The following is a 206405-nucleotide window of genomic DNA, read 5'->3' as shown; positions in this document are numbered from 1 at the left end:
CCCGGACTAGGAATCAAACCAGCAACCCTTTGTTTCACAGTCCGGTGCTGAGTCCACTGCGGCACACCAGCCAGGGCTGAGTGTGTACACCTTGATATAAGTGTACACATATGTAAAAATCATCAAGTGCACTTTATGTATTTCAATGTAGGTATGTTATTCCTTACTTAAAAAAAATTAGCCTGGCATGGTTTACTCAATGGATTTGGTGACAAAGAAAACACATCACCACACAGTCATTTGCAATTAAATCAAAATTTATTCTGAGAATATGTAATAGTAACAGAAACAAAGTAGAAAAAACCCCCTCAACCATAACTCATAGGAAAAAATCTAAAGTGTTATGTAGGATCGTATAATGCAGGGTGTCAAACTCATTTTCCCCGGGGGCCACATCAGCCCCATGGTTGTCTTCAAAGGGATGAAATAATTTTAGGATTGTGTAAATGTAAATGTAACTAGTTCTTAACTGTTAAGGAATTGAAATTACATTCGGCCCTTTGAAGGCAGCTGCAAGGCTGATGTGGCCCCCGGTGAGAGTTTGACACCCCTGGTCTAATGGATCTGTTACTGGATATATAACTCTAGCTTGATAGCAAAACAGTATGGAAGATGAAAAACTAAAATTTCAAAATACTGTTTTTTAAAGACGTAGGTAATTCCTTACACTTTTGAGCTCACAAAGGCTAAAATTTAAATTAAAAGCTTATCGAAATTACTGCTGTAAATTATGCATCATTTCTATAAACGAAAATTCGGGGACAAAGATTTTGGGATTCACTAAGCAAGAGACATAGTTTCTTTACAAAACAAATTACTGAATAATTTTATTTTCTGAAAACATTTTCTATAGCACACGTCTTATTGAAGGTGATTACCTGTTTCAATTGTGGAGTATGATGCCTGAAGGCAAATTGCTGATATTACTACCATGGTACTATATTTTTAATTTCACTACTAAATCTGACTAAAACAGTAATAATGACATTTAAAAAACAAAATTTCAGATTTACTTTTGTGACATTGACAGTCATCCAAAAAATGTATATTTGTGTATTTCTTATCGTCTTATTAACCTAGTTGCCTATGTAATTATCTTATTCTTTTTGCCTAATTTCCTAACATCTGTCTCATTCTTCTTTACATTTTCCATATACTCACTTTGTCCCGTGTTTTCTAGACACTTATTTCCTGAAACCCCCATCCTACTTACTTGACTCAGTTGCCATCCCAGGACCTTCCTTCATTGTGTTCCTTTGTGAGATATGGTTTCAGGATCCCACACCTTCTTACGTAGATTACTCCTTTGTTTTGTTGAAGCACATCCTCCAGTAGCCTCCTAAGAAAGGGTATATGGTAAGGTAAAATTTTGAGACCATGCAAATCTAAATTTATTTTAGCCCCGTAGTTGGTTGGATAGTCTGGATGTAGAATTGTAGGTTAGAATTAATTTTTTCCTTTACATTTGAAGGTCTTGCTTTCAGTCTTCTAACATCCCGTGTTGCTCCCAAGAAGTCTAAATGCCATTCTGAAAACATCATTTTGAGTAAACCTTGTTTTCCCCTTTGGAAACTTTTAGGATCTTTAAACCTAGTATCCTGAAATATAATGATGTGCTTTTTGTCAACTAACTCATTGTGCCAGGCACTCAGGGGGTCATTTTAGGAGATTCGTGTCTTGTATTTTTGGGAAGCGTTCTTTGTCTCTTCATCTCCTTTCTCTATTCTCTCATTTCGAGGCTCTTATTATTAATCAGATGTTGCATCCCATTCTGATCTTCTAATTTCCCTTTCTGTTCTTTCCTTATCTCTGCCTTTTTGTTCTTTCTGAAATTTCTTCAGCTTCTCTTCCAACTTACCTATTGACTTTAATTTTGGCTCTCCTACTTTTCCAATATTCTTATTTTGATTGTTGGTATTTTATGGAATCCTGTTACTTCATGGATGCAATATATTCTCCTGTTTATGAGAATATTACAGCCTCTTTGGAAGTTTTATGTTTCCTGCATTCCTTCCAGTTTTCTTTCCCGAGGTTAATTTTGGTATTCATCTTTCCTTGTCGAAGTTATTTATCCTCAAATGTCTAATGAGTCTTGGCTATCAGTTTATGGTGAGTTCAGGTGACTGAAAGCTGTGTGAATGAGCAGGCTTTGTGGGCTCTGGGTTCCACTGTAACAAATAACCAAGTGGCAGGTGTTTATTTTAAATTGTTCATCTTTCTGGACGGGGTGGACAGGGCTGGGTGTAAGCCTGGCTGCCAGCTGGGTGGACAGAAGGCACTGATGGCCCGCAATCAGTCATTCCGATGATCACAGTCTCTCAGTCGTCCTGTTTTCAGTATAGCACCTCACTACCTCTGTCCTCCAGCCCAGTCCTAAGTCTAACTGGGAATCTGAACAATTTCCCCAAATATTAAGCCTCCAATCTTTGGCTAGAAAGAGGGACAGAAGCCTGGCTACAAAATGAGAACACAAATACACTTTCAAATAATACCCCTGTTTCCAACTTTGCTCCTCACCTTCACCTTCCAGGGTAACTTGCACTCCAAATCCTTGAGTCTTTTGGGGGTTCTGCAAGGAAAAGATGTGTTCCAATTTGTGGACCTTTCCTGCAATGAAGACTCGCTGCCAGAACTGTGCAACTTACCAAGTATTTACACTTTAAAAGATACTTCATTTTTCCCTTCATGGCAAAGGAGAAAATAACTGCTTAAAACACACATAAACAAAAAAACAATCTACCTATTGAGACAGCATTTTACAAGATTATAAAAATGCCTGGAAATGTTCATGTAATTTATTAACATTATGGGATTATGTTAGCCTTTTAGCCTAACTGGTCTTCCTTCCCCACCTCTCTGCAACACATGGACCTCGCTGTCAACTTCATGTGAGCCTCCTTCTGCCTGTGTCCAGTACGTGGACGTAAGAAAACACCACACAACAGGAAGACTGTTTCCTGGGAACAATGACACGACTACCACCCAAGCTGAATCAATGCTACCAACACATTTATTTATTTGTTTATTTATTTATTTGGGCTGCCAGATAAAACACCAGATGCCAGTTAAATTTGAATTTCAGAAAAACAATGATTTTTCTAGTCTAAGTATGTCCCATTTTTCATTGTTTATGTGAAATTGAAATTTATTTGGGTGTCTTGCATTTTTGCTAAATTTGGCAACCCAACACATTTAAAGAAACGATGTGTCATAAGTACAAAATGACCAACATTAAACAAAACAAGACAAAACAAAACCAACTGGGTTCAAAGAAGGAAACTGGGATCTGGACCAAAGCATTCAAGCCACTGGGAAGTTCTGTTACGAGCAGGAAGGTAGCCAGGGGCCAACACCCTATAACCCACTTTGTGGTAAATCTCCACGGAACAGGGAGGCTGTGGCCGTTAATGCTTTCAATTAATATAGGAATTCAGTGTCTCTCAGTTGCGGTTGGCTTCCTGTGTCACCAGGTTCCCACCTCACCAATTCACTCTGGTTGCCCCAGGTGCAATCATAAAACCAACCCAGGGTCTTTTTGATAGAACATGGCCACACCCTTGGACTGTTCAGTTGTTTGGGTACCTCCCAGAGGATGTTCCCCTACTAGACCATTGCCTAATTAACACGTTATAGACACTAGTTGATACACTGGAGCATCATGTTCCATGGCTGACAGTATGGCTAGAAATACTAACATTCAGCAAGAGGTGAGCAGTTAACTTAAATGTAATGCCCCACCCCAGTGGACATTATCAGCTCCTTAATTTGTAATGGCAACACTTAAGACTCTTCCACCTGGTTTCTGTTGAAATCTAATTTGACACCACACTGGCTTGGTCTCTGTGTGTACTAAGAACTCAGTTTTAATCTTGCTTGGCTGTTCAGGCCTACTGATTATGGCCTACTCCAGGGAACGGGATATCACTTTCCAGGGATTTTCATGTCACGTGCTGGGGCCATCTATGTCTTCTCAAATAAAATGCCCAAACATCAGTCACCTGAGTGTTTTATAATCCAACCCTAAACTGCTGCTGACATTTTAACAGCTGACTCTATGCTGTTCACAACCAACAACTCCGGTAATGCCTGCCTGCCACACCATTTAAAATTATTTTTAAACCGGGATTTCCCGTATCTCATTGAGAAGTTTGTCACAGCTCTCACAGCTAACAGGAGCTGGGTAGCTGGCAAGTGTCAAATCGCTGTTTTATCTTTTTCTTTCCATTTTCTTGGTTTCACTTCCAAAGTTTTTACATAAGCCCACAGCTACCACCAATTAAAGAGCATAGAGGGTTGTACCGTGATCAGACTCACACACAAAGCCATTAACTGTTTAAAATTGGTGAGGATACACCCTATTTTCCTTCTGATCACAGCAACCTGACAGTGCCTAGTAGCTATGTCACCTGGTAGAGCTCCCTCGACTGAATGAATGCTGCTCATTGGTGGACGTACAAAGCCAGCAGCTTCTACCAATTTGTCTTAGGAAGTCAGAAGTTACATATATACATCTATAACCCCAGCCATGAGCAAAATATTTCCAGTCCTATTATGTGCCATTGCCTTACAAACTTGGCATACGTAATTTAAATCTGTGTACAAAATACCTATTTATTTTCTCTATTCACTTGGCCGACTTTCTCTTGTGTGGTTTGTTGGAGTGTGTCTTCCACAGGCACCTACGCTATATTTGGATGGCTGTCCCACTTTCAAATACTTAAGGGCCGGGATAATGATTAGCCTTACTGAATGTAACCAGAGAGCAAAAATGGCATCAAGAGCTTTGGGATCATTTACCTTGGTTCTATATATTTTAAAACTAACTTATGTGTAGTATGTTCATTTTGCATTAAAAACTAACTTATGTGTAGTATGTTCATTTTGCATTCCCAGGGTCTGGATTATAGTAGGCATTCCCTAATGTTATGAGATGAATGAATGAATTTCCAATGAGATATTTAAAACCAGTGGGCTGCTCAGAAATATACTGAGTTCTCCAATACTGGAGCCAAAATGAGAGAATCATCATTAAAGATGTGAAAATACTTATGTATCAGTACGACCATGGACATGAACTGAGGAAGGTGGGGAACTGTTGGAGGGAAGGTGGGTACTGGGCAGTGGGGAGCAAAGGGGAAAAACTGGGACAACTTTAACAGCATAATCAATAAAAACATACTAAACAAAATAAGCCAAGTGACTTCTAGGGTCCCTAAACTGCTCTAACAATTTACTCTAATACCAAAACACTGTTTTCAATAGAGTAATTTTTTAAGGTAGACAGTTGATAGGAACTCCAGAAAATAATCCCCTAAAGCTGACCTCCTCCTGCAACATAGATTTTTTCTTAGTTAGCTGATGGGTTTAAAATACATGACTGTGGTCTTGAGGGCTCAAGGTGTTTGAACAGCTTCAACAGAGGCTGACTGTACTGAGACTACCTTTAGATAACAGTAATGGCCCCTGGTTTAGAAATTGTTTCCTAAGAGCTCTTTGATAAATATTCCTATGGAAAATAAATGTACCCTTCTTTGTTCAATTATGGTGACTGCATTTAACCAAAGGCCTTTGTAGGGTGAGTGTGACAGTGGTAAATTCACCCCTAAACCCACATCCACAGTGCACAAGTAGTGAAGGCTTAAGGCTTATTCAGGCGCCTATCCTTCTGTGCAACCTGGAATTACTTAATATGTAACGAAAGGGTTCAAATGTGGGTTCTGACAGCATCTCGCATTATCTTCTTCAGGTATGTTTCTTCTCTAGAGTTGCCAAGTCACCATGTGCTGTATCTATTGACTTTATTCAGCACTTAGGGAATGCTGAATGCCTTAAGCAAAGCAAGATCTATGTATTAGTGTTGAGAATAAATGACCATACTCTGTTCAGCATGTACAAAGCTGTTGGTTTATTCAGCCGCAAAGCTGGGGAAAGGCTTCCTTTAGGAGTAAATAGGAAAAATGCGTTTATGAGGAAGGCATTTCACACACGTAAATGCGCGTATACACACTCTCAAGCACAGGTACACAGAAAAAGGAACATAGTATGGTTACATAAACATCAACATACTTTTAATTTTTTAGACCTCCCTATCTTTCCCACCTCCCCCTTAAAAGAAACAGGTGTGACATTTTAAAAACCAGTTTCACAGAAAACAGCTACATAGAAACAGTTTCTGATACATTCAGTTACACTAATAGTATAATATGCTTCAGTTCAGTAACTCTCCACTAACAAATATTTTTTCTACCTACTATAATCCCCTCGTTTTTCCCTTAAGACAACTAAACTAAGGCTCAGCACAAATGCTCCTTAGGTTATAAACATTCTTCTCTCTTCTTAGAGTTGCTACACATTTTAGCCTTTGTGATTCTATTAATGCTTCAATTTTTGATGCCACATTGTACACAGCACTTAGTTATGGAGAAGAGGAAAAAGCAAAGCTAAAGGGGGTGTGTAATACACCTTTAACGATCTATTTTCTGAATCCTTTAGATGCCCTGTTAACCAGGATTATACACAGGTTTCACTCTTTATTGAAGGTGTATGAAAAGATCTAATGGTCTCATGCATTTTGTTGACTTCTACATTTTGACTCAACTAAATAAACACTGTAAGATTCATTTACAACAGTACATACACTTGTTCAGATATAGCTAAAGCTAAGCTATGTAGAAAAACAGTGATACTAAAAAACTAACTTCAGATTGTATCAGGCTGAGGTTTTCTGCAGTAGGTTCTTTAAAGTTGGAAGTGATCCTGGGAAGTTTGCGGTGGAAGGGAAGGTGCGTGAGGTGCTGCTCCAGGAAGCAGGCTGAAGACTTGAACCCTTCAGCAGTTAGTACTGAAAACATTAATGCTCTCTTAATAACCTTTTTCCCTTTTGGAATGAATGCGTTTTATTTCCTCTTGACTAAAGTCTGAGTGCTAAGATGCAGAAAATATATTCCCTGTAGAAAAGGTGTCTGTTTAATCCCCAGGTGCCATCTTATAGGTCAACTTAATTAGAGAGAACCTGATGGGAACTTGTGTTTCTGCTGTAATCACAGGTACTATAATGGGTCTGGAGCAACAGACTACAGGTTTGAAACAGCCCTTTCTCTCCCAAAATAAGAACCCCTGTGCCACACGTAGGCCTACCCATAGAAAAGCCAGGAGATGAATCTATTTCCACCGTTTTCTTTTGTCTAGTTATTCAACTCAACTACCTCCCTAAAAATGAATGTCAGCGCAAACTATGCTCAGGCGGGTGTAACTGGGAGTAGCCGACTTTCCACTTTCACGATAGCTGTTGTGAAGGATGGGTCATAAAAGGGGTAGTAGCCTACCTTTTCCTTCCCATTAATAATTAGATATCTGGAGGGAGTCCATTCAGACAGGCAGAGTAAATGGGGGTGGGGAACAGAACTCAGAGAATAATTTATCTTTTTGCAATATGGTACCTTTTGACTAATTCTCCATTAAAGTTCTCATTTTATCCACAGGGTCTTATCAAAGGGAAAGCTCGAGGTGCGTACTCTCTGCAGCTGGGTTATGGACCTCTTGGATATATACCCAGTACTTGGTGTACTGGGCTTGTCAGGGCAGGGCAGTTTGATCAAGGAGGCATTCCTTTCTCAACTCTGGGCTGTGTAACTTTGTACTGCTTTCTCAGTTAGCAACACAAGAGACATCAGAACAACGGTGGGTTTTATAGTGATGCAGTTAAGAGTTTGTTAACTGCCTTTTGGAAGTCAGTATAAGAGTAAGTAGTGTTGATTGGTTCAGTGCGGGTTGTCTCCTTAACCGTTTTAGTTAACCAGCCACAACAACAACCAGAAACACATGAATTAGGGATCTGTTTCAGGTATTCAGTTATGGGAGTGGCTCTACTCAAGGTTCGGCTTAACTGTTTGGTGGCAAATTGCAGAGCTCCATTCAGAGTGGCATGATCTCTAGAAAGCCGGCTGGGACTCGTCAAGGGCTTCTGGAAAGGTGGGACTCCACAAGAAGCCAGGGGTGGCCATTCGGGAATTGGTTCCAGTTTGGGCACACAGTGGGAGCAATGGGAGAGTCTCAGACCTATCTCGCGAAGTATATGGACCGGTGTGCTTGGATCTAAGAGTTTAGCATGATATAACCAGGAATTAGGATTTAAAGGTTTCCAGGTTGTTGAATATTTTAAAAGGCACTTAACCTGCCAGGCAAGACTCTCAAGAGGTGTTAGGTTGGGCACCACAGGGTCCTCTTCTTCGGAGGAATCCCACTCCTCCCCAGAACTATCATTTAGGTAGTTAGCATTTTCTTCTTCTTCACTCTCCGATTCTGACAAGGGGTCAGGAGAGGGATTTCTGGGACCCATTAGAACATAACAGGAGAAGGAACCAGAGAAAGGTAACAATTTAAGCCAGCAAAACACTGACTAACACTGGCAAACATACACAAAAGATGAAAAATCCTTTCAACAAGATTAACTTGCCTGTTCTTGAGTCCCTTACATGCACAGTATGCCTCTGGCTTGCACCACTGGGTAGTTCTTCGAGATCATGGTGTATTTTCTTCACTTACAAAGACATCTCAGTTTTCAGGAGCAGTTCAGTGTGTAAAAGTGTTAGTCACTTACCAGGGGCACCGGTCAGAGTCTCTCCGTTAAATCCTGGCTACCCAAGAAAAGCAAGGGTCCTCATCTAGGCAAACTGATTTTCTCAGCGTGGTTTCAATTGGTCGTGATACTCTGAAGAGACACTTGTGTCCTCTGTTTTGTTGCCAGGGTATTACATCTACTTGGCAATAAGAAGAAACTCAGTGGCTGCCTTCAGGGTCTGCTGGTGCGGCAGATTATGTGCAGAGGGATGGTGGGATGAGTTGTCGAGAACACCTGGTGTGCATGGATCCAATGTTTTCCACAGGTGGTGCAAATGCCCTTGGAAACTGGTGACTTACTGTTGGACTATCTGGAGAGGTAGCCTTAACCTGTGAAGGAGAAAACTAGACACATGACATTAAAGCCTGAAAGCACTAGGTAACATTGTAGTCTAACTATGAGTACCCAAGAACGTGGAGGCTGAACAAAGCGCTCTTGGCTCTCCCTCTTTATCTCATAGGATCAGCCAGATTTTCCTATTGGGAATAGTTCCTAAAATCACGAAATGGGAAAGTGCGCTTGGGAACATTTTAATTCTCTGTTGGTACATATCTACGGGCCAGTCTGTTTTTAAATATGCAGTTCTAGCCCAGAAAATTAGTTCTGCTAAAGCAGATCCCTTATATCCAAACCTCCAAACAGAGCGCTATAAAAATTATTTTGTACCTATCTTTTTACTTGTAGATGTGCTTGGTGGGATTAGTTTTTGGAGGCCTGGCCTGCTTGCAGAGTTACTAGATATTAGAGGATTCTTGCCAGGGCCCAGAGGTTGGGATCGTATGACCATACTCTACAGATATGAGATAAATCTTAATACAGTAGGAATTACACTGAATGTAAGTAGGTTAAACTCAAATTAAAAGACAGACACTCAGACTGGATTAAAAAAGAAGATTCAATAATATACTGTTAACAAAAGACATTTTAAAGCAAAAAGACACAGGAAGATAAAAAAATAAAAGGATAAAAAAAGATGCGTCAGGCCAGTATGGACCCAAATAAAGCTGAGACAGCAATCTTAATATACAACAAGGTCTTATGTCAAAAATTATATCGGACAAAGATGGACGATAATACTAGTAAAAGGAACTGAATAAAGTGACATACATTTAAATCCTCACTTAATGGGCTCTGCAACATTCAACTAAATGATGTTACCACAGGCTACTTGACATAAACAAGAGTTAGTTCTGAAGGCATCTCATCAACGTTTTAACAAAGTGATGTTGAACAAGATGCTGTTATGTGAAGACCTGCTGTACTTATCATGTATCAACCTGAAAACATATACTCAAAAGTTCTTGAATAACAACTAATAGAACTGAGGGGGGGGAATATAAGCAGGAATATAAAAAGTACAAAAAATGATTACAATATTAATATACTTTGGGTATTATCTAAGTAATAGAACTCTAAGTAAACAGAACTCTAGACCAAACAATAGATACTTGAGTGCACGCACACACAAACAGATCATGTATTATATTAGGTTATAAAGTATAACTAGATTCCAAAGGATATTTCATTCAGAATAAATAATCTGGCCACAATGCAATAAAAGTAGATATTAAATCTTAGTTAAAAGTAATCCTATGTCAGGACCTAGATAATTCTTGGGTTAACATGGAAATTACAAAGGATGTTAAGAAATATTAAATCTGAGGAATGATATAAACCACCCAACAAGGCATAATTTGTGGGACATGACCAAACCAGTACCTAAAAGAAATATACAGCTTTGAATACAAGAAAATTTAAATATCCACAAGTTAAGAATTCAATTCAAGATAACAGAAAAGAGCAATAGCAAAATAAGCAGGAAGGAAATAATAAAGGCAGAAATGAAACAGTAAATAGTAGTAGAGAAGATTGATGAAGCTAAACTATGTTCTGAAAATATTAAAGAAAACTGACGTGGCTTATCAAGAAAGAGTTAAAAGTGACAAAGAAATCAAAAGTAAACATGACAAATGTATGCTAAAATATGAAGTGACTAAATTCTAGAATATAAAGTACCAAAATTCATATAAGAAGAAACAGATAATTTCAACAGAATAGACTAGTATTAAAAAAAATGAAAAGGTAATAATCTCCTATTCAAAACACCAGGTCCCTATGGTTTTACAAGTGAGTTCCACTAATTCCTAGAAGATTCATGCTATTTTATATAAGCCTTTGCAGAAAAATAAAAATTTACATAAATTGACCAGCTCTCCTTTCATGGGGATAATAAAGAATTCCAAATCTAAATATGAACCAAATAATGAAAGTATAGGCTCACTTCACTTGCAAAAATTCCAAATATTACCCAATAAGACTAGCAGTGTATTAAAGAAAAATATGTTATAATCAGGTAGAGCTTATACCAGGAAAGCAAGAATATCTCAACTCAGAATATTTCTGTATATGTCACCCCAGTAACAAAAGAAAGCAAAAAAAACAAAAGCTACTTTCTCAACCTGGTAAGGATTATCAGCCAAAAATTTCAGGAAATATCCTAAATGAGAACCTTTAGATATACTACCTTAAAAAATGAAATTAGGTAAGGATGACTATGATGATTGATACTGACAAAGAACCAAAAGTTCTATTCAATGTTATGCTAAAAGGACAAATGACAGGTGTAAGAATTGGAAAAAAATAAACCTATTAATTTACAAACGATAAGCTCATCCAATTTAAAAAGAGACTAACATGTAAACTAGTAGAGCTAATGAAAGAGCTCAACAAAGTTTCTGAATCTGAGATTAACCACCTATATATTCATTAATTTATTTATACAACACTTACTACTTGCCAGGTGCTATTCTAGAAACTACATAAATGTCCACTCATTTTAAATTCTCCTACAAACCCTATGACATAGGTACTTTTAATGTCCCATTTACACAAGGCTTACGTTGTGTAAGGTCATACATCGACTGGTAAGAGCCAGGAATTTGAACCCTCTTAACTTCTATACCAGTAGTACTAACTAGAAAAGGCATTACACAATACCTTTTACAAGGAATATCACAATACCAAAAAATGATGAATTCAATCACATCAAAATGAATCATTTCTTGACTGAACTAGAGATACCAGGAACAAAGTTTACAATCAGCCAGAACATGTAGCAACCTCAAAAAAGAAATGAGGGAAAGGACAAAATTATCCAAGTTGCAGGAGGGAAAAGCCACAAGCCATTAACCATATGAGTAAAGTGATATTAGTCCACTAGTTTGGTAAAACATTAGAAAGCTAGACAATGTTCAGTGTTAGTGAGGAGGCTAAGAGAACCCCTTTAGGGAACAGTGATTAAAGACCTTTCCCAGGAGCAACTGGCAGCACTGCTTAGCCAAAGTATTTGCGCATCTCATGATCCAGCAATTCTACTCTTGTTATAGCAAAGTAATTCTTGTAACACCAACATGTATTCTGATGCTTCTTCATCTTTGATGGTAAGGAATTAGAAGCATTCTAGGTTTCCATCACTGGAGGGGTAGACAGGTAAAATGTGGTATGAGTACACTAGAAGAAAACACTGTAGTATGTCTGGACTGAAGGCAAAGGTCTAAATGAAAAAAGCAAACCCCAAAACACCAAACTGCATTTATGCCATTCTGTAGGAGTGATTTCCAAAATGAAAGTCAGTAAACACCTTCAGTTTCAACTACACACTGTAGTAAATAAGGTCATACGGCATGGCTCATGTCAGTAACAGTCTTCCAAAGAATAGTATTTCTCTAGCTTCTACGCTGTCTTTTTATCTAATTCAGTTCTAGTTGTGTCTGGCACACATTAGGGGCTTAGTGAGTTTTTTAAAAAATTAATGAGGGAATGATGAAGGCCTTCTGTAAGGAACTATACAAGTATGTTCTATTTTTATGAGAGACAAAGAACCTCCCAAATTATATTCAACTGACTTGGTAATATGTTGGACAAAGATAAATTAGATAATGTTTTAAAACAGAATCAATAAAGATGATGCTACTAAAGCAATATAAAGGGACTACTTATAACTTCATCTCCAATAAGAAACATAAATGCAAATACTTTTAAGTTTATAATACTACCTAGTTCAATCTGAAAATGAAAATTCAAAACATACCATAAGTCTTTCTTTTACTGAGACAGGAAAAGCTGTTGGCTTTTAATTCTTCTGTCCTCTGGTATTTTTATTCTTCTCATTCCAGCCCAATTCCACCTGCAAGGTTACTGAGTATACTTCAGGCACTGTGGTATTCGAATCACGCTTCAAAGGCTCCCTCTGCTTAAGCAGAAATAAGACAAAGTCTCTCTGCAGGCATATGCAAATTATAGAGTGAGCCAGCACCGTTATTCCTTTACATCCCATGTGCATGGTTTTCCCGTGACAAAACTGAATTTACCACACCTACTATATGTACTCCCATGTGTAATTTGCCTTTACCATGTATAAATTACAGAGGAATATTTCTGTAATTTCAGAAGTAAACTGTCTTACCATACATTCTTTACTTTTGTTATCTTTTCTCAGCAAATTTCAAAAATGTGTACTAATTAGTAGTATAGTTAACATGCTGTACATTAAGTCTCCAGAACTTACTCGAAACTGAAAGTTAACCTTTGACCAACATCTTCCCACTTCTTCACTGCCCTCACCCCTTACCCCAGCTACTGGAAACTTCCATTCTATTCTGCTACCGAGTTTAATTTTTTTATATTCCACATGTAAGTGGGATCGCAAAGTACTTGTGTTTCTGTGTCTCCTTTATTTCACTTAGCAGAATGTCCTCCCAGTTGACCCATACCTCAAATCGCAGGATTTCCTTCTTTTTATGAGACACAATGGATATCCCATTGTGTATGTGAGTATCTCACATTTTTATCCATTGTTGTACACTTAGGTTGTTTCCATATGTTGGCTGTTGTGAATAATGCTGAGATAAACATGGGAGTACAGATGTATACTCCCATGGGATTTGATAGTGACTTTACTTCCTCTGACTATATCCCCAGAAGTCAGAATGTGGGATCGTATGGTAATTCTAATTTTTGAGGAACTGCCATACTGTTTTCTATAGTGCCTGCATCAATTCACATCCCTACCAACATGTATAAGGTTTCTCCTTTCTCCACATCCTTGCCAACATTTTTCTTTGGACTTCTTTGCAATAGTCACCCGAGCAGGTGCAAGGTGTTTCCTTAGTGCGGTTTGGACTAGCATTTCCCTGCTCATTAGTGACGCCGAGCACCTTTTCACGTGCCTGTTGGCCATTAACATGTCTTCTTTGGAAAAATGTCTCTTCAGGTTCTTTGTTCACGTTAAAGAAATTTTTTTTGGATATTGAGTTGTGTTTCTTATATATTTGGGATATTAACCCCCTTTGGGGTATATGGGATACATGGCTTGCAAATTATTTCTCTCATTGCAAAGGTTATCTTTTCATTTTGCAATCTTAAAAAAATTTTTCCAGATTATAATGTTCAAAAAATACTGAACAAAAAAAATTACTAATTCTTAAAAACAAAAACAAAACAAAAAAAATCCCCCGCTCATTAAAATATAGTTAGGCTGACCTCTGGTGGCCAGACACCTCATCATTCAGTAACTGACAAAATCGTATGAAGTCATCTGATTTGTAGTGAGACAGCCAACTACAACACAGCAAAGGAAATAATACTGTTAGAAACTTCACAGCCAAAAAAATAAAAGTTGGCAGACATCTAAGGCATAAGAGAGCTGAGCAATTAAAGGCCACAAAATAAGAAAATGCCTCCAAATATTAGTTTGTTCTAGTTTTTAGTTTACCATAAGACTTTACATTAAAAAAAAAGGTATATACAGAGGTTCTCAAAGTAAGAATAGTTCTGTACTATCCGAGACTGTAGCCACTTGCCCTATGTGTCTATCGAGGACTCGAATTATGGTTAGTATAAAATACTCAGTTTAAAGACTTGGGGGAAGATGTAACTTATTATTTATGTTGATAGCATGTTGAAAGGATATTCTGGATTTACTTGGTTAAAAAACGAATGCCCTTTCTAGGTTTCTTCACCACACCTTTCCGGGCATTCTACTGCAATGAGTTTTAGCTGTAGTGAGATTCTAAATGTTATCAGCACACTCCATACAGTCTTAGGCCTCTACACTTTTGCACCAACTGATTAAGCTCAAATGCTTTTTCAGAAATTAGACATCTTGATAAATTTAAAAATCATGGGCAACTCAAATGCTTTCATATTCATTACTTTGTTATTTCAATACCTATATTGTGCCGGGAATTAGGAATATGAAGAGGATGGATGAATAAATTAAGGCACAGTCATGCAATAATGTACTACAGCAACCTGTGCCTCAGGGTCCTCACCTGAGAAGGAGACAGAAGTTACTTCACAGGGCTTGTTTGTACAGACGAAATGAAGTAAATTGCTTGGACCAGTGTCTGGCACATAAGCGTCCATAGTTGTTATTATGCAAGTATGACTATAAACAAACCTTCAAAACTACTGATTGCAGAAAGGAAATGGCTTATTCGAATATTCATATGAGAACACCAAAGCGATACAGCGTACTTATTCAGAGATGAATGTGTATACCGTTAATACATGAAAACTAACAGTAAGTTCAGGAAATCCACTATTACCGGGGAGGGAAGGTGATTTTAAAGGAAAAAGGTGTCCGGGCGGCTCTGTAATCTATTTCTTTAGCTGGCTCATTTTGGTCTGACAGAATCCCATTAAAAAAAAAAGTTTAGGCTTAGTTTCTGCTCGAAGGCCCTCGGAACTTCTTTATCTTACCCACCACGCTGAACGCTGCCGTTCTCTCGTTCGCCCTCCTGGAGCACCTTTGTAAACCCGGCCGGGAGAGCCGGCGCATCTCAAGTAAGCTGTTATCTAAATCACTCAGCGCCTCCCTCCGCAGCCGCTCCTAGCGGGCCTCCCGCTTTCGCCTCCTGCCTCCACCGAAGGCCCCGGGCTCAGAAAGACTGCGGCCCACCGCCACCAGGCGACCGCGCAATGGCCCGCCCCGCGGACCCCTCTGCCTCTCCCTTCTCAGCAGGAGCCAGGCCGCGGCCTCGGCCTCCAGTACCCCGTATCTTTCCCTTCTCCAAGACCTCCAAACAAGCCCCTCCTCCCCTGCCGCAGATTCCCTGTTCTCACCCATGGAGGATCTTTTTCCTTCCTCGCCTCACGCCTAGCTGCGCGACCAGAGTAGGCCTGACGCCACTCTGTCCCAACAACCTCACCGCCGCTTCGTTCGCCTTCTCAGCCCGGACCACTTCCGGGCAAGCCAACGACCCCCTCCTCTGGGAAAAGCCACTTTTCGCCGGAAAACGGCAGGCTAAACTCTAAGCGCATGCGCCAGCATCGCTGCGTTTAGAGGTGGGTGGATCTATTTCTTCCCGCTCGCGTCTCCTTTGCTATCGAGGAAGTCTCGCGGTATTTTCTTCTCCCGCGGGAGTTATTTAAACGCATCGGCGGTAACCACGCCCTGATCGCTCAGAGGCCTGCAGAACCTATTTTGCTGGCTTTGCTACCAGCCTTGTGGTCTGTTGGTCCCGCTGCAGCCGATCGCAGACACGGCTCGTCCCCGCGAACTAGGGCCACCATGGGGGCAGAGAAGAAGCTGCTACCGATTAAGGAGGCCTTCAAGCTGGCGCAACAGGCGCACCAGAACCAGGCGAAGCTAGTGGTGGCGCTGAGCCGCACCTATCGCACGGTAAGTGTGCTCGACCCTGACCTCTCGCCCCCCGGAGATCCTCCACACTCGTCGCCCCGCGACTCCAGCCTTCTTAAACCTCCCGACCTGGCAACCCGGAGGGAGATCTCCGTGCAACTCCTCTCTCCACAACGGCCTCCAGAGCGGACTGTTAATTCTTTGTAGAGGGTGAACTTGGAGAGGAATGTGTACGAGCTCTGAAGGCGACCGGGCACTCATTTGTTGGGCTTCAGGGTGGACCTTGGGTGCTCTGCTTCGGCGGTCGGCCCTCCGGTCTTGTCGGAAACGCCGACCGTCAATCAGTCTACTCTAACCGCTCCCCATGGTTAAATTGAATCGAAATCGAATACCAAATAGCAAATTAATTATTTGCTTTTCTTATTAATGGACCTGGCTCTTCTTATTCATGCAAATGCTGTTTATTTTGTTTGACTTGAGTGGAGCCGTGAGAAGAATAGAACAATGAGTTTCGAAAAAATAAATGATCTTGAGGTCCAAGAAAAATTGTTGTAAGTCAACATAAATAATAGGACTTGAAAGACGTGAGACAGGATGTGAAAGTTATATCAAAAGGAGGTTTCTGTGCAATATAGTAAGGCTAAGTATGATAAAACATTAAAGCCACTGTTGATCTTGGGTTCATGAAACGTATTTTTACTAAGCTGGTACCAACACATACTGAGAATTCAGGGATATTGGGGGGAAAAGGGAATCGTTTCATTGCCAAAATTCACGGTGGTTTTCTTCCTGCGAGAAGTAAATCCCTCTGGAGAGAAATTTGTGCAAGTTTGTTTCCCTTTCGATGGTTTGGATAGTTCAGGGTTTACTTTATAATGGCTTTAGTTTGAGTCCCGGCTGAAGCTTTGGGAAAAAGAAGGATTTTGTCAATGCAGCTTGTGAAGGGATCTCTTGTCTTGCAGATGGAGGATAAAACCATTTTTCACGAGGAATTCCTTCATTACCTCAAGTATGCTATGGTGGTCTACAGGCGTGAACCAGTTGTGGAGAGGGTAATAGAGTTTGCGGCAAAGTTCGTAACATCATTTCACCAGTCAGATGAGGAGGAGGATGACGAGGAAGGCGGTGGCATTTTGGATTATTTGTTTTCTTTTCTATTAAAGGTATTATGGCAACTCGAACTTTGGAGTAGTAATTGTAGAAAATTTTACTATACTAAAAGGGCTATGGGAGATTGAAATATCTGGTAAGAAAATGTCTGCTTTTTATAGGAATTTTTAGAATTGTCATTAAGATGAAAAGGTGGACTTTTAAAAAAACTCCAGCATTAAATTTTTAATGACCTTTCTAAACCAGGTCTCATACATTTGTTTAAGTCAGTTCTGTATTTTAAAAGCTAAATAAGAGTTTCTACAAAGAGGAATGGATACACTCTTGTAGTTTAGCAAACACTTCAAACTCTACATTTTGAGTTTTTGTGTAATGTATTTTTAGTATGCTTTGTATAATGTATTTTTCGTATGCCTGTGGATCAAGGTAGCATAGAATTCCAATGGTATATGATTATTTAGTAATGATATGTTAACTAAATTTTGATTGTTTCCATTTCAGTCTCATGAAGCAAACAGCAGCGCGGTGAGATTTAGAGTGTGTCAGCTCATAAACAAGCTCTTGGGAAATATGCCAGAAAATGCCCAGATCGATGATGATTTGTTTGATAAAATTAAGGAAGCCATGCTTATAAGATTGAAAGATAAAATTCCAAATGTGAGGCTACAGGCTGTTCTGGCTCTTTCACGACTGCAGGACCCCAAAGATGACGAGTGCTCAGTGTCTAATGGTATGTGCAGCTGCCTAAATGCTTTCTCAGTTTTGGTGACTTGGTTATCTTGTCAATAGGTGAATTTTTTATTAGGAACCATGTATATGAAAGATGTGTGTGTGTGTGTGTGTATATATGATTTTAAAACACCCAAGAAGACACCACCAAGTGTCAAAAATATAGCCTCTCAGTAACTTTGGAGCCTAACTTAGGTCCCACTTAGGTCACTCTCTCACAGAGGTAATGATTTTGGGTGAATTATCTTTTTGTTTAAACAATTAACTACATGTATGTATCTTTAATGTTACATATCATTTTGCATGCTATATGGGTTATACTATATTTTTCTGGGCTCTCAACACTATTTCTAACTGTAACATTCATCCATGTTAATCTGTTTATTTACTGTTTTGTAGCATTCTGTCTTATGAACATAATGCAATTTATTTCTAATACTTAGGGACCCTCTAGTTTTCACGTATTTTGCTCTTAAGAAACAATGTTGTTTCTATGAACTTATAAATGGTTTCCGGTGCACAGGTGAAAGGGTTTCTAGGGTATATGTGTGCATTTAGCTTTATTAGGTAAGATACAAGTGTTCTGTAAAACAGTTTACCAATTAGTATTCCCAATAAAAGTGCATGTAAGTAGCCCTGGCCTGTGTGGCTCAGTGGCTGGAATGTTGTCTGTTGCACCAAAAGGTCAGGAGTTGACCAAAGCACATGCCGAGGTTGTGGGTTCAGTACCTGGTGGGGGAGCATATGGGAGGCAGTGGACGTTTCCCCTTCCTCCCTCCCTCCCTCCCTCCCTCCCTTCCTCTCTGTCTAAAATCAATGAATATATGTCCTTGGGTGAGGGTTGGTGGAGTAGGAGGGGGAATGCATACAATTCTTCATTGATCCATATCTTCTCCAATGTTTGGTGTTGTCAGATTTTTAATTTTTTGTTTATCTAGTTGTGTGATGTATGTCATTGTTATACATCTTTTTGGATATTTCACAGCCAATTCTATTTCTTCTATTATATAATGCTTGTTGATGTGTTCTGCCCATTTTTCTGTTGGTTTCTCTTACTGATTTATTGGGGTTCTTTATAATGAGAAGAAATTGTTGGGTTATGTAAATTGTAGATCTCTTCCTACTTTAGATGGCTTATTGTTTCACTTTTGGGATGTCTTTTGTTGGACAGAATTCCTAATGTCAAGATGGTCAATCTCTTTATCATTTGCACTTTTTGTCTTTTATTTAAGAAGATTTTCTCTACTGGGCTCATAAAGACAGCTTAAGTATATTTGGGGCACGCTTCTGTTCATTTTTCTCTTCCTTCCTGTTACTAGCTTTGTAATCAATTTTGGTAACTGGCAGTAGCTGATATTTTTTGGTGTTAAATGATCCATACAATCATCATGTAGAAAACGTGTTTGTGTTTGTTCATGAAGCTACGAAAAGTTTGAGAAGTAGAGTTTGAATAAACATTTAAATACAGGAATAGATTTTATTTCAGTAAAACCAGAAATTATTTTTTTAGAAGTCATTATAAATCAAAATAGAAATGAGGCTTTTTAAAAGCCATTATCAGTATAAAAATAAACTGCCTGCTACATTCCCTTAAGTGTTGAAGACTAGCTGATACATAATCTTGGTGATGAGCCTCCCGTGATCTTCAGTGCTATTCGTTTTTGTTTAGCCTCATGCCCAGTCCGTGTAGTAATTTCCCATGCTGTCCTTTTTAAGTGAAGTTGGCAGGAAAGAAATCTTCAGCCACAATTAAATGTATTATAAGACCAAAAACGATACATTTTTAAATTCTTTTAAAGATGCTATTAAATATCACATGGTGGGCTATCTTATGATTATGGTTAGAGAAATGTTTCTTTAATGTACTAAAATATGTTGCTCTATTTTTAGCGTATGCCACTATGATTGAAAATGATTCAAACCCAGAAGTCAGGCGGGCAGTGTTATCATGTATTGTGCCATCAGCAAAGACTTTGTCCAAAATCGTAGGGCGCACCAGGGATGTCAAAGTGGCCGTTAGAAAGCAGGCTTATCAGGTAAATAAGTTCAATATTTTGTGTAGGTATAGCCTTTAAAGTCAAAAAGCCATGTTCTTAAAATACTTTTTAAAAACATTTGGAAGATAAGAATGATTTCATTAATTGAGATTTGTACATGTGGCGAGTATAGGTAATTTAATATGTTACCAGATATTAATTTTTTAGAGATTCTGGGTAATTTTCTTAGGGGAAGGAGATAGTACTCATTATGAAATACGTAAACTATGTTGAGAGTTTAATGACCATCTTTTTATCATTGTTATTATCATCTCTTTAAGGTTTTAGCTGAAAAGGTTCATATGAGAACTATGTCCATTGCTCAGAGAGTAATGCTCCTTGAACAAGGTCTGAATGACAGATCAGGTAAGATAGACAACTTTATGTACAAAACTTTCGCCAATTTTGAGTTCAGACATAAAACGATTTAGGAAACAGGTGTCCTAAATTAAGTCAAGTAAGCCTATTATTTCCATAGCCCATAGACATTTATCATGGTGTATTGTATAGAAAAACATTTCCTAAAGTTAAAGATCTTTATACTTAGAAGGAGCAGAGTTTGCTTCAGTTCTCCTGAGTTTTACAAATGGAGAAACCATAGCTTAACAGCTGTAGAGCCAATTTATATTAGAAGTAGGGCATGATTGCTTTTTTAGCACTCTCTCTTTTATTAAAATGCTATCTATCTCCTTTGTGTAGAGGGGGAATTATCTTCTGGAGGGTGGGCCCTTTGTTGTACAGGCTTCCTCCACTAGGTGAGTGTTTTAGGAACCCACCTGTATCAATGTACCAGCTGGCGTTGTGAGAGCTTGTGTTCAGCTTGAGTGAATTTTCTTTTTTCTGAAGACTGTTTCAACCCGTTTGCCCATTTTGTGATGGGTGATTTAGTAGCACACCTGCCCACACCATGCTGAATATTGAGCAGTTTTTGACTAAAAAACAGCATGACCATGCCTCATCCTCCCTATTGACTTGATCTCACCCCTAGCGACTGTTTTTTGTTTCCCTGGATGAAAAAAGTCCTCAAAGGGAGACATTTTGCCAATGTGGAAGAGGTGAAACAAAAAAAAAGGCCAAAGCACTAAGAGGCATCAAAATCTATGAGTTTAAAAACTGTTTTTGAACAGTGGAAAAAACATCTCCATGGATGTATTGTGTCGAATGGATAGTACTTTGAAGGTGACTGAAGTTTAAACATGTGAGAATAAATAAATACAGAATTTTTTATAAGTAAATTCCGGTGTTTTGGGTCCCCCCCCTGCATATCTTGCTATGAATATGTTTTGTGCATTGGAAACAGCAATCAGGAATGGCCATACTAATATAATTTTCTTAGGTTTTTTTTCCTCTTATGTGAAAACTAGAGCATCTGCTTACAAGCATGATGAGGAATGATCTTACAGGTGGCAAACACAAGGCACGCTGGCCCAGTCCCGCCCTCCACCTTGTTTTATCCAGCCGGGCACCTTGTTTCTATTCAGTGGCAGCGCCGAGCCCTTGCTTAACTGTGAAGGAGTAGTTACATTTACACAGTCCTGAAATTACATTTGGCCCTTTGAAGGCAACCGTGAGGCTGATGCGGCCCCCGAAAATGAGTTTGATGCCCCTGATTTAGTTTAAATTTCCAGTCCCTATGAGAAGGCTAAAATGGCTTAATTTTGCTGTAGCAAGAAAACCTCAGTTTGAGAACATTAGTTGTCGCAGGATTAATGATTAGGGTGACTGAAAACTGAGGATAAGGTTTGTTCAGTCATATATGTTTGCACAAATCACTACGACAAATAGCATCTCATGTAACAGAGGAAGTCGGTCAGCAAGTGCAGTAACAGGTGTTATGCAGTCTAGACTAAGACCCGAGGCTCCCTGAACCTAGAGGAGAAATGCAAGGTTGTGTATTTACTTCTGACCTTTTCGTTTTTATTTGGAAATCAGCATCATAGTGATTTTTGCAGTATCGTTGTACTTCTGTTATTTCGTTAGTGTGCTTTGTTCTGCCTCTTATTCTCTTTCCATTTCTATTGTAAAAATCAACTTAATGTTAAGACTGACCTGATGAATTAATGAAAATAGACAAAATACAGGAAATGGAAGCTAGAGAAAGCCTCTGTTTACCTGTATTTCAAATGACCTAACAGAAGCTGTGAAGCAAGCAACGCAGAAGCACCTTCTCCGAGGCTGGCTCCGTTTTACTGACGGAAACATATTAGAGTTGCTGCACCGGTTGGATGTGGAAAACTCTTCCGAAGTGGCAGTCTCTGTGCTCAATGCCTTCTTTTCAGTGACTCCCCTTAATGAACTGGCAGAAATCTGTAAAAATAACAACGACAGGTGTGTAAGGTATTCGTTATAAGTTGAATTGTATTGAAATGTGATACTGATGAACTTCTGTAATGAAGGTTAGTTTCCTCCTCCCATTCCTTTAGTACTTTTTATCTGCCCCTCTCTTTTTTGTTTTTACCCAGGTGGATGCCATTTTTGTCTTTTTTCTTCCTTATGTAAGAACTCAGTTCTTTACATAGACTACTTGAGCTGCATTGTTTTTTTTTTTTAATTTTGTTATTTTGATTTTTGCATTAGCCTGCTGTGGAAAGTTCAAGAGCATGCATCCCTATAGGAAGTATGTTCGCTCCTTTGATTGATTTTTTTGGTCTCAATTTTTTTCATTCTTTTTTTGCAGATCACTTAATGACTTTGCAGTTTTTAAAAGATTGGTGGTTACATGTCTGGTTTGCTTCTCATTTCCATTTTTATTTAGTACAAATTTTCAACTGCATATTAAAATGGTGCTCTCTCTTTTTTCTCCCTTTAAAATGAAGGAAATTGATTCCAATGGAAACACTGACTCCTGAGATTGCTTTGTATTGGCATGCCCTTTGTGAATACCTGAAGTCAAAAGGAGATGAAGGCGAAGAATTTTTAGAGCAGATTTTGCCAGAGCCTGTGGTGTACGCTGAGTATTTACGGAGGTACAATTTTTTGCTTCGGTTTGGAATGTGCTTGTGTTGCTCCCTGTGTTGGTCTCTGTCCTCCTCCCTCAGAGACAGGCCTGGTTGGGAATAAGTTAAAAACCGTGTTTTTGGACAGGCAGGGATAAACAGGTTATGTGCATTGAGTCTTTCTGAAGAAAGAGTAAAATCAGTACATTTAGAGACATTTCCTGGAACCTGTCAAGTATCTCTCTGTGAAGTTGATGATGTCTTACTCTGAAATTGGTTGGCAGACTTTTTCTAAGTGCCAGGAAGTAAGTATTTTAGAGTATGCGGGCTACACTGTCTTTGTCACAAGGAAGCAGTTCTCCTGTGGCAATGCAAAAATAGCCAACGACAGTATGTGATGCCTAAGTGTGACTGTTGATGAGGCTTTTATTGACGCTAAAATTGGAATTTTGTTTAATATTTCACATGTGTACATTTACACACGTAAATATTTCTCATACAGATATTTATTTTAAACGACTATTTAAAAATGTACAAATCTTAGCCTGCCAGCTATAGAGAAAGAAGCAGTAGGCTGGATCTGCTGCACGGGTCACAGGTTGCCAACTGACGGGATGGGCGTTTGTGGCCAGTTTTAGTTTTAATTACAGATGGTACTATTTGGCTTTTTGGTTTTTTAAAATTTTTTCAAAATTGACTTTTAAAAACAGTTACTTGAATTACTCTGATTTCTACCTATTTCACTTTAAAATTATAGAAGTGAAATACAAGTGCATTCTTGTCAATTCCAATACAGATGTATATAGAATAAAAATGTGAATTCCCTCTTTTATCTTCTAATTCCTTAATTTCATGGATTTCCCTGGAGTTAACAGCTAAACAGTTTGGGGTGTATACTTTCATACCTTTCTCAACATTTACATATACATAAACTAAATGCAGAGATGCTTTTTTAAATATCGCACACTATACACATTTTTTTTAACTACTGATGTTTGAGATCATTATATGTTGGTGTATATACATCTGTCCCGGCCTGAGCAACGGCATATTATTCCATAGCGTGGTGGTATCATCTAATTTCCTCCTCTGTTGATGGGTATTTTGTTTACAGTTTTCACTGCTATTAAAGGTGTGTAAAACTTCCTAGTACTTTTTTTTGTATGCTTGCGATTTTGTGGGGTTGATTCCCAGAAGTGGAATTGCTGGGCCAAAGATTATACACATTTTGATAGATAATTAGTGTGTCAATTTTTAACTTTGCTTTTGGTGTATTTATAAAAGCTTGCCTGTAATATGAATTATGGTCCTGAAATTTCTTTGTATGAAATAACACTATTCTGATTTTGCTTATTAGAGTTTCACATCTAAGTTAGGGAGCAAAGCTATAAATGCATTTGAATTTCACATGCAAAATATTAAATCCAGGATAAATTTCTTAAATGTGAGCAAATATGGAAACTCATAGCTTAAGGTCATAATAACACCATGAAAAATGTATGAATCTACTAAGTATTTTAATGGTAATTACTTCAGGTTTTAACACTTAAGTAGAGCGTTCATTATAATGCTGTTTGGATCATGTTGAAATATTTTCAAAGAATGAATTTGATATAATGCTTAGTAACATAGATTAGTGTAAAAGTGATAAATACTTATAGAAGATAGAGAAGATCTAAAAATAACGAGGATATGTTAAATGTTTAAACAGCGGAGAGGGGAGGCGTCTCCAAGGCCCACTTCACCAAGTGGTTAATTCTTGGTTAAGATTGACATGTAAAGAGTTCTATTCCTTCTTATATTTCTTGTCACTTAATCTGTGAGTTTTGAAATAACTTCAGTCCACTTGTTTTTTTCACTTATAGAGAGGAAAACTTAAAAGGTTGTATTTTAATTATTCTTTAAAGAACTCTTAAGAAATAGAATGATTTTCTTCTTGGAGGAGTGTTACTGGATAGCATTGCTCTCCTCAGATACAGAAACAGAATTACATGGAAAAAATCTTTCATAGTAATCTCAAAAAAATATTTTTGCACCTTTTGTAGTAGGGAGAGTTAGTGGCTCAGAATTCTGATACGAAACAATTTTCTGTTATCTGAGGAATCAGGGATATTAAATGAGCGATCACTTCATTAGAATGAATATTTTTAAAATTGGTTAAAAAGGGGATTTTATGGAGATTAAATTGGTGGTCCCTTTTAAGTTATGTTTTTATACAGTTCAGGATTTGTTACACATTGAGAAACCCACTCTTTGATGCTATGCACTGTGCTGAGGCTGGAGTAAGGTAGAGAGGGATTTAGAGATTACTTCAGCACATTAGAAATCAGTAATTCTACTGATCTGTTGATTTTGATAAGAATTTGTTTTGTAGCTTTCCTTTAGTTTCCTGCTAGAGCCCAAAGGGTGGCTGGTGCCCTTAAAGGTCCTAATCTCATGATCAGAGATTTATGAGATGAATGATGTACAGAATTACGTACAGAATTCTGCAGCTTGATTTTTGTTGACACTTAAAAAATGGCATTTTCATCCCGATTGTTGTTTTTCTTATTCCAACCCAGAGTCACTTAGTTGTTTATACTTAAACTCTTAATTCTTTTAAGTAGTTCCCCTATGGCACCCATTCACAAAAGGCAGGTGTTTGGTAGGGTGTTGAATGTTTTCTGGGTGAGGACTGTGAAAGGTTTCCATCTGGGCAGTGGAAGCAGGAATACAGGGTAGTCGGTGGTGCTGTTCAGTAGAACTTACACTAAAACAGGAACAGTACAAAGAACAGTAGGGCCCCCGAGCAAGGACAATACAAAATCACGAAGTCATCTATGTTTTTCTGGTTTTTTAAAGGCCGTTGTATTCATGGATTACTTGTGTAATTCCTATTATTACTATTTTTTAAAAATTAAAAAAAAATTTTTGATCCTTACCCTAGGATATGTTGATTTTAGAGAGAGAGAAAGGAAGGAAGGAGGAGAGACGTAGGGAGAGAAACGTCAGTGTGAGAGAGCAACACTGATGTGAGAGAGCATACTGATCTGTTGCCTCCTGTGTGTGTCCTGACGGGGAACTGAACCCGCTGCCTTCTGGGGTATTGGCTGGGTTGATGCTCCAACGAACGGGCCACCTGGCCAGGGCACGACCGTCCTTGTAAACAAAATGATGGTTAATTAGGGATGATGACGGAAGACTCGCTCTTTATGAAATTGGATTTGGGAGAAGAGATTCAGCACTTTATAGTTGAGAATACTAGTGACATGTACTAATGTAAAATAATATTGAATATCAACTGTAATAGAAAAATAAACATAAGACTACTAGTGACAATGAAATAATTATCAGTTTGAAAGATATAAATATGTGCCTTTTGAAGATTTCCCATTTGAATCTTCAGTGAAAATACACTTGCCAAATTCTTTTGATTCAAGACAGTAAGTTTCTTTACAGGAAAGTTCATGACAATAGCAGAGAATTTACTCTATAGACCAGATAAGTGTCATGTAGTGTAAGCATCCATATATTTATATTAATGTGAACTGAAGAAAGAAAAAACCTTTTTTCACCTAATGGGGAGCTGTTTAATGTTTCTTAACACATTCTACACTTTACTAATTCTTCTTGTTTTAGTTATATTCAGAGTATTCCAGTTGTTAATGATGAACAGAGAAATGATTTTGCCTTTTTTGGACATTTGATGACAAAAGAGTTCATAGGTCAGCAATTGATTCTAATTATCAAGTGTCTGGATACCAATGAGGAAGGAGGAAGGTATGTCTAACTGTTAACCTTACTTGTAACTTGTTCTTCTCATCCTGTGTTGAAATACAGTCTTGTTACCATATAATTAAATATAAAGGGATGGGCAGGAGGTTTGCATGGAAAATAATACAATAATAAGTAATACAAGAATAAACTATTTTGCATATTCAAAACTGCAAACCAACATAGCTTTCTAGCATATTATAAAAAGTACTCTCTTTTTATATGTATAATATATAATAGAAAATATATCCTTTCCTCTCTTCCCCCGTGTGTGTGTGTGTGAATAAAATATAAAACATAGGAGGTCTTAATTCATCTTCTTCATAACAAATCAATGAAATTGCAGGCTTATGCTTAAAAAGCTGTCTTCATGACAGAGGACTGGTAATACTGCCTAATACATTCGATTCACTTCTGGTGTTTTGTCCCATCGTCATGTTAATTTGTGAAAGATTCTCAGATGATTTACAGAAATTCTTTTCCAGAACATGAATTTTTGATCTAAAATCTGTGCATATATTTTTGTACCTAAAGTGACATATAAAAAAGAGCCGAGAGAAATGTGTTCTGTGTGCGGACTGGGTGAAATGTGAGAGCTACCAGGTGGTCCTCCCGAGGTGTCTAAGTTAAGTTGGTCTTCTCTGAACACAGGAAGCGACTGCTGGCTGTTTTACAGGAGATTCTCACTCTGCCCACAACCCCGGTGGGCCTGGTTTCCTTCCTCGTGGAGAGACTGCTCCAGGTCGTTGTGGATGATAACAAGAGAACACAGATTGTGAGTAGTTTTCTTCATTGCCGGTCGATGCGTGAGGGTTGCCTTAGCTTCTTTTCAGTACTTTTCACTTTATCTTTAACTGCCTTTGTTTTCATGTTGTCTCTCTATCAAGTTTTTAAACTTAAATCAAAATCTCTCACACGCACACACATTCCAACAAATATCTCCTCCTGAGAACTCAGGGGTGCGGCCAACGGCGTCGATCGCAGGAGGGAGCGGTGAGTGGAGGTGGAGGAGCGTGTGGGGGATAAATGGTGATGGAAAACAAAATGCAACGAAAAATGAACTATTACAAAAGAATAAACTCAGTTGACAGGATAATATATTGTTGCTATGATTAAAAAAGAATCATCTACTCTTGGCACACTCAGTATTGTGTCACTTGGAAATGGAGCAGTTTAGGGGAAGAGGTGACGTCGGGCATTTGTCAGTGTGACACCTGGCTCACGTCATACATACCTGGGTTCAAATCCCCTCTGGCACTTTATGGCTTTGTGATTTGGGGCAAGTGATTTAATTTTCATTTTTTTTTACTTGTCTGCAAAATAAAAATAACAATAAAGCTTACCTTTCGTTGTTCAGTGAAATAATGTTCATAAACTGCTTTGTCAATACAGAAAGAAACATACTGTAATACGACTGTTGCCAAGTGTTACTCTCTCTGAAGTAGTCAAAAAAGACAGACCTGTACGTTGCTTTTCCTAAAGCCATACCATCACCGGGCTGTACGGTGGCTCAGAGGTGTCTCTCCCAGCCCTCCTGGTGTGCGCACACTGACACAGAAACCCCTTCTGCAGCGTTCCCTGCGATGGTTATCCAGGGCCTGCGTGAGCACCCTCGGGGCTCAGCCTCCTTGAATCTGCCAGCTCTAGGGACTCTAAAAGGAGGGTCTTCAGCTGTGCTGCCATCATTTATGCCTCGTATATCCAGAGGAACGATAAGTGAGGATTTGGCTCCCATGGATCTGAACTAGGGAGGGAGGTACAGATTTTAGGCAGAGTAGAAAACTTATCTTCAATATCTATGTGCCTGTTATCTTCCCATAATCTTAGAGTTTTTAGAGATATATCAGCAAAGAGAATGTGTACCATTTTCACTTGTATACTTCGTTCTATTTTTCCTAAGATTGTGGATGCTAATTGGAGTTTTATGTAGCAGTTTGATGTCACTTTCTGATGTATAACATGTATTAAAGCGTGTACTCCGAACTGTAACTTTACTTACCAGGTTTCAGAAATTATTTCAGAGCTTCGGGCCCCCATTGTTACTGAGGCTGTTAAAAATGATCCAGCTGATGCGAGAAAGAAAGAACTCAAGGTAAGTCTCTCCTACATTAAAGAAACCCCTGAATCTCATGTGGTCGTCACGTCGTTTATTCCCTCTTGCCGTACTTGTTCAGAGTTGTTCTCACAAGGTCAGACTACTGGCTAACTCCTAACCTGTGAGAGTATCTGACATGGTGCCAGACCGTGTCTGTCTGAAAGATCGGGAGGCCTCCCTTTCAGGAAGACGGCGGCTTGGCCTGGGCCCGACTGATGAATTTCTGGGAGGCAGGGATGTTGAGTCGTGCTCCTCAGTTTGCGGCAGGTTTTCGTGTGAATAGTTTGTTCAGTATTCACACAAGCACTTTGTATCTTTCCTAGATGGCTGAAATAAAAGTTAAACTTATTGAGGCAAAAGAAGCGTTGGAAAATTGCATTGCCTTACAGGATTTTAATCAAGCATCAGAATTAAAAGAAGAAATAAAAGCATTAGAAGATGCCAGAGTAAACCTATTGAAAGAGACAGAGCGGCTTGAAATTAAAGAAGTCCATGGAGAAAAGGTATAGATAACTTCTTATACCAAATTTCAGCTGCCAGTTGTCTCAACTAAACCTTGTTTTCTTAACTCAGAAAGCTGCCAGAATATATTCACGCTGGAGGGGTTTTTAACAGTACTATGAATTAATACGGAAATATTTTTTGCACTCTTCATCCTTTCTACTTCGAGCTTTGAAAGGCCTTCGTTAACTTTAATTATTGTAGCTAAGACTTGAGGTGCTCTCTTCAGTGCTAATCCCTGGAATCTGAAGTTGTCTTGGCCTTCCAGTGTTTTCCTTCTGGTTGGCTTATTTTGTTTGTTTGTCTTGAATGGTTCAGGGAAGGAAAAGACACCTATCTGTTTCCTTACCTTTCCCTTGTTTGTGGAAGGCTCGTGACCTTTCTGCTGGTGGGAACAGAATGTCAGTGGTCACTGCACCGTTTTACACGTGCGTTGTAAAGCTCACCCAGGTCACTCATCACGTAACAGGGATAAATTCTGGGAAATGTGTGGCGGTTTTGCCATTGTGCGAATCTCACTCACACACACCTGGATGGCAGGCCTGCTGCGCACTTAGGTGGTGGGGGACAGCCCCTGGCCCCTAGGCCGCAAGCCTGCACAGCATGGGACTAATACACTCCATACAGCTCTGGTACAGTGGTCAGCACTGGCGTATCTAAACACAGTAAAGGTACAGTGAGGATACAGTGCAACAGGTACAGTGTGTGTGTGCTGTCACGCACACGTTTGGGGGCAGGGGCTGTGGAGGGAGGTGCCACCTGAGGGCGAGTGCACCTCAGAAGAAGGGAGTGAGGGAATGAAGAAAAGGGAAGGGCGGACATTGAAAGGCAGAGATAAAGCTTGAGACCAGAAATAATAAAAGGGAGATGGGATGGAGAGCGAGGGAGCAAGAGGGTGAGAGAGCAGCGAGATAGAAACAGGACTGGGAGGAAAGGGAGCTATGGAGCGGAAGGGAGCTGGTGCACCCGGTGCTTGTGCGACATGTGCTCCCGTGTGTGCAGGTGGCGGCTGGCTCCCAGGACCCTCCCCCCTCCGCCCCCGGCCTTCTCCCCACCCTCCCTTGCCAAGCCCCGGGCCAGCCACTGGCTGGTGCACAGCGAGTAGACAGCTTGCTGAGCCTCTTAAACCACCCAGAGCCAGCAGTAAATTCAACACCTAGTCAGGTCCAGCCTTTTCTTTCCACATCACAGACAAGCTGTGCTTATAATCCACTGCAGTCTTATGGGGCCCCTGGGGTACACATGGCCCATCACCGACTGGACCTCATGTGGTATGTGACTGTATTTTAGTTTTTAGAAAAAGCTTAGGTAGCTTGGTTTTCAGTGAAATAGTAAACTTTTGTATCTAGCAACATTTAAAGCTAAGTTTCAGCAGTCTTTTCTCAACTTAGTAGTACTGGACAAACTAGTCTTATTTTAACATAAGATAGAATGGTCTCAGTTACTGTGCTATGTGATATTAACTTAATTCAGGAGGCCTTTTAGGATCTTACCTCCTGTAGTAAAGACCATTTATTACTGTACTGGTTTGGGAAGTGCCAATTAGTGTGTTCTCAGGAGACCGTGCTGGCGGGGGAGGAGTTAGCGTACCAGAGCTTTCTGTCATCTAGTCCTTGAGCTCTTAGCCGCAGACACCTCCCGCACCCCCACCTTCCCAATGGCTATGCTGAATTTCATTTTCCTAGCTAGTAGCTTGTATCTGTTTTGCAAAGTCTGTGGATTGTTATAGGCTCTTAAATTTGAGGAGTAAATGTAAAATGAAAAAATATATTACAAACTGAAAAACCATATAAAAGGCAGGTCTAAGTTAGGAAAATATTAACAAAAGTAGTCTACCATGATTAATATCATCTGTGTAACTTGACTTGCTTTGACGATTTACGTGCTCATTTTTCCTAGTTCAGGGTCATAATTACGGAACGATTACAGCGCAGCATAGTACATGCTATGGTCGGGGAAGTACAGGGTTTCATGCATAGTGCAGTGGTTTTCCCTCTTAGCTGTCTGACCCAGGGGGTGTTGCAGGCTTCCCCAGAGGAAAAAATGTTGTGACTTGTGATTTGAGTAAAAATACTGTAAGCAGGATACTTTTTCTCTGGTTGTCACTGCTTTCAGCGCTTCATGAGTGCGAATGCATCTGATTCTCGCGATAACCTTTGTGATGTTGGAACTGTGGTTCTCACATTACAGAGGGCAGGTCACTCGCCCAAAGTCGCAGATAGTACAGGGTGGAGGCAGAACTCAGACCCAGGCAGGCAGCTTTAGAGTCGTGCTGTTAGTTCACCCTGTGTTGTCTCTGCGGTGAATCGTTAAGGGGGTGTTGTAGGCAGCTGGAGCGACGTGTGTGAAGGCTCAGAAGTGAAAGAGCATCTTGTGTTTAAACACTTCAGGTTCACATGTCTAGAGAATTGAGCGGGAGAGTTAAAAGAAATTTGGGGATGGGAATTAAGGGTCCGTTCATACAAGACCTTGTATAAGCAATAATTAAAAATTTGTGCTAGCCAAGGATCGTGGCGAACCACGGAAGGGTTGAAGTGGTAGGATGGATGAGTTTCATGTGTTAGGAAGGTCACTGTCGTCCAGGACATGGACTGCAGTGTGTTGAAGCCTAGGCAGGCATGCTTGCTGGCGGACTTGGAGTGATGTCGGCTTGCAGTGGTTGCAGTTTGAATGAGGCGATGATGGGGGACACGGAAAGAAGTGGTAGATCGGAGAAGTACTTAGGAATTAGCAGGAGGGAGAAGAGCTTGTCCGGAATGTCTGCTAGTCTTTTGGTTTGGGCAGCTGGGTAGATGACAGCGATACTATGGAGCTAGCACCCGAGGCGGAGGGACTTGGGTAGTGATGAGTTAGCTCCCTTTTGGGCATTTGGAGTTTGGGAAGCCTGTGGAACCTAGAGGAGGAAATGTCTGCTAGCAGTGTGTCTAAGAATCTGAAACTCAGTGCCGCCGGGCTAGCTCACTCACGGCACATGAAGGTGCGTGGCTGGATGGCGTGTCAGAGAGACACCGTGCCTAGGAAAGCAAGGGCGTGTGGGGGGTAAATGGTAATGGAAAACGTACAATAAAAAAAAACCCCTGAGAAGGCAAACATTTAAGGAATGGGCAAAAGGTGTTCTTACTAATGCTGAATATTTTGTGTGTCATTTTAGGATGATGCCGAGACACTACAGAAGTGTCTTATCCTGTGTTACGAACTGTTGAAGCACATTTCCGCCTCAACCGGGCTAAGTGCCACCGTGAACGGCATCGTCGAATCTTTGGTATGTTGGTGGCCTTTGAAGCTTATGATAGTGCGTAAGCTTCATTGTATAAGTGATATGTTCCTTGGGTTCAAAAGAATGAAAAGATGACTATTTTAAATGTCTGAAAAATATAAATGGTAGAAAAAAATTCAGTGGCTGCAATCATATTGTGAGGATTAAATTAAGATAATTCATATAAAGGACCTGGTATATAGTTATTCCTTTAAAAATTTTGAAAACAATTATGCTGGAAGATCTTTATTCTTTGAGTAGTAAGAGGAAATAGTGCAGGAATATTTAAGTACTGGAATCTTGCTGTATTGTAAGAGTATGGAAAGATTCAGTGTGAGCCATGTGAGAGGAGTTTGTTTATTACCGTATGTTTAAAAGACTTTTTACTGAAGTAGCTCTTTATAGGTAATCTCCATTTTAGTGGGAAAACTTACAGTGTCGAGGGAAGATTACACAAAATTGAATGGTCACAGTGATTTTAAGTGTATAAAAGGTACCTGTGTTTAAAGATCGAAAGAGACTACATGTAGAGGGATGTAAGTGAGTAAGATATTTGGATAAAGGAGTTAAAATGTTTTGATGAAATTAGTATTCTTTAGGTAAAAATCATAAATTAATTGAGCGAATATTTATTGTCCATCTACTGTATACTAGATACTAGGGATACTGTATACACGGTGTTCAAAACGTGTAGGCTGCTCTCACGGACCTTCCAGTGAGATAAGAAGTGGGCGCCGAGGCCACTGATAATTGCTGTGAATAGAACTGTATAGTCATATGTGAACTTACAGCAGTGGCACTTGGTATGTTCATGGACAGTGACCGTCATCTGATATCTGAGTAGACATTAACTGTGTGAAGAAGGAGGAAAGAATGTTCTAGACCTGCTCTCCAATACAGTAGCCACTAGCCACACGTACCTGTTATTAAAAACTGGACCAAACCAAGATGTGCTGGAAATGTGAAAATACATGATTGGATTTTGAAGACTTAGTGCCAAACAACAGAATGTAAATGATCTTAATGCTTATACATCGAGTACATGATTCATGATAACCTTTGAGTTATATCAGGTAAACAAAGCATACTAAGATCCGTTTTATAGGCTTTTACTTTAATGTGGCTCCTGGAAAATGAAAAGTGACGTAAGTGGCTTGTACTGCGTTTCTATTGGACAGCACTGGCTGGGAGGCGTCCCGGGCAGACCTGCTGAATCGGCAGAGAGCAGGGGCAGCAGGACACGGGATGGTTCTGGGAGTGAGTGCACAGCGAGACACGTTCTGTGTCTCGTTTAAAGGGTTTCATCTCTGACCTGCGAGTGTTGGGCAGCCACTGAGGACGTGTCAGCAGGGGAGGCATCTCGGGTCAGACTGTCACTCTGGCTGCAGTCTTCGGTGCTAGCAATTCACTGTTTACCTTTTCAACTGAAAGTGGGCTTCTTGGAGTTAGTAGACTGTATGGAAGTGCAGATCTTTAAAATCGTACAGAAGTTATTTTGGCCATGTTTTTAATATACTGTTGTGAATTTCTTGTCCCTATAAAAATTGTTATACTTTCCGATTCATTTCAGATTCTTCCTGGAATAGTAAGTGTTCATCCTGTAGTAAGAAATCTGGCTATTTTATGCTTGGGTTGCTGTGGACTGCAGAGTCGGAATTTTGCAAGTAAACACTTCGTATTACTGTTGCAGGTAAGATTTATCTTGTGACAAAATCTTGATTGTTTTTCATAAAATACTCAATCTGTTCATTTGTTGCTTTTAGTTTAGAACCCGACATGGGAGTGAAGTCATACCACTCTTGACTTTTTCTGTCTGATTTCACTTAAGCATGGTATTCTCAAGATCCGTCCATGTTGCTGCAAATGGCAGCGTTTCATCTCTGATGGCCGAGTAGTCGTTTATTTAATGTGTGTCCGTCTTTATTCAGTCCTCTGTTGAAGGGCTCTGGTCGTTTCCATGTCTTGGCCACTGTGGATAGTGCTGCAGTGAACAAAGGGGTACATACATCTTTAGAGAGAAATGTTTTCCAATTTTTCGGGTAGATACTCAGCAGAGAGGTTGCCGGGTTTTTTTTCCTGTTATTTTGTGTGTATGTGTGTGTGTAAGAAAAACCTTACTAGAACCTTTGGTAGTGAAAGGTTCGTTCATGTCTAACCTACTAAGTCGCTCCTGTGGCTCTAAAAACGAGGTGGAACGTTCAAGGTGCCCTGGACACCAGTGTGAGTGCCGCTGCAACACTGCACGTGTTTGAGGTCAAGGTTGCAGCTCTGACAGGAGAGTGGAGGTGGACAGTTACAAAAAGACCAAAAGAAACGTGATAGGAGTCTTTCAAAAGGTATTTCGCTTCACTCGACTTTAAAGAGGAAATGTGAGTTTTGACCCTTTTAATTTTGGCTGACATCGTATCAGTAATAATATGGGGTTTGGTCATTTCAGACAGAAGAAATGCTGTGTGAACTTAGTGCTCACGGGTGTCCTGCCAGCAGCATTCTGGGGTGACTGTCACCGCAGTTCCCTGCTTGAGGGACAGAGCCTCAGGGGCCGTGACACTGTGTGCGCCTGTGTGATTTTCTGCAGCGTGAAGTGTGTCCAGAGCAGGCTGGTGCGAAAGATAGACGATTGTTCTTGTCAGGACCGTTCCGCAGTTTTACCTCTTTAATATCGAACCAAAGATTCCCCTTGTCACGGAATTAAAGTTTACCCTTTTTTTTCTTCTTCTTTTTTTAGTTTAAACAACTTTTACTTCTAAACTTACTCTTTTTCAGGGACTTGCTATTAATATTTGCCTGAATAAAATAAGTATGTAAGTTTTTTGAAATGAAAATGTTATGTTGTGAATGATAGATTCAAATGAAGTAAAAAGTTATGTGTGGAATCTTATTGATTCTAAAGGCAAAACTATATAGCTGAGTAGTTTATCACTCACCAAAACTTAAGAGCATTAAAGAATATAGTACATCTCTTTATAATAGAAATAATCAGCTCTATTTTTTCATGGTTTTGAAATTTGATATGTAGGAATTTGTCTTTCTTATATCAGGATAGACTCAGACAAATTGCTGGGCCTTCTGGTTTACCTCCTTTTATAAAGGAGTCCAGTCCAGTTCATTGAAAACTGAATTCACTGTTAATGAAATCTGAATACTGAGCTAATAAAAGAAAAATCCTTAATGAAACTTGATAACCTAGAAGATTATTGATTTTCTAATTAATGCTTTTTATTGGTTAGAATAATTGTGTTGTGTTGATAGGTAGCTTAAAAATAATTTCAATGCTAATTGACCAGGTTTTCTAAATCTTTAAAAAATAAGCAATAAAGTCATAGTTGAACATACTTACTTTTTTATTTTATTTATTTATGTATTATTTTTGTAGAAAATGTTTATGACTTTCTTGGAGTCACACAGAATAGGCCTGGGCAAGGCGGCTGCTTCCAGGGGCAGAGCTTCCACCCGAGTCTCCTTTTTCTAGACGAGTTTGGGCACGTTCAGGGCGGTATGGCCGTAGACCGTGTTTACTTTTTTTGTTTTTATTATTTTTTAAAAAATATTTATTTATTTATTTTTAGAGAGAGGGGAAGGGAAGGAGAAAGTGGGAGAGAAACATCAATGTGTGGTTGCCTCTCACGTGTCTCTGCTGGGAACCTGGCCTGCAGCCCAGGCATGTGCCCTGACCGGGAACTGAACCGGCCCCCTTTTGCTTCACAGGCCTGTGCTCAATCCACTGAGCTACACCAGCCAGGGCCGTATTTACTTTTTTAAAATAAAAGGAACATATAATATTTCAGCCTGATAGTAGTTTCAGACTACTTTTTGACTAAAGATGCACTTTTTCTGAAGGAAGTGTAACTAAGTGTTATAGGGCAAATAAACAGAAAAATAACTAAAAATGGAAATTTTAATTATTTAAAAAATGTTATTTTATGGAGGCTTGATACTGTTATGAAATTAGACTAAGAAAGTAATTTTATGCAGCATAGTAATTAAAAGGCTACTGAATTTGCTTTTTTGGCTGGGGGTGTTTCAATTTAGGTTTTGCAGATTGACGACGTGACACTCAAAATCAGTGCTTTAAAGGCGATCTTCGACCAGCTGATGACATTTGGGATTGAACCGTTTACAACTAAAAAAATCAAAGCCACGGAAAGCGAAGGTGCAGAAATAAACACTGGTGATGAGCAAGAGTCGAAAGCTGAAGAAGTGACTGCTACCGCCAAGAGTGTTCTGAAGCTCCTCTCCGATTTCCTGGACAGCGAGGTGAGACGTGGTCTCAGCCCGGTTGTTCCGCAGTGTCCTTTGCAGCCTGTTCTGCAGCATGTTGTGCGTTTATGTTCTTTAATTTTTAGGCTCCAGTTTAAACTTGGCCAACGCTTAAAAATTTTACCTTTTCAATATCCTAGTTAAATTCTGCTTTCACTTTCAGCATACCTTAATTTCTCCCCATCCAGTTGCTCCCCATTCAGTGTTCAGAGAATTGAAGTGTAAGCAAAAATGAAATGAGTATTGGAAAGGGTTGCTATCGTTTTTTCATTTCTTTCTCTGTCTTTGGGATTTATGACTTAAAATATTTTCTCCCCATGAGTCTTAAGAGATAAAATAAATTTACATTGGGTGGCTGGAAGTCCTAAGATAGGGAATGGGATTGCATCTCTTTTCTTAAGATACTCTTGAACTACATCTTCTAACATGTGTAAACGTTAAGTTGAAAGTTTTCATATTGTTTTTTTAGCTGAGGTAAAATGATGTAACGTGCATAGTGGTTGTGAAGTGAGCAGTGTTTTGGAACTTAGTACATGCGTAACACGGCACAAGCACCGCCTCTGATTTTTAAACACTTCCATTGCCCCGGAAGGAGAGCTAACCCATGAAGCAGGTGCTCTCTGTGTCCCTTCCCGCAGCCCTAGGCAGCCGCCACTCAGCGTTTTGCATCTGCGGATTTAACTGTTCTGGCTGTTTCACATAAATGGAACCATACGGTGTGTGACTTTGTGTCTTTCTCGTAGCTCATCTTCGAGGGTCATCCATGTAGCTTATATCAGTACTTTTTCCTGCTTGTAGCAGCTCAGCATTCCATTTAATGCCACAGTTTATTCAGCTCTTCATCCATGAAGGATATTTGGGCTGTTTCTACCTATGTAGACAGTGCTGCTGTGAACCTGGTTTTGAGTACTTGGTCTTTTGGGTATAGTTTTAGGAAAGGGATCACTGGGTTTTATGGGAATTTTTTTTTTCTACTTAGAATTCCCCCTAATGTAGTTAATTAACATGTCTAACATCTTATTTTTTAATGAGAAAATTTAAGGTCTACTCTCTTAGCCAATTTCAGTTATACAATACAGTGTTACTGTCTATAGTCACCGTGTTTTACATTAGGTATGCAGAACTTACTCATTTTTCTTAAGGCGTAACAGAACTTACTCATCTTATAACTCAGTCTGTATACTTTCACCAACCTCTCCATAATTCCCTCACCCTTCAGGCCCTGACAACCACTCTTCTACTCTGTTTCTGAGTTTGACTCCATTCATTCATTCATTCATTCATTTATTTAGATGCCACATATAAATGACACTGTACAGTATTTGTCTGTCTTCATTTGGCTGTTTCACTTAACACGATGTCCTTTGAGTCTTTCTATGTTGTTGCAGATGGTTTCTATGTTGTTGCAGATGCAGGTTTAACTTCTTTTTTATGGCTGAACAGCATTCTGTTACTCATTTAGATAGACACATGCATATCTATACACACTACCCCCCGCGTCTTTATTCACTCACCCATCGTTGGACACATAGGTTGTTCCCATAGCTTGGCTATTGTAAATAATGTTGCCACAAACATAGAAGTGTAAATATTTCTTGGAGATCCTATTTTTATTGCCTTTGGTTATATACACAGAAGGTATTGCTGGATCATATGGCAAATTTATTTTTAATTTTTTGAGGAACCTCCACACTATTTTCAATAGTGGCTGTACCAGTTTACATTCCCACCAACAGTGCACACGTGTTCCTTGTTCTTCATAACCTCACCAAGACTTGTTAATTTTTGTCTTTTTGATGGTAGCCATTCTTACAGGTATGAGGGACTATCTGCTTTTGGTTTTGATTTATATTTTCCTGATGATTAGTGATATTGAGCACCTTTTCATGTACCTGTTGGCCATTTGTGTCTTTGAAAAAATGTCTATTCAGTTTCATTGCCCCTTTAAAAACTTTTTTATTTATTGATTTGAGAGAGAGAGAGAGAGAGAGAGCGATTTGTTGTTCCACTTACTCGTGTGTACATTGGTAGTTTTGTTTGTGTGGGGGAGGAAACCTGCAACCTTTGGCGTATCCAGACAGTGCTCTGACCCACTGAGCTACCCAGCCAGGGCCCTCTGCCAATTTTTTCAATCGGATTTTTTTTGCAATTGAGTTCCATGAGTTCTTTATATATTTTGGATATTAACCTTATATTGGATATGTAATTTGCAAATGTTTTCTCTCATTTTGTGATGATTGTTTACTATGCAGAAGCTTTTTGGTTGATGCAGTCCCACTTGTTTTCCTTTTTTGCTTTTGGGGTCAAATCAAGAAATCTTCATGAAGACCTATGTCAAGGAGCATATCCCTGTTTTCTTCTAGAAGTTTCATGGGGTTCTATGATTTCTTTCTTTAAATTGTTGAGGATCTACAGAACTGTTTCCATAGCAGCTGAACTATTTTCCGTTTCCATCAACAATGTACATGAGTTCCAGTTTTTCCACACCCTTAGCAACACATTATTTTTCATTTAAAAAAGCTTTAGCCATTTTACTAAAGTGGCACCTCACTGTGGTTTTGAGTTGCATTTTCTTCATGACTCATAATGAATAGCTCTGTGTGCTCGTTGGCTATTTGTGTATCCTGTTTGGAGAAATATCTGGTCAAGTCTTTTGCCCATTTTAAAGTTAGGTTGGCCTTTTGGCGTTCTTTATGTATACTGGGTAGTAGATCCTTATCAGATAAGTATGAGAAACAAATATTTTCTCTTATAGGTTGTTTTTTTACTTTTAAAATAATATCCTTAGGTATGTAAAATTGTAAAAGTTTTGCTGAAGACTATTTTCCTTTTGTAGTGTCACGCCTGGTGCTTTTGGTGTTGTGTCTATGAATATATTGCCCAACCCAAATTATGAGGGTTTATTCCTGTGCTTTATCGTGAGAGTTTCACTCCTTTAGCTTTTCTATTTAAGCTGTCAATGCCAGTGTGAGTTCATATTTGTGCACAGTGTGAGGTGGAGACTCACCTTCATTGTCTTGCCTGTGGACACGCTGTTGTCTCACTCAGCACCATTACTGAGAGTCAGTAGAGCATGCAGGTGTGAGTTTATTTCTGGACTCTCAGTTCTGTTCCTTTATTTATGTTTATGCCCACCCAGAGTGTTTGATTAACTTCATAGTAAGCTTTGAAATCAAGAAGTTGAGTTCTCCAGTTTTGTTCATCTTATTCAGCATTGTTTTGACTATTTGGGGTCGCCTGTAATTCCTTATGTATTTGAGGATTAGCTTTTCTATTTCTGCTAAAAAGTCCATTGGAATTTTGATGGGAATTGGGTTGAATGTGTAGATCACATTGGGTGATATTGCCCTCTGAACAATGTTAAGTTTTCTAACCCATGAACTTGACATCTTTCCATTTTTTTAGGTCATCTTTCACTTCTGTCAGGAATGTTTTATATGCTTCGGGGTACAAATCTGTTACTTCTTTGGTTAAGTTTACTCCTCTGTATTTTATGTTTGGATGCTATTGTAAAAGGAATTGTTTTTCTTAAAATTCTTTTTGGATTCTTTGATGATGTTGAATAGAAATTCAACTTTCATGTGTTGATTTGATTTTGTAACCAACTTTGCTGTATTCATTTATTAGCTCTTGTAGCTTTTTGTGTATGTTTGTGGATTCTTTAGGATTTTCTCTATATAGGATCTTGTCCTTTGATGAGATACTATTTTAATTCCATCTTTCCAATTTGGATGTATTTTATTTCTTTTTCTTGCCTAATTGCTCTGGCTGAAACTTCCAGGACAGTGTTGAACAATGGTGGTTAAGCAGGCACCCTTGTCTTATTTCTTATCCTAGGGAAAAATTTTTAGTCTTTACCCATTGAGTATGATGTGGGCTCTTCAAAAATGTCATTCATCAATTTGATGAAGTTCACTTCTGTTCTTCTCAGAGTATTTTTTAATCATGAAAGCAAGTTTAATTTTGTAAAATGCTTTTCCTATATCAATTGAAATGATCATGTACTTTATTTCTTTGTTTTATTGATATGTGATACATTACATTGCTTGGTTTTCTTATGTTGAGCTGCCTTTACATTCTAGAGATAAATCCGTTTGGTTATGGTGTGTAATGTCTTTCATACATTATTGGATTCAGTTTGCTAGTATTTTGTTGGATCGTTACATAAGAGATAAGTTGGTTTGTAGCGTTGTCTTTGTTCGGCTTTGGTATCAGGGCAACACTGATGAACTGAGTCAGGAATTGTTTCCTCTTTCTATTTATTGGAAGATTGAGAAAGATTGGTTAGTTCTTCTTTGAATACTTGTTAGAATTTGCCAGCGAGTACATCTGGTGTTGGACTTTAAGTTTTGAGAGGCTTCTGATTACTTATTCAATATGTTTCCTGTTACAGGTTTGTTCAGATTTTCTATTTGTGCTCGAATAGTTTGGTAATTTTGTGTTTTTAGGAAATTGTCCATCTCATCTCGATCATCTAATTTGTTGGGTGTCTGGTTGTTCATAGTATCCTCACCGTCGTTCTGTTTCTGTAAGGCCCCTTGTCATGCCCCCGCTTCCCTTTCTAGCTGTATGTGCATTTCCTCTGTTTCGTCAGTTTAGCTGAAGGTTCGTCAGTGGCGTTCATCTTTTCAAAGAACAAACTCTTGTTTTCATTGACTTTTCTTCGTAATTCCCCCCCCCCTTTTTTTTTTGCTCCTTAAGGTGTAAAGTTAGGGTATTGATTTTTTTTTTTAATGTAGGCATTGATTGCTTTATATATCCCTTGGATCATTGCTGTTGCTGTATCCAGTAAGTTTTGGTTTGTTGTGTTTTTACTGTCATTAATCTCTAAGTACATTTTAACTTCCTTTTTGATTTCTCTGACCTGTTAGTGTGTAAGAAGACTGTATTATTTAATTTACACACATTTGTGAATTTTACAGTTCTCTTACTGCTTTCCAGATGTATTCCATTGTGATTGAAGATTATGGTTTCATTCTTTACAAAGTTACTGAGACTTGTTTTGGGTTACATAGGCTTCTCTTTGATGTTCCATGTGTACTTGAGAAGAATGTATATTCTGCTGTAGTTGGGTGGAATGTCTGTGTGTTTGGTAGCTGTTGGTGGTTTATAGTGTTAAGTTCTCTATTTGTTATCAATTGCCCAGTTCTGTCCGTTACCTTAAGTGGAGCATTGAAGTCTTCAGTCACAATTGTAAAGCTGTTTCTCCCTGTAATTCAGTCAGTGTTTGTTCATACCAGTGACTTTTTTAAGTATAAGTTGACTAAACTCTTCAATCAAAAGGTAGAGATTGACTTTTGAAATTCTGAGTTGGTGCACTGTGTCTGCACATGTGAAATGGGGGTAATGTGTCTGTTCGGTGGGTACCTTCCTTTTGACAGCAGGGACTTTTACTAAGGGTTTTGCTTTCTTTACTATTTTAGCATTATGATTAGCATTTAATACTTACTGATTTTTGGTTTGACAACATTTAAATTTGCCTTTTGGTTCTTCTAAATGTTTTTAAGGGAATTGAAGTTTTAATAGCTACACTAATAATTTGTCACATAGCCAGAGCCTAAAAGAAGAAACACTCTTTTATGCCTTTAACAAGTTCATAATAACATGAATGGTTTTTGGATAGTTTATATAAAAATATTGTAGGACAAGCTACATTTTAAGTCTTAAAAAGGAAATACAAATAAAAATTTATTTTAATGAGAGCCATTTTTATTAGGTGTCTGAACTCAGGACTGGAGCTGCAGAAGGACTGGCCAAGCTGCTGTTCTCCGGGCTCCTGGTCAGCAGCAGGATCCTGTGCCGGCTCCTCTTGTTGTGGTACAACCCCGTGACCGAAGAGGACGTGCGGCTTCGGCACTGCCTGGGGGTGTTCTTCCCCGTGTTCGCTTATGCCAGCAGGTATTTACTTAGTCAAATTAGTAAATCAAAGACTTGAAGTTAAATTCACACTCCCCAAGAGTCCGGTCGGTAGTATCATTTTGTTGCTTATTCTTATCCTTCAGTGGTAAGTGGTGGAATAAGAAGAGCTTACCTAGATTTTATCTACCGGAATTACTTGGAAAACGTCCTATGTCTCGATGGGGTGAATTTTATACATAACGTATATTTTTAAGAATCATAAGCTTTTTTTTTGCCTGTGTACTTTTAAATTGTCTTTCAATAGGACTAATCAAGAGTGTTTTGAAGAAGCCTTTTTCCCAACCCTGCAAACACTGGCCAAAGCCCCTGCGTCTTCTCCTTTAGCTGAAATAGATATCACCAATGTTGCTGAGTTACTTGTGGATTTGACGAGACCAAGTGGATTAAATCCTCAGGCCAAGAATTCCCAAGATTATCAGGTGGGTGAGTAGGTCAGTTTGTGGATGGTAAGGATGATAATTTAGGATGCAGGTCACTGTTTTGTTTTGTAAAATAATCCCTCAGATTTCTTGAAATAGAAGCTACATTTTGATCTTGAGATTTCTGGTATATGTGGTAGTGCATAACACAAAGTAAGAAAAAAAATACTTTGGGAAATGTGGAGATGGAAGTAATCAGCGCTAACATGTTTGCTACTGAAAAGTTACCCAAACTAGCCACCCTTGCTGTCTCCTAATTTTGGCTTACCTGGTATCTTTCTGATAGGAGGAAGGAGAATTCAAAGAATGAAACTTGACTCAAGCTTATTTGCTTTTAATTCAAAGAAGATAAGTTAACCTAAAACTGTCCTACAAATTAAATTTAATCTGGGTTTTTAATTAATATCTGAAATGCAGTTGACCCTTGAACGCCGTGGGTGTGGACTGCATGGTCCACTTACACACAGACTTTTTCCCAGGAAGTTTATAGTCTGCTCTCCATAGCCTGAGGTTGCAGCCATGGTTTTTAATGACTGTGGATCGAAAATATTACTTTTGATTCTTGGGTTGGAATTTGTGATGTGGGGGCTGACTCTATGCCTTGTTCTGTGCCATTTTATGTAAGGGACTTGCGCGCCTGTTGGTTTTGATTTGCAGGGCTCCTGGAACAACTGCCCTATGGCAACTGGGAGGTAACTCTTACTGGGGAGTCAAAAGTGACGCAGATTTTTGACTGCGCTGGGAACGAAGCGTAACCCCCGTGGTGTTCAGTAGTCAGCTGTGTTGATTTCCTGTTTTACTTGGTATTTAAGGATGGTATACTTCGTTCAAATCGCTACATTACACATTATGGGAAAGATAAAATATATTAGGCAAAATATAGTAAAGGTCAGTGATGTAGTTACTAAGTGCTTTAGGACCTGAGAAGAGGGCAGAGTGTATGTGGTAGGGTGAGGAATATGGCATTATTTGTTTTGTACTGAGTAACATTCAGCTAGGCCATGTTGGGGTTGGGGGAGTGGCGTGGGTAGAGGGAAAGAGACTTAGGAAGGGTGACTGATGTAGTTGGTTGTGCATGTTTGTGAACCATGGGACGTATCTTTCTGGCTGAGAATCCTGAGTGGGGCCTGTTAGAACATTAGGCTAGGGAATGTGGAGCTGGCTGGCCTTATTAGCAGTGAGTAACTGCAGAGCGTAGAATGGAAGGGCTAAGGGGATGAAAAGTAACTTATTAGACACATTAATTTGGTGGTATCATTACTGAGCTGAATTGCTAAGAGGAATAGAGATGAATAAAGGGCACAGTTAAAAATGTACAATTAGGACATAAAAGTTTATAGAAAAAGAGTAATAGAAAATAGAAAAAAAAAGAATAGTAGAAATTGTGAGAGAAAAGAAATACGGGTACGACAGCCTGGAAGAAAGAGCTTTGAGAGGCAGGGAAGATGGAGGAGCCGAGGTAAGGAAGAGTCTAAGTACAGGTGACGAGATCTCAAAGATGATGTTGACGTCGTTTCATTGGGGAGCATTCTCATGATGGGTATCGTGGAAGAGTGAGGGAGACAGGGTGGGCAGAGGAAGAAGCTGACTTGCAATGAAGTCTGAAGGCCCAGGTGACCCCACAGAAGATCCATAGCTGCGGTAGTCCTTTGAGGTACCCAGAATTGAGACAGAGCTGGGCTGTTACACCCATGTGCCCACCAGTTATTGGGTATGGACCACCTCTTGGGGAGGAGGTTTGACCTTGGGCAGGGCCCACTGCCTTCAACTTGTCCGTTTTGCTTCTGAGAACTGTTATCCTCTAAAATGCGTAGTAGCTGGAGGGTAAGTGCTTCGGTTTAGTAGAAGGAGTGGATCTGGGCCCTTCCCACAGCATCCACTACAAACCCTGGAGAAGCTCATTGTGGGAGGAGTGTGTTCAGTTTCGTTTGAGACATTTTGCCTTTGGGATGATGGCAAGATAATAAGTTGGAAATGTTTGTTAGGTGTGCAGGACTATATTTTAATCATACCATTTTCAATTTACAAAGATTTTTCTCTTGATTTTCTAGGCCTTAACAGTTCATGACAACTTGGCTATAAAAATCTGCAATGAGATCTTAACATGTCCATGTTCTCCAGAAATTCGCATCTATACCAAAGCCCTGAGCTCTTTAGAACTCAGTAGCAGTCTTGCTAAAGATCTTTTGGTCCTGTTGAATGAGATTCTGGAGGTAAAGTACTTTCCAATTACTCCTATTATGTATATATGTTATCAAAGTAGAATTTACATGGTTGTATTAAATTATACATGGTAACATACTGTGACTTTGCTCATTTTGAATTAATTCCTTCATAAGTTTAATAGGATTTTAGAATGTTGTGAAATAACTTGATATCAGCATCTATCTTTTTTAAAAGATTAGAAAATGCTGCATTTAAAAATGTTAAATGTTTTCTATTGTAGCAAGTAAAAGATAGGGTATGTCTGAGAGCCTTGGAGAAAATCAAGATTCAGTTAGAAAAAGGACAGACAGACGCCGGTGACCAAGCTGTGACAGCGCCGGACGCCAGCGCCACGGGGACTGCCTGTGAGAATGGAGATGGTAACACGGCCCATGAACCCGAATACGTACCACCTTCTCTTCTCTTCTTTCCCGAGACACTGTTGCTCCTGTAACACGTGGTTGGGCTTCAGATATGAAAGGGAAATTTTTCTAATTAATCCCCTTGGGAAAGTGTATACTGCGAAGTGTTTATTCTCAGTAGAACACTCTGCTTTTACAGTCTTGTTATGTGTACATTTCTCACCCTATGACATACTTTCTTTTTAGGAGTTTTGCTTGCTTACTTGACACGACTCACATTTTTGGGAGCACTGATTTATGATCATCTTTGAGTGGCTTCTAATGGGGCTGGTTGTCGTTTCTGAAAAATTGACTTGGAAAGATCACTTAAAATATTACATGAGGCTATTTTTTTTTTACATTGCTGCATTATTTCCTTTAATAGGAAAGAATAAAGACGTATATATAACCCCTCTCAAGGCTGTAAAAGCAACCCGTGCATCAAAATCCACTCAGCGAAAGACCGACAGAGGTAGAGTCCGTGGGCTGACCAGCTTTGTTAGTTAAACTGCCATTGTGTTTTCTAGTGAATTACTTTCTTTGTGAGTTTCCTACCTGTCTCATTAGGGACAAATGTCTTGGGTACTTTTTAATTCTTTCAGCTGATAATTTTTGCTTTTATATTTTAAAAAATAGTATCAGTGTTGCTGTAAGTACTTTTGTTTGAAATATGCAAAACATCATGTTGCAAAGGATTATTTGGATTAAACTGATTTTTATTAGCAAATGATCAGTGATTTTATATTGTTAGTAATTTGTGTTAAGTAATTTTGTCCCTTTTATCTGCCTGGTATTTTTCTGTGCTCCTGTTTTCCTTCCCCCCATTTTATTTCATATTGCCCCAATATATTCCCAGGGGATATCCAACAATAAGGGAATTTGTTGGAATGATGTAAAGGTTGACTATTAGGGCATCACTTGGAAAAAAATCTGTAATTCAAGATTTTATTTAATTGTTTTATTATTTTCTTATTACAAAAGCAGTGCATGCTTATTACAGAAATAACATCCAAGCATACCAATATAAAGAACACTAATAACATCCCAGGAGCCAGCCATTATTTTAATCCTTGAAAAACATTTTTTTTTTTTAGGACGTTTTCTATGCAGGTTCAATATTTTTCTAAGTGGAATCTGGAATCTGGCCATAATACAGTTTTATAGCTAGTTAGTTATTTCAATGCTAATTGCTGGATGTCCCAAATTAGTCCCATATTGTTGGATATTTTCTTGGAGATAATTACATTAGAAGTTTAAAAGCAAATACATAAGGTTCAATTGAAAAACAACCCAAGTCCCATATGAATAAGGTTTACAGATTTCAACCAAATGGTCACACTGAACATATGGTTTTGACAAGGTTGCTTTTAGTCAGATACTGTCCCATTAGAACAACACTTTTTTTCTTCATAGCTCCAACTTTAAAAATAGATTTTACTTATTATCAAGAATGGGGAGGAACTCAGGCCAGACTTTGTCTTCTTAACTTTATCTCTAGCAAGTAGAATTTTTGCAGCTCTCCACATATAAAGGCTTTAATTTTTATACTGAAATGTTTTATAGAACAATTTAAATTTGCTATGTATATGTGATTGAATATTTTGCAAGAAGCTATTACCTTACTGACTTAAATTCTATTTCTTTAAGACCTGTTTATGGGCTTTTACTTTAATTTTCATTAGCTTCTCTATACACTGTACTGTAGCCATAGTAGAGGTACTTTCTTTATATAGCATGTTTTTCACATGCTTTCCTCTAGTTATGTTTAACTAAAACTGGCCTCCCTAACTTACTTTCCATATTTCCCCTTGCCTATTATGAGAGCTTATACAATAGAAATTAATGTTCCTTAAATTCCTTTTGTGTTATTGATAGTTGGTATCAAGGCGGATGGGAACTTTGGAGGAAATGTGTTGAAGAGAGAAAATAAAGGATGTAGGTAGCCCGGAAACAGAATAATAAGCAGGTGATAATTTTGATAACAAACTCTCTTTAAGGACGAAGGAAAGTGACAGCTTCCGCCAGGAGTACCAGGAGACGACGGACTTCTGAGGCTGACTCTGAGAGGTATGCCGTGCACTGGTAGAGCACGCACAGGTCTAGTTTTTTTGTTGTCTAGAAGTAGGAAAACATTCCAGTGTGTTTTACTGTTGCAGAGAAATTCAATCTATGTACAAGATAATCAGTGTCTTGCATGCCATTATCAAGAGCATTTGACTTCTATGGCTTTTTTTTCGTATTAGTTGGCATAGCCTTTGCTACTGGGTAGTCATCTTTAATGTGTTCTTTCATTTTTTATTTCCACGTATTCTAGTTACATGATCATGTGTACTTGACTGCTCTCATCTTGAATTGACAACTTGTCTACATTTAGAATAGACTAATTCTGCCTATAATTTGGATGTATTTGTGGTATAGTGTTTGTATTTGGTTTCTGCCAATTAGCCACTTTTGGAATCTGAAAATTGCAGCTGACTTACATTCATTTATTCATCGGAAAAGCTGTGTGTTTATTTTTAGACTAAGTTTTGACTAATTTAAAAATCTTTGGGGGAAATATGACATTTACAGTGTTTTAGGAATTTATTGCCTAAATCAAGAGAACTTAGTTTTTTCCCCATTTCTTCCGTTCTCCAAAAAACTCTTGGGAGGTTATGGTGTTTAATTACAAGCTTCATTACAAAAGTTTGGGGTTTTTTTCCTTCTGTAAAATACCAGGTTCTCCATGGCTGTAAGAAAAAGTTAGCTAGGTTTCCATGATTTCAGTTTGCTGGATAGCTGTCGTGGTTTTTTGGTTTTGGTTGAGCTTTTAGTTTTAAGCTTAGTGGAATTAGGGTATCAATTACACACTGATAGAATGAGAGTCAGAAACAAAGTTTTATTTATAAATAAACTGTGGTTTTAAAGCTTGTATTTAAATTGGTGTATTTTCAACATCTGTTTAGTGATCATGAAGTTCCACAGCCAGAATCAGAAATGAGGATGAGATTACCAAGACGAGCCAAAACAGCAGCACTAACAAAAAGTAAACTTAACCTTGAGCAATTCCTCAATGAAGTAAATTAGGAGAAGAGACGATGGAAGTGGGATCCTTTTACAAATGTACTTTATTTTCAGTTCTTTGCTTTAATAAACTTACCCTTGTGTCCAAATTAGAAACATTTTGCCTGATGTCTTGTAGGACTGTCTGCCGTGTGATGATTCCACATCACCTGGCCTGGGCCCAAGTTTCAGGGCAGCGACTGTCGGGGTGCCCCACACACCACCTACATCAGTCCCAAGGATTTAATCAGACTCTAAAGTGGGCCTAGGAATCTGCTTTCCAAACAGGGTTTCCAGATGATGCCTGCGAACTCTCCTGTGCAAGATCATGGTATTATGGGCAACTTTTAAGTGTAGCTACTGGTTTACATTTGAGAAGCTTATGACTTAGGTGGGGCAGGTCCAATACAGACGAACACATTTCCGATCTCAGAACACATTTACAAAGTGACACGTCAAGGCCAAATGAAGTACCACAGACTTGCTGGACATGAGCTTGCTCCCAGGGAGAAGGACCAGTGGAAGGAACCAGAGCGCCCAGCATTCCAGTTAAACAGTGCTCATTTTGATAATTTTGTTTTGTTTCTCACACTAGTAAAAACACTGATACTGCTACCTGAACGGGCAGTCTCTCTTCCTAGAACATTTGCACACGAGAACCCTAGTTTGCTTGTTACGATGGTGTTTCCTGGCCTGGGGAGATGTTCGTATGTACATGCAAGTTATGGACTCACTTTCTGAGTTTTGGTATAACAGTATTGTGGGTAAAAAAAGTACTAGTGGGAAAATAATATAACAAAAAGTCCTCTACTAGTTTTGGGGCACTGTTTCTTCACTGTCAATTTCATCTACCTTCTGAAATTGGTACTTGCCTGACTTAAGATGTATACTCTATGAAATCAGTCCCCTTTCCTTCTGCAACACCCAACAAAACCTTATCCATCTGATAGTTGCCTTTTCTCTTTATTACTCATAATAGAAATGCCCTAACATTGGATCTGTTTTCATAATTGTGCTTTATTTACCAGAGGCCAGTTATTTAAAGTGATGTTCTGAGTTGGAACCAAAGTTAAGATAGTTGTGCTTTTTAGAACCGAACTGCTATATTACATACTACACATGTGCTTTATAAAACTCGGAAGTATAAAGGGGTCTGAAAGGAACAGTAAGAATGCTTGAGAAACAGGACGAGGCAGATGTGATGGTCTAAAACGATGAGAAGTGGGTGATTTTCATTCTGTTGGCTTCTGTCTTTTCCTGTGCTTCTAATTCTTGATGTAAGCTTTTTGTTAAATTCCTGTTTTAAAAATATTTGGGGGTGGGGTAAGAGAAATCAGGACTTACGTCCACAAACTACACAGCATTCACCTCACAGCCAGGCCGTCCACAGGGAAGGAGCCACGCTGTGTATTTACACAGACCACCCTATCAAAGCTTTCTTCGTCTGGCTGGGAAGATAAATCAAGCACCAAACCTCTAGTATTCTTACTATTCAAGTTTTAGACACACAATCACATAAGCCATCGATGAAGCTGTGCTTTTGCACTGTTAGAGTTAAAGGCAAGGAATAACCTGGTGTAAAAAATCATTCCTTTACACTTTAAAATAAATGGCTAAAAATACAATAAAATCAATAGAAGTAAATCCATTTACCATTTTTCATTCCAAACTGGTAACTTACAGAAACCAAACTGTATTCTTGTCTGTGAGAGGCACATGTTTGCTGAAAGGTAAACATGCAACTGTGCCACTGTTCTTACAGCCCACAGAGCCCAAAGGTTTAAAATTACAGAGAAAAAAACTCGTCAGCTCAAACTCTCCGGTGAATGCAGACATGCATCGATGAACACTTGATAAACTATGATCAATTTTTCTATACATATATAACTTTGAAAAAGATAGACTTCTAAGAGATACCTTTGCCTTTCGCCAATTTACTTCGAGGTAGTTGGTATCCACCTGTTATACAGCTGTTCATGGGTCAGGTCATCATCACAAACCTTTACAACACTAGCCTTCTAAGTCACATAATCCATTATATATTAAAACTTTGAGCAGAGAAATAAAATGGGACAGTTACATATTTAAACTTAGGGCATAAAAAATTGATAAAATACCATTAAAAGGAGAAACATCAAATCCATCTGTACTGCAAAAATTCCACAATGGTCTGATGTAAAACATGGAAAAAACATACAAAGAATCAAAGTGATTAATGCTAATGATTTTATATAAAGACAAATCACAGGACTAGAAATTTCAAGATCAACTGATAAATGCTTATTGTTCAAAAGAATATTGACGTACAAAATAAGGATAGTGCAAGAAGAACTGCAATCTATTTCTCTTCACTTTGGAGATTTTGGTTATGAACTGTACAGCTTGCCAGAGATGCTGCTGTCAAATTCAGATTCCATTCAACGGGACGATTAAGGCACATCTTAATGGGGCTCAAGGGACAGCTTGCTGCATTCCCATCAGACAAATCCAGTTTCTCATCAGTTTTCATTTGTAGCACGCTGGAAGAAAAACGTGTAAAACATTTCAGTTTTACTTTGGTTTCAAAGAAGTTATCAACCCTGTAAAGGAAAATTGAATTGTTTTATTTTTGGGACTTCTAAAATGCATTTATCACCCTGCAAGTACAAGAGGTGTTTTGCTGTGTTGTTCGCTCCTGCCTCTTTCCTGAACTGAATATAATACAAATGTAAGCCACGAACTTGAGAGGTCAGTCCCTCAGATACCACTGGATAAAGAAAATCTCTGCATACACAGACTTCATCAGCATGCAGAACAGCGTGGCAGGATTCGTCCCTTTTAACTTGCACTTTAGCCTACCAAGGATCAGAGAGCCACTTTGACAAAATGGACTCAAGCTGTGCTGAATGCCTACTATGGTCTAGGAACATTCACATGTGTTATTCATTTACATTTTGTAATAAGCAAGCAAGGTTAGTATATGTATTCTCATAATGATAAATGAGTCTTGGAGAGTTAAGTACAAATACGCCTGAGGTCGTAGTCACTGGGCTGGACCTGGAATCCAGTCCTTGCTCTCTCCCTTGTGCCTGCCTACTGGCTCCCTGATGAAAACCTTTAGATTTAGAGTCCACTTGACAAGCAATGCACAGGTAATCTCGAGCCTTCATCATAGTTCACATCTTTTGATGTGAGCTTTATGGTTATAAACTAACTGGCTTGCTATGCATCAGCTCATTCAATATTAACTGACTAGTTTGGTTGGACATCATTCCTAAGCTTTACTCAATCACACAGGTCTGATCTCATTAGTAAAGGAAATGCATTGTGACTTGTTGGGGTTGGTAAAGGGCAGCAGCATCCAGGCTTCAGTAACATTTTCCTAATCTCTCCTTGCCTCTCAAACAACTGACTCATTTGCCATTCAAGAAACCAGAGAGATTTAACCCATTACACATATTAACAGCTATCATGTTCTCACTGAATTCTTCCTAGGCAGGCAGTCCCAGCTCCACTGAATGAGTTTCTATAGAAAGGAACAAATTGACAAAAACTCTGAACTAGCTTAAAAGAGTACTCATTAAAGAGTAAATCACTTCAACCGCCAAAAGACACAGGTGTGATTAATAGGATTATATTAAAGCACATCATGGCCTAACTTGTGACAAGTTAAATATCCAAAGCAATATATCTCTATCAAATCTTAACTGGTTTTTGAAAACACTTACATTGTTTACTATTAGACTGATGGGCCCTCACGGGCCTCGTTTTGTTTTTCCTTAGCAAAGCTCAGGTACAGCAGTAATGCTCTCTTCCTCCAATGGCTCCAGGCTTCGTACTTTTATTTGTGTTCTCAAAGTATAGCATGCCCTGGCCAGATGGCTCATTTGGTTGGAGTGTTGTCTCGTGCACCCCCCAAAAAGGTTGTGGATTCGATTCCCTGTCAGGACAAATACCTAAGGCTGTGGGCTCGGTCCCTGGTCGGGGTGTACACGGGAGGCAACTGATCCGTTTCTCACATTGACGGTTCTCTCAAATAAGCATGTACTCGGGTGAGGATTTACAAAAATGCTTGATTTACACTTCTTTAAGAAACTAAGGCAGGCTATGCAAGTCATATTAAGGTATCTTGGTAGAGAAGTACATAAAAAAGCACGGAGCAACAAATTCATGGCCATAAAAGCTTCTGTTTTATGTTTGTTATTTGATTGGCAAAGGTATATTCATTGTAGAGTAATACTTTAATAACTATGTTATTTTTTGCAATACTGTGAAGACAGGTTTTTTGTTTGTTTTTACTTACACTCTAAATTTGGGCACACAAACTCCAGGGATGCACAAAACTATACACATAGTTTTTCTTCCCATACACATGTGCATAGGAAGGAAAAAGAGCTAAATGTTAGTACTAATATACAGATTGGCATGTGTAATTCACAAGTATACACAAACCTAGTGAGTGTACAAAGTTGGGGCACCACTGATCTATCAAAAAGTAGTACTAGAATAATACACCTATCTTATGAAACTGCTAACAGAGACAGAACAGCAGAGCTAGAAGAGAACTTTCTAGATAACCCTCACCCCCTTTATAAAAGATAGGGAAACTAAGATATAGGAAAATAGAAAAATAAACTTTTCCCTCAGTGTTCTAACCACATGTATATGGCCTAAGAGAAGAACCTGAATCTCTAATTAGTCTACTATCACCTAGAATACTTTTCAATTCCATTTTTATGGTATTAAGTTATTTAACACTTACTGAGCAGCCACTAACCACATGTATATGGACTAAGAGAAGAACCTGAATCTCTAATTAAATTAGTCTACTATCACCTAGAATACTTTTCAATTCCATTTCTATGGTATTAAGTTATTTAACACTTACTGAGCAGCCACTATGAAATATAAACATGAGACAGAATTTGCAAGCTAGAGGCATTTTTAACAAATATACCTTCATATTTGAAAACTAAAATTTTGACTGAACTAGGTTTAATGCCAGGAATTTGTGGCATAATCATACACATTGGTAAGAAGTGAGAGATTAATAATTGTTCAGCTTTTCTTGATGTACTCTTTAAAGTATTGTTTCATTTGTATATTATAAAAATAGGTCCTTATGTTTAGAAAATCACTGCAAAATAATTTATACAGTGAAGTTTCACAACTGCAGTTGGCCATTGTTTCTTGGGTATTGTTCACATTGACATTTACACATATTTGTGTTTCAACTATTTCCTCCTATACAATCTGTATACTGTCCTGCATCTTGCTTTAAAAAAGTATGTACATTTTGACAGCATAGGGAATACAGTCAATAATACTGTACTATGTATGGTGCGAGGTAGGTACTGGAATTATCAGGGGAACTTAGTAAAACGCATGACTGTCTAACCACCATGCTGTACACCTGAAACTAATACAGAATAATACTGGATGTACACTGTAACTGAGAAATAAAACAGTAAAAAATAAAAATATGCATATTTTCCAGGTTGCTTCATATTTGTACAGTGAATACTCAATACTTTCACACCTACATAGAATTCCACTCCATGGATAGGTCATAATTTACTTTGTCAGTCTTCAGTTGGTAAGACTTTTAGGCTATTCCAATCTTTTGCTTAAAATCTCAGTATACTGAATCCTGCTGTATGTGTGCAGGTTAACTGCAGCGCTGATGTCTAGCAGGATGGCTGGGTCAAAGGGTGCTTTTCAAATTTTGATAGATCTTTACCAAATGTCCTTCATGGACTGTACCCTTTACACTCTTAATATAGAAATGCCTTTCTTCCTTCACACTCCTACCAATACGTAGTGGAACTTAGGGGTTGGGGGGGAATGATAGGGGAAAAAAGGGTATGCCACTGTTTAACTTGCAATATTTACATGAGGAAGCTTAAGCTTATTTTCATTTCTTGGAAGCCGTCTTTTATTTTCCTTTTCTGTGTTCTTTGCTAATTGATCTTTTTCTTGCAGATACGCAGTTAAGATTAATCCTTTGTTGTATGTTTTACAATCCCATTCCCATCCCTACCCTGCCTCACTCCTAAGTTGTTTGTATCTGCTTATGGTGATTCTGTCATAAACCCACTCTAAATTTTGTATCAAGTTTATTAAATTTTATTTCATGGCTTCTCTGCTTTACATCATAATTAGAAAGCTGAAGCAGTAGCATTTAAAGTGGCTTCTCATCTCCATATCCAGGATTCTATTGAAACCTCAGCAACAGTGTATGCGGCAGACTCCTTGAAAGTAGAGAATCAGGAAAAAGAATGTAAACACCTGGATCCTATTCTGACACTAAAAATAATCATCCTACTGACCCTACTTTGGACAAGTAACCTTAGCCTTCTTCAGCTTAATTCTCATCTGTAAGAAGAAAAATAACACATCTTCCCTGCTTGCCTTACGCATTCCTGATGATCTGATGAGAGCCCATTCCCATGCTCTAAAAGCCACCCACCGCTGTAGACAGACGCAGAGGTTTAGTTTAACACTACATACTTTGGTGAAGGGAGGAAGAAGCTGGAGAAGAGGTACTTATCGTAACCTACATGGTAGGTGAAAACTGAACAAGGGCGAAGCATGTTGAAATGATGAAGACAACTAGACCTATTTTTAATATCTTAGGGGTTTCATCCACCCTGAAGCAGAGCCTCCTTATACCATCTGAACGGATGTTTACAGAATACGTGCACTTGCAAAACATAAAAGACGAAAATCTTTTGTGGGTCATTTAAATTGACAGTCACTGATAATTGTAACAAAAAAATTTTTTTAAAAATCCAGCTCTAATAATTTAAACTTGTTTTATTACTGGAGATACATTACAGTTCATTTGTCATTTAGACAATGCACTTTAATGTAATGTAGCCAAACTGCGGGAAACAGTAAATTTTAATGTGATTAAGACAGGCCTGAAAATATTTATGGAGCAGTTGCTATTGTGTCAGGCACTATGCCAAAAGCTTGTTTTGCATTACCTTATTCAATTCTAACCACTACCGATGGAGGCGCATAAAAGCGAGAGGACTTACCCGGGTCACAGAACTAAGGGGAAGTCTTCAGGGCCAGTGACCTATGATCCTACCTTGCATACTAACTCTTGGAATGTAATTCTGTCATGATTCCACCAGGCTAACATGCACTCACCTACTACTTCAGAACACCAACACGTGGCAAGTGTCTGATCGACAGGTTTCCAACAGGAAGACACCCTGAAGGGCTGTGGTGATTCTATTTAGGAGAGCGACAGAAGTAGGCATGCAGTTTCCTCACATTTAAGTAAATAAGGAGCTGACAGTCATCTTTCCATTTCTCAAGGTAAATAAAAAGTGTCAGCATAGACTAACGTTTCTGAGAGCCACCACAAGAGTATTCTTTAGGTTGAATTTCACAAATGAATTCATCTTTTCAAAGGGATAAGAAAGGAAGCTGTACACAGGGAGAAAATGTTTTCTGGTGTGGGACTTGGAATTGCAATAGTTACTCTATTTTACCTAATTCCGTAACCTACACCAACCTGGCCTCCAGGTCTTTCACTTCATGAACATAGGACTGAAGTCACTAATGAATTCGTAAGTCTGGTGCATGATGTTACACTTTTCAGCTTTTTGCCTTCCTAAAAATATTCAAAACTTGGCCATTTCCTCTGCTACGGACTGAACCGTGCACCTCCCATACTGTATGTTGAAGCTCTAACCCCCATAATAAGAGAGACCCGACCTTTAGGAGGTAATGAAGGTGAACTGAAGTCACAGGGTGGGGCCCAAAATGATGGGGTTGGTGCATCTGTAAGTGCAGAGGACACCAGAGGATAGGAAAACGGCCACCTGGAAGTCAGGAAGAGAAACTGAACCCTTCAGACCTTGGTCTTGGACTTTCTAGCTTCCAGGGCTGTGAGAAAATAAATTTCTGTTGTCTGCCACATAATGTTTCTTTGTTGTTTTGTTTCCTGCTGGTTTTTAATGGTATCCCAAGCAAAGTAAGACATCCTCTTTCTTGAAACTTTTTTTGGCTTTGAAACAAAGCACACAATACTGGCTCTGCTTCCTTGCACTGCAGGTCACTACCCTACCTGGCTAATAAATGTTGGAGTTTCTCAAGGCTGAGTCCCAGGCTTTCTTCCCTTCTGATCCGGTAATTTCTCTTTAGGGTTCTCATACATACTCAGTTTCGGTCAGTAACGATACCCTAGATGTCTTGTCCGCATCCACAGCTATGCGACACTCCAGAAGGAGTTTCCTGAGTACTCAACCTAAAGCAGCTCCCAAGAAATTCTTACATCTCCTAATTTCACTAATGGAATTTACCACTGCCTTGTGTTTTCTACTTCATTTTTTCTCTCAAATACAAACACGATGAAAATAAAGATCCCTGCTGGTCTTCTCAGCATATTATTTTCAGCACCTACCGTATAGAAATTGGATAAATATTTGTTAAAAAAATAAATCTGGGACTGTGGCCACAAAGAAGTAACAAGAACTGGATTTACCCTTTCATTTTAAGCAACAGATAAAACATATAAAGTTTTTTTTTAAGTCAATGAAGGACAGGAAGTGCAAGATGACAGCGATCCCTGAAAGAAGGGAAACGAGGGGTAAAAATTATCATCCGCTCTAGCTTATCATCCAGCCTGGTGAGCTTCCAGGCTGCAGTAGATGGACAGGAACCCAGAGAACTTGGAAATCTTCCTGACATGAGCAGACTTGGGAGGTGAGGAAGTTTAAGTCAGCTAGACTTGGTGTGGCTGAGTCCCTGACAGAGCTGCAGAGAGACAGCTCGGAGATCTGCACAGGGTCGCCCTGGGGTCTGGAGATACTGATCAGCATGGCTGTTTCCCAAGGTGGTGAGACTGGAAAGGACCAGGTGGGAAATCCCTACTGAACCTATAGGGCTGGATATTTGTGTTCACACCAGCAAGAATGGAAAGACCTCTTAACACATGGGACAAGAAGAGGAATCTTCAGGTAGTGCTGTCACCCTAACGAGTGGTGTCAAATTAGCCCGAGCTGCTGAGAGTAATCTTATTAAAATAAACTCATCACAAAAACAAACAAAAATACCCTAGGTACAGGGATGGCTGTTAATGAGCCATTGTGGTGTTTATTTTGCAATACATATAATATTGAATCAGAATGTCATACACCTGAAACTAATGTCAATTATATGGCAGTTATACCACAATGATTTAAAAAAGGTTCACTTCATATGATAAAGGAACCAATCCATCAAAAGTACATAAAAATTCTAAATGTACAGGAATCTAATAGAGCTTCAAAATACATAAAGCAAAACCTGATAGAACTAAAAATGATGAATAGCAAAATCCAGAATAACAGTTGCAGTTTTCAACACCCCTCTCTAAAAATCAGTAGAACAAGTAGACTGAAATGCAATAAGGGTGGAAGAGTTAAACAGCACCCTCTGAACTGACTGAACACACATTTCTAGAACATTCCACCCTAGAGCAGAAGAATACACATTATTTTCAAGGACATACAGGACATTTATTAATGTAGATCTGGGTAGACTCTGACCCATAAAACAAATGTCGGTAAATGGAAAAAGATTAAAACCATACAAAGCATATTTTAAAGCCCTAAGAGTTCAATTGGAAGCCAGTAACAAAAATATCTGGAAACTAAACAACACACCTCTAAATAATGCATGGGGCTAAAGAAAATCACATGGGAAATCAGAAAATCCTTCTAATTAAATGAAAGTGATAACAGCACAGCAAAGTCTATAGGATAGAAAGTTTTTAGAGGCAGTTTACAACATTGTGGTCACAGTAGGAAAGACACAATCTTCCTTCTGCCTTTACAACACCAGTTTCTACACTAATGGTTCTCAAAGTGTGGTCCCTGGACCGGCAGCAGAAGCATCACGTGGGCCCCGCTCCATAGCCACCAAATCAAACTGGTTGGAGTCTAATCACGTCTTTTTGAACAAGCCTTCCTGGTGATTCTGATTCCCACTACGGTTTCTAAACCACTGTTCTAAAGGAGTATGGTCCTCACTTGGACTGAATCTCTATTCTAAGAGCCACTGGAACCACTGCAAGTACGTAACCATAGCTGCAGAGAACCTGCACGGTCTGTGCTTCACATAAGCTCCAGTCTTCACCACACTACCCTCCTCCTTTCTTGTTTGACCCTAGACACATCAGTCATGTCTTATCCCTTTTCCTGCCGAGAATTACAGTGCCTCCGAGTTTTGTTTTGAACATGCAATCCCTTCTTCCTGGAGAGTCATTCCTTCCCAGGAGAACCAGTTCTCTGCCGCCATCCTGGTTAACTCCTACTCAACGCTCACAGCTCCATTCCATGGCCATGTCCTTAGGAAGGTCTGTCCTCACTTCCCTGACTGGATCAAATCTCTAAGGAATTCTCACTTACCACCTACTAATTAAGAAGTTAAGATTTGTGTAATTATTTACTCAATGTCTGTCTTTCCAAATAAACTTGACCCATGAGGGCAGGAACCATATCTGGTTTGTGCCCCATAATCCCAGATGTCTACCATACTGCTTGGCACACAGGAGACGAACATTTTTGAAAGAGTAAATTAATGGGGTCTATAGATTCTAGCTTTCTATATTTATATAATATAGAAACAAAGCCTCAAGTAAATTTTCAAGGTTGCTTGGAATTAAAATAGGGAAGAAGCCAAAGTTTTTTTTTTTTTTTTTTTTAAACAAACACAAAAACAAGATAAAACCTGGCCAGGTGAAATCATTCAGACACCTAGTCTGCTTTTTTTTTTCTTTCTTTTTTATAATCAAATGATAGGTGAATTCAGTAGGCATAACATGATAATCACAGAATGCTCAGCTCCATTACAAAGAAAATGGCTTACAGCTCAGGAAGCTGGGGGTAGGGGGCTGGGAGGGTAGCCAGGAGAGCTGAACTAAGAATCTTGAATTCCTTAGTAAAGAAATAGAACAAGGGGGTACAAAAGGAGAGAACACTGGAGGAAGGAACTTAAGGTCTGAAGCACCAAGATTAATCTCTAACAGGTGGTAGGAGCTGTTTAAGGAGAAAAAGGGCAACCCTTGCACTTACCTCATATAGACAAAGCAGGTCTGGAGGCTGCAGGGAGAGAATAGAGATTTACAAAACGATAAAACTGGCACTCAGGGCTCCCCCAGCATCACTCTGCTGGATAAAGACAAGTCTAGTCCCACAAAGATACTATTTGACAGAACTGTACTGTATTGTGTGGGGAGAGGGAGTGGACAATGGCGGGGAGTGGATGGCTTTTGGGAGTAATCTGGATATAGTAATTTCACTTTACTAAAACAAAATCCAATGACTGCTTCTAACCACTCCACCTCAACGTTCTACTGGTACCAACAGGGCCGCTGAGCGCACCTCTCCTGAGAGGACCAGGTAAATCTTTAGGCTCTGTGGGCTCCATGTGGCCTCTGTTGCAATTACTCAGTTCAGCTCCCGTGTGTGGCACAAAACCAGCAACAGAAGATAAGTCAGTGAAAGGTGGTGCTCTAATAAAACTTTATTTCCAAAGTGGGACGTGGGCCAGGCTCCTGAATTATGTTTAAAACTAATTTTATACCCCATATACACTAGTATGGAAAATCAACCAAGTAATCTTTCTTCAGTTTATTACTTATGTTGCCCAAAACAACTTGGAATATTTTTTGATACGTTTCCCAAGTTCATGCATTCCTTCTGCGACTATCACAGTAAATACAGAAAAACCCTAGTACAAAACCATGTACAGCAACGTTTCCCAATTATGTTCCCCAGGCCATGTTCGCTAGGACATAAAAAGTCCCATGTATATATAGTTGGAGAACACGGTTTAACATGTTAATGGGGCACTGTGGCTCAGTAAGCACAGGAGAGACAATGGAGCCTTTCTCGGCACTGCACCCCTGTGGACCCTCGCACACAGAGCCCCGGGGGCTTCTGTATTTCTTGGGATACATCTCCAGAATGCCTGTGCAGCAAATCAAATTAGGGTGACTGGGAATCATCTGGAACTTTTTTTTCCCTATCAAAATGAAATTCAGAAAATCATCTACTCTAGCTTCATAGTTTTTCCATTAAATGATAATAATGATGCTAAATAATGGCACGTGAAGAAACTGTGAACTTTAAATTTTATTTAAAAATGTTAAGGACATTCTGCTTCAAGGGTTGCCTCAACCATACAAATTTAAAAGAACATCTTGAGTTAAGACTCAAAAAATTTGGTAGAATGTTCATAAGTAGGACCAGAGGATGTGTGGTTAGTCTGGGTTTCAGGCTGTTGAGGAATATACTGTTAATTTAAGAACACCCATCAGTTATATACCTGTGTGGAAACCAGCATTCAGAATGAAAAGAAAATGCATATTCAGTCATTCTTGAGAACAGATGACAAACAGGAGAAGCAGAGAAAACTGAACATTTTTTCAGTCATCTCAGAATCCAAATCAAAGTGTCAACTTGAATTCTAATTTTTTATGGGAAAAATTTAACATTTTAGGATGAGACCTATGAATTTAGTAGCTTCAAGTCCACATTAGGTTATTCTAGTTTTAAAGTTTCCTCAAAGGTGTCCAAAGACAGTTTGTTTATGTTCAGCTATAGATCAGGAAAAGGTACCCATTTGCTCTGGGAACTCAAAAGACATTGATATTAAAAAGGTATTATTTCTAAAACTCACACTCCATTATCAATCAAAATAATCTCCTGCAACTAGCCCTTCATACACCCCATTTTGCGCCCCCCCCCCCCACCCCAAATCTCTACTGCGTGCTACTCTTAGAAGAGCGGCCAGAATTACACCTCGATCAGACAGTTTCTCACTATTCACAGAATGAATTCTTGGCTTGGTCTCTTTGTCCTGTTACACCCACTCGGTGTATGCAATAAGGATTAACTCCAAGGCCCACCTTTCTCTATGCTTACATTCTGGCTGCAGAGATAGAAATCACAAAACTGTTCAATCCAGTTATTTCTTAGGACAGTATTTTAAACCTATCCACATTACTAACACCTACCATACAACTTTCACACTACATCTTGATTCATAAAATACAGATCCTAATACCCCTAACATTCTGCCCATGAACTTACTAAGGGATTTTTTTTTTGTCCTCATACATATCCCACTCTTCTGCTGTTTTAAGAGAGAAGTGACTCTTATGGCCAAGGCTAGTCTTGCTATTGATGCTCCATAATATCCAATAATTAAACCAGGGCCTTCACCCCACTTTCACTGCTTGCCTTTTCAGTTTTATATCTTCCTCCTTTCATTTTCTACCGGCTTCTCTCATCGGCACCTAACATTCTTTTTTGATAAACCTGCCTTAAACAGGCTTCCCTTTCATTACTTCCCTATGTCCCCTCCAATCACAGCCATTTACAGTTTTCTGTGCTAATTTCCTCCCACTGCATGTACTCAATCACAAGGTTTCTGGCTCTGTTAGTCCACCACACTGCTCTCTCCCAAATCAGTAAAATAACCTCTTGTGTTCATGTTCAATGGAAATGTACCAAGGCCTGTTATCAAGGGTTTGCACTGCTGTTTTCTCCAGTTATGACGCATTTCCTTTTCACCACCCTCTCCTGCCTTCCTCTCACCTATTAACCACTCTTATCGGTTTCCTTTGTACAGCGTTTTTCTTTTCTCCATATCCTTGGGGCTCCGGGATGCTAGGCCCATCCCATTTTACAGCGAACAATCTCTTCAATGACTTGCTGACACCAAATCTTTACCTCTAGCTCAGAACTCTCTCCCGAGCAAAACCCCATATTAAGTAATTGCTTCCTAAACATCTCACTGGATACCCTGGACTCCTTATGTCTAACACTGACTATGTCACATGCTCTCTTACACCTCAGTGCATGTTACTACCACCTATCCAGATGTGTAAGTCCTAAACCTGGATGTTCCCCGGCATTCCTCCACTCTCTTAGATGTACTGATTCTACTTCATAGATTTTCCACAAATGTGTCTACTTTTCTCCATTAATGTCACTAGTAGGGCTCAAAACATTTCTTTCATTAACTCACAGTTTGGGCTGTGCTTCCCTCAGTAGGTTTATCTTTTGCCATTTTCCATCTACCCCCTGCCCCATCCTTCATTCCCATTTTATGCCTCAGCTATTTGAACAAAATTACTTAGTGTTCCAAACAAGCCTGTTTCATCACCCCAACTTTTGACATGCAGTTTGCTCTGCCTGTGTACTCCTTTCCCAACTCCTACTACTTTGGCATCCTTGAAATCTCAGCTTAGCTGTGACTATACAGAAATCCTTGCCTAATTCTCCAAACCTGGGTCCAATTTCCCTCCTATCCTCCTCCAATCCACGTCTCTCACGGATCCTAGCACTCACCTTTCCACCGGAGTTGCCTATTCATGGTTAACTCCATGATAAGCGCTGAGAGCATGAACCATGGCTTCAACCCCTAAAACATTTACTATCCCCCTTAAAACATCAAATACACTCTATTTGTTAGATAAATAAATGATGTAGGTCTTGGTTACCCAATTAGATGGAAAGGAAACTTTTTGACCATTCTACAGTGCCTAAGAGCATATTGTAGGCATTCACTGAATACCTGTTGAACTTAGAATGAAATTGTATTTCTTTTTCCTCCTTTCCATTTCTACAGAGATACAGCAGTACAAATGTAGTGAAGTATAAATCTTAAAGCTTCTGAGTATTAAACTATATCTGAACAGTTAATTTTGAAATGTATGAAAATAAGACACTCATTGTAGAAGCAAAACTTTTCCTCAATAGAAATAATGCATAATTCATTATATACATACATTGCACTAGGAATTTTTCTAGAAAAGTCCTATTGTTAAAAGTTTCTCAGGTCTCCAGTCACTAATTATTCTACGAAGAACAAAAACACATATAAAACTAGTAATGAATTTCAGTGTCATTTCCAAAAAGGCAAAAAGAAGTATGAAATACCCAGAATGAGAAAAAAAAATAACACCTTAAAGAACATTTAAAAATCAGATAAATATAACAAATATTGTCTTAAATACAACTTTATAAAGATGTCCTTGACTGATTAAATAAAAGAATGTTAAAAATAAAGAAGGAAAGTTATCAGTAAAAAGATAAAACTTTAAGCAGAACAGGAAATAGTACTAATAATTTTTAAAATGAGAAAAGGTGAAAAACAACTCTAAATGTACTAAACTTGTTTTTACATGATCACAAAATGACTTTGAAATTACTCTGAAAAGTAATAATCAGGCATCTTCCATCTTATTTTTTAGAGTAATCTTGTATTTAGTAAGATGAAAAAATCATTAAAATAAAAATTTTGTATTTATACCATAGGAAGATACAATGGTTAAGAAGCTGAAAGGACAAAATACAGTTCTGTTGTAAAATGAGTTAATCAAACTACCTTGCTGACTTCCTTTGGTAAACTTGAACAGCATGAAATGAGGATGGTATAGAGATTTAAAAATGAAACACATTCTCCATTCATGACAGTCTTTTAAAAATGTGTGTATATTTTTAGGTGAATTGTAATTTTTTAAAAATCACTACCAGGCTTCCCTCTTTTTTCCTGACATTCTATTTGTTATAGTTACTTCTAGTTAGCCTGAAGGCAAGAAACACAGGGTATAATTTTAGATTTGATATTTTTTCATAATGAAGACTCTAATTTTAAAATTTTAATCATTGCATGTTAGTTAAAAATTTTAATCCCTGCATGTTAGTTTGGATACTACCAAAACAGGCATTTTAAAATTGCTTAGTTAAATAATTATATTTTGGCATTCGTAATAATCTTACACATTAAAACTCCAGATTAAATGATTGCTTTTAATATTTTAACATAAGACCTGAGAGTACTTTAGCTTTTAAAAAAGTTTTAAAGGGTTGAAATAAAAGCCATCACTACCTACCCAACCCCCAGAAAAATCCCCTAAAATATTCAATGTGACAAGCACATGATAAACTATCCTTAAATTTCCACATGTAGCCTGGTACTCGTTCGTGTCAGGAGTAGGCAAGCAGCACTACCTCGCTCCTCTGCGTCTTGAATGTCTAGCACTTCACAGTACGCCGAGTCCGAACTGGCTCCATTGGCCACTACAGCGTTCATGTCCCATTCTTGCCAGGTTCTAAGAGTAAGTCTCCCCGAGGCACCGATGTCAGGTTAGTATAACTGAGGAAAGCATGTAATTGCTGACTTAATTTCAGTTTGCAACACCTTAAAATTAGCTGTATAGCTAATTTCTCCCAAGACAGACTATGGATTGTCTTTGGAAAGAAATGCTCATGGGATCTAGTTCAGTGTCTAACGTGGGAAAAAAAAAAAAAACTATTCAACAAGCTTGCTGATTTGTTGGGGGGAAAAAAACTTCCCTGACACTGTTTAAATAAGCAGAGTATTAAAGTGGTTTGCAAAGCAGTACCAAAGAGCATAGTAAGTTAATGGTGAGTGTGAGACTGGTATCCTAGAGTTATTACGCACGTTACAGCCTTTCCTTTTTTTGACACGGTCTGGTCTCTGATTATCAGACAATAAATATACATTCGTCAGTAGTGCAGTAGTTAAGTTTTAGACAGTCACTTGGGCATATTTATCTGTCAAACTGTCTTCTGTATTTATATTAGATCAAATGCAAAAGCAGATAATATAACTTTATATTAATGATACACATTTAGAGGCTTTCCATACCTCTACTAAATATATTTGAATTTGCTTGAAACCCTGGACACATTACAGGTGGGGAAGTGCACGGGCACATTTAGCAGCACCTAATTTCGTGAGTTTCATACTAGGTGCCAAGAAATTAGGTTGTCCAAATATTTTGGAAATGAAAACTAAATCAGCTGTTTCTTTTCTACCCATCAGTTTATGCTTCACTCAAGGCACCTACAATGAAACTTTAAAATTAAGTAGAGAAAAACTTACCTAGTTGGGATTTTGAATAAAAGTTTGCCATTTGTCCACTGTTGCAAGACTGTCGTTTATGTCTTTTTGTTGACATTTCTGTGGTCTTCCATGGAGGTCTTTTTCTTTTGTTCAATTTGCTAAGAACTTCAGAACTATCGGAAGGAGTCTTGTCATAATTAACACATTTATTTAATTTACTATTGTCAAGTTGGCCAGGAAATTTATCAGCTGCAGGACTATTAACCTTAGCATTTTCTATTTCTTTAGGTTGTTTTTTAAAAGAATTTTGCCTAGCAGAATGGGATCTTAAAGTAAAACGTTTTGATTCTTCCATATGAGCCTGATGATTACTTCCACTGGCAACAGATTCAGGAGAATAAATAACTGTATTTAGCTTAAAAGTATTTTTGTGTTCAAGATAGTTGATCTTCCTCAAAAATATTCTACAATCTTTTAAGGTTTTTGATCTCCAATTATTTGGGCATATATTTCCTAGTCCTGGTCCCTTTTCAAAATCTTTTTGGCTGCAACTTGTTCCATTTTCTTTTGCTTCTGACTTAAATTTATTCTCTAAGCTGGCATGTGTTTTAAAGTCAGACTTTGCCACTCTCTGTTGCAAAAAGCCACCCCTGATCTCAGGTGGCAAAATAAACTGATTATCTACCGTGTTTTTCCCTTGGAGTGGGATGTCAGCGTTTGGACCCCCCTCAGTCTTACTTAAAAATTGGTTCTGGCAGAAAAACCTCAAGTTCCTCCTTTTAGAGATCCAATCAACTGTTCCACGGGTGTGCAGCTTTCCCTCTCTTCTCCACCTTTCATGTTGCAGCCTCTTAAACTCAGTCCTTTTGAATCTACCTAGTGTTAAATTACTTTTCACATTTAAGAGTGGAGAGCTAACCATTTTATGTAGTATATGCAACTTCCCTGATTTTGAAGGAGAAGATAGTGCAAATTTTTTAAAGTGCTTTTTGAAGGGGCTGGTATTAAAATCAGAATATTTGGTCCCTAATTTAACTCCTCTGGTATTTATTACTTCTAAAGGGTTTCTAGCATTTGCTTTTCTAACTAGTGAAAGAGACTGTGTTTCTGTTGTTTGCATAAACCAGGTACACAGATCATTCAAATCATATTTTTTCTGAAAAAGCATTTTTACAGGTGAGACTTCAAGTTCTAAAAGACAGGTTTTCAAAGGGCTAGCTATTTTGCAATCATTACTTTCAGTGTGTTCCCTTTTTTTATGAACACAATTTTCAGCTTCATCTCCACTCACTTGCACCCAAGCATTTGTTATTTGCTCAAATCTATTGTTTAATTCTTCTAATAAGGAATCGCTTGAAGTAGAAGCAGCCCACCATCTGAGCAAAGGGTTTGATGAAATTATGGGGTCCAAGGATATTTCAGAAATGGGTCTTAATTTGTTATCTTCCAAAAATTTTTTTGCATTCCTTGAATTTCTAGCTCCTGGTGTACCCTTGGGAGTGACTTTTATCCTTGACTGCCTATGTTTTTCCTTCTGACTTTTACCCTTCTGCAAATGGAGTTTATATGATTTATGGAGCAGAGTATTTCTATAAATAAGTGAACTAGAAGATGCTAATGAATGTAAGAAATGCAGAGATGGTTTTCTATCCCTAACAGAATGTCTCAAAGGTATAGCAGCAACCACACTTTTTGATCCATTCTTAAATATGTCAGGTTCGCTGGGCCTTGTATCCGTCTCACTGCATTGGTGAGCATACTTTTCTTCAGGCAGACTTTTCTCCAACATATTCTCTTGTTGTAAAGGAGGTAAGCAGCTGCTAATACTCACTTCTCTCTCCTGAGGTGAAATTCTATTAATAGTTACAGATATACCAGAGATTTTCACTTTTGCAGGTCTACCTGGCTTCCTAATTATTGCCAAAGGCTTCTGATTTGGTCGAATAATGTTCTTGGAAGGTTGAGGTATCACAGACTTGTTCTTGATAGGTCTTATATATTCAAAGCCACACCCTAAGATCTCACTTTCAGTAGTCAAACTTGACACAGCACTTATTGTTTCACCTGAGTCAAGTTCATATTCTCTAATATTTCTCAGATTATCATAGTCAGCTGGAAAATCGGCAGCATTATTGTTTAGAGATGTAACATTGCGTATGTTTATACTTCCTTCAGAAACATGCCTTTTAGTTCTTCTTGACCTTCCATAAATAACAGTTACTGTAATACTCTTTTTATAAATACCTTCTTTTACTTCTGATAGGAGAGATTCTGGGCTTTTCTTTCCGGCACTAAAGGACTCATTTTGGCAAATGGTGATGTTCGTTTGATCAATTTTCGGTTTTGGTGGTCTTCCAATTGGTCGCTTAATCTGTTTTACAACCTGGGGACCTATTTTTTTAGGTCTACCTGGTTTTCTTTTAAAAGATGAATCAGTTGCACTGCTTGAATTTTCCTTAGGTTCTTCTTGGGGCTTATCACTATTTGTATCATCAGTAAACATTTCAGAAGATTCTACAGATTCTTTTCCACTATTAAATTTGTTTAGTTCTATTTGAAGAGTCTCACTATCATTAAGATTGGAACTAAAATTTTCAAAGTTAGTATTTGGAATATCCTTATTTGTTTCTGTTTTTTTTTCAATTATATGATGGTTTGAGCGTTTTTCAGAAGAAGGATGATCAACATTTGATTTAGAATTGCCGACTGAAGTTAAAGTATATTTGACTCCCTCACTGCTTTTAACCTCAGATAAAAACATGAGTTTGATGGGACTAGAATAGGCAGAAAAAGAAGAGCTTTCAATGGCTTTATATTTCGTTGGTACATTCTCAACAGTGGAAATCAAGCTACCCGTATCTAAAATAGATGACTTTTTTAGATTATCAAGTCTTTTTTTATTCAAATCTACTGGAGGCATATGATTGCTTTTCATATTGCTGGATGCTACCACAGATTTTGATAAACTCTGCTCTTTGCACATCATTCTACTTATAGTAAGAGTCATATTTTTACCAGCATTTTGATCTTTACCATCAATTTCTTTCAATCTCTTGGATGCTTTATATCCTTCTGATAATGACTGATTATTCCAAGACTTCTTGGCCATATTTATTGTATCTTCTAAACGCTCCACAACAACTTGTAAATTAGAATTCATTGCAATTTTGTTTAGATCTATATTGTGTGAGCTTTCAATTTGAATAGTTTTCACTTGATCTTTTTTTTTTGTAGATTCAGAAACTTTTTTGGACTTAGGGGATTTTTTGAGAACATAATTATTTGTTACATATATAGAATACCATCCTGGAGGCACAATATTTCGTTTAGTTCTGCTAAAAAATCCAGGAACATCACATTTCAAAGGAGTCTGAGTATTCTCTAATTTTGAGTTCTTATGATTTTGCAAAAACTTTCCAGCTGCAGCTTTCTCCTGTGTATTTTTTATGTTGATTTTCTCAGGTGTAATTTTTTTTAAGCTTTCTGAAAATGTGCCAAAAGCCAAGTTAGTTTCTAAATTATGAAGAGGTAGTTGTAATGATTGTAATGCATAATCTGGTGAAAATGCTATTTCTGCATGATTGCTGTCTTGAAGGTTTTCAGAATTTTGTAAAGAAGGCCCTTGGTAATGACAGAATTCTTCTTTGTTTGTTGAAAATATCACATCATTGCATACCAATTTCCTTGAAATTTTTTCACTGCATTTCTTTCTTATAAAATTTTCATCAAGACTAGCAAGTTCTCTTTTTATTTGCAAAGACTGCCTTCTAAACATAGGTGAATCAGGAGAGTTATGCATTGCAAATAATGTTTCTTGACGCTTTCGAAATCTTGTCTGAATGATTTTATTTTCTACCTTTTTATCATGTTGACTCAGTAATTCCATAAAACTGTAATCACTGGCCTTTGCATTATGCAAGAGGGAGGTTATTAAATCTCTCAACTTTAAATCATTATCTGTATTACAGTCACTGCTAGGTAACTTGATAAGGTTTGTCATATCTGTAGTTTCTATTGATTTTAATTTTTCATTAATACGGTCCATTAAATCTTTAAAAATTACAGTAGTTTCACCTTTTTCATGATTTGTAGTACAATTATTGCTGCTTCCCAAGAGCAAAGAATCCGAGTTACTGGATGCTTTAGTTTTATGTAGTTTATCTTCATGATAACCTTTGTCACTACTTATTTCTGCTGGTGTGAGAAATGGAGGTTGGTTAATATTTGTTTCAAGTCTGTTATTTTCTAAGGCTGAAAGCTCTGAGATGACATCTTTCAATTTTTCAAATCCTTCAGGCTGTACAGGTGATAACGGTGGGGGTGAGGGACTTCGAGATCTACAAATATCTTCAAGACTGACTGCAACATCACTGCATACTTCCTTTGGTGAAAGAGGAGTATGAAAGGCCAACTTTGTAGAGTGAATGTTTGGAAACAGTCCAGAACAGCACCTGTGAGAAGTATAACTGTTTGCAATTCCTCTATTCACTACTGCCTTAATGTGTTCAATGGTTACAGTTTGGCACGACAAACAATGTATATCTTTAATACAGACTGGCAGAGGCACAAAACCAGGGCTTTGTCTTTCATTTCTTAAACACCCTCTTTCTGCCAGCCTATATTCACAATTACAGAATAGACCATGTAAATCATCTTCAATTAGGGACTTTTGAGATCCTGAAGACACAGTATATGATGTATTACAACAGCAAAGAGAAGCAGCATTCTGCTCTTGGACTAGAAATTTCAACATAGCCAAAACTTGTTGCTGGTGATGTATGCATAAAGATTCCAAAACTTTGCTTAATGCTGATTTTTCTTTTTCCATTTTAGTAGCTTCCTCTGATTTTGCATCAACAGTTGAACTAAAAATAAAAATCAAACAAAAAATGAATTACAGCAAAAATACCAACATTATAAGGAGTTATAATTTTAACAGAGTTTGAACAAAAGATATTTTGGTATTGCTGGACTGCTAACTTCTACAGAGCTGTTTACTTTAAGTAAAATGAAGCACTGATGACTATCTCCTATGACAAAGTCTAAGAGTCAAAACAAAGCCCTAGTTTTTTTTATATAAAAGCTGACAATTATAGATATGATTATATTTCCAGATTGCTTGTATTTAGATCTTTGAATATATTAAGAATATTTAATGGAAAGTGCTTCACCAGGAGTTAAAATTTTTGTAAAGTTGACATTTTATAAGTTACTTTGATAATTATCAGTTGGTATTAGTGCCAATAAAAAAAAGAGATGTCTGAGAAAATCTTATCTTTATTTAAAATACATATTCTTTCAAGTTAATGAAAATATTATTAATAAAAGTTTTGCATAATAACAAGAAAAATTAAGGAATTTAGATTTCATATAAATAACAAAATGTCTGTTCTAAGATTAAGCTGTAGGCATTTTAACCTATAAAAATAGAAAATTTAAGCTATTAAAAAATGAAATCTATTTTTAATTGATTTTAAATATTAAAGTAATTACATTGAATCTAAAGGCATTACTTACCTAATTATTTAATTTCAAATGCTGAAAAATGTCCACTGCAGAAACTAATATATGTATCTAACTTTAACTAAGACTCATTATTACTTAGCAACCAATGTAGAAGTCTACAAAATATTTTTAATCCGGCTACCAGCAGTAAGAAGAATAAAATATATAAAAGAATTCTGTTTCAGAAAAGCATCCATTTAAATTAAACATATCACCAAACTCTGTACATGAAAACAGCCTCCCACTCCTGACTTTTTATATTTGTTGTTATTGCTAGAAGCTCCTGGTTTGTAGAATTTAGGGTTGGAATTGGGAAATGCTGATTATGAGTTGCTACAGAAGAATAAGTTTTATTTAATAAAAGGTTATGTTCATGTATATTAAAAATCTGAATTCTTTTAAAATGAAAAGTGGGATTGATTTTATTTTGCTTGCTAAAAATGGCTTAATTTGTCTCACAGATAAGTATGTAACATTTTATTTACATTTTGTAAAAGGGTATTTGAATATGAAAAATACCAAGCAAATTTTGAACATTAGATCAAAATTTTTCTAGTAAAAATAACTTTATTAAATTCAACTAATATTTCACTAAAACTAGCATGTGATTAGACACAGTTATCAAAGTGAGAAAAGATAGGAAATTACAATAAAGTTCACTGCCACCTCTAGACAGATGAAGATATGACATTATCCCAATAACATTTTTTTTCTGAAAATAAATATTGTAAATTTTATCATGATTGGGGTGTATAATGATGGAACTAACTCCCAAGATTCAGTATTAGATAATTCAATAAATATATGTAGGAAACAAGGCAAGAAGAAAAAATGTTAACCATCAATTATAAAAATATAAATAAAATTATGCTATTTTTCAGCCAATTAAAAATTGTAATTTTCACATAAGCAGAAGAATCACCCCCCACAAAAAATTCTGATAAACAAACTTCAAAAGTTTCTTTAGAGTTATTGTATGGCCTATTAAACACATATGTGACTGAACGGTTAAAGATTTTTACATACTTCTCAGAAAAATATACTTCACTGTATTTTAAAGATTAATTTGCTTTCATAACAGTTCCTGAAATGCTCAAATGCTGTTTTCTGTTAGTAAAATCAAGTAAAACAGAGAAATAATATAAATTAATGACTAATGTTAACTATTCTGAAAACCACAAGATTTTTATCTCTCTCCTCTAACATTGTAAGGAAATTTTAAGAGTTTCTTACTCAGTTTTTTACTTCTAATAATGAAATTCCAAAGAATACCATAGTAGCCAGTAATTTCCACCTAATGTTATATGAAGAATAGCTTAATAAAGTTCCTAATTAGATATTGGATTAGAATTCAGATATTTGATAATTAAGTTCTCAAATTATAAGACTCCATAATATGTTTACTTGGCTTCAAATTTTTCCTTTTTCATATTTATTTCTTGCGTGTTTAAATCTCAAAGAAAAATGTAATACATTAAACCTAATATGAATAATAGTTGAAAACGCACAAGTCTCCAATCTAGAATTTATTCCCAAGTGATTAAAGGTTCTAAAATTGTATCTTTCATAGCTTCCTTTGTTTTAATGCTAAAATTTTTTCTAACTTTTTCCTGTTTGATTTATAAACCAAAACATCCTGCCTATTATTGTGTGTTACTATCCGTTTCCCATTACAAATTTTGGTATGGAAATAGTTTTAGAGAAAGTCCATGGCTAATATTTAATCTCAATTAAACTGCTTCCTAGAAGGATTAAAGAAGCCAGTGTAGTCAGTTTTTTCTTTGCTTTTCTTTTTTCTTTTACTGAATGAGTAAATCAATCACACACCAACAGTGTTGTAAATTTAAGTGCAAAAGCATTGAAGTGCTTTACTACAAATTACAACCTAGAAACACGTTAACTGAACAATTAAAATTCATACAATCAGATTTAGATATATAACAACACAAAGTAGGAACAGAATTACAGTACATTTACAACACAAGACAGATACATGAATTCATTAGAAAATATTGTAATAAATAATTCATGAATTATAGTGCAATTGATTTATGCATAAATATAACTAATTGCCTAACAATCAGTTTATATTAACAAAATCTGTCAAAATCAAGGCAGCCACAGAGTTTTACTAAATTACTGCGACAATGAAAATACTGCAATTAAAAAACAAATACAAGTATTTGTACTGTAAACAACTAAAAAAATCAGTCTCACTAAAGTTAGTATACAATTTAATATAAAATTGTCATTAGCTACCAGAAGTGGTTTAAACAACTTTACTGAGCAGTAGTTTTCTAAAAACAGAGGCACTGTTTTTTTCTTTTCCTTTTTTTTTTAAATATAAAATACTTGAGGAACATTCAAATAAGTAGAAAGCACATAAGGGTTGCTTTCACCTTCATTAAAAGTCTGCTGAAACTGGGTATTTCAGAAAATTGTCAATTGATAAGTAGTAACTGGTAACTAAATTTATAAAGTACTTTGAAAGTTTAACATAAAGAACATCTTAATAGAATCACTGGTGAGAAGGGGAACCCATAAATTTCCCTGCCTTTCCTCGTTCATATAATCAAAAGTTAACTCAATAATTAGAAACGTTTTTCCTTTTAAAAGTTATGGGTTGATCATTACCTATAAACTATCAAAAAATATTTAATTTATTATTTCTGACCAAAAATAAATAATACAAGTACTAAAATGCTGCAAATTAACTATAATATTACCTATAAAACTACTGATCACTGTGAAGTCAATAGCAAAATGATCCCTGATTTTATGAATCCTGTAAAGTTTTTTGGTCAGGTCATCTTTTAAATGATATAAAAGAGTTCTGTTAAGTATCCCTTTACTATAAACTTCTCAATCAATTTATTAATGTAAATATAGTGTGAGGAATAAAAAAGTTCAATACAATATAAATATTATGTAATGCATTCAAGCCCCCAAATTTTTGCAAGTAAAATTCTGTATAAAGAGGTCAATAAAATTGTGTGGAAACATTTACTTTATCTTTTACTTTGTTTTTCAGTGTGGGGGAGGGGTAATATATTAAATAATCCAAGTTCTGGCCCTCACAAAATATGGCTTAATTCTTTAAAAAGAAAGATGACCCTGACATCTGCTGTTTTGCAATCTATTATGTATACTTCCTGGGGGGGGGCGGGGAAAAAAGAGCAAGAGGATTCATACCCTACTATGCAGGTAACATTAACAGCTGAAGAGGGTTCAGTATAGATCTAAGAGACCAAATAACTACTTAATTGTTTAAGTTCCCACTCTTCAGTTTCTTTAAATGTATGTAAGCAGTTTTTAAACGTAATAGCTGAAAATCTCTTTAGTATTACATCTGTATGTGATTATTAGATACACACAAACACAAGTGTAACAACACAAGTATTTGACAAGGTGCACTTATTTTTTTTTAAATTCAGCTTTAAGTATTCCTTTTGGATTTAGGAAAACTGGCTTAGAAAAATGATCAGAACCTGAATTTTAACGGAGAAAAGGGGTACTCAAAGAATTTTGAATATATGAAGCAAATCCCCATTCTTTATAATGGAGGCACATGCTTTTATAACATTTTACTACTAAAACTGCATTCTCCATAAATCCAACATGGATACTCTGAACCACATTTTAAAACTGCTATATAAAAATTACTTATCTCTTATGAGTCTGGTAAAAGTTAAAATGCACTGCCCAACTTCTAACTACCCAATTAGTAGAGAGTTTACATTACTGAAAGTTCAAAACAGCTTCAGTGTTAAATATTTGTAAATCTATTCAAGACCCTGAACAAACTGCAAATTTGGTTATTAGCAAAATGATAATGTTCTGCCCACCAAAATGAAATCTGTAATTCATTTTGATAAACTGAAAATGTTTTGAAATGTCACAGCAGCAAATATATTAAAGTTACACTGAGGTTTTTCAATAGTAGGAGTGTGTCACAATCCTTAAAATTTAAAGTAGTCATAACATCAACTAACCAGCACATTTAAACCAAAATTATCATTCTCAAGTTTTTTCTGTGCACATTATAAACATGCTCTAAGTCGCATTCCAACTTTCTTTTCTAACCTTACACATTAGCTTATTTTTCAAATGAAAAACAAAATTAAATTATTTTAATAATTAAATTTAAATTACTTTTTGTCCTTAGTATTCCATCTTATATTAAAAGATTCTATAGCTGCTGGGGTTAACTATGTGTCAGTTTTTTTTAAAAGCATATACCTTATAAACCCCAACATCCTGCTAAATCAACTATTAAATGATAAATATTAAATTTCATTATACATATCATTTAGGGTTTTCTTTTCTATTCCTGGTGGATGCACTTGAGTGCATTTCATATTTCATAGAATGCACTGTAGTGTACTAATACTGTATATATTAATTTTTCTTAGCATGGATATAGCTGTCTGAATTTTGTTGTTTGATGTACTTACAATAACTGTAAGTATGTTAAAATGTTTATAAACTATTAATATCATATTTCCATTATAAGATGGTTCAACTGAATGGCTGGAGTGGTCTTTCACCTATAAAAATGTTTCACTTGACAATTACTCGTTTTCCCACAATGCTTTATGCTATTGACTACTAAAGAAAACCTGAATCTTTTTCATCTATTTATACAAGGATTAAATACAAACTATCAGAATTAAGTAAGCAACTATATAATCTGTCCACAGTGAAAACCCTGAATAAAACTTTTTTCAAAAGGCATGTAAGTGGTTTTTGAACTGTAAAATTTCATGTCTCCTGTCAGAGTGAGCATCTGTAATTCCCACATGTGTGTATATAGACACACAAATACACACCTGTGCATACACACACGCAAACACACATACACACACGCACGTACACACACACAAACATTTTCCTAACAAATAATCTACACAGGCTTGCTGCCGTTTTTGCAGCTGCCAGTCCCTGAATCTGTCATATTATATAACCCAGTGTCTGCTAATCGGAGTTTCTTCTTCGGAGGAGTCTTCAGTGTTCCAGATCTTTCTTTTACCTTGTATTCTAAAGTGCTGTGAGGTACCCCATAAATTCCTTGTGCTTTGGAAACACTCATTTTTCCACTCATTACCATTGCAATAGCCTCTTCCATTATTTCATGATCATACTGCCGATAACGGCCACGTTTTTTCCTGGGTTGCTTATTATCTTTTCGATCCAATCCATCTTCAGTATTTTCAGAGGTTCCATCAACTGTTCCATTTTTAGAATTAAGACACAAAGGAGAGAGGTCCCCATGTAGAAAATAAGAGTCAACACTTGAGTGAGTTATGGGCCCAGAACATTCTATTTTGTTCTGTTTAGGGAGTATATTTTTCAGTTTTTGGAGAGCTGATCCTTCTAGGACTGGAGAGGTTTTGGAAACTTGATACATAACATCCAGCAGACCAGGACCATCAGGTTGTTTGGAAACAGAACTTACTCGTAGCTGAGGAATTTTTAACTGTACAGTAGGATGTGAAGTTTCATACTGTAGGCTTTCATTTTTTTCTTTAAATTGAGTAACCATTTTCTGTAGAGTTAACTGATGGAGGTAACTGGAAGCTGTTGGGAATTTTAATTCTGAGGTTTCAAGTAGATTGAGTTTACTTTTTTCTGTGCGCTCTGCTTGAGCTCTTGCCCACAAGGCTACTTTTTGCAGCACTGCACAAGTTTCTTTACTGTCTTTATATGAGTAACTATCATTGAAATCTCGAGTTTTGTTTTTAAAGGATGCAGGCTTCCCTGCTGGTAAGGCTTCTAAGTGGAGAAGTAAAGTTTTTTGAGGTATGCCATAAAGTATGCCTGCTTTATTTATGTCCAGTGCTCCAGACTGAATGTCTTTCAAAGCTTTTGAGAGCAAACCATCTGCAAACTCAGCACTTCTTTCCACATAGTCCTCTCTGTTTCTGTGTAGTCTCCTGGATGGATGGAATGAAACGATGGTAAACTGATGTATGAGAGACTCTCACACAGCTATGGAAGGGAAGGGTCCACTCCTTTATTATACTCCTTGCTTAGGTAACATCACTGCTTATACTCTTTTAAGTCTGTGAGATGTAGTAGTTACTCCTTATCAAAGCAAACGCTACAGTCCTGGTAGGACAATGTGTCAATCATACGGTGGCCCCAACAGGCAGACCTTCCAAGAACATAAAATCCTAACTCAGTATTTGTAAAAATACTCTCATGATGTTGCTATTCCTCTGACAGATGCTTGCAGAGCAACACTTAGAATTTTTACTTGTACAATTAGAGTTCCATTATAAAAAAATACCCAAATCCTAAAGGAGTTTTTGTTAGTAGAAACGTGACGTTACCGCTAAACAAGTAATAAAAGAGTCAACCCCTTTAAAGGAAATTTGTAGCAGTAAGAATATCTCCAAACACAAAATCCCATATTTCCACAAGACCAATTTTTCTTTAGATAAAAACTTATAATTTGAAACAAGAAATAAGTTATAGTTGGGTAAAATATTTTTAGATATTATAAATGTTATTGCTACTTCAAATTTATCATTGTAATTTCAGTTTCTCAAACAGAAAGCTTGCTATATACCTCATGATTCAAACGCTACTACAGCTTAGTTTAAACAAATTATTACTACACTCTACATCTAAGATTTAAATGTGACAAAAAAGCTTCCTGTATAGCTTGTTAATGGGAAGATGCAAGTTATTAAGAAAATCCCAAAATCCAACAGAACAGCATTTCATACTAATTATAAAGTTAATGTAATGACAGATTTCAATCAAAGCATAAAAGGATTTTTTGTGGTGATTATGAGGTATACTAAATAGTTTGCCACCACACCTAAAGCACAATGGAAAAAACATAAACACTATCAGCTAACTGTAAGAATTAGTAAGTATAGTACTTTTAAAATTTATTGTTTTAAAAAATTAAATAGTGAAATTACATATTTCCCTTAAAACTGCCTCCTGAATACTGAATTTAAAATTCTCTCTACTTGTCCTGCTTCTCAGTTTATATTCTGTGGTTTAGTTGGTAGTTCATTTTTAGTAACATGAACTAAAGTTTGGTGATTGTTCTGATAACTTTTCTTTAACAGAAAGAATAAAAAAGAAAGAGAAAGGACACATGGAAGGTATGAGAGACAAACACTTATGAGTGACAAAGCTTCTGGAGGAAAACTGTGTATGTCAATCTACTCATAGTAGTATTAAGCGTTCTCTGCAGAGATAACTTTATATTAATGTTATAGTATATTTCCTAGATATTGCTTACCCAGCCATTGAATTTTCAGAAGTAGGATCACATATGGATGACTCTTCAGATTTTATGCTGGTTTTCTTTGTAGAGAGATCTAACACTCCATCCCCTATAATTTTTGCAAGAGAAAAAACTTTATATTTGTGACAAATTAAAGAAACAAACAGGTTATGGCACAAAACCTGTTTAAAATCAACCCCTGGTCACCGTCCCCACTGGCTGCAGTGAACAGCCATTTGACTGCTCATCTATGACTGTTTTCTATTCAAGGATGCCCAGCTGATTCTTTGGGAAAGTAGGAACGATATAAAGTGCACAACAGAGAGCACGGAAAATGATAATAAATAAAAACCATAATTAGCATTTACTAGGACTAGCAATATGTGGAACACACACTTTAGGTAAACTGTGACTCCATGTGTAACCAATGTGTCTTTAGAAATTACAGTGTAAAAACTTACTATTTTAAGTAACTGAAATGTAGAACAGTTAGTCATATATCATGGTTATATCTGTGATTGAAGATATAACAACATAACACTTTAGGAATATACCTGTTAGAAAACAACTGCCTACATATTTGTCATTAAAATGTAGTTAATTTTTAATTACTATTACAGTATTAAATTTACATAAACAAAACTTCTATGATTCAGATTTACTGTTAATTTGACAAACTTTATGATCAAAAAGGATAAAAATAAACTATGAATTTAAAACATATAAGGGCCCTGGCTGGGTAGCCCAACTGGTCAGAGTGTAATCCTGATACACTAAGGTTGCAGGTTCATTCTATGATAAGGGCACATATAAGAATCAACCAGTGAATGCATAAATAAGTGGAACAATAAATCAATGCCTATCGGTCTTTCTCTCCCTCACCCTCCCTCCCAATCCTTTCCTTTCTCTCTCTAAAAAAAATCAATAAAAAGATAAAACATAGTAAGTAATACTATCTTTACTGGCAGCTAAAAAATGAAAAATTTAAGCTATAAGAAAAGAATCATAAAATATGTTTAAACTAAAAATACTCTTTTTTAATCAAGTGGGTTTTACTGTTATCATATAAATCTACTTAACAATTAAGTGCCCTGGTAAGACACAAAAATGAAAACAAATAAAACATTCCACCTATAATTTACTATGTATAATTCAAGATAATTTCGAGTGTTTACTGTGTGCAAAGCACTATTCTAAGAACTTGGAGAGCAGTAGAAGAAACAGCACACCAAGTACCTGTTACGGGGCTTAAGCTGTAGTAAGGTAAGTCATACACCACCACCATCACCACCCAATATATTTTTAGATGGATGATTAAGAAAAACAAAGCAGAGTAAGCTGATTGAGTATGGAGGGTAAGCCAAAAGAGGTTGCTATTGTACTGAGTGTTATCAGTAACAGTCTCTTTGACTTGAACCAAGTGAGGGTACCAACCAAGCAGGTTACCTTCAGAAAGCTTCTGCAGGAAGTTAGTGCAAAGGCTGTGATATGAAATCATATCTGGAATGTCTGAGGAACAGCAAAGAGGTCAGGGTGGCTGGAGCAGAGAAAGTCAGGCTGAGATGAGAAAAATGTTGTAGGAAGTCGAGTCTTATTGGGTCTTGAAGGCCACCGTAAGAAATCTGAACTTTATTTTGAGAGACACAGGAAACCGTGGCAGAATTCTGATAAGACTGCCACAATTTTCATTTGTTTTGAAAGCATCAATCTGCCGTGGAGAGAATGGACTACAGAAGTCTACAGGTGGGAAAGTGCTCTGCTCCCTCTCATCGGTGGGCTTTCACACTTTCAGTTGGTTTCCTCTGCCTAGAGACACCTAATCCTCTCCTCCTTCCATCCCCGCACTCATCCTAATTCTCACCAAATGTTAGTCATCATTCAGGCACAACTCGGACTTGGTTGGTCATCATTATTGTAGGTTCCTGTTCCTGCAATGCTTACCCATACTATTTAGCATTTCGTAGGCTGTATTCCAGTTTTTACATACTTAGCAGCATTAGCAGCCTGACTGTAAACTATGCGAAGGCGGACCTTCACATAGGTCTTTTATTTTATTCAATGATGTATCCCAACTGACTAGCCTAATCCCTGGCACACAATATGTGTTCAATAAATATTTGCTGAATAGAATTTTGAAGAACTAAAAAAAAATTCAGTATGGCTAGAGGTTAGAATGCCTAGATTAGAAGGAACCCTGGACAGGTTGCTCAGTTGGTTGGGATGTCATCCCTTATACCAAAAGGCTGCGGGTTCAATCCCTGGTGGAGCACATACAAAAGGCAACTGACTGATGTTTCTCTCTCACATTGATGTTTCTCCCTCCCTTCCTCTCTTTCTAAAGTCAATAATAACAAATATCCTTGGGTAAAGATTAAAAATTAAAAATAGTAAGAAGGGAAAGTCAACAGGTAAACAAAGTATATAATACATCATACCTTAAAAAATTGTAACTTGAAGTGTCTTGCCCCAGTTTCCCCATCAAACCCAATTTTACGCTTAGTCTCCAACTCACGCTTCCTGTGTATCTAAACACACGTAGTTCCTTAACTGTGCTAATGTGGTGTCAGGACTCTCAAACTGCACTGCATGACTCCCTGTGCCTAGAATGGTCTTTCTAGCTTTTCAACTTGTCAAACTCACACTCTCTTTTAAGACTGAGATCCCAAGTGGAGGCTGATTACTGTCTCCCGTGAGTCAACAGTGTCCTATAACACTTATGACATTCTCATGCAATTATTGACTTACATATCTTTTTCTTCCATAAGACTGAACTCTTCAAGGTCAGAGGTCTTACCTTTTTCGTTTTTACTTCATAAATAGTAGAGTGCTACAACCTATTAAATGTTAAAGAAAGAAATGTCTTTTCTTACTATCCCATTTCTCTTCTACAGCAATTAAAATTTTACTACTTCAAAACCTCATAAGACTACTTCCTTCAAAAAATGATTACCTGACCCATATTCAGATTTATCATTCAATTCACTAGTTTTGATTTTGCTCATGCTTCATGCAGTTTGTAGCAGGTCAAACACACTATTAATGTGCTATTCCTAGTCAATGTTACAGAATGAATAAAAAAGTCTCCAATTCTAAACTCTTCTACACTTTTAATATGGTAGAAATAAAGTCGGTTATTCCACAAAGCAGAAATAAGGAAGTACAACAAACCCTTCTCTGTCCTCTACATTAACTATGCAAACGAGGCTACAGCCCCCTAGCTAAGGCAATAACGGTGTTCTCGTCTGTTGTGGACCACTCAACGGACTGCTGTGCTGACAGCCACACACAGCCCTGGTGACAGCCAGGATGAGCTGGGAAGCAGCGCTCTTCCATCTTTAACAGAGCTATGCAAATCAGGCCTGTACTCCTGATTCCTTTTCTTTAGGAATTCTAAACAGTGACCCGGGTGAGAAATACTTTTATACTTTTTGTCCCTTCTCCAAATGTAGGTTGCCTATGTTAGAAATTTTGCTCTAAAAGTATCTGTTAACTAAAGAAACACATTAAACTCAGTGAAAATGAAAAATATCCCTCTTCAACACATTTCTGCCACACAGTAAAATTCTTTAATCAATGAACATTTATGTAGTGAATACAAGATACATAGATACACACATAAAAGATTTTTAGGTAAGTTTTAGTTATGTATAGAAAATCTCACTTTTTAAAGGAATATTATCACCTATACTTTTTTGTATTTTGCTGATATCACAATTCCATTTTCCTTCACAAAGTCTGTATCTTAAGAACTAGAAAAGTGGTAATGAACCAACCCCTGACTCTACGAATTAGAAAAACAAAAACGAAAAGAAGGGAAGACACAGCTTGGGAAGAAGGGTTAAGAAAAAGGAAGACTGAGGAGTAGGAGATGAAGGGCATTTTTCTTGCTCCTGTTGATGACTTCTATTTAGCTAAATGGTGACTACATGCATCAACATCCCTCCTTCACAATGGAACTAGCATATCATAACTAGATTTTTTGTGTACGTATTTCCAAAATACAAATTATTAACTCAATGAATAAGAACTAAGCACTTATGCTAAATGCTCTAGGGCAGCAATTTTCAACCAGTGTGCCATGGTACACCAGTGTGCTGGCAAGAATTTTTAAAACACGCAATAGCTGACTATTTAGTCAGGGGCATTGACCTCTTTTCCCTTAGGTTGTCCAATTAAAAAAAAATTACAACAGTGGATGTAACAATAGCTGTCTGGTGTGAATCAAAATTATATATATATATATATATATATATATATATATACACATATATATATATTTTTTTTTGGTCTAATTAACAAAACATGTATTTTTTGGTGTGCTGCAGATTTTTAGTAATTAGTCAATGTGTTCCATGAGATGAAAAGGGTTGAAAACTGCTACTCTAGGGCAATACAAAGTAAGTAGAAGAGAGACAGGGAGGCTGAAATTTATTTATCATTGGTAGGTACCTGGGTTGTTTTAGTTTTTCACAACTACAAACAACATTGAAATAAAAATCCTTCCAAATATTTTGTGTATAAAAATTTTTCTTGGACATATTCAGTAGATATTTCCAAATTTCCTATATCTTTGACAAGAGCTGGTATTGTTGAGATTTTTAACTTTTGCTAATATGATTAGTAAGAAAAACAGTAGGACTAAATCAACAACAGTGCATTTAGTATGCATTACATACATTTTTAAAGCACACAAAATTATTTTACTTATAGATACATAAATAGGTATTATCAGTGGCTACTTCCAAGGATAAATGAAAGGATGAGACAGTTCTGGGTGACAAGAACAAGATTATTATGCTGTATTTTTCTGTATATTTGAATATGTCCCTAAAAAGAAATACAAATTGTCTCCATTTATTGGCTGTAGATTGGACAAATCACCTTCTCAGAGGCTTTGCCTAATCATTTACTCCAATACAGTAACATCTTCTAGCCTGCTGCTGTTATTACTCCTTGCTGTCACTGAGTTTTATTTCTATTATAGATCTTATCACCTTGTGAAATTATTTTTTTATTGATTTATCTTCTTTCTGTCTACCCCAGCAGAATATAAGACCCATGAGGGCAGAAACATTTTCTACCGTGTTCTTTGTTTCTTTTGTATCTACTATAATGACTGCCATACTATAGCCCTATGGGTAATAATGGGTAGTGTAATAATTCTTAAAAAAATTTCTACTTATCTGTTACCAAATAGATTAAGGGAAAATAATTCTAAAAATGCCAGGTCATTATGAGGAAGTGTAATAATTAATTTTCATGTTAACACTTAATATTCCATATGTTGTTTGAGAAAGTATAGTAATATTTTAGGGTATTTTCCAACCAAAATATTTAAAATAAAAAATTCCAGTGTTCAAAGATCATAAACCCAATGGTCAAACCTTATTTTGTCAGTAGCATCTGAAAATAGTGAAGATTTTTCAATCCAATACATCCAGTATATCAGGTATCGTACATGCACTGGGGATACAAGTGAATGGACCCTCCTGTTCTCAAGTGTAGATTACAGTGGGGAAATAAGCATAGAAATAAGTACAATGTAGTCAGAAATTTACTATATTGATGTTCTACTAGGATATTCAATGGATCCATGGTAGAAAACCACACCAACAAGGCCAATGAAGTGCTACTCTTCCATCCGCCCACATTTGATCTTGTTTGGTATAGGACTGGTAAATTCTTCATGGTTGTGATGATAATGATAAAGGTCCCTGGGGTGCAAATTTCTTCTGTGCTTTATAATTGAGAAGTTTTTACCTTGGCCCCATATTAAAACTAAAATTGAAAAAAAATTTGATATGCCAATGGTATTTCTACCTGTATTTTTTAGTGTACCAGGACAAAAAAAAAGTCATTTGTAGAAGCAATGCATGACTTACTCCCTCCCAGTTTCTGAGGTTCAGAGTATTTGTGCAAATCTGTAGAAATGAAAGTACAAAAAGTATTTCTAATATAGAAACACCTTGTTAGAAAGTAACACCTTGTTACTAAGTAACACCTAGTAACAACTTTCTAACAAGGCGTTTTACTTACCTCTCCAACAAGAAGAGGCAAATGAAAATGTTTTCCTTAGGACAACTATGTTTTAAGTCAGTTTAGAGTTTGTAAAAGATAGGGCAAGGAAAATGAGGACACCAGAAGCTGACCTTATAAAGAATTAAACAAGCTAAAAAGATCTGCATGGAAAACAGAGGTTTAGAGACATAACAGTTTCAACAAGTATTTACAGCACTAGTAAGTAAAAAGAGATAAACTCTCCTATTATTACAGATGGGAAAAAACACCCTAAAGGTCAGCATGGAAAAAAGAAGTCTTGGAGATAACAATAATTTCTATAAATACCTGCAAAACTGTACAGTAAAATATTGTTATAGATGAAGAAAATATAATTAAGAGTAGATATGAAGAAAATAAATTAAGAGTAGATATTTTGGAAATATGAGATGTCAGACAAAATTTTTTGCAAGTTTATCATCAATCAGAGGTTGAATTACCATCTCTTATACATCAATGTAAAAGTATATTGGAGCAGACTGAAAAGAATACCTATATTTCTCTGGTTATTTGATTACTGTTATCTTAGGAGAACTATTTATGCCTATTTTTTTAGAGTTGCATTTTTCTCACTGGCTGTAGTTTTTGTTTTGTTAGGTGAATGGTACCAGTTATATCAATTATAAATACTATCTCCCAATTTGAAGCTTGAACTTTCACTCCATTCACACTTTTATAATACTTAATTGTTTTCACTATAATCAAAGTTATAAAATTGTTGTATGGACTGGTAATTTTACACCATAAGAAATTCTTCCTTATTTTGAGTTCATTAAGATATTATTCTAAAATTTTTTGAATTTTTAGTTTTTCTTTTCATTAAATAAAAAAGGTTAACCCTTTAACCCAACTGGAATTATTTTGGTGAGTGGTTTGCAGTAGGAATCCATCTATTTTGTTTGTTTCATGTGAGTAATCAATTGCCCCCAAACAATTTACTGAATAGGTCATTCTTCCTTAATTGATAATGACATCTTTGTCTTATGCCAAGATTCTGTTAATGTTTGGAAAATTTCTGGACTTTCTAATCTGTTCTACTGATTTTGTATATGGCTGATAAGTAGCCTGTTTTAATTATTGTACTAAGGAAGTCTTCACATGTTTTAGAGCAAGCCCTTGACTGCTTTTGACTTAGTTATTCTTGGCTCTTTAAGTACTGCTCATAAATTTTAGGCTTGGTAAATAATTTCTCACAATAAACCTTATCAAAATTTTGACTGGAATGACAATAAATTTATAAATATATTAAAAATGAATTTACATCTTTTAGTCTTCCTATTCAATTAAAATATAACCCCTCATTTTGGGAGTCTGCTTTTATGTCCTTTAATAAAGTTTTATAATGTGCTCTATAAGGTCTTAAACAGTTCATTAGTTTAATTCTTAGGTGTTTTAATGTATTTTTCCCCCCTACTGTTGTTGCTATTATAGACTTTCTTTTTAATGGATTTTCTAACTGGGTGATTGCTGCTATGAAACAATACATATTGACCTTTTCTGAAGTTTTTCACAAATTCTTAAAGTTTATCTAATATTCTTTTACATTTTCTACATGCACAATCATACTGCTTATAAGGGATGATAATTTTTCCCATTCTTTCCTTATAACCAATTGCTTAATACTGCTTATTTTCATATTTGTATTTTCTCATCATATTATATGAGTCGGGACCTCCCATAAAATATCAAAAATTAGTGATAGTGTATGTTTTTGTCTTCCCCAGTACTTTAGATTATAATGTTTCTGATAGTGAAAGTGGTCATATATTCTCTGACAGACACCTTATATCATAAATGTGTCAGCATTTTTAGAATTTTTTTCTGTATCTGTAATAATGATATAGTTTTTCTTCTTCTTTTTCTGGTACTGTGGAAAATAATAAAGGTCTTTCAAATGCAAGACCATCCATGCCTCCCTAGTCATTACTTGTCACGTTTTTTATACCTCACTATTTTCAATTTTCTAATATTTATTTAGACTTCTGAACTTAGGCTTATAAGGATGGATGCAACTTTTTTTCCTTTTGCTATCTTTGGTTTTGGTATAAAAATTATACCAATATTTGTTTTCTATTCTTTAAAATAGTCTGTAATTCACAGGAATTATCTGTTTAACTTTAAGGTTATATAAAGTAACCTATGAAACTATTTGGGGTTGATAATATTATAGATTTATAGGTTAGACTATCCATAAATTATTCATATTATTTGTTATTAGATTATCTATTGGATTTACAGGTTATGTCATCTATTTAAATAAAGTAACACAAAATGGACTTGAATACTGTTAAAAATTATAGAGTGAGAATAATATGAAAGACGTAAGCGGTAGCTACAAAGGAAGGCAAAACTAACACTGCTTCTAGTAGCAGGAGCACTTTATTGATTATATTATAGGCCTATTAGTCCAAATTTAAAAAATTTCTTAAGAAAACCGTTGTAAATACGATTTATACCTTCTATCATTACTAATGATACTCTCACTAAGTCTATATTGTGCAATAAGATACTGACAGTGATCATAATTAGCAAGACATTTAAAGTTGCTTGTAACATCTTTATTTCAACCTTAAAAAATTTAATTTGTGTCAAAGTATGTATGTATAAGGTACCAGTGTGTATAAATATGCCAACACACATATGTGAACAAACAAATGCATCAAAGGGTATTTTGATGTGCTTATTTTTTATTTAAATAATTTGGTATGCAAAGTAGGCAGAGTTAGACCCTATCAACCTATATCTCACATAAGTATGGTTTATTACAAAAATCTGATTTTATTACACAATGCTTAAAGCAATCTAGCAGCTTTCTGTGCCTCTAAGGAAAGTCAAAATCCTTACTATATCCTTCAGGGCTTTCTCATAATCTGGTCCCTACCTACTTATTTCCCGCCTTATCTATTATCAGTCTCTCTTTGCTCTCTACATCACAAGTCACACTAGACTACATGATTCCTATCCTGAAGAACACTGAAATCATATATAATAAAAAGTCAGTCCCCAATTAAAATCATCAAGAAGACTAAAGTACAGATTTATATCCACTATCACTACTCTTTTCAACCTCGGGATGTTCACATACATATTGGTGTACTTTCCCAGGGACATCACAGTAATGTAAATAATTTATATTACTTGTTTTCTACATATACTTGGGTCTGCCTTACCATTTAAATTTTATTTTTTTTGAAATTTATTTACCTTTAGAAGGGAAGGGAAGGAGAGAAGGAGAGAAATATCATGTATGGTTGCTTCTGGTGCATCCCCTGCTGGGAACTGGCCTACAACCCAGGCATGTGCCCTGACAGGGAATCAAACCACGATCTTTTGGTTCGTAGGCCCGTGCTCAATCCACTGAGCTACAACAGCCAGGGCTGCCTTCCATTTAAATTCACAGAATCAGAGAATATCAAAACTGGAATTTAACTTTTAAAATTTCATCTATCCTATTACTGTGCTTTTGGATATCTATCTAATACTTTTGGATACCTCTAGGTAATGATAAGGCAACCAGGGAATCATTGCCTGTTTAAACTTTAAGGATGGTCTGATGCTTAGAAATATTCTTTCTTATATGGACCCAAGGTTTGTTTCTACCCAACTTCTGGCTTGTAATCCTAGTTCTATTCATTGGGCCATTCAGATAAAGTTCAGTTCTGCTTCAGTTTAATAGTCATACAAAAATGCACAGATCACTACGATGCTACTTCTAAGGCTTCCCTTCTATGGTGATAAGGAACAGAGGTAGAAAGGATGGAGAGACTAGTGTTTGGGTATCTTTTATGAGTTGGTTCCTTTATGTTTAACTTTTCACACTCATTTCCAATGAGTCTGCTACTACTATTGCCAAATAACAACAGGGAAATTAAAGTTCCAATAGGTAAAGTTACTTGTTTAAGTAACTTACGGAGTAGAGGTGGGATTTCAACCACAAGTCTTTCAGATATCAAAGCCTATGTTTAGTCTCTTTAGAACACTAAACTGTCTTCCACAAAGGAGAAGAGATATAAGAAGGCATGAAACTTGGAAAAGCAAAACACAAAAAAAATTTTCAAAAATCTTATGCTTTCTAATTTCCAAACTTTGTATTGATATATTTTTACTTAAGCCTTATATTATAGTCATCCTTGAAATTTTCTGTCATATAATCTAGTATTTCATATCACATACATTCATATAAATTTAAAAAATAGTTCTATATTTCAGCTCCCTCTTAAATTTAATCTGTCTTACACATTAAAAAGACCATTTTCTTTAAACAATGACTTGTGTACTTTTCTTTAGAGCCCCAAACACCACAATGCTGCCTTCTGATATCAAACTTAATGCTGATATTTTTCTGGCTTCAAGAACTGACAATAACAACCCAACCTTGTGTTAACAAAAGCTACTTGTTCTATCTTCTCAAGTCAAACACTTATTTGTTATCCTCCACAAACACTTAAAAGGTCTTTCCTTCACTCTGTAAATTATGGCTCTTCCTTCAATTAACTATTAGGTAAATCCTACATAGCCCTCGTCATTCAGACTCTTATGAAAAATGAATCTCTATATAGTTAACCACATGATTACATTATATTTATCACTTGTATTAACTTTTCTTTTTCCCTTACATTAACAATGGAAGATAATCATCTATTTCTTTTTATTTTTCATCTAAGTGTAAAAAAACTGAACTATAGGAGACTGTTCTGTGTGGCATGAGGAATGTAGCCCAGCCCCTGATTAGGAAAACCAATGGGGAGCCAGGTTGGCATACAGGGCCCACGGCCCTGTCTGTGGAGACAGGTTTTCCTGTGGGGAATCAGGCCTTCATTGTACCTAGGCTGCTAAGAGGCTTGCTTTTGCTAAAGCTCCCTCACCCTGGATTGAGGAAGCAAATGTTTACTTCATATCTTTGAAGTAACTTCCTAAAGTCTGTGCTAAACCTCCCTAGGACCAGTGTAACCAGTTCAACCACTTTTCCCTTTGCATTTGCAAATATCTTCTTCTTTGATGTAATTAGCAACATCCTTTCTTTCATTATCTGTAAAAGGTAATCAATCACCTACAGTGAACCTGTGAATAGTAAATGAGGATCATCCTAGATGTACTGTACCCAGAAAAGCAATAAAAGACTGTCCAGGCAGGGGCCCTGCCATCCCCTTTTTCTCTACAGGACTTCTGCAGTCCTTGTGAATTTGTTTGTTGCATCCACAGCACATGGACCCCACAGGCTGGGGTCTGCATTCTCTTTGCAAGTATATTTTGCATTTCAGTTGCATGTTAGGATTCTCTCACCATACACTTTATTGTGAAAAGAAACTGAGAGCAAGTCAAATTTATTTTTTCATAAATAAAAGTCAACTGCAATATAAAAGCTCTAATTTAGCCCTTCTCTGTAGTCTGTATCACAGAGGCTAATTACAAGTAATAGTACTTATCGAATTTCTCTATAAATATAAGGTTACATACATTTAAGAATATTAAAACAAAATTAAATATTACACACACAAACGTCTTACCTTGCTGAGTATTTTGTTCTTGCATTCGACTCACAGTGAGGTCTAAGGGGCCTTCCTGCTCTTCCTGAAGGGAGTTTTCTGCTTGATTCATTTGGATACTTTTATATATTAGACTTGGTCCAATTGAACCATTTCTGTTTTCTTGAATTTTACCACTTTTTGAAATATACTCAATTGCGAACTGACGTATCATCTTTTTCATTAATTCCTGAGCAACTAGGGGAATGTTAGGATCACAGTTCTGAGGAAGATCTAGAGAAGAAATAAATACAATAAGCATTAAAAATGAAATATAAAATACTAATATTTAAACTTACCTTGTTTTTATTACAAATTAATGAGTTCAGAAGTTTTTTTTAGCATCACTACATAATTACCAATGGTTTAAAGACATAGGAATAGAAACATTGTACATTTAATTAGTATTATGATAATATATCAACCTCAAACCTTGGCATATTTAATCACTTATTAAAAATAAACATTTTGATCACAAACTAAAATACAGATAAGGAATTTGATATAGTTCAGTTCTGTCTTAATATTTTTGATTCAAATGTATTCTACTAGATATTAAAACTCAGTATGAGAACATAAATTGTGTATATATGTTATTAAGCAATTTTTACTTAATATATACAAGTACATTATGTATTAAAGAAAACATCTAAACTCTCATAACTGTTAATTACCATTAAATTCTTCAATTCTGTCAAATGTGTATTTCATATACAGCTTGGATGTCATCATTAAGGATTTTTTATTTCCTCACCTTTTTATATTGAGAAATTTCAATCAGAAATGAATATAATCACACAGACAACCTCAACCAAGATTCAAGAATTGTTAGTATTTTACCACATTTGCTTTCTTTTAACTTTTTTTTTGGTTTGCAGATCCACTAAAAGTAAATTGTAGAATTATGACATTTCACTCTTAAAGGTTTTGGCAAGTGTCTACTAAGATTCTCCTATACAAATGACAATACCATTATTAAAGCTCTTAATCCTTGATCTCCAAACATGCTGATCGGCTACAACTATAATGAGGTCAGCAGTGATTCTACTTGAAACGTGTACAAGAGGTCAAAACAATCGAATGATTTTACAGTGAGACTTGTGGAATAAGGACAGACTAGTTATAAAGAGTTATATAATGGTAATAAAAAATTGTGCTATTGGGAAAGGGGTTGGTGGTAGCTTTTCACATACACTTCTGGTCTCAACCCAATGCTTTTATTTACTCTGCTCCTTCTGAGTTGAACAGCTGGAAAATTGGAAAGGATGACTAAGCATACTTGGTTAGGCCTAGGCTTCATACTTCTTCAAGTGGTCTTCCTTCTTGAGATGCTAGTTCTTTGCTCCGTAAGTGCTTTAACACTTACCCAGGCAGATCAGTGTTATGTGAATAGGTCTACTGATCTGGGGCATCTGAGACTGAAGGGTCAAGTTTCTTTAGTTAGGGGGCTCAGTATTAGCTGGAGAATTTGTCTAAGATATATGAGGGCAAGTCTTTGAACTAGCATTTATTGTTATAGATTCCCAATTCTAAAATGCAAGAAGGTTTAAAAACATACTATTTGGAGGTGAGAAGAGGCATAAATACCTTCAATATGACCACCCCCCATACTTGTTAGCAAAATGTAACCTAAGATAACATGAATCTATTCATGGTCCCTGCAGAAATATCAATATATTTGATCACAGCATGCTGTTTTGAAACTGTTGGTGGTGGTCCATAATAGACATCTCCGTTACATTGCCTCTTTTCAAATACTTTTTAAATTCTGAAGGAATGTCTGAGGAAAGGGACTGAAAATCTATTGAAAAAAGTAGTGTTTTAGCTTTTACATTTATTCTCTGAACCTGTAGGAACGAGAGGCACTACTGGTTTTGGGCTACTGGGAAAAAAATAAACTTTAGCTTATTGGTTGGAAACTTAGTCATATTTATGAACATAGGCTAGTTACATACCTCCTTCATCTTTTAGTTTCTCTGTTCATAAAAATGGGAAAACAGAACCTTGAAAAATCGTAATGGGGCTTGCAGTGATAAATATTAGCTTTTAAGTTAGAGTGAGAATAATAAGAGAAACAAAAAGATGCAAACTGAGCAATTATATTTTATTTAAATCACAAGATGTCAAATAAGTAAAAATATTAAGGGGGATATAGAAAGGGCACGATATCTAAGCCCATTGGATATTTTTTGGTTTAAAATAAATAATAAGTAATATTGGCACATGTAACCTAACTAAAGTGATTTACCAAAACATGAAATTTCCATACTGAACATAAGGATTCCCAGTTTATACCACTTCCTAATCATTACCTCTAACAATCTTTTAAGGTTTCTTCTCCACCTTTTTTCCAAACCTAATTTTGCTTCACATTATATACTATGAGGAGATACTGAATGTACCTCTAGATATTTTGGTTAACTGTCCTGCAATTTATTGACTAATGCCATCTTATAATTTCAAAATAACTGAATTTTCTGAAAAGAATAAAAACATAATCAGACTCATAACATATTATTAGGGCTATACTTTAGGGTTGAGTTTAGAGCTAAGTTTAAAACAGGATAGCGCTACTCTCTTCTATTCACTTACTCACAGTTTTTGTCTCTTTATATTAGAAAATAAGTCTATGTGTAAGACCAAAGAATTTGGCAAAACTAAACTAATAAATGAATGAATGAATGAATAAACGAATAAATAAGAGGAAGAGACAGACAAAAATGCTCAGCTGCTAATCATCTGATGAGTTTTCTTTTTTGGTTCTTTTATTTATTGATTTTTATTTTGAGACAGAGAGAGACATCAATTTGTTCTGCTGCTAATGAGTTTTCTAAATTATAAGTACAAGCTGTCATAATTATAAAAACAAATGAGTAAATCAAAGACTTATGCTAGGGATTATAAACTCAAGTGTTTTTCAAAGGTAAGACAAATAATAAATACTTAGCTAGAAGACAGAATGTTGCTACATGGAAATGGTGTCTGTCTACTGCCCTTAAGACAACAGAAGAAACTTATTTTTGCCCTAGCTTTTTATTTTCCAAATTTAACTAGGTACTTAAAAAGTTTAACATGCTCTTTGTGGTAGCCTGTATCAAGATGGTCCTCAATGATTTGTATCTTCTGGTTTAATAGTGTTGTATATAGTCTCTTCCATGTTGTATCAGGGGTGCTATGTGTGATTAACAGGATACTGCAGAAGTGTACTTCACTTCTGATATTAGATTACAAGTGTATGTGGTTTCTATGGTGGATACTGTTGAATGTTGCTGTTCACTGCTTTCTCCCTGCACCTACCCATACTCCATCCTAGCATCTCTCTTCTTTCCCTTTCTCTCCTCTTTCCTCCCTCACTCTCTCATTACTTGCTCTGGAGGAAGCCATACTGTGAGAAGCCCTATGGTTAGCCACATATGGAGATGAGCTATAGTCTACTATGAACAGCCAAGTAAGTGAAAATGGAGGATACTCCAGATCAATCAAATCCCAGATGTTTGACTGGAACCCCACCTGGCCCCTTTACTGCTGCCAAGTAGAAAACTGGGAGAAAATGTGAGATAATAAATATTTGTTATTTTAAACTGCTATATTTTAAATAACTCGTTAGAGAGTAATAGATAAATAATACAGATTCTGGTACATATTAGTGGGATGCTACTGTGATTAAAACCTAAAATGTATAGGCGTGGCTTTAAAACTAGACATTGGCCTTTGGGGAGAGTATTTAAAATGAGGTAAATGTTACTGGGAAATGAAGGAAAGAATATACTTATCATGTAGTAGCAGAAAGACAACACTTGTCTGCAGTAACTTGGAAAGTAAAACATGTGCCTAATGAACTGGGTAATCTGTCTGGGGAACTGTCTAAACAAAGTGTTGAGAGGCCTTTGGGTTCCTTCTTGCTGATTATAGTAGAAGGCAAGAAAAGAGAGCTGGGCTAAAGGAATGATGATTGAATAAAAAGAAACAGGTCCTGACTGTTTTGAAATTTTTCAGTCAATACAGATAGCAAATGAGGCTAAACTTAAGAAAGGTTGAGCAAAGACCAAACCAGGAAAACATGCTTCAGAAAGCTGATGGGTTTTCTTGGAATTTGACTTTCTTAATAATGTTGTGAGCCTTGTGTGTGAGTTTTTCATTTTCATTTTAAAGTTTTTTGTGGGAGGAATTTCATTCCACTAAACAAAGAACTCTGGAAGTAACAAACATCTTTCATGAAAGTGTCTGTTTAAGAACACTGGTTAGCCCTGACTAGTGTAGCTCACTTGGTCTGGCGTCAGGCCACAAAGCAAAAAAGGCAGTCGGTTCGATTTCTGCATGTGGTTGCCTGGTGGGCCCAGTCCCCTGCTGGGGCATGAGAAAGAGGCAACTGATTAATGTTTCTCTCCTCTTTCCCCCTCCCTTCCCACTCTCTAAAAATGAATAAATAAAGTCTGAAAGAAGAAAGAAAGAAAGAAAGAAAGAAAGAAAGGAAGGAAGGAAGGAAGGAAGGAAGGAAGGAAGGAAGGAAGGAAGGAAGGAAGGAAGGAAGGAAGAAAGAAAGAAAGAAAGAAAGAAAGAAAGAAAGAAAGAAAGAAAGAAAGAAAGAAAGAAAGAAAGAAAGAACGGACACTGGTTAATCTCTGTAAAAACAACAACTACACATAATATTTCAAACTGCCCTATTCCCATCCTCCCGTTCCATTTTTGAGGTAGCCTTCCTCAACACAGACACAGCTCCTAGGCAAAGACCAAGAATCTTATGGTTCTAGAAATTCAAAGATATGTTAAATTATTGACAACTAAACTAAGAAATATGAGTGACTTCATAAAACTAGTTCAGAAAAGTCACTAAACAAACAATAATAATATAGAGCAACAAATTCTGAGCCGGGAGATAATATGATTTCCATAGCTGTCACACTGCATTATTAAAATATCCAGTTTTTAAATGAAACATTATGAGAAATACAAAGAAACAACAGAACATGGCCCATACATGGGAAGAAAGACATCAATAGAAAACGTATTTGAGGAAACTGAGGTACTGGACTTACTAGACAGAAAGTTTAAATAAGCCATTTTAAATATTCAAAAGAAAAAAGGACTCATGGACAACAAGGTGGTAACTGATGTGGGGTAGGGGGTATAAAGGGACTAAATGGTAATGGAAAAAACATAATAAAGATTATATATTTGAAAATAAAAAATAAAGTCATGGTAAAGTTAAAAAAGTAAAGTAAACCATGTATAAAGGAATAAAGAAAAGCATGAAAAGGAATGAGAAGACTATCTCATTAAATAAAAATATAAATGAATATAAGTTAAAAAACACATTAAATTGTCAAGTTGGAAAAGTACACTAATTAAAATTCACTAGATGGATACAACGGCAGATTTCAGCTGGTTAAAAAAAGAATCAGTAACTTTGAAAATAGGCCAAGGGACTTTACCCAGTCTCAGCCGAGAAAGGGAAGAAGAAAGAGAGGACAGAAAGGGATGATGGGGGGAAAGGAGGGAGGAAGCTAGGTAGAAAAGGCAGGAAAGGAGGGAGAGAAGGAAGGCGGAAGGAAGAAACAAAAAAAAGAAAGAAAACAGCTACATTCTCTTTTGAAAAAGAAAAAATATTGAACAGAGCCTCAGAGACCTGTGGGACATCATCGCGTGTACAACATACAAAAATGGTAGTCCCAGAAGGAGAGGGAAGAGGCACAAATGTTAGAAAAAATGATGGCTAATAATGACCCAAATTTTAAAAAAACATTTTATTTATTTATCTTTACAGGGGAAGGGAAGGAGAGAGGGAGAGAAATATCAATGTATGGTTGCCTCTCGTGCATCCCCTGCTGGGAAGTGGCCTGTAACCCAGGCATGTGCCCTGACTGGAAACAGAACAGTGATCCTTTGCTTTGCAATCCCGCACTCAATCCACCAGCCAGCCAGGGCCCAAATTTTATGAAAAACATTTATCAACATATCCAAGAAGCCCAGCAAACTCCAAACAGAATAAATGAAAAACAAGTCACACTGCGTTGCATCTAGACATACTGATGCATTATAATAACTCCATCAAAAACCAGAAAGAAAAAGTCAATCTGGAAAAGAAGAAAAAAATCAACTCATCACAAACAAGGTCCCTCAAGAAGATTAACAGTCAATATCACATCAGAATGCATGAAGGCCAGAGGTCAGTGCGATGACATATTCAAGGAATTGAAAGAAAAAGACTGTCAACCAAGAATTCAATATTTGGCACAACTATCCTTTACAAAAAAGAAGAAATTCATACATTCTCAGATAAACAAATTTTTTTTTTTTGCTAGCAGACCTGATCTAATGAAAGAACACCGGAGAGTAAAGTAAATCCACACACAAAAAATAATAAACACCAGTACAGTAACTACATAGGTAAAGTACAGTATAAATGTATTTGTTTGTAAATTATGAATGTATTTTTAGTTTGTAATGTTTCCTTTTTATCTAATTTAGAAGATAACTGCACCAAGCAATAATTATCAGTCTGTCTTGGTAGACAAACAATATCTAAGATGTAATACAAAAGGCAATGTAGCATAAAGGAGAGATTGTTTTAACACATATAGAATCATGGTTTTTGTACACTACTGAAAGTAGTACTGGAGGTATGAAGCAGAACTAGATTGTTGTTTACGATGTTAATTATAATACCCAGGGAAACCACTAAGAAAGTAACAGAAAAACAGTAAAAACAGAAAGTACAGTAAAAGTAACAACAAAATAATTAAAATGGTAGACTAGAAAATTTCTATTTAACACAAAAGAAGATAATAATGGAGACACAGAGAAAACAAAAACATATTGAAAACAAATAGTAAATGACAGATGAAAACCCTACCTTATCAGCAGTTACATTAAATGTAAATGAAAGGCAGAGAGTGGCAACCGGGATTATAAGAATAATCTAATTATATGCTATCAAACAGTTTAAATTCAAAGACACAATTATGTTAAAAGAAAAGGAGGAAAAAGACATACTGTGTAAATACTAAGAAAAAGAAAGCTTGGGTGGTTATATTAATATCAGACAAAGTTATCATTCAAAACAGAGGTCATTTTATAATAATAAATGTTCAATCCAAAACATAAAGAAAAAAACTAACAGAATTAAAGAAATATATTTAATAGTAATAGTTGGAGACTTAATAGACCACTTTTAATAATGGATTTAAAAATGAGACGAAAAACCAAACAAGTAGAAGCCATAAACCACTACACCTAACGGACATATACAGAACACTCTACCCCCAAACAACAGAATATATGTTCTGGTCAAGTGCACATGAAAATTCTCCAAGACATAACACAAGTCTCAATTAATTTAAAAAGATTAAAAAAGTAAAAAGTATGTTTTCCAACATCAAAGAAATGAAAAAAATGTCAGTTAATTTGGAAAATTAACAAATGTGAAAAAAAATCCTAAATATGTAATAGGTAACAGATGGGGTCACAAAAGTTTTTAGAATACACTAAAGTTGAAAGAATAGGAAAACACAACATACCAAATGTATGAGATGCAGGTAAAACAGTGACAATTTACAGATGCAAATACATATAGTTTAAAAAAATTCAAATCAATGACCCAATTACCTGACCTACCAACTTACGAGAAAATAAATTAAACATTAAACTCAAATCAAGCATAAATAAATAAAAGGCAAGAGCAGGAAAAATAGAGAATGGAAAAACAACAGACAAGCTCAATGAAACCAAAAGTTAGTTCTTTGAAAAGATTAAAAACTAGACAAGATTTAAATTGCTAAAATCAGGAATGAAGGAAAAGATATCAACATTAACATTAAAAAAACACAAAGGATACTCAGGAAATACCACAAAAAATAGACATCAATTAATTAGATCTCCTAGATAAAATACCCAAATTCCTAGAAAGACAGAAATTACCAAACTGAGTCAAGAAGTAATAAAAAAATCTGAATAAACCTATAACAAGTAAAGAGATTGAATCACTAACTAAAAACTTGTCACAAAGAAAAGCCTAGGGACAGAGAAATTTCCTGGTGAATACTAACGGACATTTAAAGAAGAATTAACACCAGTTTTTCACAAACTCGAAGAAATACTTCCCAATGCATTCTATGAGGCCAGTAAGTAGCAGGACCTCTACCTCAGACCCTTTACAATAATCACCTTAATGTGAACCAAATACCTATTAAATAGAGTAGGCTGAAATGATAAACATCCCAGAAGAAAGCATAGACATATATTTTCGTAACTGTGCATTAAGGCAATGATTCTTCAGATTTGACACTTAAAGCACAAAAAAGAAAAGAAAAATTAGGTGTACTGGACTTGATCAAAATTTAAAAATTCTATGCTTGAAAGGATACTAGGAAGCAGTGCAAAGACAGTCCAAACAATGGGAGGATTTATAAATCTCATGTCTAATAGGATCTAGTGTCTAGAATATAAAAAGAATTGTTACAATATAACAATGAAAAGACAAACGTACAATGATTAAGATATTGCAAATTATCTGAATAGACATCTCCAAAGAACATACTACTAATGGCCAATAAGCACATGACACAATGCTTAACATCATTAGTCATTAGGGAAATGCAAATCAAAACTGCAATGAGATGTCCTTTGACATCAAGAAAGAACATTTTAATTTCAATCATCAAACGGAAGGAAAAACTAATGCATGCAACAAGGATAAACCTAAAAAACACTACGGTATATAAAAGCTGCACATTGCCTAATTTACATGAAGTGTCTAAACCAGGCGAATCTATAGACACAGGAAGTAGATTAGTGGTTGCCAGAGCTGGGAGGAGGGTAGAAGAAAAATGAGAGAGTGAGTGCTAATCTATTAATGACTTTATTAGGGTGATGAAGATGTTCTAGAATCAGATTGTGGTAATGGTTGCAAAACTTGTGACTGAGTATACTAAAAACCACTGAATTATATGCTTTTTTGAAAGATTTTATTTATTTATTTTTAGAGAGAGGGAAAGGGAAGGAGAAAGAGAGGTAGAGAAACATCAATGTATAGTTGACTTTCACGTGGCCCACACTAGGGACCTGGCCTGCAACCCAGGCATGTGTCCTGACCAGGAATCAAACTAGTGACCCTCTGGTTTATGGACTGCACTCAATTCATTGAGCTATACCAGCCAGGGCTGAATTATATACTTTGAAAAAGTATATTTTATTAGTATGATAAAACATCTTTCACAAAAATTAACTCAAAATATGTCATATACCTAAAGGTACAAACACAACTACAAAACCATTAAATAACAGTATAAGAGAAAATCATGGTGACCTTGGGTCTGACAATGATGTTTTAGAAAACAACAAAACTGAGGCATAAAAAAAAACTGGTAACACAGACTATATTAAAACTTTAAAATATCTGGTCTGTGAAAGTCTCTATTAAGAGAATGAAAAGAAAACCAGGAAAAAGAAAATCTTAGAGAAAAAAATTTGCATAACCTTACAAAGGGGTCTTATGTCTTGAATAAACAACAACAACAACAACAAAAACTCTTAAAACCCAACAATGAGAAAATCAATAACCCAATGCAAACGGGTTGAAAAATATGCAAAAGATCTGAACAGATATCTCACCTAAGAAGATACATAGATAGCAAATAAGCATACAAAAAGATGCTCAATATAAGTCATCAAGGAACTGAAATTAAAACAATAATGAGATACCACTAAATACCTATTAGAATGATAAAAAATAGGTAAACGTGGCTCACTTCCTTGTACAACCACATCAAAATTACAACTAAAATACAGATCAACCATCACTGAGAACCATCAGAAATGGAGCTGAGTAGAAGTCTGACAGCTACAGAATTAAAGAAACCACATCCATACAGACTGGCAGGATGGGCAGAGAGTAGAGCAGGCTGGTCCCCAAACTCAAGTGTGGATAAAAATTCAGAAGGGGTGTTTCAGGAGCAAGGAGTCCCAGCCCCGCACCAGGCCCTCAGCGCAGGGTTCCAGTGCCAGGCAGAAAAGGCCCCATAACTTCTGGCTGCAAAAACCAGCAGGTAGGAGCACCTTCTGGAATCCCAAGCAGTTTGCCTTAAAAGAATCCACCCACAGATTCACTCCCTCCTAACTCTAAGACCAGAGTATCAGTCTAAAAGGCATCAGCGGCATACTGGGAGGGGCTGAAGTGTCTGGCATCAAGGCAGGAGCTGGGGGACAGCTTTCTCCTGTCAGAGAGGCAGGCAGATACCACTGTCCCTTTTCTGAATGCTCCCTACACAGAGCCAAAAAGCTGGCAGGAGGGTGCCGTATCTGAGACTCCAGCAGCCTCGCTAACACTTTTTCCCCTGCTCTGGAGATATCCTGAAGACTCCCTTCTACCCAACTTAGGGGTCTAGCCAAGCTGTTAACAGAGACTTTCCCCTATGAATGGCAGATCATGGCTCATACTTCACAACTTCTAAAATCTTATCAAACAAGCAACAGTTGTCCTCAGTAAGCCTCCAACCCTCCTACCTCTTGCTAAGTGGCCCAAGGCCCAGCACCAGCAGCAGCCAGCCTAGATTCACAGGTTGGCTTTACCTGGGAATCTCCAACCCCAGCACAAGTAGCAACCATCTCAGATTCCTTTATAGCTCAGGCTGGGTGGCCCTGGGCAGACCACAGGTGTGGGCTGACCTTGGCCTGCACCACCTAAGAAACCTCAGGGGCAGTGTACCCAGTGTATAGCTACAGACCACATCAGACCACCACAACCCTATCCCTGGACAGCTAATCCTCCATGGAGACAAGAGATTAGTGGTAAGTGGTCACAGTCCATCCTTGCAGCTGACTGGCCTGGATAAATCCCTCCCATTGATCTGCCAACAGCAACCAAGGCTTAACTACAAGAGGAGGGTGTAATCAGCCCACATGAAGGGCTGCATCTTGAGTACCCAGCTTTGTGATAAGGGAGTCTGTGCCACTGGACCCTACAGGACACCTACTACACTAGTCCACACTACCAAGACAGGGAGTCAAAGGAGCTCTACCTAATACACAGAAACAAATGGAAGAGGCTGCCCAAACAAGGAGACAAAGAAGCATGACCCGAATGAAAGAACAGATCAAAACTCCAGAAAAAGAACTAAACAAAATGTAAACAAGCAATCTATCAGATGTGAAGTTCAAAACACTGGTTATAAGGATGCTCAAGGAATGTAGTGAGAACCTCAACAGCATAGAAAAATGATCCAGTCAGAAACAAAGGATACACTAATTGAAATAAATAACAATTTACAGGGAAACAACAGTAGAGTGGATGAAGCTGAAAATCAAATCAATGACTTGGAATATAAGGAAGAAAAGAAAATCAATCAGAACAAGAAGAAAAAAAGAATCCCCCCCTCAAAAAAATGAGGATAGTATAAGCAGCCCCTGGGACAACTTCAAAAGGTCCAACATTTGCATCATGGGATGCCAGAAGGAGAAAAGAAAGAGTAAGAAATTGGAAATCTATTTGAAAAAATAATGAAAGAAACTTTTCCTAATTTGCTGAAGGAAATAGACATGCAACTCCAGGAAGCACAGAGACTCCCAAGTAAGATGGATGCAAAGAGGACCACACCAAGATACATCATAATTGAAATGCCAAAGGTTAAAAATAAAGAGAGAAATCTTAAAAGCAGCAAGAGAAAAGAAGTTAGTTACCTACAGGGGAGCTCCCATAAGACTGTCGGCTAATTTCTCAAAAGAAACTTTGTAGGCTAGAAGGGATTGGCAAGAAATATTGAAAGTCGTGAGAAGCAGGGCACTACATCCAAGACTGCTCTACTCAGCAAAGCTATCATTTAGAATTGAAGGGCAGATAAAGAACTTCCCAGACAAGAAAAAAACTAAAGGAGTTCATCATCCTTTAGTTTTAAGGTACTTATTTAAGGACAAGAAGATCAAAACTATGAACATTAAAATGGCAATAAATTCACAGCTATCAACAACTGAATCTAAAAAACAAACTAAGCAAACAAAAAGAACAGAGAGAGAATCATGGATGTAGAGAGCATTTTCATGATTGCCAGATGGGGTGTGGGGGAATGGGTGAAGAGATGAGGTGATTAAGAAGTACAAATAGGCAGTTCCACATCGGCCATGGGGCTATAAAGTACAGTATAGGAAATGGAGCAGACAAAGAACTTATACACGGGACCCACGGACATGAACAATAGTGGGTAGACTGCCTGAGGGAGTGGGGTTGCTGTATGGAAGGTGGCAAAAGGGGAAAATTGGGACAACTGTAATAACATAATGAATAAAATATAATTTAAAAAATTAACCATAAGAAAAAAGAATGGCTAAAATCCAAAATAGAGTAACAAATGCTAACAAGGATGTGGAACAGTAAGAACTGTCATTCGTTGCTAATGGCAACACAAAATGGTATGGTCACACTAGAAGATAATATGACAGTTTCTTACAAAACTCAACAGTCTTGCCTTAGGATTCAGGAAATTACCTTGTTAGGTATTTACCCTAATGAGTTGAAGACTTGTATTCATACATAAACTTGTAAATATTTATAACTGCTATAATTGGAAACCAAGATGTCCTTTAATAGGTGAATGGGTAAAACAAACTGTGGTATATGCATAATATGGAATATTACTCAGCAATAAAAAGATATGAGCTATCAGGCCACACACACACACACTCTCTCTCTCTCTCTCTCTCTCTCTCTCTCAAAGAGGAACCTTAAACGCATATTGCTAAGTGAAAGAAGTGAATCTGAAAAGGCTATGCATTGTTAAGATATCAACTACATAATTTTCTGGAAAAAAGCAAAACAGTATGGAGACATTAAAAACAGTGTTTGACACGGGCTGGTGGCAAGGGGTGGGAGGATGAATAGGTAGAATACAGTTTTCAGGGCAGTGAAACTATTGTGTATGACACTGTGATGTGGATTCATGAAATCGTACATTTTCAAAACTCACATAATTGTACAACACACAGAATATGTTGTACTTGTAGGTTCACTCTGTGTTGTAAGTTAATAATAATGTATCAACAGTGATTCATCAACTGTAGAAAATGTAACACACAAATGAAAGGTTAATAATAGAGACAACTGAGTCACTCAATTTTTCTGTAAACCTAAAAGTGCTCTAAAAAAATAAACTCAACTAATTTAAAAAGCTGGATTAAGTAAAAAATTTAGTGATTTCATATGCTTTTCTTCCTTTAAAAATTATTCAGTAGATGGCACCAGAGATCCTTTAGAAAAATAATTACAACATGGCACTGAACTATTCATAATGCTTAGTTCTGATGTCACTACATGCTTTGAGATTGTATTTACTCATTAATAAATAAGGTAATTGACGCTTGTGAAAAAAAGATGTGTTATAGACAGCCTAATTTAGATGCAAATTATATCATTCCATAAGTAGGTAAATAATCATGGAAATTTAGGAAAAGTAGATCTGAAAAATTATGCGGCAAGAGTGACTGATTCTACATTATGGATAAATTAAAAAGGTGCTATATTAACCTATTTAAAAACCAAATGCCAACCCACATTTTGACAACTACACAGCACATCTATTTGACACTTCTTGACTACTAGTGAGCAAATATCTCATTAGTAAATTTCTTTTCTCCATAGGCTACAAGCATTCAGTAAAGGTGGCATTAAGGCATTTTAAAACTAATTTCATCCTCGAACTGAGACAGAAAAAAGTATTTTGTCTATCTAAAAAGCAGAGGGGAAAAATATTAATACTTATTAAGCAAAAATTGCTTCTCTACCCAGTGACATTCAAAATGACATACCAAATATGCAGCTTCATAGAGAAGAAATGAGGTAGCTATGACTTATAAAAAATAATCTCTTCCCTCACGTTCTTACTTTATATCCTTTTAAAGTAATCTTCTTATACAGTACCCTGGTTTTACGTACTTTACCCAGCAATAACACACAAATGCTATATATTGCTACTTTGGTGGGTATAGAAGGGGTAGAAGAAAGAAGGGAATCAAAGAACTGGAGAGAAGAAACTGGAGAATCAAATCTGGAGAGAAGAATAAAATGGTATCCTTATTTTTCCAAATTAAGACTTCAATTCTCAGAAAACAAATGACAGACAATAGAAGCATTGGCTGATATAGTCATATAAACAAGTATACCACTTTTTAATTACCATTATAGACTTCTACACTCTAATTACTATTCAACATTTATTTCCAAGAAAAATACTACTCACAGTTCCAAACAAATTAATCAATACATTTTTAGAACAGAGTTTAACTGTAGTTGTGAAACAAAAGAAATGGAATAAAATGAAGTCTAGGTGTATAATTGAAAACCAATATAGAAAGTAAATCCCTGGAAAGTCTACTTTGTATTATGAGATAATACAAAAACATGAGCACTGATGGATTTCTGATTTGTCCAGAAAAAAAGTATTAATCTTAATTTGTAAGCATAAACTACGGTCACTTATGCCTTGGGAAATACAACTTATTAGACAATATGATTGCAAAGGCATAATTTAAGTCCCTATTAAACTTTATTCAAAGACATGCCAGTAAGAGGTAAGTTGTTTTGTCTCACAAATTTTGTGAAGAAACAGTAATTTGAACTAAATATAAAGATATTTCTTGTGTGGTTTACAGTTTTACTATAAGTAAACATAAGACTTTTTCTGGATTTTTGAAATGTCAAAAGAGCTTCTAGACTTTTAGCAGCTTTCAGGACCACTAGACTTCAAGATCTATGAGGCTCAGCGCCAGAATCCAATCCAATCATGTGATTTTACAGAAAAAGAAACAAAAATCCAGAAAAATCAAGTCAGAGATAATAGCAGGGCTTAGAATACCTGCTTCCTGTGTCCCAGATGGTATATACTCTACCAGACCATTCGGTCTTACAAAAACAGTAGTGCAAGTATCGATCCTTATTCAAATTTAGTTGGTTCTTAAAATTCACATAATTTAAAGAGCAAGTTCAGTCTCAAGGGATATTACAGTATCTGGATCTAAATGATTCCTGAGTTTTCAGTAGCTAAAAATATATTTGTAAACTTATTTGAATTTATTCAGTTCCTGAGTTCAGACAATAAGAGTTCAAGTAAAGAGGGACAGCTGTATTTTATAAGACTGGAGAGACTTCCAGTCAAGATGGAGGCATAGATCGCCTCCTCACAAAAGCACAGCAAAAATACAACTAGACTACAAAACAAATATTACCTAGAATCATCAGAAAATAGAGCTGTGTGGAAGACCAATAACCAAAGAATAAAGAAGTCACGGTCTTCCGGATGGGTAAGAGGCAGACACAAGGAGACGGGCAGAGTTGCAAAGAAGCAGAACGGGTGCTCAAACAGCTACGTGCAGTGGATAAAAATTAGGAGGAACACCTCAGGAACCAGGGATCCCAGCCCCATACCAGATCATCCAGCCCAGGGTTCCAGTGCCAGGATGTTTTAAGTCCCTGTAACTTCTGACTGTAAAAACCTGTATGGGTTGGGGAGATGGAAGAAACTATGGGATTCTCAGGAGACTGCTCTTAAAGGGCCCACAGTGGTCTCAGGTCTTACACAGATTCATCCCTTTGGGCTTCAGCACCAGGGCAGCAGCTGGAAGGGCACCAGGGCCATACAGGGAGAATCTGAAGTGTCTGGCATCAGGGTGAGTGCTGGGGGACAGCTTCTTCCTGGACAAAACTCCAGAGGACGGGCAGTGGCCACTGTCTCCCTTCTTAGCCCTCCCCCACACAGAACCACAGAGTGGTGACTCCCTATTGGAGACTCCTTCAACCTGGTTTTCACACCGTTGCCCTACCCTGGCGATTACCTAAATTACCAGTGCAATTTTCTACAATAGGCCACACTACAGAGACTTGAACAGACACTTCTCCAAGGACATACAGAGGGCCCAGAGACATGAAAAGATACTCAGTATCACTAGTCATCAGAGAGATGCAAATTAAAACCACAATGAGATACCACTTCACACCGGTCAGAATGGCCATCATAAACATATCAACAAACAAGTATTGGAGAGGATGTGGAGAAAAGGGAACCCTAGTGCACTACTGGTAGGAGTGCAGACTGGTGCAGCCACTGTGGAAAACAGTATGGAATTTCCTCAGAAAACTAAAAACGGAACGGCCTTATGACCTGGCAATTCCACTGCTGGGATTATACCCTAAGAACCCTGAAACACCAATTCAAAATAACCTATGTACCCCAATGTTCATAACAGCACAATTTACAATAGCCAAGTGCTGGAAGCAACCTAAGTGCCCATCAGTATATGAGTGCATCAAAAAACTATGGTACATTTACACAATGGAATACTACACAGCAGAAAGAAAGAAGGAGCTCCTACCCTTTGTGAGAGCATGGATGGAATTTGAGAGCATTATACTAAGTGAAATAAGCCAGGTGGTAAGGGACAAATACCATATGATCTCACCCTTAACTGGAACCTAATCAACAAAACAAACACAAGCAAGCAAAATATAACCAGAGACATTGAAATAAAGAACAAACTGACAGTAAGCAGATGGGAGGTGGGAGGGCATAATGGGGGAGGTGGAGGAGAAGGGGGAAGGGTCATCAAGGAACATGTATAAAGGACACATGGACAAAGCCAAAGAGGAGTAGAATCAAGGGTGGGAGGTGGGAATGGTGGGAGGAAAATGGAGACAATTGTACTTGACCAACAATAAAAAAAAGAGAGAGAGAAAATAATAAAATAAAATAAATAAAAACCAAACCATTATTTGTGGTAGGGGAACTAAATGAATGTGTAAATATCAGTTTTCATAAAAAACAAAACAAAACCATTCTAGAAACACTATCTCAAGACATCAAAATTTTAACAATTTTGATGTCTTGAGATAATATTGTGTGAGATAACACACCCGAAAATATTGCAACTGAGAAGGTGAATACTAATTCGGAAACTGCTTTTGCGCCATCTTTAGAGCCATCTTTAAAGTAGGCTCTTTTGTAACTGCTTGGCCTATCCTGGCAAAACTCTTGGCCCATACTGCTCTATGGTGTCCTTGTTAGAGAGCTGAGATATGTTATTCTACCACACACACATGAATATGTAGTGTGCATGAACATGCATTTTTTAAAGATTCCATTTTTATCACTTTATACCTAAAATGGGTGATTTTTCATAAACTGAGTGGCAATTATTAACCACATGTTGAAAACTGTCTTCTAGTTTTTGTTTTATGTCTTTGATCAAAACTTGATTCAAAAAACAAATAAATGTGTGTAAGAAAATGTAAATATAAAAATTAAGATATTCTTTGTTAAAATCAATACTTTAAAACAGTACTGTTTAAAACTGGTAAAGGTAAAAATCACTGCACATTTTATATTATATATGTAGTATATGTATTAGTTAAGGTCTATAACCTCACACATTATTATTTATTATAAAACATATCTTTTATTTATTTTTTTCACATCATACAAAAATGTATTTTTTCATTTAAAATATTTTATTGCTTATGCTATTACAGTTATTCCAATTTTGCCCCCTCCCCTCAACTCACCCATTCATGCAGTTAATCCCCACACCATTGTTCATGTTCCTGGGTCATGCGTATATGTTCTTTGTGTAATCCCTTCACCTTCTTTCTTTTAAACATAGAAGCACTGCAGAGCTGCTTTAAAACACAGGAGCAATGTAGAAACTAAGCTATTAAAATGAAGTAAATTCATTTATTTCCTATCTCATCGCCCTTTTGGGGTGTATTCTGACCAAGTAGAAGATTAGACAGATATACCCACATGATATACATTATTTTTCACACTCAGCGTGAAATATCTGCTATGATGTGCTTACACATTTCACACTTCTAGATGTAGGATTCACAAAACCACTTTTATAACAAGATACTCTAAGTCACTCAGGCTTGGGAGAAAGTATCACAACAAACAATGATCAGAGTATGAAAGAACCTAGAATACTTTTGTTAACTTCTAGGAGTTGAAGGAAATGCTGACTGTAGCCCTGGCCCGGTGGCTGAGTTGGTTGCAGCATCATCCCCTACACCAAAAGGTTATTTGTTTAATCTCCGGTAAGGGCACATACCTAGGTTGCAGGTTCGATCCCTGGTGGGGGCACGTATGGGAAGCAAACAATCGATGTTTCTCCCTCTCTAATAAATCACTAATTATATCCTAGGGTGAGAATTAAAAAAAAAAAGAAATGTTGACTATAAAGCAATAAGTATTACAACTTGCTAAAAGGAAGCTAGATTTAATGAAGTAGACAATGAAAAGGTTAAAGAAATGTTAACACCACAGAGTGAAGAGTTTATGATTCACAAATACTTGATACCAAATCTTCAGCAGAATTTTTAGAACACACATATAAAATTTGTTGTTACAAGTGAGTTTGATCATAGTATGAAGAGACCCCCTCACGTTAAAAAATGAAGCTGCAAGCAAAGTCTTGGGTGAACATGAGCTGAAAAACTGCAAGTTTTCAGGCAACTGTTTAAGTTCATCCATTTTTCAGCTTTGTTTTTTTTAATCCCATTGCCTTTTCTATGACTTCAGCTGATGGTTCAGAGCTAGTGATATGGATGAACCTCATGTATTTAATCCTCCTATTCACTATTTCCTCCTATTCACCCAGGCATGTACCCTGACGGAATCAAACCGTGATCTTTTGGTTCGCAGGCCTGTGCTCAATCCACTGAGCTACACCAGCCAGGGCTGCTACCCTACTTTTTAAAAAATATTTCTGCTTAACTGTCATCTGACTAGTTTTTATAAAATTTCAATCACTACCACTATTCTGGCATTCCCTATGGTCCTCTCCTCATTTGTTTTCACAGGACATAATATAGGTTTACAGTTGTTCATATGGAAAATAATACAATAAATAATAAAATAAATAACAATACAAGAATAAACTCACAACTATAAACCTATGTTTGTCTAACCCTGAATTCATATATATACTCAGCATGTGTGAGAGGTTTATGTGTGTACATACATTCAACCACAAATATAATTTATTTGTTTATTTGTCTGTTTCCCTTCACTAGAACATAAACGCCCATGAGGATAGAGGACTGTTTCTTGTCTTTTGGAACAGTTGTTGGTGTGGAACAGTTGTTGGTGTGTAGCAGATCTCTGTTGAATGAATGAATTCTAATCATGGACCAGAAATATGTTTTACAAAGCCCAACGTGCTAGTGTTGCTTCAGGGAGTCATACTCAGGGAAAGAAAAGGAGAGGGCTACAAAAGCACCTTTTATGAGTATATACTTAGAGCAACAGAGTAAAGGAAACACTGTAAGTCTGAGGACACAGGGGATTTTCTGACTAAAGACCCCAAGTTCCAGAAGACACACAGAATTTGCATGCTTGTAAAAGGGTAAGATGACTGGGTCGAATTAAAACATAAAAAAGACAAAAGGAAGTAAGAATCTAGGAGATGATGAATGACCTGATAGTCAACTTTTAATTCCTGCTACATCTGGTATTGTAGGTAGAAAGGTGATTTTTCCAGAAATGCCAAACTCTTAAATCTAGTTCTAATTTTATATGTGTTCTTAGAATTTCATTCATATCTTCCAAGTACATGGCAAAAAAAGAAAATCTTTTCATGAACACCTCTGAATGTGCCTCACTGAGTTATTTTATGGCACTAACATACCAAAAAGGCAACCTGTAGAAGAGAAATTCAATGTATGACCACAATGATATCACAAAGGCACAATTGTAAAAGAACCACTTGGGGCCTAAATGAATCAGGTCAATTTTACATAGTTACTCAAGAATGTCTGCATTTAGAGGAAAATGATCTAAAAGATTAATACTCTTATTTCTAAGAAGTCAAATGCTTTATCAGTCATAACCCAGCTGGTTAGTGGCAGTATTAGTATTTATTACATGCCATAGTATGAAGCTTAAAAATCAGTTTAATAGGAAAAGGATCTGTGTTCAGAAAAGGCATGGAAAACTTTATACAAAACCTGGCTACCAATTAATTTAAGGTGGAAGGGTTGGTTAACAGCAGCTTTCAACTAAATACATCAAATGCATCAAGAAAGTTTTTGAAAATAAAAGGCCAGAACTGTAAGTACATGATTGCTAAATGTGTGTGGGGGGAAGGAATAAAGCAGGAACAAACATTATATATTGATTAAGAAAGGTTTCAGTTTATTATCTATTTACCAGTATGATTCATTTTGTACTTCATGCATATTGTTTGTACAATTGAGTCAAATCAAGTAGCCTTCTTTAATTTAAAAAAAGATGAAACATCTGCCTAAGTAGCAAACCTGTAACTTACACTGCTTTAGTTGATCAATGAATGTGAAGTGAAAGTCAAAATAATTTAGTTCACAGGAATATAATTTATATAACTAAATATAACTAAATATAATAATTTAGTTCTCATGGGAATAGCTTTGGCAAAGGTATTTTATATCTATATGCCTGTGTTTATCATATTTCAAAACAAATAAGTTAACTAATATTTAAGCTCTACAGAGTAATAAACTGAAGTACAAAGTAGGGAAAGGTAAACTATATTTATATACTAAATAATTTTTTTCTTCAAATAGAACAAATAATACCACCGAAGAGAAACTGGAAGATATCTGGACATTTTATCTTAATATTTATTCATTCAAGAAAATAGTTATTGAAATCTAGGATGCTTTATACATTGAGGATTGTGCAGTTAACAAAACAAAATCCCTGCTATCAAGGTGCTTTCATTCTAGACAATTTTAGGGTTAACCCTTAGAAGAAAATTCAATTTAGAGTTTCTAAAGTAAAGAATATACAAAACTAGTTAATAACATTCACCTCTGTACTAAGATTTCTCCTTTCCCCGATTCTATTTATTCAACCTGAAAGGTTATTTATGACTAGCTTCCAATGATGTACAAGGGAGCATCCAAACTATTTAATTTAAATGTGTCCTCCAATCTATCACCAAACACTGGAAGGTAGCGATTTTCAACCGGTATGCCACCAGAAGCACACCAGTGTGCCACAGAATGTTTAAAACATTCTATACCTGACTATGTAGTCAGGGGCATTGCCCTCTTTTCTCTTAGATTATCGAATAGAAAAAAATGACAACAGCCCACACAATAGCCATTTGGTGTGAATGCATCAAAATTATACCTAATTTTTGTCAGATTGGCAAAATTATATTTTTTGGTTTGCTTCAGACTTTTTGGAATTAGTTTATGTGTGCCATAAGATGACAAAGGTTGAAAAGCACTGCTGTAAGAGAACTAATCACTAAAACTGTTCATAGTTCATATAAAGGGAAAATGGAAACCTATGAGAAATACAGAACATTTTTCATAGGTCTTCTCTAGTCTGCCTAATTCCATTAAAATAATTCTAGTAGTAGGCTGCTAAATAGCAGAGAATAAAGTTTCTCTACTTAATGCTTAAAAGTACCTGCTCCTCCCACAAAATATATTTCAGCTTTTAAAATTCCTTCTTGAGGACTCAGATGTTCTTTCTTAACACAGAACTAAAAGACATTTAAATTCTCTGCACTTTATTATCTACTTGTTAAAAAGATAAGAACAGTACCTACCTCTGAACATTGCTTTGGGATATTAAATGAGGTAAGGCACAAAAAGGGTTTAGTGCTCAATCAAAACTGATGATATCAATCATCATAATTATCCTGAGTTCTCAATAATAATAGCTTACGATTATCATTATCATCATCACTGAAACCATAGTTAGGAAAGATAATAAAGAAGCTACAATAAGGACAGTAACAGATTTCTTTACACTTTGGCAGGATGATCAACTTGCATTATGTTCCTCAAACTAGTAACATTTAAAGTGTAACACTAACATTACTAATATCCAGAATTCCTAAAAATGCCCAAGTTTAGGAAATTTTCAGGAATCAAAAAAAAACTTCATCCATAACTGCTTTATCAGCATTTTATTTGCTACTCCAAAAACTCAGAAATATTTCCTTTCTTTTAAACACATTTTTGCCTTTCATTTCAAAGTAAATAGAACTAAACAACTTAAAAGGTCGATACTATTTATAAGATATTACTATTTATAGCCTAATCCTAGTCAAACCATAATGAAAATCTCCAAAATAATTTTATTCAAAGAAAATTAAATCAAAAACAAAAACAAAAACCCCAAGTAAACAAATAGAAAAATCCTTGTTTAGTTAAATCTGAAAAGTTATGGACTACAAATAAAGAAATAAACAAATGTAAGACCTGAAGTAAAGCAAAAATGCTAATAAGAATCTTTTACTTAAAAACTCTGCAATCGTTCAAAAATCTTCAAGAAATCCCCAAATGTAGAGGTGACTAAATACCCATTAACTCATCCAACCATTCATAGGAGACCTCTTGTAGACCCAGATGTCTGAAACAGCTGAAACAGCACCAAGTGTTTACTGATTACTCTTTTTTTAAAAAAGATTTTATTCATTTATTTTTAGAGGGAGGGAGAAAGAGATGGAGAGAAACACTGATGTGACAGAGAAACATCAATTGGTTGCCTCTTGTACACGCTCCAACTGGGGACTGAAATGGCAACCCAGGCATGTGCCCTGACTGGGAATTGAACCAATGACCTTTCATTTTGTAGGATGATGCCCAACCAACTGAGCCACAACTGAGTCAGGGCACTGATTACTCTTAATAGGGTAATGGAGCACAAGTTAACTCCATACTATTTCACCTTAAAGGTTACTATTACTGATTATTCCTCCTGCCATTACAAATTACTAAAAGGAAAAGGAGACTGAGTAACGAGTTCTAAGGTTAGTGAAACCTACTGTGTACATGTGTGTAAATGTGTACATTTCTTCCAATTCTCTTAGGGATGTAAGTCTGATAACATAATTCTGCTTAGAAGTGTAAATATATTGGCAGAATAAAAATTTCTAAATTAATATTATACAATTCTTAAAGAAAGCATCTATTTTTAATTTTTAATATTGTTTCAGAAAGAAAATTTTGAGAAAAAAATGTTTTTTAAACACAATGCCAATTTCTCAAGGCTAAGTATGTCAGTAACACAAGAAAAGATTTTTAGTCTCCTGCATTTAAAAAAGTACAATTCTTAACGTTTGGCCTTTACTGGTGATTCTTCTAATCAGAAAATTGTAATATTTCAACACATAAAAGAACTTATAACGCTTAAGACTAAAAAAAGCCTCCTTTCTTAAATGAGGGCTATTTTTAATATTATTGATTAGAATCATAAAATCAACATTTTAACAGAAAATATGTGATGTTACCTAATTCTAAACAGGAGTAAAACAGGGTCAACATGCAAGTGAGAACACGACATGTTTTTCCTCAATCTCTGGAAGTTAGGTGGTAAGATGATTCTGTTCCCACACCTCCCTCCCCCCACCATGACTTACTCAAAAGGTCTCTGTGGTAAAAAGACCTTTACACTCTGTAAAGGCCACTACTGCAGAAGTGGCCAAAAACAAAAACAGCAAAAAAGAAGGTTCTATATTTCTATATTTTCCCTGGGTACCAAAGATTTACAAACTACCTCTGCCTAATAAGGTGTATCAAGCAAGGTAACAAATGAAATAAGCCTCATTTGGTTTAAATAGTTTAGGTAGAAAGGATTCAAAAAAGAGTAGTGATATTTTAATGTCAAGTAAGCATATTCAAGCTACCAAAAAAAAAAAAAAACCCCAAAAAGTGCACTGAAATAGCAAGCCAGCAAATATAGCAAACCTAGATGACAAATGATATAAGGTAACTTATTCTAAAGACAGCTTTACAATATATGTATTACTTATTAAACACGAAAAAACTTTTGAAGTCTTGAGAACAGCAACAAAATGAGACCAGAAGCATAAAAAAAAATGTTCTCGTCTGTCTATAGTAGACAAGGAAACTGTATGATAAAGTTAGAAATCTGAGAGGACAATGGCAAAAAAGGCATGCCTAATAGAAAACCAGCTCCACAGTGATGGAGAATCCTAATGTCCCTGAAAATATGAAAAATAATTAAGGATAAAGAAAGAGTTAATAAAAAATGGAGTAGAGACTGACATATAAAAAAACTTGTGTGTGAGGAAAATTCCAAGACTTTCAATACCTATTGCAAATTTCATACGATCAAGTGTACCAATATTACCTTTCTTTCGAAAGAGTGCATTTAGGTAATTTTCTGCTTGGCATTCAATCTTTTCAGTGTTGGACTGGCCCTGAGATGACAGTTCCTCCGTTGGTGTTGACTGTGAAGAATCAAGAGATGGCACACAATCCTAAAATGATGAGAAAACAACATTAAAAAACCACTTTTATTTAAACATGGGATTTCATTAAAAATGGCAAAAAATTATTCTCTAAATGCTCATTTTTTCTACCTTTATAATATATCAAGTTATATAAAGAACATTAAATTTGAAACACGAACCAGTAAAAAAGAAATTTAGCTCTAACAAAAGGGCCAAATTAGCCTTATTCCTTAGCAAAGCTATAATCAAAATAGGGGGGAAAGCAGATAAAATATATTGTTGAATTCACTATGTACTGCATGCCAGTATGAGAATTTTAACAACAAAGCAGGTATGTTTACCTACTGATCTGACCAAAATAGGCACAGGTGTTTGAGTTCTCAGGTATTCTCAGCCCTCTTACAACAGTACATAAAGAATTAGGATCCTACCATACAAAAAGATGCTGCTGTCTAGTTTATGCTCTGTTTACAGTATACAATAATATTTAATCACCTACACGAAAGATAATTACAATATCCAAAAGACTTCTAGAGAAAGCAAAAAAGCTAAAACGTATTAACACATTATCCTCCAACTTCTGATTCCTAAAAATAGGACTACAGGGTGGTTTCAGACCAAACCATGCCTCCAAGATCAGCTTTGTCTATATAAGCACAAAACAGATCTGAACTGAATTTCATGAGTCAGGGAACTATAAGAAAGATGTGAAATATGCAAAAAAGACAAGTGCTTTGGGATTTTCACCTATGAGATAAGCTAGAAGCTAGACTTCTAACATAAGACTTTATTAATCTTCTCTTTACTAAAATCAAGTATGTAAATTTTACTATTAAGTCACAAACTTTCAGAAGAAACTGTTAAAATTGTGTTATAATTGTGCAAATAGTTAAGAAATAATTTCACAGCACTAAAACTTACACTGACTGCTTCTCTCTGTAGGTTACAAAATGAACATTTTTCATCCATAGACCAGTCAGTCAGTTCTTCTGGTTCACAGTCTTTAAAAGAGGGAAAAATATTCATTAAATACACTAAGTTGATTAAGACAAATAAAATTAGCACTCTTTAGAGCAATGGCTCATATTAAAAAAACTAACTACAAACAGCAAGGGGGAAAGCCTAAATTTAAAATTAAACTGGTGACATCTAGAAAGAAATAAACAGACAAGGTTGTAACTAGAGTATTTTTGCACTATTATGGGTCAAAGTAGCAAGAACAATGAACTGGCTATAAATTAACTTTCTAACAACAGGGTTCATCTAGGCTTTTGAAAGGTTCAATTTATCATTGTCTATTAATAAATTTTTTATTTTCACTATGAAATAAATCAGAACACAGAGAGGTGGGGGAAAAGAAAGAAAATTTGCATATCATGAAAGACAACGTGAGACAGAGAAATGAAGTAAAGCACCAGATAGGCCCAAAGCTTTGAGAACATGGAATGCTCTGAGAAAAAAGTAGAAATACATAGCTAAAAAGTCAGTTGAGACTTTTTATTACATTCTTTAAAGGCTTTATTTCAAGAGTTAGAGCAAAAAGCAGGTATATTATTCAACACACACCATGGAGTTTTTCAGAACAATGTTCCTTCTAATCCAACTATTATTACAATATTAAAGTATTTGTGAAGAACAAATGTCTTCTAATAAAGAAATTTTCTGAAGATATAATATTGACATCCCAACTATACTTGGTATAGACAGTAATTTTTCTTTTTGTTCTTTTTAAAAATCCTCACCTAAGGACATATTTATTGACAGAGAGAGAGAAAGGGGAAGAGAGAGAGAAATATATGTGAGAAAGAAACATTAATTGGTTGCCTGCTGTATGCGCTCAGACCAGGAACTGAACCCAAGTTTAGGTATGTGCCCTGACTGGGAATGGAACCTGCAACCTTTTGGCTCCAACCAGCTGAGCCACCCAGCCAGGGCTAGACAGTGATTATTCAAATTTACTCCCTGCAACAGAACTCCACTCAATTTCTTTCCCCAAATAAATTCACATGTAGAGCCTCAAACCATTAAAATTATCATCTGAGGCAGCTAAACTGGGACTAACTTGAAAAGCACTGGTGGACCACATAATTTTCTCTTGTACTTTTGAAATGCATAATGAAGCTGAATATATGTGTCTGCTAAGTTATACAGAAAATATGCTTATCTTTTTTTGAAGTGATAATGAATAAATTCAAGTTCAAATCAGCCCTTAGGATAGATACCCTTGCATTGATCAAAAATACATGCCAGAAGAGAAGATAATATAACTGTTGGAATATAGACTGTAGTGATACCTTCCTTTGATTTTGGCAGTAGACCATATATATTCCTGATATTTACCTCAACTTGGAAAAAGTTTAGGCAGGGAATAAGAATGTAAGATGCCATATAGGGTAATGGAAAGATAAATGTGTCTGAAGTCTCTGAAAATCTGAGATTGGAACTTATTAGTCCTCATCAAGCCACAAAATTTTTGTTTTAATTTCTATGCTTATAAAATAAGGAACCCATCACTTACTTGTGGATCTAATAAAAAATGTGAAAATACTTTATACACTACAAACACCAGTCTATTTTTAACTCATATTATCACACATATATTTAATAAGATTAGTTTTCAGAAGATAATTTTTATTTAATATGTGCTTAAAATGTTAAACACACTTTTGTAAACAACCTGATAAATCAAAAAGCTTATACAATCTGTGCAATTAAAAATCTAGAACTGTACCTATGCATAAGTTTTTTCAGCCTTTATCTGTCACTAGAATGGAATCACACACTCATATTCTTGAATGTAGGGTCATGCAGTGTCCCCTACTAGGGAGGCACTGCTCTGTGACCAATGGAATGAATGTGGAAAAGTGACAGGATACTAGTCTATGCTGAGGCTTTAAAAGGCATGGCAAGTCCCCCAGTTCTCCTGAGCTTCCACCATCCAATATGAGAACTTGCTTCCTATAATCATTATTCCTTCAGTCTGATCTGGAATCATGAAAAGATACGATCCTGCATCCATGACCCTGCAGTCCATGAATCTGATCACCCATAAGCACGAAACAGACTTTGGACCTGTTTGTTATATAGCATTATTGTACCAACAACTTGGCTCATATGCCAGGTATAAGATAATTTTTATAGATCAATGAAATCTAAACTTTGGGGGGGAGGGGTACAGGTGGGTATCCCTGTAAGTAGGGGTACCCAGGGGTAAGTAGTAATGGGAAAAAATACAATCAAAATAAAAAACAGATGGTAGGTCTAGTGAAGGGATATTTTTGAAAAATCACTATAACTTTTAATGAAGTTTCAGAGATAAATAAATGTTGATTCAAAGGACAACTTTGGATTAATTAAAACAATTACCAATTGTAAGATAAAATTGGGCATACTAAGATTATCTTTATATATTTCAGAATTTCTTCAAGGAAATGTTAATTAAAATAAATGCCTACATAGTTAAATAAATGGCAATGAATAATCAATGGTTATATAAATGCCATTAAATTTTGGTGGGTTAAAAATAGTCCATGACTTTACCTACAAATATTTAATAATTCCTCTTTCTCCAGCAACTTTTGATTTTTGAGACCAAATGATGGTGGGATACATCATATATATGGGAAAACAGATTCTGAAAATTCAGCTGCAGGGCACATTTCTCCCTTTGCCCAGGTTCTTTTCATGTCATTAAAATTAAATAAACACTACTACAAGACATCTTCATTTTATCCCTCACATACAATTTGAATATAAATCAGATATCCTTTCAAAAAAAGTTCTCTCATTAGGAAATTTTTTTTTACTATTTTATTTATTTATTTTTAGAGAGAGGGGAAGGGAAGGAGAAAGAGAGGGAGAGAAACATCAATGTGTGGTTGCCTCTCATGAGTCCCCTGCTGGGAACTGGCCTGCAACCCAGGCATGTGCCCTGACTGGGAATCGAACCGTGATACTCTGGTTCACAGGCCCGCGCTCAATCCACTGAGCTACGCCAGCCAGGGCTCATTAGGAGATTTTAATACATAATGGTACAAGCTCAAAAGGGTCAAATTATGTACTTTATTTACTTTATTTAAAAAAATTTTAAAGATTTTATTTATTTATCTTTAGAGGAGAAGGGAAGGACAGAGGGAGAGAAATATCAATGTATGGTTGCCTCTTGTGCGCCCCCTGCTGGGAACTGGCCTGCAACCCAGGCATGTGCCCTGACTGGGAAGCAAACAGTGGTTGTTTGGTTGGCAGGCCCGCACTCAATCCACTGAGCTACACCAGCCAGGGCAAATTATGTACTTTATAGAAACAGCCTTATTAATAAAAGGTAATGCCATAATGTAAACCGATAGAAAATGAATGACAGACAACGATTAACTTTTCCACTGTGGATATGTACTCTTATAGTCAAAGTTTCTCTCTAATCATTTACCTAATCTATCTTGAAAGGGTAAGACTTTGAAATTAGAGAGCTTTGGGCTTTCTTTCCACATTCCAGATGTTGCCCTGGGCAAGTTACTTTCTCTGAGCTTCAATTTCCCTGTCTGTAAAATGAAAATAATAATTGCAGCTTAAGTCTGTAGTAAACATTAAGTAAAAACATATGCAAAACACCTAATAAGCCCAATAGATGTTACTTTTATTTTATTTAAAATAATCACGCTTCTTTTGAATGTTTTTATTTTCTTTAGTATCTCTTAACCATAAAAAATAAATCTGGAGTTCCCAAAGACAAAGCCCAGTGAAAAGTGAAAAAAATAATACTGACCTGGATTTTGCATGAAGGTCATGAAAAAGTGGTTATAACTATTGTATGTTGATTTTGAGATAAGATACTGACCAGTGGGCAATATATTTTAAACTAATTTTTCTTTATGAAACTTCATATTAACTATATCAAAAGGTTCCAGGGAAAAAAGAAAAACTATTCTTACTGCTATCATCCAGAGATAATGAATGATTAACACTTGCAACAGGTCCTTCCAGTTTATCTGTGCCTTTTTAAAAATAAGGGTCAGTTGATTCTTTGAAAAGATCAATAAAATTTATAAACCTCTAGCAGGCTAACCAAGTAAAAGAGAAAATATTAGAAATAAAATGATGGACCATCACTACCGATCCTATGAATAATAACTACCGATCATCACTACTGATCATCACTACTGATCATCCTAAGAATACTGTGAACAGCATTAGTTGTCTGCAAATTTGAATAACTTTAGAAATGAAATGGATGAATTCCTTGAAAGCAACAATCTACCAAATTTCACACAAGAAAAAAATATACACTCAAAAGGCCTATTTCTATTTAAAAATTAAATCAATAATTAACCTTCACAAACAGAAAGCACCAGTCCAGATGGTTTGTTTCTCTATAGTCTGCTCCAGAAGAAGGAAATATTTCCTCACTTGTTCTATAATTCCATCATTATCCAAATGCCAAAACTTGTCTAAACAGACATCTCATCTAAGAAGATATGTGGAGAGCAAAGCAGCATATGAAAAAGCACTTAATCATATTTCACTAGAGAACTGCAAATGAAGACAAGATACCACTACACACCTAAAAGTATGGTTATAGTCCAAAAACACTGACAGCATCAAATGCCTGTGGGAATGCAAAATAGTAAGGCCACTTTTGAAGACAGTATGGTAGTTTTTTCCAAAGCTAAACACAAGTCTTTCCATTCAATCTACAAATGGTGCTCCTCGGTATTAGGTTGGTCAAAAAGTTCATTTGTTTTTTTTTCCCCAAAAGATGGCTCTAGTAGTGCTTAGCTGGCTTTAACTTCATTCAAAAAAATTTTGTTAAATTTTATTGTGACAGCTGTCATATCAGTGTGAATTAAAAAAACAACTTACCAAAACTCATTAATTTTTGTGTAGCCATTTTAATATTAAAGATGGAAGAAAATACACATTTCAGCATATTATGCCTTACTATTTCAAGAAAGATAAAAACTCAAGTGAAATGCAAAAATTATTTGTGCAGTGTATGGAGAAGGTACTCTGATGGAATGCATCAACAATGGAATGCGAAGTTTTGTGCTAGAGATTTCTTGCTGGATGATACTCCACAGTTAGGTAGCTGGAGTCCACAGTGATCAAATCAAGACATTAATTGAGAACAATCAACATTATACCATGTGGGAGACAGCTGACACACTCAAAGTATCTAAAAATCATTAAGTTATCGGTGAAAATGAAAAGTATGTCTTTTATTTTATGGAAAAAAACCATACAGACATTTTGGACAATCCAAAATTTACCTAAATGAGTTGAAAACACGTCCACACAAAAACTTTCACACAAGCCCTGGCTGGTGTAGCTCAGTGGATTGGGCACGAGCCTGTGAAACAAAGGGTTGCTGGTTCGATTCCCAGTCAGGTCACATGCCTGGGTTGCAGGCCAGGTTCCCAGTAGGGGACACATGACAGGCAACCACACATTGATGTTTCTCTCCCACTCTTTCTCCTTCCCTTTCCCTCTCTCTAAAAACAGCTGCTTTATTCGTAAGTACCTATATGTCTTGAATATGACCAAGATGTCTTTCAAATAGATAAATGAATTTAGTAAAATGTGGTACGTTTACATAAGGCAGTATTATTTAGGAATAAAAATAAATGATGAAGCCATGAAAACACAGAGAGGGAACCTTAAATGCATACTGCTCAGTGGAAGAAGTGAGTACAAAAAGATTAAAAATTGTATGATTCCAAGTATATGACATTCTGGAAAAGAAAAAACTAAAAGACAGTAAAAAGATCAGTGACATGTTTTAAAAACAGGGGAGAGGATTGAAAAAGTCAACGCGGGTGATTTTTAGGGTAGTAACTACTGTGTATGAGACTATGATGGTGAATACACAACATTGCACATTTGACAAAACCCACACAAATGTACAACACACATAGAATGAAACTAATGTAAATTATGCAGCCTTTAGTGAATAATAATGCATCAATATTAGTTCATTGATTTTAAGAAATATACACACTAATGAAAGAGGTTAATATGGGGGAACCTATGAGAGAGGGAAGAGGGAATATATGGGAACTCTGTACTTTCTACTAGATGTTTCTATAAATGTAAAAGTGCTCTTAGAAATACTGTTTATTTTAAAAGGTAGAATTATATACATGCTTACTTATCAAAAATATTTTCCATGCTCAAATATACTTCTAAATAATTTTTTAAAGATAAATATAGTCCATCAAAGATATGTACTACAATTTATTTAATCAATATCCTATTGCTAGATAATTAAGCTTGTTTCTCTAGTCCTGGCATTATAAATGCCATAATGAATATACTCAGAGAAGTCTTTCTGTATACTTGATAGAAGCTGATAATAAAACTCATGTAGAAACTACGAAATAGTATTAGATTCTCTGGTTTTAATAGAAATAATCACCAATTTATATTAGAAAATTACCAACTTTTGACTTAATACTAGACCACAAGTTCCTAGTAGGAAGAGATCCTCCTTATTCATTTTTCTTTTCTCATTGCTAATGTCAGTTCCTAACACAAAATAGGCATTCCAAATATTCCATTCAATACATTTTATTAAAAATTAGTTTTGCGCCCTGGCTGGTGTAGCTCAGTGGATTGAGCGCGGGCCTGCGAACCAGACAATCGCGGTTCGATTCCCAGTCAGGGCACATGCCTGGGTTGCAGACCTGTTCCCTGCAGGCCAGTTCCCAGCAGGAGATGCACAAAAGGCAACCATACATTGATGTTTCTCTCCCTCTCTCCTTCCCTTCCCCTCTGAAGATAAATAAATAAAATCTTTAAAAAAAAAATTAGTTTTGTTGTCTCCATCATCGCAATGTTAATTCTTGGAAAAAAGAATATTAAGACAAAAATACTAAATTTCAGTCAGCAATCCTTTGCTATAAACCACTAGATAGAAACTATTTTAGGTTTTGCAGCCATAGAGTCACAACCATTCATCTCTACTGTTGTAGTACAAAAGCAGCCACACAGTATGTCAACAAATGAGAGGCTGTTACCACTAAAACTTGATTAAATGGATAATTAGATTTGATTATCTTATAATCTTCACATCATGAAGTATTAATCTTTTGATTTTTCCCAACTATTTAAAAATGTAAAAATTATTCTTAGCTCACAGGCCTTCAAAAACAGTCAATGAGTTTAATCTGGCCCACATGCTATACATATAGCTTGCAGGCCTGATATAATCTCCCTTTAGTATATGAACAAACATAGAAAGAAACCAGTATGGATCTTATCAGCAAGTTTACATAGGCCTACTGCACTCCTTTCACATTTCTGTAAAATACCCATAGTCAGAGCAGGTAAATCAGATGATCCCATGGGTGAAAAAAAGCTGGCTCATCAATAAGACACAAAAAAGAATGGACTAAAAGTCCTGTGACAGCAAGAAAACTTTGGGGGAGATGGAAGAGAAGGATAGGCAGAGTACAGAGAAATTTTCTGGGAGTACATAAAAGTAGGAAGTTTATGATATTCGACGTTTCTTTGGAGACTTTACACCAAAAAGAAATAATAGTTGTGTTTTCCTTAAAAATACAAAAAGTCATGACAACAGATCAAAGAACACAGAAAGCTAGGATTTGTTTTGTTTCCAACAAATTAAACATTTGCAGTACTCAAAAGCTTTTTTCAATACCATTCAATCTGAAGGTGGTTCTGAATCAAATTAAAATACTAACTTCTCAAAACACCAATATATGATACAAATGACTTAAAAACATTGTGTGGCAAAGTTGCTTTTAAAGTAGCAGTATGAAATTGAGAATATTTTTTCCAAAAAAACAGTAGCAGGTTTGTGATGTAGCTCTTTAAATTTAAATTTATTATAAAATTTAAATATGCATTTAACTTTATAAAAAATTTAGAGGAACACACAAAAATCCTTTGCTATCCAATTAATTTGGTTCCTGAGTTTAGAAGTAAGACAGGTTCAGATTTCCCATGATTTAATCTAAAAATATACACTAATCTATTTGACTCCTGCATACAGATATGTAGAGTAAGAAATAATTATACTTGTAGTCCTAACATCTAAATATTAAGCCACATTTTAACAATGGTAACAAGAAAGAAAGCAAACTTATTTAGAAGAGGAAGAAAGACTGGAGATGTCTACAATAGATATGTAGCTCCTACATGTCTTTTCCAAAGGCTCCACACTTAGTGATTGCACTGGTGTGATTTTCCTTCAAAACACACAGCTGTCTTCATATTTATCTGCACAGATACAGACTTATTACTATAATTAGTATTATTACTCTTGAGCCTACAATTTTAATTAGAAGTCCTTTTAATCCAAAAAAGCAAAATAAAAAAAAAGAGGAAGAATTTACTTACAAAATTTGGAGAAATTTTAGAACATTTGGGGTGAGAAAGGGCAATATAATTATGCACCAATGTATGAGAAAAAGATTGAGTTCCAAAGCTTAGCTAATTTTACAAATCCCCTATGAAAAAAAGCACAAAAGAGGACAACAAGATCTGTTGGAAATAAAAGAATAAATGGAATAAGATATACAACAGTGGGGCTTTAAATTAACTGAGTTTAATTAGTTATAATAGATCACAATATAATACTGCACAGCCATTAAGAATGATGATCAAGCCCGGGCCAGTGTGGCTCAGTTGGTTGGAACATCTTCCCATGAACTGAAAGACTGCAAGTTCAATTCCTAGTCAAAGCACATGTCTGGGTTGTGGGTTCAGTCCCCAGTCAGGGCATGTACAAGAGGCAACCTATCAATGTGCCTCCCTTGCTGATGTTTCTCTCCCTCTCCCTGTCTTCCCTTCTCTCTAAAATCAATGAACAAGTTCTTGGGTGAGGATAAAAAAAAAAGAATGATGATTAAGAACTTTGTATAGCAAATGATACACCAGTGAACAAAGTAGATACAAAAACTATAATATACTGTACATATAGTATATACTATCATAATAAAAGAATAAGTACAAACAAACATATATGTTACATTTATATTAAAAACATTGAAAGTTATCTGCAGGTCATGAGACTAATTTTTTACTTTAAGGCTTATTTATATTTTCTAATTTCCTAAAATGAATATGTGTTTCATGTACACTAAGGAAATAATAATCTAAAAATAGAATGCATGCATTCAGTTCCTTAGAACATTCCACCCTTTGTAAAATAATTAATTTCTGAAGGAGCATAAATATTCTCATCTCTTTGGCTTTTTCCTTTATTTATAAGCTCAGAAAAACAAATAAAACTACAATTAGTTAGTACTGCTTATAAATACCTCAGGTAAAAAACATTAAATTCAGTGTTAAACTATGATACAGTGAGAAATGTACTAAAGTTAAGAGATATTTTAAAAGAAGACTTTAGCCATAACAATGATAAAATACTAGAATAGACATATTTTGGAGTCTTAATCCTTAAAGTCATGTTCTGTGTGGATATCATTCATTTGTTGGAAGATGGGTGGCTGGGACAAATGATCTTTCAGATACTTTCTGCTCTTATGATTCATCTCAATCCTCCTTAACATAAATATAAAAAGAGCAGAAAACTTCTGACTACTCCAACTACTACTGTAACTACCTCAACTCTAAAGACATGTGTATATACATATATATACACACACATATATTTGAATATACGAAGTACCTTTAGGTCTACTAGGACCTTGGTATTCATAGACTACATGGTACCAGAGGAGAGCAGAGGGTAACAGCACAAGAAACTGACAAGATACAGAAATAATGCTATACTAGCATTACCCATTTTATAAATGAACTGTACTATAAAATTTCAGATGGCTACAAAAATGTTCTCTCCTAGTGTTCTATGTTTGAAAGTAATGAGTGAAACAACTAAACTATGGTGTCACAGCAATCACATCATAGATCAGAATCTTCCACCAGGGTTTATGCAAGAACACTTAGAAGAGGAAACTATAGTAAGTAACAAACAGTGTTAATCATAAATATAAAACCAAACACACATGACAGGACTTCTTAAGAGTGACAATCTGAGTTCTAAGCTGCCTATATCATAAGCAACAGGAGATATTTATTTATTTAAATGTATCCCATTGAGTCCTCTTTGTGAAGTCGAGGAATGTAATATAAAACAAAAATCAAATTTTACCACAAACAAGAGCCAAAAACAAGCTTCATTTTATATTTTGATCAGTGTATAATTTTTTTTAGATTTTAACATCATATGACAATAGGAATAATATTTGGATCTGTTTATTCACTTCACTTAAAAATGTTTTCTATTAAAACAAGAAAACAAATTCATGTTTACTATAAATTTAGTACAGAAAAATAATTTTTCATTTGTTAAACAGGAGAGGATAAAAATTTGAAGTAAAACATTACCTTCAAATAAACTGAGGTCTCTTCGTAGCCGTGGTCCATAAAGCCCTTCTAAAATACTCTCAAAACCTGTGTTATTAAAGAAAGGAAAGTATATTAACTACTAACAAAACTTAGGTTTATAATAATAAAAAACTATAAACTCTACGGGAATCAGAAAATTATAAATTTAACATACTATGAGGTGTCATTTTTTCCTTTAGCTGAATTAAGTTGAACTATGTAATATATAACATAATAAACAGTCATATAACTGTCAGAAATTATATGATTATAAAGAATGAAAATATTCAAATGTAAATATTCACTATTAAAAAGAGTAAACATATTTGTCATTTAGAAATGTTCCCAGATTAAAATATTATGGGCAGATTTGTTTTTAAAATAATTTTGTAAAGAGGAGAAGAAAAATTAGAAAAGATATGTATTATAATCTTGTTCTTACTTGTCATAAAGAATGTTAACTTAAAAAAGTTGCTTGCGTCTTTAACCTCAATTACAAAAACGAGCAAACGAGTGTCAATGAAGAGAAATTCTTGCTGTGGGAAGTATGATGTATACAAAAATTTAACATACTTATAAAAATTACAACACCATAACTTATTCATGAATATGGACTACTCTCAGGAAAAAATTATTGAAAATCTTTGTCAAGTTAACAAAACCTGAGGTCATGAACTTTACATAGTGTTCTACTTTATGGATATAGTAACTTTAAAATTTTCTTTTTGAAGTCTGTATTTTAAGCAGCTTTTTGACAAACTACAAGGCATCCAGAGGAAAATGACTAGAATGGCAAAATAACTGGGAAATTAAGAAAAGGAACTATGTAAAGAATGCTTAAATTAGGGAGGAAAAAAATTAAAGGTAGCATGATAGATCTGAAAAATGAAAGCTAAAACTTTTCTCAGTGATATTCCAAAACTGTAAAAAAGAAGGAATACTATGATGGAAACATTCCATAAATTAGATGCTTTCAAAAGACATGTTAATGTCTATTAAAATCAATGGTGTATCAGTCAAAAGAGTCAACATTTTTTCACTTAACAGGAATGATGCATCTTACAATTTATGATGTCTTAGATATGACAAAGTAAATAATTTATGGTACTTGGTAAATATGTCCTTAATAAAATCTTTGTGAAATGACTCAGTACTAGTACCCATGAGTGGAAATTTCAGGCAGAAAAGTGAATAAATTTGCACCAGAGAGAGCTTACAAGAATACTATAAAAAAGACTTTCTTGTTGTAGAAAGCCTCAGACTGACCTAGCTCAAAATCTTTATTACTAAGATAATCCAATTATATTTTGCTGTGATCAATGGACTCAAAATATAAATGCAACCAACTATTTTAGGGTGTCATTCTGTTCTATATTGGACAAAATGTATAGCCTCTCCTTATTTAAACTTACTGAGTTTAAATACACATTTCCTACATTTAAGCCTGAAAAGAAAGCAAACAAGGACTTAATACTTTTGTTCTATTGGGTTTCTCAACTCCTCACTAGATAAGACCAAGGTCTTACATATAGCCCATTAAAACTTATTCATACTGCACAGTGTTAGTGTTATTGTAAATTACATCTATAGGTGAAAATTCTGTTTTTTTGTAGGTTTATAGGAACACAACTGATGTTTGTATACTGACTTTGTATCTAGCAACATTGCTAAACTCTTCAATTATGATAACTGACCTGGAGATTCTCAATATACACAAATATATCACCTACAGATAATGGTAGTTTTTTTTTTCCCTTTCCAGGCCCCATTGCTTTCTTTTTTGTCTGTTCTTGTCTCTCTGCCTTGGCTAAGACCTGTATTATAATGTTAAAAATTAGTGGTAACAGCATAAGGCATCTTGACTTATACCCAATTTCAATGAGAAAGCATTGAAAGTTTCTTCATTAAATATGTTTGCTACATTCTTTTTTTTTTTTTAATATTTACTTATTTATCTTTAGAGGGGAAGGAGAGGGGGAAGAGAAACATCAATGTATGGTTGCCTCTAGTGCGTCCCCTGCTGGGAACTGGCCTGTAGGGAACTGGCTTGCAACCCAGGCATGTGCCCTGACTGGGAATTGAACCACGATCCTCTGGTTCGCAGACCTGCGCTCAATCCACAGAGCTACACCAGCCAGGGCTTGTTTGCTATATTCTTTTAAAATAAATAACATCAGATTAAGAAAGTAGAAACTTTCTACTTAAAAACCTTGCTATGGCCCTGGCTGGTGTAGCTCAGTGGATTGAGCGTGGGCCTGCGAACCAGACAATCGTGGTTCGATTCCCAGTCAGGGCACATACCGGGGTTGCAGGCCGGTTCCCTGCAGGCCAGTTCCCCGCAGGGGATGCACAAAAGGCAACCATACATTGATGTTTCTCTCCCTCTCTCCTTCCCCTCCCCTCTAAAGATAAATAAATAAAATTTAAAAAAAAACACCTTGCTATGCAGTTTTTCTTAACATGAATAGATGCTGAATTTTATCAAAAAATTTTAAAAGATTTTATTTATTTTTAGAGAGATGGGAAGGGAGGGAGAAAGAGAGGGACAGAAACATCAGTGCGTGAGAGAGACATCAACTGGTTGCCTCTCACGTGCTCCCAAATGGGCACCTGGGTGGCAGCCCAGACCCATGTCTGACCCAGAATCAAACGTTTTGGTTCAAAGGTCAGCACTCAACCTGAAGGTTATCCAGGGCTAAATGTTATCAAAATTATTGAATCTATTTATTTTTAATCTACTGATATGACCATTAAGAGATTTCTTTCTTAAATCTCTTAATATGGTGAATTACACTAAATGGTAAATAATATCTTCCATTCCTGGAAAATCCCAACATTATCATGAGGTATTTTTGATGGGTTTACTATCTCAGTCCCTTAAAATTTCTCTATGTTTACCAATGAGACTTTAAATTCCTTTATACTTGGTCAAATATTGATAACAATGTTATGAAACCCCCATAAATGAGTTTCAATGTTCTTTCTTTTTCTACTCTCTGGGAAAAAAATAGGAAATGCGAACATTTGGTAGAACATACCAGGCATAGGAACTGAAAATAGTCTTTCTGAAGTGCGTTTATTACTACTCAAATTTTTAACTGTCACAGGGTCTATTCAAGTATTTTATTTATATTCTATTTTTTACTTTATTTCTATTTTTTACATTTTCTGGGAGCTTACCCATTTTAACTATATTATCTATCCAATTTATTTGCATAAAATATTTCATTATATGCTTTTTCTCTAATGCCGACAGCATCAGCAGTAATGTGTTTTGCTTTTCATTCCTTACTTCAGTTATGTTCTCTCTTTTTTCTCAGTTAACCTCATTAGAAGTTCCTTAAATTTAAATTAAATTGTTTTTGTTTCCTTGATCTTCTCTATCTTACATTTGTTTTCTTATTTACTAATTTATTTGTGTTCGCTATTTTAAGTGTATTTTACTCTTATTTTTCCTTTTTTAAAAGGATATTTAGTTAATTAACTTTCAGACCCTCTTGTTTGTAATAAATGCATTACAGCTATCAATTTCCATCTAAGTACTCAATGAGGCAGCAGTCCACAACTTTTGATATGTAGTATCTTCTTATGATTTAGTCAAAATATTTCCTAATTTCTATTATCACCTTTTTTACATTCATGGATTTTTCAGAAGCATATTTCTTAATTTCCAGACACATACAGATAATCTACCCTTTTAACAGATTTCTAATTTAATTATATAGTAGTCAAAGAAAATGCCCAATATAATTTAATTCTTTGAAATTTTCTGAAACTATTTTATGGTTAACATAGACAATTTTTAAAAAGATTTTATTTATTTATTTTTAGAGAGAAGGGAAGGGAGGGAGAAAGAGAGGGAAAGAAACATCAATGTGTGGTTGCCTCTCATATGGCTCCCACTAGGGACCTGGCCTGCAACCCAGGCATGTGCCCTGACTGGGAATTGAACCAGCCACCCTTTGGTTCGCAGCCTGCGCTCAATCCACTGAGCTACACCAGCCAGGGCACAGACAATTTTTTTTAAAGAATTTTATTTTATTTTTATTGCATCTTGGCCTTCTGGCTAAGATCAAGTGTAAAGAATTTTATTTTTCAAAAGGATTCTATTTATTTATTTTACAGAAGGCAAGGGAGGGAGAGAAATATCAGTGTTTAATTGCTTCTCGCACACCCCCTACTGGGGACCTGGTCTGAAACCCAGGCATGTGCCGTAGACTGGGAATCCAATCAGTGACACTTTGATTCCCAGGTCAGCACTCAATCTATGGAGCCATACCAGCTATGGCTAACACAGACAATGTTTTTAACTTTGTATTTATTGTTGACACTATTACAGATGTCTCCATTTTCCTGCCCTTTGCCCACCTCCTTCACCCAGTCCCCATTCCCCCTTCCCTCTGTCTGCATCTATGGGTTATATATACCTGTTCTTAGGCTAATCCCTTCACCCCCCTTCATCTAGTCCTGTCCCCAGCCCCACAGCTCTCAGACTGTTCCATGTTTCTATGCCTTGGTTTCTATTATGTTTGTCAGTTTACTTTGTTCATTAGATTCCACATATAAGTGAGATCATATAGTATTTGTCTTTCTGACTGGCTTCTTTTACTTAGCATAATAATCTCCAGGTCCATCGTGCTGTTGCAAAAGGTGAGAGTTCCTTTTTTCAATACTTTTATAGTTACACAAAGTATTCTACTGTGTAACTATACTACAGTTTTTTTACCCACTCATCTACTAATGGACATAGACAATATTTGAAAATTCCTTACAGGTGCTTGAAAAGAAAATGCACTCTAAAATTGCTGGACGCAGCATTCTAATTTGTTCATTACATTAGCAAGTTAATTGTGCTCTTTAAATCACTCATGTGTCTTTGTTCAATCAATTGTTGAGAAATATAAGTAAAATCTTCCATAAAACTATTTTGTCATTTGTCTGATTTTTTGCTTTATGAGTTAAAATATATATTAGTAGTGTTTATAGTTATTTTATAATTGCTATATATGTTCCTAGTAACTAGAACTCTATAAAATTATCAAGTGACCCTTTTTATTTCCAGCAATAATTTTTGCATTACACTACAGGATCAAATATTATACGGCCATAAAATATTTTTTACTGCTTCCCTGAAGTCTTTTTCAATTATTTCTTTACCTTCCTATATTATTAAATAGCATGGGATTTCTTTTTAAAAATACCCTGACATTTTGTCAGAATTTGGTAATTTAAATTTATAAACTGTTTACATTCCTTATCTATCTTTGCTCTATTTGTATCAAGGTTCCATCTATAGTTCTATTTCTCACTTTCTTGCAAATTTTGGAATTGATTTTATTTATCCTTCAATTTTGTTTCTCCTCTATTAGTATGAAAATTATTCCCTTTATTTCTGTTTTTTTGTTGTTTGTTTTGTTTTGTTTTAGATTAACCCAGAAACTAGGGTATGGGTTTAAAGCTAACCAAATCTTTACCCATCCTTCCAGGACTTAGACCTCATTCCTATTTATGTTATTGTTATTCACTAAATATTATGTTCTTTTATGTTTGCACACATATTTATCCCTGTTTTTGCTCTTCCTTACTTATATATCTGAGCATTCATCTAGGAATACTCTCCTTCTACCTAAAGCAACTCCTTTACTGAGCATCAGTTGCTGATAACACCTTCCCTAAGACTGATTGAAAGTATCATTCTCAGTATGTAATTCATTTTCCCTATATACTTCATGCTGCTCTCTCTTCTGTATTTTATATTCCTTAACTGCATTTTGGTTAATTTATACATACATCTCTTCACAAATTCCCTTTATTATAAAATCAACTTATAAATACATTCTCAAAACTTAAATAAACTCAACTTCATAGACATATAATTTTTGTATAATACTATGTACCCATTTTAAGAATAAAGTTCAATAAATTTTTTATAAATGCACACTTTCATTAACCAAGGATATACAGTCAAGACACAAAATATATTCCCATCAACTCAAATGGCATCCTTGTGCAATTTTGAGTAAACTGCCTGGAACAACACCTAAGCATAAGAAAACTCCAAGTGTGGCTAGACTCAAGTGAAAAGTGGGATTTTGGTAGTTATACCTTACAAATTTGAATATTTGAAATCAGAAATATATTGGGGAATCTATTGCTTTCATAAGCCATAAAGTGCTATTCTAATATTTGGCATCTAAGCCTATCTCATTATAGCCTCATTTTGCTGGATAGATTAACTAACCCCAAACCAAACAAAAAACAAAATGAAAAACCCACCTCTTTGTAGAAGATACATCCAGATTGTGGTTTGAAAAATGCAGTCCCAAAATCTATTACAATATGCAAAAAGAAGAGGTCTTGTACCCCTTTCATAGGACAAAAGACCAGCTGCCAGCCCTAGGCAAAAATTTGAAGTCTTCGATAACAACAAAAGTCTTATTTTCCTTTATAATCTCTTTGGCCCTTTAATACAACTTCTGAAGGACTAAACTTTTATGCTCAATCCAATCTCTCCTTACCTTGGTCAAACAGAAGTGAATCTGAATTTATGATTACAAAAGTGAAGGACACCACGTAATGGGGATATACAGGGAGTAGTGGGCAACTAAAGTAGAGCAGAGGTAAAATTTGTTCACAGTAAGTAACCATATTATAAACTCAAGGTTGGGTATCCATACTGATGCTTTCTGCATTCCCCACTCTGTTTACCATAATGCTAATTATTAAAGCTGAACTGATGGCTACCAATTAAATACTAAGTTTTTATAATGATGTAATGCTTTTCTACTTGTAAATTTACCTTCATAAGAATACTTGGGTTGCTAGATTCAAGTCTATGTTTTAAAATCTGATTAAATGTATATGCAGTTATCATTCAAGTAGCAAATTTGTTAACTCTGATCTACATAACTGAGTGTCTTTTCCTAGAGTCACAATTGCTTAATGAAGTGCTTCCTCAGTCAGTATTTAAATGATAAATCCATTTAAATGTATCTTTCCTTCCATGGTGGTAAATCCATGTACCGTACTTAATATAAAACTATACTGACTAAAACTATAATTAATACAAAAATTCCAATACTCTGTATCTGCTAGAATCTTGCTATTAAACACCAACTCCTGTATTGAAATACAAGAGACATGTAGGCAAAAGGCAAGAGTTGAGACTTTAGGGTTGAAGGCGACAGGAAAAGATGGTATCAGGAAAGGTTTTCTAGAAATTGTGACTGCCAAACTGAGTCTTAATGAAAGAATAATAGTTAGCTAGGCAAAACAAGAAAGAGTACACTAAACATTTAGAAAAAGAGAGCATCATGCACAAAGGCATAGAGAAAAGAGAGCTCACTAAAGAACAGCACTAACCAATTTAATACTGTATAATGTAGAAATGATCTGAATCTGTGCTGTCAAATACAGGGTGGGGCAAATGTAGGTTTACAGTCATTAGTACAGAAAATAATAATTAATAAATAATAATAAAACAAACTGTGTTTCACAACTATAAACCTATATTTGCCCTACCCTATATAGAAGCTGAAGAACTTATTTCTAAATTTTATTTAGTTTTATTAATTTAAATTTGAACAGCCATGTCTAGAAACTGAAAAAATATGGCAAAAATAAATAGGATGTGAAGAAAGGGCAGTATAAAAGCTGAAGAGATGTGCACAACACAGATCTGGAAGGGCCTAGCATGCTTTGCCAAACAGTTGATTTTTAACCTAAAAGCCAGAATGAGAGATGGTAAACCTTTAAGTAGTCAAGAGACAGATTTGGTTTGCATTCAGAAAAGATCACTCAAGCAGCAAGTACAGATAGACTAAAATGAAAAAAGAATAAAGACAGAATGGTTAGAATAGTTCTGGATTTCAGAACTTGCAGAAATGCAGCAGAGAAAACCACCACCACCACCACCACCGCCACCATGTATTTAGGCAGCAGTAGTTTACCTACAAGAAAGGGGTAACTTTGGGTCATTTAATGCAGTGAAATGGAATAATTAAATGATGCCACAGTTTCATTACTTTTAGGTGGGAGTGAGAAGAGCAAAGATTTCTGGCTTGAGAAGGTAAGTGAGCAAATATTCACTGAGATAGAAAATCCATTAATTTTTTTTTGTTTATTTTGTATTATATAATTGGTAGATACAGGCGGAACACACTTTTGGATGTGCTAACTTAGATATATGAGCATAAGTTAAACAAAAACATCCAGATATAAAAATATAGACTCCAGAGACCATCAGTACATAGATGGAAGATGAAGTCTCATTTACTAATTAACTGATTCTAATACTTGTTTCTTCACCAAGTATTAGAATCAAAATATTAAAAAATTACCATTTAAAAGTTTTTTCTATTTTAATTAATGTTTAATGGTATTTTTTTTTTACTACAAATAGTCAGTATTTCACTCTACATAGAAGAAAAATCAGTATGTCATCAGGTACTATGTTATTCCCTAGCGCCCACTCCTGCCAACACTCAAACCCTAAGAAATGCCACAACGTATCTCGCCTCAGGCATCCACACAAAGCTGTTCCTTCAGCCTATTATACAGATTCCAACCCCTATTTCCAACCCAAAACATATCTGGATAAGTCCTATTCATTCTAAAATCATTGTTTTAAGAATAACTGAAAGTGTAAAACTCCTAGAAAAAAGCACAGGGAAAAAGATTCTTCACAATGGTGTTGCCAATGATTTTTAACTATACATATACATATATATATATACACACACACACACATATATATCTCAAAAGCACAGGCAACAAAAGTAAATATAAACACGTGGGGCTATCTCCAACTAAAAAGTTTCTGCACAGCAAAGGAAACCATCAACAAAATGAACAGGCAACCTACAGAAAGTATTTGTGACACATACTTAATAAGGGGTTAATACCCAAAAAACATAAAGAATTCATACTACTCAATAGCCAAAAGCAAATAATCTGATTTTAAAAATGGGCAGAGCAACTGAACAGACATGTCACCAAAGAAGATAAACAAATGGGTAACAGGTTCATGAAAAAGGTGCTCAACCTCACTAATCAGACTCATGGATGGAGAGCAGGATGACAGCTAGTGGGGGAAGGGGATACCAAGGGGTGGATGGACTGAGCCAAAAGAAAAAGGACTCATGGACATGGACACCAGTGTGGTGACTGCTGGGGGAATAGGGTATAAAGGGACTAAAAGGTAGTGTTAAAAAATACAATAAAGATAAAAAATAATCAGGGACATCAAATCGAAACCACAATGAGGTATCACCGCACCAGTTAGATTAGCTGTCATCAAAAAGTGTTGAAAATAGGAACCCTTGCACACTGTAGGTGAGAATGTAACTTGGTACAGCCACTAAGAAAAACAGTATAAAGATTCCTCAAAAAATTAAAAATAAAAACCACAGACTTCTGGTTAAGATAGTGATGTAGGCAGACATGGCTCGCTTACTTGCACAACCACATCAAAATGACAACTAAACCATAGAACAACCATCACCTAAAACTGTCAGAAATCAAGTTGAATGAAAGTCTGACAACTAGAACTAAAGAAACCACATCTTTAGGCAGGGCACAGGGGCGGAACAGACTGGTCCTTCACCCACATGTGGTGGATAAAAATCAGGAGGGTATCTCGGGAGTGAGAAGTGCCACCCCACCAGGCCCCCCAGCCCAGGGTTTCTGTGCCAGGAAATAAGTCCCCATAACTTCTGGCAGCAAAAACCAGTGGGGTTTGAGTTGGTGGAAAAACTGCTAGAGCCCCAAGCAGTTCCTCTAAAAGCACTCACAAACAGACTCAACTATTCACACTCAGTCCCCTCTGAGCTCGAGCTCCGGGATAGGAGCTTAAAAGGCACTGGTGCCTTTCAGGGAGAAAATGACCTGTATGGCATCAATGTAAGCAGAAGCCACCACCCCTTTTCTAAACCCTCCCCCAACATACCCAGCAAGCTGGTGCCATATCTTTGATTCCATCAACCTGGCTAAAACTGTTTCACCCACTTTGGAGATCCCCAGAGACTCTATCCCACGCAACTTATGGACACACCCAAGCTGCTTTTCCATATGAATGGCTGGTCTTGATTCATGCTTCACAACTTCCTCAATCCTATTAAGCAAGCAACAGATGGCCTCAGCAAACCCTTAGTACTAGCACCAGCAGCAGCCAGCCTAGATTCACAGGTTGGCTTTACCTGGGAATCTCCAACCCCAGCACAAGTAGCAACCATCTCAGATTCCTTTATAGCTCAGGCTGGGTGGCCCTGGGCAGACCACAGGTGTGGGCTGACCTTGGCCTGCACCACCTAAGAAACCTCAGGGGCAGTGTACCCAGTGTATAGCTACAGACCACATCAGACCACCACAACCCTATCCCTGGACAGCTAATCCTCCATGGAGACAAGAGATTAGTGGTAAGTGGTCACAGTCCATCCTTGCAGCTGACTGGCCTGGATAAATCCCTCCCATTGATCTGCCAACAGCAACCAAGGCTTAACTACAAGAGGAGGGTGTAATCAGCCCACATGAAGGGCTGCATCTTGAGTACCCAGCTTTGTGATAAGGGAGTCTGTGCCACTGGACCCTACAGGACACCTACTACACTAGTCCACACTACCAAGACAGGGAGTCAAAGGAGCTCTACCTAATACACAGAAACAAATGGAAGAGGCTGCCCAAACAAGGAGACAAAGAAGCATGACCCGAATGAAAGAACAGATCAAAACTCCAGAAAAAGAACTAAACAAAATGTAAACAAGCAATCTATCAGATGTGAAGTTCAAAACACTGGTTATAAGGATGCTCAAGGAATGTAGTGAGAACCTCAACAGCATAAAAAAATGATCCAGTCAGAAACAAAGGATACACTAATTGAAATAAAGAACAATTTACAGGGAAACAACAGTAGAGTGGATGAAGCTGAAAATCAAATCAATGACTTGGAATATAAGGAAGAAAAGAAAATCAATCAGAACAAGAAGAAAAAAAGAATCCCCCCCCTCAAAAAAATGAGGATAGTATAAGCAGCCCCTGGGACAACTTCAAAAGGTCCAACATTTGCATCATGGGATGCCAGAAGGAGAAAAGAAAGAGCAAGAAATTGGAAATCTATTTGAAAAAATAATGAAAGAAACTTTTCCTAATTTGCTAAAGGAAATAGACATGCAACTCCAGGAAGCACAGACAGTCCCAAGTAAGATGGATGCAAAGAGGACCACACCAAGATACATCATAATTGAAATGCCAAAGGTTAAAGATAAAGAGAGAAATCTTAAAAAGTAGTAAGAGAAGAGAAGTTAGTTACCTACAGAGGAGCTCCCATAAGACTGTAGGCTGATTTCTCAAAAGAAACTTTGCAGGCTAGAGGGGAATGGCAAGAAGTATCTAAAGTCATGAAAAGCAGACTGTTCTGCCAAGCAAAGCTATCATCTAGAATTAAAAGGCAGATAAAGAGCTTCCCAGACAAGAAAAAACTAAAGGAGTTCATCATCACCAAACCATTATTATATGAAATGTTAAAGGGATGTTTTAAAGAGAAAGATGAAAACTATGAACAATAATTTTCACCTTCTATAAACAAAACTATGAATGACACTCCCCACCAATCTATCAACAATTTAATCCAAAAAACAAATTAAGCAAACAAGAACTGAGACAGAATCATGGATACAGAGAGCATTTTGATGGTTGCCAGATGGAAGAGGGGTGTGGGAGAATGGGTGAAGAGGTGAAGGGATTTAAAAGTTCAAATGAGTAGTTACAGAATAGCCATGGCGATATAAAGTACAGTATAGGAAATGGAGTAGCCAAGGACCTTATACACATGACCCATGGATATGAACAACGGTGGTGGGATTGCCTGAGGGAGTCAGAGATGCTGTGTAGAGGGGGGAAAGGGGAATAATCAGGATAACTGTAATAGTATAATCAATAAATATAATTAAAAAATAAACTACATGATAATCCAGCAATTCCACTTGTAGAAACAAAACCACCATGTCAAAAAGGTATCTGCAACCTATGTCCACTTCAGCATTATTTATAATAGCCAAGGCAAAGAAATCACCTAAGTTTTCATCAACAGATAAATGGATATAAAAATGTGGTATATACAGAAAATGGCATACTACTCAGCCATGCTATTTGCAACAAACAAGGATGAATCTAGAGGACATTATACTAAGTGAAATTAGCCAGACAAATAAAGAGAAATACCATATGATCTCACTTATATATAGACTTTGAAAAAAAATTCAAACTCACAGAAACGAAGAGTGGAATGGTGGCTACCAGGGGCAAAAGGGTGGAGAAGATGGGGAGATGCTAATCAGAGAATACAAGCCCTGCACTGTGAAATGAATAAGCTCTGGAGAATCTAATGTACAGCATGGTGAGTACAGTTAGTAATGATGTGTTGTCTGCTTGAAATGTGCTAAGAGATCTTAGCTTTCTCGTGACACACACACACGTAACTATGTGAGATGACAGATGTATTAACTGGACTGTGATAATCCCCGTATAATGTATAGATATGTCAAATCATCACATTGTACACTATACACACACACACAAATATAATTTTGTCAATCATGTACCAATAAAGCTGTAGGGGGCAGCGGGGTGGGGAGAAGAATCACTACCTCAGTGTAAACTAATATAATCTAGATTTAGACTAGGTTAGATCAATTGTTACATGCTTTATATTATGTAATACTTTGCATTATTCCCTTTGGAGCACTTACCGCAATTCTACTTAATCACATGTAATTTTTTAAACGTATCTTCCCAACTAATCAATTATTCATTTAACAAATACTTGTATGTCAATCAGGTATCCTAGAAGCTGTGATACATTAGTGAGTGAGAACAGACAAGAATTCTGCCCTCAACTCAACTGAGAGAAGTGTGTGTGTGGGGGAAATCATGTAAGTTTTTATTTGATATTTCTATTTAATAAATGCCACAACATGTTAAGTTGCAAGAAGGAAGGAACCATGTCATCTTGCTTGCTATGCTAGACCCAGTGCTGGCCCATGTTAGGCACTGAAATATTGCTAAATAAATTTTTGAGGGAAAAATTTCACTTTGATACCAAAGACATCCATTCTCAAAATAACTTTTAAAGCACAGCCCAATTTGTAAGTTAAAATGGCCTGTTACATTAAGTGGCCAATTCACTTAATGTGAATTTCTTCACATTAAGTATCATTCTAAAACTCACAACCATTTATTTATTTACTTCCCACCTTGTTGAAAGAAGAACAACCTGTATTTGTGTCTTCCTTAGTTTAGCGCATTTTCTATTTCTTAAAAATCTAAGATACTTTAATTTTAGCATCTTAGACTTTAGTATAACAACTGCCTCTTTTTTTTAAGTGGTTTCTTACTATTTTGTCCTTTCTGTGAGCACATGTCAAACACATTTTCCACTTTGATGTAAGGACTGTAGTGCCTTTATTAATACAGATATCTCTACCACAAGCTTTTGAAGTTTCTGTTATCTCCAAACATAAGCATGTAAATAGAATTACAGATTATCTACTGGTATCACAGATACTGCTAAAACACCCTATGCTGATGTATAGGATAACTCCACACAACAAAGAACTGTTGAGCCCAAAATTGTCAATAGTGCCAAGGTTGGTTCAAAAGTCAGTTTTAAAGAATTAGATCAAATGTCAGAATAGAGTTGAAAGAGAAAAATTAAAAGAATACTTTAATTATCTACTTCTTTTTCTACTTTACACTTATGCAACAAATGGAAAACATTTAATTATACATAATTACTGAGGAGAAAGTACACATATAATACAAATGGCTATCCTGTTCAAGACTTAAACACAGTTGATTTAATACTGGGATAATTATTTCACTGTATTTAAATGCTTCTTGGTTACTGCTGGAAACTAGAAATATACAATTCAGGTGTATCAGATTTTACTTCTACCTGAATATACAGGCACAAATTCAGGAAACATATTATGACCAGGATGTGTCCACATTATTTCCCTTTATCTTTTACTAAGTTTGTAAGCTACTCTTATAAGATTATAATACTAAAATACTCCTATTTTATAGGATGGATAATGCTTCATTTTAAGCAAACCTAATTGGTAATACAACTAGATTTATATACAGATAAAAAGACAAAATATAGAGTAATGTTTTAGGAAGAAACATAAAATAATTTAAATATAAGCTTTATTGAACATTTAAAATCAAACACAGAAATACTCAATATACAACTGTTACGAAAAACACCTAGTGCATAAAGTATATCTGACTCTTGCACTGAAATAACTTATAGAATGTAGACTATGAATGCTTTACAAAAGAGTGACACAAACAGAAAAGTACATACTGATTAGGTGAAGCAGAATGGGACTGGCATATGACAGATGAGAATTTCAATTCCATCTGCCATGTTTTATTCTGTAAGATGGAAGGATATACATTATATTACTCTGCAATTTGTTGGAGGTTTGATATAGTCAGTTCATAAACTGAAAAAAGTTTTATTCAAAACTATAAATTTGTTACCTTAAAGACTCACCTCAAGGAACTCAGTGAGGACTACAAGGAACTTTATGGGAGCTAAAAGGAAATTAGTGGGAATTAAAGAGCATGGCAAAGGACACAGAAACTATGAATAAGAACCAGGAAGAAATGATTACATATCTGAAATGAAAAATACACCAGAAGGAATTAAAATCAGGCTAGATGAAGCAGAGGAACAAATCAGTGAGCTGGAAGACAAGGTAGGAAGAAATAGTCCAAGTAACAAAACAAACAAACAAAAAAAGACTCAAAAATAATGAGGACAGTTTAAAGGGGCTTCAGGACAACATAAAATGTAACATTTGCATCATAGGAATATCAGAAGGAGAAGGAAAGGAGCAAGGGATATTTGAAAAAAATGAGAAAAAACTTCCCTATCTTGATAAGAGAAAAAGTAATGCAAATTCAGGAAGCACATAGGGTCCCAATCAAGATGAAGCCAATGAGGCCTACTCCAGGACACATAATTAAAATGGCAAATTTTAAAGACAAACAGAGAATCTTAAAGGCAGAAAAGGAGAAACAGCTAGTGACATACAAGGGAACTCTGATAAGGCTCTCAGATGACTTCTCAACGTAAATACAAGAAGCCAGAAGAGAGTGGCACGAAATATTCCAGGTAATGAAAAGCAAGGGTTACAACCACAACTAATCTATCAACTAAGCAAAGCTGTCATTTAAAATGGACAGCAAAACAAAGAGTTTCCCACACAAAAGAAGGCTAAAAGAGTACATCTCCACCAAGTCAACACTACAAGAGATGCTGAAGGGACTGCTATAAAAAGGAGAAGAAATAGAGGGTAGAGGGAGGGAAGAAGATAGTGGGAGAGGGAGAGAGATAAGGGGAGAGGGAGGAACACAGGCATGGAAAAAATGGCAATGGACAAGTACCTATCAATAATAATTTTAAACATAAGTGGGTTAAATGCTCCAATCAAAAGACAGATGATAACTGAATGAATAAGAAAGAACAACCTGCATGTACACTGTCCACAAGACACCTACCTCAGAACAAAAGATCTACACAGTTTCAAAGTGAAGGGATAAAAGAAAAACATTCCAAGCAAATGGACATGAAAAGAAAGCTGGGATACAATACTTTTATAAGACAAAATAGACTTCAAAATAAAAGCCATAAAAAGAGAAAAAGAAGGTCACTACAAAATACTTAAGGGAGTAGACCAACAGGTAACCCTTGTAAACATATATGCACTCAACATAGGAGCACCTAAATATATAAAGAGTATCTTGGAGGTCTTCAAGAAAGATACTGACAACAACACAGTCAATGTAAGGGATTTTAACACCCCACTGTCAGCAATGGATAGATCTTCTAACGAAAAATCAATTAAGGATATTGTGGCATTGAACAACACTCTAGATCAAATGGCCTTAATTGATATATATAGAACTGTTCAAAGAAGCAAAATATACACCCCAAAGAAGCAAAATATACATTCTTTTCAAATGCCTATGGAACGTTTTCAAAGACAGACTACTTGGTAGGACACAAAACAAGCCTCAATAAATTCAAAGAAACTGAAATCATGTCAAGCATGTGCTCAGATCACAATGGATCAAAATTAGAAACCAACCTTGAGGAAAAAACTCAAACATTCAAATACATGGAGACTGAATAACATATTAGATCATGAATGGGTTGACAAGGAGATCAAGGAAGAAATCAATAAGTATCTAGAAACAAATGAAAATGAACACACACCAAAACCTATGAGACACAGTGAAGGCAGCTCTGAGAGGGAAGCCCATAGCAATACAGGCCTATCTAAAATAGATAGAAAAAGCTCAAATAAACAACCCAACCCTACATCTACAAGAGCTAGAGGAACAAAATAAAACCCAGAGTGAGCACAAAGATGGAAATAATCAAGATCAGGGCAAAATTAAAGGACATGGAAACTAGAACAATTCAAACGATCAATAAATCCAGAAGCTGGTTCTTTGAAAAGATAAACAAAATTGACAAACCTTTAACTAGACTTATTAGAAAAAAAGAGAGAACCCAAATAAGTAAAATCAGAAATGAAAGAGGTAAAGTTATTAACTGATACCACAGAAATACAAAGTAGTATTTAAGAAATTGCTATGAACAATCATATGCCAAAAAATTGGAAAACTTGGGCGAAATGGAGCAATTCCTAGAAACATACAATCTTCCAAAACTGAATCAAGAAGCAGAAATCCTGAAGAGACTAACAACAACTAGTGAAATTAAAGCAGCAATCAAAAAACTTCCGGCACACAAAAACCCTGGAATGAATGGTTTCACAAGTGAATTCTACCAAACATTTAAGGAAGAACTAACTCCTACCCTATTGAAACTATTCCAAAAAAATTCAAGAAAAGGGAAGACTCCCAAACTCTTTTTATGAGGCCTGTATCATCCTAATTCCAAAATCAGATAAAGACACAAGAAAGAAAGAAAATTACAAGCCAATATCGCTGATGAACATGTATGCAAAAATCCTCATCAAAATATCGGCAATTCAGTTTCAGCAATACGTTAAAAAGATCACACACCATGGTCGAGTGGGATTTATCCCAGGGATGCAAGGATGGTACAACATTCACAAATCAATAAACATAACACACAATATAAAGAAAATGAAGGACAAAACCTCATGATCATCTCAACAGATGCTGAAAAAGCATTTGGTAAAATCTAGCATCCATTTATGATGAAAACACACAGCAAAGTGGGAACAGAGGAAGCATGCCTCATCATAATAAAAGCCATATATGAGAAACCTGCAGCCAACATTATACTCAAACAAGCAAAAACTAAAAGCTTTCCCCTTAAGATCAGGAACAAGACAACACACTGCTTCCACCACTCTTATTCAACACAGTACTAGAAGTTCTAGCCACAGCTATCAGACAAGAAAAAGAAATAAAAGGCATCCAAATTGGAAAGGAGGGAGAAAATTTTCATTTTCAGACAACACAATAGTGTACAGAGAAAACCCTAGAGTCTCCATCAAAATACTTCTCAACCTAGCAAGTGAATTTGACAAAATAGTGGGATACAAAACCAAAATTCAGAAACTGGTGGCATTTTTGCACATCAACAATGAAATATCAAAACAGGAAATAAATTCCATTTACTATAGCAACAAGAAAAATAAATTAGCTAAAATTAACCCCAAATAACCTCAGCAATCTTGACAAAGAAAAACAAAGTAGAAGAGATCACAATACCCTATATCAAACTACCAGTATACTACAAGGCCACTGTCATCAAAACAGTCTGGTACTGGTATAAGAACAGACACACAGATCAATGGCACACTACAGAGAACCCAGAAATAAATTCTCATCTCTATGGTCAATTAATATCTGACAAAGAGGGCATATGCATACAATGGAGTAAAAATAGCCTCTTCAATAAATGGTATTGGGAGAACTGGACTGGTACAAGCAAAAAAATGAAACCGACCACCAACTTACACCACAGCATACACTAAAATAAACTCAAATTGGATAAAAGACTTAAATATAAGTGGTGATACCATGGAAGTCTTAGAGGAATACACAGGCAGTAAAATTTCAGATATCCCACTTAGCGATATTTTTGCCAATATATCTCCTAGGGCAAGGGGAATAAAGGAAAAAATAAACAAGACTACATAAAACTAAAAAGCTTCTGCACGGCTAAAGAAACCATCACCAAAATGAGAAGGGAATCAATCAAATAGAACATATTGGCCACTGATACATTGGACAAGGGTTTGCTCTCCAAAATATATAAAGAACTCATATGACTCAACACCAGGAAGACCAACAATCCAATTAAAAAAGGGGCAATGGACCTGAATAGACACTTTTCCAAAAAGGACATACAAATGGCCCACAGACATATGAAAGGATGCTCAGCATCACTAGCCATCAGAGAGGTGCAAATTAAAGCCATGATGAGATCACTTCACACTTGTAAGAATGGCCTCATAGACAAATCAACAAACAAGTTCTGGCCAGGATGGGGAGAAAAGGGAACCCTAGTGCATGCACTGTTGGTGGGAATGCAGACTGGTGCAACCACTGTGGAAAAACAGTATGGAATTTCCTCATAAAACTAAAAATGGAACTGCCTTAATTCCACTGCTGGAATTATACTCTAAGAATCCCAAATCACCATTTCAAAAGAACATATGCAGCCCTAGGTTCATAGTAGCATTATTTACAATAGCCAAGAGCTGGAAACTGCCTCAGTGCCCATCAGTAAACGAGTGGATCAGAAAACCATGGTACATTTACACAATGGAATACTATGCAGCAGAAAGAAAGAAGGAACTCCTGCCTTTTGTGACATCATGGATGGAACTGCACCGTATTATGCTAAGTGAAATAAGCTAGTTAGTGAAAGACAAATACCAAATTATCTCACCTATAAGAAGAATCTAATTAACAAAATAAAATAATGAACAAAATAGAAGCACTTTAATGGAAACATGGAACAGACTGACAGTGACCAAAGAGGTGCAGGAAAGGGTGGAAAGAAGGGGAAGGGAGTGGTCAAAGAACATGCATGAATGACCTACGGACAAAAACAACAGTGTAGGAATTGACTGTGGGAGTGGAGGGGGGATAGGGAGAGTAGAATAAAGGGGGAAAAACTGGGTCAACTGTAATAGAATAACATTAAAAATAATTTTAAAATTTTAAAAAATTCCCCGCTACTGAACATTATTCTGAACAGTACAGAAAATTTGAAGATTATTGGAATATCTCTCTGATTACCAAGGTTCTTATAATAGATATAAGAATCATTGTTCTAATCAACTTTCACCATCTAAAATAGCGTAAGACTGCTAATTCTGCTTAACTGTTTAGGGGGTATATACCACTTATAGGATGTTGTAAGATAGCATATACAGCCTTCCCTCATCTAGCCCCTGACTATTCTCCAACCTCATTTTATAGCACTTCATCATATGTAAACTGCATTCCACTCATAGGAAACCAGATGCTTACACATCTGAACTTTCACTCATGCTGTCTATCTGAAATGCCTTCCCTCAAATTTGTTCATCTGTCAAGTGTCATGTCTTCCAGACAAATCCAAAACATTTTCTTTCAGATTTACAAGTAGCTGAGCAACTAACCATATTAAGCAGCAGTTTGTTCATGTGTAAAATGCACAGACCTAATATGCAACAAATACGATCTAAATGGTTATCACAAAGACTTTTCCAATCTTATTTATCAGAATTGTTACCAGCATCACATTCTCCAAGTACATTCAAACTCTAATTTGAGACATTTTTTCTTTTATTCACTGTTCCCTCTTTTCTTTCTTTTTGAATGAGCAAAGGAAACTGGAATATTTAGCAACCTGACAATAAGAACAATTTCTAGTGACTCTGTATTATCCACAAAACTTGTCCTACTAGTGAACCATTAATAAATGTAGTTGAATTTCATGGCCTAACAGAGTATTTGGTTACAGGGAGAAAGGGGCCACCTTTTTCCAATAAAGAGGTAGAAGAGTTTTGAACTAAGAAAGGTGACTAAAATTAAGCATTTGTGGAAAATAAGAGTAGCTTTAGAAAAGACTAAAACAGGTGACAATGTTTCAAAAAACATTTTTGTTAAACTTCTAATAAACATGTGCCTTAAGCTCACAGTTCAGTAAGGAAGAAAGACAAAGCAGCAAACAAGATCAATAAATATTATACAGAATGTCTGACATGAGCAAGAATAGAGCGATCAAGCCCAACACACAGAAATAAGATGGTAGAAGGTACAGTATCATTATTATTTAATTGGGGGGGTGGGAGGGAGGGGGTATGAGAGTTAGTAAGAGGCATGGTGGTTAAAGCAAAGATGAACATTTTAATTTTGGAGAAGACAAATTCATAATAAAAAAGGTTAAAATGAAAAAGAAAACTCTTACAAATTAAATTACACTCAAGTATAAATTAAGTACAAGAGAAGTAACTTGCAAATATAAGCAATTTGGAAGGCACAAGAAACTCAAAAGCATAATATACTATAAACTCTGGCTTATATCACTGGCTTAACTCTACCTAAATTCAGTGACTTAATTCTGTAAAAGAAAGCTTTGAAAGCAACAAGGGGATGGGGACAAGGAGGAGAATCGATGTATCTTGAAACCTCAACTCACTTTTGATCATTTATCATTCATAAAATTCACTTTTTGCTCCAAATTTTTTGGTTATTTTCAAAACTCAAGACCACCCTCAAAGGACAAATAATATTACTTGACACAAATAAGGTTATATATTAAATGTGACACAAATTATATAAGAAATTGCAAAAAACATTCAACACAACAGCTGTACAGCAGAACAAAATTACAAAAGGGACAACGCAGATGCCTGACATTAAAAAATGTTAACATAATTTGATAATAATCTATTTTAAAGTACCTCTCCACATCTAAATAAAGAGAGTAAGAGAAAGGCAGAGAGCAATTACCATTATACAGGGGTGGGCAAAAGTAGGTTTATAATTGTAAGTAAAACAAAGTTTATTCTTGTACTATTATTTATTAATTATTTTCATACAAACAACTATAAACCAACTTTTACCCACCCCTGTACTTACGCTTATTTTTATTTTTTAGCAATGTATTGCTAAAGAATAAAGAAGAGTTAATGTATTAAAAAACTCATTTAAATACTCAATGTGTACCAAGATGACAAACAGAAAACATGATTTTGTATTTACACACACATACACACACACACACACAAACTGAACTTCTGTGAAAAATACAGCATAAATGTTTATGACAGAAGAAGAAGAGAGCATTATTAGTACACATAGGAAGGTACCAAATCCAAACCTGGAGAGGCTAGGGAAGGATTCCTGGAAAAAGTAAAATCTGGTTAGCTAAAATAAGGTTGAAATATATTCCAGGAATTGAGCCAAAATTAAAAGTATATAATGTATAAGAATGTCAACTGTATTATTTATAATAATGTAAACTGGAAATAACCTATATATCTGTCAAAACAAGAATAGATTTTAAAAAGCTATGACATATTTGCATATTAGAATATTATAAAGCAATGAAAATGAATGAACTACATCTATAGGCAACCATATAAATCATTCTCACAAACATAATATTGAGTTCGAAAAACTAGACACATGAGAATAAATGCCATGTAATTCAATTTAAACAAAGTTTCCCAAAACAAGCAAAAATAATCTATGGTGTTAAGAAGTCAGAGTATTATCCACATTTGGGGACAAGGGAAAAATTATTGATTGGGAAGAGGTATAAGAGGACTTCTGGGAGGTTCTATTTCTTGATCTGGTGGTAGTTACAAGAACATTTTAACTTTGTTCACTGAAGTATAAGTTTATGATCTGCATACTTTTTTTCTGATATAGTTATACTTTTTAAAAAGTTTACAAGAAAAAGGAATGAAGAGCAGATACCAATACTTCAGAAAGAGAAAGCAAATATGCAAAAGCCCAGAGGCACATGGCTTTGAGGATCCAAAAGGGTTCAGTGTGACTCATGGTAAGCACTCAGTAAATATTAGCTATCATCATTTCAAAGGGCAACTCGGTGTTGATAAGTCTGTATGACAATTTATATATAACTATGTGGTCTCGAAGGCTGAAGGCAATTAATTTAAGAAAATGTACTATTTAGACTAATGACTTTCCTTTATTTTCTTGATATAGTAACTATATTTTTAAATTTTATTCATTATTTTTAGAGAGGAGAAAGGAGGGAGAAAGTGAAAGAGAGAGACATCAATGTGTGGCTGCCTCTCAAATACCCCTTCCTGGGGACCTGGCATGCAACCCAGGCATGTGCCTTGACTGGGAATCAAACCAGTGACCCTTTGGTTCACAGGCTGGCACTCAATCCACTGAGCCACACCAGCCAGGGCTATGACTTTCCTTTTAAATGTTTACTTTTATGTTGTAACAGTCTTAAATTTATAAAATATGTTTTAAATATGGTAAGATATTTTATTTTTCAAAGATGGAAGAATAGGTAAACACAGCTCACCTCCTCGCACAACCATGACAAAAATTACAACTAAAAAAGTACAACTACAAAACTACTATCACCCAGAATCATCATAAAATTGAGCTGTATGTAAGTCTAACAACCAAGGAATTAAAGAGGTCACAATCATCCAGACAGGTAAGGGGGCAGAGACCTGGAGTTGCAAAGACATGTCAAGTTAGGGAATGGGTGGTTCCACACTCAGCTGGTGGATAAAAATTGGAAGGGATACTTTGGGAGCAAGGTTTCCCAGCCCCATATCAGACCACTTAGCCCAGGGCTCCAGTGCCAAGAAGGTAAGTTCCCATAACTTTTGCTGTAAAAACCAGTGGGGGTTCGGGTGACAGAAGAAACTGGGATTTTCAGGCATCTTCTCTTAAATGGCCTGCAAAGGACTTAGGATCAATGCAGACTCACTCTCTTTAGACTCCAGCACCAGGACAGCAGCTAGAAAGGCACCCGCAACATACGGGGAGAAACTGAAGTGTCTGGCATCAGGGTGAGTTCCAGGAAAAGCTTCCTCCCGGACAAAGCTCCAGAGGCCAGGTAGCAGCCACTGTCCCCTTTCTGAGCCTTCCCCCAAACAGAGCCATAGAATGGTAACTCCATATCAGAAACTCCATCACACAGATCTACCCCATCCAACTTACTGGTGTGCTTTTCTACAATACGCCACGCTACTAAGACAGGGAGTCAAAGCAGCTTCCTAATATGTAGAAACAAACACAAGGAGGCTGCCAAAATGAGGAGACAAAGAAACATGGCCTAATTGAAAGAACAGAACAAAACTCTAGAAAAAAACTAAACAAAATGGAGATAAGCAATCTACCAGATTCAGAGTTCAAAATACTGCTTACGGGATGCTCAAGGAACTTCATGGGTACTTCAAAAGCATAAAAAAGACCCGGGTAGAAATGAAGGTTACACTAAGTGAAATAAAGAACAATTTACAGGGAATGAACAGTGGAGTGGATGAAGCTGAGAATCATATCAATGTTTGTGAACATAAGGAAGAAAAAAAAATTCAACCATAACAGCAAGAAGAAAAAAAAGAATCCAAAAAAACAATGGTAGGCTAAGGAGCCTCTGGGACACTTCAAAAGTACCAACAGTGCAATCATAGGGGTGCCGGAAGGAGAAAAGAAAAGAGCACGAAATGGAAAATTAATGAAAGAAAACTTCCCTAATTCACTGAAGGAAACAGACCTGCAACTTCAGGAAGCAGAGTCCCAAACATGATGGACCCAAAGAGGACCACACCAGGACACATCTCTATTAAAATGCCAAAGGTTAAAGATAAAGAGAGAATCTTAAAAGCAGCAAGAGAAAAGAAGTTAGTTACCTACAAGGGAGTTCCCATAAAAATGTCAGCTGATTTCTCAAAAGAAACTTTGCAGGCTAAAAGGGACTGGCAAGAAGTATTCAAAGTCATGAAAAGCAAGGACCTACAACTAAGACTGTTTTATCTAGCAAAGCTATCATTTAGATTTGAAGGGCAGATAAAATGCTTCCCAGACAAGGTAAAGCTAAGGGAGTTCATCATCACCAAGCCATTATTATAAGAAATGTTAAAGGGACTCACTGAAGAAAAAGAATATAAAAACTATGAACATTAAAATGGCAATATATTCACAACTATCAACAACTGAATCTAAAAAACAAACTAAGGAAATAAGTAGAACAGAAGCAGAATCACAGATATGGAGATCATCTGGAGGGTTATCAGCTGGGAGGGAGAAGAGTACAATGGGGGAGAAGGGTACAATGGGGGAAAAGGTACAGGGATTAGGAAGTTCAAATTGGTAGGTACAGAATAGACAGAGTTAAGAACAGCATAGGAAATGGAGAAGCCAAAGAACTTATATGCATGACCCATGGACATGAGATAGGAGGGCAACTTGCCAGAGGCTATTAGTGGGTACCAGATGGAGGAGGAAAGGGAGAATAAGTGTAACAACTGTACTGGCATAATCAATAAAATATATTTAAAAAAATTGTTTCCCCAATCATTTGAGAATAAATGGTCTACACAATGTCCCATTATCCTTGAATTCTTTAATAAAGTACTTCCTACAAACACTACCATTAAAATTAAGAAATTAACAATGATACATTATGCTCACTACTACTAGGCCCCTTCTCAGTAAAAAATGTAGGGTATGTGTGTATATACAGTTGACACTTGAACAACATGAATTTGAACTGCAAAGGTCTACTTATACATGGATTTTTTCAATAAGCTACTGTAAATGTATTTTTCCTATGATTTTCTTAATAGCATTTTCTTTTTTCTAGCTTTATTGTAGGAATACAGTATAATGGACATACAACATTCAAAATGTATTTTAACTGATTGTTATTGGTAAGGTTCTGGTCAACAGTAGCTTATTAGTAGACAAGTTTTGGGGGAGAAGCTATATGTAGATTTTGGACTGTGTAAGGGGCCAGGGTCAACTATATACATATACATTTATTTCTATATTTCTGTATCTTTCTCTATAGATAAAATGAAAACCATGATTTCACACTAACACCTCAATTTCCAATCCAGCACTACAAAGAGCCTTCTAATTTTTCTCCATTACCATGTTTATAACACTTCTCAGACAGTGAGAGACATGGCTTACATATCTTTAATATCTGTTTATTTACCAGTCTCCCTGTATGTAACCAATTTCCCATGCGGCTGCCTTCCCATCCCTGCATGGATGTTCTCCTAACCCCCCTTGAGCTGCCTCAGTACTTTCACACTTCTACCACGCATGTAACCTTCTCTGTTTAGGTCCCAATTCCTCACGTTTGGCACAACTTTTCATCCTGTTGAAGCTCTAACACTCCAAATTGTGCTTACCCTCCACTGGGATGCCTTCCTCTTCCCACCCTCAGGCTCTGATATCTTGCACTAGGTTGCGTTTATGCATGCACCCCATCCTCAGCTTACTTGAGCCTCAACACACCCACAGCAGCTTACCCTCTTGCCTGGGGATGCACCCTCACTGGAACAACTGACCACCCCCCACTAGCTACTCTTCTTCACAGATGCCACACTGACCCAGCCTGGGTCCCAACGTGCCCTCCTATATGGACTGCTCCTGACCCCTCACAACTCCATCAACCCTCCTCACCTCTGACAGGCTCTGATATCCCACTCCTCCAAACAGACATGGCTCCCCCTCCCACATACCCCACCCTGGATGGACACTTACTCTTGTTTGGTTCCTCCTGATGGTTTTATTCCTAAACGGTTCAGAAAAGAAGGGAAAGAGTACAGGAAGAATAAACAATATTTTAAAGACGCCAGTGAAAAAAACTACACAAGTGCCCATAATCAGAACTAATTAATAGAATCATCTATTTGTCAAAGTATCTGCTTTTCCCATTTAAAGAAACAGTGCTCTGTTTTTAAAAATAGTTCCTTCTAAATCTAAAAAGCCAATTGAAAATTTATAAAGAAGGAAGTTTTCCCTTTCTTTTCTAGCCAAACATGCATTTTATTGAAGTATCTTACATACCTGAGGAAAATCTAGTTCATTTTTAAAAAGACTACTAATTTTATGAATTTAAGAAATACAGTGACTCCCATCACTAGAATTACATAATTTTTAAAATGTCCAGAATGGAGTCCTGGTTGGCATAGCCCAATGGATTGAGAGCGGGCCTGCGAATCAAAGCATCACGGTTCAATTCCCAGTCAGGGCACGTGCCTGGGTTGCAGGCCAGTTTCCAGCAGGGGACACATGAGAGGCAACCACACATTGATATTTCTCTCCTTCCCTTCCCCTCTAAAGATAAATAAATAACATCTTTAATAAAAAAAATATCCAGAATGGGTAAGTCTGACTTATTTTCAGTAGAATAATAGTCATACTGCTTCCAGTACACTTATCCCCCACTTTTAACTCTGCAAAAATTAGCTTTAATTGTTAGCACACCTTTTCCTTGCTTCTGGTTTCTATGAGAAGTGATGCTTCATAAGAACAATCTGAGCCTCTCTTCACCCCTGGGAAAGTGAAGTGACTGACCTGATTTTGGAAGGAAGAACTGAGGAGAAAGAGCTTAGTTCTGTTCCTTTTCCCCTTGGTAGCAAGCTACTGGGAGAACATACCTGCAGACAGCACATATTCTGCTCTCCTTCCCTAGTACACCTAGGACTGTGCATAAATTAGCCTATGACAGACCACCTGATTCTCCCACCAAGCTATTCTTCTAACCTGGTCTCTATTAGTAATAGAAGTGACATTTTGGTTTCCATCTTTCTCCTTGTTTTATTTTTTGAGTTGTTCAGAGTCTAATTAGAAAAGAAAGGTGTCATTTGAGAGTACTTCACCAATCTAATATTTTAATATATTAAATATATAATAGATTGCTAATTTCCCCAATTTTGACTTAAAAAGGGCTGATTCAATTTTGAGCTTCTTTAAAACTATTACAAACAGAAACCCCTCAAACCTGAACCAACAGATGTTCAAAAATGAAAATAAGCAGACTTATCTGATCATGCTTATTACCCATTAAAAAAAACTTCAAAGGCTCATAATTTCCTCCTTGCAGAGGCCATAATTTATACTTCTAGTCCCACTTCCTACTCCTACCTATATTCCAATATTAGACTGCTGAATATTTTCAGAATATATCATCATTTTAGACTTCTATACCTTTGCTCGTTCTATCCCTCTGCCTATTCCCTCCAACCTACTCTCCTGCTGCATCATTTAAATTAACTTAGGGATCAGCAAACTATGGCCTGTAGGCCAAATCCACCTATTTTTGTAAGCACTTTTTTTTTTTTTACCGGAACACAGACATGCTCATTCATTTATGTAATGCTTTTGTGCTACAACAGCATAGTTGAGTAGTTGCATTAGAGACCACATGTCCTTCAAAGCCTAAAATATTTATTATACAGCCCTTTACAATAAAAAGGGCTGGAATCCTACTTGCATTCAATCTTTTGAAGTCTAGTAATTTCAGATCCTTCAAATCAAAATTAGTCGCTCCCTCCTCTGCCTTTCCATTATATTATACCAACTCTAATATTTAACATTCCTAATAATTGTGAGCTCTTTAAAAGCAAAGTCTAAACCCTGTTTCCAGTGTAGACAATATATATTTTTTTACTCAACCCACAGTTTTTTACCTTTCCCAACACATCACATTCTTGGGGGAAACATTTTGGAAAAAACTCCTGCCCTTTTCTCTACCTCTTATTCAGTCCTCCCAAAGGAAAGAGAAATGACTAATACTGGCAACATCCTGATTGTTGTTTGTAGTGGGATGGATTAGTGTTTTAAAGGTCATTTTTCATGCATGGCCAACCCTTCTGCTCACTCTGCTTAGACAGACATACCTAATAATAAGCAAATCACAGGGCAAACTCACTGGGGTAGAACGTCCCTATATTTTAGAAGAGCCTCACAGCTTCGGCTGCTCTGTCTATAACAGATTGGTAAATTCAGTCAAGGGGAATGGGCAGGTAAAGAAGTTCAATGCCTAATTTTGGCCTCAATTGCAAGTCAAGTTCTTCAATACAAACTTATCATTGAAAAAACTAGTATTTTTAAACCAAGCTTATAGATGCAGAGAACAAATTGGTGATTACCAGAGGTAGGGAACAGGGGGCAGGTGAAATGGTGAAAGGGGTCAAAAGGTACAAATGTCCAATAATAAAAAAAGTAAGTCATGGGGATGTAAAGTAGAGTGTGGTGACTATAGTTAATAATAATACTGTATCGCATTTGGGAAGTTGCTCAGAGTAAATCTTTAAAGTCCTCATCACATGAAAAAAATCAATTGGCACATAGTATGACTCCAAATACTTGACTGACAACAGTAAATTAATTGAAAAAAATCATTCCTTTAAAATGTGTAACACACTAATGCCACATACACCATATCTTAGTAATGAACTTAGTGGTAAAATACTTTTGGAGAAAAATAAGAGAGAAATTTAGAGTCCGCGTTCAATGATTCAAACCAAAACCATCCCATTTTTCATTTAATTTATCTGGCTCAATATTTTGTACTATCGAGTCTCAGCTTAATTAAATAACATGAAATAACCATGAATAATATTTTTAAGTGTTTTTTTTCTTTTACTGACTCCAAAGAGAGGGGAAGGGAAGGAGAGGGAAAGAAACATCGACTGGCTGCCTGCTGCCCCTACTGGGGATTGAACCCGCAACCCAGGCACCTCAGGGAACCATACCCAACCTACTGAGCCACACGGGCCAGGGCATCATAAGTATTATTGACTCATGAAAGTATTCCTCATCTTACTTAATATTGTAAATGTTATCTCCCACCTAAAAAGCAAACATCCCTAGACCCCAGATTCTTTCAATTACTGCTTTATCTGTTCTTCCTTAAACTGTATCTTCTCAAATGAGTAGTCTACTATAAATGTTATCTCCACTGATACACATCTTAGTTACTTTCTAAGCTATTACAATATGGTTTCCATCCTCACACCACTCTGTTGAAATGCAGTCAAGGTCCCTGTTGCACAGTAGACATCTCATCGACATGTAACAATCCCTCCTTATTTTAACACACTTCTCTTATATTTGGTGATACTACTCTCCCCTGGTTTTCTACTTAGCCAATGGACTTACTTTTAGTGTAAAAGTTCAGTGGCCTTACTATGAGGCTGTTCTTCCTTTGCCTAAAAAATTAAGAGTCCTTAAAGGCAAGGCACTGAGTACTCTACTACTATCATTATACTCTCCTTTACCCCTGGGCAATCTTATCCATTTGCATGCTGTTAATTCCCTAATTTATATCTTCAGCTGAGAAACCACTACTACATAAGTATTATAGCATCTTTCATAAAAACAAAACTAGTGGACATTTCAGGACAGATATTATCCTAGTTTGATAGACTTCCATCTGTGGAAGGTGAAGTGACTTGTGCCTAAGGTTATAATGGTGTAGATTAAAAAAGGAACGGTGTTCTTTCAATCCTTCATTCTGTCATTTAGGAAGGTTTAGTGCCTTGTCACTAAATGGATTACTATTTAAATATGAAGACTACTGGATAAAGTCACTTCCTCTACACATACACCTTACACATATCCATCAGAAAAGAACTGGCCAATTTGAATTAATGGAGAAAGGTTCTCAAACTTGTTTTTCAACACATACTTTTCTTAAGACTCCAGATTGCAACTGAATTATAAAGGTGACTGAGTATGTAGGGTAGAAGGTATAACTAAAAAGATATTCAAGAATTTTGGGCAATGTGTGTAATAGAGAAGTAAAAGTAAGATGTAAATGGTTGGGCTGTCTAAAGAAGAAAGCAGAAAAACAAATAGGGAAGACACAGTCTGGTAGACTATGATCAACTAACTGAATATGGTTAGGAGCTTTTAGTTGATGAAAAAGGATAAATGGGAGATACCACTGCTTTGTAAACTACAATACCAAAGCAGCTATTTCAAATAGTGATTAAATGCAGGTTACAAGCTAGACTGAAAGACAGTAAAACCAGCAATGCAGATATTGACATAAACCAGAATCTTACCTGAATCTGCACAAGTACTTACTTTATTTAAAAAAAACTGAATCCAGGAGATATTTTAAAGAAAGTAATAACTTGACAATACATTAGGGTAAAGAAAAACAAGAGGCAATTGTAAGTAAGCAGGATAGCATTGTTGCCAATTGTGGGAAAACTCTATAAAAGGAAATGAGAAGATATTTAGAAAAGTGATTCTTTATATTGTAACTTATATTTTCTAGAAAACACAAAAATTCTCAAAACATTTTTTAGAGAAAGAAGGGAAAGGAGAGAGAGACAGACAGACAACAATTTGATGTTCCACTTATTTATGGTGAGCTGCCTGGCTAGGGCTTCAAAACAAAATTTTTATTTAGCTTTAATTAAAAACAAAGTGCTATTGTTCAAACACAAATATGACATTTTGTTACCTTAGTTTCCTAGTAGGAGCAGTAGGTTGGTCTGGGCCTATTCACATTCTCTTATCTATATTCTGTGGTGAAAAAAAAAACTTTTGAAAGATTTACTTAATGATAACATTCAGCCCCAAGTATGGACTCTCATAAAATTAAGTGGGCCCCCAAAATGTTGAACCTATGAACCTAGTGCTCTAACTGTTATCTATCACCCATGAATGCTGGCCACATGTACATCAAAAGGAGGGAATACTATCAAAAAAGAAGCTCTATACGTAAAAAGTAGGATTTATAATTGAAAATTAGATTTACTAGTAAAGAAGAAGAAATTGCATATCCAAATATCTACATGCCTTTCTGGCTCCTCCCACGGCTGCACTGGGATAGAAGAACCAGGGTTGAAAGTCATACAAGTCAGGGGGATCTACATGATACAGTAAACATCTGCTTGTCAGGGTGCACAGCCAAGCAGGAAGGGTTGTACACATGCAGCCAACCAAAGGAAAGTGACATGGACACAGAGAGACTGTCCCATGCAAAAGGGAGGCTACACTATGTTCCAACCAGCCTATATCTCAAATCTAACATCGGTAAAAACACAAAATCCCCACACTGCTGGGTCCTAAAAGTAGCAGAATTTTACACTTCCAAGTATAAAATAATCCAGACGTACTCAGAATTTCAAATTTTACATGCAAAATCTATTGATATACCCATTTTACAAAGAAATCTGGATATATGTCTTAAGCACTCTACTACTCATTATCATCATACATTCCATTTGTCTAATGCATGTTATTAAGCAGTACCATAATTTACATCTTTTTAAGTGGATAAAAAAATCTGCTAGTGCTTGGGAAAAATAGTTGTAACACAAGATTTGGGGGTAGTTGACCTATCATACTAGTGTTCATCAAATCCAGATTTCTAAGTAAATCTACTCTTCTGGGATTTACATTGCAAGAGTAAGAAGATGAACTAGAGGATAGCAGAAAACCAAAAGAGCAGAAAGCACACAGCAGCCAGAAAGAGGTGTTAGGTTGATTATCTAGAATTTTATTTACCTGGGCTATCCCATCCTTATGTGCTTTAGCTCTATGAAGTGCTACCACAACTTCTTCAGAGGTTAAAAATAAAGGACATGAATATTCTCTGACATTGATATTGCTGATTATAGATGGGGCATGTAGCCTGGAAGAAAGTCTACTCAACAAACACTTGCAGAGTACAGTGCTCTAAGACAGTGATGAGGTTAACAGGAAGACTAAAATAGAGAACACGTACCAACAAAGAGTAGTTTTAGTATCACATAAATTTTTTAAAATAAATTTATTCTTTTTAAAGATTTTACTTATTATTTAGAGAGAGAAGAAGGGAAGGTGGCCCTTCGATGTGTGGTTGCCCCTCATATACCTTCATTTGGGGGGACCTGGCCCACAACCCCGGCATGTGCCCTGAGAACTGAACCAGCCACCCTTTGGTTCACAGGCCCATGCTCAATCTACTGAGCTACACCAAACAGGACGGTAAAATAAATTTAAATTAATGTTTTGTTTTTAATTACTACAAAGCCAAAATATTCCTTAGAATGTAAGAAGGCATCAACTGTCTTTTGGTCTCATACACAAAAAGCCACAATTAGGCTAAGTGATATTCTATGACTCTAGACCTCTATGACTCTGGCTCTGGCTCTATAATACCCTGGAATACATATCATTTCTGCTTGTACTATTTTTTTCTCTAACATGCCTCATGATCTTTTTATCATTCATCAGCATTCCCACCAGGAAGAATCTACTGGCAAAACTGTAAAGCTCAAATGTGCTAATAGCCTGTGTAAATCAATAATAATAATAGCAACATTTATAGAATGCTTTCTATGTGTAGGTATAATTAATATATATCAACACAATTAATTCTCAAACGAGCTCATTATCTCCACTTTACAGGTAAGAAACTGAAGTACAGATAGGTTAAGTAAATTGTCCACACTGTAACTGGTAAAGCAAGGATGCAAACACAGGTTTTACACTATTCAAATAAAAGACTGGGGGAAAAATTAATTAAGCTATAGATGTGGCTATTATCAACAGTTTTGAAATAAGTGGTATCATGGTAATTAAGAGCTGCCTGGAACTACTACACTACAGAACTGCGCTGTCTGATGCAATGTGGGAGCCACTTGCCACATGTGGCTATTTGCACCTGAGCTGTGGCTAGTCCAAATTCAGATGTGCTATATATGTAAAATACCTAATTTCAAGGTCTCAATATCAAAAAAGAATGTAAAATATTTATTAATAAGTTTATAAGGCTTAAGCTAAAATATTTGAGTATAGCAGGCTAATTAAAATTGTTTTGTTAATGCAGTTAGTAAAAAATTTTTAATTACACATTTGGCTCCCATCATATTTCTATTGGACAACACTGATATGTAGAAAAGTCTCTGTGGAGTTTATACAATAATTCTAACCAAACCTTCACCATTTTGTTTTGCTGTTTCAACCTTAGGCAAATCAATTACACTGCTTATTAGCTTTCATTTCCGAAAAATAAGTTTTAAAAACAGTCTTGAAACCTAATGTTCAGATTTTGGTATTTAAATGTATTTTCTACTCAAAAGAATGAAGAGCTCCTTGGATAGATGGCTGATGTTAGGGATAGGAAACGTAATGTAAAAGATGAACCTGGAATATGTTGTTTTGGCAGGAAGTGATAAAAAAATCATTGGGTGGGGAAGGATAAGAAGAGGTGTGGTTTGTCAAAAAAAAAAAAAACACAAACAAACACTGGAACTAGGTTGATGAGGCAGGCTCCCACTGACCAAACTGGGACAACAGAAAAAAATGGTAACAGTAATGAATTTAAGCAGTGCTTAAATTTGAATCCACGAATTGATAGTGATAAAAATAACTAAGTAACTAAATAAATAGTGAAGCATTTGGGAAAGACTGTTTTATTATAGAAGATCAATTACTAACTATGGAAGGAATAATGAAGTTATAAAATCATGAATGGATGTTAAAACTTGTGGGTGAGCCCTGACCGGTGTGGCTCAGTTGGTTGAGAGCTGTCCTGCAAAGTGAAAGGTTCCATTCGCGGGTCACCCTGGTGCCTGGGTTTTGGCCCAGTACCTCGTTGAGGTGCCTGTGAGAGAGAGGCAACCAATCAATGTTTCTCTGGCACATCGATGTTTTGCTCCCTCTCTTTCTCCCTCCATCCCTCTCTCTAAAAATACACTTAAAAAATCTTTTAAAAATCTTTTTTAAAAGCCCTGGCTGGTGTGGCCTAGTGGATAGAGCACTGGCCTGAGAACTAAAGGGCCATAGCTTCAATTCTCACTCGGGAACATGCCTGGGTTGTGGGTCAGGTCCCCAGTAGAGGCAAGGGAGAGGCAACCACACACTGAGCTTCTCTCCTTCTCTTCCTCCCTCCCTTCCCCTGTCTAAAAATAAGTAAATAAAATCTTTTAAAAATTAAAATAAAATATTTTTTAAAACCTTGTGGATGAAATTCTGATGAGGATATATAAATATCCTATTTCTCGAAGTGTTTTCCTCAAAATTACAGATTAATTACAAAAGGATAAATGATAACTTTTAGGAAGAAATATGGAGAATAATGCTTTCACCAAATTTTCAAAGCCAACAATACAAACCTCAAGATATGGTGTACTAAGTAGCACAGGACATCTATCTTTAGAGTTATTATTGACAAAAATGTAAAATCAATTTGATCATGAAAAAACAACAGGCAAATTCAAATTTGGGACACATTTTATAAAATAACTATCCTGTACTTTTCAAAAATTGTCAAGGTTAAGAAATACAAGAGAAACTGAGAAAGTGTTCCTCATTAAAAGAGACTAAAAAGATGTGATGACCAAATGCAATGCACAATCCTGGATTAAGGGGAGGAAGAGCTTACAGATAAAACAGAGAGATAAAATTTGAATATGGACTGAGATTTAATAACAGTATTATGTCAGTGTTAAATCTCCAGGGTTTAACAACTGCACTGTGGTCAGGTAAAACAAAATCTTTGATTTTAGGAAATATACACTGAAGAATTTATGAGTAAAGAGGTATGATATCTGCAAGTTACCTTCAAATTATTTTGAAATAAGATGGATGGACAGAACATGAATAGAAGGCAAGAAGGAGAAAGCAAATGCAGCACAATATAATATAATTAGTGAATGTGGGTAAGGGTATATAGGAGTTCCTTATATTATTCTTTCAACTTTTCTAGTCTGAAATTATATCAAAATTAAAAGTAAAAAAATTCAAAACAACAAAAAGAAAAAACTTGGCTTATCTCCTAGATCAAATATTCTAATAGACCATACAAGTTTTAATAATATTTAAAATTACAAAAATGCATTTCTTTTCTTTTGGACTTAACCCTGTTTCAAATTTGTAACTTACCACTTACTAATTATATATTCCACAGGATTCAATACTATATCTGTTATATCTCAATATTATACCAAGCACTAGAATACTATTTAATGTATGCAACAAGCATGAAAACATGTTAGATGAGCAAACTCAAAATTATAGAACATGATGATTATAGAAAAATAATAAAATACTGTAAATAGAGGTGCTGATTGGGACATAGAGCTTACAGGATAAATCTTCAATTAAATTTTAAAAAAAGAAATAAATCATAGTCATGAATCAGAAGAGATGAGTTCCACAAATAGAGAAAGGTAAATATAATCTTCCTTATCAAGAGTTATACATCTTACTTAACTACAAGCATGATGAACTTTCCCCCCATAAAATTAGATTATGTATGTTACAAAAGAAATGAATCAGATTACTTTAAAAGACTAACTTTACGAATGAAGATTTAAAACTTCACTACTGGCTCGATACTTACTTGCTGTACAACCCTGCTTACAATTTCCTTATTTCATTTAAAAATAACACTTTTGAATCATTTTCTTCCCCAAAGGCAGAAAGGGTATTTTATAAAAATGATTTCAAGCCATAAAAGCACAGAATATGCAATACAGAAATATATGTGTGTGTGTATATATACATACACATATATTTATATATACACATACACACATACAAACATGAAAAAGAAAAAGACTATGGCATTTACAATTGTTTACAAAGTAAAATATTAAATGTAAGCACATTAATAGCAAAAGGTAAATTAAGATAAGTATACAAACTTCACTTAATCCCAGTTTACAGTATAAACGGGTGTTTCACAGATAGGGTACTGAAAACCCAATCAACAAGTATATATCCTGTTTAAAAGTTTTATTGTTTATGTAAAAATAACAATGGCAAAAACAAAGTATTAGATGGGTTTTATTGGGTCTCCTGACTAGAACTGGCACTCTGGTAAACAATTCTCAACTATAGTTAGAGCCCAGTTAAAATTTCTTTCAAATACTGTATAAATATATATTACATTAAAAATATTAACACAGAGATTGCACATTACACATAACAGCATTAACTCAATTTTCAATGTCTCCCAATCCTACTTCAAGTAGCCAAGAAGGTAAGGCAGAAAGTTCTTTTTCCCATCAAATCTAGTTAATTTTGTGTTTAATTAATATTTGATTATTTTTCAAAAGCACATATATTTTGAGTTCAGAGCCATACTAAATGTATCTAAAGAAGCAAGAAGACAACAGAATTAAAAAACCCGAAAATATTCAAAACCATAAAATTAACCAAAGATATCTCAAATCACTGCTTGCCTCGGGAAAACTTAACACAATAACATCGCCGGCCCGTGTCACAATGTTGTTATCCTGCCTGATTCCCACTCAAGGAATTCAACAATTTCTAAGCAGGCCGTCAGTGGAAGAGATCTTTACAGGAGCAATTATAAAAACGAGTCCATTTTGTATTCAGGAAGCACTAGTAACACTTAGCTTAAAATGTTTATATTAAGAATACCCTGAGGTTTTCTTACGCTTCTTTAAAGAACTAAAACTATTTATGAATACTTGACTTTTACCAGAACGTTTCCTTAGATAAGACCAAAACAGATTTTTATGTTTAAACAGCAAATTGCTTAAACATAACTCAAATGCCCCTAATCAGAGTAGTCGTCTTGTACGTCTTTCTATGTCCATCGTATTCTTCAGCGCACATTTCTGAGTTGAAGTTGTACTAGTTTATCCTACTGCGATCTCCTTTTCACTGGTGAAAAACAAGGAAGACTTTATTCTTCCTAACCTAATCTTTATTCAGGCCCTAACCAAACAAATTTAAGGGAGGTGGGGATATGAAGAGGCGCAAGTGGCGACCGAAGAGATGGAAACAAGGTAAGAGAGTTGTTTTCTTAAGGCACTAAGATTAGTGCCTTAACTCCCAATGCCAAGATTTAATCGCCAATCAAGCAAGCTGCTGCCACTATTCACTCTTCTTTCGTCTTTCCCTACTCTCCTACCCAAGACACCTTTCCAAAACAAACACGCACAACACACCCGTGTTCATGCCATTACCCGTGTCGACCCCTTTCTGTCCACTAAACCAACCTGCTGGACAACCAGCTCCAAGCACAATGTTCCGCTCTGACAAAACAGCGACAGCGGCAAGGTCCGGCAGTCCCCACCACCTCCCTCCACCCCGAGCAGCCCGTCGAATGACAGTCCCGAGCCCAGAAGTTTGAAGCAGAAAGGATTCCGCCCCCACCGAAGGGGAAGACCGAATGGCAGGAGAATAGGATGGGAGGCGGGGTGGGCGATGTGTGTGTCTGTGCAGGGACGGGTCCATCACATGACAGTAAAAGAGGACCAGAGTCGTCGGGGCGTCCACAAGGAGAAGGGGGTCGAGAGTGTCATCGCTATGGCAACAGCCCCCTAACCCCCACCACCGCCGTCCAGACTTCCAAAGAGGGAGGAAGAACTTCAAATCCCAACCGTCAGCGCTCGAGCGGCTCCTTCTTAAAGGGGTACACACAGCGCCGCCGCCGCCAAGCGCGAGAGGGCAGAGTAGGGCGCCCCCGCCCCTCGGGCGACGCCCCCAATGCCCCTAGCCCCCCGCCAGCCCACTCTTGGCCCCAGCCCCGCGAGCGCCCGGGGATCGCCCGGGTCCCCCTCCCCTGGAACTCCGCTGCCTCGGCCGGCCAGGTCTCCGGCGGCGACAAGGGGGTGTGTGTGCGCCCGGCGGGGGCGCGGACCAGTCCGCCTTTCTCCCGCCGCTCCTCTCCGCCTGGCCGCCGACCCGCTGGGCCGCTTCTTCCCTCCTGACAGGGTGGACGCGGGCGGCGAGGGGCGCCGAGGAGTTTCGGGGACAGCGCAAGCGAGCGGTTCCCCCCGGGGCTCGGCGAGCGGGTCCGAACTAACAGTTCCTGGGGAGCCCAACAGCTGAAAAGGGGAAGAGGAGGAAGCGCAGACCGCGCCGGGCGAGGAGCCCCCAGACAAAAGGCGAGCGCTGGGGCCGCCGCGCCGCCGCCGCTCCCATCTCGCTCCCCCATTGAACTGACCCGAAAGGGAGATTCAACTAAACCCCTCAGCCACAAACTCCTCGGGGTTGCGGCAGCAGCCGTCGCGCGGGGCCGGCTCCCCGGCCCCTGTCTGTCTTACCTACACAGTGCATGAGGCGGTGGCGCCAAGAGTCGAGTTCCCGCCGGAATCCTCTCCTCTCCGCCGCGCACCGAGGGCTCCGGCACTGAGCGGCGGCGGCGGCAGCAGCGGCGGCGGCAGCGGCCATTCTCTCTCTTCCCTTGTCCATCTGCGTCCCGCGTCACGCGCCCTCATTTACATACGAGCGGCGCAGGCACGAGGCAGGGGCGCGAGCCCTCGGCGCGAGCCCCGGAGCGCGCGCCCCCCGGAGGGGGGTTGATTGACACGTGTCACTACCTTCCCTCTGCCCGGCCCTCCCCCTCCCAACCGCTCCCTCTGGGAGAGGCGGGGGAGGGAGCGCGAGGAGAAGGAAGCAACCTGCCGCTTCCGCTGACCCCGCCCCCCTGCCACTTCCCACTCCCTCCTCCCACTGGAGTTTACTCGAGCGAGCCATACAGCTCCCACCACCCGCGAAAACCCGAGCGTGAGCTAGAACCTCCGAGCCCGGCCAGGAACCGGCGTGCTGTGGAGCGGACTAACAACTCCTCCCTTCTGCCTTCCCGTGGCGACTCGGGCTGCCCGTAGACTTCACTTCCCAGTCTCCATTGCGCCTGAGTCCCTGAACGGAGCCAGACGCTGCGGCGCCATGTATGCTGGTCCTTGTAGTCCAGCAGGGATGGGCACCCTTTAGTCCTCCCTGCAGACTAGGGCTTGTTGAACGGCTGGGATCGAAGACCGGCCTTCGACTTCCCGGCGTTTCCCCTCTGGTGGACCTGACCTCTAACGCTCTGCGCTCCGAACTGCGCTCTGCTCACGTTGCCTGGTCCGACCCAGCAGCGTTAGCTTCTTTAGGTTCAGCGATAGAAGGGCGGCGAAAACTGCAAGAGTTGACCGCTCCTTGCTGGTTCAAGCTGCACTTTGTGCAGTAAGTGTTGGAAACTTTTGGGGACCATTGTCATCAAGCTACTGCAATGATGGAGTGAGCTGGTCATTAGGCTGCATCCCAAATAACTGCCGAATAACCGGAGCGATCCCGCAGTAACAGCAGTTTCCAGGGAGAAGAGGTCTCGGAAACTGAAAATATTTGTAAGGATTAGGGAAAGGATACAGGGCGTATTTCACCGAAACTTAGTTACGGGGGAATTGGGTGTGACTGAATGAAAACCTCCAAAGAGGAAACTTTTTATCATCCTCAAAATGTAAACTTCTGGAAAACAGGGACCCGTTGAGACTTCTGTCCGTGACATGTTTCACTTGCCTGGCCCTAGTACAGTGCGTAGCACGGCATTTAGGACTTTACAAATGTTATGGGATGAATTCTGCACTGTGCAAGGGCAAATATTTTTTCTTCTTCAGAGAGAACTTTTCATTAAATACGCGTATCAACGTCAATGACATTTTTGACTTTTGCACTACAACAATTGTGTGTGTATTTATACGTGCAGGGGGTGAACCAAAACTTTACTGAGAAGTTCTGTGTATGGCCGGAAATTTATGCACAAGTATGTGGGAAGTGTTTTAATTCTTCCTGGAAACTACTATGAATTCTCAGTTTAGTACCACCCTCCCTGTTTTGTGGCTTATTTTTATCCACCTTTCTTTTTTTTTCTACAAGAAAATATTTAATTGCTCGTCATAAGCTCTCTATAGTGAAGATATAGTTTTATATTTTCACAGATTAAGAAAATGAAATCTAAAATCTCATAATCACCTTTCTAGAATGTTCATTTTGTGAAGGTTCTTTAGGAATTATCGGTGAATGGTTTCAGTTACAGATTACACTCAGAATAATTAATTGCCACGATGATCAGCACTTGTAGCTTTCCTGATCATTTTTACAGTAATCTACATTAGTTAGGATGGGTTAGTTTATGGTATAATAACAAGCAGTTTTGAACAAAGGATCCAAAATTAGGGGGGGCCTAGAGAGTGGAACTTCACAGCAGGTCATTGTCACCAAGCAACCAGATGGCTTAGGAAGGCCCCACTCACTGCGACTTCTCCACTTGCATGATAGACTCAAGGAGGATGAATGGCAAAGTGGTTCTTCCTGAAAATGATACAATGCAGCCAATTCCACTCACATTTCATAGATGAAATCAAATGATAGAGGCGTGTCTATCTTCAAGGGAAGTTTGGAAGTATAATCCTACTATTTGCCCAGAAGAAAGATAACCAGAATTTACTAGTGAACAGCACCAATGATTACTGCAACCTATCTTTCTAGTCACCAATTTATAGTTCATTCTCCTTACACTACAGAAATACACTCACTCCTATCACAAGTGACTGAGATAACTCACAAGTTCTATTTAGTAATGGTGGTGATCTCAAACTGCAGGATCTCTGGGTGATGAGATAACATGGTAGTCCCTGTTTTAGAACAGGAATAAGCCTCTCTTGTTATAGAGACCTGAAAAGACAAAGGATCAGTCCTCTTTGCTTACACACACATGCATGCACACACACATTCATGCACACACACATTAACACACAATGGTGGGACAGAAACAGAATAAACATGGTAAAGGAGAAGAATGGGAGACTCACATGAACAGTTTTAGCAAATATTTTACCACAGCTAACACAGATTATTAAATTTCTAGCCTTTCACAATAGTTTCCTTGCCACCATCCACTGAGTGTGTAAGTCATAGCCACATATTTTAGGTTTTCCACTGTCATAACTCTACCTCCATCTGGGTACCAATTTCCTGATAGTTAGAATGTGCTATGTTATGCTCCAGTAACTGAAACTCAAAAGCTTCTCCACAGCTAAAGAAAACAACAGCAAAACAACCGTATGAGAAAAGGGAACCAACTATATGAGAAAATATATTTGCCAATGATACCTCACACAAGGGTTTGATCTCCAAAATATATCAAGAACTCACATGACTCCACCCCAGGAAGACAAACAATTCAGTTAAAAAATGGACAAAGGATCTCAACAGACACTTCTTCATGGAGGACATACAGAGGGCCCAGAGATGTATGAAAGGATGCTCAGCATCACTAGCCATCAGAAAGATGTAAATGAAAACCACAATGAGATACCACTTCATACTGGTCAGAAGGGCCATCATAAGCAAATCAACAAACAAGTGCCAGTGAAGTTCTGGAGAAAAGGGAACCCTAGTGAACTGTTGGTGGGAATGCAGACTAGTGCAGCCACTGTGGAAAACAGTATGGAATTTCCTTAGAAAACTAAAAATGGAACTTCCTTTTGATCCAGCAATTGCAATGCTGGGATTATACCCTAAGAGCCCTAAAACACCAATTCAAAAGAACATATGCACCCCAATGTTTATAGCAGCACAATTTATAATAGCCAAGTACTAGAAGCAACCTAAGTGCCCATCAGTAAATGAGTGGATCAAAAAACTGTGGTACATTTACACAATGGAATTCTATGCAGCAGAAAGAAAGAAGGAGTTCCTACCCTCCTCAATAGCATGGTTGGAACCAGAGAGCATTATGCTAGTGAAATAAGCCAGGCAGTGAAAATCAAATATCATGTGATCTCAACTATAAGTGGAACCTAATCAACAAAGCAAACAAGCAAGCAAAATATAATCAGAGACATTGAAATAGAGAACAAACTGCCAGTAATGAGAGGGGAAAAGGGAAGCAAAAACGGGGAAAAGGTCATCAAGGAACACGTATAAAGGACCCATGGACAAAGACAAAGGGGAATAGAATTGAGGGTGGGAAGTGGGGGTGGGTGGGGTGAAGGAAAGTGGTGGTGGGAAAACTGTACTTGAACAACAATAAAAATAAAGGAATAAACAAAAAATTAAGTAAAAAAATTCAGTGACTTAATACAAAGATTTATTTCTTGCTTAAACTATATGTCCTCCCAAAGTCGGTGTGAAGGAGGGTGGGGAGATCTGTTCCATGTCCATTCAGGGACCCAGGTTTATGGAGATCCACCATCTGGCACCTCCCCAGTCACCACAACAAGAGAAAGAAGATGTTAAATCACTGTCCAGCTCTTAAAGGGTTCTGCCAGAAGTGATATATTTCACTGGGTGAAGCATGTCATGTGGCCATGCCTAACTTCAAAGGAGTGATAGACCCTATAGCTCTGCAGGTGTAACCAACCACCTCAAAATTTAATAGCTTAAACATCAACTATTTATTTAGGTCACAAGTCTATGGAATGGCAACTTGTTTAGGTGCAGCTGGCTAGTTCAGCTGGCCTGGGCTGAGCACACTCAGTTGTTTGTGACTAGCTTCCTGTTAGAGTGACAATTCTGTTTCTGAAGTTGAGTTGACTGTCATCTGGGACAACAAAGCAAGCAGGCCAGTTGTCCCTCATTATCAATAAGCTAGCCTTGACTTGTTCACATGGTAGCAGTCACAGGGTTTCAAGGTCAGCAAGAGAGTAAGCCTCAATGTGCAAGCATTTTTTAACTTTGGCTTTGGTCCCATTTGTTCCATCCAGTTCACAAGGCTAAAGGAATCATGGCCAAGCTCAGAGTCAATGAGGGGAAGCAGAATCTACCTTTTCACAGGAAGAGCTGCAAGTCACCTTGCTGAAGAGTGTGGATAGAGGCAGAAAAATAATCCATGGTTACTTTTGTAGTCTACTGAAGATGGGTAAGTGTAATTTACCTTGTTCCCCAAAGGAAGGGAGAATAGAAATATTAATGAACAAAACTAATGAATACAATATCTCTAGAAGTTTTAGGCTGGATATCCATTAATTCAACGGTAGTGGAGGATCACACATCCAAGATTGTCTCCTACACTGGAAATCTAGTTACTTGCAAAGGAAAAGTTAAGGTTCTTTGGAAAGTTGTTTTTGGTCTGCAATTTATTTCCTATATATAGCAAATCATTTGTTTATTGCTGTGTAACAAGCCAATCCATAACTTAGTGACTTAAAAGAACAACCAACCAGTTGTTATTGCTGGAAAGTCTACAGTTCAGATGGGCAGTTCTGCTGATCTGGCAAGGTTCTGCTGATCTTGGCTGGGACTGTTCATGCTGGAAGCTGCATGGACTAGGATGGCTTAACTCTGGCCTGGAGTTTAGTTCCCATGTGCTGAAATAATGGGAATGACTGAGCCATGTATTTCATGTGTCTCATTGCTCAGAGGCTAGCTAGAGCTTATTTATGTAGTGGCAGCATGTCAAGCACAACAAGAGCATAAACACTAATGTGTAAGTGCTTTTCAAGTCTTTGCTGCATTACATTGACTTGTGACTGTCCCATTGGCCAAAGCAAATCAGATGACCAAGTCAGAAGTCTGGAAGACACTAACAAGTGGCAGGGATGCAGAAAGGTGTTAGCAAATTGGGTACTCAATCAAATCATTACTTCAATCAAAGCACTATAAATATCCATCAAGGTCACTATTACCTAAAACTGGTAAGTACATCTATGGTGTTCTTATATAGTACCAAGTATAGACATAAATTGCTGGGCAAATTAATAGTTTCTTGGTTTATTTGAATACTTGGATGTCAATTCCCAATCTGGGATATGCTTTAGGATACTATGATATAAAGTTACACATAAATTGAAGCAGTTTGAAATACACATATAACTGCAGTGGAGAAACCTGAAATCATAGAAGGTATGACTACAATGTATGTTTTCTTACTTTGCAAAAAAAATAATCCAATATACTAGCAGGGTTGCAAAATACCTACTCAATTGTGAATTATAAACATGTAACTAAATAACACACATTTTCTAATTTAGCATTTTAAACATTTTTGTATGCACTAGATATTTGTAATTTTAAGGTGTAATGATTAGCTGCCTTAATTAATGATAAAGTGATTTATAGTGCTGAAAAGGCATTTTGGAGTAAACTTATTAACTGCTTTAAATACATCACACTATACTATATTCCCTTTAGTTGTGAACTCTAATGTACTGCAGTGATCAGAAATCTAAAACTCAGACAAATTTGATCAACCAATTATTTAGGACATAAAAAAATAGCCCCCTTAGACTTTCTTATCAGCTACATTACCATTATGTTAAATTCTATGCAAACACCTTAGATTCATCCATGATTATGAGTCACAGATTTCTCAGCATTGTTTTTCTTATAGGAGAAAGGACCCTAAGAACATCACCATCTCAGCTATTCATGCTGATGCATTTAATTTCAACAGTGCAGTTAAATATTAGAGATATCTAAAATATGTGAATGATTTTGTCTTCTTGATGTATTTTCAAATATCATGAATATCTTTTTTATACATTTGGTAGGGAGCAAAGATAAAATTTCACAGGAGGGAATAAAAATTGAAGAGACAGAAATATAATGGTGATGTGTTTCATTTCTTAAAGAGTAATGGCTACCTATTTCCTTTTCCAAGACTGTCTTTAGGGTACCAAAAAAAAAAGGCATGATAGTTGATCTAATACTGTCACCCATCTAAGATACTGCGTGGTATCTTAGATTTTCTTTATGTTCTTTGTTAAATTCAATCACTGGGTATTTAGAATACTGGGTATTTAGAATATTACTACTACATCCTGTTACCATCTTCATATTAAATATCCTCTCTGTGGACAGAATTTTCATTGCATTAGGAACACTCAGGCCCTAACCTGTCAGGATAACCAATTAATAGGGTGAGCATGTTTTCTTTTCTTTTCTTTTTTTAAAACAATACCTTTGAACTTGGCATCTGCTTTTTAAAAATAGCCCTTCCTATCTATTATCTCTTATATCCAGGCAGATGATAATAGGAGCTGATCTATCACCATTCTTTTTGTGTCCACTTGAAATCATTCTCCAAGTCTAACTCATTATAATTTCATTTTCAGCCTTTTAATAAAATTTCAATGTATTATATACTTAGGGTGGCATTTTTTTTCGATTTATTCCAATTGCATAGTTCAGTATGAAATTTAAATAAAAATGTCATCTATAGCACTTATACCACTACCGTTTAGAGACAGTACAGATCATTTTGGTCAAAACCCTAGTTTTGCAGATAGGGAAACTGAGGTCCAAACAGGATAAGCAATCTATGTAGGCCACACATCTTAAAAGCAGTAGTAGTACCCAAACTAAAGACTGGATTTTCTGATTCCTAATCTTGACTTTTCTTTGCTGTAATTAAGCCATCATTTGTTGAGCTCTGACATATATTATTAATTCATTTGACCTTTATCATAACCATACATAATAAATCCTATTATTGTTATCCCTGTATCACAGGGAAGGTATTAAGAAATTGGCTCAGAGGAGGTAACTTGTTCAACATCACTCAGCTAATTTGTGGTAGAAATGGAATTTGAATTGCTGTCTTTCCAAATTTAACTACAACTTTACATTGGAAAGCAGAAAAGAAGGTGATAAAACTGCCTCAGAAAGAATCAGAAATTGAGAAACTTGGACTTTATCTGATTTTTATGAGGGACACTGATATTTGGGGAAAGATATTGACAAACACAAAAAGCATGACCCCACAGTGTTTAACATGGTCACTGAGCCGTACTGGGGTTTTTGCTGCTCCTCATCTGATAACTTCCATGTTCTTCTTCTGTCACAGAAATTGTTCAGTATTTCCCAACTAGCTGTTCACTACTCCTTTCTGTGCTCTTAAAAAACATTTTATTTATACTTTTTCTCCTAGGTCTTGCATTCTTCCGTGCATTATAATTACAGTATTTATGAATGTATCTTATTGTTTCATACTCCCACCTTGTAGATTATGAAGTCAAGGTCTGGGTATTCACCATTTCTCTGGGCTGGTCTTCTGTATTTCGTTTGGTAGCAAAGACACTTTTGCTAAATTAAAATGAAAGGGCAACAATGTAACTTCTAAAAAATGTGAAAAATATAGGTCTTCTTTTACCCCCACACCCACCACCATTCTATTCATAAATCCAAACTTATTTTACATACGTGATGTCAAGAAAATGACAAAAGGAGGTGGCATGTTTGCATTTTACAGGAGTTATATTTCATGCCAAGGAATTGACATCATCTGGCCTTTCTGCTTGTTGAAGCCCCTAAATATAAAATGAACTACGAGATTTTATATAAATAAAGCATATCCCTTTACTTACTAAAATGCTTTAATGAACAGAAATATGAACAACTCATGAATTTTAAAATTGTCTTCCTCACTACTGATAATAGGTTGGGTTTGGTCTTAAGTTGTAACATATAGAAAGTGTTTATTTTCATATGAAAATAGTGCAAAATATAAATATTTCATGGCAAAGAAGCTTAACAATAAAGATCTGAAGTGAAATCCAGTGAATTTACTATGTTCATTTAAAATTATCATCATAAAAGGTTTATTAAAACAAGGAACTATGATAAGGATCCATATTGATATTCACCTAGAGAACAGAGGTGAAGCAAAGATAGAAAAGAATGAAGCAGTTCAATTATACTGTGATTTACCTTTATAAAGAAGAAAGAAGATTAAATACGACATTCATATCGCTTTAGTACCTTTTAACTCAGTGGTCAATATGTCAAAATCCTATAATATTTGAAGATATAAGTTATAATAATAACATTTAAATTATAATGAATAATCGCTTATGCAACAGTGGAATGTAAAGGAAAGTTTAATATTATCCTATTATAGGATTTTACACTTAATAAGCAAAATCACTTGATCTTATTCCTATACACTAAAGTCATTAAACTCTTAACCAGAAACTTGAAAGAAAAAGAAATCTAAATAGAAAACTCAGCAACTATTTTGAATATCACTGGTCTCCTCCAATCTCCATTTCTCCATTGCTCCCAGAAAATAAAATTTCAAGATAGAAGTCAGAGGTGAGAGGCAGGGCTGAGCACCTAGGGACTGGTTAAAAGACTGCATGGAAAGCTGTGAGAACCACCAGCTCGTCCCCTAGACTCTCTCTGCACATGTGCAGAAAGGCATTTTTAATCTCAACTCCTGTAACAGGTTGGAACTGTATTTTTTTTGGAGAAATTGGACTGGAGAGATTATGGATTTAAGCACAGTAGAGGAAGGGCTAAAGTTACAGACTGAACAGAGATTATTAAGTAAAAGTTTGCTGAATCTACCCTACTTTGCTCTCAGAACACCTATAGCCAAACTTATATTCCTTTTAGCAGGAAACTGGAATCCACCTCAAGGGGCTCTTTCATCAATTTCCTAAGGCGATTATTTTGGCCAGAAGAACTGAACATTTTGATTGGCCAGGACTGGGTCATATGACAAAATCTAGAGTGAATCATGGGCCAGCGTTACCGCATGGACTCCAAATCAGAGAGACAGAGGTGGTTTCCCAAAGGAACACCAGGGCACTGTTGCCAGAAATAGGAGGATGTTGATATCCAGGCAGGCCCAAACAAAGAGCCATTTTATTGAAAAACACTCATTTCCTTTCCCCTGACCTTTTTTAGAGAGATGAATATTCCTCCGAGTAAGCCTTTCAAAACAGAAAATAACATTTGAGAATGCTTGTTACTGTACATATGACTTTATATCTCTGTACATCTTATCTCTGACCATTTTATTTCCTGGTGTATTAATTGTGAACCAGCTCCATTCAATAGAAAGATATTGTGAGATACAAATTTGAGCCAACTGTACAATTTTACATTTTCTAGTAGTTGCTTTGAAAAAGTGAAATTAAGAATATATTTTATACTTCTCTACATCTAAAACATTATCATTTCAATATATAATCAATATGAAAGTTATTAATGAGACAGTTTACATTCTTTTTTTCATACCGCCTTCAAAATTCTAAGTGTATTTCACACGTGCAGCACATTTCAATGCAGATTAGCCACATTTCATAGTCAAAGCAAATAGAGGCTACCAAATTGGGCAGAACATTTCTGGACTGTGAAAGCTTTTACATGCTCTAAAGTAGCTCTTATTCTCTCAACCGATTTCCTCTCTTAAAAACCTTCTTTTCATTCTAGTCATCCTTCTTCCTTCAATCAAATAGTACAATGCATCAAACAGGACAATGTTAATTTATTCAGTCTTACGATTTGGGAAAGGGAGTCAAAAAGAAGCGTTTGCGTATTTTCGATTTTTCAAGAATAAGAGCCGAAATAAAATGGCAAATCACACTGGTGCTATCATTTCGCATGAGTTAAAGCAATATGAAACAGATGATCACATCTTGATGACAATTATGGTACTGCTTGGCAGGAGAAACGTGAAGAAAGAATTTGGCCTGGTAGCATTAAATAGCTGCCCAGATAGGTTCTACAAGGAATAGGGAGAGAGAGAAGAATCAAGTTACCCACATGCAGCTAATGAAAGAGTTGCATCATGCTGTTGGGGGAATCTCAGTTGCTAAGATAGAATTGCCTGTTAGTACACCTTGCTTCCTCAAAGAGGTCAGGTTTGCACATACTCACTTTTGAGAATAAATCTTCAGATGCGCTTTTTTTGTACATTTCAAAAGCAGGCTCTTTTAAAATTTTTTGAATCCCTTGATGCAAGAGTTTATTTTGGCACCTTCAGGATTATGTAAAATTTATTGCCAAAGCAGCATTTTCTTTTAAAGCATTCGTCTCCAAGCACTTTGTCAGAAAGATTAAAAATAAAATAAAATAAAAAGCTCTCCAAAGTGTCAACTGCTTTGGGATGGGTTTTTCATTAATTTTTTTTCAATTCAAACAAAACAGCAGTATATATAAAAGTGTGACAATTTTATTTTGCAAATTCAGTAAAATTAAAATTTATATCCAGCTATAAAAATGCTGTTCATTTTCACAGAAATATCTTAAACAACTTGAATTTCTATAAACTAAGTGATTTAATTTTCAAATGTCAATATTGAAGATAGATTCCATATCATAAAATATATCTTTTAGTCAGAAAGCAACACCCTACACATAAAAATTCAATGAACATTTTGGGCACCTAACATTTGTCAAGTGCTGCAAGAAGTGCCGGGTTTTTGGTGTGAAGTCACAAATTCTGCTGCCATGACCATGGCCTCTGTCTACAATGTTGTTGCATTGTATACGTAGACCTTCCTTTGAGAAATTACTGATGGATTTCTTCCTGAAGACCATTCTCTTTTCTATTCCCAATGTATATAATACTTCCTATAGAATTGACTCTACCTCCTGACTGCAGATTTGAGCAGGTGACTCAGGACTGGCCAATGAGAACATGGCCCTTCCATGGTATTAGTAGTCAGGGCCATTGAGACAGAATGAGATGTAAAAGAGACTCTTGCTTTTTTCCACTAAATGTGCTACAACTATCTTGCAACTATGTGGGGTTTGAGAATGAAGCCAACACCAAGAAACAGAGCTCACAAAATGAGAGAGAGAAACCAAGTCCTATAATACACTCTGCCTAAAGCCAATAACCTTGGACTAAAGGATGAGAAGAAGAGAGTAAGCCAAGTGAAAGCAATGAATTGCGGGGAGGGAGGATGGAGTTTAGAAGAGGAAAGAGCATTCCAGCCAGATAATATGAGACTAAAGGCAAATACCGCTTAATGAAAGGTTAGTTTTGGAAGGACATAAAATGACAATAATAGATGCTCAGAAAGCAGACTGGAGAGTTAGGCAAGAATCGGATTGTGGAAAATCTTATCCTCCATGTTAAGGAACATTACCCAGGGGATGACAGCATCATGGAAATACTTGAAGCAGGGGAGTGACATGGCCACAATTTTACTGGAGAAAGAACATTCTAGAGGCATTGCAGGGTGTGTTGGATGGTATTAGAGGTGAGGGAAACTTTTGGAAGACTATCATAGCCCATTCAAGAGCTAATGAGGTTTGGAAATAGGGCAATGGGAGGGAGAAGGCAAAGGAGAAGTGAACTATTTCTTTATTAATTTTATTAAATTTGAGTTTTTAAAATAATTTCTTATTAAAGCAATATGTACACATGGTTTTAGAATAAATTGGTACCGAGTGTTTTTTTTTAAATGAAAAACAAGTCCACCTCATTCTTCCTCAATCCCACTCTTGTTCCCCAGAGCAAAGTACTTTTAATTTTTTAACTTTATGTTACTAGTTATTCTTGTGGTAGTTAGGACTGCCCCATTCAATTATACCCCGCACAAATGCACAGCTGCATGTGGCAACCCTGAATTGACCCCATGTTGCTGAGTAATGTGTTTGCCACTATTTCCTGACTTGCTTCAGTCATTATTGAACTATGCTCCGGCCTGCGGAGCAATCAACTGGGGCTCGACCACCTACCTAGAACAAATGAGTTGGGGGGACAAGAGGCACGAAGAATGGCAGCAAGACAAAAGATTCTGATCAAGCTGCAAACTTTATTTTTCCGAACTGGGTATATATATAGGGGGGAGGGAGAGGAAGGAGATTAGGTTGCTTGCTATTGGCTAGCCTGAGACAAAGAAGGGCCCGCTTATTGATTACTTGGGTGCAGCTGGTACTCGTGGACACCTCATGTGCCTGTAGCTGATTGGCTTGTGGAGCGCATGCACACCTCATGTACCTGTAGCCGATTGGCTCGTGGAGCGCACAGGTTGCTATAATCAATGCAATGTTTTTAGCTAGAAGCCAGGTGTAAGGTTCCCAACAGAACTACCCACCTCCCCTCCACCTATCACTGAATATGGGGATATTACTATTTTAACACATACTTTTAAATACGTTTGCGATTGCTGTGGATCGAAATGTGTCCTCCCCAAATTCATATGTTGAAATCCTAACACATATTACCCCAGAACGTGGCTATATTTGGAGACAGGGCCCCTAAAGAGGCGATTAAACTAAAATGAGGCTATTAGGTCAGCCCCTAATTCAATCTGATTGGTGTCTTTATAAGAAGAGAAGATTCGAACACATAGAGAGAGGCGAGAAATGCATGCATGGAGAGAAGGCCTGCGCACACAGCAAGAGGGTGACCATCTGCAAACCAAGGAGAGAGGCCGAAGTGTGAAATCACCTCTGCTGGTACCTTAATCTCAGACTTCCAGCTTCCAGAACTATGGGAAAATAAATATCTGTTGTTTAAGTCACTCAGACTGTGGTAGTTGACTTTGGCAGTCCCTGAAAACTAATACAATGATTGCACTTAAAAAATATGCTATACTTTTGTCGCTTATCCCATCAACCACAGACCATATATTCGACTTTTTATTTCTCAAAATAAAAGGTTTTTAGCACCTTTCCCTTTCTATTCGTTCTCTAGTTCCCTTGAAGTTTCCACTTTTCATCATCTGTATTTTTTACATCAAGTTTGATAACATCTGTAGTCTATAACCATATTTAAGTGTTTGGCCCTTAAAATGGACAATCAATACAAGTTGTCTACTTGATATGACTACATTTACTTAACAGCCAAGTCGTTCGCTTTTTTATTTTCCCAAGTTTTTTTCTCTCTCTGTCCTTTTCTTTCCCCCTCTCTCTCCGTCTCCCAACTTGATGTACCTGTGAGTTTTCTGGATTCAGGGAGGCTTGGTTCAAGATTATAGGTCAGGTTTTTGCGTACTCCACCTGTCTTATTCCGAGACACGCAGCTGCTTGCGTTGCCCATAGATGGAGGTCAGAGGTTGACGACTGAAGTACGGAGGGAGGGCGTGCAGCCAGTCAGAGAATACCTTTCAAACTGCCTGGGGTCATGGCAAGGACATGGAGTTTTGCAGCACAGAGCCAGGTCGTACTTCAGCAGGCCATGACACCTTTTTACTTGTTGCCTGGGGAACCGAGCAGCGCCAGGTAAGCCCCCCCCCTCCCCCCGCTCGGAGACTCCTTGCCCTTGGCTGCTGATGTCCTTTCTCTCCTGCAGAGGCCTCCCTAGGCGCTGCCTGAAAGGTGTGGGAGGTGTTAGTGTTGCAGGGTTCCTTTATTTAGGAATTTGGGTTACTTACTCTCTCTTGGTGGTCCCTGGAGCAAGTTGGGACTAGGGCTGGAGGGGAGCATTAGCAGTCTCCCCAGTGGCCAAGATGGTGGTAGGGGAGGTCCTAACACCGAGAGCCCAAAAGGCTAGAAAGATAACTGGATAAGGGAAAAGCCCTCCACCCACCCTTTCCAGTACCAGATTGAGGGTGGGACCAAGGGGAGGCAGGCTCTAGGCCAAAGAAGTCAAAATGGTGGCAGGGGGAGGTGCTGGACCGAAGGGGCCTGTCAGTCTAGCCTGAAGGAAGAAGGGATTGGTCGGGAGGTGGGCTCACCTGAACGCCGAATATAATATAGCCCCAGGCGAACAAAGGAATGCTTTCTTGCTGGTGAGTGGCTTGCTCCTGACCTGTACTCCCTCCTGTGCATTTTCGGGTTCTCTTTGTGGGCCATGGGACCCATGACCTCTAAGAGGAGCTGCTCTCTCTCTCTCTCTCTTGCCCACCTGGCGATGCCCTGGCTGGTGAGTTTGTGCAGCCTTGCAGCCACGTGGCCCGTGGCCACGTGGGCTCCATATGCAGGTTCCAGCTGAGAACAAGCTAAGCTACCTGGATGACTGCTTTACAGCCACCTGCAGGCTCCAAAAGACTGAACTTTAAAAAGGAGCAGGAACTCTCCTGCTGTCAAAGATAGCAAGAACAGTCTTTGACAAAGACAACTGCCATTGTCTTGGTCTTGCTGAGGAGATGAGCTTGGAGACAGGAGTTCACCTTCGTACCAGATTGCACAGTTCACCTTGGTACCAGATTGCACAGCACCTTAATGAAACCTCTTTCCTTGTTCACCAGCACCTGCTCTCAAGTTTGGATTTTATGGCGGTGGGCTGCTGAACCCCCTTTTTTGTTTGCTAACACTTGGGGTGTACTCTCATCGTGGCAATGACGGCAGTTCTTGAGGGCTAGCAAAACAACATAAAACATTTAAAGTCTCTCCTTATGTCATATTGGCTAACATTCCATTGGTCAAATCAAGTCATTCAAACCCAGTGGGATGAGATGTATATACAGCCCATGGCGAACCTTGGCAAGGATCGCGGGGAGGGAAGGAAGAATTGGGGGCCAAGCCTACAATCCACCACAGGTACTGATAGCTACAGTTAACTGCCATAGTTTTTCCTAGATTGTTTGCTTAATTCCTTCAGATTGGAACATCATATTTTTGTTTTTTAAGGCAAATACCTGGCTTTTGTTAAAGATCATATACAAGAAAAAAGCCTATGTATATAGAATAATAGCATATAATAGTGACTTATATAAAGTAAGCACTTAGTAGATATGTGAATGAATGAGTAAATAAAAAGATACTGGTTCTTAAAAAAGAAGCACTTGGAAAGATCGGGAACTTTAAAAAAACATTTATTTATTTTTTCCTACCATAAAATTGAGACAGGTTCAGAATCATACAAGAAACTGTATGTTATCTATCCTGTATTTATTCTCATATTAACTGAGTTTTTCACTTAATATGTTTAATTTTACTTTAAAATATATAAAAGATTAGTTTTAAATTATTTGCATCACTAAAAATACTATTATGCAGAATCATTTGCTTGAAAGATTTAAGATTTCATAGTATAGTTGCTTTAGCATTTAAATGGAAAATATCATGTCAAAATTCTAAAAAACAAATTTTTTATTAACCTTACTTAAAAAATTTAGCCTGAAATAGATGGAAAAATTCAGCCACCGAAGTGACTTTTTCCAGTCTCTTAGAACTTGCATCTACAAGGTTTCAATTTTATTAGATTTGCATTTGAATTGGAAAGTATTTGCACAATGATATTTTTTTCTAAAACGGTTTAAAACAATTATTCCTAGCTAGTACATTTTTGTTAAAAGCAGTGATAGCTTATTTGATTAAGGCCTTTGGCAAAGATGAAAAATCAAAAAGCCATTCGGGCCAGCACCATGGATTCGTTCATGAAAGGAGGCCAAGTGAAAGGCTGCTTTAATAACCTTGGTTTGATTTTCTTTCTGAGAGCTTTCGTGTTATAAAATGATAAATTTGATAATTCAGTAATTTCTTTGATGTTAATGGATTGCAAGTTTATTCTGCAGTGGCAGGTACTCACTCTGAAGCGCTGGGTTTGCCTTCACTGTCTAGTTCAAATGCTGTGCTCTGCCAATGGAACAATAGCGTTCATTGGGGGACCAGTGAGATCGTGGTCTGAACATATCTCATTATCCCTTTGCCCATTAATACATCTTTGCATTCTCACCAGTTATTTTTTTTCTTGCAGAGTGCCTATGGTAGAGATGTGTAAAGATTGTTCAGATGGGTGAAGAAAGTTTTTTCTTACCGTAGAATATTTCAGGTGTAGGGAGCTTCTATTCTGCAGAGTTTAGATCTCAGGAATAATCTTGCTATTCATTGCTGGCCAGAGCACATTTGTGACAGCCATTAGTATCTAATCTCTGCATTTATTTTTCAAGGGTAATTCTATGGAGTAGGCGGCAAGGGGACTTTGCATAAAGTCAAATTTCTAAGTTTAGAAAATGATCCCACAATATGCTTTGTGTGCAAGCTCGGTGCCAAATCAGCTATCACTGTTACATGTGCAAAGAGGAACTCCTTAAATTCACTGCAGCTTCAGTTTTGGCGTCACAAACTTCTGTCCAACTAGGAGAAAAATGATGAAGTCAGGGCAAAGGCACCTGCTCACTTGGCTGTGGGCAGGTACTCACTGGTTTTGTCTTTGTTTTATCAGCCTCACCTGACAAAATGAGAAGATATATGGCATGTGAACTGGTTACCTGGGGCTGCCCTGATACAGTACCACATGCTTAGTGGCTTAAAGTAACACAAACATATTATCCTATAATTCTAGATCCAGAGGTTGGAATCAAGAAACCTGTAGGAGAATTCTTCCTTGCTTTTCTGGGCTATTGGTGGTTTGCTGGCAGTGTTTGGAGACCCTGGCTTGCAGCTGCAGCACACCCATCTCTGCTTTTATCGTCACATGGTGTTCTCCCCACATGTCTCCGTCTTCACATGGCTGCCTTCTTATAAGGACACCAGTCATTTGGATTAGGGGCCCGTTCACTCAGTATGACCTCATCTTAACTGTATCTATAATGACTCTTTTTCCAAATAAGGTCAAATTCTGAGGTGCTGGGGGTTAGGACTTCAACATAATTTTTTGTTTTCTTTTGGGCAGTGGAGAAGGGGGACTACAATTCGATTCACCAAAGAGTGCAAAACAGAGGATGGACTTAAGCACAGAAGTGACTCTAGTCAGGAAAGGGCTGCTGCTGGCCTGTATGGAGTCTGTGTGAACCAGGGAAGATGCTCCCTCTGGGTGGACACAGTTGCCACGCCAGGGGTCATTGCTGGAGACAAAATACAAGCTGGACGGCAGCTTTGCTTATTGCTTCAGGGTAGTGTCTATGCCGTGCATGGTACTGGGACTGGAAATAGATGATGAGAGTGAAATGTGGGCGGTAAGAATGTTAGCAAGAACAAGTTGATGCAAATGGAATATTTTGGTGGGGCTGGACCAGAGTAGGGAGAGAAGATGACATTTATTGACCTGTTCCACTGGACTTACTGAGTATGTGGTACATACTAGGTGTTCGAATGGTACTTACTGTACTGCACAGAACAGAATAGAGTAGATATCTCCTCTGTCCTTAGGCACCTACAGTATGGTATAGACAGATGATGAATGAGCAGATAGTTAGCACAATGTTACAAATTAGGGGAAGTGTTTTCAAAGCAATAAAGACAGTATAATGAGAGAAGAAAATGGGGATGGGGTAATAAGGTTGATAAATTTGGGGGGGTGGAGTGATCAGGAAACAACCCCTCAAAGTAACATTTAAATGATGTCCTAAAGGATGTGACCTACAGGTGATGGTGAAAGCGGATCTAATGGGTGTGATGCAGAAGACACCTGACCTAGAAATTCTCCGGATCATTGACTTTGTATTTCTTTGTATCTTTCTCGATTTGGCCTTGTAATATACTTCTACTTCCTGTAATTAATATAATTCATTATTTTGTAGAAAGTGTTTAGTAGACTCTCCCCTTAGAAGTAATTTTCATAAGTACAGCACAATTCAGCTTTATCAGTTGTTCAAAATTTGCCACAGTTGTGAAACATAAAGGTTATTATCCAAGGACTTTCCTTCCTCCGAGACCCAGCGCCATCCAGGTTTACTGTGTGGCACAACAATCTTCCCAGAGCTGGGGTCGGGTGCCAAAATCTCTGGAAGCAAAGCTGAGGATGGAGGTGTAGTTGAGATGTTCACACAAAGTTCCTCACACCGTGGACGTCCAACACTGGTCTCACTTAGTCTTTCCAGGCAGGATAGTGAGGACTGAAACAGTTCAAATGAAATTGGCATTAACTGATTACCACCTCCCTCCCAGTTTTGTAAAATAGACTTAAAAAATAGAATGAACTGCCTACAAGCTTTTCAAAGTCCGATATTTTTTTTCTGAGCTCAAATACTACATACACATACACAAAATCAAATGTGAAGTATCAGCATTTAAAACATAAAGAATTAAACATAAACTCTGGCCAAGTTTATGCCAAAAAGGGATGCTGTGGCTAAGAGGAACAAACGGCACTCTCTGCTGGTCTTTCTCGCCATTTAGATCCTACTTGGTGTCACTTTCCCAGAGTTCTGGGACTCGCTGAGTGTTCTGTCATCCCAGTCTCTCCTCCATTACTGTTTTCTTCAACAGCACTTACCAGGATGTAAAATCATTACGTTATGTTTGTTTGTGGCCTGGTTCCATATGGTAAAACTCAAGCTATGTGCAGGCAGGACCTTGTCTGTCTGCTTCATAGCTTTACCCACAGCTAGAACATAGCTCATAGTAAGTAAGTATTTGAGAATGAATGGAAGAATTGATGGAATTTAGGAGTAGAGAAATACTTCTACTAACAAGCTCGAAAAGCTTATTTACGCAAAGTTAGTCAAAATTTTTTTATATTAAATGATTCTCTTAAGAAAACGTGTAAGTCGCTTATGTTTAAGTAATTTATTTAAACTATTACAGTGTACAAATTCACACAATTAAATTATTAAGGACAGCATGACTCTATTACTCTTGAGTTTAAATTATTATTTATAGATTGTGTCTTCATGAGGATAGAAATTCCATCTAATATTCAGTTGGCTTTCCCTCATAGTGTATCACATTGCTTTGCACAGTGCACGTAGTACAACAGTAGTTGTGTTATTAGTAGTAATAGTGGCAATATTAATAACAAGTAACATGTATTGCTATATGATAGTCTCTGTTTCAAGTTTTTAATAGATTATCTTAATGTGCATCTCACAATAACTATAATTTGCTCACACTTATGTAGTTGATAAGGGACAGAGCAAGAATTTGAACCAAGGAAATCGAATTCCTGAACCTGTCTTCTTAACCTCAATCATATGTTAACTCCTGTAAAACTATAAAGCTTATCACTTAACATATAATAAATATTCAGTGAGTGTTACTCAAATCCCCACTTTTTAAAGTTGTGCATCTTTGGAAGACTTTCAGCTATTTCTTTAAAAAAGGATTAAGATATGTCATCAAATGAGAGATCATGACCTAAGCTTGGAAGGCAATTCTTGACTAATTATCTCAAAAATGTCTTGCACTGTGAAAGAATGATTAGAATGGGCTTTAGTTTTTTCTTAGTCAGAGTTTCTTTATTTGCAAGTCACAGAAACCCCCACAAAATACTGTAACATAAGAAGGAATTTATTTGAAGGAAACAAGGCTATCTTAGAAAAATTTGGATACCAGAAGTAGAACTGTGTTTTGCAAATCTAAAAGCATCAGTTCAGGCCCTGGCTGGCTGGTGTAGCTCAGTGGATTGAGCGCGGGCCTGCCACCCAAACAACCGTGGTTCCATTCCCAGTCAGGGCGCATGCCTGGGTTGCAAGGCCAGTTCCAGCAGGGGATGCATGAGAGGCAACCATACACTGATATTTCTCTCCCTCTCGCCTTCCCTTCCCCTCTAAAGATAAATAAAGTCTTAAAAAAATAAAAGCATCAGTTCAAATCTACTCTTTTTATCTCTCTCTTCTCCCTCTAGAGTCACAAAGTCAGTAACAGTTTGTATGCCTGCATCATTATCTCTCATTTTTCCTCCCTCTTTAGTTGTTTAGTTTTTCTGTGTACATGGTGATGGGGAATAGGGGGGAAGATGGCTGCTGATCCAGAAATGGAGTCCCAGTTCTCAGTATTCACGTTCAGCACCTGCAGGTAACTTAGGTTCCCAATGACAAATTCTTGGTAGAGAGAGCTCAGTAGTTCACCTTGTCTAGGGTTAACCCTGGTCTAATTCACTTGGGTTAGGCAACAGAGCAGACTTAGTAAAAAGGCCCAGTACGTGTGGCGATGTGGTATAGTTTTGGGAGATGTCCTCAGAGAAGGGCAGCAGGAACCGGGCATATGTACCAGACATATTTACTATGACTTTGAAGGTCAGAACTTTGGGGGAGATGGTCACTCATTCAAAATTATTATAAGTTCTTTAGTGTTTGCTTTAGAAAGTCAGTTTGAGTTCTTTATAGTCACTTCATCTTCACAATTTGTGAAATTTTGAAAGAGTTAATATGCAAATAATTCATAGCTAACTACAAGAAGGTAGGATAAATTAAGCGTATGAGGATGAAACCTTACAAAATTATAGCAGTCGATGCAAATTCATTATTTTGCAATATCAAAAACAGGAGAATTTTCATTATGGCATTCCAAATAAGAGAGTTCAGAAAGGTAACCAATAAAAGTTCCAGAACAGTCAATATCTTTTCCTTATTACCAGCAGTAATCACTGAAAGAAGGAGAAGGGAAAATGCTATAAGAAATAAACCTAAAAGTAATGTTAACAAGAGAGGGTAATATCCAGAAAATGATGGAATTTTGCTGAGAGATAATAAAAAGAAGCCAATTAAATAGAGAGATGTACCATGTTCATGGATGCGGTGGCCGCAGTAAGTATAGATTTGGAAGGCATGCAGACATGAATGCATGCCCAAGCTTGGGCCAAATACGGTTCTTCATTTTCCTTGTTAAGAGTAGCTAGTCCAAATGGTGGTGTTCAAGTCGAACTGGGGCTTTCAGATACCATCTTGGAATTCTAAAAAATTAAAGCAAGAGAGCTATACCACTGGCTTTCAGGTCTTGGAACTGAAAGAATAAATCTGGGTCTTTTGGAAGCCATTTGTCCTACCATTTGGAAAAAAAAACAAAAACAAAACTATCTGTAGTAGCAGAGCATGAAGCCCAGAGAAACAAGCAATGATGAGACCTAAAGTCAGCAATGTTCTGGAGGTGTCGACTCCCTGGTTCCAGTCACTGAGCTCTCCAGAGCTACTGTGCTCCTCATTTTATTATATTTTTCATTCTGTGACTACTTCAGTAACCTTCCAGTAAGTCCTCATGTCTTTAGAAAATATTTTGTGACATTTTAAAAATATGTAACATGTATAGAACAAATCTCCTTATGCTCATAGAACTTACATTCATTCTAATGGGTGGTGAGAGACTATAAACAAATAAATAGACAAGGAAATCCTAGGTAGAGATAAGGGCTATGATGAATATTAAAAGTTATGATGGGACAGAGAGTAATGGCAGGGCCACTTTACAGTGGAATGTCAGGAAAGTCCTCTCTGATGAAAAAAATTTAAGCTGAGACCAAAATTATAGTTTATTTGTGTGTTAAACAGATAATTCTACCATATGTTAGACATTTTTAGTATTATTTATAAATATTAACAGTTAGTTTGTGCTTTATTTCTTTCAGCAGCAATAAAAGGAGTTCAGATTAATACAAATGTCAATTGTTCTCAAATTTAGTTCCAATCAAACTTTTAATTTTATCTAATTTACTTTCCAAAATCTTTAAAATATGCAGTTACAATAGAAATTCTAAAGGGATTATTTATTTTACTTAATTATTTTATTATGGTGGAGCATTAAATATCAAAACAATAAAAAATCTGAAAACAACCAAGTAATAGAGAGAAACTTGCCATTTCAGATATTAAAATACATGATAAATATAATTAAAATTATTGTATAGATATGCTACAAAAATAGATAAGTTGATCAATATAAAGGTATAAATAGCTTATAAACAGGATATTGGTCTATATACAAATGTATACAAAATATTTAAGGTAACATAAAAATAAGTGGTGATGAGAGGAATTATTTAAATAAATTAAACTTGATAATGAGTTAACTGGAGTAAGTGGAGTCGCAAGATAACCCCCAGGATTTGTGGCCCAGATGTTGACACTTGTTCTCCCAGGTGTTCAGTTAAACACTAGTCCAGGTGCTGCCGGGCAGGGATTTTGTGTACGTGATTCAGGCCTCAGATGAGTTGACCTTAAAAATAGGGAGACAATCCAGGCGGGCCTGACCTAATCAGATGAACTGTTAAAAGAGATAATGGCTTTCTAGAAGGAGCTTTGAGGTGTGAAAGGGATTATTCCACCCGAGGGAGATTCTCCTCTGCTGACTTTGAAGATACGTGGGCAGTCTCTGGGAGCTAAGAGTAGTGCCCAGCTTGTAGTATGTGTGGACCTCAGTTCTACAACCCACAGGACCTGAATTCTGCCCACAGTCCGAATGACCTTGGAAGCAGAGTCTTCTCCAAGGCCTCCAGAAGGAAAGGCTGTGCAACTAATACCTTGATTTCAGCTGTGTCGGGTCCTAGGCAGAAGCTCAGTCATATCATGATTGAACTTCTGAGTTACAGAACTGTGAGCTACTAAATGGATACCGATTTAGGTTGCTAAATTTGTGGAAATGGGTTATGTAGCAATACAAAACCCATTGGAAAAGGAAACATGTTCGTCTTTGTATTACATTCGGTCAGTATTTGTAGTCCTAGAAGGAGGCATGTGATCATCTCTCGTGGATCAGGAATATACCACAGGGAGTTGGAGGTCAGCTCACCTTGATGAACAGTCCCAGATGCAATGGAGAGGTAATTATGTAAAAGGAAATTGGGGCACTGTTACTAAAAGATTAAATGTCTATAACAAATGTGCAAGGGAAAAAACCTAGAGAGAGTGATTCAGTGAGAAGATTATTTCAAAAGAGCCATATGGGATGATGAGATATTGAAGTAGGGAGAAGGAGATACTTACTGTGGGGAAAGAGATAGCCCCAAACAGATTGATGATTGGTGGGATACACATGGTGACTTGTGGGTGGTGACAAAAGCAACACGGCCAGGCAGGGAAGCCGGTTTTATAGGAAGGCACAGAAACATATGTTGTTTTGGCTGCCCAGCACCCAAATGTTCTTTATATTTTGGAAGAATCTCAAAATAGGCTGAGTTCTACTTTCCACCACTTGAGACACAAGTGTGTGTGCGGAAGCAATTTCTCTCCATGAATCTACATACAGTAGCTACAGCCGAGGTGTGTCCCCTTGGCTGGGCACATCAGATGCTTCCGTCTGCAGCTTTGGTTCTCGCAGGAATGTGGATGGGGGCAGTGCATGGTCAGAGATTATGACTTTGTGACGGAGCTGAGTGCAAGAGCCTGAGAGAGGAAGCATTTGGCTCAGGGACAGCACCCCTCGCTGCTTGGGTCTGTGGTGGGGGTGGGTTGTGTCAGTGTTTTGGTTCTCCTTGGTTACTGCCTGTTTTCTGAGGCTGGTTCTCCAGACATCCCACCAATTCTGTGATCTAGCTCATATAGATTTCCAATCAATTCATTTTCTATTTAAATTGAGAGTTTGTTCCTTTTGTTTGAAAAGATGGATGATGATGTCCAGAGGCCATAGCATGGTTGACAGTGACCAGTCATGACAAGTGAAAGCAAGTGGCATGACAGTTACATGGAAATGTTGGAGTCCATTGGATACATACACAGAGTGGGTGAAAGGCACCAGTGGTGGAGGTACAGCCGATTGTTATTGACCTAGAGGTGATTAACGCAGATGAGTTTGCTGGTGAGAGAGAGCATGAAGAGGGAAAAGATTGCCGAGGGCTAATCTTTGTGTACCGCACAGTGAAAAAATAGAAGAAAAAATGAAAAAGAGTAAACAGTGAGGTGAGTAGAAAGAAAGTACCATTTAATCATATAGATTTAGGAAGGTGAGAGGTTCAAGGAGAAGTTGAAGTATCAAATGGTCGTGGAGTGTTCCAAGAGAATGAGAGATAAATATAGTTCATTCAATCTGTCATGGGTAGCATTTAAAAAAATAAAAATACCAAAGCAAAATATAACCTATATTGTGCTGGCATTCATTTGAATGTCTACTATAGGGCAGGCCCTGTGATGAGGACTCTTGAGTTTATTATTATTTGTGAATAAATAATATTATCTGCCTTATGTATATAAAGAAACTGAAACTAGGTGAAATGAAGTTATATGTCTGTGCTCACATGGCCAACGAGTAGCAGGTCTGGGATCGAAACACGTCTGTAGGATTCCAAAGGTCACGTCCTTAACCACTCAACTACAGGGCCTGGCACGACGACTGGAGACCTCAGAACTGATTGGCCAGTCCTGTTAAGCCTCTTGATATAACACACCAATCTTTCGTTCTCTTTGCTGGTGACTCATTTGCACCTTGAACTATTTTATCGTTTTGTGCTGTTGGATCTTTGCCACTTAAAAATGCACTCAGATATGGCTCAGTTTTAAAAACAGACTATGATTATGTTTGGAATCTTTGGAATTGAATGATTCTTAGCACCAGAAAGTTTATCAAACTTTTGAAGAACGCAGAAACCTCTCCTCTCACAGTTGGGTTGTTTCAATTTAAACAAACAAACAAACAAACTTGTATGCTAATTTCAACAGTTTCCATAAAATAGATCAGAAAATTGATAAAGAATTGTGCATGTAATGATTTATGTGGCCGTGTGTAAGTTTACACACATGCAAAACACCTCTTTATCTTTAAATACAACAATTTTATTTTAAGTCTACAAAGAGGAAAAAGACTTTTAGAAGTCATTATTTCTCTTGCCTTTTCCCTCTCTCCTTTCTATTCCAGCACAACAATTAATTCTGGGCTAATGTTAGACCACTTTGGTCTAACTCTTGGTGTGTCCCTTACTGTTTGGCCCTAGGCAAAATATTCGACCACTCCGAGCTTCTGTTTTCTCACTGGAATGAAGATTATAACTGTACCTACTTTACGGAGGTCTTGTGAAGACTTAAAAAGATAAGTTAGGTAGAGCTAAGAATAGTGCTTGATATGTAGTGAGTCCCCATTTGATGTTGGTTGTCATTATTGCAGGTTGCAACCTCAATCTCAATATAGTGGGCAGAAAACTTGCTTTCTTGTCCTCGTTTGTGGTTTATTTAGAACTTGCAGATGCCTGTATCTGTCTCTCTTTCCCACCTGCTGCCATCTCCTTCCCATCTTTCCATGTTTCTTATTGCCTCACAATATGATTGGAAAATATTCTTGTATGGTCATCTGGACTTACCTTATGAATATAACCATTTCATTCACTCAGTTGTTTTCTCAGCTTCTTAAGTCAATTGTTTCTCACAGTTGTGTCTATGGACAGAAGTTCCTCTGTGCATCCAGTTTTATGTGTTTTCAAGTCATTTTCCCCACTCCTATTTTTGTTGCTGTGAAGTGGTGGGGAGATAACTAGGCTAGTGCTGTGAGACTTAGTGACAGTTACTAGTTTGATCCTCACCAGCAGCGTTGCTTTGGACAAATCCTTTTTCTGCTGGGTCTCAGTTTCAATTTATGGAAATACAGTGGTTGAACTAAGAATAAAAGCTAACCCGTGATTTCTGTGAGCCAGACGCTTCTCCATCAGTTTTACAATGACTTGTAAAGTGAACTCTGTAATTATGCCTATTTTACGATGAGATAACTGAGGCTCAGCCTGTTAACTAATTTGCTAAGCCCGGTCAGGTTAACATTTGAACTTGGACTTTTCCACTTATTATGATCCTAGACAGTAACTAACTTCTTGGAATCTAGACGGATATTTTGTTTGCTTTTTTTTGTATTTTCAAAAATATAATTCTTGTACAAATTAGGGCCAAGAGTCTTGATTACCTACTCATACACTTGAAAAATGAAAGTATTTAGTTCTGCTTTGAGGAAATGAAGCTAACCAAACCTTGGGTAGGTTAAAAGAAAACTGATATATGCTGAAGAGCATTAGCCACATTTTGAAAGAATGCAACTCATTTTTAAAAAAAACTTTGGTTTCAAAAAGCTTTTAAAAATATACAACTTAGACTTTTGAATTCAAAATTCTTTGGGGATTTTTGGTTCTTTCTATGCTTGTACAAGTAGGTCACTGAATAATGTTCAAGATATTTATATTTTTTTAATTGTTAACCTTTAAGAAATTATGTTGACATTGAGATAAATAGCTGTATTTTTATCTGAAAAATATGATAAAGATGGTAAATTGGTGTTTACACAGTCTGAGAGAGATAGACTGTTCGAGAACCCAGAGCTACATATCCTACAATTGAGCTGATTAATTTTTCCATAATGTCAGGTAACTAAACAAAGTTTAAGAGACTTTAAGGTCTCTTCATCCTTCTCAAATGCCCCTCTCTAATGGGAATTATTCAGACCACTGAATAAGAGTGTGATTGCCTTCTAGGGCTAGTCAAGATTCTAGAGAATTGAAACAAAATATTCCCTAACCTTTGGAGCAAAATGGGTTTTCTTTAGCTTGATTTACTCCACCCATAGACATTTCCCGGAATATGATCCACAAAACACTACTTTAAAAAAAGAATTCTGTGTTCTGATACATTTGGGTAAGTCTGGGAGAATCAAAGCTGAAAAAAAGTTTTAAATCATAGTTTTTCTTAGAGTATTTAGTATTAAAAATGCATTTAAAGTTTTGATCAACAAATATTTGTTAAGCAGCTTCCAAGAACTAGACGCTGTACTGCTAGCCTTTAGGGTATAGCAGACGTATCATTTCTTCCCTCAGGAAAGTAAGGGCTGGTGAAAATCACTTGTCAATCTGCAAGTAAATGTACAGTATACAGTGTTTTTTTTTTACTTTTTTGACCACAAGAATCTTTTTTTTCTTTTCCTTCCATCTTACCTCCCTCCCTTCCTCCCTCCCTCCTTCCCTTCCCTTCCTTCTTTCCTCCCTCCTTTCCTTCCTTCCTTCCTTCCTTCCTTCCTTCCTTCCTTCCTTCCTTCCTTCCTTCCTTCCTTCCTTCCTTCCTTCCTTCCTTCCTTCCTTCCTTCCGTCTTCCCCCTGCCATTCTTTCTTCTTCTCTGTTTCTTCTTTATTCATCCACTTCTCTCCCTCCCTCCCTCCCTCCCTCCCTCCCTTCCTTCTTCTTCTTCTTCTTCTTCTTTTTTTTTTGTGGAGCATCTCTGGGGACTATTTTTCTGAGGAACATGCTTTGGGAAATGTGGAACTACAGTTGCTAATAGATTCCCTGGGTGTTACTTTTCTCAGTGTTTTCCTAGAAGTCCAGACACTAGGGAACAAGGCCAGGATAAGCAAGCAATGGGGTAGATTCAACTGATGACTTTACACACCTGTGTTCTCTGAGTGTACTCAGCCTTGGCAAGGTCAGTACTGGGAACATAGGGATAAGATGGGAAACAAGTACTCGAAGCAGTGAAGGTTTTCAATGGTTTAATGTCAACAGAAATGCTGATGAACAGCATTTATATTTGGAAGTTTTCAAAATATCAATGATCAATTTGAATTCTAATCAGAGCCATTCTAAGGGTTTAGTATCTTCTTTCCTGCTTGGGCATGGGAGACTACTTTATGCTCACAGGGTTAAAGGACTCTGCTTATCTTCTCTTTGTGAAGAAGAACCAAGGAGGCAAAGGTTTGAGATGGTGAGAGCAATGTGGTTGGGTAGGAAAAGAACATGAGTCAGGAATGCAAATCGGGGAGCTGAAAATGATTTCCAGCCTGAGGCCAAGTGTATAGATTAAATTCATTCTTATATGCAAGTGTAGACCTGCTCTCCATAGAACCCTGAACACTGCTTTACCAAATGAGTGACTGGTTTATGGTAATAGGATAATAGGACTGTATAAGGAAAGGACAGGCTTTCAATGTTGAATAGGCCTGGGTTTGAAACTATGCTGCTTCATTTTCTAGTGGGTGCCTGTGACTTATAATTATCATGCCCCCAACTATGTGCAAAGGCCCTGTGATGAATGCTACAAAGATGGAACAGACAGAAACTTTGTCCTCAAAGAGCTTATGATTTGAATGGGAGATAAGATATGTTTTTCTACCCATGATATAAGGTAGAAAACAAATAAGGATCAAAGAGTGTTTGAAGTGCTCTTTAACTCTACATTTTCTGTTTAAATTTCATTCAGTTAAATAACAAGGGCCTCTCTAGCATCTGAAGACTGTATTGCTGTGAATCCAATTTCTTAAGAAGAAATATATTGTTGTCAAACATACTAAAATTTCACATATTACCCCTTTGGCTGTATTTCTATCAAGTTTTGTTTTTATTTATTAAAATTAGTCATTAGTTAAACAATTAATGCTATCTGTACTAATAAATAATTTGGGTAACTTGTATAGTACTTTCCACCTTTCAACCCATTTTCGTATCTGTTTTCTCAGTTGTTCCTTCTCATAGTGAGATGTAGTAAGAAAGGAATTAGCACTTCCATTTGACAGATGAGGAAACTGAGGCACAAAATCATTGGGTGCTTTACCCAAGTTCAGCAAATGGAGTAGAGTTGGAAATAAAACCAATTTATTGGTTCCAATTCTTGTGTTATTTCTTACAGATTGTGGTTTCCCAGATTTTGGGCTTCAGAATCACAGACAGGCTACAAATTTATTGCAAGATATTAATGAATCCAAATATATGTTCAAAATGAATACTTCAAATAAATACAGTTTTACATTCTTATTCATTATTATTTCTCCATGCAGTTAAGATGCTATTGTGACACACCGGCCAGAATGGCCATTGTAAACAAAGCAACAAACAAGTGTTTGTTTGTGCAGAAAAGGGAACCCTTGTGAACTATTGGGAGGAATGCAGACTGGTGCAACAGCCATGGAAAACAGTATGGAATTTTCTCAGAAAACCAAAAATGGATCTGCCTTTTGATCCAGCAATTCCACTGCTGGGATTATACCCTAAGAGCCCTGAAACACCAATCCAAAAGAACCCATGCACCCCAATGTTCATAGCAGCACAATTTACAATAGCCAAGTGTTGGAAGCAACCTAGGTGCCCATCAGTAAATGAATGGATCCAAAAACTATGGTACATTTACGCAGTGGAATTCTATGCAGCAGAAAGAAAGAAGGAGCTCCTACCCTTTGCAACAGCATGGATGGAACTGGAAAGCATTATGCTAAGCAAAATAAGCCAGGTGGTGAAAGACAAATACCATATGATCTCACCTTTAACAGGAAGCTAAATAACAAAACAAACAAGCAAGCAAAATATAATCAAAGACACTGAAATAGAGAACAGGCTGACAGTGACCAGAGAGGAGAGGGAAGGGAATTTCATGGGAAAAGGGGAAGGATTTACAGGAACAAGTATAAAGGACACATAGGCAACAGCTAAGGGGGGATGGAGATGGGAAGGAGGTGGGGAGGGCTGGAGGGTGTGGGCTGGGATGGGAGTAAAAGACAGAAAACTGTACTTGAATGACAAAGTAAAAAAGAAGATGCTATTGTGACAAATATAATGTAATCTCACTTAAGAATGTAGTTAATTTATACCTTTTATACCATTATGCATTTTCTTTGATTGTATGGATTGCCTATTGTTATTATTACTATTTTTATTTTTATCTTAATTGTTGTTCAAGTGTTATTATTATTTTTAACTTGGGAAAGGAATCCTTGCCACCTACTTCTCCAGAAGGGAAATAATCAACTATTTTAAATGAAATGCAAATCAATCAGTTGAAAACTGCACTGCACAGAAAGCTAGCTTCTCCCTCCCCCCTCTCTCTTTCTTTCTTTTTCTTTCTCTTTTTCTTTTTAAAAGAAACTTCCTGCTGGTTAATGCTTTGGAAGACTGTGGTTTCTTTGTAGTCTAACGTGCTATTTTTGGTTTGCACCCAAAGGTCTAGAATACTCCCATTGACACGGATGAGCAGATTTTCCCTTTGACTGAGCTGTCCATGAGACAGGATACAGAAGTCTGTTTCTACCTATATTTTTGCAATTGGTTTTATGAGATATTAAATATTTATAAGTAGATGATCCAGAAAACAAAACATCTTATCATTTTATATCAGATTAAATGAATAACTGGTTCTGCTACTGTTACATAAGGTGATAAAAATCTTTTCATTGAACTTCAATGAAAAGAAGCAGCTTTTTAAAAACGTGTGTTTTCTGGGGCCAGAAAAAGACAATTGCAGACCATAGGGAAGAAAACCACACTGGAGAGTGGTGAAGTAGGAAGACGAGTCATATCAGCCCGCTCTTTCCACTCCCGTTGCCATATGTCTCACATTGCTAGGACACTTTTTCAGATGAAAAGCGCTAGTAAGAATTATGCTGGTACATCCTGGCCAGTCTTCCCCTAGCAAACTTGGAATCGTGGTCTTCCTGATTATCACAACAGACACAAACAATTAGGAATTGGCTTCTGTAAGGTACATTTTAAAACAGTTGAAAAATCTTAGAATTCCTTTTCTACTCTCTCATACTTGAACTTTGACTCCCTGTGTTAGCAAAAGGGTATGCGAGCTTCATTGCTTTATCGTTCAGAGATGGCAAGATTAGAAATGCCTGGAGAATACGGTAGAATGATACCACAATTAAGCTTCGTCTTTAGCTCTTTTTAAGTGTCAGTACTCTAGATAAGTGTTTGACAGAAGCAAATCTTGCCAAATGGGCAAATAAAAGGTGGTAATTATAGTAAAAGGTTATTTTAAATTGAAAATGTATTCTATTTTCTAAGGAAGCAAAAAAAAGATTTAGCTTAAAAATTTTGTAAGAATTAATATAAGCATAAAGTTTCAAAGCATTTAACAGCTTTCCTTAGTTTTTCTTCATTAAGCTCACTGTTTCTTGTACACCACTTTTTAATCTATTAAATTCATTGGTTTTTGCATTGTCACTTGTTACTGGTTAATTATTGGCTAATTTATTTAAAAAAGATAAAAATGGTTGATTATTCTAAAGATTGAAAACAGAGTTTTCTCCTGTGAAAGTGGAAGAAGTACTGTGACTCCTACAGAAATTACAAAAGCATCCAAGAAAATAATTTATGATAATATTTAAGTAAGAGAAAACACAGTGTGCTATAATACCCAGAGAAGATGGCTGATGTAATCACATAAATACTCCTTGACATGTTTTTAGGAATTTAAGGCCAGAACATTATGTTTAGAACCTTTTTGATATTGAAAGAAGAGGGAAAACAGCTGGTAACATTGAAAGAATATACCTAGTTAGATTTTGCTTCAGGCTTTTAGATGGTTTGGCTCATTTCTTTTATTCATGCTAAATTATGTATCTCAAAAAATTGTGCTGTCTTTGAGAGTCAACAACAGTCAGTTGATTTTCATTATTTATGGTGGTTATTTCTACAAAATCCCCATTAACATTGAATTATCTGCTTCTGGGGGAATGTAGGCTTAGAACCCCGTGGAAGCTCTGGTCACATTTCCAGTGTCAGTCAATTCATAACTTTGTCTGAATGTGTGTCTCTATTTAAATACACCTTATTTACTGCATATCATTGATTCATTAGTGTTGCATTCATGGCCAACAACAATGCAACCCATGCCTCAACCATACTATCTAAGGTGCATATTTTCTCCGGAAGGCACACCATGGACATCTTGTGCTTAGGAATCACTAGAAAGCACTACAGCACTGTGCTTGGGGACCACTTTGAACAGCAAAATCGCTCCCCACCAAGAGAAAAGCAACAAAGTTAAGAAAAACACAGTACTATATATTCCATGAAATAGACACTTGCTCACAGTATGAGTACTGTCTTCTTGTTTGACCTCAGTGGGATGTACACTCAGATTTTCCCAATCTGTGTGTGCCGACAGATGACTATGAAAGCCCTGTGACTGTGGACTTGAGGGTTTTTACAAATAAACTGCAGTGAGGAGGCAAATCTATAAATACAGAGTCATGGGTAATGAGAATGGATTGGATGATATTCACACTGGGGTCACTGCTAACTACAGTGCCGTCTGGCATATAATAGGAGCTCAGCACATGTGTATTAAGTGAGTGGCAGTAGTGTCCCTTAACTTTTAAATGAACCTTAATTGTATTGTCTTATTCTGCTTTATGCTCTTAAAAAGTTTGTGGTACACTAAGTTTGTACAGTTGAACATTTTAGAAGAATATGAATGACTGTTTAAGCTCACAACCTTTGCCCCTTGAAACCTGGAAGTTACTGCTTCCTTATCTCTGGCATCTAAAATTAATGACAAGCCTGATGCCATTCTAAATGTCAGTCCTTTGTGATATATCTGTTAATCTTTTCTTCCTGCCTCTCCCATTTGGAACCTTTTAGGATTTGTTTCTTTTCCTTGAAATACTGAAAATTCATATGTATTTAGATTCTTTGAATTGAAACATGTATATCTTTCTTTGGTTCTGGGGAATTTTATTCTTTTATTTTATTGGTTACATTTACTGGTTATGCATCCTCCTCCATTCCCTCTGCTGTTATTTACAAAAATCTTATTTAATGAATTCTAAACTCTTTTACCTAGTGGACATAATTTTCTTTTTATATATTTTTTCTTTCTGTGTTCTAGAAGCATAAGTTTCTCAAATTTCCAACTCATATTTATTTTTAGTCTTGTCCATTATTCTGCTCAATGTGTTGTGTTTTTTAAAAGATACACATATATTCATTTTGAGTTGATTCTTATTCATCATACAAGGGTTAGAGTACAACCTCATGTTTTACATGTGGCTATTCAGGTGTTTCAGCGCCATTTGTTAAAATGACTATTCTTTCTCCATGGAATCATCTTGGAACCCTTGGTAAAAATCAGTTGACTATAAATGCAAAGGGTTCCTTTTGGACTCTAAATCCTGTTTCATGGATCTGCATGCCTATTCTTATACCAATATCACATATCTTGATATGTGATTTCACTAACTTTGTAATGTTTTAAAATCAAGAAGATTTCCTTTTTCAAAAGATGATTGGCCTTTTCTGTGTCCTTTGCATTTCCATAGGAGTTTTAGAATCAACTTGTCAAATTCTATAAAAATTGCAGCTGGGATTTTGACAGGGATTGTACTGCATCTGTAGATCAATTGTTGCAATTGTAAAACTATTGCAACGTTAACAATATCAAGCCTTTTAAATTTGTGAACCTGAGATTTCTCTCTGTTTGTTCAGATCTTCCTTAAGTGTCTTCAACAGTGTTTTGCAGTTTTCAGCGTACAAACCTTATACTTCTTTTGAGAATGATGTGAGGAGCTATTATGCAGTTTCAAGAAGAAGAGTGAGGTGACATGATTTATGTTTTAAAAGGATTCATGTGATTTATGTTTGCTGAACAGGTTCTGCTTAGAAGGCCAAAAGTTTAGTTTTATGCATCTTAAGTTTGAGATGCCTGACATCTCGAGTAGAAATATTGAGCAGACAATTGGATCTACAGTCTGGAGTCCAAGGGAGAGGTCTGAGCTGGAGATATAAATTTGGAAATTGTCAGCACATAGATGGTATTTAAAATAATAAGTTTGCATGAAAGCCCTAGGGAATGAGCGAAGATGGGGAACAGGTCCAAAGATTGAAACATGGGGCTTCAACATGGAGAGAAAGCAGAAAAGGGGACTGAGGAGGAGTATCCAAGAGGTAAAAGATGACCAGGACAACGGGGTATCCTAGAAGTCAAGAGAATGAAGGGTTGAAAAGAGAGAAGAGTCAACTGTGTAAAATGGTCCAGAAGTGGTGTGTAGCAAAGGGAGAGGGGAGGGGGGAGAGGGAATATTGGGGGTTTGTTCCTTTGTTTCAGCTAAGAACGTTTTCTTCCTCCCCAAATCCTCTGTAAGTTCAGCCATGTGGTGATGTAAGGTGATGGGCTGGGTTGGGCGCCATGGTTGACTTGTTTTTGGTATGTGTAATCCCCCTGTCCCTCTTCTGCCCTGATTACTGATGATCCTGGCGAGGAACATTTCCATGGGGATGTGTGCATTTGCTATGCCTGGCTTGTAGACAAGTAAATACAAATGCTGCTTTATCAATTTACAGTACAATTGCTCCGTGGCCAAAAGCAGAGCTGGAAGTCTGCCTCCAACTGCCTGCAGGATAGAGGCCAAACTCCTTAGCATGCCATATCAGCCTTCATCAGATGGCTTCATTTCTTGCCATTCTCCCACTTCTCCACCTCTATACCTTTCTCCACGTCTCCTCCGCCCACCACATGCCCATATGCAGCATTCACCCTGGACTTCCTGCTGTCCTCTAGGTACACTGTGTTCCTCTGTGCCTCTGCCCTCTACACATGTAATTCCTTGTGTCTACAATGTCCTTGCCTGCTTTTGTGCTCAGGAAGGCCCCGTTGGTCCTCGGAAGCCCTGCTCATGTGGAATTTCCACTGTGAAGGCTTTCTGGCCCATAGGCTGAAGCACTTGGTCCTTTCTCTGCTTCCCCCTCTCCTACTGAATTCCCACATTGTATTGAAATTGTTTATACATCTGACATACATCCACTAGATTGTATGGCCTTCAAAGTCAAGAATCTTACTTCTCTCAGGATCCCTTACTCCAACTGACACATAGTAGGTATTTAATGATAGTAGCAGCTAACTTAAGAAAAAGACCTTATAATATGCCTGTCTTTGTGCTAAGTGCTTTTGCACATATTTTCTAAGTTCAGACTCATAGCCACTCTCGGAGATAGGGTGTCCTATTCCCATGCTATAGATGAAAAACTGAGGTTCATAGTGGTTATAAACTTGTTGAAGGTTATGTAACTTAGATGTCAAATCCAGGTGATTGCAGGGCTCAGGTGCTTAAATTCTGTTCTATACACTTAAATAAAGGAGAAAGAAAGGGCTAGGATTCAAAGTTCTGTTTTGATTTTCTGGGGTCCCCAAATCCCATATTTCATTTCTTATTACTTTCTAAACTAACATGCTTTGCATTTTCCCTGTTTCAAAATGATTATGTGGCATCCTTTCCCTTTTCACATGTTTTGCTGTAGTGCTGTTCATTGATCCAGCAAGCATTCAGTAGGGGTCTGTGTACTGGGTGTGCCCCGACAGGCAGCTAGACCCTGGTCCGAGTCCAGGCAAAGGCCCTGTGTAGTCAGGAGTGGTGGGGCAGGAGAGGAGTCAATGAAGAAGCAGGCTTCCTTCAACGCACAGTTCCTGGAGGAATCTACTCTTCGTGATCTCTCCTGAATGGTGAATTCAGGGCAGATGCTTGAAAAAGACTGGTGAGTACGATGGTCAGTTGTATGTCAGTTTGGCTGGGCAATAACCTGCAGGTATTGAATCAAACATTCATCTGGATGTTTCTGTGAAGGCACTTTGTTGCTCTGATTTATCTATCTATCTATCTATCTATCTATCTATCTATCTATCTATCTAATCTCTTTAAATATATTCTACCGGCTTCTGGTGAAACCCTGACTGGGACAGTAAGCAGGTCAAAAAGGTGTCCATAAAAGAAGCCAAAGAGAAAAAAACCCCAGCTGAGTAAAAAAGAAGAATATAATACAATATAATGTGATAGACAATATACAGAAGGGCCAAGGAGTGGAATTGGAAGATTAACTGTTATCCTTCAGGACTCTGCCTAGATACTTCCTCCTCACACTGCTTTTATTTGCATCCTAGCCTAGGCAGTTGTTCTTATTCTAACTCAACAGTTGTCAAAAGTGATTTCTCACTCTCCTTCCTCATCCCTTGTATGTGAGTTTTGAAACCTCAGAATATGATTCATTGCTTTATCTCTAGCTTTTCACTCAATGCTTGACTGCAAAACATTGGTTGTTGATAAGGGAAAGAGAGCTCACAGCCTTAGGTGCTGAGAGATGCCCAGCCCAGGCCAGACCACAGACCAAGGAGGGGTTTCGGGGGGAAGCGGCCTCTGGAAACCATCAAGGGGGAACTGCAGCCAGTTGTTCTGGCTCTCTTTCCCTCCCTGCATTTTTGGCGCCTTCAGGAGCACACAGTTAGCTGGGTCCCCTTTTCTGCACGGTGGTCCCCCCAATATATTCTGATGCCTCTGGGAGAGGGCAGCCAGTGCTTCTTGCTTGGTATTTCTTCCTGGAAAGACTCACTGGCCATTTTGCACACACTGGCAACACGCACAGGGCATCTCGGCATCTGGAAGGGCTTGTGCATATTTCCGTCTTCATCACTGACTTTCCCTGGGCTCCTTTCATCCCTCTCTCTGTTGGCACCAGAGTTTGAACCATTTCTGGAGGACACAGATGTGCTGGGTGGGTGTCTTGTCTTTGCAAGGTGAGATGCAATGATCCTTCCCTGCAGGAAAGAGAGCAGAGGTTCTGCTAGAAGGAAAGCACCCACTCTAGGGATGCTCCGAGGGGGCCCAGGCAGGGGCTCCCCCCTGCACATCTGCACACGGACCTTCTCCTCAGACAGGCTGGAAGTGTGACTCACTTCCTGGGAAATATATAAAAAGGAAGAAGAGAAACCCCTTCTTTTTTTTCCAGGGCAACATTATTTTTTATTAGTTTCGGGTGTACAGCTCAGTGGTTAGACAATCATTTACTCTACAAAGTGGTTTCCCCAATATTTCCAGTTCCCACCTGACACTGCACATAACTATTACAGTAGTACTGATTGTATTTCCTACATTGAACTGCACAACCCCATAAATATTGTTGATTACCGATTTGTAGTTCTCTATCCCTTCACCTTTTCCCCTTGGCCTCCAAACCCTCTCCTCTCTGGCAATCACCAGTCTGGTCTCTGTGCCTATGAGTCTGTTTCAATTTTTTACTTGTTCTTTTTGTTCTTCAGAGCCCACATTTAAGTTAAATCATATGGTATTTGTCTTTGACTTATTTCCCTGAGCATAATTATCGTCTAGATCCACCCATGGTATTGTAAATGGTCATATTCTAGTCTTTTCTGTGTCTGGGTGATATTTCCTCGTGTACTTGAACCATTAACTTTTTCATCCACTTCTCTCTTTGATGGCATCTTTTAGTTGCTTCCATATTCTGGCTATTGTACATAATGCCTTCCTTCTCTTAGGGATGTGCCACTTTTGAACTTATTTTGTTGTGTCTACTGCTCATCTCTTCTTTGTTGTAAGCAAAAGAAGACAGGAACCTCTTATTTATTTATTGAATGAAGAATTGTTGAAAGAACAAAACTGACAGTGAAAATGAAAATAAAATTAGAGAAATGGCTGATTCAGGATTGGAGTGGGAAATGATACAAGATGAACTTGGGCACCTTGTAGTGCCTCAAAGTAAGAAAGTGCTGGGAAAAATAAGTGAACCCAAACCCACCCGAAGTGTGTATGTCAGAGGGGCACAGGGGTTGATTGAGAGTGCCACTAGCCAAAGCTGGAACAATTGGAGCAAGAAATAAAGTAGTATTGGATTATAATCCAAAGTATAAACTAAATATCCATGAGTTCACACTGATATAGACAAATGATTGAATGAAAAAGGTGGGGAGAAGAGACAAATCTCCCATGAAAAAGTCCAAATAAGTTGTGCTGATGCTCCACTCTAAAAAGGGAGAGTAACTAACTCATTCTGAAGTGTGGGCTGCCCACAGTGGCTTTCTTACAAATGTTAATGGTGCAAGAGGAATAAAACGTCATTTTATAGTGGATAAGGCTGACAAACACTGCTTCAGCCAGGTAATCAAGTTCAACATCAACAGTAATTAGTTATGCTGATTATATGTATCCTTGATATAATGTGGTAAAAATGGCCCTTTACCTCTGTGATCCTCCTCCCCAAACCCAGAACCTCAGCCTACATGTGAGAAAAACATCAGACAAATTCCAATAGAGGGACGTCCTCCAAGTTACCTGACCGGAAGTTCTGAAAAATGTCAAGTCATTAAAAATAAGGGAAGTCTGAGACACTGTCACAGCCAAGGAGGGCTTCAAGGGACATGATTACTAAGTACAATGAATGTGGTGTCCTGGATGGGATCCTGTACCAGGAAAAATGGCATCAGGTAAAAACTATGGAAACCTTAATAAACTATGAACTTTATTTAATAATGATGTATCAATATTGATTCATGAATTGTAATACATATACCGCATGAATGTAATAAGCCAATAATAGGGTATATCATATGGGGGAGGGTATATTGGAATGCTGGACTGTTTGCTAAATTTTTCTGTAAATCTAAAGCTGTTCTAAAATCTATTAAAACCTGAGGAGAAAAGGGGGGAGAGTCCCAGGGGCCTGCTAGAGCCATAGAGGAGTAGAGAATTACATGCAGACAGGCACATACACATACAGTTCGGCACCTTACTGCAGCCTGCTCGAATGAAGGCTAAGATATTGCACAGCAATCGTGCGTCACCTGCCTGTCTCCTGCACACATCTGCCCAGTAAGTCTTCAAAGCCAGAGCTTGGTTACTGGTTCCCATGCCATGATACCACGGAGAGAAAGGCAGAGGTGGAGGAAAGGAGGTGCTATTCCTACTTGGAATACTTTCCCATCTTCTTGACATCTACCTATTGTTTGAGGTTCTATTTATTATGGTTAAAATAGCATGAAGAAAGAGTGAAGGAGAGAGTAAGTAGCTCACAGGCTGACCTCTTAGGATCTGCTAACCTTCACTCTTCAAACTCACCACTGCCTGGGATGAAAAGGAGAGCAGATACTCACTTGAAGGACAATAATGTTCCATATGAAGTAGAATATGAATGACCAAAAAAATCAAGAGGAAGAAGAAGAAGAAGAAGAAGAAGAAGAAGAAGAAGCTGAAAGAGGACTGACTTTCTGGGACTTGGGTTCAGGTTCAGCTGTGCCTAAATCGAAAATTAAGAGATATTGAAGTGTTGTTGAAGAATATGCTGAGAGTTCCAGCCAAGATGGAGGAGTAGGTAGACACCCTTCACTTGGTTACACAACCAAAAGGGAGATAATAACCAATCTAACATCAATAAACAAACAGAAGTGCCAGAAAATCAAACTGTATGAAACTCAGACAACCAAGGAATTAAAGAAACAGTCAACCAGACCAACCAGATGGGTAAGATGGGAGGAAGGAGAAAACCCGTGGTGAGGTGGCCAGCAGAGCACAGACAGGCTGGCCAAATGGGAGACTGAGACTCAGAGCTGACTGTGGACTATGGCAGTTGCTTCGTGGGAGAAACTCTCAGTCTCGCAGGAGGGTTTGTTGAAAAGTGCTACAGACAGCAGGCGAGGTGCTCTGTTCTCTCTCTGGCCCCTCCCCCACAAGCAGCGCTGCAAAGAGGGCTGCCCTATGCTGGTGAGTACCTAAGGCTCCGCCCCTTATAACTTATGAGATGTGCGGAGACAAAGAACTAGGGCCCAAATCAAACAACAGAGCAAAACTCCAGAGAGCTCAGGGATGAGGAGATAGGCAACCTATCTGATGCAGAGTTCAAAGCCCTCGGAATCAAAATGCTCACAGAACTGAACGTTAATATAAAAAATATTTTTTAATATTATTTTTATGGTTTCTGTTACTTCCAGCTGACCCCAACTTTAATAGATAGACTGCTTAATTAGAGTATTTGTTGAATACTACCAAAATTCTTTTAGGTAATGACTAAGAGCAAGAACAGGAAGAACTAATAGGATCTCTGCTACACCACATTAGAAATATAAATCTTTGCATGGAGTCAGATGGGCACTAGACTTATCTGGGTGATCACTTCGTAAGTTATGTAAATGTCTAATGACTATGCTGTACACCTGAAACTAATAAAATATTGTATGTTAACTGTAAGTGAACAAAAAAATTTTTTTAAAGAACATATATTTTCGGCATATGAGTCTTTTCTAAGTAGCTATTTTGTTCATTTGAGATTTCTAAGTAAATCTCAAATGAAGTCGGTGCTGACATTTTCGTTTCTTTCCTAACTGAAAATCAAAGCCCTGTGGCTAAGCCGTGGCACGGTGAACTGAAGTCAGAGGACTTACGTTTGAGAGCTACTTCATTGGCATCAGCCTGTGCCATCTTTGGCTACTCTCTTAACCCTTTCGACCTCTGTTTATTCATACAGAACATGGGGTTGACAATACGTATCTGGTAGGATTGTTGTGAAAATGGAATGAGATATGTTTTATACAAAATTTAGCGTGGGTCCTGACACATGTAGACACTCAGTAGCAAATAGTGATTATTACCTGTAATACTTTTTTTTAAAGCTTTGCAGATTGTAAAGAGTATAAAAAGGATTATTCCCTTCTGATATTAACTGTACCAACTAAGTTGTTTTTCAGCTCTCCTAATTCTCCTTTCTAGACTCAGCTCTGCACCGTTGGAGCTGGGACTCTGCAAATCCTATTTGGTATTTCAGCCATTCCTTTCCTCTTCCATCAGGGGGCAGTAGCGGGAGACTGCGCGGTGGAGAGGAAAACCCGCAGGTTCCTTCCAGTCTGCTTCTGGTTGACCTCCGATCTCGTTCACCTTCCTATGCGCTGGGCTCTAGCGCCCGCACCCCTTCCCGTAGTCAGAATTAATACCAGGTTGCAGTATCTCCGGCACTTCAAATATTGTACTCAGCTTCAGAGTCACTGGTACCAGCCACACACCCGTTTTGTTAATGCATGTATTATGTATTTACTGTTTTTTCACAGTGCAACAGACTTGTTCTTTGGAAAGGAATGGATTTTGAAGAGGAAAAAAATATGGAGCAGGGAAGTACGGAATAGATAAATACAAATGCAGCTATTTTGTTCATTGTTTTATAACCACACCAAATTAGTACAGAGAATGGCCTGTACAGAGACAACACCGAGAAGGTTTTCAGGTCCAGGTGTTCCCTTAGGAAAGGCCCAAGATCTCCACCTCTGGTGTTTAGAATTTAAGCTGCAAGTCTTGTTTTGGGATGGAGCACAGGGCATGCTTTCAACCAGGTTTGAACAGAAGAATGGATGCTTGGCCCTGGCAGTAGTAGAGAAAGTGTTCAGTTTCCCATGTCACGTGACTACCAAAGGTCCCCAATTTGGGCCATGACGTCCGTCCTCATGTCATATTCTTCCAACGCCTGAGTAACGCACTCCACGGAGTCCTGCTGCACCCTAACACATCTGCATGTTTGGTCACGGTGTTCGGCCACGTGTGGTAACCTGGGAGCTGGCCTGCTGCAGACGTGTCCTACTGGAGCTGCTGTCAAGGCTCCGCCATGTGGGGAGCTGCCTCACACCTCCTTTTAGAAAGTGCCTTCTTTTCAGGGTCTCAGGCCCACCACGGCCCTCCTGTCCCTCCACTAACACCAGCTGAGCCCCACTCCCCCCTTAGATCTCTGCTTCAGCTCTGCCAGGCTCCTCCTCCAAGCTTCTTAATTTTGATTAATTTCAGCCTCTTTTTTTCCTTAGCCTTAGGGGCGTTAGGTGTTTCCTGAATTGCAGTCTCTGTGCTAGAGCCAGCCCATCCTGGCTTTGGAGAGCAGATTGTTCAAGTTTTCAGAAACTTTGCGTCAATTGTTAAATTGTTGGTAGCTAGAAATCTGCCATGGTGAGAGTCTATACATCATGGAAGCTGGCAGATGCTGTAAGTCAGGTTTCTCCGACCACAGAGTGGGTCAAAACACTTAGCAAACTATCATTACTTAGAGTTCTCTTTTTACTCCTTCAGTTGCTTAGTTAATAACTTTATATCTAGTTAAAAACACTTTTTATGTTTATTTCTCTCTGTTCCGTGAACCAGTGTGGTTTCTGCAGCTGGAATGAACCCTGCATGACGCATCATTACTTTGCAGACGGTGCCTCTACCCACCTCAGTTGTTCTCCAGGAAAACTGGTAAGTACGTGTGGTTTTGTTTCATTTTGTTTTGACAAATACCTTCAGTAAACGGGGCCTGCCACTTAGAATTTTACAAATATTCAATTAATATCAGTTGTGTTACATTAGTTAACAGCAGTAACATGAGTTGATGTTAGTTTAGTCTCTCCAGCAGTCATGTGCAAAGTTCTCTTGCTTGTTTTAGAATGTAGTTTTTAATTCTTTTCTTTGTATAGCAGGGAATGAGATATAGTCACTAACCATCTTGCTGCTGAGCAAGGAGGATGGCGTGTTTCTTGGAGGAAAAAAAAAGGAAGCAAATCAAATCCTGTTAGGGTACATTGGGTCATAGGAACCCTACTATAAATGTTTTGCTTCGTAAAAGAAATATCCATGTCTTTTACTCTGGTGTAGATTTGGTTTCATATATCGGGTTTCTAAAAAGCAAGGGATACTTGATATCTGACACCTTAAGATACATACTCTGGCTCTTGGTAACTGTAAGCTTTCTGTTAAGGCGTTTGATCTCCATTTTAACAGCATAAGTTTGCTTATTAGACTTGGAGAAACCTGTCGTTGGCCCTCCAAATCTTTGATCTTGTCCAACATGCCTGTGAAGTTCCACAAGGTTATATTCTGGAAAGAGATGCCAACATTATAACATGATTATGAAAATAACTTGTAAGAAAGAGCAAACTTTTCACACAACTGCTATATTTAAAAATGCCTTCCTTCCAATAACATTCATTAAGCGACCATCTGTTTGCCTTTGACTATCATCTGGACCACTAATAAGCAAGTTTAATCTGAGCAGTGCTATTTGCACGCTACTTCTAAATTTAGTGCTTTTCAAAGAAGTCAGCAAGGCCGGCCTCCAGGAAATATTGCCTTTGATGTAACATCTGGTTTTCAGGGAGTTTCTATGTAGTGCCCAACTGCGGGGGGTGGACCAAAGGGCAAAGGGAAATCGAGTGAGTTGCCCAGAGTCATGTAATTTGTTAATGACTCAACCCGATTA

The 206405-nt window shown here is 37.1% G+C and overlaps 3 protein-coding genes across 23 annotated transcripts; 1 reads left to right on the top strand and 2 right to left on the bottom strand.

Moving 5' to 3' along the window:
- Positions 1 to 5890: 5890 nt before the first annotated feature.
- Positions 5891 to 15966, bottom strand: DCAF16 (DDB1 and CUL4 associated factor 16). Of its 7 annotated transcripts, none has more exons than XM_053672379.1 (4): positions 15746 to 15966; positions 14162 to 14239; positions 12711 to 12872; positions 5891 to 8949 (listed from the first exon to the last, which is right to left on the bottom strand). In XM_053672379.1, the coding sequence occupies exon 4, from the start codon at positions 8336 to 8338 to the stop codon at positions 7688 to 7690; it is 651 nt and encodes a 216-aa protein (XP_053528354.1). In that variant the 5' UTR covers positions 8339 to 8949; positions 12711 to 12872; positions 14162 to 14239; positions 15746 to 15966; the 3' UTR covers positions 5891 to 7687. The 7 variants fall into 7 exon arrangements, with proteins under 7 accessions (XP_053528354.1, XP_036988640.1, XP_036988639.1 ...); XM_037132745.2 differs by having other exon boundaries at positions 12711 to 12869; XM_037132744.2 differs by lacking the exon at positions 14162 to 14239 and having other exon boundaries at positions 12711 to 12899.
- Positions 15967 to 16074: 108 nt separating this feature from the next.
- Positions 16075 to 49028, top strand: NCAPG (non-SMC condensin I complex subunit G). The gene is made up of 21 exons (XM_037132754.2): positions 16075 to 16304; positions 17225 to 17425; positions 17874 to 18102; positions 19992 to 20137; positions 20419 to 20503; positions 22273 to 22465; positions 22954 to 23103; positions 26692 to 26832; positions 27478 to 27601; positions 28829 to 28918; positions 29245 to 29424; positions 32574 to 32684; positions 34249 to 34368; positions 36711 to 36935; positions 42655 to 42836; positions 43102 to 43276; positions 45328 to 45489; positions 45723 to 45861; positions 46268 to 46354; positions 47880 to 47949; positions 48828 to 49028. Exons 1-21 carry the CDS (start codon positions 16194 to 16196, stop codon positions 48946 to 48948), a joined length of 3042 nt encoding a protein of 1013 aa, XP_036988649.2. The 5' UTR covers positions 16075 to 16193; the 3' UTR covers positions 48949 to 49028.
- A 2108-nt stretch (positions 49029 to 51136) lies between these two features.
- Positions 51137 to 164076, bottom strand: LCORL (ligand dependent nuclear receptor corepressor like). Of its 15 annotated transcripts, none has more exons than XM_053672478.1 (10): positions 163761 to 163836; positions 156209 to 156270; positions 125707 to 125772; positions 115261 to 115340; positions 114237 to 114366; positions 90100 to 90351; positions 78551 to 78644; positions 65824 to 70649; positions 59976 to 60002; positions 51355 to 51443 (listed from the first exon to the last, which is right to left on the bottom strand). In XM_053672478.1, exons 4-9 carry the CDS (start codon positions 115306 to 115308, stop codon positions 59977 to 59979), a joined length of 5376 nt encoding a protein of 1791 aa, XP_053528453.1. In that variant the 5' UTR covers positions 115309 to 115340; positions 125707 to 125772; positions 156209 to 156270; positions 163761 to 163836; the 3' UTR covers positions 51355 to 51443; position 59976. The 15 variants fall into 15 exon arrangements, with proteins under 15 accessions (XP_053528462.1, XP_053528463.1, XP_053528450.1 ...); XM_053672481.1 differs by having other exon boundaries at positions 163765 to 163821; XM_053672480.1 differs by lacking the exon at positions 163761 to 163836 and adding an exon at positions 162711 to 162729.
- Between the last annotated feature and the right edge of the window lie 42329 nt (positions 164077 to 206405).

Source organism: Artibeus jamaicensis, unplaced genomic scaffold, assembly GCF_021234435.1.
Source record: "Artibeus jamaicensis isolate MK-2021 breed Jamaican fruit bat unplaced genomic scaffold, CSHL_Jam_final contig_76, whole genome shotgun sequence".
NCBI lineage: Eukaryota > Metazoa > Chordata > Mammalia > Chiroptera > Phyllostomidae > Artibeus > Artibeus jamaicensis.
This window is presented reverse-complemented; position numbering and strand designations above follow the sequence as displayed.

What these genes read in the sequence shown, in the direction of transcription:
- DCAF16 (XM_053672379.1), bottom strand. Translation starts at nt 8,338, where the DNA reads ATGGGTCCCAGAAATCCCTCTCCTGACCCCTTGTCAGAATCGGAGAGT.
- NCAPG (XM_037132754.2), top strand. Translation starts at nt 16,194, where the DNA reads ATGGGGGCAGAGAAGAAGCTGCTACCGATTAAGGAGGCCTTCAAGCTG. An exon ending in TGTTTTCTTTTCTATTAAAG is followed by an intron (nt 17,426 to 17,873) that starts GTATTATGGCAA and finishes TTTCCATTTCAG; the next exon opens with TCTCATGAAGCAAACAGCAG. An exon ending in TCTGAGGCTGACTCTGAGAG is followed by an intron (nt 47,950 to 48,827) that starts GTATGCCGTGCA and finishes ACATCTGTTTAG; the next exon opens with TGATCATGAAGTTCCACAGC.
- LCORL (XM_053672474.1), bottom strand. Translation starts at nt 162,948, where the DNA reads ATGGACCCGTCCCTGCACAGACACACACATCGCCCACCCCGCCTCCCA. An exon ending in AGACCTCAGTTTATTTGAAG is followed by an intron (nt 115,341 to 125,706) that starts GTAATGTTTTAC and finishes CCTCTTTTAAAG; the next exon opens with ACTGTGAACCAGAAGAACTG. An exon ending in TTATTCAAAATCCCAACTAG is followed by an intron (nt 60,003 to 65,823) that starts GTAAGTTTTTCT and finishes CTCTCCCTGCAG; the next exon opens with CCTCCAGACCTGCTTTGTCT.